This window comes from Tauraco erythrolophus, chromosome 4 (assembly GCF_009769465.1).
Source record: "Tauraco erythrolophus isolate bTauEry1 chromosome 4, bTauEry1.pri, whole genome shotgun sequence".
Classification (NCBI taxonomy): Eukaryota; Metazoa; Chordata; class Aves; order Musophagiformes; family Musophagidae; genus Tauraco; species Tauraco erythrolophus.
The window spans coordinates 16,897,497-17,163,350 of record NC_141468.1 but is presented as its reverse complement, the minus strand read 5'-3'; the positions used below and the strand labels follow the sequence as shown (position 1 = coordinate 17,163,350).

Sequence of the window (265,854 nt, the reverse complement as noted above, 5' to 3'; positions counted from 1 at the left end):
GAAGTAGCATAAGGAGTGGTAGTACCTTCTAGTAGACCAAACATTATGCAGTAGACCCTATTAAGTAAACTAACGGCCCATGTTTCCTATTATATCCAAGGTCCATATACTTCAGCCACTCTGAAAGTGTTGATTCCTCCTGGCTCTTGTTTTCATGCACTCAGCGCTGTTTGATCCTCAGCCATGGGGACTTGCCTTTTTAAAACTGTGTCCCCTTGCAAGTCCATCACGGCCAAGCAAGCGCTACATCTCCACAAATCTGGATCAGATGGCCTTAACCCTCCTCCTCGCAGCCCTCTTCAAGATAACCTTGAAGCCAGTGCCCAGGAACTTGGGCTTTTTGTTGCACCTATTTACAAACCAGCCACAAGTCCCACTTATTAGTTGTTCGGTTGAGTTTCTTTCCTTAAAGGTCTGATCAAGTGAAATCTTTGCCTCTTTAACAGAAGCTGTTTAAACAGCTGGATACTGGTAGAAAATATCCTGAACATCTCCTTCGGCTTCTAATTTAGACACACAAAGTGCATCATCAGCTATTCAGGAGGAAAGAGCAGGAAAAATTATTTGGGCTTTGAAGTACTGTAGTATAATCTTATCTGCTCTGTTAACGTATAGACCTACTGGTACATGGCAAAGCAGTGCACCCCAAAGGATGATGAGAGGGAAAAGCAGGCAGGAGGAAAACAGGAATTTCAGGAAAGGTGGAGGACAGGAACTCCAGGGACAGCCTTTCTTTTGAGCAAATCCAGGTCTTCTCTGGCCTCTCTTGAGAAAAGCATAGTTTCAAGCATCCTTAGTTTAACTTAGAGGACCCACAGGACCAACAATGGACTGTAAATTACTGCATTAGAAGTACACCCACCACTAGGTGTCAGCCCAATTTAAGATATTATATGTACAAATTTCTTTAAAGAAAATCTCACTTTCATTATACTTTCATCTTCTAACTATATCACTGAAATATTCATAAATACATCACATATATGTACATATGTAACACTCTTAAGATGACTTTAAGGAACACACCTAATAACATTTGCAGAAAAGCATACTGTCAAATACCTACTGCCTTTTTGAAACTCAAGTAGGGCACCTGCTTTCACAAAGGTACATTTCACAGAATCACAGAATAATTTATGTTGAAAAAGACTTTTAAGACCCTCAAGTCCAATGACAAACCTAACTCTGTCAAGTCTACCACTAAACCATGTCCCTAAGCACCACATCTACGCCTCTTAAATACCTCCAGGGATGGTGACTCAACCACGTCCCTGGGCAGCTTGTTCCAGTGCTTGATAACCCTTTCAAATGAAGAAATTTTTCCTAATATCTACTCTAAACAGCAACTTGAAGCCGTTGCCTCTTGTCCTATCACTTATTACTTGGGATAAGAGACTGACACCTACCTCACTACAACCTCCTTTCAGGTAGTTGTAGAGAGCGATAAGGTCTCCCCTCAGCCTCCTTTTCTCCAGACTAAACAATCCCAGTTGCCTCAGAAGCTCCTTATAAGACTTGCGCTCTACACCCTTCACCCGCTTTGTTGCCCTTCTCTGGACACACTCCAGCACCTCAGTATCTTTCTTCTAGTGAGGGGCCCAACACTGAACACAGTGTTGGAGATGCAACCTCACCGATGCCAAGTACAGGGGACAATCACTTCCCTAGTCCCGATGGCCACACTACTTCTGATACAAGCCAGAATGCTGTTGGCCTTCTTGGCCATCTGGGCACACTACTGACTCATTTTGAGCTGGCTGTTGACCAACACTCCCAGGTCCTTTCCTGATGGGGAGCTTTCCAGCCACTCTTCCCCAAGCCTAGAGTGTTGCATGGGGTGTTGTGACTCAAGTGTAGGACCCAACACTTGGCCTTGTTGAACCTCACGCAGTTGGCCTCAGCCCATGGATCCAGCCTGTCCAGATCCCTCTGTAGAGCCTTTCTACCCTCAAGCAGATCAACACTTCCACCCAACTTGGTGTCGTCTGCAAACTTAGTGAGGGCCCACTCAATCCCCTTGTCCAGATAATTGATAAAGATATTAAATAAAACTGGCCCCAATACTGAGCCCTAGGGAACATCACTTGTGGCTGGCCATCAACTGGATTTAATTCCATTCACCACAACTCTTTGGACCTGGCCATCCAGCCAGTTTTTTTACCCAGAGAAGAGTACACCCATCCAAGCCTGTCCATTTGGAGGCTGTGAAGATGATGCATCTTCATGTGCAGAGAGATGAGAACAAGTTCAGGTCCATGGACAGTACTTCATCTTTTTAAAATTCAAAGCCTCGACAGCTAAAACGTGAGCGAGGTAGAATACCTGCCCTGCCTCTGTTTTCTAAAGCAATGAATCCATCAGCACCACAGAGCCCCTGCTGGCTACAAGATAAAAGCAGATGGACCATTTATCAGCATTTTGTCCAGGAAAGAAATAAATGTCATATCACTTCTGAACAGGCCCTGTCTGAGCACTGTCTGTCATTCAAATTAACACCATCTCCTTTTCAATTGCAGGGCTTAAAACAAACAGAACAGAGGTGTAACATAGCGAAAAATATTTATTCAAAGTATTATGCCTTCAGTCATAAATATACATTGGCTCTTCAAAGCAGACTTCAAAACCGGAAAAGGTGGTTATGAAGTCTTCTGTAATTAAATTTTCATTCCTCTCTCTAGGGGAAGTATGATGAGACAAAACTGAATGTGGAAAAATGGACCTGACTGACATTACGCTCCGTCAGAAAGAGCTTGCAGAGGAGAATCCCCAGGCAATACCTAACACAGCCTCTGCAGGCTCACTAGTGATGTAAAGCACTGCAAATAAAATAATGGGAGAACAAGAAGGGAAAACAAAACAAAACAAGTAGAACTAGCAATGGTCCAGGGAAAAGAACTGTTCCAGAAGACCACCTTCCTTTCCAGCAATGCAGAAAAAAATGACCTACAGTCTTTCCTTGCACACAATCTCCCTCTCCTGTCAAAAAGATGAAGCTTCAGTTCTGAAATATCTTTGTATCACACTGAAATACACAGTCCTTTCACAACTGACCCAGAGTGTCTCTGCATTTCCTGATCCCTCACCCTATAAGCATCATAGAACACCCAAATCAGTGTCAACACCAAAGCTGGGAAGGATGAAGAAAAGAGGGGAATGCTACACAACTGATGGCAATAAGAATCTGAGATGGCTGCTATCACAAGGACAAACTGAATTCAAACATGAAAAGGGATAATGGATTATGTGGAATGGACATAATCTTTGATTTTGAGCCTACAGAAAAATTATCAACAAAAATGGAAAATACATAGTTTGTAGATACACAAATTGAATTTAGTGTCTTTGATATGTAAGATAAATGGAAATGGATGGTAATCAACATACTGATATTCCAAATGATGTAACCAACATGTTGATAATTCTAAGTTAAATTATAATTCCATTATTCCAAACACAATAATGATTGTAGCCAAGAGGGGGAAAAGGGCCAAAGACAGGAAAATGATTCTCAGAAGACACATCAGAGACAAGAATAGACAGCAAAAACGGCTCCTTTACAACCCAAACGAAACAGGAGCTCCAAGATAGATTTCGTTTCTAAACCTAATCATAGGAATGGGATGAGCCTCAGACCCAGACAAAAAAGTTCTTGGAGGGTGAGCATCTGGTGTGTCTTCTAGCAGCCTGCCCCTTCCTTTAGAGTGCCCCTTGCAGCCCTACTCCAAAATAGGCTCTAGGATCTGCCTTTCACCTAACCCTAAGGACAGATGATGGAGATCAACTTTGCAGTGAGACTGTTATTTTACTGGTCCCCCTCTAGGGTCAGTTCAGTTTATTCTCTCACTTCTGAGATGATTGGGTCCCGCTCTGGGATCAGTTTGTCCATCCCTCTCAGATGGTTTGGTCACTTCTGGAATCTGCTTAATGCAATTGGTACCATGTGTATATACTACAATATCTGCTGTTATATTGTTGATAGGTTTGTACCACAAGCAATAAGGTTGTAGTAACCTCTAAAAGTTTATACCTCTTTGATTGTTTCTGTTATATGGATTGTTGCTATACAATTGATTTCTGCCATACTATTGATTGTTGCTGTATTATTGATTGCTGATAGTGATTTGAAATAGCCTGATATTTATATTCAGTTTATTGATCATAGGTATACTATACATATATACACACACTATACTAGTAATAATTTTTGTGGTATTTGTGGTAATCTGAAAGTAAAGAAATTCAGAGAATAAAAGTCTCCATGCCCTACAAACCCACAGTCATGATCTCTGCACACTTTCAGGCCAGGTAACCCTTCCGGTTGTGATATGCTGTCATGGAGTAGCAAGAGCCAGCGGCTCTGCGGAAAGAGCTGAGCCAGGAGCTAAGCATGAAGGCAGGCACCAGCAAGGGCAAGGCAAGTCTGTGTCAGAATTGCACCCAAAGACAGGGATCTGTGCAGATACTGTCCATAAATCACCCAGCAAGTCCGTATTGATAAGGCAGATTCAAGGCCAAGCCAGGAATCATAGAATCACAGAATGGTTAGGGTTGGAAGGGACCTTAAAGATCATCAAGTTCCAACCCCCCTACCACAGGCAGGGACACCTTCCACTACACCAGGTTGCTCAAGTCCTCATCCAGCCTGGCCTTGAACACTTCCAGGGATGGTGCAGCCACAACTTCTCTGGGCAACCTGTTCCAGTGCCTTACCACCCTCAGAGTCAAGAATTTCTTCCTTATATCTAATTGAAATCTCCCCTCTTTCAGTTTAAATCCATTGCCCCTTGTCCTATCACTACACACCCTTGTAAAAAGTCCCTCTACAGCTTTCCTGTAGGCCCCCTTTAGGTACTGGAAGGCTGCTAGAAGGTCTCCCAGAACCTTCTCTTCTCCAGGCTGAACAATCCCATCTCTCTCAGCCTGTCTTCATAGCAGAGGTGCTCCAGCCCTCGGATCATCTTCGTGGCCCTCCTCTGGACTTGCTTCAACAGCTCCATGTCCTTCTTGTGTTGGGGACTCCAGAGCTGAACACAGTATTCCAGGTGCGGTCTCACGAGAGCAGAGTAGAGGGGCAGAATCACCTCCCTTGACGTACTGGCCACACTGCTTTTATCACAGAATAGAAAGCCAAGCCACAGGCCCAGGTCAGGATTAAGGAGGTTTGAGACTGAAAGCAGAAATAGCTGCTACACAGCTGTAACGCAGAAGATGTACGGGCCAGCAGTAGAGCCTCAGCTTAAAAGCTCCCAAAGGAAGGGCTTTCCTGATGTGGCACTGGGGATCTTACAGATGCAGAACAACATTGGCATCTAACAAACGAGAATGGTCAGGAAGATAACACTAAGTGACTGGCCCTTATCTGAGAATGTGGTACACGTGAACACACACGTACCCTCCTAAGCAGAAAAAAGGCTCGGGAATTTTTTAGCCAAATAAAAACCTATATAAACCAAATTCTGATTCATCCTTTTTCATTATGAACATTACTACAATGTTAAAGATGTCAGGGAGGTATATGAGGCAATAAACTTGTAGGCTTTGTTTATATATTGGATAGTCATATCCACAGCAGAATCATAGCCCACTCCGCCTGTTTCAAGGCTGTGCAGTTAACACAGGCACATGAATACGTGGTCCTAGCTGCAGGATGAGGTGCTACTCTGGGGAATATTTACATATGTACAAGACCTTGGCTATTAGAAAAGGGTTTTTTTTTCCACTACCATCAGTGCAAGGCCTGTGTGGAAAAGTATCACAGGTATAAAGGCTGGAAGTGTATAACATGCTATGCGCAGATCTTCCATGAAAATCCATCACCAGTGCTTCATGTCTCATCAGAAAATGAAAAGGAAGGCAGGGTTACGTTTTCTATGATAGAACGTATGCAGAAACGTATTGTATACACCAAATTACGTTTTTGCCACACAGATAGTACTAGAAGCACAAGAGTATAAAGAGGTAGAAAACAAAGCCGACAGTTTAAAGGTATACATGCCTTGTGGACTTTATTCAGATGCTTCTAGACAAAAGTTTGAGGCTTTCCAAGCACATAACTCTACAGGCTATAATGACTACTTCACTCTTAGCTTATGCTCATCAGACCACTACACATTATAGAATCATAGAATCATAGAATCGTTAGGGCTGGAAGGGACCTTCAAAGGTCATCTAGTCCAACCCCCCTGCAACAAACAGGGATATCTCCAACTAGATCAGGTTGCTCAGGGCCTCATCCAACCGGGCCTTGAACGTCTCCAGGGATGGAGCATCCACCACCTCTCTGGGTAACCTGTTCCAGTGTTCTACAACTCTCATAGTAAAAAATTTTTTCCTAATATCCAACCTGAATCTACCTCCCTCTATTTTAAAACCATTACCCCTTGTCCTATCACAACTGGCCCTCCTGAACAGCCTCTCCCCATCTTTCTTGTAGGCCCCCTTGAGGTACTGGAAGACCGCTATAAGGTCACCCCGGAGCCTCCTCTTCTCCAGGCTGAACAGCCCCAACTCTTTCAGCCTGTCCTCATAGGAAAGGTGCTCCAGCCCTCTTATCATCTTCGTGGCCCTCCTCTGGACCCTCTCCAACTGGTCCATGTCCTTCTTATGTTGGGGACTCCAGAACTGGACGCAATACTCCAAGTGAGGTCTCACGAGGGCAGAGTAGAGGGGGAGAATCACCTCCCTTGACCTGCTGGCCACGCTCCAGGCTAATCATACTACTTAAGTGGTTGCAATCACATTTGCTCTTAGAATTCATTAACTCCTACTTTTCCTTGCTCAGGAAGAATGAGGACAGAGATACCTCAGATATTTAAATGGGAATATTGAAACTGGAAGTAGAATCACTAAATTTGAAATCCGTAAAACTGGAACAAGATGTGAAATGAGAAAGAAGTATGCATGCAAAAATATTAGGAGTTGTGCTGAGAAACCTCAAGATTAGAAGGCTCAGGGGGAATCTTAATGATAGATAATTCCTGATAGTGGAAAGTAAAGACAACAGAGTAAGGCTCTGCACAGCAGTGCCCAGTGACAGGATGAGCAACAGTGGCACAAACTAAAATATATGAAATGCCATTTAAGCACAAAAAACTGTGCTTATGGGACACATATGGGAAGGGTGGTCCGACACTGCAATAGGCTGCCCAGAAAGGCGTCAGTCCATGGCGATACTCAAAACTCAATTGTACATGGGCCAGAGCAACCTGCATGATGTGACCCTGCTCTGAGCAGGGGTTGAACTAGACAGTCTTCAGAAGTCCCTGGCAACCTCAGCTCTTCTGTGATTCTCAGATTAATTATTGTTGAGTATTGACTTGGCAATGAAACAATGCTAAAGTCTGAAATAAAAGTATAAACCTCAAAGGTCAAAAAGCAGCAGCTTCCAGGTCCATTTTACATACAGATAAAACTTAAGCTCAGTGAAAAGGCAGAAGTCACAATGCCATATTGTCTGGTTAGATGTGTGGGAATTAGTTGTCACAACTAGAAAAAAAATCAATACAGTATCAGAGAAAGGTTAGTAAAAACATACAACCTTCATAACAATTTCCTTTTTTTTTTTTTTCTCCTTTTGCATGTAAGGAAAGTCAGGATCAGGTTATATAAACTTAAAATGCAGAAGTAAAAGTAACAGTTCAATTGTCACAAGAGGTCAGGCCACACCATTCACAGTTCTGTTAAATAAACCATGCCAATATAAGCAATCGTCTTGTCTTTGCTGAATGTCCCACAGATTTCACAAAAACAATCAAATTCAGAATGAAGATTTGCAGCAGAGAGGCAGACTACTTCTTCCCCGCCCACCACCTCCCAGTCCTGTCTGGACAAAGGCAAAAGCAACCTGTGCTGGCAACTGCACACAGGAGAAGTTCTATTCCGTGTATTCCGAGATGACATGAAACAAGAGACAGAAATTTTGCTGTCACACTCTGGTTTCAGAAAGACAATCTATCTAGGAATTTTGCCCAGCCACTAGATACACAGTCATGTGCACTGTAGATTTTACTACTATTTATTCATGAGAAAAGCAAAACTGCCTATGATTAAATATTCTATTAGCTATTCAGAAGCTCTATGTCATCTAAGATAACCACGCTGAAGATATCTGGAATCTCAGCACATTTCATTAAGACTTCCAACTTCTACAAAGAACAGCTTATCATCTATGGTCTGTCACTAAACAGAAGGGAAAACATCATAGGATAATTTCAGATTGGAAGGGATGTCTAAGTCTCCAGTCCAAGCTCCCGCTCCAAGCAGTCAGCTTGGAGGTTAGGCCAGGTCAGTTAGGGCATTATCTAGTCAAATTTTCAAAGCATTCAAAGACACAAACCTAACAACCTCTCCAGGCAGCCTGTTGTACTGCCTGACTTGTCTCATGGTGAAACAGTTTTTCCTTATATCCAGTCTGAACCTCTCATTTCGGTTTATTCCTGTTGTCCGCCATGCACCACCCGAGAGCCTGGCTCCATTTCCTCAAAGGTATTGGCAGGCTGCTGTTAGGCTCCCCCACAGTTATCTCCTCTGGACTGAAGCCATTCCTTCAGCCTCTCCTCACTGGGCAGGTCCTTCTAGTCCTTGACCATGTTGGTGGCCCAATGCTGAAAATAGATTCCACTTACATGGATGCGCTCAGTAAGTTTCTACTACATGTTCATAGACCTACCTGTAACACAAACTGAGAGAACTATATGATAAAATAAGGGTATGTTAATGTCGTGGGTTATGTTGAACCGCCCCACACACAGCCGGTCACTCCCCCTCCCCCACCCCCAGGAATGAGGGAGAGAATTAAAGGATAAACGTGAAACCCGTGGGTTGAGATAAGAGTGATTTAATACAGATGATTTAATACAATGTAGGTGCTCACCACCCCTCGTATGCGAAGCCCGTCTCGTCCCGAAAACTGCAAATCCCGGACGAACGCGAGGCCCCGAAATAGAGAGGGGCAGAGAGGGAGAGATAGTACTCCGAGAGTGGGAGTACTGGGAGAGAGAGAGAAGAAAGGAAAAAAAAGAAAAGCAATAGAGCGAAAAAAAAAACACAGCAAGCGCAAAAGAGCAAAAGCGGCAAAAGCGCAAAAGCCAAAGCGCAAAAGCCCTTCTTCCCATCTGACCCTCGCTTTTATACTGGGCATGACGCTGCATGATATGGAATACTAATTGGCCAGTTTGGCCCTCAGTCTTAAGTTCCACACAAATCACAAGGGGAATCGTGTCCCCCTTGTCCCATCTATGCTCCCCCCTTATCCCGCCGTGCTTCTGCACTCCGGCACACTGAAAAGTCCTTGGCAGCTTGTTATCAGTGTTCTTCTCAGAGTGAGCCTCTGAGTAAAACCAAAACATGGAGCTTTTCTAGCTGTTAAAAAAAAACAAACCCCTCTGTCCCAGCTAAAACTAGGACAGTTAACCAAATAACAAGAGAATCCAAGCAAATGTCAATTTCTACTCCAGATGTAAAAGGCAGAAGAGAAATATGTTATGTGGGAACAGGCATATGGAATCAGCAGAAAAAGAATAGCTCATTTAGCCACATTCGTAAGGCGCAGGAGTCAAAAAAAAAGAAATCAAATTAGTTGCATTATGCAGACAATAGCTTTTTGGTCTCATGTCCTATAAATCTTTGTTTCTGGATGTCACAAAATGGGACTTGAGATTTTTGGTGCTGCTTTTCGCCATTTAGGACTCCAGAGTAGTTCTTCCTTATTCCTAACCTATAACCCCCAGAATATCTTTCTGAGAAGGCATTTTGCCATGCTTCAACTAAGTTTGTGTTGCTCACAAATGGTGTCTACCAGGAGTTTTCTTTAGTATGAGCAAGCCGCCAGCTGAGAATGAGATATTGAAACCACTGACTGTTTTGGTTGGGTCCGGCAACCTGCTGTATGCATCATTTTCAAGAAGAAAACCAAGTTTAGTCTAGAAAAGACTCATGAATGTTAAGCGTAGCTAATGCTCAGTTGACACCCAGTGGTAAGGCCCAGTAAGATTAAAAAGTAAAATGTTGCATTCTCAGCAACATCCAGCTATCAGTCTCCTAACAAAAATGTCGCAGACAGTTAAAGTTACTGCTTCTTCACAGAAAAGCAAAATGAAAGAAAACCAAAAGTCAAGTAAGACTGGAAGGCTCTGGTGAGATGGAGGAGCTCACTGGGAATAAAGCAGCACAGCTTCCAGAAGGCTCAAGAGCCCCTCATCATGGCAATCCTCTATAGAAGAAAAGGAAGTAAAACACAGTATCACTTAGATTAAAATTTCCTGAGACTCCCATTTCATAGATACAGTCAGAACCAAAAGTACTAGACCAGATCTATAGCATATATGAATCAGTTTCAGAAAGGGTCAAGTCACCATATAGCCAGGTTATTGAGGATTCCCAACTAGTCAGCAACCATAAGCATACAGGTTAGCTCATTCGAACAGTTTAGTCAATGCTGCCTCTCCTCTTTGGAAGAGGAATATGGTAGGAAAACATGGGAAACTATTATCACAATGCATTCCCTTTAGGTATGATGGCAAAGGACCAAAGTCATACACAACTCTCCTGAATATGCTAAGGTAAAATATTGTGAAGGTCAGTTCTATGAGTTTGTAAGATTATTAGGCTAGTGTTTATGAATATGCTGAGCAGAACACATTGCTCCTCTCATCTCCTACACCTGAGGACAGCAGGAAGGCACAGTTCAGAACAGAAATCAGACAGTCTCATGATCTGTACTCCCTCATCCCACAGCCGGTATACTGCCTCACTATCACCCCATGCTCTCATGTGCAGGCAGCACTGATAAACTTTTTGCATGTTTTCTGAATTCCTAGCAACTACTACATGGAGTTAAAACAAAAGTCAATTGCAGCAGACTCAAATCTATCATTGCATTCACTTAGGAATTCCATATGGTTCAATGCATCCTTCATTCATGTATAACATTACACTAATCCTGACAAAGCATAACTATTCATTATATATTGGATGATGAGGCCATGGAAATTGTTACATCAAATCAGAAGTTATATCATATCTGGAGTTACAGCCTGTGGCCAACAAGAAACGCTTCAGAGAAAAGAGCAAAGAGCCTTGAGTGAGACTTAGGGAAAAACCGACTCGAGATTTGTTCCACACAAAACACAAATCTTTAGACTCCAAAAGCAGCTTAATCACTTTAGCTCTGGGAATTCTGAGGAATACCCTGTGCTCCTTTAGCTCTGCTACACATTTGTACTGTAAGGCGATGAGTCCTACAGCACCATTTGGATGTCGTGACACCCTTATTTCCTTTTCCTTCATATCACCTATCTTGCCTTTCAGTATAGGGCTAGAAGGATGGCTGCGCTTAAGCAAATGAAAACAGGTCATATGCAGAGAAACAGAAGAGTGTCCTGCAGGAGCTGTTGTGTGGCAGCAGCACAGGCCACACTGTTGGAAAAAGTGACAGGAGATGAGAAAAAGAATCAGGGCACTTCTGAGTCACTGTGTGGGTAGGTACTGTGTTACACAGAACTAAGCAGAGAAAATAATATACATTTTGCTTAGTAGATTCAAGATTGGTTGCAAAAGTCTTTGTATATCTTCATCTTTGCTAGCACTCATGGAGGTTTTTTGGTCTGTGCTTTGACCTCTCTGTCACAAGACTCCGCCTAAAAGTATGAGTCCAATAAACATACCATCATGGCAAGAAAATTCCTTGCTGCTTTGCTAAGGCAGATGCTATGTTACTGCTTATGACACTGCCACCATCTGTGCCTAAACCACACCCCAGACTGCACTGACTCAGTGAACAAAATGCACAGATGATTCTGGCCACCATTTTAGCTTCAATTTAGATGTTTACATTATTATTCAGGTATCAGACCGGCCTTAGGAAACACAATGTCCTCTTCAGCAGACCTTATCTCCAATTCCTTGGGTATCTCTATCAGGTCCCTGCAAGGTGCACAGCAGCTCCCCAGGGCACCTACTTGGGGCGCTTTTATCAGCCCTCTGTAAAGGAAGCAGCTCTGAGGATGAGATGATGCATACAGGTCACAGCCCCAACAAGCACTTTGCATGCAACCACATCAGAGGTGCAGCCACACTACAGCTTGCTCCAGTCCTCCAAAGGCATTATGGACTGCCTCGAGCCTCATGAGACCTTCCTAACACATCGCTGCAGCCAGGCACCACACATTTGCCCACACAACTGCAAAATATTAATGACATAGTCTGGATGAAGCAGTAATCAGAAACCATCTGCAGGAACTATAACTTCATGTCCCTGAATGTAGCCAAGAACCCATGGAGACCTCTGGAGAATCACACTAATGCACAAATTAGAATGTTATTGAAGGTGGTTTCAATGTGGCTGTCCAAAACCAGTTAGCTTTTTTCTGGTGAAAGTTGAACTGATTAAGGACAATAGCGTTTCCTGAGCAACAAGTCAGACTGAAACTTTGTCATTTGCATACACTCTAACAAAATTGTTTAAATAGGCTAACAAATCTTAAGTCTTTTTTTTAAAAAAAAAACTCTACACAAAATTCAGGTCACACCAAAGCATAAGTGCTGAGAGTAACAAAAATCACTGAATCACTGGGATAATTGCTTGAAACTAGTAAGTCTCACACCAGCTGTATCACACAAACTGTAACACAATACTAAAGCACCAAGTGGCAAAGCACTTTAACTACAGGTGTTCCTGGCTGTACAGTAAAGTATCAGAGTGCACCAAACATATTTATTCAAGAAAAAGGAAGTTCTAGATTAGACTTTTTTTAAGCCTATACTTAAGTGTGATTTTTACACTCTAATGAAAGCTAGCTTTGCTAGTCTTTGTCCAGAGTTGATCTGCTGTATTTGTGGTACCACTTCCACAAGCTTTACACATCAGCCTGATAAGGGAAAAGTACTATTATATTCCACACCAGACCAACAATCCCATTTTAGGGAAACAGTTATATGCTCTTAGTGATGCAATTTTCTTCTAGTCTGCTTTGGCTGTTATGTTTTCCTGGTATACCCTCTACCGACTCTCCCATTTGTAGTTTCTGCAAGATGCCTCTCAAATTGTTTCAATTACCAACTCCATCTTTCAAGACTTAGGATAAAAAGAGATCTAGGGAAAATGTAGGCCCTCTCCGGAAGGAAACAGGGGACCTGGCCACCCAGGATATGGAGAAGGCTGAGGTTCTCAACGACTTCTATGCCTCAGTCTTCACTGGCAAGAGCTCTAGCAGCATGGCCCAAGTCACAGAAAGCAAAGGCAGGGACTATGAGAATGAAGAACCACCCACTGTAGGAGAAGACTAGGTTCGAGACCATCTAAAGAACCTGAAGATGAACAAGTTCATGGGACTGGATGAGGTGCATCCGCAGGTCCTGAGGGAACTGGCAGATGAAGTTGCTAAGCTACTATCCATCATATTTCAGAAGTCATGGCAATCTGGTGAAGTTCCCAATGACTGGAAAAGGGGAAACATAGCCCCCATCTTTAAAAAGGGGAAAAAAGAAGACCCAGGGAACTACAGGCCAGTCAATCTCACCTCTGTGCCCGGCAAGATCATGGAGCAGATCCTCCTGGCAACTATGCTAAGGCACATAGAAAATAAGGAGGTGATTGGTGACAGCCAACATGGCTTCACTAAGGGCAAATCCTGCCTGACTAATTTGGTGGCCTTCTATGATGAGGTTACAGCATTGATGGATAGGGGAAGAGCAACTGACATCATCTACCTGGACTTATCCAAAGCATTTGATACTGTCCCACATGACATCCTTGTCTCTAAACTGGAACGACATGGTTTTGATGGATGGACCACTCGGTGGATAAGGAATTGGCTGGGTGGTTGCTCTCAAAGAGTTGTGGTCAACAGTTCAATGTCCACGTGGAGGCCTGTGACGAGTGGTGTTCCTCAGGGGTCGGTACTGGGACCAGTGCTATTTAACATCTTTGTTGGAGACATAGACAGTGGGATTGAGTGCACCCTCAGCAAGTTTGCAGATGACACCAAATTGTGTGGTGTTGTTGACAGGGTGCAGGGATGGGATGCCATCCAGAGGGACCTTGACAGGCTGGAGAGATGGGCCTGTGAGAACCTCATGAAGTTCAACAAGGCCAAGTGCAAGGTCCTGCATGTGGGTCAGGGCAATCCCATGCACAAGTACAGGCTGGGCGGAGAATGGATTGAGAGCAGCCCCGAGGAAAAGGACTTGGGAGTGCTGGTGGATGAGAAGCTCAACATGTGCCTGCAATGTGCGCTGGCAGCCCAGAAAGCCAACCGTATCCTGGGCTGTATCAAAAGGAGCGTGGCCAGCAGGTCGAGGGAAATGACTCTGCCCCTCTACTCAGCTCTCCTGAGACCCCACCTGGAATACTGTGTTCAGCTCTGGAGTCCCCAACACAAGAAGGACATGGAGCTGCTGGAGCGAGTCCAGAGGAGGGCCACAAAGATGATCAGAGGGCTGGAGCACCTCTCCTATGAAGACAGGCTGAGAGAGTTGGGGCTGTTGAGCCTGGAGAAGAGAAGGCTCTGGGGTGATCTTATAGCAGCTTTCCAGTACCTAAAGGGGGTCTACAGGAAAACTGGAGAGGGACTGTTTACAACGGTGTGTAGTGATAGGACAAGGGGCAATGGATTTAAACTGAAAGAGGGCAGATTTAGGTTAGATATAAGGAAGAAACTCTTTACATTGAGGGTGGTGAGGTACTGGAACAGGTTGCCCAGAGAAGTTGTGGATGCCCCATCCCTGGAAGTGTTCAAGGCCAGGTTGGATGAGGCTTTGGGCAACCTGGTATAGTGGAGGATTTCCCTGCCCACGGCAGGGGGGTTGGAACTAGATGATCTTTGAGGTACCTTCCAACCCCAACCATTCTATGATTCTATACACAGCTGCTATTATTGCTTCTGCTGACACCTATGAAATAGAAGATCCTGGAAGTGACAAGGTCTTTGAGCAGTTGCAATGAGGTGTATTGACTAGTCAGGCTACAACAGAAACCAAGACACAGCATCCAGGTTGCATGATGCTCTGCCTACACAGGCCCATATCTTCTGGGAAGCTTCATGACAAAGTCAAGATGTTGCAGCCACCATCACCCACACAGTGGCAGAAAAGTTACACCAAGCACAAATAATACTTCTTGGTACTCCCATTCCCCACAGTCCTCTCTAGAGAGTGAGGAGGACTAGGAGCAAGGAGAGGGGCCATCAAACCAAATACGTAAAAAGGATGGCTAAAATCAGCTACTTTTTATGTGTATAGGATGTCTCTCTGTTCAACACTGGGGACAGAAATGCTTCACCGCTAAGTGTTCCAAGCAGCACTGGCTGAGGAGGAAGTGCAGCAGCAGGCTCTCAGAAGGTATAGATAAGATCTGTCATGGCATGCAGGTGGAAGTCATGGCCAAAGAACAAGACCAGAGGAAACAGGACGGGCCCTGCAGAGGGACAAGACTTACCAGAAGTGGGCTGACACTTCTTGAGCCTGGCTTAGTGGCTGAGCACTCAGGGCCACATCTTTCCTGTCACACAAACACATAAATTGAGGAAGAAACAGAAACCAGAGTTGTACTTCCCCATGTTATGCATGTAACATCTTAGACCTAAGCAGTCCAGGAGTACGGCCCCAGCATGAACAGTTATGCTTTGGTCCATGACAGCCCATTTTACAAGAAAAATTAAATTCAAGCTCACATGCCAAAAAAAAAAATTCTCCACTAATCTAGTCCTCTCTGTTTCAGCTCTGGCTTCATCTACAAAAAGAATAGGGAAATGACTACCTGCTTCTTACAGGAAATTGCCCATCCAACAAAGAAGAGACTACAAATATTTCTTTGTTTCTTCTGTTATATTTAGAATTATTTACATCTGCAGTGGTTAAGCTCTTTTCAACTATTGGCCAGCTGCACCTCAGGCATCATGTTACATGGCCTCACTTCAAATTCTGGATTAGCCTTTCAGCCACTTCCATGCATTCCCAAGAAGAGGGAAATCTGCCTGACAAATGCCTGGGTTCCATGTGAATAAGCTCTCACCAGATGCACTACCAACGTGACTACTCTCAACCCCATCTCTAAAGAGTCCCAGACTCCCAGAGGCAAAAAGGTAGAGGTCACCAACTACAATGAAAGCTGTGGTGAGGCAGAGTAGAAAGAGTGGTGTTCAAATCCACCAGTTGGAAAATGCAGTCCGACAGCCTGAGACCGATTTACTGAGTATAACTGTGGTATAAACACGGCAGTCCCTGAGAACTTGGCCTGGCATCCCTGTCAGCTTCCAGAAGGGACTCAGCCTGGCAACCTCAGAAGCTATAAAAGGGCAGAGGTCAGCAGAATTTGTCTTGCTGCACGTTGTGTCAAAACTGCAGGACACCTATCAGCTTCAGGAAGCCCCAACTCACCAAGGATCCTTTGACCCAGCCAGCCAAGCTCGTCAGGCTGGTATAAGAGTGACCACACATGTACATACATACCTGACTGTCTTCCCTCTGAATGCCACGTTCTTTTCCCTTCTACATCAATCAGCAAAACTGATCAATAAAGCTCAGCTGAACAGAGATTGTACCTGACTGGTTACTACTTTGGATAAGAACACTGTTAAAAGTCAAAGACACTAAATAACTGCACCTGACCACTCCAAAAATTGAAAAGCACATCTGTTCATAATTCAACATGCCAAAAAGCAGCATAACATCCCGGGGGTAGTATTCATCAATCTGGTGAAGCCATCAACTCCATGTCATATCCTCTGCGTTCTTAGACAAAAGAGGCTGGTTGTCAACTAATTGAACTAATCCTGCATGCAGACAAAACTGTTACTCCTCACCTGGACTTGAGGGAACTTGTGGATACTAAAAAGCTAGAAGCAGAGAAATTTTCCAGCTACTGCAGCATCCTGTGAAAGTTCTTTTTCCCATGCAGGCTAGCTGAGAAAGAGTTTGAGGTTTTTGTAAACTAAGACTTTATCTTGCACCTGTAGCTTGTTATGCAGTCTTGTTTATGGCACACTGGGAAAGTTGTTTTGAAATGGATGTTGTAGCATTTAGCCAATCACTCTGGGAGGTGGATGGTCAAGGGACCAATAGCCCTGGCCATCCTTGTGAACAATGTTTTGTTTTTTTATATATATATATATATATACACACACACACACATACATGGATTTGTAATTAAAAAAGATCACCGCCGCTGCTGGTTGGCGTTAGCATTTTCTTCTGGACCTGAATTCTGTGTCATTCTTCTCTCCGTCCGCGGCACGACAGCAACAGGAACTCATTGAGTCAATCACTATTAAGACTGGAGTGTAAATAAAGAAGATCCAACATCACCACAGACTCAGTACTCTGCCAGTGAGAGGGCATCAGCAGTGGATTCCAAAACAAACAAAACAGATCCACCACCCTAGCCTTTGTCAGCAGTCTGGTCCTGAGAAGTGACTCACAGGAACAGATATGAGGAATACCTCTCAGGAATTTCCTGTGCAAAACACTGGTTCACAAACCCAGAGGAAGAAGTGTCATGAAGTTTTCCATCAAATCCAGCCATAATGCCTACACAGTCAATAAGTTCAGTCCTTGGTGTCCAACATTCTCAGTATGAGCACCCAGGCAACTTTAAAAAAATATACCTAACTGAAAATTGATCTGTGAGTTGCAACTGCTAAACCAGAACTACTGACAAAACTAGAATCTCAGCTTTCTAATATCAGAAAAGCTCTGTTAAAACCTTTCCCAAAAGTTCACAGTTTTATACATCTTCACAATCCCGAGGTTTGCATAACTTACAGATGGAAGGTCCATATCTTCAAAGTTTGAATGCTAACATCAAAAGCACTGTTAAAGGATGGTTACACTGCCTGGCCTTTACAGAACACAGCTTATTTTACAGCGTGCTGTAAAGGGCTTCAACGTAGGAGTTACCCACCTTGTAAGCTCCCTGTGCAGAGCAGAGTAGAGTAGAGGGGGAGAATCACCTCCCTTGACCTGCTAGTCACACAGTTCTTCAGGAACAAACTGCTCCAGCATGGGTTCCCCCACGAGTCCTGCCAGCAAACTTGCTCCATCATGGCCTCCTCTCTCCATGGGTCCACAGGTCCTGCCAGGAGCCTGCTCCAGTGCAGGCTCTCTACTGGGTCACAGCCTCCTTTGGGCACATCCACCTGCTTCAGCATGGGGTTCTCCACAGGCTGCAGGTGGATCTCTGCTCCACCATTAACCTCCACAGGCTGCAGGAGCACAGCCTGCCTCACAGTGTTTTTCACCACAGGCTGCAGGTGAATCTCCCCAGGAGCACCTTCTCCTCTTCCACTGACCTTGGTATCTGTAGAGTTATTTCTCTCACATATTCTCACTTATCTTTCTGGCTGCAATCATTGTTGCCATTATGCAGGTTTGGTTTTTTTTCTGCCTTTCAGAATATGTTATACTGGAGGTTCTACCACTGTTGCTGATGGGATCAGCCTTGGCCAGGGGCAGGTCCATCTTGGAGCTGGCTGGCATTGGCTCTGTTGGACACAGGGAAAGTTTCCAGCAGCTTCTCACAGAAGCCACCTCTGTAGCCCCCACACTACCAAAGTCTTGCCATGCAAACCCAATACAACTGATCACGGGGGGGGGGTTATTGTTTACAGTACTGCCTAAGCTCATGCATTAGTGTAATTTGCTTTCCCTGTCTCTTGTGCCTTCCCCAGGGACACTCGTCATCCATATGAAAAACAAAAGAGAAGATACCATCTTGGTAATGACTATCAGCCAGAAAAATTAAACAACTGAGGAATCTTGAAGTAGTAAATATAGATTCAACGGCTCAATTTTTATGTTGCATAATGCTGCCAAAAGCCCATTACGTACACACGTGATGAAACCAGGCATAATGCAGAAGTGATTGCACCAAGTACATGCAGTCAGACATCAACATTCATGCAGTCATTACAGTAAGCTAGGGAATCCTAACAATGTTCTGAACATTAAAATTCAGCTTTAACAAAGCGTGTGCAATAGTAGCCTCATTAGCTCTGTGCAAGATAAACACTGCTCAGTGTGATGAGGCTGCTACTTCTCACTGAAATTAGGTGACAAATAAGGACAAAGACTTCCTAAATGTATGTTAAAATGACAATGATCAACGCAAAACCTGAACATTCACATTGTTCTCTATTCTCTCTACAAGTCAAATCTGTCTTCAAGTTATGTGTAATATTTCACATAGCTACATGTTACCTCAAAGTGCTTTTTCTTTCCTGCTGTAGATTATGAGCAGAGTGGCCTAAAACAGCAGGAATCCCATTGATAATGCCACCATCAAGCAGTAAGGACACAGTTCATTTGAACAAGTGTGTCATAACTCCAGGGATCTCTAATGTCATGCAGTTTTCCGGTTGTGGTACAGCAATGCAGAAGCTAGAGGTAGACATCTGTTCTTATACATTATCAGACAGAACAATTTATTAGACACGCTAACATAGCGGAAACATGTTAGGTCTTTATATCTGTCTAGATGGTCACACACCGGAGATTACATATTACTTAATGAGTATTATTAGTTCCATCTGAGTCTAAGAGGATAAATACACAACAGTCCAAACTGGGTAGCTAACTACTCAATCGCATTAAAAACAAAAAGGGGAAATAACTCTCTTACTCCCAAAGCACCCAGTCTCAAGAACAAACCAGCTGCTACCTAAAGTTGGCAGATTTCATAAAAAACATTGTCGTGGTTTTAGGCTGATCCAGCAACTAAAACTCACACAGTCTCTCCTTCTCCAATAAAGTAGAGAGGAGAGGGAAAAAAAAAAACACAAAAGGACTGAGGGTTGAGGCAAGAACAGAGGGAGCACCCACCAACCATGGTCCTGGGCAAAACAGGCAGCGCTTTTCTCAAAGCAAAACAGTTTATTAATGATTACTTAGAAGGACAAAGGGAAATAAAAACCGATTACTTGAGAGGACAGAAAGAAACAAAACCAGATCTTAAAACCGACACCTTCTCCCCCCAGCAGCACAGGGGGCAGGGACTGGGGGAGTGCAGGTCAGTTCATTCCGTGCTGTTACTGCTGCTTCTTTCTTAAAGGAGAAGGAGTCCTTACACCCTTTTCCCCTGCTCCAATGGATCCCCTACCCACGAGGAAAAATCCACAAACTTCTCCAACGTGAGTCCAGCCCACTGGAAACAATCCTTCCCCACAGATTGCTCCGGTGTGGGCTATACCACAGTCTCGGGTACTTAGGGAGCTGCAGCCACTCGCTCCGGCGTGGGTCGTCACGAAGACTCCAGATGCCTTTCTGCCTTGCCGTGCCCCCAACACGACCATCCTCGGGCTCAGGCATCTTCTCCCCACGGGCTGCGAGTGGGTCGCTGCTCCACCGAGGCCGTCCTGGTTGCAGGGGGGCAGCCTGCTATCTCACCATCAGCCGCAGGGGAAACTCGGCTCCGGCACACCTCCTCCTGCTCCATCCTCACTGACCTGCTGTCGATGCAGCTGTTTCTCTCAGATCTCAGTCCTCTCCAGGTGAACTCAGCCCAGTGGGCACCCTGGGAGTGGGGTGCCCCCGAGTTCCCCAGCTGGCTCCGCCGCCGCCATCCTCCGTGGGCAGCGCCGGCCCGACGCAGGCAGCCGCCCGGCCGGGAGCCAGGGAGCGGGGGCAGTGCCCTCCTCCCTTCTCTGGTCGATCCTGGGCGAAGCACCTTTTCCGATCCCTTTGTCCCGACTTAAATAGGGCAATTCGCAGAGGCGCCCTATTGGCTCAACCCCGAGGGGGATGGCAGTCTGATCCGGTGGCCAGAACTAAGCCTAACCCGGATCCGAAACCGGGGAGGTCGCAGGGAGCAAAATCCCTCTCCTGCCACCAGAACCACCCCCCCCCTCCACATCAAACCATGACATTCCACCCCTCGCCTCTGCGAATTCCATATTTAGGCACAACTTTAGTTACAGAAAGAGAACACAGAGTTACAGAAAAAGAACACAGTATCAACAACAACATCGAAGAAGAAGAAGAACACACATTTTACAAACAATCCACCCCTTGTCCCTTCACCAGTCACAACAATCAAAGTTTCCCAAGGTCCTTCTGTTTTTCAGCACTGTGAAGTCCATGTTTTGCCCGTTACCTCTCCCAGTCACTATTCTTATCTCAAATTCCTCGTGCCCCACGTTGGGCGCCAAAAGGACTGTCGTGGTTTTAGGCTGATCCAGCAACTAAAACTCACACAGTCTCTCCTTCTCCAATAAAGTAGAGAGGAGAGGGAAAAAAAAAAACACAAAAGGACTGAGGGTTGAGGCAAGAACAGAGGGAGCACCCACCAACCATGGTCCTGGGCAAAACAGGCAGCGCTTTTCTCAAAGCAAAACAGTTTATTAATGATTACTTAGAAGGACAAAGGGAAATAAAAACCGATTACTTGAGAGGACAGAAAGAAACAAAACCAGATCTTAAAACCGACACCTTCTCCCCCCAGCAGCACAGGGGGCAGGGACTGGGGGAGTGCAGGTCAGTTCATTCCGTGCTGTTACTGCTGCTTCTTTCTTAAAGGAGAAGGAGTCCTTACACCCTTTTCCCCTGCTCCAATGGATCCCCTACCCACGAGGAAAAATCCACAAACTTCTCCAACGTGAGTCCAGCCCACTGGAAACAATCCTTCCCCACAGATTGCTCCGGTGTGGGCTATACCACAGTCTCGGGTACTTAGGGAGCTGCAGCCACTCGCTCCGGCGTGGGTCGTCACGAAGACTCCAGATGCCTTTCTGCCTTGCCGTGCCCCCAACACGACCATCCTCGGGCTCAGGCATCTTCTCCCCACGGGCTGCGAGTGGGTCGCTGCTCCACCGAGGCCGTCCTGGTTGCAGGGGGGCCGCCTGCTATCTCACCATCAGCCGCAGGGGAAACTCGGCTCCGGCACACCTCCTCCCGCTCCATCCTCACTGACCTGCTGTCGATGCAGCTGTTTCTCTCAGATCTCAGTCCTCTCCAGGTGAACTCAGCCCAGTGGGCACCCTGGGAGTGGGGTGCCCCCGAGTTCCCCAGCTGGCTCCGCCGCCGCCATCCTCCGTGGGCAGCGCCGGCCCGACGCAGGCAGCCGCCCGGCCGGGAGCCAGGGAGCGGGGGCAGTGCCCTCCTCCCTTCTCTGGTCGATCCTGGGCGAAGCACCTTTTCCGATCCCTTTGTCCCGACTTAAATAGGGCAATTCGCAGAGGCGCCCTATTGGCTCAACCCCGAGGGGGATGGCAGTCTGATCCGGTGGCCAGAACTAAGCCTAACCCGGATCCGAAACCGGGGAGGTCGCAGGGAGCAAAATCCCTCTCCTGCCACCAGAACCACCCCCCCCCTCCACATCAAACCATGACAAACATGAAAAGGAAACCTCAAGGGAACACAAGTGCTTCGAAGTGAAAGTCACATGGAATTTAAGGAGCAACAAGGGGGTGGAATGACAACAAAAACCCTTGATGCCTAACTAGGATATGCTGCAGAAATCACAGTTGAGATCTCTCAAGACACTGAAAGAAATCTTTTCAAGTATAAATCAAGGTTACATTTTTAGCCCTAATGTTTGCTTTCTCTTTCCACTTACCTGTCTAATACACTGGTCTTAAGTTTGCTAAGCAGCTGACAGTTATTTCGGACCAAGTTGATCAGAAAAGGCTCTGAAAGTAGCAAAACAGAAACTATCATATACACAATCTCAGGTGATCTGCATCCAGCACACAGTTAGAGGACTCAACATATTTCAGGAGAAAGGCCTGGTCCCAAATTTTCCCTAAAGAAATCCACAACTGTTTTCCACTTATACTCACTGAAGCTTTAATACAAAACTTGTACTTGTGCATTCTTATATAAGCCACACTACAAGGAAGTCCAGAGCAGCAGTACAGCTGCTCTGCTAAACGCACAAAACAGCCACAAAGTCAGTCCAAAATCAGGATTTGAAAATTGTATTAATATGACTTTACCAATATTACTAGTTGTAACTTACAACTGCCATTTCCAATCTGTGAAAACTACGAAGATTGACCTTGAAAAATCTTTTGCTGAAGTCTGGTAATGGCTACAGCTTTGCAGATACTGGAGAAAGCTAATTACTGATATAATGTGAAAGACTGTATTTGCATTCATACCATATGCAGGATGAAAGAATCTTGTCAAAACTGCAGGAAGCCAGCAATAAGACTTTAAAATCTAGAAAATAATTTTTTGTGTTCTTCTTTGTTCTTGAATCACTGCTTCTGCAGAAATAAAAAAATCTTTCAAGTGAAACTAATCCATTTAATTCAACTGATTTTTGTTTTAGTCCAGATGTAACGCATTCCACACACCTCAAACTGTCAGTCACTATTTCATAAAGCTATCTCACATTCGTATTTGTTTTCCAGTGCTTCAGAGAAGGAGAAACTAGCTCACCATTTAGCAAGTGCAGTCCTAGTTAACAAGCCATAATTGGGATGCCAAGACAATAGTTTCTTTGTGCACAAAAACCTAAGAAACACTGAACAATGACGAGACAAGATGACAAGCTTTAAGACCAATACACCAGTAGACCAGAGGCAGTTTATCCAGGGCTATGTGGCTTCAGAGGCATTACTCAACACTTTTTTCTTAAGTTTGTTTTGAGAAATAAATTAGTGACCTGTAAATCAGCTATTTAACAAACATTATGCAAACACTGCAATCTAAGCAAAAGCTTCAATTACATCCATGCTCCCACCATAATCCTCCAAAACATAAGATATTTGTCTAACAAAAGTACAGTTCAACTGAAGAGTTTACTCCCTTAATCCTTGTTTGAGAATTATATGCAAGTTCTTTATGTAACATATTCTACTGATAGTACCTTTTTAACAAAGAAGTATTTGTAAAAGCAATTACTAGTCTCCTACCCACACATCACTGTCTCAAAAGGGCAGCAGAGGTACCTGAAACATTGCCAGACCTCAGGAAGATTGCATCAACCACACATGAAGCAATCCATGCACACAGTGAGAAGACCTTATCTCCAAACAGCAATCTCTCACTGTAAGACCTGGAAGGAAATTTCACTTTTAAGTACAACAAAGATTTGTTTCAAACAGACCCACAGACCTGAGTCCACAAGGCCAAAGCACTCGGGAGCACAGAGCACTTGCCTCCCTCAGGTGAGGTGAGGCTTCACCTCAGCAGCCTGATGAGCACAGCTGTTCCTCCAGCTTCCCTGGACCCAACACGTGGGGAAAGGCCGACAACCCCAACCACCACTTGAGGCGAGGAGGCACCTCACCTGCTCAGGGAGCTGCGCATCACTTACATACAGTGGCTGCAGCTGCCTCCTCTCTCTGCCTCTAACCAGCAGAGCACTACATATCTGTGGTTTCTTCCTCAGCACCACCACAAGGATACGAAGCAGCTTCCCTCACCTCCCACACCCCACCACTCTCACTCCAGCCGCCAGCGCGGCCTCCGGACCTTTTTATAGCGCAGGCAAGCACGACGGGGCGGAACCTAGGCTCCAGCTCTGCGGTCTATTGGACAGCTGGGTTGTCAATCACCGGGAACGGGCGCGCTGCCAGCGTGCCTGGCCCTCGCGCGAGTGACGTGGGCGCCCCCTAGGGGCAACGGGGGAGAGGGCCGGTCCGCCGCCGCCGCCGCCGCCGCCGTGGGCCCCGGCGCGGCGGGAGGGGCCTGAGGCAGCGGGAAGGGCGGCTCGAAACAGCTGGGTGACGCCGGACGGACGGACAGACGGGCAGGCGGCTGTGGCAGCGCAGCGCGGCGGCAGGACGGGCCCGCGCCGCCCAGACTTCGCCCCCTCGGGCCGCGGTGGCCGGCGGATGGGGTGAGGTGAGGTGAGGTGAGGTGCGGTACGGTGCGGTTCCCGCCGCGGAGGACAGCGCGTCGGCCATGGCCAGCGCCGGCCCTGAGGAGGGGGAGGCGGCGGCGAGGGACGAGCAAGCCCTGAGGAAGCTGGTCGTCCGGCTCCAGAACGTCCAGGAGAGGAAGCGGCTGGAGACGCTGGTGCAGACCCTGAGCGACTTGCTGGAGCTGGCGGCCCGGCAGAGCGGTAAGGCGCGGCCGGCCCGGCCGCCCTCCCAGCCCGGCCCGGCCCTGCCCTGCCCTGCCCGCCGGCGCCGCTAACGCGGCCTGTCTCTGTCCCCCACAGCTCCCCGGCTCTTCAGCGGCAAGAACGTCCATGTGCCCTTGCTGCTGGTGGTGGACCTGTACCCGAGAGCGGCGGGCGTGCAGCAGGTGAGGACGGCACGGGGCGGAGGGGCCGGGTGAGGGCGGGGGGCCGCCGCCGCCGCGGTTCCGCCGCTCCGGCTCCGCTCCGCAGGATGCGCCGAGCGCCGCGGTCCTTTCCCGGAATAAAAGTTACCGCTCGGCTTGTTTGTTTCTTTTTAACTTGCCCTCTTCTGGGCCGCTTTATGAACTACTGCAAAAAGGCGCTGTATTCGCCTGCATTGAAAGGGACAAGTGTTCCAGCTTTTTGCAGATATCACTCGTTGCATCTCTATTTAAACGGCAAAAGAAGGAGAAGTAGGAAACAAAAATTAAGCAATGTGAATACTGTATGGCATAGGCTTCTAAATTACTAATAACGTTACCTGATATTTTTTCGACGTGTCAATATTGAATTTTGCCATGGTTAGATAAACTGAAAAGCAGAATAGTATAATACAAATTCATATGTATGTAGCCTGTCCTAGAGAGAGAGTTGTACTAGCCTGGTTTTTGACGGGGGGGGGAAAGAAATCTTTTAGCTAAGAGTAGGTTCTACAATTTAAGGTACTGCCTGGCTGGTCCTGTAACTTGACATTGGCCCGTTTAGATGAGGTGTGGCACTTGCACGATTTGATGTTGTACTAATGGTACAGCTGCCAGATTTGTCATATGAAACAGCTCCTTCCTGGCAGGCATATATTAAATTTCTGACTATGTTATGCTTAAAGGATGTTTATAAGCTCCAGATATCTGTGCAGCTGACTTGATTATTTTTTTAAATAAACTAATTTGTATGATTACAATATTTTTGGCATCTTTTACTTTTTTCAATTCAACTAGAAGGCAAAGCATAAATTATATAACAAATGCCTCTTAAATAATAATGTATTTTAAGTTTTGGGTTGTTTGTTTTTGTGGGTTTTTTTTTTTTTTTTTGTCTAGGAAACCTTAGCTAGAGGTCAAAAGCATAAAATTCAGATTAAAATATGAAATTGTAATTCTGTAGTGATTAATCTTGAACAACAGTGATCTCAGGTTTCCTTTGAAGACTAAATATTCGTGCGGAGTCTGAATTTTTAACTTATTTTACTATTCAGTTGTCAGGTCACTAAGTTATTTTCAGGATAAAGCATATTATGTATATAACAAGTTATGAAACTACTGCACAAAGGTTTAGACTAGGAAGTAAAAAATCTGAGATCCAGCCACAACCAGAAGGTCTGAAATGACAGCACAAGGCGCTCAGAAGTGCGCAAGAAAGATAGCGATTGTTTAGTTTTTGTTTTAACCGTGTTAAAATGCCGCGCTCTGATTTAATATAGAATTTTAAAAGGAGTTTTAATCTGTCTGCCTACATTTGCAGTCGTACAGCGTTTTGGTTTAGAAGTTTTGGAGCTCCTTTGCATTGTTACGTTGTATTAAAGCGTGAAATTTGTAGCCAGTGCAAAGCTCAAATCCTGTTCCTCATAAAATGTCAGAGGCAGCTCTTCTTTCACATTCGGTTGTTTATTTACAAACATCCGTGATACCTTAGTAGAGCTCTGTCTTCTTGCTTCGTTCTCTGTGATTCATTTACAGGCTTTGTGAGCATACGATTCTCACTTTATGGTGGTGAAGTAATGTAGTCCTGATGTCAGTGCAGTCTCTTTACACTACTACTGAGTTGTCATTGAATAAATGGATTAATCAACCTCTTTGCTTTTGGCGTTGCAATACAATTGACTCACATAAGAGAATAAACACGTTAAGAGACATGTTTGAAGTAAGGATTTGCTTTCCCCCCAATCCTTATGTGGTTACAAAGTGTCACGTTGTGCTGCTGTTCCGCTGGCTCACACGGAGTAGGTTTGCTTAATAGATCAATACTGCAAGTACCGGTGCAAGTCTGACTACAGGCGTAAACCCTGCAAGCTTCTGTAGAAGCAGGAAGGTACTGGGCTGGAAAGTAAATCGTGCCTTAAAGTAAAATAGACATCTTTAAGTAAATATGGTAGTTTCTTTCTGCAGTTGCTCTGGCAATGATTGGAGCAGTTTAGAAACTCTAGAGCAAAATATGTTTACACTTGAGTAATAAGCAGTCAGCAGACTCCTGCTTTATTGTCTCATGTAGGAGGTGTGACCTAATGTAATATAAATTCATAGCATGCTAGAAGTGAAAAGGGTCTGATTTAAAAATAACAGTGTTTCAGTGCTGCCACCAACTGTTTCTGTGTATAGGGACCTGTTTGAGTGTTTAAGAACGTCCTTGTTTTTCTTTCTTAGGCCCTTACTTTCTTACATAATTATTAAACAGATAATAAGCTCTCTGTTTTGATATTAATATTAATATTGCAAAGTAGACCACATGTCAGCAGGTCAGGTGTTTCCATTGCTCTTCTCTGGATCCACAGTTCTTACAAAGGTTTGTCAATACTTAGAGCCACAACAATCCAAATAAAAATGTTCAATGGAGATATGAATTTCATCAGAAACATTTATAATAAAAAAAGTAATTTTCTAAAGTCATTAAGCTAATTTTCATCAGGTTCTAAATTTTGCAAGAATAGTTAGGATGGCATGAAGAGGGACTTTTAAAATCTTTTCTAAGCAATACATGGTGTATGAATTAATGGTCACCTCTGCAATGTCTTTACCACAAAGATTTGAAGTTTGTACCTGATTGATTGTCACTGATAAACTCTGTTTTGTGTGGAATGTGGAAAATTAGGTAGTTGCATATCCTCATCTTGGAGAGGACTGATGTTTGCCAAGACTATTCTTTGCACCTGATGTTACACAGACTAACTGTGGATGGACATTCTTCATGAATGTCCATAGTAATTGGTTTATAGTCTCATGTAGAGCAAGCCAGCTTGCTATCCAAGCGAGAGAAGAGCATAGAAATTGGCTCACGGTGAGGCTCAATCTGCAGACATTAAGGTTGTAATTGGCTTAAAACATATGACTCTGTAAATCTAAACTGAAACAAACCGTTGCAGATAGTGTGAACATATGCCATGTAACCAAGGAGGTGAAAAATAAAAGCAGAATTCCAGTTCCCAGAGAGCTATATCACCTTTCTTGTACTCACCAAAGCTGCCATGAAAGCTGTCTAGATTCAAGCCTATGCTGTTCCTGTGAGTGTCTCTGCACTATCAGGTTTGCAATTTCATGTCTGCTGTCTTGCAGACTGCAGGGTTAGAGATCATGCACTTTCTGTAAACTTTGCAGTTAAACTCTTTGAAGGTAGCCATTTACATTCCTGTTGTTGGCTGTCCTGTCTTGACCCCTTTGCTTAATGTAACTCCTCTGCCGAAAACAGAAAATCCAGTTACCCATACAGCTTTTGAGCTATGCTTAGATTATCTTCTGTCTTGGTCCTATTCTTGAAGCATACAAGCCTACTTCCACATTTGTGGTTTGTTTTTGGGTTTTTTGTTGTTTTATATATATATATATGGCAAGGAAACTTTTATGCCTTGTTTTAATTTCTTTTTGTAAAATCTGCTTCATCTTGACTTTTGACCTTTTGACATTTCTCAGTTCACTTCTCTTTCAATATAGTGGGGTTTTCTTGCTCATCAGTTAATCCTTTGTATAGATTTTGCTTACTGCATCCTCACTAAAGCCCATTCAGTCATATAAGCCTGCAGGCATTCATAAGAGAGCAAATTTCTCCAATATGGAAGACCAAAGAGGAACAGTTTTCGGTTTTGGCATTATTTAGAAATGTTTGAAAGTCAAAGAATTTACATAGGATAGAGCAGGTAGATATTGAGAACAAATACATTGGTTTTAGTTCATCTTTCATTCCTTATGATCTCAAAATTTTCACTGCCTTCATTAAGTTTTGAAAGGACATAGTATTGAGGATTGATGTCAAGAATAAGAAATATATAGTATTGTTTAGATATCTCATTCCCACTTAAAACATTGGACATCTTTAAAAACCTATCCTTTCTCCTTATAATGTTCAATTAAATGGCAAATTCTGATGGAAACACCCATTCTTCAAAAAAAAGCAGGTCCACCTGTAATAGTGCAGTGGTCTTTCCTGGCCCATGATGACATACTGTGGATCACATAGTATTTTTTTCTCTGTCAGCATCTCTATTGACTGTGTGTCCTTTATCCTCAAGCAGTGCTGAAACACATCAAGAGTGACGTATTCCTGCAAGCAATGCATTCAGAATCATTAGCATATCTGGTTTACCTCCATCTTTTAATTTTTTATATTATTTGTCTTGTCTTGTGTTAATTAATTTTCCCTTATTGATTTAGCTAGATAACTTTCAGAACATCCGTCTTCCAAAAGCCGAGAATATTAGAATATAGCATTGAAGTTCCAAACAGAATATCTGTTCTAAAATAGCTGCGTTTTTGTTTTTCAGATGGGTTGGTCTCTTCTTTGTAAATTAATAGAAATTTGTCCAAGTACTCTACAAAACATAGCTCCTAAGGACGTTGGGAAGGACTGGGAAGTACTGGGTGTTCACCAGTAAGTATTTTGAATGCAAAGAGTCTTCCGGAATGCTTGATTATCATGGCAACGCATATATATGCAATGAAATATATAACGTCATTATGTCAGCTTCTAAATGGTTGAATATTTTTGTGGGTTTCTCCAGCCTTCAGAATGGGAGATTTACACAACCAGGGATCTTATCTTTGTTTATAAATACCTGATGGAGAAAGTGAAGGAGGCTGAGCCAGGCTTTTCTCAGTGGTGCCCAGTGTCAGGATGAGAAGCAATGGGCACAAATTGAAATACAGGAAATTCCTCTTAAACTTTAAAAAGAACCAAGCAAACTTTTTAAATATATTTTTTATTTTTGCTGTGAGGTTGAGGAACAAGTTGCCCAGAGAGGCTGCGAAGTCTCAAGCCTTAGAGATATTCAGAACCTGACTGGACTTGGCCTTGAGCAGTCACCTGTAGCTGACCCTGCTTTGAGCAGGGGAGTCGAAATAGGAGACCTCCAGAGGTCCCTCCAGTCTCAACAATGCTGGGAATCTGTGGCTATCTAGGTCTTCTATTTTAATAGACAGGTGCAGTATTACCTGGATGGTTGTGTGTATGTGTTCTTTCCGGATGTGATGAATTATATCCATAAGCCTAAAGTAGTGCAAATCAGGAGAAGGGGTATTTGTCGCACGTAATCTTAGTTGTCTAAAAATTCAGTATTTATAGAAGTCAGTGGACAGAGTTACCTTCAGAGAGGATGAATCGTTCTGTCTTTTTAGTAAGTTATCCTGGAGCAAATTGTGGTTTGGACTTGCTCATCTCCGTCCGTTAACCGTCGAGGGAGCCTGAGCAACTGGTTTCTGGATGGCTGTGGTTAGATAGGATGAAAATCCACATAGGTTAGCTCCGTAGTTGTTCCATAGCATGAATGCTGGTTGTAGATGTAGGTATAATACAAATAGAGCAGAAGGGCTTGGTCTGGTGTTCTCTCACTTGGGCAGTTGCCTCATTCAGAACTGATAATGACAGCAAAAAGCTACAGCCTCGTAACTCCCCTGGTGAATCTGAGTTTACCTTTATCGTCTTCACCATGCCCTTCCTTAGAAAGGTTGCTGTTGTAAGATCATTGCATGAAGGTGCAGTTTGGTTTTGTGGGGGTGGGTTGGTTGGTTTGTTTGTTTCTTTCTTTTACAGTCGCTGGAGTACATGGTCAGTTGAGGAATAAACTCCCTTGAAAGAAGCGTTGGCGATTTTTCTTAAAAAGGGAAGGTGATTTTGGTTGCTTTTCATGAGCCAGGAATAACTGAGCTGAAGCTGTACAAGCTCGTTAAGATTTCTTCAGCAGCTTAAAGGCTTGTTAATTGACTGAGACTTATTCTGAGAGCTAAAGATACTGCTGCTCATTATTGGGTCCCAGAAAAATTACTCTCTTGGGGCTGATCTTTCCCACAGTCTCCTCAGAGCCCACACAGTGTGAGCAGTTGAACAAAGCATCCTTTTAAAACTCAAACTTCGCTAAAGATCTGATGATTGCACTGCTGTTATCTCTACCAATAGTTTAGCCAGCCGTGTATCCCTGTCTGACATCTTAACCGTTCTGGAGTTGCTTTGGAGAAACTTGTTTTTGGCGGAGGAGAGGACTCAGACATTTCTGTCAATGCCAAAGGCAGAGCAAGCCAGCTAAATTATACCTCAGGTTCCTTATAGGTGGATTGGACTGGTACTGCAGTGCATCAACACCATATTGACTACATGCTCTTTGCAGCAAGGCAGCAAACAGTTATGTAGAGAAGAAAAGGTCATTTTTTTTTGCAAGAGGTTTTCACTTTTGTGTATCTAACTGTTTTAGGAGGAAAGAAATCTTAAGCTAGAAAAAGCATTTATTTCTTGTCTCTCAACCATGAGCCAACTTCACCATGTTACAGTTGTGTTTACAAATGGGAGTTCGGTATTGATTTAGGTGTTCTTGAAAGACAGTGTGATAAATAATTTAGTCGCTGTCACTGTGAGGAGAAAGGAAGGAAATTCCTTCAATGTATTTACATCCTTTCTACAAGTTCAGAGACTTCGTGAGTTGTTTTGTAATGTCTTACTTTAAACTTTCATACAGTAGATGAGGTTTAGAATATTTTACATCCTTGCTCTTGATTGTACTTGAAATGGGAGGGCAGATGCAGGGAGTTTTCTTCTATTAGACGTGCTTTAGTGTGTGATTATTTTACCCTACAGTACACTGAGCCAGCTCAGGTCTTTATATATCAGCGCTTGCCTGAAACAGATCACTCTCTATAAAATACCCTCTTCCCAAAGCAGATTTCCTTCCCCACAGCAGAAATAATGACTCATTGGTAGACCAGGGGGAGACGTATAATGGCTTCAGAATGTTTGATAACTCAGTGGGGTTTTCCAGCCACGCGGGGTGCAAGAAGTCTAAGCCACAGTTACTTGTAGAGCAAAGAGGTGAAGGAATCTTCACCCTATGTAAAGTTTCTGCACATGTATGCATATGCACATACACCTGCAACGACACAGTAAAATGCATTAAGAATACTAAAGACTAGAACACTTTAATCAGGAGGTTAAAGCAGATTTAAGGGTGTCTGTTTAGCTACTCCACCAGCTTGGTTAGAGAGGCTCTTTGTTTTCCTTGATTCATCACCCTGCTACTCAGTGCATACATGTGCGCCATAGGCTGGGACAAGAATTTACCTCAGGACTGAAACCCAAGTGCTACTATCTGTCCTTGTCTGTAGACTTCCAAATCCAAAGTGTGCATACAGAATTTTCAGTGAGGTACCTAGTCTCAGCTTAAGAAAAAAAACCCTCCCTTTAACTGTATTTTATTTTCTGTTCTTAAGATCATCCCACACAGTATTCTGACTAACCCTAAATTTCAGCAGTGGTTTTGTGTTCATGAGAGCGTAAGGATGTAAGCAAGGCATGGTTTCTATGAACAGACAATATATCTTTTATTGAGCTGATACTGTTAGAATTTCCTGTCTTGCAAAAGGTAAAGGATATTGTATCTCCCATCAGGCTTTGCCTCTTATGTGTACTTTGGTCATCATAGCTATGACACTAGTGCTACAACAGACAGAGAAACCAGGAACTCTGTTGAGTATGAAGGGAAAAGAAATAATGCATTTTTTTTTTATTAGATATTATGTATACAAAGACCTACATTTGAAGATTATTAAGGCTGCGGAGTCAAGTTCTCCAAAATCATGAAAATAAAAAAAAGAAGGTTTATTGAGGTTTTTTGGTGTGACTTTGTCCATTTTTATTTAGTTTTTAATTACACAGTCTGGCATTTTTTTTCCCCCTTTTTGAGATAAGCTTCATTCAGTGCAAAATCAGTGCTTATTTATTTTCTGTCATCAGCATCATGACCCACTGCCCTATTTACTATACGTTCATCATACCGTATGTGAAAACTGGTGTATTGATTTTCTTAGCTTTTCTTGGTGCTCATCAATATTGTCTAGAGCTTTTAAAATTTTCTTTATTGAGAAGGTGTTATGGATTTGTGGTCACTTTTTTACAGATGGTAGTTTGAGCAAAATATGTTAAAAGTATCACCTGGTTTTTGGGTTTCTAGTTTGTTTTGTGCACTGGATCTTTCGGAGTGCTTAGCATTGTTTGGCTTACTCTCTGTTTAAATGTTCAACTTTGGTTGACTCTGATGCAGCATTTCAGAGGTTAGTGTCCCTGGTTCTCGAGTTGGGCCACCCAGAAAGTAAGGAGTACACATTTGGCAGTCTTTGAAATGTTCCTTTTTAGTAATTTGTCCAGCTTCGCATAATTGTTGCATGGTGGAAACTTAGATAGAGTAGAGTTCTTCAAGATGGTGTTTAAGTTCTTTTGCTGGGAAACTGCTGCTTCTCTTCCAGCAAACCCTCGATCATTCACTGTAACTTAACTCTTGCAACAAACACAACAGTGCCATGCTGTCCCAGGACTGCTGCGCTCCACAACCCTGCTTTCTGTAGAGTAACCCCATCCTGAATAAGGCTTGTCCCCTGTAGAATTAATATATATAAAATTAATTAAAAATTAAAATAAAATTGGTAAACTATACATCATGATTTTAATGAAGTATGAAAATAGTTAAAATGCCAACATTGTTTTCTTACTAACTTGAAAAAAGCATAAACTGAAATAAATTTAAAAAAAAAAAATCAGCAGCTTTTTAAGCTTTTGCTAATTTCTGTAAGTATTTTTGGTTTTAAAGTAAATATTTTATAAATTTTTGTGTATGTTAATATTTCTTTAGCCATAACTCTTGTGTTTTTTTTCCTTTTTTTAAAATTTTTAGGCAGATTCTTAAAATGCTTACGGTCCACAAAGGAAATATAAATCTCTCAGTAATAGGACTGAAAGCATTAAATCTACTTCTCATGTCAGGTATTGTGTATTTTACTTTCCTACTTTGTCTATGCCTTTAAAACACAGAATTGTGGTATGAAGTGTGTGACTGTACATGTCGGGCCTAGTTTTTCTCTGTTTTACTCCATGAAGTCACTTGTCATTTGTACTTGTATACAAAATATTAAGAGTACTGTTTTGCACCTTTTTTACCTGGGTAAAAAGGATTTTTCAAATTGCAAGGCTGTGAAGAACATGACCAATTAATTGTGCCAACTTGTTATTAGCATAGACACGAATACTTGCTGTTAAGTAGTTCAGTAAAATAAGTAAGAGTTATTTTTTCTTACCAGATAATGAATTTGGTGACATTCTGACTTGCTTCCTTTAGTACCGGTTAGTACTTTTGAAAACAGTAAATCAACTGACATTTTCATTATCCTGCTCTGCAGAGACCTAATCTTACCAGGTACTGAGGACTTTTCTCATGGTGCTGAGATTCTTGATCTTCTATTGAAATTAAAGTGAGACCCTAAGGGAGAGATTCTGCTAGTTTTATTTGAGCTAGCATATAATGTTATCACAAATTATTGTTAGAATAGGAATGTTTCCATTGATTTTAACAGGCTTTGGAATCAGCCTTATTTACAAACTAAGGATTAGACTTGACTTTAGGTAGTTAAAACTAGTCCAGCTGTCCAAGCTTCTGCTGTAGGCAGTAGAGTGAGACAGGCACTTTCAGAGGATGGTTCCTGCTGTTCATTTGAATGTTTGGTAAGATCAATTACCTCTTGAACCTGTTTTCCTCTCCCTTTTGATTGCAGAGAGGTCTGGAGGACTAGCTTAGACTAGATGCCTAACTTTTTATCTGCTGAAGTTGGGTGATACAGGTCTTATTATAACGTGTTACATTGTGTAATTAATAATCATAATAGAAAAATCTGGCTATTAGTAAGTAACTGTAACCAGCAGCTTCTGTCTTTTAATTGTGAGGTACCATAGAGGGACCTGACCTAAACATTGACTATATATTCCATAGCAGTTTATTCCTGACTGCTGCTTTTCTTCTCAGCAGTTGATTAACCTAACTTAAACTCTCATTTCAACTACCTTACTTCAGAAAAATTTTTGAAATTGTACTTTAGGTGAAAAATCTCTTAGTAGTCTTAATTTCTGTGTCTGTAAACTTGAATTGCACTATAGATGGAGCTGACAGGCCAGTGTGAATGCCATATAGAAAGATCTTCTCTTAAAAAAAAAAAACAACCAACCAACAACAACAGAAAAAAACAAACAAACAGCTGCAGCTGAAACACTGGAACAGGCATTATGAATTCTATTGTTATTGCTGTAAGCTTGAAAAATTGTCATGAATATGAATCTTTTTGCCTATACTGCTATAGAGAGAGCAATCTTTTTTTCAGATTTTTTTTTAATGTCATAAGAACAGCAGTGAGATGGGCTTTTTAGTTCAGTTTCAGGCTGAAGAAATGGCTGAGAGTGAGAATAGGATTTCGTGATACAAATGGTCTGGTTTCATGGTTCACTGTAGCTGACAGGTACATTGCAAATCCCCTTGTGCTTTCCTCAGGCAGTGTAAGTTCTGCCCTCTTTCTTCCACCAACCTTACTTCTTAGCGAAACTTTTCAGCTTGCTATGACTGCAAAAAGGTTTTTTTTTTTATGGGTTAATTTTCTACCAGTTTAGTGAGTTGAACTGGCTCACTGAGGTGTCAGACAATTACCAAAGCAGTGCAAAGCGGGAGCAAGAGTGGAGAGGGGGAACTGTCTTTTTGACAGTAATGTTTCGGAACATCTCAGTTTTATTTTAAAATGCTACCTTAAGAAATAACATCCTCATATGTTATACAAAAACCTGAATTTGAGCCATCAGAGTACATTTTAAGGTCAGTATTAAAGAATGTTGGATTTTAGTGGCTAATTACAGTGCTTCAATAAAAACTTTGTGAACTAATCAGTGCAACATGTAATTTCTATTGCTATTCAGATGCAATTGCTTTCCTGCTCTTGGAGGAAGAGGTGGATGTGTTTTCCTTGGTGTTTAATGCCATGCACACCTTCCCTAAAAATGAAGAGATCCAGCAACATGGATGTAAAGCATTGCACAGACTTTTTGAGAAAGGTATTTATGTCTTGTAGTTTATAAGGTTAGAAAAATTTATAGGTTGAGAGAGGACTGCAGATGTTTATTTAACTGCAACAAATGAATTCTTGCATTCCAAATTCTGGTTTATGTGTTGTATCTGTTCGTTGAATGAGTTAGCACAAAACAGGTTTTCCAAGCTGTGTCACAAATTTTCTAAATTAGAGCAATGAATATGAAATTAAAAAAAAATCAAAATGTCTCTTCATTTCTCACTATAGAGTTAGCTGGAAAGATGGGATTCAATGTTAGTTAGTAACATGGGAACAAAGAGTAGTGACAGTTGACTTTAATTCTCAAAAAACGGTTATTTATTTAAAGACTGGCCAATTTTAGTAATGCGTGAATGATTCTAAATTAAAGCAAAATGTTTGCACTTTAGAAAAATGTGTGATTCTGCTTTTGATCCTGATAATGTTGAAAGATGAGTATGTATCTATGATATTCCTGTGTTTCTTCTGAGAAATGAAGTTACGATGTATTGAATTTCTGCAAAATTTTCAGGAACAGTGTGTGTAATGGCCAGAAATCTCATTGGAGTAGCAGCCTTGCTTTGCGTTGAGTTTCTTGCTTCAGACTAAATATTGAGAAATACTAGCACTCCTACCAAGTCTGCTGTACTCCTTTGCTTCAAAGATAGTCTCCAATTCTCAGATTTTTCCATTCTGGCACCATTTTGTATTGCTTTTTCTGAGTCTTCCTCCCATACATGTGTGCCTGGAATTATCTTCTGCATTCCTTCCCCTCTTCCACTCTCCCTAAATACTTTTGTCCTGCTGTATTTTCTCTTCAGTCTCCAGAAAGGTCTGAGCTGCTTAGATTTTCTGTGCATCCTTTTTGTAAGTGCCTTATTTTTACAGATCTACAAACTGCTCCAGGTACAGACCTGCATACCTCCTTGATGGCAGTGCTAATGTAACAAGTTCCTAGGCTGCCCCTGCCTGTTTTTTTCTGCCTCTGAGCCACTTTGTCAGTTACTGTAATGTGAATGTTTGCCTAGCCTTAGCTTGAATCAGATTCAGAAAATGATTCTGCTTACAAAACTTAAAACGTGTCGTTCTTTCTCAACCTGTATCACGTTTCCTTATCTGGTTCATTGCACGGCCGTGCAGTTATGTCAGCACAAATGACAGGGGGCAGGGATGGAAAAACCATAAGCCATTATTACAATGAAGGTAAGATATTATTAAAGCATGTCTGTAGTCTTTATTGAAAGAACACCATTATCAAAAAAAGTTGACAAGTGAAATAAAATCATCAAGTATGCAAAATGGTGTTTCATCAAATTGTTTTCACTGTATGCTTAGCCTTTCCTTCACTTATATACTGTCTTGGTGAGGAATATCTGAAGTTCATTCTGTGGAAAAGACTAAAAGACTTTTTTAAAATACTGGTTCACAGAGAAGCGTTTAAAAGTCAGAACTCAGTTACATAAAGTGTAGGCTAGAAAAAGGTCTTTATAAAGTAACTCAATTTTCGGTAAAAGCAGTCATAACTGTGGAAGATGATGTATATGGCGAGTACCTTACTTCTGTGAAACACAGAAAATAAATATAAGGATACGTGATAAAAACAATTGTCTTATGTTGTACCAGGATATGAGTTGTTTCCTCAAAATATACCGTATCTCTCTTGCTTTTCAATTTAGTTCCAGAAGAGCAGCTGACTGAATTTGTTGAAAGCAAAGATCATATGATCATACTGAAAGTATTTAAAGAGTTTCCAAAGAAAGAAGAGGTGATTCTTCCTGCACTGTATTCATTACATTCCTTAGCTGGTCCATGTAAGTGCATTGTTGGAAGTTATTTTCAATTCATCATCTCCCACGGCATGAATCAGCTCATGTCAGTTTGTGGCAATCTTTCAGTAATTGTCAAAAAACAGTGAGAACTGGTTGGGAGTTGCCAGACAAATCACTCTTCTGTTTTCATTGGGAAGTACTGATTTGTGATTTTTTGTGGGAAATTTCCATATTCGGCCATTCTGATAAAGCTGAAATATCTCATAAAGAAGAGAAAGAGACTTTCTTCTGCTTGGAGTAAGCGGTAACAAAGATGCTCGTCATGGTTGTAGAGGTCAAAGTCTGGGTTTTTTATGCTTGAAAAATAAGATATATTTATTGTCTGAATAGATCTTCAGTGAGTTTTGGTAGCAGGTAAAGAACACTGTTGGCAGAGGCTGTTCCACGAGGAGAAAATCACCCACAAAAATCCAATGGCCAGGGCTGAGAAAAGGTATCTGGGCTCAGACACCCCACTGTTATCCTTCAGGGGTGGCTGCGATGAGGAGCGTTGGCAGCACTGCACATGTTATAGTCTTATGGTGTTGTGCAGTGAGACTGGAAGAAAATGTCTTCATTATGTCTTGTCTCGTCTTGTGTGATAGCAGCAGTCCCTGTTGTGGGCAAAATCAGGTCCAGAGAAATGTGCTCGATGATTTACAACGATTCCTTGAGAGCAATTTGATCTGGTTGACACAGAGGCAGCTCTTGTCAGCTTCCTGCTGGTAGTCACAATTTTAGCAAGCATAAAGCAGGAGCCTGCTCTCCATGTCTTCCATGAGGTACGTAATGTTGTACTCTTGCAGACATGATTCCTCACAAAGCTCAAACATCCTGTCTGGCTCTGGGAGGAACCGTGCTGGCCTCATGTATGCCACGAAACAAGAACTAGTCTGGAGTGTCCCACATTTCATCAGACTCTAAACTCTTTAGTTTCGGTTTCTCAAACTTCTTGTTGTTCCACATTCTGTTTAAAAAGTTAAGTATTCCTTGAGCCAGAAATAATTTTACCTTAGCCCAAGTTAGTGCCGTTTTCCGAGGAAAAGGATGCCAGATTTTAAGTGCTTTTTAAAATAATAAATACTTGCCCAAATCATAACAAGAGAAGAGCATGTCAAAGACCTGCTCGAAAGCAGACATTTATTTTGGGGTTAGCCTCTCATTTGAGATATCAAAGATTGAAAACAGTCAGAGAAACAGAGATAGCTTGCACATGAATGTGCAAAGCTGGGCTATTTTTGCCAGCGTTCATACTCTTCCCACAATACCTGCAGGAAAATGTATTCCTTGAAGGCCACTGTGGAAAATCAGTCACTGTTAAGTACACGCTCTAGCTTATCCAATAGAAAAATGTTTGTTTCCCCATACCCTGAAGTTCAAGTCTCTGTTCCAAACGAGTTACATCACGTGTTTGTACCTCACTATGCCTTCTTTCACTAATATCTTTGTAGACTTTGTTCCATGCCATGAGAAATTGAAAGGTAAGAGATTATTCTAATGTGGAAAAAAAACTCTTTGAATCTCAGTAGTTTCAATGGAATGAGAAAATGCTTTGCTGCCGACCGTTTTCCAAAGTCCATAGGGGGTGGTGTGTCACAGAATGTTAGCCATCTAAATGGTAGTCACAAGCAGCTATCCTGGCTTCTCTTCTGTTGAATGGGGAAAAACAGACACTTCAAGAGGAAATTCACGTAACCCTAAGAGAGGTATCTGTTAGAGGTGGGATGAATCACCATACGGAGAGCTCAGATCTCTTCATCAATTGTTGTGAGAACCTAGATGACCAAGTTTTGGTGGTTTAGATCAAATGAGATCCATTCCTCTTCCTTTTCTTTAGCTGGTTCTGGGAAATGGTGGCTCCCTGCAAATGTACCATTGCTTGGTTCTTGAAGGATTTAAACATGCGGTTAATTACACTCTCTCTGTAGTAAACAATTTTAGAATCTTCTGAATATTTTAATATAATTGTCACCTGTGAAATGATAACTTACTGTGAAGTGGCACAATACTATTTTGTGGAACATAACCTCGAAAAGATGTTTTTAACTGAGAATGACATGAATAAATCACTGTCATCTTAAAGCATTGTGAAAGGTACCTTCCTTCACTATCAAACAGAAGGCTTCAGAAATGCTTCCCACTCAGAGCATGCTTTTTCAGCTTAGACAGTATCATTACTTAGTATTCAGAGAGGTATTATTTTGAAGATCTCCTGCTGCTTTAAAAAGACTAATTGTCTTTAATAATACAGTTGTGAATGTTCCTCTTATGTTATATACAGGAAAGCCAAGCTGTGGAAAGAATGATTAAGAAAGTTTATAGACCTCAGCAGAGTAATGCTAACTCCCTTGGAGTCAGTGACAGGACTCCCTTTGAGTCACTGGGGCCAGGATTTTGTCAAAGATTTTTTGGGTTCATATTCTGTCTCGTACCCTGGATAGACATACAAGGATGCTTTCACACATGGTGTTTTAACTGCTGTGATGCTGTTTTGCCTTAAATTACTGCATATGGGATTGATCTGTCTTCATTAGGAAAGGATGCATCTGTCTTTGCTGGCTTATGTGAACTCCTGCTTGTTTCTGTATCGGGCCTATGTAACAAGCAGTAAACAGGGTGAGGGAGACCGAGCACTGGCACAGGTTGCCCAGAGGGGTTGTGGAATCTCCAGCCTTGGAGATACTTAGAAGCTGTCTGGCCATGGTCCTGGGCAACCTGCTCTAGGTGGCCCTGCTTGAGCAGGGGGGTTGGACAAGATGACCTCCAGAGATCCCTTCCACCCTCAACCGTTCTGTGATTTTGTGAAATACAGAACTTGCAGTGAATTTCAAAATATTACAGGAGCATTAAATGAACATTTCTGTACCCTCAGTACACAATAGGCATATGGTGCAACTAATTTAAACTAATAACTTGACTAACTTGCCCCCTAAAAAAGAAGGAACACTTAGAAAAACATTATTAAATCCAATAATCAATGTTTATTGGAGAAAAAAATTTCTAAATTGTTTCTTTGTTATATGGCCCTGGGAATATTACTGAAATACTGTAAAATGTTTACCTGATCACAATCATGTTATAAACACCATTTATAAGATAGAATTAATATTTATAAACCGATTTGTTCAGCTTTAAGAAAAATGTTACATAATAATAGTTTGGGAGGAGGTTTCTGTTACATGGCTTGATATAGAATGGAACAAATCCATAAATGTTAATATCAACTCTGAACTTAATGATTTATTTCCAAGTGTTTGTAGTCATTAATGTCTTCTATGGCAATACCGAGAAAAAGAATTACCACCTTTCTCTCAAGTTGCAAGGCAAAAACTGAAACAGGCCCAGTTTTCTAAATAAATCTATTTAAATAAAGTCTGAATTAGAATCCGATCAACATGGGTTTTTATCTTAAGAAGCAATTTTTGTTTCTGTTTCTTTCTTTAGCCAGCAATGTTGAAGTGCTCATGTCTGGAAACGTTCGCTGCTACAATGTTATAGTGGAAATGATGAAAAGTTTCCCCAGTAGTGAAACAGTTCAGGAAGTGAGTTGCTGTTTGTTGCATAAGCTTACATTGGGTAAGTTCACAAATTTGTTTATAGTCAGCGGACTCTGTAACAGTCGGAGTTAGCTGACAGCAAGTGTTACAGGCAACAAGAGAACTACTATTCCAGTTAATCCTCAGAGTGGTATATAGCTCCATGTCTCTAATGATGTAAATATACTGAGGTAACACTGGCCACGGTCAATATGACATCCTTTTGTGTTAAACATTAGTAACAATGACAGAAGCTGCCATAAAAGACTGCAGCGGAGGAAAAACAGAGAAAAAGGGTGGAAGAAGTGCAAGATGAGAGTATGGGATATCAGTAGATCCCATTCGATATAAAGTCACTATAGTAAGGAAGGCAATTCCTTCTAGATTTCTTTTTGAAGTAGCAGTGCTGAATGTGTGAGAAACAATTGGTGCCACTGAAATCACCTGGCAAGTATTCTCCAAGGCTGGATATTTCCTCCTTGCCATGCATGTACCTCCAGAGACCTATGCTGTGTTCCTGCCCAGCTATGGTGCCTGTCTTGGCGCTTGTCAAATGAAAATAAGTATGTTTTTCCCCCTGCTGCATCCAGGAAGACTGTGAGTAGCTGCCTGAGCAGCCTACGCTCCGTGGCAAGTTCTTCATCAGGGACTCGGCCAAGGTCTTTCTCATTAGTTAGACTTCTGAATTCTTGCAGGAGGTGGCCTGAAGTTACTGCAGATGTTGGTACCAGTGCGTGACTCCCCTTAACCAAGTCAGTCCTGTCCTTTCACCATCTGTTTCTGCTTCTTCATGCAGATAGTGTAGAAAATACAGATCAAACTTGAGTGCAACCCAGAGTAACTTCCAGTTCCCCTTCAGAAAGCCAAATAAAAATTTCAAGAAAATGTGGTGGCTGCTGAGGTGACATTTGCCGTTTTTTGGCAAAATGTGATATTACTCTTGACTAATTTCTTATGCAAAGCTAACTGAAGATAGGCACAGAAACCAAGCACTTGTGAGGACATAGCAACTCTGTTGATGTGCCTTGATCTTGCCCTAAGTGCAACCAGCCTCATTTCAGTCACACACTTGTCATATATATGTGCTGACCAATAAGCAGTCAGTGGCAGTAAAGCAGCTGCAAGATCCATTTCTTCTTTCAGCATAACAGATGCCCTTCATCTTGATAAGAAGCCACTTCAGGACAGTTATGGGAAGAGGTGTCCACAGCACCATGCAGTTAGGGAAACAGATGTGAAATTGCTAGGTGCTCCTGGAAATAGGCTGGAAGATTTCCATATAGCTAGTGTGGCTTCCCAAATTATTCTGATGGACACTGTCTTCCTAAACCCATGTTAACTGGCAGTGAAATCGTAAAGTCAGCGTCTACTAGCTTCCAAAATTACCATCGTGTATTCTTGCTAATTGATAATGACTATGATAGATTTGACTGTCATCAGAATTTTGACTGACTGATACTTGTTTGGCTAACTACAAGTCCAACATAATTGCTCATCATGTAGCCTATTATTAATTTATGTGTATTTAATACTATTTCCATTAAAATATGACATAAATACATAAATAAAATACAAACATACTATTTCCATTAAAATATGACAAGAAAGAGTAATGCTGATATAACATGGCTGCATTACTACCAGGTAAAAAGAAAAATACTGCTTCCAGTTGCACTTGTAATAGGTGTTAATGCCAGGGTTTTAGAATGATGAGTCTAGAAAGGATTTGCCTTAATATCTGTTTTTAAATATTCTGTTAACTTGATCTAATTGAACTGAATCATAAAACATTGGGAGAGATACTTATCTCCCAGTGAAGAATCCAGACATTGATGGTAGTCAGCACCTATAGGACTCAGGACCAGAACTAAGGGAAAAAAATGAGGTTAGCTTCTCTTCTGTATGTAATTATATTTTTGATGCTCAAATATGGGAGACTTATTAATTTCATACCTTGTCTTTCACACCTCATCTGAAGGTTTTGAGAAACATTGATACAAATTTTAATTTGACCTTTCATGTTGCTAGTGTGATTCTCATTTTTGCTAATTAAGAATTAAGCAAAATTGAATATCAAAATAGAAACCATAGCTATCAATTTGTATTTTACAAAGTGAGTGTTGCTGAATTATTTTCTGCATAATACCTGTTTTTACAACAAATGGGAAAGTTATTTCCATTTGCTTGCTTTTTGCAGAATTCCTTATATTCAACCTATAACACAAAATACCATACAGCCTATGATAAAAGTTATGCTTTAAATATATTTATCATCAAAAGATAATTCTTTCTACTATTCCAGAATGTATGTATTCTGTATTTACAATGCTCACCTTGATCTATTTAATGAGGAGGGCAAAACCAGAGGGCAGAACAGGGTTGAACGGCTTGCTTGATAGGATAAATCAAATCACTGCATGAATTCAAGAGCAGGACTGCATTTCCTTCCTGGCAGGAAGTCTGCAAGTGATACAGTGACTGTATTTTTCTTATTTTAAAGGCAATGTGCACTTCATTTTGCATTAAACCTCAGTCTTTAAAAAAAAAAAAAAAACAAAAACAATAAACAAAACACCACAAAGAACCCAGATCTCAACTGATTTTTATCCTTGACCTCTTCTTTCCACAAATAAAACATTGTTGTGTCATACCCTATGGTAAGAAATGTAGCATTTGCTACAGACAAAGTTTGTGCATTGTGTGCTGAGAAATCTATGTTAAATACCTGTAAAGTTCTAGATATGTGTTCATATTCGTTTAATATCTTATTCGTTTTCAGGAAATTTCTTCAATATCCTTGTATTACATAAGGTTCCAGAAGTCATTGTGAAGGCTGTTAGAACATATCCTGAAAATGCAAAGTTACAATCTGCAGCTCTCAGTTGTTTAGCTTTTCTGAGTAAGTAAATTTCTTCCTAAATACAAAAATAAATTAGTTCATTTGTCTGTCCACTCATTAATTTTTTTATACTGCTGACTTCCTGTAATCACTTCAAACACCGTTTCTTTGACATGAAAGCCTCAGGCAGGATGACTTTGACAGAGTTAGGTTTCCTAGATGCTGGCAGTTTGCTTACTATGACATGGCTGTGTTCATGCCATATGCCTAACATATTCACAGACTTCAGAGCTGGAAAGTTAGGTTGACAGATCTTAACAAAGCAACCTGTTTGTTCCTCGGCAAATACTGGATAATCCGTACATAACATAAAACCTCTAGAGATAACAACACTAATTTGGTGCTGTGTTTGCCACGTATGACAGTGCTCATTATATTGTGACAGTTGACAGAAACACCAAAACATATGCTTGTGCTTGAGTTCTGAAATCAATTAAAAGATTTAAACTTTTTCTTGAGTACGCTGCAGATATTATTCTGAAGCAGAAGCTAGTTAGCTAGTGGCAAAAAGCTAAGGAACTGATCCTCGTAGTCTTTGCGTAATTGTTCCATACAAAAGTCAGTAGAAACGCTGTTTAGGAGTCCCCAAAAAGCAAAGATTAGAAATCAGTATACACTCCCGTAAGCCTCTGATATTACGGTCAGCGTTGATACACTTTTTTTTTCCGTAAATGCTGAAAAATCAGAGGTATAAAATGATTTATTTTAAATGCTGTTGCCCCTTCTGGGACCAGATACTTCTCTCTTAGCAACTGCAATTTACATTTTGCTTTTTAATGACACTGTTTCTGAGTGTAGATGGCCCTGTGATACGTGGTTATATGCAAATGAATCACAATTATATTTTATATCTCTGGTATCTGTATGTAAATACACAAAAAAAAAGTATGTGCAAGTCTTTTCAGAGCCTGAACATTGACTGTTCTGTAACTATGTGCCTAATTTACTACACTATAATGAATTTTGTCAGTCCTTTTATACCTTAAAGACATTTTTCAAGTCTGTCATAGGCTTTATATCCGTCTCCTTTCCCAGAAAAGGCTAATCCTCCCACTGATTTTTGCACATAGGCAGTGTGACCACTTCCATGACTACAGGAAGGTTAAGACATAAGTGTTGGTTTTCACTGTAAGAATTTATTGTAAATATTTTATATTTCAAGCTGAGACAATATTCTTAAACCGAGACTTAGAGGAAAGAAAAGAAGAGGAGGAGGAAGAGAAATTATGCTGGTTGGAAGCATGTTACAAAGCGTTAGAACTACACCGAAAAAACACAGATGTGCTGGTGAGAATTTTTTGATAATGGGGATATGGAAAGACTGCATTATGCATTAAATAAAATGTTTAGCAAAATCATTTTCTCCCCTATATCCTCAGGCAAACAAAGCCTTAAGGACCGGATTAGATTTGGAATAAATCTTGCCTTTCTTGTCTTTCTTCACCTCAGCTGGTTTCTGTCACTCCTTTGGATCAAATGTAGGTAGTTAAGATGAGACTTGTTAACTGAAACTTTGGCCATCCAAGGATCATTGTTTTCATAACTCCTCTGTCTACAGCAGCAAAATACAGGCCCATCAACAGAAGAACTAATCTTGGCCTCATAAAGGTGTCAAAGTGCAAATCAGATAATGAGAATGTTGCACATGTTTGTAACTCAGACCTGTCCCAGCTGTAAGGAATGTGACAGCTCATGCCTTCTTGTATTTCTACATAAAGCTCCTTGTACCTTTGTCACAAACTGAAAAAGTCAAACTGTTTAATTTTTTTCATATATTTTTGATATTCTGAAAGGATGTTTTCTTAATCCTTTTGTCTCCTCTTGGTTTATATTTAGGAGGCTGCATGCTGGGCTTTGAAAAATCTGTTTCTGTATCAACAAAACCTTCATGAGAAGATTGGAGACAGAGATAATCAGTCAGTGTTAATATCTTGAATGGTATTTTTAGAAATTAAAAAAAAAAGAAAGCCTACTATTAGGCTGTTTGGGGGGGTCTCATGTTTCAGTTATTTTTACTTTTCTTTCTTGTTTTCTAATACATGATGAAATGCATAGTCATCAACAACAGCTGGGAAAGTTTCTTGAAAAATGTGCTAATCTTGACGCAGGCAAAATTACTCGTGTTTTAATAAAGGTTCAGAACACAGCCTGGTAGGCTAATTTTTACAGTTCACAAGGAATTTCTTCTTCACTTGCAACAAGGACAGGGAAGATTAAAGAATGTAAGAGTAGGAAAAATGGAGAAGATTAAGATTTCTAGTATGTAAGTAGTACAGAAAGCAGTGCTCGTTTTCCCACAAATCAGATGAAAGGGCATAGTAGAGGGGGTGCTGCCTCATCAGAGAGAATCTAGGCATGGGTAAGACACAGACTTTCATTTTACTGAAATTATTTATCAGAGTTGCTTAAAATTTAAATCATTCAAATTTTAGTAAGCCTGTTTTGTACTCCTTTCTGGACCTCAAGTCACTTGGAAAGCATGATTCCAGGAAAATTCAGGAAGATTCAGAGTAGGCTAAATATGCATAGTTTGCAAAGGACTTTCTGTCAGCTGTTGCTCTGGAAAAATACTAGAAGCCAAGTACATTTGTCTGAAAATTTAATTATGTCACTTAATACCTTTTTAGAAAACTGATCTACAGTTGTGAAGTAACTGCTGTAATATGGTCAATGTGCAGTGATTTGTTTCTCTCTGTGAAAGGTTCCCAGTAGACAGAGCAGTGATGCTCTCCATGCTGATGCACTCCTCTTCAAAAGAAGTGTTTCAGGCAGCTGCTAGTACCTTAGCAGTTTTGTCACAACAAAATGGTAAGGGAATTCAATTATCTTTACTTTCTAATTCAGCAGAAAGTTATTGCTGCAATATTAAGTATATTTAGTGTGCTGTTGGGTGAATACAGTACTCCCTGTGATTAGAATATTATGCCATTGTGTTTAGCAGGAAGTTTATTCCTTGCTTTGAAAAAACTAGTGTTGGCTAGTGTCAAAGAGAGTACGTGGAAGTTTGTGTGGTGCAATTGCCTTTTTTTGGAGCAGGAAATGTGAAAAGAGTGTGTTCTCTTTGTATGCTTGTTTAAATATTTATCACATGCTTGAATTTCATCAGGAGCAGCATTTGTTGAAAATCATGTAAGGATTACAGCCTGACAAATATCATTTTCTCACTTAACGCAGGGCATTTGAGCAGTCCTGTTGACTTCAGTGAATCAAATCATGTGTAGCAAGTTAAGCATGTGCATAACAGTTTTCAAGATTGCTTTAGTCCTGATTGTGTCCCTAACATGGTTTCCTAACTTTTTTCAGTTTGCAGACCCCCTCAAAATTTTTCAGTGGAGATGTGGACCCCTGGGTAGAGTATCTAAGCCTACTGACAGTTGGCCTGCTTTTATTAGATACCTTTCCCAGAACCCTTTGAAATGGTTATGGACCTCAAGTGGTTTGTAGACTGCACATTGAAAACCACTGGCTAGATAGGAAGATAAAGACTAGCAGTTAATTACCATTCTTTAGGTGAGAAAGCATTGTTTTATCACTAGGTTACTGAGCCATCCAAGTACATAAAACCTAACAACGAAAAGGTTTTGTGGTTATTGATGAGATAAATATGTATCTATATTGAGACAGAGATCTAATAAATGTGTGCATACTGTTACCATATGTTATACCAGGTACTTTCACAACATGTTACCCACAAGTGGGCCTCTGATTCCCTTTGGAAATCTAAAGCAAATTTTTATTTTCTCTTTTTTTTTCCTTCTTTTTTCCCCCCTCTAAATGAATGTGCTTACACCAGAAATGATAGACATATAAAGCAGCTTAGTAAAGCCCTCTGGCACAGTGCAATATTGCTTGAATTAACCATTTGAAATGGATGTACTGAACTGGGAATGACATGAACTGATGGTAGTTACCATGATAATGTAGAATATTTTTATAGCGTTCTGAGCTGTATTGGTTACAGTTATAAATATAACATGTGCTTGGGTATTTGAATTTTAAAAAATGAATTAACAAAGTAGAGTGAATAATGTAGTTTAATTTTTGAAGCCTGATTTTGAAAGTTAGAAGGTTTTTTTGAAAGTTTTAAATTCTATCTTTCTTACATAATCACATAATCACAAAGTGCAATTAAGAGGAAAAATTGTTTAAGAATAAACAATTTGGAAAATAAAAGTAAAGCTGTACATTCTCTTTCCCTTAAGTTAACTTTTTGCAAGTAAAAATAGATGTATTTAAACTTATTAAGCATTCAAGAATTATAATGCTTTTGATTAAGCTAGGCAAACAAAAGTCAGCTTCAGCTCAAATTGTTTCCCATTTTAGTTTATGCTCTACAATGTGTGTTTGGTGAGGAAAAAAAATTCGAAAAAAGGAGGGGAAAAAGTTAGCAGCTCTGTTGTGTTGGAGAACTATACATAAAGAGAGAGACTGATTTGTTTATAAGATGCTTGCTATTTTGTATTGTAGTAAATATTAGGAAGACACTTTTGGCTAAAGGAATACATATGAATGTTTTGGATATAATGAGGAAACATCTACATTCTCCTGAAGTGGCTGAAAGTGCCTGCAGAATTCTGAATCATGTTTTCGAAGGAAGGTAATATACTTAGAAACATGTGGCCACTTGCAAAGTGAAGGTTTGTGAGATTCAGTGCTGTAATGGATTACATTTAAATTGTTGGCTGTTTCACTGATATTAAAACTGACCATGGAATGACAGCCCTATTGAGGACATTGAATTTTGTAAGCCCTGTAGTCAAATGCCCAAGTGGATGTGTGTAGGGAGCTGCATGTGCTTCCCTTCGTGATTCTTGAGCAGTGAGGTTTGAATACACTGTCACTAGGTGGTATCCCCTCAGATTAACCATGCTGAATTCCACTGAGAGCTAAGAAACTTCCCACAATCTTAACTCTGATTATTAAAATGATATTGTGTTAATAGTACTTTTGTGTTGGCTTTTGCAAATACTCTAGAACATGACTGGAAAACAAACTTGTGACTCATGAATACTGGTATGTATACAGGGTGGGAACATTATTCCAATTTTCTTGCCAAGTTTTTCCAGTCTTCCCTGAAACCTTTTATATGTGCAAAGCTATCTGTGAAAAAATGGCACTCAAGATGTAGACACAGAATTTCTTGTGAATGATTTCATTTTACAAAGAAGAAAATCTCAAAAATTCCATAAGCATGTTCACAGGAATAAAAAGTATTATGAGATGAAAGAAGAAGATAACCTTAAAAGTGAATTAGTGGCCTTTGGCTACTGCCATTTCTAGGAATGCTAATGGCATTGAGATTTTTTTTTTTTCCTTCAAGATTAGAACATAGCGTGATTGATATTCGTCTGTTTGTTCTACAAGTATCTGACAATTAATCTCTACTTTATGACAGTTATAGAGCACTAAATTAAGGAAGATGTGTCTTTTCATATATCTGAACTGGAATAAAAGTGAAATGTATGCTTCCACAACTCATGCTGAATGAAGTCCTATACTCTGTGTATCACTGTTCTGGACTGGATAGAAAATTACTTCTCAGTAGTCCAGTATGCAGTTAGTTACACAATAGACTGAATTCATGGAATGGCTTAAAAGTAATGTATTTGCTATGATGAAGAAAAGTACCATAGTTTAATTTATATTTTGTAGCTCAAACCAGATTTACAGTGTTTTAAAGGGTTAAAACAGTGTGTTAAATAAGGAAGCAAATACACGTAAAATTTAGAAATGCATTCTTTTTCTTTATTTTATAAACAATATTTTCAGTTTCCTTCATCTGGATATAATGACAGTAGCTGCATCAGAAGTTGTAAAAGTCATGAGGAAACATGAAAAATCGCTCTCTGTACAACTGGAAGCACTTCGAGTCCTTTTACACTTTATGATGCCTGGTAAGTCATCCAAAAATACGATTGGTGTGGCATTGGGTTCCAAATCAGACAACAGAATTAGGTAGGTGGATTTTAGTCTTTCTATTCTAATGAGATAGCCTTTCATGGGACTTCAGAAAATTTACTAGAGTTCTGTACATAACAGGAAACAGCTGTAATTCTTCAAGAACATACAAGATGGAGGAAAATTTTTGAGGTATTGAAGGTAATAGAGTAAAATTATAACTGCTGATTTCCCCTTGATCAGTGAAGAGTTAGCTCCATTACTTCTGAGGAATTCAGGGAATGAGTGTGGAGCTATCGCTGTCATTCTATGTTTTCATCATAGATACCCTTTAAGTGAGAGCAAACAGTGGTAATGACATCAACATTGTTGTACCACAAAATGCAATTGTTTTAATCGTATGTCTTGGAAGGAACATAAAAATTGGACCTCTGACTTCAAACAATACAGACTGATTTAAAGATATGAAATGTACTATTATATAATATTTTCCACAGAAAAGGAGAAGCCAAACTGACTAGCTTAGAAATTCCTTTCAAAAAATAAAGCTCTTTAAAGACAGTCTACAGTGGTAAAAATTTGTTCTTTGTTAGTTCTATACCTTTAATAGAATTTGGGGATAGTTTTAGCTCTTCTTATCAGTTTCCTGCTGTAGTTGTTTCCTCTGATATTAAGTGTGAAAGTATAGACACAGGGTACTGATTTTTTTTCAGAACAACTTTTTGCAGGTGTCTCTCAGCAGTTCTAGTTGAACATGTACAAAATCAGTAATGGAAACTAGTTGCTTGACTAATACGTGGACTGATTACAGGTTTTCAGTTTCCTTTTTCAATAAAGAGCAGGATTAAGACTTGATATATGTATTCTATCATGTGGGCGAGGCCCTTCTAAAGCGTAATCAAAGATAAATGTTGGAACTTGAAGGTTAATTAGGGAATAAAAAGTAATTCGGGGAAAATAGTAATCGAAACAAATGTGAATGCTTGAAGTGACTTTTAGAGGATTTCTGGGTACTTTCTGTAGTGCCACTTGACTGCAAGTGCCAATAGCTACAAGGAAGGTAAATCAGAAAGACCTTTCTCTTTGCTTTTATTTGTACTCACCTGCCACTTACGTCAGCTGTGGATAAAATTTGGCCTGTGATGTGCTGCCAAGTGAGAAAGGGCAACTAGTTTATAGCTTCTTTATAGTGTCTCCTTTCCAGAAGGAAGAGCCATTCTGAAGTACGTATAAGGAACACCAAGAAATTCTGTAGCTTGAAGAAGTAATATATTGCAGTGTACCTTACGCAAAATTCTTTGGCATGATTTTGTGTTTTCCCGGTAAGCGGTGAGCAAACATGGTGAAATCATTTCAAACACGATGTACTCACGCTACAATGTAAATCTGGAGAGACTCCAGTCTCTGTAACTACATCGTTCTGAAAAGGGCATAAGATCTGAAATACGCCCTCTGAGTCAGTTGTTAAAACCTGTGCGTTCGATTTGGTTGTTGTATTGGCTTAATACTGGAGGGAATGTTGAATCTGTTCTTCTGAGGAAGGCTGTTTCTCGTTGTTGCAGATACAAAGGATGACCAGAATCATTCTTCCAGAGATGTGGGAGATGCTGCTTTCGCGCTTAGAGTAAAAGTCATTAAAAGCCAATGTCTGTTGGAGGGAACTCATTCGTTGGTGCTTAACGCTTTGAACAGGGTATAGCTAAAGCTTTATTCTAATGAATTTTGTCACTGTTTTACACTTGCAATGTTGAATCCATCTGTAAGTTTTAGTTCCACATCGATTTTCCTGCTGATTTGGTAGAATTAATCTTCACTCCTGGGTTTCATTTATCATTTGGTGTTTCTTCTCATTTTCTCTTCTGGAGTGTATTCAATGATCCTTTTTACACTAAATGTGAAGGATACTTATAAAAACAAGGCTAATTTTTTTTTCAAGCATACAGTCTGTTTGTGATTTTTTTAATGGACTAGTTTATATATGAAAAGTGTCCTCGTAACCTACACCTCAACAACACATAGAACCGACTGGTTCTATGATATAGCTTTCATGGATACATACTCCTTCGCTTTCAACAGAACAGAGTTTCTCAGTTGTCTCCATTCTTTTCACTGTTCATTTCTAGTAACTTTTTCCAGCCACTGGGAAACAGAAAGATCACAGTGCCTTGAAGGAGAAGCTGAAAAGCGAAAGGCTGAAGCAGACCCAATCTAAACAAACGAAGCACTGGGCACTTTGCACAGCAAATTAACCTTAAAATCCTAGTGACAGGAAAGGTTTAACTTCATGGCCCACAGAAGAATCCCACCTCTACAGGATTTACAAAGTTTGCATGACCACAATCAAAGTGGACATAGCAATTCACAGTTTTTTAGAAGTGTCTCAACAATTTTAGGCTTGCCAAACACCTTCAGTCAAGGACATTTGTGTCTCTTACTTTTATGATAAAAGTCAGAGTAAATAATGTATCAGGAAATGAGTGCTAGAGTGTCTAAAGGACATTTCTTGACATGAAGATACAGGATATAGGAGTTAACAAAGGAGGCAAAATAACTTTTACTTCAGAATGTATTAGTCTCCAGTGCTTTGTGACCATCCTGATTGCTTTTTCTGACCCAGCTGATTTGTGTTTTGGGGTACTACAATATCAACCAGAAGGGCTAGAAATCAACACATCTTAATGAAAAACTAGAGAAAGAATGAGGAAGAAGATGATCATGGCTTCACTGAAATAACTTTGCAGATTTGCAAGTCACTGTGACAGCTAGGCACACGTTCAGATCTAGGCCTCATCTAGGTTTCCTTCATGTAAAAGTGGGGGAAAATTGGGAAAAATAATCACAAATAACCTATTGAATTGCTATATAACTAAAACCAAAACTTTTAAAATCTTGATGGAGTGTGGTAATAGGTATGTTTCTTCATATCTTTTTGTTTTCATATTTTTTTCAGTTGCCATGACGTTTATTACATGTGCCAGTTCTCAAAGAACCCCATTTTTGTTCCTTTTTAACAACAAAGCAAGTACATTTTCTCACTGTCCTTCTCCTACAGCAAAATGGTGTGAACTTGTGAATGGTTGTACTAAAACTTTGAGGAAAAAAAATCCCACTCTCTGTTAGAAAACTAGCTAGGGAATATTTTCAGAATGCGAATTGAAAATCTGGGGGGAGATTATGAGCAGCTGAAACTGGTGGTTGAAAAGGAAATCTTTTTGAAATTGTGATTATTGTTATTTATTGTCACACCAGCTGTAATTTCACACACTTCAAGAACAAGCAACAAGTTGTTCAAAGAACAACTTCAAGAACAAGCAACTCTTCAGTTGTCATTGTAAGCAGAACAAACTTGATCTGATTTTATATCCATTTCTCCACTAGTTTATTGGAAGTCCTAGCATTCAGAAGTGTGGATTAAAACTACTTGCGTCTGTAGCTGAGTGCACTGGTGCACTAGAAATTTTGACCCAGCAAGGAGCTACTGACACTGTGCTTCACACCCTACAGATGTATCCAGACAAACAAGGTAGGGAAGGTATTTTGTTAATTGAATGTGAATGATGTTGCAGGAGGGGCTAATTAACCATAGAGGCCGTAACCAGTCCATTACACTCTTTAGTACTGGATGTGATGTAGGTTACGTGGCAAGAAAAGGCTGCAGTACTGCATAGTCCTCAGGTTCATCCACTTCGTAGTTATGCCTGGCTCTGTAATAGCTTATGCCAACAACTTTCTGGAATATTAGTTATGTAACACTACTCAGGTCATGGGTTTATTCCACTCAGAATGTCTGAATAGTTAACATTATTAATGTATCTTTTTTTCTTCTAGACATACAGTGTTTGGGTTTGAGTATTCTTCGCTCTTTGATTACAAAAAAGAGTTTGTGTATTGCGACCATGCATGTGCTGTCAACAGTTCTGGTTTCTACTCTGCGACGATTTAAGGAGGTCACTGAAATCCAGATGCATGTATGTGCGATTTCTGCGTACAAAGATGAAAGTGAAAGGCAAAACTTTACAAAATTATTTTGATGTAGCTATATTTGAAGTATAATTCCTTATTTTAATTACTTCATTTTGATTTTATAGCAATTACTAGATTAGTATAAGCCTTTAAAATTAAACCAATGGTTGCCATAGAGATGGTTTTCTTGGAGGCATATGTTTAATCCAGAATATGGAAGTGTGGGTTTAGATGTTTATCTAAGACTTTCAAGAGCTGCAAACTAGAACAAATTTCTCAGTTATGGTTGATCTTTCAGTCAATCTATAACCATTTAATGAAGTAATCATCATTATAGTATTGATTGACATTTTTTGAAAAGTAGTAGAAAATAGCTTAGTTCCCGGCCCTGTCACCAGCAGTAAGCTTAGTGTAGGAATGCTGCATTTAAGGATATTACTGGAATACTGTGTCAGATTTTGGACCTACTTCTGAATGTAGAAGGAGAGTTCTTGTTTTATCTGCAAACACACATTCAGTCCTCCTTGTGTGAAAGTTCTGGTTCCTCTGCTTCAGAAGTTTTCCCTGTTTGTCGCCAGTTTCATTTTTCTAGCAGGATGGAGCTTGTCTGTGAGATCAGCTTCCTGTGAGAGTTTCTGTACTTCTGTTTCAGATCAATATGGAAATATCACAAGCACAGCCTCCCTTCTTTACTGCTATTTTTCCCCCACCCCTTCCAAGTTTAGCTTAGCAACCAGCGTGGAAAGAAATCAAAATAAAGTGGTGGAATAAGGAAGTTACTTAAAGTGATTTAGTCTCATTTAGGTTTGGACAAAGAGTCCATAATTTACCCAGTTCACCCTTCTAGGTGAACTTTACTTGCAGAATCAAGGGATAATTTTGTATTTCTTTTTAGTGTTTAGATACACCTGTGAAGTTTTTCATTTAGCCTATGTATTTTTTCAAAATTCAAGATTACAGAGCAACACGTTGGGACAGGGGATATATCTTTATCCCATATCCTTAGAAGGAGATTGTTTCCTCTCTACATTTTCAGGAAATCACGAGTGCATTTGTCACTGCCAGGCAGGATGTTGTCAGATATTATGGTGCATAATTTGGCTTTTCAAAGTGTCAGTTAATATCTGTTTAAGTGGGTCAGCTAAACAAGCGTGAAACTAGAGCTATATAAACAAACACAGAGACACCAGGTGTTTCTGCCTTCTTTCCTGATCTTCTCCAGTTTGTGAATTATTGCATGTTTAAAAGCAAGACAAAAAAATTAAAGCACATCTCTTTTGGTTGAAATTTGATTTTGTTGCATGACCAGTTTGAAAATGACATTTCTTAACACTGTACTTATTTCAGTCTCCTCATTGTGTTCTTAGGGATTTCATGCAATCTTGTCAATTCTTGGTTTGTCACCTTGCTTTGCAAAGCTGCTGGTACAAGAATCGTTTGACACAGTCATTTTCTACCAGATGTCTATGTGTTTCACCAACCAGCGAGATCAACAGGTATCTTCTCTCTTTTGACAGCTCCACAGCTGAAGAATTTTGGTGGTTTTTTTGTCCTAACTTTGATTGTTTGTCTTCCCATTCAGTTTCAAAGCCTGTGTTGTAAATGTTTTGCTAAAATAGCTGAAAATGATGATTTAAAGAATATGATGCTGGAAAAAGCATGTATTGAGTATAATAGTATTATGGCTGAATGTTTACTTCTACTGGGAGCTGATATTAATAAGAAGACAAAGACAAACTCTTTAATCTATCAGGTAATATGGAAATATATATAGTTTTATGGCTTTAAAATTTGTGCTTTTGTGTTCCTGTCTCTTTTCACATAAACATATATTTGGCAGAACACAGCAGCAATACCCAGTGCAATCTAGCTGTGACCTGAGTGGTGTTAACCATTGCTACCCACGGTGACTTCAGGCTCAGTCTCAGTTCATTGAAACACCCTTCACTTTATTGAAGCTCATAGGGTCACTGTCACCTTGAATGTGCCCACACTGCTAGTTCAGTTCTGAAGGAAGTTCACTCCAAAGTCCATGCTTTCTGATTGTTTACCCTGTTCACATGCAAACCTGGCTTCAATTAAGTACTACCTAGCCTTAGCTTTGGAGTGTTTTTGAGGAAAAAGACTTAAGTTCAAGCTTTGCAAATTCCCAGTCATTTTTTCTGAACTAATCAGTTGTAGATGGCATCAAGCCTGTCAGAGCCCAGCCCATGAACTGAAATTCCAAATTTAACGCTTTCCAAGCCCTGCAAGGCAGAAATACAGATGGGCTAGCAGTCAGCACTGTGCATAGGTAGATTTCAGTGTGCTTAGTCCCACTCTGTTCTGGACCCACAAAGAAAACTTTGCCCCAAATGCCTGCCCTGGTGGATTTTTTTTACTTTGTGTTGTACTTAAAGATGAATATAGTCATCAGGTTTTGTGCCAATTTAACTGTTCTGGTTAGAGCTCTACCTTTTTATCAGCACAGCTGAAGTAATATAACATCTTGAAATGCCTGCAGTCACACTATAGCTGCAAAGAGCTTTATCCAGACAGTGGCCACATCCAGAGTATCAACTATTGGCAATACATTGATGTCTTAAATGAGGCCGCAGGCAGAAATCTCATCTGGATTCAGCCATGCCAATGGAGAGAGTGTTCCCACCTGCTAATAAGTGCTCCGTGCTAAATGTGACTGCCTTTAAAAATTTTTTTGAGAAGCAGTGTGTATGAGCACTTCTTAGGTTTTCTTCAGTGTCAAAGTTTTACATGATGTGAGACAACCCCACCAGTACTGCCTGAAGTGAATTAGGTGTTCACTTCTGCTGGCAGAGCTGGTTGAGTGAAAAAGCACAGCTGAGTTTGGAACAAAGCATCCATCCATGGGGTCTGAGGTAGGCAAATCAGTGTTAGTGAACTACAGTGGAAGTAACTGGAAGTATTTCTAGAAAATATTTGTAACATTCACAGTCAACACTGCTCTGTGTAGCAGTGCAGGCTGAGAGATTGGAAGGAGTAAAGCTGACTGAAGCCAGTGGACCTGATCTCCCTAGCACTAGGCAAGGCTCGATGAGTCTCACCATTGTTGCCTGTTCACTGATATCCAAGTGAGGTGACAAAAATAACCCTTAAGTGTCTTTTTTTCCACTGAATGGATAAATAAATGGAGTTGCCATAGACCACATGCAATAACCAAACTACACAAATTACCATTCATTTTTGCCTGGAAATTGTGTGCACTCATGGCAGAAATTACAGTTACAGAACTCAGGCATTTGTTATATTTTGGGTAAAGACTTCAGGAAGATGGGAGTTGGTACTCAGATGCCTTAGGCAGGCATATGCTCTTAGGTTAGGGAGCTGTGTAATTGAAAAAGAGATATGATCCTAAAAATATAATTAATCTGAAATTGAGACAAGTCTCTTAATATAGTCTGAGCAGTTGTTTGAGTGCCTTGCATAAGTTTTTTTAATTGCCTTTCTCTATTAGGTTTGTGAGAAAGGAAATAATCCTAAATTGGTGGAATTGCTATTAGCCAATGGTGCTCGAGAGCAGGACGTTCGGAGCGCTTTAACCGTCAGTATAAAGAGAGGAGATAGCCAAACCATCAGCTTGCTCTTGAAGAAGCTTAGCCTTGATGTCGCCAACAGCAGTATATGTCTTGGAGGATTTGGTATTGGGCGACTAGAACCTTCCTGGCTCATTCCTTTGTTCCCAGATAAACTTACTCCATTAAGAAAACAAAGTGAGTATATATAGAATTTGCTATACGAAATGTGTTAATAACTCTTGATGACACTATATAAGTGTTTTAGATCAAGACCTTCGAGTAAGGATCTCTTGATAGCATTCAGCTGGTTACAGAAGGATTGCCAAACCTTGAAAATAAATCAGTTATTTTTGTTATTTTTTTTAAGCTATTTGGATTTCTTGGAGAATAAGCCATCTTTTCGGTTTCTTATACATGCAGATGCAGGTTCTGCACTGGCAAGAATGGTGCTTAAATTCCAGATGAAGAATATTTCAGAGGATAGATCAAGAACGTCCTCTGATCTAAACTTCTCTGAAGATGGAGTGGATAAAAACTATGATTGCAATTTCGTTTCTGACCCATTAGTGGACAGTGTTTTTCGTTTGAGTGATGATATTGATAATGAAGGTAATTGTTTTTCTTTTATTGTTTCTTTTTATAATACCAATCTAGTGTACCAGGGCTAGGCCATAGCCATAAATCAGTTGTTTATTTGTATCCGAGATAAAACACTTCCCATGAAAAAAATACTTTTGTCTTTAAATTTTGTTTGTGTTAACATTGGAAAATAGTTTATGTGAGAAGTATGTGCTTTATTTACAAAATTAGGACCTTAAAGTGTTTTATTCGGTGATCCATTTTTAAAAATTGATTCTTCATGCATTCAACTTCTTGTAGAGTGGGATTTATCCAACCAAATTTAGATATTGAGTGCTTTGATGTCTGTTTCTGAGCTATTCCGATATGCTGCCTTTATATTGAGCAGGAAAAAGCAAGTGCTTCAAGGGCACAGTTTGTCTCGTCATGAAGTCAGGTGTATTGTGATCTAGAAATCCCTTTTCCCTGGGTTGTCTGTAAGGAAAGTGCACACAACTAAGTCTGGTATAGAGGACTATATTGTTAACATAAAAAAGTAAGTGAAACAAGCCCCATCCTAAAGGTATCTAATTGATGAGAAAGTGTAAATGACGAGTCTATGTTCAGTCCAACATCATTCTGGATAACCATGTCAGGAAATCTGAGTGCCTTTAACTTACAGGAAACAGCATTTCTGTTTATAATATTGGTAACTTAGTAATAAGAGTAAATGGCCTTAATTTACAACGTGCCTTTGTTTGTTCAGATGTAACTGTTGGTTCAGAAATGTTGAATACATAAAATCATCACAGATTTGAATTTGAATTTTGGAATCAGAGAATCCTAAGGAATTTTTTTGGTTCTGTTTTGTTCTTTTCCTTTATATCATTTAGGAGCATTTTTCATTTCTTTAGGACTGTAGCACAGACAGATAATAGGTACTATTTGTTGTCTCACATAGAAAAGTTGTTAAGTCATAGGTACATTATAAAAAATATGTAGACTTTGCTACCAAGTGTGATTTTAGGAGTTGTAAAAGTAGCTTTGAGAAGAGGAACACTAAATGGGTCCAGATAACCCTAAATCACCCAAGCCAGAGTGGCGTTTCACACTTCGTTCTCAATAAATGTGGAGGTGCAAATTTATCTATTAATATCTAAACTTCTTCTATTTTAAAAAGTTATTTACACTGCAGTAGCACAAAGATGTGTTATGAAACTTGTATAATAATCCTAACCTGCTGGAAATTTTAAATGCTAAATCACCAATGTAACAAGCTGCAGGTCATATCTGGAGCATGTCAGGTTACTGTGGCCCATGTACTCCGAAACATGTTGACAACATTTTTGACCTATTGCACACACTATTGACCAGTGAGATCCTGCTAATATTGATGCTTTTGAGATGTATCTGTCCTTCGTATGTCAGCATCTATATTACAGTTGAATTCTGAGCCTCATCTTTAAAAACATTTTCTTACTTATTTGTCCTCCTGTGTTATTGTTTTGTACTAGGAAGTGAAGGTTTGCTTTTTACAAAAAAGAAGTCCAATTCTATTGCAGTTGCTGATTTATATCGTAGGGAAATGGCGTTTCAAAGTTCTCCTACTTTGCCACGACATTCCTACTCTGTGGTAAGTCAGATCCTTATTCATTCCAGGCCTCTTATAAAGTCCATCCATGTTGCCTACAGCAAAATTTGTTAAAAATGAGCTGTTAGGAAATGTCACGCAACCATATGGGCTCTTATCTCACTGTTGTCATTTAATATTTCCTTCTATTGCTGTGCGATTACTGTGCTCCCGTTCACTGTACAGATGAGAATTTATTTCAGCAAAGATTTATGATCAATAAAAAGTACACGTTCTTGTGAATTGCTCAGATTTCTGGTCTGATGTTCAAATGCAGATACAGAAACTCTGGGGCTGTTCACAAAGACAGAACTACCCCTGACTGAGGTTAATCCTCAGAGTGCTACTGTGATCAGTGAAGAGAGACTGATCCCATAAGAAGACATAAGAGGACAGATTGGTGGAATCAAAGTCAGGTTCCTTTGACAGGAGCTTGTCTCTTTCCATTGACTGTGAAGCAAAACTGGAGAGACTGACTTCCTTAGAGAAAGTTATTTTTTGTAATATCCTGCTCCATCCTATCACTCCACCCTAGTGAAAGTCATTTTAGGTTGCCAAAAAATGCACTACTTCCATTGCAGTTTAAATCTACTATTCTTTCGTATTGCATTGGATCAGTAAGTTTTATAAAGATGTGACCTGTTGTGATTTTTAGTTTAAATGGACAGTTTCTTTGTGTTCCCCCAGAAGTTCTGATAAAAAGAAGCCACAATTAAAATAAATTAACTGAATTCAGATAATTTCAGGTGTCTGCATGTGTCCGTAACTGGTTTTTCTTCTCTTCTGGGATTTTCCAGGGACCTGGCTCAGATTATGAATCATTAGTGAAACAAAGAAGAAAATTCTTGCCTTCAGATGAATCTCCCAGTATGTAAACTATACAATTTAACATATGTAACAGATTTTTTCATCCTTAATGCTTTCACAAGCATAGCATGCAAAGATTTTATTCAGATTATTTGTTTACAAAGAGGAGGATAAGTTTTGGAAATACTACAGTGGAGTACAAATAATGCATATATTGGGAATTTTTTTTTTTCTGGACTTCACAAATAATTTATGTAAAATTAAACAGGCAATGAAATGTCATGAGTGCCCTTATGAGCTTTCAAAAGCTACTTCTGTTGTGCAGTGCATAAGCATCCATCTCTTCCTTACAGACTTATAAATTTCTGTCTCTTAATAGAAGTCTTCATGGATTTAGATCTTAACCAATATCCAAACATTCACTGTCTTCGGAATCTTTAGATCCCAAGTTGGTTGATCTTAATTTTAATTACATGATAAATGAAATCATGCTATTTTTCCCATGTTTTTGTTTTAATAGAAGGCATGTCAAAATTTTCAACACATATAAGACCATCAGACAGTCTTTCTTCATTGATCTCAGAGAAAGAATATATTAAATCACTAGATCTTTCATCAAATGAGCTGGAGAACATTGATGCCATCAGCCAGAATAGCTGTTTAACTAGTCATCTGGAACATCTTGAGAAACTGGAGCTCCACCAAAATGCTCTTACAAACATTCCAGAACAACTGTGTGAGGTAATTCTGCATAATTTTATGTAATACAAATTGGAATTATTTACAATAAATTGTTTGTCTATATCAATGTACCCATAGCAATACTACTCACGAATATTGGTGTGTATTTTTGCATGCTTCATACATTCACTCAGTTTTCATTCACTGTATTTATGTTCAGCTAGAAATAAAAGTATTTTCATGGAACTGTTTCAAGTTCTTTACTGCAGTGAACTGCTTTAGGATGTGTTATATTGAGTAACGTAATAAAGTAAACAAAACAGAGAACGGCAGGCAATTCATATCCGTTAAATATTTTGAAACCAAGGTAATAAATTTTGAAGAATGCTTTATATTTTATTCTGTCATAGAAATATGATGGGTTACAGTGGTATGATTGCTATTTTTCCTAGTGAGAGAAATATAAGAAATTAATAAATTGTATAAAATATAACTCAATTAAACCCCTATGAATTCATATTTTCATTTAACCTTTTAAAAACAAATTATCCTTTTCTTTCAGAAGTTGAAATGCTTGACTTACTTGGATTTGCACAGTAACCGAATTACTTCTTTTCCAACTTATTTACTGAAAATGAATTGTATTGCAAATCTTGATATCTCTCGAAATGACATTGGACCTTCCTTTGCTTTGGATCCATACCTCAGATGTCCAACTCTAAAGCAGCTTAATCTTTCATACAATCAGCTGGTGTGCATTCCTGAATTTCTCTCAAATGTTGCTGAAAATCTCGAACAGCTATTGCTAGAAGGGTGAGTAGCATTACTAAATGGGCTGTAGCATAACAAACATAACAGAAAATAATTTACTTGTCACCCAGAAGGATGACTGTTATAGCATGGAAAAGATTACTTAATCAGCAGTGAAACACTGACATTAATTTCCAAATGTATAAATTTGCTGCAATTTTCAGTGTTGTATTACAAAGTACATAAAATATTTGTGGGCCTTGATAGAATCCAATAGCATTGCAGTTTCAGGAACACACTAAAATGTTGTAGTTCAACATTTTTCTACTGCCATAAGATTCATGCACAGAACTGTCTGCGTTGTCTAACGTATTCAACTAGGGTTTCTGTATATGGAATACATTTTCCATTGTATTTCACGTTCACCAAAGGTGTTTTAAAAGTATAATTCATGGAATTGCCTTTATTGATATAGATATGTTTAAATGACAGAAGCAGAGAAAATATGTAATTTTTCGTTTACCAGCACTTTTTATCATATTCATTAGTGAGTGAGATAATGAATACCTATTCAGAATTCTTAAAAATGCTGTTATTGATAGCTCTGTAAACTGCAGATACTGTCTCATTCATCTCCCATTATGAATTTTAAATAAAATGGTGGTATTTTTTACACAGAATTTCACACAGAATAAAGACAGCAACCTGTAACTAAAGCAAGTAGTATGAAATACGTGAATCAAATTTACCAAACAATGTTTTAAATTCTAAATCATGTTGCATTTCTTCATTAGCTTTATTTTGAAAGCTATTTTATTAGCAATATTACCCTTGCAAAATAGTGCTGCATGGTTCTTTTCTCTCTATATTTTCAGGATCTTTGTCTCGTTCTGGTGTTCCTCCCAGAATACATTGGTTTTAACATTATATACTCATCCTGAATTGTATCTCTTATATGGAATTCTATATTCTTTTTTTTTTTTTTTAAGATTAGTAGTCATTCTGTGATTACAATCCTGCAAACACATACCTTTAGTAAACAGAACTACTCACAAATGCAACAGTCCTCTTTGCGTGGGATTGAGCTGCAGTATGTAATCAGGAAGTTACAGCTTGTAGTACATTCTGACATTTGCTCTCCAAATTAATTAAAACAATCTTAATATCAGTCATGTTACTCCGTGTTGCCACATATATCAGTATTTTGCTGACCGATCAGTCTTCGTATAAATAAAAGTTTCTGAATAAAACATGGAATTTTTTTCTTGTTGTTATCATAGAAACAAAATCTCATGTCTATGTTCATCCATATGCTTGAAAGAACTGAAAATTTTAAACATTAGTAAGAACAATATTTCATCCCTTGCTGAAAACATCTTCATGGGCTGTACAAAACTGGAGCAGTTCAACGCCAGGATGAATGCTCTTGGTGAGTATCTCTGAAAATAGGATCCACCTTCTAGAAGCAATTCCAAGCCACAAAATTCCACAGCCATCAGCATTTGGAGTCTTGGGAGAACAGAAGGGGAGAGTACCACATATATCCTTGTTTATACAGTTCCCTAAGCATCAGCTTTTGATCACTGTTGGAAGCAGCATACTTCCAGTGGGGCTTGATGGACATTTGATCTGACTCAGCGTAATTGGTCTTGATTTTACATTTGTACTGCTATAAAAATGGTTGAGTGTACTTGAGATTGTACATACTGTTGGGAAAGCTTCAAGGCAGAGGAAATCTTTCAAACTTAGTTTGCAAATATAGTGCTAATACAGGTTTAATACTGTACTGAAATATGTATCACATGAGCATCCTGGCTTGTATCAGAAATAGCGTGGCCAGCAGGACTAGGGGGGTGATAGTCTCCCTGTTCTCAGCACTGTTGAGGCTGCACCTCCAACACTGTGTTTAGCGTTGGGCCCCTCACTAGAGAAAAGACATTGAGGTGCTGGAGCGTGTCTAGAGAAGGGCAACAGAGCTGGTGAAGGGTCTGGAGCACAAGACCTATGAGGAGCAACTGAGGGAACTGGGGTTGTTTAGTCTGGAGAAAAGGAGGCTGAGGGGAGACCTTATCACTCCCTACAACTACCTGAAAGGAGGTTGTAGTGAGGTGGATGTCAGTCTCTTTTCCCAAGAAAAAAGTGATAAGAGGAAATGACCTCAAGTTGTGCCTGAGGAGGTTTAGATTGTCTATTAAGAAAAAATTTCTTCACTTGAAAAGGTTGTCAAGCACTGGAACAGGCTGCCCAGGGAAGTGGTTGAGTCACTATCCCTGGAGATATTTAAAAGACGTGTAGATGTGGTGCTTAGGGACACAGGGTTTGGTGGTGGACTTGGCCATGTTAGGTTTACGATCGGACTTGATGATCTTAAAGGTCTCTTCCAACCTAAATGATTCTGTAATTCTAACTATTACCACACTATATCCAGCATTGTCTTCTGAATAAGAGAGAATGTTTGATTCATTTGCCTGAATGAAGGTGTCATGTGAGATGCCCTAAGTATCCCACTTGGCTTAAAACTTCTGGTTCAGAAAAAGCAGGTCTTCTGTAGCTCCTGTGTTGTATCTCCAAGCCATGGACGAACAGCTCAGGTACCACAGGGCAGATCACCTTCACCAGAACCCAGTGTTTACGCAACTGAATTGAGCTCAGAGTGTGTTTCAGTGGCTTTGCATAGTTTATGCAATGGTGTCAAAATTAATTTACCTATGAAAAATACAGATTACATAAATGAGATTTTAATGATACTGCAGGAGTTCATAAGTTACCGTCAGAATTTATTTCTGTCTTCAAGACATAAAATCTTTAATTTTGAAATTATTGTCACAGTATTTCAGAAGATAGCTCTTGTGCCTGCATTAAACACAGCTGAATGATTAGAGTCATTTTTATATGCATAAGACTCACCATTCACTGAGTGAATTATGGGGCTGTTATGTATACTGGCAATACAATACAGTGTAGCTAAGATTATTTCAGTGTTTAATGCCAATATGAGCTGAAGTATAATAGTATGTAATGCGATAAAAGCCAATACATTAACTCTGTCCTAAACTTCTTTCGTTTTGAGGGTTTAGTTTTAAATAAACTTTAAAAAAACGATTCAGATTCTGCCTTTGGTAGCGTGTACAGAGACTTGCATATAGAAGATGATAAACTGACCTTTTGGTCTGTCTTTGATTTTAGAAAATTCCAGTCTTAATAATAATTTTAAAAGTACGGAAAAGTAATAGCATTAACCTCTTTTTCTGCTCTAGAAATTATACCTGACTTGTCATCCAGCATAACAAGCTTAAAATTATCCCAAAATTGTTTTATTAGTGTTCCGGAAGCAATTCTACTTCTACCACAGTAAGTTATTATTTTATTTATTGAAGTTCACATCAAGTTCTTGATGAAAAAAATCTGATGGCAAGACCTTTGTTAAGCAGAAAATTCTGCCTGTTTTACTGATTTTCAGGAAATCTTGTCTAAACAGGTTAAATCAAAAACTTTGTAGTTTTAGCTGAAGACAAATCAGTCACATTTTCTTCATTATTTTGAGAAATTCTGTGCATCAGATTCAAATCATTGTTACGGAAATATATTGCTTGACTGCTGAAGCTCACAGTTCTTGCTGAGAACAACAGAATAAATTTATTATTTTCTTGAAACCAACAGTAAAAATATATTGGCAGTTTTTCCCTTTCAAGTTCCTCAGACTTTTGCACAAGGTTACTGGGATTAGTTTTTCACTTCTCAAATATCACAAGATATTTATTCTCAAAGAACGATACTTCCTCTAGATGGACTTGTGATAAAGATGCATGTGACATTTATTTTGCTATACCTTCAAAGCATTACTCGTGTGAAAATCAGACTTCTGCTTTTTTTTGTAGAAGTTACTGACCTTAACAGGTCACTAGAATCAGATTGTGGAAGGAGTACTTGGAAGGGATGATCAGATCTGTTATCTGATAGATGAGGGAGATGTGAGTGCTGATGGCACCAAGGGGAGGGCAAATCTGCAGATTTGTGAACTTAAGATTAATCAAATTTACTTACAACACTTCATTATTAACATGATATTACACTGTTTCAGCATGCTAACTTTATATTCACGTCAGCAAATTTAATGAATGTGTTGGAAAAGGTGCAGCTTTCAGATTCTGCATCTCCCAGCCCAGACAAATCCATGAGGAGTTGCATGGATTTTTTACACGCTTCATGTTCCATGGTAACATAAACAGTGTATTTGTCCAAAAGATGACTTACAGAAATGAAATGTTCTTTTTTATGTAGTTCTTAAATACATGTGTAGTTGAACTGTATAATTTATGCACATACATATATTTACAAACATATAGAAACACTAATAAAAGAGTGAGGTATCCATACCATCTGATGTTAGTCTCCTAGGGTAGGAGCAAGAAAAAGAGCAGTTCAGATCACTTAGTGAGGCTCTATAATTTGTAAGTGGAATTGTGGGTTCCAGAAAGTTGATAATACCAGGAAGTTCCCCATTGCTTTTTTTTAATTTGAAATTTATAAAAAACCACATGAAAATACGTATTAGTATTATACTAGATTGCAATAACTTTTTAAATACATTTATTCTAGTAAGTTAGGCATTGCACGTAACAGTACTCCGTGGTCCTGCACTCACCTGTAACTGGAATCCTAAGCGAAACTCTATTCTCTGCTACCTGGGTATAAATTAATATTAACTATACTGTTTACAGTTGAATTACTGAATATTTGCACTACAGGAGTGTGAACCATATTTGTCTTTTACTAATCTGAACAGAGCCATGCATGTCTGCAAATCACAGAAAGAAGGAGAAAGTGGACTATTATCACAATATGTTCATTTATTTGAAGTGACTCTATAATTTACTGTCTGACACATACATATACAATACAGTTTGGATGTTTATTTTCATGACCAGTCAATTTCATTCGCAGACAAATACATTGAAAGAATATTACACTGAATCAATCATGTGTATTTTCTTATAATTTCTTCTGAGGTAATGAAGAACTATTTATAATATCTTTTTTACTCTTGCTCGTAGTAGTAATTCTCTATCTTCTTCTATCTACATTCCTGCAGAAAACTGTCTGTTCTGATATCTTATCCATTTGTTTATTATTAAAAATTAATACAGTTCCAATTAATCTGTTTTAATTTTTTCATTTATTAACTTCCCTTTTTTTTATTTTCACGTTTTCAGTTTGCGATCTGTAGATTTAAGCCAAAACAAGATCGGAAGCCTGCCTGGACCAACGCACTGGAAATCATTAAACTTAAGGGAGCTGTTATTTAACCATAATCAAATAGATGTCTTGGACTTGAGTGAAAAGGCATGTGCATGGTCTAGGCTAGAAAAGCTACACCTGTCCCACAACAAGTTAAAGGAGGTAAAGTGTAAGATTCTGCCTAAAGAAAGTGAAATCACTTTTCAATTGAATGCAATTTCTCCATGTTCACTTGATTTTCATGTCACCTCTCATAACATTGTAAATTCTATTAGTGAAAGGGTATGTAAGTCAAACAGTACTTCTGTGCATTAAAATCACCATGTCCTATTGAGCTTTTCTGTCTGAGATGTGTCATACAATCAGTTTGTGTAATGAATTCATTATGAGATCCTTTGTTAGTGTGGGATATTAGGCCTGTTTATTAAAAAAAAATAAACTACAGCAGTAAAAATAATACCTAGTTTGATAAATATGTAATGTATTCATGCTCATACTTTTTTTTAACGCTTAATTGCAGATTAAGTGTTCTTTTATTTAGATTCCGCCTCAGATTGGCTTCCTAGAGAACTTGACTTCTCTGGATGTAAGTCACAATCCCGATTTGAGATTCTTTCCAGATGAAATGGGAAGACTGTCCAAAATCTGGGATCTTCCTTTGGAAGGACTCCATCTTAATTTAGACTTTAAACATGTGGGTTGCAAGGCCAGAGACATTATCAGGTTTGTTGCCCTTTTGTTCTTGAATATTCTTGTTTTGCTTTCTTGGGATATGCAGTAAGCATTAAAAAGACAGCATATCCTTTTGAAAAGACTTGCTCGTTTGTTGTATGAAATCCAGCATGCTACTCTATGGAAGGTATCATACCATATCATACCATACCATATCAATCATATCAACACACAGATATAAAATAAATTATAGTCATTTATACTATAATAGTATTAATTCTTGAATTTGGTGCTTCTATAAACCATACAATATATTGTACTAACCAATTATTTGATCTAGTGGAAGGTGTCCCTGCCCATGGCAGGGGGGCTGGAACTAGATGATCTTTAAGGTCCCTTCCAACCCAAACCATTCTATGATGCTATGGTCTATGGTTATTTCTAATATGTTTCTTGTGTTCCCAAGTGCATTGCACAGAGCACGTTTTTGGGTAATTGCAAAACAAAAAAAAAGGCACATTCTGAATTAAGCTTTAACTTTTAAATAGAAATTAGAATAGACTGTTAAAATCCCAGTAATATCAAACAGATATTGTAAATTTGAAGAAAATGATGTGGGTTTAGATTTTTCCTTGTTCTTGAGTTCTGTTGGTATTTTTCTTTATTGTACACTTCTGTGAGTTCTGCTAACTTCTTTATACCAGATTTCTTCAACAACGACTGAAGAAGGCTGTACCTTATAACAGAATGAAGCTTATGATTGTTGGAAACACTGGCAGTGGGAAAACTACCCTACTACAACAACTAATGAAATGCAAACGAACAGAGTTGGACTCTCCAAAAGCTACAGTAGGCATTGATGTAAAAGACTGGATCATTCAAGGGAAAGGCAAGATGAAGAAAGAGCTTGTATTAAATGTGTGGGATTTTGGAGGTATTTGAAGAGCTCATTGTTCTTTATTATTGTCTTCTCTAATACATTAGTGCATTACTTAGAGTCAGCCTGTGACATTTTGAATTATGGACAGTAGAATCATGCAAACTTACACCAAAAGTCAAGTGACCACTTATAAATTAGCAAATTCTGTAAATTGGCAGATAATCCCTCAAATTTAATATAAAGCCTTGGGAATTTCTCATCACCAAATGTGGTCTGACCACTCATTTCATAATTGTCATAGGTGATTCCCTTCTGAAGGGAACAGAGGGGCCAATATGTCGACCAGACCCAACCCACAGGGAAGTCTGCTGCCTCCCTGGGGCCCGCGTCAGGGACGTCACTAGGAAACTCCCTAGTCTGCTACGGCCCTCTGATTATTATCCATTACTGGTAATGCAAGTTGGTAGTGATGAGCTAACAGAGAGAAGTCCAAAGGCCATCAAAAGGGACTTTAGGGCATTGGGGCGATTGGTCGAAGGGTCAGGAGCCCAGGTAGTGTTTTCTTCAATCCCTTTAGTGGCAGGAAAGAACATAGAGAGGAACAGAAAATCAGATTTGATTAACAGATGGCTCAGAGGCTGGTGCCACCGACGGAAATTTGGTTTCTTTGATCATGGGGAGGCTTTCCCTGAACCAGGTCTGATGGTACCGGATGGAACATGCCTTTCTCAGAGGGGAACCAGGGTCTTAGCTCAAAAGCTAGCAGGGCTCATTGGCAGGGCTTTAAACTAGATTTGAAGGGGGAGGGGGAGAATATCAAGAATGATAAAGATATGCTGGAAGTACCCGTAGAACAGAAGAAGGGAATTCCAGCCGCTCCAGCCAAGAAGTCAGATTCATACCGCTGTCAGCATGGCACCAGTGCCAGCACTGAGGGTCCAGAGGCTGGGGAAGGATCGCAGGTATGTTCAAACGAACTTACACTGCCGTCCAAGAGAACCCCTGTCGCTCCAGCCAGCGAGTCGGCTTTGTCGGAGGCCCAGCTGAAGTGTATGTACACCAACGCACGCAGCATGGGAAATAAACAGGATGAGCTGGAGATGCGTGCACATGAGCAGGGCTACGACCTTATTGGCATCACGGAGACGTGGTGGGACGACTCCTATGACTGGAGTGTCAACATGGAGGGGTATAAGCTTTTTAGAAAGGACAGGAAGGGGAGACGAGGAGGGGGTGTCGCTCTCTATGTCAGCAACCGGCTGGAATGCGTGGAGCTTCGCCTGGGGTCGGAGGAGGAGCTGACAGAGAGCTTATGGGTCAAGATTAGAGGACGGAGACGGATAGGGGATGTTACGGTAGGGGTCTGTTACAGGCCACCTGGCCAGGAGGACAGAGCAGATGAGGCGCTTTATAGCCAGATAGGAGCAGCCTCGCGGTCACAAGCCCTGGTCCTCATGGGGGACTTCAACCACCCTGACATCTGTTGGAGAGACAATACAGCAGGGCACAGGCAGTCCAGGAGGTTCCTGGAATGCGTGGATGACAACTTCCTCCTGCAGATGATAGAGGAGCCGACAAGGAGGGGTGCCATGCTCGACCTTGTGCTCACCAACAGGGAGGGACTGGTGGGTGAGGTGAAACTTAAGGACAGCCTTGGCTGCAGTGACCACGACACGGTAGAGTTCAAGATCCATGGGGCAGCAAGGAAACCACTCAGCAAGCTCTGTACCCTAGACTTTAAGAAGGCAGACTTCGGCCTCTTCAAGGACCTGATGGGCAAAGTGCCATGGGAGGCGGCCCTGGAGGGACGAGGGGCCCAGGAAAGTTGGTCCACATTCAAGGAGCACCTCCTCCAAGCTCAGCAGAGGTGCATCCCGACGAAGAACAAGTCGGGCAAAAAGGCCAGGAGGCCTGCGTGGATGAGCAAGGAGCTCCTGGACCAACTGAAAATGAAGAGGTTAGCCTACAGAGGGTGGAAGCGGAGACAGATAGCCTGGGAGGAATACAGAGAAGCTGTGCGAGTGACCAGGGATCAGGTGAGGAAGGCTAAAGCCCTGAAGGAATTGAATTTGGCAAGGGATATAAAAAGCAATAAGAAATGCTTCTATAGGTATGTAGGGGACAAAAGGAAGTCCAAGGAGAATGTAGGCCCCCTCCGGAAGGATACTGGTGCTCTGGTCACCCGGGACATAGAGAAGGCTGAGGTACTCAATGAATTTTTTGCCTCAGTCTTCACTGATAAAGCCTCTTGTCTTACCACCCAAGCTGTGGAAAGAACTAGCAGGGACTGTGAGGATGAACCACCGCCCACTGTACTTGAAGAGCAGGTTCGGGAACATCTGAGGAACTTGAAGGTGCACAAGTCCATGGGACCTGATGAGATCCATCCGCGGGTCCTGAAGGAACTGGCGGATGAAGTTGCCAAGCCACTGGCCATTGTATTTGAGAAGTCGTGGCGGTCTGGCGAGGTCCCCGATGACTGGAAGAGAGGGAACATAACCCCCATTTTTAAAAAGGGGAACAAGGAGGACCCGGGCAACTACAGGCCGGTCAGCCTCACCTCTGTGCCTGGCAAGGTCATGGAGCAGATTCTCCTGGGAACCATGCTAAGGCACATGGAGAGCAAGGAGGTGGTGGGTGACAGCCAACATGGCTTCACCAAAGGCAGATCGTGCCTGACCAACTTGGTGGCCTTTTACGATGGGGTGACAACATCGGTGGACAAGGGTCGACCAACGGATGTCATCTACCTGGACTTGTGCAAAGCTTTTGACACTGTCCCGCACGACATTCTTCTCTCTAAACTAGAGAGGCATGGGTTTGATGGATGGACCACTCGGTGGATAAGGAATTGGCTCAATGGCCGTACTCAGAGAGTAGTGGTCAACGGCTCGATGTCCATGTGGAGACCGGTCACGAGTGGTGTCCCTCAGGGGTCCGTGTTGGGCCCGGCCCTCTTCAACATCTTTGTCGGTGACGTGGACAGTGGCATGGAGTGCACCCTCAGCAAGTTCGCCGATGACACCAAGCTGTGTGGTGCCGTCGACACGCTGGAAGGGAGGGATGCCATCCAGAGGGACCTCGACAGGCTGGAGAGGTGGGCCCGTACCAACCTCATGAAGTTTAACCAGGCCAAGTGCAAGGTCCTACATCTGGGTCATGGCAATCCCAGGCACAAATACAGACTGGGTGGTGAATGGATCGTGAGCAGCCCTGAGGAGAAGGACTTGGGAGTACTGGTGGATGAGAAGCTCAATATGAGCCGGCAATGTGCTCTTGCGGCCCAGAAGGCCAACCGCATCCTGGGCTGCATCAAGAGGAGCGTGGCCAGCAGGTCGAGGGAGGTGATTCTCCCCCTCTACTCTGCCCTCGTGAGACCTCACTTGGAGTATTGCATCCAGTTCTGGAGTCCCCAACATAAGAAGGACATGGACCAGTTGGAGAGGGTCCAGAGGAGGGCCACGAAGATGATAAGAGGGCTGGAGCACCTTTCCTATGAGGACAGGCTGAAGGAGTTGGGGCTGTTCAGCCTGGAGAAGAGGAGGCTCCGGGGTGACCTTATAGCGGTCTTCCAGTACCTCAAGGGGGCCTACAAGAAAGATGGGGAGAGGCTGTTCAGGAGGGCCAGTTATGATAGGACAAGGGGTAATGGTTTTAAAATAGAGGGAGGTAGATTCAGGTTGGATATTAGGAAAAAATTTTTTACTATGAGAGTTGTAGAACACTGGAACAGGTTACCCAGAGAGGTGGTGGATGCTCCATCCCTGGAGACGTTCAAGGCCCGGTTGGATGAGGCCCTGAGCAACCTGATCTAGTTGGAGATATCCCTGTTCCTTGCAGGGGGGTTGGACTAGATGACCTTTGAAGGTCCCTTCCAGCCCTAACGATTCTATGATTCTATGATTCTATGATTTCAACCATAGCACTCTAGAACTGTCGTTTCAGAGTAGTAAGAAACTTCTTGTAATCACCAGAAGACTCATCTTTCACTCAACTCCGTTTCTTCCTTTTATAGTCTGAGTCTCTCTAGGTTCTACAGTATCACCATTTTGTAAGGTCACAGAAAACAAAGCGCTTAGGAGGAGTCTTTGAACTTTGGGCTTTTGGAAAACTTTCTAAGTTTGAGGGATTCTAGAAGCAATTCTAAAATTCAGGGGTATTTTAGGCTATAGAAAAGTTATTTTTAAATGTTGGTCTGTGATCATTTAAATACAGTCTATATTACAATGGATAAGCATAGAAGAGCAGCATCCAAGCTGAATGTCCAGCTTCAATTGTGATTTTAAGTGCTTAATCATGAGCTTAGGAGTCTTATTTTGAAGTTGCTGAAAGGAAGGAAGGAGTGAGGGAGAAATTCAATAATAAAGTTTTAAAAGTATCATGACCTTTCAAGTTGTCTCTGCAGCAACCATGTTTATCCAGTTGTTAAATCTTACTCTTCTTGATTTAAAACTAGCTTACATATTTCAACTCTACACTTCAATCAATGAACTACCACAGAGTACCTGCCTAAAATTCATAGTTATTACAGGTTTCCTGTCAATTTAGGTAATTTTCTGTAAGCATTAATTTCATTTGTGGATTAGTGATCTGAGAATAAATGTTCCACTGCCTTTTTGTGATCTGAAAATATTCAATGAGGGAAGTACTAAACAGTGGAAATTTTTTATCATTAGGACAAGAGGAGTTCTACAGTACCCATCCTCATTTTATGACCCAAAGAGCTTTGTATCTTGCTGTTTATGATCTCAGCAAAGGCCAAGCAGAGGTGGATGCTATGAAGCCATGGCTTTTTAACATCAAGGTAAGCCATAGGTATGTACAGATGGAATTCCACTTTCCAGAGAGCTGTTGGTGAACAGGAAATGAACCACAAATATTTTTAGATCAGGGAAGAGGAAAGAAGCTCTTCAGCAAATAAAAATAGTAGGATGAAACAAGAGCTCAAAGACATCATATATTGGATATGAAAATATTTGTAGATATACAAAGACATGCTCAGCATCATTTTGTATGTAAAATGGTACAGAGCAATGTGCAAAAGAATAGTTTGTATGTTCTGGCAATATTTTGAATTGACTGACGAAAATAAGAAAGAGGTAGTATTAAAGGGGTGACAAGTTGGACCTGCTTTTTCTTTTACACTATTGTAAATTCTGGGGAAATCAGAATTTGCCTAATTTAAAACTGACTAGATGCAGGTTTGAAATCATAACTGTTAAGTGTGTGCTTAGCATCCTGTTGTTAATGAGAATGATTCCAGGACTATGGTAGGGAAATCGGTCTGAGAACCTGCCAATATGTTTTTCTTCTGCTGTAAGTGTTTCTATTTCAGTTGATGGAATCACTCCATGGTGAGCATTACTTGTCTTTTCCTTTTGTATGATGGTTAGCTGTGACTGGGCAATGCAGTTACCTAAAGATTTTGTGTACTGATCCTGTTTGTTAAACTTGTCTTTTTCACTCTTTTTGCCTTGAGCAGTGACAGAGGACAGAGGGTTAGTCAGTTTAGTGGTGATGAAGGCCATGTCTGATGTGTTCTCCTTTGCTATGCAGTACTTGCTGGTATTTCATTGCAGCACTGTTCCGATGACAACTAGCAAAGTACTCTTTGCTTTTCCATTTTGTTGGGCATTTTTAATGAAAAGTACAGTTGTCCCTCTATTTTACTGACTATGTTATTAATCTGCAAAGTATGAAATCCAGATCTACACTGCTTTGTTTTAGAAAAAGCTAATTTTTCAATATTTCTATTTTGAAATAGACTGCTCTCTGTATGTTAAAAAATATGGTTTGTGTTTATAGGCTGACGCGTTTTTACTGCCTTGTCCAGTCAAGGCTATTATATGGGATTACAGTTTATATTTACTCTGAATAAAGACGTGAAATAGTATTTCAGATTTCACACTTATTTAAAAAAAGTATATTTGAAGAGGGAGAAACAGTTGCTTCCTTCATTGCATTGATTGTTTTGACTAAATTGCTCATATTTTATATAGATCATACAATCATAGAATCATAGAATGGTTAGGGTTGGAAGGGACCTCAAAGATCATCTAGTTCCAACCCCCCTGCATGGGCAGGGAAACCCTCCACTACACCAGGTTGCCCAAAGCCTCATCCAACCTGGCCTTGAACACTTCCAGGGATGGGGCATCTACAACTTCTCTGGGCAACCTGTTCCAGTACCTCACCACCCTCAATGTAAAGAGTTTCTTCCTTATATCTAACCTAAATCTGCCCTCCTTCAGTTTAAATCCATTGCCCCTTGTCCTATCACTACACACCCTTGTAAAAAGTCCTTCTCCAGCTTTCCTGTGGATATAAAACAATAACATCAAGATTCACTATTGAATTAATCAACTGTGTTGATCTTACCAACAGGCTCGAGCTTCAACATCCCCTGTCATTCTCATTGGCACTCATTTAGATGTTTCTGATGAAATGCAACGTAAGGCTTGCATGAGTAAAATTACTAGAGAGCTGTTGAATAAGCGAGGCTTCCCAGCAATCCAAGATTATCACTTCGTGAATGCTACGGAAGAATCCGATTCCATTATCAGACTGCGGAAAATCATAATAAAGGAGAGTCTTCACTTCAAGGTAAGCTACATACTGTTCATAATGTTGAAAACATCCTAGTTTAATTTAAGTAAATACATTTTAAAACATAAACACATAATTAAATACATTTTTAGTGCGACAGCAAATTCATCTTGCCTTCTATGAAATGTTACACACAGCCAAATAACAAGGGAAGATCACAAGTTTTTTTTCATTTCCTTTCTACTAAAAAAATCAACTCAGTAAAAATCTCATTTAAGTTGTTTTTTCAAATACTAGGGCCGTAAATAGAATATTTAATTTAAAATACGCCATCTTTTTCTTACGAAGAAATCTGATCAAAAACTGGGTTTTGTTGGATGGCAACATGTAATTGCAATAATAAGTATTGCAAGATTTCAAGGGACCAGGAAATAAAACTTTGTGATTTCTGGAAGCAAACTAATTCTCCATTTGCTGATTTCATTTTACATACTGTGAAACTATTCCTAGAATGAGGAAAGTGAATTAAAGCAGGAAAAGAAGACCCCTTGAACTGAACAATCCTCCTAAACTGGAGAATCAGCACTTGTGGTTCTGTTGTCTCCAAAGTCATCCCTACCACTTATTCACTGCTATCTCCTTAGCCACAGCATGAAGCTCGGTCTCAGTGTGAATGACACACATGAAGAGACTAGCCCAGGCATGGAGCTTATAGGAAGACAGGATCCAATCTACAGCAAAAATAATATACTTATTTAAAATTATTTATTTATACATTATCAATCATGTTGTCGTAGGAGAAGAGTCAGAGATTACTCAAACAGGTCTGACCTGGGAGTTAGTTTATTGAGTTCTGATCCATAAACTCAGGTATGTAAAATATTTAGTAAGTACAGGTGGATTGATGGCCAGTACTCTACTATTCACTACACTTGGAGTTAGTATGGGATACAAATATTATCACGTAAGCTTACTATACATATCTTACGTGTTACAGGCATGCAAAAAAATTCACTTACTAAGCCATCAGTGTCTGGTGTCAAGTAAGGGAACTCTCAGTCTCGAGGGGTAACCTTGAGAGACGTCCCTGCTCAATGGAGATCCCTGCCGTGCAGCCCGCTGCGATGGAGAGAGAGCTCAACGGACCCCAACAGCTGAAGATATTCGTAGCAGTTGATTCATAGCTAGATTTTCTGCTGTGTTAATGCAGTTTTGACCACTCAGTCTCCAGTCAAACCACTGGGTTTTTTGGGGGTTCTGTGTTCTCAGTGATAGCCTCACACAATAGGATTATCTTCAGTTAGGCTTATCTGCTGAGCATCTGCCTGGTTCAGTTAGTTCAAACAGAAGTGCATCTGTCAGACAGGTATAGTGGAATAACATGTTAAAGAGAAAAGGTTGTAGCCCTGTAGCTCACCATACTTCTTCAACACTCAGAAGTTCTGCTTTTTGAAAACATTTCACTCTTAGGTACCTAAAATTGCTCCTGTAACATCCACGTCTCTTGCAATTATAACTTAAACTGACGTTTAAACTTCTACACAAATGTAAGATAGCCTAAAGGAAGGGAGATCATTTCCATAAATAATGTAGACACTTTATGAAAGGAGTGTTACAAAGTACCTGCTTAGATGTTAGACAAAGTAAGTTAAGTATTCAACATTGTCATCAAGTACTCTGAGTCTTTGAAATTACACAAGGAACTAAGTACATTTTCACAAGGTACTAATTGCGTTTTTGACACAGAAAAATGCTACAGTGCAGTGGTGGTTAACTTCTTGGAGAGGAAGATTATGAACTATGAAGCCAATTCAGAAATGTTGGGAAAATTATTTCCCATTTCTTCAAAAAAAAAGACTGGTTCAGCACCCATGGAGAATCAAAAACCTGGTCAGATGCTAGCTAATGCCTAAGGTCAAAGGATGTCTCCAGGAAGGAACCCAGGCTCGGGAAACAGGGGAGAAGCACACCACTGTGTTTCCCTGAAGTGTCACTAAGCTGACCAAATTTATTTCTTCCTCTCCTCTTGCCCACTGACTATCAGTGGTGGAGACTTTTAATTGAGCTACTGCCCTTTTTCCCTCAGTTTATCTGAAGATGTGTCTAGAGATATTACAGATCACAAGAGTTATGATTTTTTTTGTTCATTTGCCTATTGTCTTGCGTTAACCTGAGGTGTATGACATCATCTGTTCATACAGTGAATATTTTCCTTTTACTTCAAATCAAAGCTTCTCTTTGAACTTCTCAGAAGACATAATTTTTTATGTACATGTAATATGGAAATATTTGCTTCTTTAAGTATTCATTTATAGAAAGACATTATATTATAATTCTGAAAGAAGAATTAGCTACATCTACCTTTCAGAAGCCATGTTAGTCGATAAGTGAGCATTCTTGTTCCTTTTTGGTGCTACTATTCAGCGGACATACCCACATTACATCTTAGTTTTATTGTCTGCATTTCACATGAATAAATTAATACATTTAAGATTGCTATTCTTAATTATACAGATCAGAGATCAGCCAGTGGTTGGTCAGCTAATTCCTGACAGCTACCTGGAGCTGGAGAAGCGAATTTTGCTGGAACGTAAAAATGTGCCAGTTGAATTTCCTGTGATTGATCAGAAACGCTTACTGGAGCTGGTACAAGAAAGCCAGTTACAATTGGATGAAAATGAACTCCCTCACGCGATACACTTCCTGAATGAATCAGGTAACAGATTATCTTCAATGTATGTTTGTTAGCACTTTGTTGAAAACCTGCAGTAGACAGACCTGTATACGTTTTTAAATTTCGCACTAGTTTGCCACAAAGCATTGATAACCCAGATTGTTGTGTCATAAAGGAATTCCATGATATAAAGGATCACTACTGTAACAATTTATGTATCTTACCCCTCCTTGAAAACATCGTACTCGTTAGACAGCAGAGTTTCTGAAGAAAGATGCAATTGTTATAAGAGCTTGAATAGAATAACAATTAGGTGAATATATGTAACAACTTATCTTAGTGCCATACAGGCTTCCTAAGATTAAATAGTAAACCACACAGAGTATAGCTGCTTGGCCAAAAAAATAAGTCAGATTACAAATCTAACAGAACATCAGAAAATAAAGGTAAATCTGAACAAACTGTGATTGCTTTCTACTTTCCTGAGATACTGACATAAATTCAATAGCTGTATTTATTATTCAAATTGCTTATATCAAGTCATGTAAGAAAAACAGCCCAGAGTGAGGTGTTTATTTTGCTAAATATGGAGCTTGAGAAATGCATTTCTAATGACAATATTCCTTGCGCAGGTGTACTCCTTCATTTTCAAGACCCAGCACTACAGCTAAGAGATCTGTATTTTGTAGACCCTAAGTGGCTATGCAAAATCATGGCACAGGTTAGACTCTCATTACTTTTTCTGTCTACATTCATGGAACTTTTTCCCCTGTCCGAAACCACTGTAACTTATTAGTGATTCTTCTTCACCGTTTCTTTACTGTTTCATGATCTAGAATTTTCTCAGTGTCCAGATTGATTTACCAGGCTCTTTCTGTTTCCTCTGTTTTCTAGACAACTATCTGTCTCAGTGGTTCTATGTTCTTAACGCTGTAATGTCTAATATCAATTATACTACACCAGACACAAAAATACATGTAGAACAGAAAAAAACAAGGGATGCAAAGTAATCCTGCAATATGTTGTGACAAGTTGAAGTGAAAGCTGAAACTTTGGATTAAAGTAGTAAGAATGGGGAAAGAAGGGTCGTTGTATGCATGGTACTGATGGCAGAGGAAAGTAAATTATACGGATTCACATGTTGGGACAGGAAAGTAGCAGACTGACTGCTTAAGTGAAGCCATCATCAATACGTTGATCTAGAAACACTCTCAAAATTTTTTATATATATTCAGATTTCTTAACCTCTGAAACATTACCCTTCATTCAGTGCAGGAAATAGAATGGCAAAATGTAAGTTTGATCCTTTAAAGCTGGTGAGATTAAGAGTGAGAAAAGATCAAGAAGATCAAGTTGTCAGTACTAGTATGCTTGTGTGAAGTGCTGATATGTACATAGGCTTTTTTCAGAGAACACTTTCACAAATTAACTTGTAGAATAAATTTCCATATAATATGGAACAGTGAAAGCTACTGAAGAATAGTAGCACCCTGGTGATTTGGACAGGTTACATTTTTTCACTGCTGTCGTTTTGCTGGCTAGCATTATGGAAATGTTTGATTTCACTGTGAAATGTAGTCTGTTTTCACCCCCTAAATAGTAGGCTAATGATGACTGTACAACTGAAATTGTTTTACTTTTTTTTGAAAGATTCTGATGGTGAAAGTGGAAGGCTTTTCTAAATATCCTAAGGGAATTGTAAAGCGTTCAGATGTGGAAAAATGCCTTTTAAAGAAGAGCAAGTTTCCTAAGATCTACATGTCACAATACTTCAAGCTTCTGGAAAAGTTTCAGATTGCTTTGCCGTTAGGAGAGGATCAACTGCTAATTCCAAGCAGGTAAGTGAAGAGCTAAACCCACCAACGAGAGCCATAGCAGAGATTGATCAATATAAAAACCTCCTATCAGGCTAACTAGTTTAACTGGCCATGAAAGCAATTCGGTGTATGAAAGCCTGATATATGCTTAGTACACGACATTTTGGAAAATGCCTTCACAGACATGTTAAGGTAATCTTGTAGCAGATAAAGTTTACATCACGTTAGCATGATGGGTAAATGGAATCTATAAATGATAAAATGCTTTATGAGGATGATATTTCTTTTACAGTTACTATGCTTTGAGACTACACCAGGAAGATTATGATTTAGCTGTACATTGCAGTGTGCCAGCATTACAGATATTTATTGCAATACAGAAGAAAACCATGAACTTCTGTAGCCTGTTTGCTTGGAGTGAGAACCTCAGTCAAGTTACACAGAGGCAGTATCTCCTCCAAACAGCCTAGTTTTCAAATGTGCTAACAAAAAAGTGATATGAATTTCAATGTGCTCTTCTTGCTTTATCTGAAGCAGGTAACATAGTTTCTGTGCCTCAGGTACAGTTTGCCCTAACGTGTTTAATAATGCTTATTTTGCTTACTGGAGAGAGTGTTGCATGGTTTCATTGATTAGAGTTTCTACTTTTTTCAAAGTCCTGGGATAGGAAGCTTTTATCTGAATATCTTACTTGCCTTATATGTGTCTCAGTTTTTTCTCACATTTACATTTGATATCTAAAGATTGTTAGTGACATTCTGTTGGGTTTAAATTACAGCAGAACTTCACTTTAGCACGAGGAAGCAGAATGAGCATATACACTACCTGTCTTCTCCCTGATTGTTTGAATCATTCATTCATTAATAAATAATACATTTTTGTCGTGGGTTAGGCCGCTCCGGCAACCAAACCCTACACAGTCGCTCACTCACCCTCCCCCAGCCCCAGGGATGAGGGAGAGAATTAAAGGAGAAACGGGAAACCCGTGAGTTGAGATAAGAACAATTTAATACAGATGATTTAATACACAGTGTAGATGCTCACCTCTTATGCGAAGCCCGTCTCGTCCCAAAGCTGCAATCCCGGACGAACGCGAGGCCCTGAAATAGAGAGGGGCAGAGAGAGAGAGATAGTACTCCGAGAGTGGGAGTACTGGGAGAGAGAGAAACAAAAAAAAGGCAACAGAGCAAAAGTGCAAAAGAGCAGAAGCGGTGAAAGAGCCAAAGCGCAAAAAGCCCTTCTTTCTTGCTGTCCCTCACTTTTATACTGGGCATGACGCTGCGTGATATGGAATACTAATTGGCCAGTTTGGCCCTCAATCTTATGTTCCACCACAAATTACAAGGGGAATCGTGTCCCCCTTGTCCCTGCTATGCTCCCCCCTTATCCCGCCGTGCTTCTGCACGCCAGCCAGAACACGGCACGCTGAAAAGTCCTTGGAGTCTCACGTCCAACCACAAACATCAGCTTGCTATCAGCATTCTTCTCAGAGCGAGCCTCTGAGTAAAACCAAAACACGGAGCTCTTCTAGCTACTAAAAAGAAGAGCTACCTCTGTCCCAGCTAAAACCAGGGCAATTTTACATAATAAATAATGTATGTCATCAGTCAGTTTGGATAAAGTACATTATTAAATACTGTCTAATATTTTTATTCTTTCAGTTTGTCTGATCACAGACCTGTTATAGAGCTTCCCCACTGTGAAAATTCAGAAATTATCATCAGGCTTTATGAGATGCCATACTTTCCTATGGGATTTTGGTCCAGGCTGATCAACAGGTTGCTTGAAATATCACCTTACATGCTGTCAGGAAGAGGTATAAATCTGTATCTTCAAAAGCTATAGTGAGCATGTTTGCTTTGTATGCCAACACCTGCATGTTAAAGCTCTAATCGTCAATATTTTTTTGCTTTAGCTGATTTCTGGCCACTTCACAAATGTGAAAAAAAGAACAGTGGTCATTTTTGTGACTTAGAAATATACAGATAGTGCCTGATCTTTACAGGGGTGTGTGAAAGAAAGTGAAGGTTGTAAGCAGCCTATTTCTTTCCATCGCTTGCTAGAGATGGAGGAAATCTTTATATTTATACAAATTGCAATTTGCCTGTACAAGGAATACAGAAAAGGATATGTCTTCCACACAGAAGAGCAAACTGCTTTTCTTCAGGTTCATTGATTCTCCGTTTATGAAAGTCTAAAAACTTTACTTTTATCAGAAGGGGGCGGGAGGTGTCTTTAATTTTTTCCAATAATTCCGTGCTTTAACATGAGATCTATCTGCTGAACTTTGCAACTTCATTCACCTTTGTTTTTTTTAATGTGTGATTTATGAATACTCATGACAAGTAAAGTATGAAAAATATGCATTGCTAATTCTCTACAAATTTGATTTATAACTGCCTGCTCTCCTGGCAGTCCATTTCCTCCTGAGCAGAGTATTCCAGTCACATCTTGCTACTTCATGTGTGTATGATAGAGGGAAAATTTAAATCACTGATATTTTTTCGTAAGTTTTCATTTTAGTTTTTGCCCAAGGTATTCTGTATTTGAAGCTGAATGTATCTAACCGTTTATGTAATCCCTTACCATATGATTAAATATTTAGTTTGTGGATATGCCTTATAGAACTGAACACCAGCTGACATACATTCCGCTTTTGTGAGCCTGTTCTCTCTGCGAAGTTGTAGCCTTTATTTTGTTTGTTATTTGGGTAGGCATAAACCTACAATCATAATTAAATATTTAAAGTATCACGAATTATTTAGCATGCTTTAAAATATGACATTCATATTGGAGATCAGATTTTTAACCTAATTTTGTATTTTCTAGAGCGAGCTCTTCGTCCTAATAGAATGTATTGGAGACAAGGCATCTACTTGAATTGGTCTCCTGAAGCTTATTGTCTAGTGGAATCAGCAGTATTTGACGACAACCCAGACAGTTTTTTGAAAATTACGGCACCTTCTTGCAGAAAAGGTCAATTATTCCTGAGCCTGATTTTTGCTCCAGTTTGATTGCAGCTTGGCATTTTGGTTTGTTGTGCTTTTGCCTTTGGAATGTAGAGTGTAGCTTTCTAATTACAAGTATGGCAGATTAAGGCTGTAATTTCCCTCTTTTGGTTTCTTACAGGGTGCATCCTTTTGGGGCAAGTTGTGGATCACATAGATTCTCTTATGGAAGAATGGTTTCCAGGTTTGCTGGATATAGATGTATGCGGTGAAGGGGAAACACTGTTGAAGAAATGGGCTTTGTACAGCTTTCAGGATGGTGAAGAACACCAAAAAATACTACTTGATGACTTACTTAAAAAAGCTGAAGAAGGTATATATTTATGCCATTTGAGGTATATAGAGGTATACCTGCATGTAGATAAATGTTATATGACATGCCTTTTATAACATTTGGTTACTTCATGTTATTTAAAAATGTTTCATTTCTGTAAGAAATAATTACAGTATGAGTCAAAAGCAACTTGTTCTTTTTATTATGTAAGAGCCCTCAGTGTAAGTATAGAATATGGGACAGATTGCAGCTACCCTATGTAGTTATTTATAAATGGCAATAATGAAAAGAATCATTCTGTCATGATACCGATAATGCAACTTCATTCATGGAATTGAATCCAGCATGTAGTAAAACCGATACTAGATCTTTTGGTTAGACTGTGTGCAACAGCAATTGAAAAGGCAATATTCATGATTGCATTCTACATACTAAGATTATTCTTTCTTTTTATACACAGAAAATCAATCTCTTGGTTAGTTCGGTGTTGCTACATAGCAAGAGTTGCTATCACGTTTGATTGGTACATATACAGAACCTTGAAAATACTTACACATGTAAGATACATTAAGCTGAATGGCAAACTTAATTAGTGTTCTGTTCCCTATACATATGTGTGTATGTTTATATGTGTGTGTACTAATGTGTATATATACGCACACACATGAATTGAAATTTACGTTGATCACGTGCGCTCACAGAGATCCAGGTACCTTTCGTGCCTTTTGAATGATGACTACCTTTTTTTTTTTTCCTTAGGTGACCTTTTGGTAAATCCAGATCAACCAAGACATACCATTCCAATAGCTCAGATTGCTCCTGATCTGATACTGGCTGATTTGCCTAGAAATATTATGTTGAACAACGATGACCTGGAATTTGATGAAGCTCCTGAATTTCTCTTGGGTAAGCATTATTTGGTAGGGTTTTTTTTACAGAGTTTATGTAAACAAATCTTTTGAAGTCTGTTCTGTAACATATGGAAAACGTTTTAGAGATTTCTTCTCTTTGGAAATGTATTTTTTAAGGTATTCTGAATTTCAGGCTATTGGGTTTTGATTTTCCATTAATACTGGTTTTTATGTGTTTAGATTACTGTTCATGAAGCTTAACACAATAGATGATCCACACGTTTTAAAATTGGATCCTTTCAGCTATTTTTTTTGAGAAATGATTGATATGCCTTTTTTTTTTTAATATTCTTTTCAATTTTATCTTTGAAAAGGTGATGGTGGGTTTGGATCTGTGTACCGTGCATCCTATGGTGGAGAAGAGGTTGCAGTGAAGATTTTCAATAAACATACTTCCCTCAGGCTTCTAAGACAAGTAAGGAATACTGCCTTTTTTTCTGTAGTGCTGCTCTTGGAATACCAACCCTAATGAAGACCGTAAAAAGCTGAAGTGCAAGACTTCAGTCCAAAGCATTTCCGAGTTTACTTCAGAGCTACAGAGGTTATGCTGTTTACAGTATTTCACCTGATCTTACAATTTACAGGAGCTTGCGGTGCTTTGTCACCTCCATCACCCAAGCTTAGTGTCTCTGCTGGCTGCTGCAATCCGCCCCCGGATGCTGGTGATGGAATTAGCCCTTAAAGGATCTCTCGATCGTTTGCTTCAGCAAGACAATGCAAGCTTAACTAGAACACTTCAGCACAGGATAGCTCTACATGTGGCTGATGGCTTAAGGTAAACGTGACTTCTACGTTGCTGTAAAAACAGGAGACAGCTGTAAGTAGGTTATACTGCAAATGAAAAGCTTATCTTTTCTTATATCTCAAGCAGAGTATTCCCTGGGTCAGACAAATGCTTGTACTTTTGTGATTGATTAGCTGATGCATAACACAAACTATTGTTACCTGTTTTTTTCTAACAGGTGACGCTCATACAAGTAAAGAAATAGCGAGAGCTCTGAGTGGAATTTCTGTGTGCCTGTTGATTTCATATTAAAAGGTCAAATAAATTAATTTAGTGCATTTTTAAAGTTCTGAAAGTCCATGAATGTCCTCAGGAGCTATTGAAGCGTGACTGTAAAAATCACAAAACCTGCAAGCGAGCTCAGGGACCAATGAAGTTTAAAACGCTAAGGTTCATTTTTCAAACTGCCAGTGACACTTCAGATCAGACTTGGTACTAAAATACTGCAATGTTTATGTACCAGTAAATAGTATTTCAGAATAATTCTGAAGTCAACATCCAGTAAGGCTGTGTCATGTTGGTGGTTTGACAGTTTTTTAACACAATATTTAACATTTGAAAGCACAATTTACTGTTGTGGGAATAATGCATTCAGTGTGTGTCTATTTGCATCCCTGAGTTATGAATGCTTTCAATAAATACTTTTTTGATTAACAGGTACCTGCATTCAGCAATGATCATCTACCGCGATTTGAAGCCTCACAATGTGTTGCTCTTTACCCTATATCCCAATTCAGCTGTTATTGCAAAAATAGCTGACTATGGCATTGCCCAGTATTGTTGCCGAATGGGAATAAAAACCTCCGAAGGCACACCCGGTATGGAAAAATGCTTTGGTTTACATTGCATTATGTCAAAAAACAGCTAATATGTTTTTTATTTAGTCTGTAAGAAGTAACTCAAATCTATGCTCTAGTTGAAATCACAAAACAAAGTCCTAATCATATTGCAATTGTGATGTCAGATTTATACTTCTTGGCCTTTCTTCATGTTCATGTTTTAACCCCTTTTAGAAGAATCAAGGAGTAGACTTTTCAGAGTCAAGGAGTTCTCTTCAAAAAGAGAACCAATTAAATTACATGTGTTAATTATGATCTTTTTCTGTCTTGTTTTAGTATGGTTATTGAGACTTTGAAATTACACTGCGCAAAATTATTTGTTGTTTTAATTTTCAGTAATGCATAGGTAAGTTTTTAATTTTTTTTTAAAGGCAATAAATACCTGCACTGTTCCCTGACTTCAGAGAGAATGTATTAGCATTCATTTTAAAGCACTGAACAATTAAACCACTTTGAAAAGTGCCTTTTAGTCTTGGAAATTGTGCATGAGGGTATGACTTCAAGTGTTAAATGTTAGGCCTTCAGTAAAGACTGCAGACTTGCCTTTCGCTTTCAGTATTCATTGCTAAATGAATTATTTTATGTGTAATGGTGCAGGAGCTCTGTAACTGACGTACTGTCCCCTTCCTTTATATGGATTGCTGATATTTTTGGAGGTTTGCCACATGCGAACTATTGCCAGCCCAGAAATACTGTGCCATTTTTGGTTTACTTCCTGTGACATTTTCATCAATGAGTGTTTGCTCTTAAAAGGATAAGGATGGCTTCAGCTTGGTATGAATCATAACTATTAATGAATGATTTATTTGCAGGATTTCGAGCACCGGAGGTTGCCAGAGGAAATGTTATTTACAACCAGCAAGCTGATGTTTATTCATTTGGCCTGCTGCTTTATGACATTTTAACAGGAGGAGGTAGAATAATGGAAGGCTTGAAGTTTCCAAATGAATTTGATGAATTAGCTATACAAGGAAAGTTACCAGGTATGCCTTGTTTCTTAAAGTTTTAACATGAAAGCAGACTGTTTGTCATGTCTCATTCAAAAACACACCTCTTACGTTTTATGTTGTATCTGACAGTGATCACAGGAGGTGACTAAATAATAGCAATTTTTAGAAGCTTCTCCTAATTTCATACAGTCTGGAAATATAAGAAATAGGCATCTGTTCAACATCATGTTGGTTATAATTTCATTGCAATTTCAAGGGATCTAGGTGGTTCGCTTTATAAAGAAATACAGGTTTTATATACTTGGGACTTTATCCAGACATAGCTAAAATGGATGTTGCTGAAGGTACCTTCTAATACCATGTCTGGACTTGACCCTTACTATGATAATGCATACCATGCACCAAGATAAACACAGTTCCACTTCTATTCTTTGATCATGATACATTATGTTAAAAAGTCCATTATAGAGAAGCTGCATATCTTAAAATCTTTAAAAAAAACTTGACATATTTAAAAAAAAAAAAAAATACCACACCCTTAAAAGAGCAGCTGCCCCTAAAGGTTTTAAATAGGCATTCCCTTTTAACTTGTCAGGAGTGTGAAGTCCCTGCCCAGCTACATAATGTTCTTCGTATTCCATCTGCATTACAATATATAGTTGTTGGCTGCTGGAAGGAAGATTAAACAGGCTCTGCGGCTGGACGTGGTGTAGTCAGCTGGACAGCGTGACTCAGTATTTGGCAACTTCTATGTAAAGAGCTGTTGAAGTTTTGTGGTGCTACAATCTTAACGCGTGGCGTTCTTCTTACTCTGCAATAGTGGATATACTCATGAAACGTTCTTTAAGACTGAAAAGTCACTCCATCTAGAAAAGGGCAGCAACTGTGCCATTTAATCTGGCGAGGCTTCTCTCTTAGAAGATACAGAGAGTTCATACATTTTCTTCTCCTTAAAGTTCATTGTAAAGGGTGACTGTCATGAGGATGGAGCCAGGCTCTTCTCACTGGCATCCAATGATAGGACAAGGGGAAATGGATATAAGCTGGAACATAGGAGGTTCTGCTTAAACATGAGGAAGAACTTCTTCCCAGTAAGGGTAACAGAACACTGGAACAGGCTGCCCAGAGAGATTGTGGAGTCTCCTTCTCTGGAGATGTTCAAAACTCGCCTGGACACATTGTTGTGTGATCTGATCTAGGTGGTCCTGTTCCGGCAGGGGAATTGGACTAGATGATCCTTTGAGGTCCCTTCCAATCCCTAACATTTTGTGATTCTGTGATTCATAGCTCATACAGTTTAAATCCCCTCCCTAAAGAGACCATCCCAAAAACTGATGACTAAGCATCTCTTGAGTGCACCTGTCCATTTGTTTTTTTCTGTACAATAAGCCCTATGAAATAATCAGAAGTATTAGTTTCTGGGGATAGTACAGTTCCATCTGTGCGCACGCTCATCATTTATATATTTCCACCAAAAAGGGAACTGGCTGACCTCACAAGTAAACAGTGCGTATCATTTGCTGAACAAGATATTTGGATCATTTGCAGGTATTTATCATTAATGTTACCTCTGTCTAATGTAAGACTGGAATATCTCCTGTGGATTGTGATGAACTAAAAGGAAAAGCAATACAGGCACCATTATCCATGAGTGGTTTGTTCTTAAAGAGGTCAGCACCTGTAGTCCTAAAATACATATTCAAAGCACTGAGTGGAAATTTAAACTTCCATATCGCATAAATACTATATGGAGTTGTTTATCTAAATTGCTATACATATTATTGGAAGTTCATCTATATTCCATATACTCTGCCCAAACACAGAAGAATAAATGTGGAGAAAAATGTTCCCAGGAATTGAAGAGTACAGACTGAGATGACATGCCCTTGAATGGTCAGCATTAATCAAAACACAACTCACACACACCTGTGATTCAGTCCCAGGTATAGGGACATTAAAAAAAAGTTAAAGCAAAATCCATTTTCTTTAACTGCTTTTAATGAAAAGGACTCTAGCTCTAGCATTTCATGCTCTAGCATTTAATGGCAAGTGAGCAATTGCAAGCTGTTCATGCTGACATTTTATCTAAGAGTATGATATTTCTTAGAGCAGCTCTGTAAGAAGTCAGATGAATTCTTAAAATAAGAAGAAAGTTATCCAAAACTGTCATTTCTGAACTAAAGAAATTATCTAATTTTAGATCCTGTCAAAGAATATGGGTGTGCCCCCTGGCCTAAAGTTGAAAATTTGATTAAAAAGTGTTTGAAGGAAAACCCTCAGGAACGACCAACATCTTCCCAGGTATTACTTAGTGTATTTATTTGTATTTTTGTGATAAATAATACCATGAAGTTGTGCTTTCTAAAAAGAAATGGGACATTTAAGTTAGTAAGAGGCACAAGGTTTTTTCTGTTCTTTTCTGGAACTGGAACAGCTGTGGAATATTGCCTGCTTTTGCCGTCTAGGATAAACTGTTCCATTCCAATCTACCGACCATTTGTTGTAGCCTGCTATTTTACCCTGTGTTGCTGTATAGTGACTGTAACAAAACAGGGCTTGGATTACTTCATGGTCTTTACCAGAGCTGTGCAAAAAGCACTTTGTTGTATAATAGCAGTGCTGTTAGCCTGCACTGATCCGTGCATACGAGAAGAGGAGCAGCGGCGTGGATGTGAAACCTTCTGTCTGTTACCACACATCGCGTTGCTCTTTGAAATGGGTGACATTTTCAAACATGCCTTAACCCCAGTGACGTTCTGAAATTTTAACAGAAAAATAGAGTCAACATAAAGTTACGCAGTGCGCAAAGACTGCTCATTAATAGTGGTAATACGATGAGCAGGCCTGCTGAGATACTATGTCCATGTTCCATAAAACATTGTTATCTGTTGCTTGTTATTTATTTGCCAGTGTACAAGCCATTGTTACTACCATGTGCATGCTGTGGCTTTCTTTGTAGGTTTATGAGATCTTGAATTCTGCAGAGCTTATCTGTTTGATGAGGTATGTCTCAATACCCAGCACATCCACAGCAGAGTGCATGGTAGCTGCTAATCAAAGCTGCAAGAAGGCAGGAGTCTGGATAGGCAATGGGAACACAGAAAAAGCACAGCTTTCATTTGTTAACCTAAATACAGATGGACATACTTGTGAGGTATGCGGTAAAGTACCATTTATTCTAATTTTTTGGCACCCAGATGTGTTTCAGAAGAATTAATTGCATTTTAACAGCAGGATATTACTTCTGGAAAGCTAAGCTTTGAGAGAACAAAGATTTTTTTGTGAGTGAGTCATCATTGTATCCATGAAATGAAGCAGAAACGCAGTCGCTTTTTCCTCTCTTCCTGCCATCCGGGCTGAATTTTCTCATGATACTGTCTTCCCACTACTGGATTCCTTTGTTCCACTCAGATGGAAGCTATTTCTAGCATAGAGGCTAGAACAAAGAGTAATAGTTTTACAGCCCTTCGTATCTCTACCTCCCCTAACAATCCAACTAGTCTCTTAATAATGATTCCTCTCTTCCCATGGATGCCACCTCCTTGTGCCACTTTGGGTGATACCCTCCAGCTCTTTTCGTTTGCTTTTTGTACATCTCAGTCCTGTGCCATCAGAAAAGGGAAAAGGTTTTGCCCAGGCTTGGTGTGCTGTGACGAACATGTGTGCCAGAACTGGATGTGACTCATCTTCAAAATTGTTTAAGTTATATTTCCATCTGCCATCTGTTGACCGTGATACATTTGAATTGGTAGCTTTGTATAAATTATATGGCTTATTTTTCTAAAACTAAAATGAGAAAAGAAGTATTAGACCAGTACTTTTACTGATAGCAATTAAACTGAATGTGTATTGCAGAGTAGTTCCATTTGCTTAATTCTCTGTTGGCTTTGAGACCTTCATTAGAATAGAATCTTTTTTTCAACATTTAGCTTAGAGATTTTCCTGTGTCCTGTTGAGGGGTCCTTCCCAGCACTTTGAAGATTGATGACACAGTTGAAAATGTATTCTGCCAATAGGGAACCAGATTTCTTAACAGAGAGGTTAGGCCTTGAGTCTGTCCAGGGTCCCATAAGATTGTACTCTGTTTTCAATTACCAGCAATTCAGTTGCATTTACCCTTGCTGAAATCATAACCAGGTTGGTTTTTTTTTTTCTGACTCAGGATATTGCCGATAGTAAAATTTTAAGTTTGGCCTTAGTGACCCTTCCTACTGAGAAAGAAAACTGGATTGTAGCAGGAACCCAGTCTGGTTCTCTGTGGGCACTTAACACGGAAGATGAAACAAGAAGGCATCGTCTGCAGAGAATGTCAGATTCCATCACTTGTTTATACTGTAATTCTCTTTCGAAGCAAAGGTATAAACAAATTTTAAATATTTTGGGTTATGTTTTGAAAATATGACTAGAGATGTTCAGAAAATGACATCTGTACACTCAGGCAGTTTTGGTCAGACAATTGCTTATTTTGCCTGTGTTTTCACTTTAATTTTGCACCCAGTGTAAGTGGAGATTACATTCCTAACCAGAGGTGGTTGTATTTGCTTTTAGTGTTCAATGAAACTCTTGAAATACCAGAGTCTGCTAATTTAAATTTTTCTTACCTCATTAAGGCATTTGTAGAATTCATTATGTTATTTTATTTCAGCAAACAGAAGAATTTCTTCTTGGTAGGCACAGCTGATGGCAGACTGGCAGTTTTTGAAGACAGAGCAGTAAAGGTAGACTTGTTCTTAGCTGTCTGTTCTACAAAATGCTATCAGTAACATGTAAAGCATCTACCAATAGTAGCTTTATTTCATGCATCTTATTTTTAATTGCTTCTCTAAAACTAAAAATCATTTTCTACTGCAGTCTTAGGGGAACTGCACGTTTTCCAATGTCTGTTTTAACCAATAGAGTTAAGAGGATGAAATTATTTCTCATTATAGGACTTGGAGAAGCCTGGCAAACTGACTAGAGAGTGACATTAATGATTATTATTAAGAATATTCTAACAGTTTTAATCTCCTTTATCGCTGATATAGCTCTTTTTGTTCACACTAAATTTTTGTAGAATAGGTATCTTGAAAAAGACAATATTGTTTAGATTTTCTGTAGATCAGAGTTCTGCTTGCAGAACAGATAAAGAAATGCTGGGAGCTGTTTGTATCAGCTGGTTCCTGAGGATTAGCTCCTGACTATACACAACTTAGAGCAGTTACAGAGCTGCAATGCATTGCAGAACTAGAATATGGTCCAGTGCAGGGTTTCTTCAAGGTATGGATGTGGCTTTCCGTCCGGTTCTTGAACTGCACCAGAGGTTGCAGAAAGAATCAGTCCCATCTCTCTACTGTTTCCGGTCACTCAAGCTGTTTCTTTGGGACACCTATAATGAGACTATGGTGCTTTTCAGTCTCTAACATTGTGGAAAAATACCATAATGGTTCAGAAAATCTGGCTGTGTAGATTTAATTCAGCAGGCTGTGTGTCCTTGGTTTGACAGTTTCCGAGTGTCTGTATATTCCTTTTTTCTAACGGAGAGTATGTTTTTTCTTGCAGTGTAAGGGTGCTACACCTTTGAAGATACTGACTATAGGAAATATTAACACACCACTGATGTGCTTAAATGAATCCTCATACTTACCTGAAAAAAATATAATCTGGGGAGGCTGTGGAACAAAGATCATTGCCTTAACTAGTGATTTCTCTGTTCAAAAGCTCATTGAAACAAAGACAAGTCAACTGTAGGTATTTTTATATAAGTGATGTTACTTTGCTCCTTTGTTGTTTTTGCTACAGATTTCTAGCAGTACTTTGATGTAATGATTTGTTCTAGAGCTTGTTGTTTGAGTTCTCTTGTTTCCGTTCTTTTTCTTTCATAATACAGATGGAATACAGTGTGCATTAAAATAAGATCAGTGAGTAGCATTTAAAGTATGCATTGCTGCTTTTAAAGAAGGGATATGCATTTTTACTATCTAAAGGATTTGTGAAGTCAGTATCTGTTCAGAAAATGTATAAATGCAACCAATCAGTTTTTCCCCCTAGTTGAATTTGGCCAGGCCCTGGTTACTTTATTTAGAATTATATGTGCATACTTAGCGTAGTATTTGTCCTTACATGTTTGTCAGTATGATATGTATACGTATCTTTGCCCTGGATAGTTAAATCATGTATGATTGCTGATTTTTCGTTATTTAGAAATTAGAGACTGAAGTTTTTGGAATGTTTGATAGAATTCTCACATGGACAAATCCTGCTCTGAAGTTAAGGGGAGCTTTTCCTGAGCAGGGAAAACAATGTTTGATTTTATACTAGGAGAGATCATTATTCTGGGAAATTAATTTGCTTTAGAAAATAATGTGTTAATATAAAGCAAGAAACTAAAATGTCAGTAAAAGGCATTTCAATGGCAAGATGCAAAATACATCACAGGAATAATTTGAGCTTTGTGGAGGCAAAACTGTATACCATTTTGAAAATAAAGTTGTCAAAAACAAGTAACATTAGGGAAAGTAGCACTGTTACTGAGTGCTATCAGGGGCCTGTGATTTTGAGCTGTTCTTCAAGATGAATTGAAGTCAGTGAACTAAGCTAATGCTGTGAAATTGCAGGGCAAATAATATTTTGATACGTGCAGGCACAGATCTGGCATGAGAGACAAATTTCTCTGTAGAGGCAAATAGTCAAAAGAGCTGTCAGCTGAAGTGAAACAAGAGCAGAGCAAGGTGAATTAAATCTCACTGCTGCTTTTTAGGCTTGGTTATCTTTGTGTCGAGTGACCCTCTGGGGTCTTGTGGGCCCTGTAAGCTATTGAGTGTCTCCAAACTTTGAACAAGTGGCGGAAGAAAGGTGGAGTTTGCCCTGCTGTGATGTGAGCATGTGTGATTTGAGCAGATAGATGGGAAAGATTTATTAATAGGTTTGGGGCGTTAATATGCCTCCAAGGGATAGCACCAGCATAACTCCATTACTGTGAGAATTTATGTCGAACTGTAGGAAGATCATAACAAACCCTTTCAGTCGTATCCTAGCCCGGTTTGGTTTTGAGACTGAATGATTCCGTAAGAGTTAGAGGGAAGCTAACCCCACTCATGACAGTCAAGATAGTCTACTAGATATTTTCTGTATATCTAACCGGAGTTCTTCTCTTTTCTAGGTTCTGTCATAATGCTTACAGTGATGCGAATATTATTTCAATAGCAATAGACAAATACATCTACTTGGCAAAGAAAAACAGCCATTTTGTGGAAATCTGGGACAAGAAGACAGAAAAACTTTCAGAACTAATTGACTGTGCACATTTTCTTAAGTGAGTGTTTTATTTCAGATTGATGCCCTGATGCATAGAAAGCTGAGTTATCAGATTGCCTTCTGTAGCATAGTACCTTAACCTGCTGGAGGAAAGGGATTTGCCCAGTTCTTTGCGCAAATGTGGGATTCCTTTCCTCTCTTTTGGCTCAGAACTTCAGAATATCCCATGCAAAATCTCAATTTTTTAAGACCCTTCTTATATTTCACAATTTGTCTAACTCTGCTCAAAAAAGGAGAAGGTCTTTTGCCGTCCTTCAGGTACTAATGCTTTTGCATCCAGTTACTTCCTGCATCCCCTGAATAAGAATGTCTTCTTTCTGCAGTGCACAGATTCAGTAAGAGATCAGAGTTTTATTAACAGTGACGGTGATTTTTGTTTGCGTTTAACTTGTTGCTCCCCCTTAATGTGGCCACATCCATTTCATCTTCATGGTAAGGTTAGGAGCAGCCCTAGATGTGCTCCTCCCACTTTTCAGTGACATTCTCCTGGGAGAAAACATAGAAGTGTACCTGCTTCCTATTTAAAGGTCTTTTGAAGCAGACCAGCTGGGTCTTAGAAGTCTAGTAGTTTTTATCCCAGTTTGTTTCAAGTCAGTCAACTGATTAGCATGAGATTTTGCAGCTTCTCTTGATGAATGGTGTTTAAAAAGCTGGTATTGAGAGAGTCATTTTAGCAGCAGTTGTGGAATAGCATGCCACCAGATTTTAACACAAATTCTCTCTGTACTCTTAGGGACAAAGTGGAAAAACTAAATAAGGAGTCAAAACATAAACTGACTTATTCTGGAAGAGTGAAGACAATTTGCCTGCAGAAAAATACTGCACTGTGGATAGGGACAGGAGGAGGACATATCTTGCTGCTTGATTTATCAACACGTCGTCCTGTACAAGTTATAGACAACTTTTGTGATTCTGTTAGAGTCATGGTAACAGCTCAGCTAGGTAAGTGAAACCATCAAATGACGAGTACTTTGGAATCAGTGCCGAGTTAAGGACTGCTGTCTCCTGTTTGGCCTTCTGTCACAGTCAGACACTCCGGTGTTTGCTGAATACCAGCAGGCTGTCGTACCTGTGCCCACATAAAACAAGAGCTCTTCCCTGGCTTGTCACTGATCAGCACGTGAACACACCTCACCTTCACTGCATCCTTGTGCCATGCTTCAGCACAGCTCTCGCTGTCTGCTGTCCGATAGACTTTGTCTTGCTGTGTCTGCCTGTGTTCTTTCTCCATCTTAAATTTTACACTTCTGGCTTCTCTCTCTGTGGAGCTTGTTAGGTTTCAATAATTTTTGCTTAATTGCTTATTGCCTAGTTTTCTTCTCCCATCTTTATTCAGGAGTGGTTCTTTTGGGTTTGGGTCACAGGCAGATGACAGCAAAGCTGAGATAATGTAACACACTTGGACTCAGAGTGCAGACTTGTATGTACGTGCTGTTCCTGTCACCCGGGCAGTGGTTTCGGGCTGCTCTAGGCAGACAGCAGCTGTGGGTTTTCAATGATAATTACAGCCAGAGGTCCATAGTTGAACGTGGGGCACTTCTTGGCTGTTGTAACTTCCTTCACCTGTACATTTCCTGCATCTCTTCCAAAAGTAATAAAGGGCATACCACCTCCAGAGTTCATTGTACTGCAGTGGTAGGTATGCTCAAAATACACATTACTTCAAAAACTGCTCTGTGGCACAGCATGGATTCCTATTGCCTTCCACTGTGTTTTGAAAAAAACTCTGGAGTTTCCTTGCCAGTGTGATTTAAAATGTGTTTGCTGTCAAAAAAAAAAAGACTCTGAATCTGTTGTTGTGGACTTCTGTAATCCTGCTAGCAAACTTCGTAATTGCAGGCTGTGGATGCTTTCTCATTACCATCATGGACTTAATTTGGGGACTGTTTTTACCTTTCTGACGCCAGAAGTGTCCATTGATGGCAGTTAGCTCATAGTGCTGACAGTGTTGTATGCATCAAAAGAACTCTTTATTTTCCTCTGACTTGACTTTGCCTGAGACAGCAAGTTTGTAGAGTCTGTTCAGTCCTCAGCTGTTAAGAGTGCCAGCTATAGAGTCCAGATTCACTAGCACAGCATTTTCAGTCCTTCTAGTCCTGATAGCTACAATATTAGTACTATAAAGGGACGTTTTATTTTTAGCATTTTGTAAGGAATACTTACTATGAAAACAAAATTTGTGACTCGCTTATTGCTGTCCTTGATAGGGAAATTATATCATATAGAATAATACAGTGTGATTTAAAAAGCTGTGAGTTTCATATTCTTTGTTTCTAGTCACCTCAACATTCTTAATCAAAATTTTATGTATAGAAAAGTTAATACACCAGGAAAAAGTTTAGCTGCATATGTACAAATCTCAAGAATGGCACGTAAGTCTGATACATGCGGTTTGATGTGTACTTTTATCTTTTGATCATTTTTCCTCAGCAATTATTTATAAGGGTTGGGCTTTTTCCTAAATTCAAAGACTGTTTTTACTGAGATTTTCACAGAATCAGTGAAAATGGCACTGAGGCTGCTGAGAAGTTCTTCAGTAGTAACACATTGCTTGTGTGAAATGAGAGAAGATAGAAGGAAATATTTTTATATTAAATAGTTTCATTTAAGATTAAAATATATAATGTCAATCGTCAATATTTGAGGGACAAGCGATTGTTAGACTGAGACATCAATTTTATCTGTAGTTCATCTATGAATATGGAAATATAATGTCTTTTTCTAACTCTCTCACCTAACACATTGACGTATAATAGACATCTTATAGAGCATGATATCTATGTAAATCTGTAGTTCATTTTTCAATGAAAATTTAGGCTTCTATATAGTAAGAAAGGACCCCAGTCTGAATAAGAAACTTTAAACTTCAGTTCCAATCACTTCTTTGAGGAGTATGGATAGGACTGGTTGCAGAAAAAGTTAAAGTGATGAAAAATCTGAGCTTGGAAGATATGCAGGGTTCCCACCAGCCCTCATCAGGTTTACATCTGTATCAAAGAAGAATATACTGCAGAGCTCCAGAGGGCAGGAAATATCTCTCTCTACCTTGCAGAGGTCCTAAGAGAACCACTAGAAACGTTTGCTGATTCAGAAGGAGGGTATCAGGTGGGGGACACTGCAGTGTGGTCACACAAAACTTCCAAGGCTGTGACTTCCACAGCAGGCCATGCTCCAGTCTATTTATGGTCCAGAAACTGACCCCCTCCTCATCTTTTCTCTGGGGGAATGTGTAAGACTTCGTGTATGAAGAGATGTGGGGCATAGTGCTGCAGCTGGGGTGTGTGCATACGGAGGGCTCTTCCTTCCCTGGCCCAATCCACAATGCAGAGAGCTGGGCTGGGTCCTGTATTCCTCTACCAGTGTACAGCCAAGGGCTCACTGCCCTCCTTGTGCTGCCAGCAGGACAGGGAGCTGCTGGGGCAGCAGAACACATAACAGCTTCCATCTCTATCTTGCAAGACAGTTATAAACATGTCTTGTTGGCAGTAAGTGGGAAGTTGATATTGAAACACTGGCACATTCAACTTTTCCTGCTGTGATCCAACCAATCCTGTCTTCCTAGTCTTTTTTTGCGTTATTCAATAGGCACCTTAGAATCATAGAATCATAGAATGGTTAGGGCTGGAAGGGACCTTCAAAGGTCATCTAGTCCAACCCCCCTGCAAGGAACAGGGATATCTCCAACTAGGTCAGGTTGCTCAGGGCCCTGTCCAACCTGGCCTTGAACGTCTCCAGGGATGGAGCATCCACCACCTCTCTGGGCAACCTGTTCCAGTGTTCTACCACTCTCATAGTAAAAAATTTTTTCCTAATATCCAACCTGAACCTACCTCCCTCTATTTTAAAACCATTACCCCTTGTCCTATCATAACTGGCCCTCCTGAACAGCCTCTCCCCATCTTTCCTGTAGGCCCCCTTGAGGTACTGGAAGACCGCTATAAGGTCACCCTGGAGCCTCCTCTTCTCCAGGCTGAACAGCCCCAACTCTTTCAGCCTGTCCTCATAGGAAAGGTGCTCCAGCCCTCTTATCATCTTCGTGGCCCTCCTCTGGACCCTCTCCAACTGGTCCATGTCCTTCTTATGTTGGGGACTCCAGAACTGGACGCAGTACTCCAAGTGAGGTCTCACGAGGGCAGAGTAGAGGGGGAGAATCACCTCCCTCGACCTGCTGGCCACGCTCCTCTTGATGCAGCCCAGGACGCGGTTGGCCTTCTGGGCCGCAAGAGCACATTGCCGGCTCATATTGAGCTTCTCGTCCACCAGTACTCCCAAGTCCTTCTCCTCAGGGCTGCTCTCGATCCAATCACCACCCAGTCTGTATTTATGCCTGGGATTGCCACAACCCAGATGTAGGACCTTGCATTTGGCCTGGTTAAACTTCATGAGGTTGGCACGGGCCCACCTCTCCAGCCTGTCAAGGTCCCTCTGGATGGCATCCCTCCCTTCCAGCGTGTCGACGGCACCACACAGCTTGGTGTCATCGGTGAACTTGCTGAGGGTGCACTCCATGCCACTGTCCACGTCACCGACAAAGATGTTGAAGAGGGCCGGGCCCAACACGGACCCCTGAGGGACGCCACTCGTGACCGGTCTCCACTTGGACATTGAGCCGTTGACCACTACTCTCTGAGTGTGGCCATTGAGCCAATTCCTTATCCACCGAGTGGTCCATCCATCAAACCCATGCCTCTCTAGTTTAGAGAGAAGAATGTCGTGCGGGACAGTGTCAAAAGCTTTGCACAAGTCCAGGTAGATGAGCTCTTAGACCTCTTGTGCTCTTAGACCTTCCTAAGAGCTATCCCCTATTTCTTCTTCCCTGCTAACTCACATTTCCCACCTACGTGCCATCGTTAGCTCAGAACGCTTTTAATTAGTTTGTATCATATTTGGTTGGTTTGGTTTTTTCATAGCCAGACTGATTACTGGCACATTCTGTTTCTGCTGTGCACTGGGACTTCGTTTGCAGCCTGTCCTTTTGCTGTGACATCTGATTCCTGTGACTCTACTACCTCTGCTTGTGGCATATCATCAGGTGCTTTGTTCTTGGGCTTGTTCAACAGGCTGGCCGGCTGATCCGGCGCTTATGCCTTGGATCCCTGAAAAAACACTCTGTTAAATGGAGACGTGAACTGTATTGTTTTCATGTCTGCGTTTTTCATGGCTAATGATTTTGAATAAAGGGTTCAGTTGACTGAACTCTGCTTTCTGTCCTCTTAGTGGCATGATGTCATCTACTCTTTCTGTCCTTGATTTACAAAGTTCCCATTAACACTAAAATTTGACATTTTATTTCTTTGAAAAAGGGAGTCTCAAGAATGCAGTCCTGGTTTTGGGATATTGCTATAAAAGTGACACCACAGACAACAAATATCACAAAGGTACCTGAACTGTGTTTTATTAATTTGTATTATTAATGGAGTAGACACTATTATGCTAGAGTACCCACTGAGAGTGGAGAGTTGATGATCATCATTTGATCTAATTTTATCGAAACATCATTATTAGTTTTTGTTGTCTTTTGCATTTCTGGGCTTCATACAAACTGACAGTAACTTCCAAAATGGATCAGCGGAAGCCACTATTTGAAGTATATAATACAGTTTGCTGGAAAACTGTACTTGGAGAGTAAATATTGTCTAATTGGAGAATGTATCAAATGGATTCCCAGAGGGGTCTGTGCTAGGCCAGGAATCCTCAATGTTTTCATGAATGGGGTGGATGAAGGAATAATGAATGTGCTTTTCAGAATTGCAGACAATTCTCAGCTAAGGCAAAGCCACAAGCACACAGGAGGGCAGGATTAGAATCCAAAATGACCTTGACACATGGCCTGGAAGGAACTAGGATACAATTCAGTAAGGACAAATGCAAGACCTTTTACTTAATTAGGAATGATCCGTTGTACCAACATGAGAAAATGATCAGCTTAAACAGCAGCGCTGCAGCAAAAGGGTTATGACTGACGGCAAGCTGAAAAGGAGTCAGCTGTGTCACATTGCTGCAGAAGAGGCAAACACCATTCTGACACCAGTCAAAAAGTGATGTCTGTAAGACATGAGCTAATTCTGATGCTCTGCTGAGTGCCGATACGTCCTCTGCTGCAGGAGCATGTCCCTTTGGGACATTACCAAATGATCTGAAATATTGGGAATAGTGCAGAGGAGAAAAATGCAACCTGTGAGGAAGTGCTGCAGGAATTTAAGTTGGTTAATATAAATAAAGCTTAGAGAGGACATGATAATAGGCTTCAAATATTAAATAAAGTGTAAAGGAATAAAGACTTCTGCATATTCCCTGTTGCAGTTGATGCTCTGGTCAATGCCCTTCTTCACTTTTATCTCATCCCAGTTTCAGTGTCTCCTAAAAATGTGGCAATGACAGTATAAAGTTAAGGGTAGCAAGTGTACACGAGCTGACTGATTGGAGTAAAATAAGAACCAAACTTACAGCAGTGGTTTTTATATTCTGATATTCCCTGATTATTACCGTAAGAACACCTATTACCTTTTTAGCCTTTTTATTGTATTTAAAAGTGTCATTAATTATACAGAGAGGAATCAGAGACTCCCAGAAACCTTGAGGCTTTAGTTCGTGAGCCCCCATTCATGCATGTGTTCTCAGTTATCCTTATTCCACTAAAAGCAATGTGAATTCTCCATGAATAAATAGTTGGTTCTATGAAGGGAGGTTGAAGAAGTGACCTTTTTCCAGTATACTCACTACTCTATGAAACAAGTTTTCATTTTTAGTTTGCATGTGAACGGGTTTTGAGTCTTGTAAGCATTTAGGGTGTATCTGCTCAGGAAAACAGAGATGAAATTTTATGCAGGCACCTCAATTACTGGCATTAGCACAGGTCAGTACATTATGGCCCACAGGCATCAGAAATGGTTTTTCAAGTGCTTTTAAGTGGTATACTGCAAGTTTAGGAACCAGAATCCAAATCATTGTTCAAGTACAAACAGCTCGTAAGCTATAACTGCATTACCTCACAGGTAAAGCATCAGATAATTTGTCTTCCAGGTCCTAAGCATCATGTTTCATCGAGGCAATTTACAAGTAATTAAAAAACAAGCAGATAAGCAAAACCACTTCTGATTATGCAATAATTCTTCTTCTTGAAGTTTTCTTTTTTTTTTTTTCCCCAGAATTACAATCCTGCGTGTCAATGTGGGACATTAACCTGCCCCATGAAGTGCAAAACCTGAAAAAACATATAGAAATGAGACAGGAATTAGCAGAAAAAATGAAGAGCTTTTCTTTGGACTGAAAATTCACCCTGCAAGTGCCGTTCTCTTTTCTCGTCTTCCATCCTAACTTACTGTGCAATATTTACAACTTCTTGTTGCTGGGGTTTTTAACTGCAAACCAGGAAGAAACTTGCCTTGAGAGAGGCAGTTGGTACCCATAAGATGCCAAGAAAAAAGAAGGATGGGTTATTTGTAATATTTGAAAGGACAGAATACTATTGAGAATTTCTGAATCTAAAGTGTTATCGTGCATCTGTTGTTTACTTGTGAAGTTCTGCTCTCAGCAACTATGGCTTAACTTCAGTATAGCATTGTTCATCCAGTTTTTGATCCTAGTCAAATTGGGAATAAGCCAGGAAACTATAAATGGCTCTTACTTACTTCATTATCTCTACTGTTGACGCTTTAATAAGAAGCAAAACTTAAGCCTCTATGTGTTTACTGCATTTTGCATGTATGAGTGTGCTCTGATGATTCATGTTTTAGTAACAAGTCAGAGCTCATGACCCTGAGTATAAGAAAGAAAACATGGTATTTTGTATAATAGCAGTGTTTAAAGGAACATGTAATGCCTACATCACTCCTTGAAAACAACAGGCAGAAGTCTTTATTTCATCCATGAATAATTTACATTTTTTCATTACCATCAGAAAAAAAAGGTGTGCTACTATAATAAATAGCTCAGAATTCAGAATTTAAATACACCGACAGGCTTCTGCAAGCTGGTGTCCTCTTGCAGGACTGCAGTCTGCCCTGTTCTAGGAGACGTAGCCACGACGTTATGAACATTACCGTTCACTGGTATCTGTTGTACAGCTCACTTTGAAAAGCCAAGAGAAAACACAGGGTGAAAGCTCTGATCCCAATGCTGCTACAACCTTCACCACAAAGAAAGAAGTATGCTGCTCTAGCCAGACTGCTAGCTCTTAGTCCGACTTGCTGGTTTGCTTAGCAAAATCTAAAAAAAAAAAGGAACTTTCACTTTGATGCTTATAGTGTGCAAAGTTTCCACTTACTCTTGTTTTAATTTATATTGTTATTTTGGGGGTAAGCAGGGGAACCTCGAGGAGTATAAGAATTGGCTACCTCTTGCCTACAACTACCAGAATTTGTTGCCACACATCTTCATTCAAGAGTCGTCTTTTACTGCTCTCTGGCGATACGCCTAAGCTGCTTCTTACAGCCTGCACTGACCTGCTCTAAGTGCCTCATTTCTGCCCATCGGAAGACAGATGTCATTTTCTTTTTTTGATCACAAAAGCATCTATAGGGTGCTCCTGAAATGTCAAGGAGTGGAGTATCCAGAGCCATTCCTGAGTTCGTTTCTATAGAGCCAAAGTTGAGCAACCAAAAAGTTCTCAGTTCCATTTTTCCAGTTTTGGAGAAACTGTATACTAGAAGAACAGCATTTATTGTGTCCAACTGCATCATTGGTCTATTTTCTGCCATTTGTTGAGTGCCTACTCAGGATTGCTTTCAGATAGGCACTCCAGTTTTTATGTATTCTTGTATTCTGCATACTGAAAATAATTTGATAAATATGAGATTTTATAACTCAGAAAATATATATTATAATGAATACTTTTTTTAAAAAATAGAATATATATATTGTGATTATGTGTATTTATAAGTCATTTTGAGATGTAAGCCTTAAACCTTTTTATTAAAACTGTGCTTTGTTAATAGCATAGTCTACTTTCTCATCACTCAATTTCCAAGGAGGAGCTTTCATGTGCAGTTTTTGTGGAGCTTAGTCCCTTCCATCAGGATGATGCAAGATCCCAGTTCTGTGGGTTGTGCTGACACAGCTGCTTTCCCACTTGCTCTCTGTCTCATAGTGCATGTCTTGAGCACTTTTCCTTTCCCTAGTTTGTCTTCTACGTAGTGTTCCTTGCTGCCTTTCCCAGAGATGGGAGGTGATCTGTAAGCAGTACTGTCCTTGCAGTCATTAGTCACCTCTTCCGAGATTCTCTGGAAAAGAATGATCCGTAGGCTGAATCTGGCCTCCATGGTATTTATTACAGATAGCAAAAAAGGAAAGAGACAACAGCAGCCAAATGAAAGACAGGAGGTCATTACAAACCTAGCCAGTGGTGAGAGGGTAAATAACAGTGGTAACCCCTTGTGTTTAGCAATACAGCGCTCATTCATATGGAGCACAGCGATCCAGCTCCATCCTCCTCAAACACTTTTTAGTACTAGAAGAAAAGATTTGGAGAAGATCTTGCGTTGGTGCTTCTGGTTATTCTTTGCCATTTGCTAGAAGTGCATCCTTGGTCATCTTGAGCCCTCTTCAGCTCATGCTGTCTGCCAGGTGTGGCACTTCTTGGAGAGAATAGTGACAGGGCATATCCTGTCAAATAAAGTGGACAGCCCTCAGCATCCATCTCTTTCCTGAATGTGGGAAAGCTCTGAAAGGAAGTGGCTGCAAAACTGTTTGGCCAGGCACTGGCAGGCAGTCAGCGTGCAGGTCCAATTTAGGAGCACTCAGGGATTGGTATCCCCTTCCCAGCTGGGACGTGCCACCAAGGGGAAGAACAGTACTTGTATGCAACAACCATTTAAACCTGCGCTGTAAGGAAACCTTTTCCCAGAAACTTCTCTATTGAAAAAACTATAAAAAAAAGAGGGGAAAAAAAGGTCCATGACTTCGTGTTCCCTCTGGTTTTAGTGGAGCTATTTGGAAACCAGTAGGATGTGATCACAGAAGAGTACAAGCTCTACCTGATGTAATGCTTCCTGAGGATAACATCCAGCACCTGAAAACAGAAAGATGACCCTTACTTCAAAACAGAACCTGTTTGCTCATGGGAAACAAGCAGTATGGTTTGGCTGTCACACCTGCTCTGGAATGCGTAATCAACCCCATGTTCCTCACAACCATGCAGCTAAAGGATACTGGGCTTTAGACCTAAAGACAAAGAGACAAACTACAGAGAGAGCCAAATGCGTGACTAGATATTTATTTATTTTTTTTTAAGTATATTTCCCTCCTGTGCTATTGCCTTTAATTAGGGCTGTTCTTTTTATTGGTTGCTTGCTCTGGCAAATTACATATTCAGATTCACCTGTACATTAATGTTAACCTTATTTCTTTTACAAGCAGTTCCTGGTTAATCCCACTGTCATTTCATGTACTTTCTGTATTATATCCTGGCATTCCTCTTCCTCTGAAATCTCATACTTCCTCTTGTGTCCCTTATTATCATCCTATTACTTCTCTATGTACCACTTTGGGGCAAAACTGGGACGTGTAATGAAGGAGAAGGAATGAGGCCTCCTGGACGTGAGTTGATTCCCAAACATGGGCCTTTGTCATTACTGCCACTTACTAACCATACCCATCTACCTGGAGTGAGCAAGACAAAAAATCCATTTTATGATGAACTCTTCAGATACCAGAGACATGAGAAGGTAGTAAGGGAAAAGAATGAGGCTCAGTAAATGAGAAAAATATGAATGTCATCATCTGTCCTTTTCTATCAGTCTTTCAAGTAGAAAGACTGGCCTTTAAGGATTAAAAAATCTGAAAACAGCTCCCATTACTTGTCTTTAGAGAACCCAATTTGAATTGGTTCTTCATCTGTATTATGAACTCATCCCAGGACTGTACTGACCTGCGCATTCTCTTACATAAAACCACCTTCAAGGCCTTTGAACAAGTATAAATAAAAATTACACTTACTGTCTGGCAAGCGTACCAGTTAAAAAAAAAATTGGAAAAGTTAACTAAGGTAGACGTGTTTTTATGACAATTTTATTAGTTTATAAATATGGTGTGGCAGAATCATGAGAGCTGAAAATCATACTTATTGCATATCTGTATTTTTAAATTAATGATTTTAAGAGGGGGGAAAAAACCAACCCACAAAATTGGAGCAAAAATCTAAAAGGCAATGCAAATGAAATTTCCAGCGTTCACCTTCAAGAACGGTCTTCACTGTCTTTGTGAGCTGTGCAGTGCTGTATGCAGGCAGCAGTGCCTGTGTCTGCAGGCACTTCGGCAAAACCCCTCAATACTTACACCAGGGCCTGTTCCATTAAGTCACAAAATTACAAAAACGTTCTAATTGTGAAACAGCTTTGTTCCCCGCAGTGACCTTATGCTGACTGGTATAAATACTTACATGGCTTATTTGGACTGAGCAGTAAACTGGAATTATTTTTTTAAAGTTATTTAAAATTATGCTATACCCCTAGGTTGACAAAAAAAAAAAACACACAGTAATTTTTTAAAACTAGACTGATACGATTCTGCTAAAACCAAAATGGAAGTAAAAGCAAGTCGAGGCTTTTTCTTTTTTCCTTTTCTTCTATCTTGCCTTGATTTTCTCGCTGCCTGAGAAGGCAGTAGGCGAACACCGTCAGGTTTGTTAAGCCCTGCCGTCAGTCCCCACAAGGGCTGTCACTAATTAGGGACAAGAAGCTTAAAAACCAACGTTGTGTCTCTGGCGTATGTAATTAATTATTTCACTTCTGCCACAGCCCATTAGCGTCAATGACCCGAAAAGTTAAAGTGGCTAGAAAAGGGGAAAGATATTACAATCTTCTGTGGCAATTCCAGTGTTTTTCCCTTTCTGCACTGTTTCTCTCTGCCTTTTCCCATGTTTTTTCCGTGCCCCCTCCTGCCAGCGGGGCTGTGCCTGGGAGATGGGCAGGGCTGGCTGCTGTGCTGGGCTTTGACCCCGCTCCCATCCACCTGAGAAGCACAGAAACCATTTTGCAGTCTGGGTGAGGAAAAAGAAAAGATTAGGAAAAAAAAAAAAAAAAAAAAAAAGAAAGAGAAGCTAGCAGTGTGACAGTGCTCAACAGCACAGCCCGCTCCGGCCCAGCCTGGCACCTTCCCACCGCAGGGGTGGGTACCCCACTTTGGTGCTGCCACGGAGACCCCTAGGATCCCACCCTTCCAGGGCACAAAATGTGACTGTGCAGCAACCGGGCCACAGCTCCCACTAAGGAGCATCCCAAGGCCAGTCTTGCTCTTCCCACTATCTCTCTTCTGCATAGGGCTATTTAGTCATGAAACTGCAAAAGGTGAAAAATTAAAAAAAAAAAATAAAAAACCCAAACACCTTTCTCAAGGAAAGGACAACCCAGAACTAATCACAGAGGGAAAGGAAAAGCCTTGGGCTCCCCTGCAGGCCCTGGGTCAGCCCGACACAGTGACAGGAGCACAGTGACACAGCTCAGAGGTCACACACCTCCAGCATCACCACCTCTTCCCCTGCTCCACATTTCAGCAGCTCCTGCAGAGCCCAGCCCATGCAGGACCACCGGCCAAGAGGACAGAGTGCAGCAGGACAAGCCTTTATGTTGTAGAGAGAAAAATCATACAGCAGCAACAGAAGTACCCAGCTCTTTGCGCTGCAAATACATTAACTTTGATTCATGGATGCTCAGTTCTGCTTTTTCTTGCCTTGATGTCTCAGCAGTTGCCTTGAAAACATCTGTTCTCTGCACGACAGCAAGAACCACCCACCCCCACAGCCACCGCCGGGCTCCTGGGCTCCTCAGTTTGGACTCTGAACCATTGGAGGTCACAATAAATAAATTCTAAAAAAAAAAATTAAAAAAAATGCAGAGCCACTTGCAGTGCTGTGAGCCCCTGGAAGAGCAGCAGCAACGTTTGCAGCTGATGAAGCAGAGCCTGGGTTGGTTAGCTGTGGCAAAGCTGCTGCCATGGCCATCCCTGGCACCACCCGGCGCCCAGCAACGGCTCCTCTTCCCTTGCTGCTGCTCACCGACCGAGTCCGCAGCAGCCCGAAGAGAGGAAAAACCTGTTCGGTGTTTCTCGGCAAAGGCCGTGCGGGGCTGAGGGATGTCAAGCCCAGCCACCCGCCCTGGTGCAAGAGTGTTTCTGGGGGGTGGCAAGACGCAGGGCAGCCAAACCCAGCTGCTCCTGGCAGCACCCCAGCACCTTCCTCCCGGGAGGTGCATCACACTCCAAACTGAGCCCGCCCGTCCTGCCCCGCACCTGCCCCTGCGCCTCTCATCGGCGCTGGGAAGCAACAGGTCAGCGCACACCCGCCAGGAAGAGGCTGCTGAACCCTGCTGGGTTTGGGGGAGACCTTGCACAAACATACAGGGAAGCCAGTTTTATGCGCTAATGATTTTCTTACATTGTCGTAAGCATTTCCTGATGAACTCCCACATTAAACTCACGTGAATTTTGCCATTTTGAAGCCTGCTGCTCTGAAACAGTACTCTGCTGAGCTACATCCATGGGTGGGCAAAGGAAGGAGAGTTTAACTGATGCCCTGGGGCTTGACTAAGGGGGTGCTGACCCCAGGGTGCTCCATTTGCACCCATGGTTCATCTTCCAGGACTAAGGGAGGTCACCTCAGATGCTGGGAAAATCCCCCTCTGTAGGGAAACCATCCACACAACGGGGCTGACCCCTTCTTCACCCCAGCCAGGCTCTCTGGATGCTGCTAGTGGAGGAGCGAAAGCCCATCCACTCCCCCTGCAATGATGCCGGCCTCCTACAGGAAGATATTCCCCTCTCCCATTGCCTCCACATGCTGCTACAGCGACAGCCCTTTTTCGTTAGTCTGAACTGTCAGGTTTAGGCAAAACTCAAAGGATGCTGATAAATCGCACATGCACAAGGTTGAATGAGATTCCTGTTACTCCAAAGAAGTTCAACATTTGACAAGTGAATTTCTAAACTTTTCTTTAAAGTCTCCCGCCAGAGCCCCCACTCCCGGCTGGAGCAGAGCACGAGCAGCCCCTAACGGGCGGCGAGCCGGAGTCCACGGCCGCCCGGCCCTGCTTGGCAGCCCTGCTCGGTTCGGATGCCACGGTTGTTCATACTCCCTTTTAATAGCTAACTGCCAGCCAGGTACTTAAGCTTTAGTAAACAGTAATCCTCAAATATTATCCATGTGTCAAAGCTCACCTCCTCCTCCCCCCATCTTTTTTTCCCTCTTCCAAAATAATTGTATGCGCTGAGCACTCTGCAAAACACGTTCCCACCTTGTTATTTGTAATTACAGGAAAGGTGGCAAGGAAACAAAAAACCCAAAACATAAAATTCCCTGGTTTTACAGCTATTAGAGGTAAATGCAGGAAGGGACACAAACACCTGGGCGCTGCAGGGGCTCAGAAGCACAGCCAGCTGCTTTGGTCCAGCAGCAAGCTGGTGCGGAGCAACCAGTCCTGCTTAGAATAGTCTGAAATCTCCACTGCTGGAGCTGAAAAAAAAAAAAAAAAAAAAAAAAAAAAAAAATCAATCAATATTCAGTGTCTGCAGTGCCAACAAAACCGGCGGCAGAGACATCGGGACTGCGCGGCCCCGCTCCTGCGAGTTCCCAGCACATGCGCAGCCAGGCTGGGCAGCTCTGCGAGCCCCGTCACTCCTTGGTGCAGCTCCAACTGCGAGGAGCACATGGCAGAGGTGCGCATATGGGTGTGGGGGAAGCCTCCTGCTGAAAGGATGCTGGTGGCCTTGGCCCTGGAGAGCAGCAGGGATGGTCCCTCCTGGGGAGATCAGAAAGCCACCAGATTGCCCAAATCCAGGCTCGGAGATGAGGGCCCACAGACAGGGAAGCTCATCAGCTATTTTTAGATTTGCTCCACCTCACCTATCCACTTTTCTCCAGTTAAAGGCTTTATCCTGGACAAACTTTGCTTTTTAGTTTAAAACCTCTTTGGGCTTAGACCATTTCATCTTTGTCTGGCACTGCTCCCCTTCAGCACAGGTATCTCCAAGACCTCGGGAGAACTAAGGACAAAACTGCTGTTGCTACTCAGTTGCCCCATCACTGCTGACAGACAGAAACACCAGCGTCCCAGTTTCACCCAAGGACCCACCACCCTCTGCCCTGTATGAAGAACATCAGGATGAAGGCTGGGAGCTCACCAGCTCCAGCAGCAATTCTTGCAGACCAACGTGCTGTGGGACGGTGTGTTCCCACAGTCCAGCTGCACACAGCTGCCCCCAGGCTCGCTTTGCCTGGGGTGAGGGTCCAGTGCAGTGGCCGCAGGCTGCCCGCGGCTCCAGCTCAGCTATGAGGCTCCTTGGGGAAACGTATCTCTTTTTTTTTTTTTTTAAAGTTTCTGCTTTAATGAATTTATGGACCAGCTCTCAGAAAACTCTTCTGGAAGACACACCGCCTTGCTCCCGGGCCAGCAGCAACCAGAAATGCTTTGGAAAGGACACTAAGCCATAGCAGGAGAAGATGAAGCACTTCGTAGCCCCTTGAATAACCCAGCAGAAATGCACGCCAGCGCTCCAGTGAGGCGCACGCGAGGGCAGAAGGTGGACAGACCTACGTCAAACCTTTGCCAGGGCATGGAAGGCAGCAGAGTCCCTTAAGGTTTCTTGAAGCATTAACTATATACGCAAGCAAGGATGGTTCCTCTAAACAACACAGCACCACCAAGGGCAAAGACTACACGTGACTTGCATTAACTGAGTGTTGGTAGGAAAAAAAAATGTGTCTTCATGAGAAGTAACTTTGCAATGAAGCACCAACTGGAGTAAGCGATGCGTATAGTAGATGCATCCTCTGACACCCCCACCTTCTGGGGTGCCTTTTAAAAACAGACGGAGATCTTTGCAAGCAGCCCCAAACAAGCTGTTCTCATTTCCCATCTTCCCAGAAAAAAGCTGCAGCGCTTGGTTACCTCTGAAGAAATAGAGAGCAGGGATTTTTCATATCATCAATGCCATGGGAGACGTGACCCAGGTGATCACATCCCTCCTGCTTCGAGTAGCGTCAGTGACACATGACACAAGACATCCTTAGTGCCGGAGCTTCTCAGGCAGAATGAGAGAGCAAAATGCAAGGCAGCAGCTGCCTGCCTGACCCTGGGTTTGTCGGAACAGTTAATCAGAGCTGCACTCATGCCAAATATACATCTGCCTCTGACCGTTCCTAAGCAACTACGCCGACGGCTCAGGGCTCAGTTTGTCAAATCAGTCCCTGAAAAGCTTAAGAGGATCTTGGGCAGGGAAAGGCAGAGGAGGCAGAGTCCTTGCCCAGCTCTGGGCAGGACTGACTCCACCGGCACAGCACAGCTCCCTGTCCCGCTGTGGACCACCCCACCGACACAGGCGGTGTGGCAGAGCTGGCAGCCGCAAAGACAGGCTCAGCGCTGCACCCGCAGTGGAGATGGCAAGAGATGAATTTTCTTTCAAATTACCCATTTCTAGGACGAGAATTTCAGAGAAGGGAAGCGAAGCTTGGTTTTGCTTTTTTTGAGTCTGCTACATTGGTTAACCCAACCCCTCTCCTGCTAGAGACACATGCATTTCTCACCTCCCTGCCAGCGAGAGCCCCAAAACACCTACTAGAAAAGTCAGGAGGAAAGGAAGAAAAGGGCCTGAAGTAGGGAAATTCCCATTCATACACCCGCTCCACTCTCTTCTCGTGGTCTGCCCTGCAACAGGCACTAATAGAAACATCAGAAGTGTTAAGAAAGATGGAGCAATGAGTGCAATGAAGACAGCAGCCACAATGTTCAGGAGGATCCGCCACAGCCCGACTTCCATGGCCTCCCCCATCACGCTGCTCACCTACAGCTGCCACAGCACATCTCGCACGACTCAGGAGCACAGCACATCCCTCAGCTAGAAGACAGCATTACTACGAATTGCATCAATTTACTCCTTATGTCAGCTCACGATCAGTTTCCCCACCACCACGAATTCTCTCACAACTGTGGGTTTTGGTGGCATCTTCAGTTTTCACGCTGCTACCTTGCTTTTGCAGCCTGCCCGGCACGGCCTCCCTTGCACATGCTGGTTAAGCTACAGACAGCATGTGGTACCAGGGTAAGTGGTGCTAGCTCCAACAACCAAACCCACCGTGGAGAGAAAGCAAAGAGCACAGCAACACAGGTTCAGCTGATCCTCTATTCACTACGCAACGCAGCATCTCACATCTGGAAGCTGATCCCAAATTTTCTTCCCAGTCACACAAGCTTTGTTCTAGATAGAACAACATAAATATGCCACACAAAGATTTAAGACACACCAAGCCACTTGGCTCTTTTATGTAAGAATAGAAAATAACCTTTAGGTTCTGGTACAGAACGCCAACCGAGATCAGTATCTCCCACCAGTACAGTCTGTTCCAGGCAGTTAAGAAACAAGTGGCAGGAAAAAGCCCAAAGCAGAACCAGTCCGAGCTGAAGTAGGGAAGAAATCTCAGAAGGAAATGCCAAAGAGAAATGGGAACCAAAAATTTTCAGCTTTTGATCTTCTTGCTCACCGAGGACAAGAGTTTCTCAGGTTGCTCCAGTTCCTCTAATCAGGTTTAAAAATAAAAACACAAAAGAAAAAATACCAAACCTGTCTGTCAACCCCAAGGACCTGGCTTCCTTGAACTTCTGTCTTTCTCAACCATCAAACTGAACAAAGGTCCTTCCTCATTTCCCACATTTCATTCACTATTTCATATAATTTCTCAGTTTAGGAAGCCCTTTGCTTTGCATAGCAAATCAGCTACATTATTTACACTGTGCTCACTGCCAAGATCCAGGTGTCCTGTAAAGTACATTAACAGAAGTCAGCAACATCTGACAACGCCACAGAGATTTTTATTTTTCCATAATTAGTCCTTTCAGTTATAATATTCATTCCACGGTGAGTAAGGCCAGGGCCAGCATCATCTCCTAAAATATTATTAAATCCGTTTTGCTGAGAAGGAATCATATTATTTAATTTTTGCCCTGGTGGAGTAACTGTTTAACCAGAGGTGTATGCCAGTAGTTCAGCAGTAAGAGGATGTTTAGTTTCTCAAAGCACCATCTGCATTAATAACATTCATTTTCAGTAGCATATTTACAATATAAAACTGATATTGCTCTCCTCATTTATTTTACAAAAACCTTCATGAATAAGGATTAATTCTGCAGATCCCTTCTCATCATCTGTCTGCAGCAAAATTATTCCAATGCCCTGAAGTCACCTACTACTAACTCCAGCACTCCCTGCCCGTGCTGGCAGACCTCCCATCTGCCCCGAATTCCGCATTTCTGCAGTATTTAGCTGAACCAAAGCAAGGCAGCGTCTTGCTCTTTTTCCTCTCCATCTCCAGGACTTACTTACCATGGCTTACGTATTAGCAGCAGGGGTACAACAAAAGGTTCCATCAAAGCAATTTCTTTACCAAAAAAGAGGCATACAAAGATTTCCTGATCTTTCGCTAGGGAGTCTTGCCTTTTTTCAAAACTACGGCCAAATGCCTTATTTAAAAGGCTTCTTATTCCAAGTCAGGAAACTGCACACACTGGAGTCCATTTTCAGAGTCCTTGGGCAATATTCCCACTGTTGGCGAAGCAGCTGTGTGAAAACACAGAGGAACTCCTCTGCTCCGCATTACGTTTCTTCCACTAAGGAATGGTGGGACTACAGAAAGGCAGCGGCTATGACCAATATCATGGCTTGGGCTTCACCTTACTCCCTGAGTTCTCTCTCATCTCCCTGATCTTCAGGATTTTCTAGGATCACTCCTCACCTATAAGAATAGCATCTTAGCCTCTGACCCCACTATTACAAAAGAACAAGAAAATCCAAACCCCAGTTTGTACACCTAAGAGAAACCTCAGCTCTATTACTGTCCCTCTTTGCCTGCAGCCCAGTCCTTCCATGCATCCACTTGTACTCTTTTCTTCTTGGAGTCTGCTAGCCTTCCCAGGCACAGAACCAAGATCACCAAGATGCTTCAGTAGTCACTGGCAGTCATCACAAAGACGTTAAGCTCAACCATGAATACTGTATTGGCAGCAATGCTCCTTTAATCTCCAGAAGATGGTCTACCTCACTGGTCTCACAACCTCCTATGACCTCATGCGTACTCAGAAAGACAAAAAACTACACAAATTGTTTTGTTGTTGTTTTTTGTTTTGTGGTGTGGTTTTTTTTGTAAAGGCTTCATTTTTTGCTGCCCATCAGCACTGTCTCAGCATATTGCACAATGTTTTCTTTATTATAAAAAAAAGTCTTCTGTATCAGGCAGGAAGAAAGAAAGTTTTCTCAGGAGGCTAATGCATACTATTGTCTGTAATTAGAGGTAAGTGGTTGCTTGTGTGGCCATCAGGAAGTGGGACCTAGTCAAACAAAAACAAAGTGTTATTAATGGCTTGTCCAGAAACAGAGTTTCTCCTCCCTCTCCCAAAACACACACTTGTATTCTTGGGCATTTCTTGCATGCCTTTTGCCTGGTCTCCTAAACAAAAATTATACAAACCTGTTTGCCTGCCTTCCTCTCCCCCTACTCACATAACCTTGCCAGCTGGCAAACTTCAACCAAATTTGAGAGAAAGGCAGAAGTCTTAAAGGCTACCTAAAGGCTTATTGGAAAAATAAAAGTAAAATAAAATCAAGTAGTCGCTAGAGGAGCAATCACATTGATGTCCAATGAAGGGAAATGTAAAGACTGCTCAGCTCTTCCATGCTGCTTGGCAGTAGCCTGCAGGCTAATCAGTAGCAACACTGAACCTTGGTAGCACACAGTGCTGCTTCTTCTTCAGTCAGCAGGCCAAGCAGAAGAAGAATATGTGAGGGAGACTGACGAGGCCTGGGAAAACATGTAATTTTTGTAGCAATATGAAAATAAAAAGAGTATAGTAAGGACAATGGAGGGAACGTAGAAGAGGAATCTCTAAGAGATGCAGTTTCATTAATTCAACTTCTTAAAAAACCCCTTTGCTTCCTTACACGTAAGTTTTTTCAACTATTAATAAAAGCTGTTGAATCTCTGCTCATATGTATGTGAAGGGGAGGGTTTATTGCAAGCATCTTAAATTCTGCTGGGACTGAATCCCAAAGTTGCCCTTATCATCCATCCTCAGGTAGCTGTACCACTTATTTAATACTTGGAGAAAGTTTTTCTTACCGATGTGGATCTGTAAGAGCCCAGTCTGAAACGGCAAAAAATAACTTCCACTACAAATCTTCCAAAGCCATGTAAAATTCCTGCAATGTCAAACAAGAATTGTCAAGTAGTAAAACTGTAGTATTTACAGAAGCATTGCAATAAAACTCTGCATGATACTTCAACAGGATACAGTGCGGTAAACTGGTATGCAAAACACCAAGAAATTAAATCCTCCTAATTACTTCAGAATGAAATATTTTATATCAACTTTTGGCACTGATTTAGCACTGGATCCCAACTACAGGAAATACACAGAATATCAGAAGTCTCTGTGCGTGTGTGTGTATGCATGTGTCTATTTACATACAGCTACCTCCTTGCTCTTCCAGAAATAAAAAAACTATGCAATAGTTACCCAAAAAGGAAACAACAGGCCTTTGGAACAGCAGAAACAGCATTCTGGGACACCAAAAACGAGCAGGTTTCACTGCATGTTTCAGTGCACAAAAACAGTCTTAAACCTGCTAGAGGTTCAGGACTTCCTGTAATTTATCCATAGCATAATCACCATGACCAAAACAAAATTCTGGTAGAACTGAAGAGGGAAAGCACTAATAGTTACCTGTAGTTGAAAAAATTCCCCCAATAATGCCACAGAGCCTCACTAAGAACTGCCAAAAAGGCATATGTTCTTCTGTCACTGTCACCATAAGTGAACTGATATCATATTTCATGAATATTCCTGACACCCCGTGGCTGCCAGCTGCATGGTTAATTACTCTTTCCTGAAAGAAGAGAAAGAAACACAACTTAGTCACAAGGAAAACAGTCTTAATAGATGTGATGACAAAGAGCTACTTCATCAGAGTTAGCAATCAACGGAAGACCAGGGAACATCAAGATAACTTTGGCCAGTACCTTCTAAAAGTCAAACATCATGAAATAACAATTTACTTTCCTGGTCACTGCTCTTCTGTGCTGCACATCAATGTTCACTACCAGGCTCTGGCACTATCCTCTCAAGATTTGCTTCCACGGTCCTTTAAACAAGGATGTTTATAACTAGGCTGCTTTTCATACCTATGAGGATAAGTGCCACAGTCTTGGCCTAGCCTGCGAACTCAAGTGAGTGCACTGGTACAATACAGCGCCCCAACTCTTGCTACTTTATGCACTGCTATTAATCTCTTAAATCAAGATGAGACCTTCAGGAGACATTTAAGGTGTTGAACAGTCTTAGCTATTGCAGTTTTGCCAGAGGGTGTATATAAATCTACATACTGCATCTAAGACTCATCAGGCTCCATCCTCCTTCTTCCTTGGAGCATATCTCTAGATTCACATCCCACAGAGGATTTAATTGCTCGTTCTTAAAAGTATCAGGGAAGACTCAACTGCAGTATACCATAATGGAAATTCAGAAGCTTAAGTTAAATGAGACCATTGCCCTTTTTTTCATCAGTACATACTTACGCATATGCCATAATTCATTACTGTGATGGAATTAGGAAAAAAAAAAAAGAAAAAGATCAAAATTTCTGGGGTCTGGAAACTGAATACCAGTATCAAGCCTCTTTTCAAAATTTTCGTCAGTCAGGTCATTCCAGATAACCATCAGACAGGAAGAAATACACCTTGATAAAAATAATAATCCAAGACCTTCTACAGTTTCTTCTCATTTGCCCAAATTCTTAAACCAAAAGACCCCAAAGAGAAGAGTTTGGCTGCTATAAATCTCTACTTTTTAAAAAAGGCTTCAGGAGAAAAAAAACTCACCACAATCTTAGTTTTCTTTTAAAAGTTTGCTATCTTTTTGTTGTTAGTGACAGGTGTTGATAAATGCACTGCCAGGCAAGCCTGGCTGAAAATATACAAGTGCAGCAGAAAAGAGATTGACTGCAGACAAACTGAGTCATGTCTAGGCTAGTAAGAGTAGAGAAGACAGATAAGCAAGACTGAACAGAAAAGCAATAGATCACTGCTCCATTTCAGCTGCAGAGTTAACATTCTGTGCTCAAAAGTCATGCAGAATACAGTACAAAACAAAAAGCAGAATATCACTTTGGAAAATACAGACTAGGCAACTTCTCCAGTCAGTTAACGTTGACATAAACCATATTGCTTCTTTTGCTACTAAACCAAAGTAAAAAGGATGTCAAAATAATGTATCAGTTATGATACCAGGTCACAGAAACTTTGCAAAAGTTAAAAAAAAAAAAAAAAAAATCAAACAAACAAAGAACTCCCAATCGAAAACAGCAGAGAACGCTTTCTAACGTTTCAAGAGCAGGACAACATTCAGCATTAGAGGATGGATCATCAGGCATACTAAGAAGGAAGAGAAGACAGAAGGTAGCTAAATAGAACCTTGTCATTGGCAAGGGACAAAAAAAATATCTTTTTGTTTTTCCTCTACTGTTTCCCTAAGCCTTATTGGTCTTTTGCACTCAAACGGTGAAAAAAAAGAATACAAAGTTAAACAGAACACCTAAAACTCCACCCTCAAAAGATGCATAATTATTTTTCTCCAAACCATTTCTGTTTGCTTCTAGCTTCTACTGCTGCAGAAGATTTAACTGTTGGTTGCTAAAACCTGCTGAAAGTAACTAGCCCTGGATCAGACATCGCCGATATCAGTGAAGCCTTGCTAGAATTAAATCTTTTAACATAGACAAACACAGTATCTTCAATATCAACAACAGTGGAGGTGATTCTGTCCACACCTTTCAAACTCTGCTTCCCTGCCTGTTCACCACTGGCAAGTAAACCTCTCTATATTCAGGTTTTAGCCATGGCTAGCTGACCACCTTTCTCCAGGTCTGCATATGTGCCTACTCTTACAAAACGAATGCACTAAGGTGTTCAGCATTAACTGCTCTTAATAGTCTTTCCCAGCTCATCTGCCAGGGGAATTCAGTTTCCAAAGATGGACATGAACAAGCTTTACAAGCAACAGGGCTACCTAATGCGACAGTGAGCATCTAATGCCACTTCACCTCTGCTGTTCACAAGCTTTTCTCCTAAGCAACTTGTGACTGCCTTGCAACTTTCATAAAAAATAACATCCCCACAAAAGATTAAAGAGCTAAGGAAGAACTGCACGGTTAATTGGCAGAAACCATCTTTACAGCAGGAGGAGAGAAGAATTTAATACAAGATGAAAAAAATGCAGTAAGTAGTAAGATTAGCAGTTGAGTGATGTCCAGAAGTTGAAGGAGTGCTTTAGTTGTTGCAGAGATTATGCAGAGAAAACACGAAGCAGACTGCTAGACCAGCAGGAGAAGGGAGTATATTGCATTATGAAATTCCTCTTTGTTCCGCTCTTTACTCCAGTTTTCATGAGTTTTAGAGCGAACGTTTCCCTCCAGAGGTCTGCATGTCCCGAGTTGAATTCTAAGACATCACCTCTATCCTACTTCCCCTAGCTATGTATTTTTCAGAAGCACAGCATGGAATTGTGAGGAAACAAAGATTTTTCTTCCTTGGAGAACACCACAAACTGTTTTACAGTGAACTGCCATCCTAATATCTGAATTTCCTTTCAACCTAAAGGTTCCCTTCTTACCTCTCGCTTTATCTGTCGTTTTTAACTAACCTTTTCGCAAAGATTTTTTTCTTTGGCTTTTGAATAAAATATCAGAACAGAGTTCAGTGTCTGGAAATGAGACATATAACTGGTACACATAAGGCCTTTTTCTTATTTACCGCAGTCTTTGAAATTTTTACCTTATGATTTGCCCATGTACTATGCTGCAGTAACTACCTTCTTTATGGATTCAGAATTAAAAGCCTCTCTCCAAGCCCAGAAGCAGCAGCTCTCTAGTCTGGAGAATAATTAAAGTTGGTGGTTCAACAAAGGTCAAACAAGACAGCTGAGAGAGAGAGATGCTTTCTGGGTGCTTAGTTTTTCATACAAACTCCCTTTTTTCCCATTTCTAACATTCCACAACCAAGTTCATGACATTCAAGTGAGCTGCATTTTTTGGTTTGCTTCCCACATAGATAAAAAAGCTGAAGGTGGATGAAGTACTTGTAAAGCTACACACAAGATTACAGACCTAAAACTTACAGGATTTCCCCACCACCACCACTATTAGCATACAGTGAAGTGGAAATGACTGGATATCTATTGTTATTTATAATATTGGACTCCAGATTTATGGATGCAAAACACTAATGCAAGAAGCTAGCGTGTGTCACCAAGCCTATCTATTTTATCATCAGCATTACACTATTTACAGATAAATCTAGTGCACTGGAACATTCTACAAAAAGGTTCTTCACATTGGAGGAGTCTTCAAAATGATGGCACAACTAAGTCTCCGTTTTCATATTTGAGCTTTTGTTAAGAAGAATCACTGCTAGATTTTTCTCTGCATGGTTTCCTCTTATTTCTACTTACCCTTTCCGTCACTGAAAATTGATGAGTTTCTGCCGAAATTTTATACGTATGGAGTTTGGTTGGCACAACTGTGATAAAATATTGGAACATCTGGTTGTCTAGAAGAAAACAAATCTCACTGTTGAATTAAGTACAGAGTCAAAGACCATCTGAGACATTAATAAATAAATCAAATAATATTTAAAATAGATAATCAGCTAAGCCATTTACACTAGGGACATTCTTCAAGGAGTCCCTGCACTGCCAAGACTACTTCAACACCATCTGCATGAACAAAGTTAGCTTCCACGGGCAAGGTCTATGTCACATTTGTATTCAGGGAAATTTATGTTTTACCCGTGTAATGAAAAGACTCATTAAGGTCAGGCCACTCAAATGAAATGCACAGATAGTATTTCCCAGGACGCTAGAACTAAACAAGTTTCACACAGTCACATTTTGCATGATATATACATCTCAACAGCACTTTGAATAGATTTTAGCCATTGAATTGTCTATACACTGCTGGAAGCCCTTCTAAACTGGTTACGGTTTTCCTTTTGATTAGGGAGACTTCTAGAGAAGTCTTCTAGAGCAATCAGCATGCTTAGGCATTTATGATTGCTCTGTCTTCGTGCAATTGCCTAAGAGAACAAACACTGATAGACTGAAGCAACTTATTTCAACTACCCCAAACCATTCTGGCTGGAACAGTCAATGGACTGACTGACTTTGAGACAACAGCAGCTTTAGAACGTTCTGGGGATCAGTCTCATGGGGAATGCAAGTCAAGAGCAGGTAGCTCTGCAAAGTAGGTTACTATACTCCTTTATTATACATGAGGAAACAGAGTGACATACAAACCCTTCCTGTTATAGTCTCACAAAATACACCGTGGACATGACAAACCAAATACAGGAATAGAATCCAAGATTCCTGATCGTTTGGGTTGGTTTTTTTTTTAACAAAATCAGACCTATTTTTCCCCATTACGACACCAATCCTATCTATGAACCCACTGAAGCATACTGCTGCAAAATTCTTCACAATATGTTCAGACATACCGTAACATAACACAAATCTGCAAGAAACTGCAAATCATCTTCAGTGAAACAGCAAAGTACAGCCATACTGGTATTAAAAAGAAATCGTCCATTTAAGGTGCCATGTAGATAACTGAACAGTGCATCCCTCACTACCAAATTTAGCAGGACACGCTGTTTGTAAATCATGACATTCATGAAACATGATAATATTTTAAATGTAATTATTGGAAAAATATAGAAAATAAGATGCTTTTTTAAACACATGACACTTACGATCCGATGCTATTTTTTCTGTTCCATCCAAAGGATTAATAATTCCTGGAATAAGCTCTCCAAATGACAAATGATCTATTCTATGAGAGAAGTTATAGGCTGAAAGAGAATATAGAGGAATGAGACAACATTTTTAAACTATGAGATTCTGTACTCTTAGAGAAAAAGAGGCACCCACTTCTTACACTGGAAAACACATTAGTTAGAATATTTCAAACACAGGTGTGCATTTCATTGGATTTCTGCCTGTGACTATATCAATACATTTATGTGCATGTTTTAAACAAAACTCAAATCCAAAATATTTAACAAAGAAATTCAATTTTTCTAAATCAAATCATAACTCTATCTATCTCAATCAACCCTGGAGCTGAAGAGAGTTAAAATGTCGTGACAGGAAATTTCTAGTCGGCCAAATACTGAAGTTATTCTACAGTTCAGGTTCTTGTATATAACGGTATTAAAAAGACTAAAATTTCACAAAAAAAAAAAACGTACAGAGGAAGCATAAGGCAACCACCAAGTTAGTAAATTGCCTGATTATGCAAAGGTATTTAAGCTCTGTAATATTACACACTTTTGTGGAGATAAATTCATAGCAGAAAGTTGGAAGTTTAACCAACACCAAGTTGATTTTTCACAGTAAGTCACCCTTGCCTTGCATTAAGTACAGCAGCAACACACATTTAGCATCTAGACTCATAACCTAAAAAAGAAGTTTCTAAGGACAAAGGTCAGAAATTGTTCACCTTATAAAAACAGACTTTGCAGAAAATAGGTAGTTTGGACTGAAATACAGGAATTTCGTATGGTACCTGTGTTACAACAAAATACTCTTGAGATGCCTGTGTTATTACTGTAGAAGCAATCTAAAGATATTACTAATAAGTGTTAACCATATGAAGTAAGTCACTATTGAGTTGTAACATTGCAAAGGATATTCTTCACTTTCTTCTACGATGCAATTGCCCAGCTAGAACATCTTTACAACAGCAATCTATGTTAACGTATGAATTAGGAGACAGTCTGAAGGAAAGGATACCCATTTGTATGGAGATGATAGAAAGAACTTACACTCGTGGCTTACAAGGGCTGCCAAGTGTGCATGGCCTCGAGGGTGTGGTATTGCCCTAAAGAAAGCAAGATTTGTTTTATGAAAAATTTGTTTAATGAATCCACACAAAAGACACAGTTTTCCTAAACAGGACTATGTAGAAAAATTACCTCTCCCCCTCTATTTCAATAAATACTTTATATCTACGAAAAAATGTGCACACATATAACATATATTTTATATATGTATGTTTTACAAACATATATATAATAATTGTGTATATCCATACAAAATTTTTTTAAAAAAGATATTCTTATTACAGCTGAGTACAGACAGTCTGAATGACAAGTTTCAGTAACATTAGACCCATGAAAACCCTCTTACACAAAATTAGTGTCTTGCATTTTTAGAAACGTCAAACACATCCATTCACTAGACTACTAGAAGAGCCACCAAGGCTGCCACATGAAAAGCTGCAGAATAGCTCAAGTGGCTAAGGAAAACGTTACCGTACTCATTCTGTGACTAAGCAAGTTAACTACGCTCTGTGTTCGCTGCCTGACTAAGTGAGTTAACTTCAGGTCTGGACACTTGTTTGTAGACCTGCAAAGAAAGTACAATGCAGAAGCTGGTACCAGTGGGAAGAGGGGGGGGAAAAGTGCAACTCTGTCTGGAAAGTACAACAGTCTCTCAGTCACATGTAATCCCTACCAGTCCAGCCAGTACTGCAGGAAACTTCCCCTACTTGACTTAAGTTAAATTGTTATCAAATGCATATAAGTTTTGGACAAACAGAAGGTGGAGAAAGACAATAAGATCAGTCAAGATGTGACTACAATAAGTAACCAGGCAGTAAGGTATGAAGGCAGACAGTAAGAAAAGCCATTTAAAAAAAAAACCTACAAGAAGAGAAAGAGGAACATAGCAGAAGTACAAATGCAATGATGAGCACAAGGAAGCAAGGGAAAGCAAAAGATTACTCAGGAGTACAGAACTAGAGACAGTGAGAGAAGTGATGGTGGCACAGATGAAAAGGCTAAAATAATCAGCTCTAAAAAGGGCTTAAAAAGTTGGACATGTAGGGGCAAATCAGAGAGGTGGTACGAGACCAGATGGAAGAGACATTTGGAGAAATATCCACACAAAGACAGCATCTGGAATTACATGTGGATAAATTAGAGAGCGTAGATTGCATGCCAAGATCTCTGGTGAGAGAAGCGGCAGGAAGACAAGCGAGGGCAGCAGAGCTGGAGAGCACAGAGAAAAGTTAACACAAGTTTGTATGCCGTGTGTATAAGCTAATACCATTGCCAAAGTGTATCAGGAAGTCTCTCCTCGAATCACGATGAATTATCCTTTAGCTCCCTAACTAGAGTTCTGCAACTACGTTATCTCAGCACTGAAATGGCACATACCTACACTTCATCTGTGTTAGTGAACTGGGTGCTACCAGAAAGGAGAAGTTTGGACAGGCCCAAAGAAGGCAGATAAGTACAAGCAGTCCACTCCATGTCATACACTTACAGAGGACCTATTTGCAAGAGTTTTCATCCTGTAACGCGCCGGAATTCATAACTGCTATATTGCATGCAACAATGCACTGCACTGCATTGTTTTAGTAACTTCTGAAGACATTTTGTTTTAACTGTGCAAGAAAAGATACCACATGGAAAATAATACCAAGTATGTGTATGGGAAGGTTAATAAACACCAGTCATTAACTCAAAAGTGTAAAAGCATACACAAACATATGCATGCATACACTATATATAACGTAGAAGTCAATTCTTTTTTTTATTTTCAGGAAATGAACAGAACATACTTGCCCACAGTTATGTGAAAGTTCCCTGCCACTTTATTGACATAGAGATGACCATGAATTCTGCATGCATCTGGAGACTGTAATGAATTATCTTCCCTGTTTAAACAAAAACAACATAAAGAGTACTTGAGAATATTCACTAACAGAAGTAACAGCAGTACACATAGATTTCTTTTTCCCCCGCAAAAAGATACAGCATTATCATCTACCTCTCTTTGTCATATTCTTCTGGAATTATAGCAGGGATGGTGGGAGGGAAGGAATCTAATAAAGGTCAGTCTGAAGAAACCAATAAGCTTTCATTTGTACTTGTACTCAGAGATCTGGTCTACAAAGCTAACTTACGATACCTGAACGTGCAAACAGAAAGCATAAGACCATAAATATATTTTGTTGCCCTGGGAATTTTTTTTTTTCCAATTACTTCTGCCAAAAATGGTTTATTGGGAAAGTTTTAATGCTAAAATGAACATAAAATATATTAGTCACGTTACAAGAACTGTACAAGAACAGCTTTCAACATTTATTTTTTATGAAACCTTCCTCTTCCCACACTTGTTGGGATGTCCACAACTCAGAACATATTTCCGAATCTGCTCCTTAGAGGGAGATGAAAAAAAATTACTTTTTTTAAACACATCTCAAGCATAAATATTATCTCAAACACTGCACTAACAAGTATCATAGAGGCACAGAGGATTTAATGAATCTGAAGACATCAACTAAATGAGAAAAAAAGATTCCTTGACTCCTCTTTAGCCTTGGCCTTTGGAAGAAAGGATGTATTTAGTCCTCAAACACAGATTACAACATGGAAAGCACATACAGTGTTTTTGGTGTTTGTTTTGTTTTATTTATGGCTTGCTTGTGTGGGTTTTTTTCGTTTGTTTTTAAGGGGAAAGGAATTTCAGCTTTCATGTAGAAAGCATTTTCCCCTGGGGGGAAAAAGAAAATAAATAAATAATCACATATCATCTAGATTCTGGCAAACTAATGCATTAGTCTCTCAGCATTTTGTGGGTAGCTGGAATAAAGTGTAAACAGCAAGGTTTCTCCACATAATTTGAACAGTGCTATTACTACCAGGGCATTTACTAACAAAACACATTTTTAACCAAAGGTCGATTCTTTTAAATCCATAAAGTATTAAGTCACAGCTAACAGCAGAACTTATTTTAAAAGTTGCTGGACAGAAAGATATTATTTCATTTTTAAAAAAAGACTCATGTTTAGTATTGCTTTGGCACTACTAATCCACATTAAAAAGGAAGCATCAGATAAAACGGACTAAAAAGGTGTGTACCTGTGTTATGTGTGTGTGTGTGTATTATATGTGTGTGTGTGTATATATCTATACCTGGAAACTTTCTCCGTGTTGAAAATCCTAGAAGTTTTCATAAAACAACAGCTCTTCAAAGCATGTATCAAGTATATTATTTTAAAATGCAATAAAAAGCAATAGGGCCGTCTTTTCTTATCTTCAGGGGCAGAAATCGTAACCACAATTAAATAGGGTGGGGGAGAAGGGAATGATGACACAACATCCCGATTTTTCTTACCGTGGTGGCAGTGCTGTAGAAGCACTTTTAAAAGCACTTTTGAATATCACATCTTGAAGAGAGTGTTCTTCCTGCAGCCTACTCTGAATTAGCTGCAGCATCCTAAAGATTACACAGACCAATGTGAAAGCATGCAACAGTACAACAAAAAATAACTTCACAATTAATTATCAGCTTCAGTTGCAGGTTATAAATAGAGAAGTTGGTAAGGTTCATGTCAGTATTAAACTATTACAATAAACTTTCAGAATGATATTTTTATACAGAGCTTAAAGCTCTGGTGTTCACAGCAGTGTGTTACCGAAGATATCAAAACTAGCCAGACTCCCAAACAAGCTCCAGGTTCTATTAGAAGACTATCAGTAGAGCAATCACACACATAATTCCAGCTTAAATAATGAACAGTGCATGGATTCAGTCATATGGAAGATAAAACTCATTTGCTTCCGCAAGAATGTGCCAATTTGTTACTGAGGTTCAGCTTTGACATTTATATATCAAGCTGTGTTACACACCTGAACAAATAATTAAACTTGTGCTACCAAGCATTCATTTGGAAACGTAAGCTGAATGAGTCCATACATCTTGGCTTGCAACTACATGACCCAACTCCCCAAATAAGTCCAAAGCCAATTTTTTCCATAACAGATATCTCAAATAATGAGAAAAGCAAAGTAAATTAATATCTTTTCACAGACTTGCACTCATAAATTACAAGCAGGAGCTGTTACACCCAAGACAGTTCTGTCAAGTGGCTCTGGTGTACTTCGAAGTCATTTCCAGTACAAATAACACAAACTGTAGGCATGCATCACAGTGCTTTACCTTTGCCATTCTTTTTGTTGTGGGCTGAGATCAAACACTACCTGAAACAAAAAAAACATATCTAGTAAAACATGCAGGAAGCAATGAAGTCTCATCCATGAAACCTTTCTGCCCTTCTAGCCTTTGACTAACATGGGCTAGAAGCAGCAGTGAGTGGCAATTTAATGCAAAGTGATATAACATGCATGGTTTTGACACAAACAGCAACGAAACAAGCAGAGGAGCAATCTTTGAAAGACAAGGGTCCAGGTGCAGATTGTTTGTTTCTAGTGTCATCCCACACCGACCACTTCTTTAAGACAAGCTACCAGACCTGCTATACTTCAAATCAGCACAAGAACGTCACCAGTAACATCTGTGCACCGAATTCACATCTATGTATTGTTAACACCGATGTACTCTAGACAGCAAATTCAATTGCAATTAATGCTCAAACCTACCCAGAGCTATGGCCAAAAGAGACTGAATAAAGGAATTTTCCTCTTTCTAAGATTATAATCACTGGGGCAACTGCTAGCACACAGGAGCTACAGCATCACAGAGATGACTGTCCAGACAAAAAGACAAAATGTTCCAAGGAGAATAAACAAACAAAACCAAGCTCCTTCCTGAGTACATCCTTCCATTCAGCCATCTCCTCCTGCTCACACACACAAATAGGAATTTGGACAAAACTGTTATAATATGGAATATGGTTCAGTTATTAGCAAATGTAATAATTACAACAGAAAGTTACATTCTCTAACAGGTTTTCTGCAAATGATAAATTACTTTCATATAGCATAATTACTTCAAAGTTTATTGTACTATGCACGCAGAACCACTTTAAGAGCATAGGCTTACACAATTCCAGAGCCTTCAGTTCACAAAACAGAAATTAAAAGGATACTAACCCAATTTACAATCTTTAATGCCACTCCATATTATAAGGATATCATGGTGACTTTCTACTCCTTTTTGGAATCATAGTATTCTTCTAGTTAACGAGAATTGATGTAACTGTTTTTTATGAGAGCTCTGATAGTTTTCCTTTCATATCAAATACTGTTAGCATTTATCCCTAGAATTTGCATGTGTAAAAGTAACTAGTTGTAGAAATCATAAGCTTGTGCAGAAGCACTGATCTGGGAGTCTGCTGTATTCAAATCTGCTGTATTTGAAGAGACTGAGCACACAGAAATCCCAATGCTAGCCTTTTTCCCTAGCAGATTCCTGGAGTACACGCTGCAGACCTCACTCAAGGTTCAGTCAAGGCTTGGGGAGGTTCTGTGAAGGCCAATTGTGTGTGTGTGTGTGGGGGGGGGGGGGGGGGGGGGGGGCGGAACACAAGCAAGCAAGTCAGCCCATCAGGGCTCTGCATCAAGTAAAGAGTAATTTCCTTTTAAAATAAAACTTACGGGTTCATAGATTAGTCCATCTGCAGAGGCAACCATTGTTTCTGCTAAATCCAGAACATCAGCGCCCACATCTATTTTAAACAGGTAGAAAAATATTAAAAGTCCAACAGATGATCATAAACAAACAAACAAACAGAAGGTGCCAGTTGAAATGAAGTTTCACAGTACAGTAGTAAACTTTCAGTGCAAGTCACTGTTCCTTACTAACAAAGTTCAAGAAAACAAAAACAAATCTGTCAAGAAGCAGCTTACTGGGAGGTAAAGGGAAACCACAGAATCCTACACATCAGCCTGTCATGTCACACAGTACCATCAACCAATGCACAGTGACCAAAACCAAACTTTTCAGATTGGAAATATTTTCTCACTCATGTAACACCTTCAAAGATGTTGTATGAACCACGTAGACAAGCTTTCTAGGATCTGCTATGCATAAATATTTTTTCCTGTTTCATAAGCACTGAATCCAAACAAAGACTAGTCAAAACAGAAGATAAAAGTTTTGTTTGTTTCTTGAATTGAAAGAAAAAAAGAATCAGAATTTTCAAATTTTCTTATGCTAACCAGAAAATAAATGAAAAACACTAAAATAAATTCTAAGAGTAATAAGGATGATTTATGAATTAATGCTTGTGAGACAAACAAATTGTATGGTGCTAATGGACCATGCAATTGATGGAAGGCTTAAACTAGCCAAAAAAGTGAGTCTTGAAGATTTGCTTGCATTCCTGGTAGAAGTAGTAGTCTCTCTCTTTCTCAGTCCAGGACAACCAAAACCAGTCCATAAAAATAAAGGTTAATTACCTAAATTATGTCAAAAGAAGAGTAAGCATGCCTTTAAAAGGGAAGGCAGTTTCATCCTCCTGGTGAACATGTGAATATCTGATGATTCCAGTATTGTTAAACAATAGACCACGTTAATATTTGCCAAGTTCATAAATAAATAAAAGTTGTAATAAATTCCTGCTGATGAGCTGTGTCTTACAATGAGCTTTTAGACCATTCCAGATAGAAAGAGACTGGAACAACAGATTCCTTTTTTGATGACAGAGCAAAGTTCTGCAAGATGCGAACGAGATGGCATAAATACTTTTCTTCACATCTCAGAAAAATTCTTTCAGTGAGTCACATCCATCAAGATCACTACATACCATCAAGATCAGAAGAAATCTCACTGTTAGAATTATTTTGAACAATATCCAACTACATTGCAAGCAAATGCATACTCTGAAGAGCCTTTAAAGCATTTCAAAACTTTCACTGATGGAATACTTACATTGACACCTCATGGCAACTGTAATATCAATATTGATCCTTAACTTACTGGAAAGAAAAAAAAATAAAGACAAAAGCTAGTAAGTAACATTGAGTACAAGCATCAAGAGATATATTACTAAAATTCTCAGATTACTTGCAGAAACATAGTCAAATAGTAAAATTTACACCAATAAATATATGCTTAGCTGTTTAAAATTTGGGTGAACCAAGACGGACTCTTAATTATTAAAGCACTGATGAGAGATGAAAGCATCAGATTTCCCTCTTGAATTTTACTATGAAACTCCTAACAGATTTTTTGGAAATATTACTGGCCCAAGAGTTTGTCAGATGCTTATTAAGAATATATAGCTTTCAATATTCTTACACATATTTTTTTCCACACAACTACAATAGTGCAATAAATTCCACAGAATGCAGTGAATCGGCACAATGTAGGAGTTACAAATCTAAATCTGAGTAAATATATGAGCACCTTCCTCCTGTTTTGTCCTTAACACAGGCCATTGTATTTCCAGTCCTCATCGGAATTCCTCAGAACAGTGACACTCAGGATCAGGCTGAGAAGTTGTTAAAACCTGTCCTGGTTTTAGCTGGGACAGAGTTAGCTCTTCTTTTTAGCAGCTAGAAGAGCTCCGTGTTTTGGTTTTACTCAGAGGCTCACTCTGAGAAGAATGTTGATAGCAAGCTGATGTTTGTGGTTGAAAGTGAAACTCCAAGGACTTTTCAGCATGCCGTGTTCTGGCTGGCGTGCAGAAGCATGGTGGGACAAGGGGGGAGCATAGCCGGGACAAGGGGGACACGATTCCCCTTGTGATCTGTGATGGAACTTACAATTGAGGGCCAAACTGGCCAATTAGTATTCCATATCATGCAGCGTCACGCCCAGTATAAAAGTGAGGGTCAGCCGGACAGAAGGGCTTTTGCGCTTTGGCTCTTTCGCCGCTTTTGCTCTTTTGCGCTTGCTGCGCTTTTGCTCTATTGCTTTTTTTCCTCTCTCTCCCAGTACTCCCACTCTCGGAGTACTCTCTCTCTCTGCCCCTCTCTATTTCGGGGCCTCACGTTCGCCCAGGATTGCAGCTTTGGGACAAGATGGGCTTCGCATACGAGGGGGTGGTGAGCATCTACACTGTGTACTAAATCATCTGTATTAAATTGTCCTTATCTCAACCCACGGGTTACCCGTTTATCCTTTAATTCTCTCCCTCATCCCTGGGGCTGGGGGAGGGTGAGTGGGCAACTGTGTAGGGTTTGGTTGCCGGAGCAGCCTAACCCACGACAAACCAGTTCCTAGAAAACGCTGCCATGTCATAAAGATTGTTCATTTTGCTAGCACTGCTTCTGGAAAAAGTTATTTTCTCAAAAACGCTCCCATATTATAACAGCAAAATGCGTTGTATGTTAAGATCTTTATCCTGAATATTTCCATAACGACACTAGGTGAAACACAACTGTTCCCATCAAGACGGGGGAAAATAAAAAAAAATAAAAAATAAAAATCAACATACTAAAAAAATCCATCACACCCAAAGTCTGATTGTGTGGCATTCCCCAATATTCTGGGCATATCCTATTGGTTTACATGTTAGTTTCACACAAGACATTTTAACTATAATGACTAAATCCCCTCACTACAGCCATATGGTTCTATCACCTCCAGGGAGCTGCTTCTGGGACCTTAGCTGACCACAAACAAGTCACAGAAGCAAGGGATTCAACATTGGCTCAACCTGGGATCAGACATGGTCAGCAGACAGAAGAAAAGCAGCTGAAGTGACACCAGTGTCCATTGGTTTAAACTATCACAGAAGCACAGGCTGAGTGGTTCTGAAAGCCCACAATCAAACTGGAAAATCTGCAGCAGGACATCTCCCAAGTGCCATAACAGTCTCTTAACCACTAGGCTATCCTTCCCATGTGACAGCTTCACTAGGGAGAGAACCTACTTTAGCAAAGACCTGAACATGAAACTCTCATCTGTCTCAATGGATTCAATCTCACTTGAGTTTTTGATGTCTCCCATAAATTTCTCATATTTTTTATTTTTTCATTACAGACACCTTTGGTATTTCTGATGTACGAGACATCTAATTAATACATGTGTCTCTAGCTTGTTACCACAGCAACTAGTCAAACAGCTTTTAAAGTTATTTCAGTTCCAGACGCGTGATATTTAAAGACGTTCAGTGCACAAAATCTCCATTAGTTTCCCACGGGCTCATGGGTGCCTGACCACCTCAGGAAGAACGGCTAACACAGTCCAGACAGGCACATGAAACAAACAGCAAATGTATCTTCAGCCAATCTTGGAGGCCGTAACTGGAGACAAGATCAGCAGCAATCTCCAGATAACGCAGGCAAAGTCGGGAATGCTTAAGGTTCACCCTCAGCAGCACAAAGTGTAACGCCAATATACTGACTGTATAAACTAGAGGAAGCGTCATGAGAATCCGGTGGGTTTACACAGGTGACGTGGTGTTACACATTACAACGTCCTCTGAATTGTTAGCTAATAACTCCTCCAGCAAACCTACACTATCTTGATGTCTCCATTGCAGAAATCTCAATTTCTCTTCTTCATAGATTCCAGAAAAGAAAAAATCCCAATCAATCAACAGAAGAAAAGTCAAGTCCCTTTAGTATTTCATTTTTGATTTCAATCATAAATCACTCGCAAATCACACAAACATTTAAAATCCATTCTTTCCTGAAATGCAGACAACTTAAATTGAAAGGAATTATAATGAATAAAAAATACCTAGTAAAATCCTTGTCTACTTCATATTCATATTTCATCCATGTGTCCCGATACACCGTGAATTCCATTATCGTCAGGAAAGCTATTGTTGTAAATGCTATCAGGGAAACTGAGTGGTCAAAAGGAAAAAAAGAAAGATTAGATTGTGAGAAGTATTTTTCAGAAACACAAGCACAAAAAATTACAACAATCCAGAATCTGAGCATTACCAGCACAGTACTGGTATCTTTGATTTATAAATCCATAAGCTGCTCTTAGAAAAATGTTTTTATATTTACAGTATTTGTTTTTACATAGAAGGGGAAAAGAACGAGTCCTACCTTTGCATCAAGAAAGAACTTTTTACATTAAGTACAGTCAAATACTAGAATGATGGGGAGGTTGTGAAATCCCTATATGGAAGATTTAAGAACAGGCTAGATCCTCCTCTGCATATGAAACAAAATCATACAAAGGTTTAGGTTGGAAGGGACATTAAAGATCATCTAGTTCCAATCCCTCTGCCATGAGCAGGGACACCTTCCACTAGATCGTGTTGCTTAAAGCCTCATCCAACCTGGCCTTGAACACTTCCAGGGATGGGGCAGCCACAACTGTTCTGGGCAAACTGTTCCACTGTTTCACCATCCTCATTGTAAAAAATTTCTTCCTTATATCTAATCGAAATCTCCCCTCTTTCAGTTTAAAGCCATTGCCCATTGTCCTGTCACAACACGCCCTTGTAAAAAGTCCCTCTCCAGCTTTATTGTAGGCCCCCCTTTAAGTACTGGAAGGTTGCTAGAAGGTCTCCCTGGAGCCTTCTCTTCTCCAGGCTGAACAACCCCAACTCTCTCAGCCTGTCTGCACAGGAGAGGTGCTCCAGTCCTCGGATCATTTTCATGACCCTCCTCTAGACTCACTCCAACATGTTCATGTCCTTCTTATGTTGGGGGCCCCAGAGCCCACAAATCACTGTCAGGAATGGTCTACACAAACTGAATCCTAAATTCAAGCATGAAATTAGGAGAAGATGCATCTTGAATTCTCATCAAGCTTCCACTTGTCTACAACATAAGTTTTTATAACAAATTTTTTTATGTCTAGTTTTAGAGCCAGGAAGGTAGCAGATGAGAGAAATAATATGAATTATATGCACTGTCCAGTTAGAAAAAAGTGCCCTTATTATATTACTTAGGTACAGCTGCAGAGTCAGGACTCGCATCTCAATATTTCAAACAATTCTCCCTCTCACAACAAGCAACACACAGCTATCCACTCTACCAACAGATAAACAGGTGAAGAATTGATTTGAAATTATTTTTAGGAAGTAAACTAAATGGTATATTTCAATGGTGTATGTGCCTCACTTCTCTCCAAAGCAGTCAATTCGTCACACTCACAAAGTTGTACAACACAAAGGGAAGATCATCCTGTTGCACACAGTCAGAAACACAGTAACAAATGCATGGAAGCACTTGCCACATCCCTTTTAGTAAATCATGGCTTTTGTTAAGTTAAAAAAAAATTCCGTTTTGGAGCACAGCAGTGATTTGTACAGCTTATTGACAGTATATGTTTCCCATCTGCATTCTGTGGAGTATTTCTATGGAGTCTGCGAAGAGCAGCCTGAGAAACAAACAATCCCGTTGTTGACAGGCTTCAAATCACTACACAGTGGTCTACAGCCCAGAGGTGGCAGCAGGGGAATAAAGGCACTGTCCTACGGGATCAAAAGAGAAACCACTGACTGCAGCATTGACTGTTGCACTGATCAGCAATATTTCAAGTTCTAGCTTTCAGCTGAAGCGATGTGACCATCCTATACATATGAAAACCTTCATGTCAGTGCATATTGTGAAAACAGATGCGCTAATCAGTTAATTATTCTGGTTATCCATTTCCTTTTGGAGCCCAGAAGGCCAGACTCATCCCAGATATGCAAAAGGAAAGCTGGAGCCGTACTGTCTATCCAAAGCCACAAGGAAACAATTAGAGCCATAGCTGCTTTATGGGTAATTCTGAGCAAAGTTGTTTATAGATCTAAACAATAAAGTCAAGTCTTGTAAGATTTCCAAAGACAGATCCTCTTCTCTGAAGGCTGTCCCTGCCCCAGAGTCGGAGTCTCAGCCCATTTGAGAAACCAGTACTTCTTTTGCAATGGGTTTTAGGGCACTGAAAGTCTGAGGATAGTCTTGATACGTTTAGCATCTCTACCACACCAGAAAGTAAGCCTGGCACTTTAATCCTGAATGAAATGGAAATACTGTATTTACATTTTCTAATGGCATAGAATAAGACAATCCTATATATAAGGTTTATTTATTAACCTTAGGTTAAACTATTAATAAGGTTACGAAGATAAACCAAAGAATGCTAAAGTGACTTCCAGTGTTGAGAAACCCTTAAGGCACCCTTCACCAAAGTGAAGTTCTCATGAAAGATGGTGCAAAAAAGGCATTTTTAAGCACGTATTGGTTTTCTGCAAATTACAACATAAAACCAACTCATTTGCTTTCTCAGGAACTGGGACTAACAGTAACAAACAGTTATTTAATCATCACTTAGAGATTATTTTATATACAACAATCCTTTAATTATTAACAGTGCAATTCAGGAAACATAGCAAAATAACACAGATCCTTGTGATATTTACTTCTACACTACGAGTGGCGTAATGACTTCAAAGGCTTATCTTTGATTGCAAATGCTTCTTGTATTCTTTATTCAACTGAGTTTCAGACATAATTGCAGGAGAGAGATTTTTGTCCTCCATTTCAAATGAACTGCTCGCAGTTTCCTATCTAACTGCAAACAATTCCAATAGTCCAATAGATGAAGTCACTATTTCCAGATCAGGTTACCTCTAACCCAAGACAACTTACAGGCACAGTATTCTGTTCAGATACATATAGAAAAGGTACTTCTTACAGCTACAGCTCTTTGAGAGAAGCTCAAGTGACTAATAAGGACAGCACAAGCACAGGCCCTGAAGCGAAGTATTTAGTTTTTCAAAGTGCTTTCGTTACTCTTAAAATCAACTATACCTTCAAGACAAAAAGCTTTAGAAAGCTGCTCTTTATCCTGATGCTTAACTTAGCCAGTTCTTAGACACTGCTGGAGAATATTTTTCCTCTTTTATGAAAGCTTAGAGGTGAATCCAACCTGAGTTTCAGCTCATGCTGACACAGTCTCACCCAGAAACCTGACACAGAGAAAAGGGCTTAATAAGACAACAAATGGGAGAAAGTCTTGGCACAGTGCACTTCCAGTTGTAATTGGTTAGAAGTTTTTGCAGTGAACCTTTACCTTGGTTTGAGTCTCACCAATTTTACACAAAAATATCCCTTGAGATGAGTGAGGAACGCATCTGTTTGACATGACACTACGTCTTTACTTGAAGGAGATGAGCTGTCAGTCCACAAAAGAAATCACAAAACCAGTTTTGGCTAGTTTCAAATGAACACAGATGCCTGTCCTCCTCCTACTGAAGTTTTTATTCCCAGAGCACGCTAGACTGAGCTAACAGCCAACATGAATCATGTCAGCATCTCAATAAGGCTTACCTGTGCCTCCGCTTGCCGAGGTCTCCACATAGCTTTCAGGAACCTTCGGAAAGGCATCCAATTCTTTCACCAAATTCAAGGTCTTCTTCCGATTCAGTCGCCTCATCTTCAGCACACTCCTCCACCTCCTCCTTCATATACTGCCTCTGATTTAAGAATAAATTTTAGTGATTAACAGACACAAGTAATACTGCTCAAATCGACTGGCTGTAATTATAAAGCAATGATAAAGACAATTAAAACCTAAGACATATGTTTTCAAGAAACACAAGCTAGACAACTGAACAGCCACTCTTGCTTAAAGACGACTGTTAAAATTGGCCTGTACACTGTTGTTTATGCTCCAGCTACATCCAGTGCATTCACCATTTAATTACTATGATTAATTTATTTCTTGATTAAATTCTTATTGGTATTGGATATATTGAATTTTAAACTAAAAAAACCAAACCCAGTTCTGAAGTAAGCTTGCTAAAAAGACCTGACAATGCGTGGAAGTCACTGACTTGGCAGACAACATCTAATAGGCTGCATAAACTCAGGAGGATGTCAAACTGCTCTGGGCTCCTATATTCAGTCAACGTGAGCACATTCTCTATGTTAAAGGGGAAAAAAAAAGTGCATTTTGCATTTTTACAGCTGTCGGATTTCATGGTCATAATAAAATAAGTGGGTTTTTTCACTATAAAAATGCCCCTCAAGGCAAATTAAGTACCAAATCATATCTCCATCCTTCAGAATCCTTTTTGTCCATGACATGATCACTGCTTTGCTTGGAGTCGTTGATACATGAAGCAGCGGTACACTGAGAGAAGCAGCCTGTCCAGGAAGCACCGTTTTAAACTGTTTCCAAATCATGCAAATATGCTCACAACCCGGTCCTGCCAATATGCTGCATGTTTTAACAAGCTGGCACTGTTGTTTTCCTTCTGAGGAAATGCTGCACTTTGCCCAGAATTTCTGAAGCTACGAAAACCATCATGCATTTACTGTGTGCTGAGAATACGTCATATTATTGTTCCCTATTTAAAGACACGAAGGCAGGTAAGCTAACCTAAACTGCCAACATGTGAGACACTCCTAGTCATCGGCTTGTAGAAAAAGCTGTTAACTCATCTTCCTCATTCCAAGAGCACGTCGAGATTCCAGTGTGTCCCAGCGAAATTACTCAAGAGCTATTCCCTGCTCTGCCCCTCCCTGGTGCTGAGCAGGCTTCGTACTGTGCAATAACATATAGGCTTTGCTGGAAACGGAAGCTCACACGTGAAGAATCACGATCTACGCCTGCAATTTCCTCGCTACACAAATTCGCCTCAGAACTTGGTGAGAGGATGCAGACTCTGCACGTGGCGGGAGCATCAGTCAAGTCAGCCTGCAGAGACCAACAAAATGATGCTGTGTGTGTTGCAGAGGATTCAAAGACACCACAGTTAAAGCAAGCAGAGAAGATGGGTGCTGGAACAGAACTTCGATTACACAGCACCGGAAAAAAAAATTAAAAAAATCAGGGAAGCAAGGTCCTGTCCTTAATACACTACACAGTAGCTTAAGGAGAAGCTGGAAAACTTAGGAGCACAGATACAGCAAAGCGGCTGCTTGGAGACAACGACTGGAGCCGTAACATCCATTAGGACATGGGAAACACCGGTCAGGGTTGCCTGCTACCCTGCACAGACAGCACTGAAGTCAACTTAGCATCATTTCATTTTCCCTGTGGCTTCTCTGCTGTTACACATGTCGGAGCACACCATAAAGAGGTACAAGGTAAACCTAGAGAACTTGCAAGCACTTTACTAAGAAACTTTCTAAATCATCCTGCATCAGTGAGTATGTGGACTTTTGTAATCCAGCCAGAAGTATCCAATGTGTTCGTTCGTTTCTTTAATCCCACATATACAGAACCACTTTCAAACAGAGGTGGACGTCTGATACCTGCCCATCTCAACACACGCACCTCAGAAACACCAAGTATAAAATCTGGAATCCTTTGCTACGAAAGTAACATATCTCAAATCCAAGCACAAACTGCGTTAAAAAAAAAGTACTATTACAAGTTAAAAAAAAAAAAAGGAAGAAAAAAGGATAGCACAAACGCCACTCGAGACCAGAGCACGGGCTCAAAGCAAGCACAGCCCGGACCCACCCGCGGGGCTCGGGCAGCTGCCGCTTACTCAGACAACTCGGAAAAGACGCCGCTACCGGCGCCGGTGCGCGCCTGACCATCCACTCCCGCAACCGCGGGGCGCACCCACGCCTGAATCCCCGCCCGGCTGCCCACGCCGAGGGAGCCCCGGGAGGCGGCCGCCAGCTCGGAACCCCCACGCCCGGGCGGCCCGCGGGTGCTCCGGCCGCCGCCGCCGCACTGAGGCCGGCGCAGGCCCGCAGCCGCGCACCGGGCAGCCGCGGGACGGGACGGGACAGGCCGCACCGGCCGCCTCGCCGCCGCCCTCCCCTACCTCTTGCTTCTCTCGCCGTTACCCAGCGCCGCGGGCGAGGCCGGAGAGCGGAGGGGAGCCGCAACGCCCTGCTCGGCAGCCGCCTCGCTGACCATGGCAGCGCGCGTGGCCCGGCGCGGGCTCGCTCCGCCACCGACGCCCGGCGGCGGCGGGAGGCACAGGCCGACGGGATCGGGATCGGGATCGGGATCGGGATCAGCAGCGGCGGCGGCGGCGCCCCGCCTGCGCGCATGCTCGCCGCCCCACGGGCATGCGCCGCCCGCCGCCGCGGCCCGGGGCAGCGGGGAGCCGCGGGGCGCCGGCGGGCAGCGGCCGCTGCGTCAGGGAGGACTAGCTCAGCGAGCTGGCGAGCCGGAAGGAATAAGCCAAAAATACGTAGACATGGAAACAGTGGATGTTGTTCCCCGACCGTACGGCTTGGAGGGGGCGGCGGCTGCCGTACGGCGAGCGCGGCCCGCCGGGCCCCCGGCTGCCAGCGCCAGCTGGAGGGCGGCGCCGGGAGCGGCCGGGGGCTGAGCCCTGGGAACCGCGGTGGGTCACACCGCCCCTGCGGACACGGGCCGCGGCCCCGCTCCGCTGCGCAGAGCTTCGTGCAGACCCGCGGGGGATCCTGCAGGTATCGGGCTCTCGGGAACGGCAGGTTCCTGCAGCGCTGGGGTCCAGAGCCACCCCAGGAATGCTCAAACAGAAGGAACGTGCTGCTTCGAAGAGGAGAAGATAGTTATCGACAAGAATTTGTTGGAGCTGTGAGTTCCTGAGTGATCGTTTAGAGTGCTGTACATCGAGTATCTTCAAAAGCAAACTGGGAAAGTGTTATAACCTGGCTTGCAGGGATAAATCTGGTTTGGACCCTATAGATAAAAAAGCAGGCAGTGTTTGAAAAGAGGCAGTATCGTGAAGTGGGAGGGAAAAGGCTTTAAGACAGTTTGCTATAACAGTGGGGAAAGACAGATTTTAAGCTCACAAGCCAGTTTTCAGGCCTGAAATGAAAAAAGTAAGAGGGCTCATTTATGCCCCAAATCTCTTCTTTTCCCTGTGTTGGTGGAGCTAACAAAAAAGCACTGCCTCTCACCACAAACCTTATCCCTTAGTGACAGCATTATTGGTTTATCTCCAGATTTTTTCCTTAGAATTGCAGCAATTAGTTCTCCTCAATGCCCGTGTCCCCTGTAGTCTTTACAGCTGAGCTGCTACCAAAACAAACTTACACAGTCAAGTATCATAGGGTTACATTACGCCACCACCACCGTGCCTGCAAATTCATGAGTAGGTGAGCCACCCTAGACATCTTCCTACAGTCAAAAGGGGAGCTCTCCAATACTTTTTGGGAAGTGCTAACATCTCAGGTGACGTCACTGTTATCGAAGGAAAAGTGCCCTGTGTAAAATTTTAAGAAAAATTATACCAAACATTTATATTCATAGAAAAAAGAGAGACTGAAGACTCCAGTGCTTCTTGATAATAAGGCTCTTGATAAAGAGTCTCAAGTAGCATGCCAAAGTACATAGGATTTAAAGAAAACGACTGTCAGGGACAACAGCATTTGAGAACGAAAGGAACCTGAAAATGAGAAAGTAGTACAAACGGATTCAAAGAGTGGTTTTTGCTTTTTAGGGTTAGGCAGACAGTGGGTTTCAAGGAAGGAAAAAAGATACAGCAACATTGTCACTGGATTCTGATCAGTCTGTTTTGATCATTTTGGCCACTACAATAACAACTGGATCAGAGAGTCAGAAAGAAAAAAGGGGGCAGGAGAACAATACTACAAGAGATAAATAACCAGACCGAAAATATGTTTATCTGTGTATTTGTTCCCTCATCTCAGAAACGGCATACAGCACTTAAAGCTTCTATATTGACATGCCAATGATCATAGGGTATAATTCAGCAGCCAGGGATTTTGCTGGCTAAGGCCTACTTTCCCTTGAAATGCTCTCAGCGCTGAGACCTGGAAAGAGCAACCGAAAGATCTTGTTATTAGCTGTGCATCAGAGATGCTCAACAGATGTTCTCACAGGCTATGAACTAAAGCAATCCAATCTGCTCACAGACAAAAATGGTTTTGGTATTAGTGCTCAACACTGTACTGAGATGCCTCTTACAGAGAAGTGGCATGGGACAAAACTGCTTGCAGCTTTGCACCATTATAGTTGTATTTTTAACTACAGATGTCTATATAGGATTTTATGAGGGAAAACGCAGTAAACATTTTTCAGAATTTAAGAAAAATTGAGAAAATTATACAGCAATAACACTTTGCTTTATACCAACACTATATATTCAACTGCACTGTGCTAAAGCAACATCACGGGGATCATACTGCATCTACCAAATACCAGACTATTTTAGTAACTGTGCTCTTTTCCTTATACACCTATGTGCTTGTTTTCCTCTCTCCTGATCACACCTCGGTGGTGGCAGCCTATGAGCACCTGCCACATTTCCTTCAGGAGCCTAAAGGGAGCAGGGAAGGAGGAAGAAATCCAGCTATCAACTGCAAGCCATGCAGTCCAGCAAAGGGGCTTACCCCTCAGCTGCTGCTTTATACACGTTTCTTTCACTACAATATTTAACAAGATCCCAAAGCACCCCGAGGCTTGAGTGCAGTCATCTATGTAAAAATACAGCTATCTTGCCAAAAAACCCAGCACTTCTTCACACCGGTGATTTATGAAGTCCCTTGTTGTGTGCAAAGAGGGGAAACCACATAAGACGTCTCATATCCGTACAGTTTAGCAAACCACAAACGAAGCAGGACAGAAAAAAAAAAAAATCCCAGGAATATTAGGCTATGAAGCCCATTGATATCAAAGACAGAAACAGATAAGATGGTAGACCAAACAAGAGGAGCAAATATAAACACGCAAAGATTCCCCCCTGTGCTTCAACACACTTCAGCGTTAACATGCTGGAAGCCGCATGCAAGATGCAGAAGGCAAAATTAAAGCCCGGCTAAAGCATTTCGAGACTAAAGCCGAGCCACCATCGTTTGCTGCTGCTTCGGTCGCCTGCACAGGTGCTTCACGACGACCGAAAAGGCGCTTTGTTAGCGAGAAAGGCGAGAGAGACGGGCCGGGTAGCAGGAGAGAGCGGGGACCGGCCGGCCCTCGGCCCGGGGAGCCCGGAGACGGCGGCGAGGGGATGGCGGGGAGCGGAGCCGCGCGGAGGGGACGAGGCGAGGCGGGGGCTGGGAGGAAGGGAGCAGCCGCTTTACCGGGACGTGGAGGCATCGGGGTGGCATTTAGGAAGGAGGAGGAAATACAGGTGCCGAAGAGCAAATAAGGGGGTGGGAGTGGCTGGAATAGGGGCGGAGGAGAAGAAGAAAAATCAGTCCCGGGGGCTGAGTGGTGAGGGCAGAAGGCGCTGGGGTAGATGGGCGCGGGGGGAGGATGGGGCAGCAAGGAGCGGCCATAGGTGCAGTGAGCGTCGTGAGGGTCGGCCGTGAGGGAGAGCGGGACCCAGAGCAGCCGCCGGGCGCCATGAAGGGGATGATCCCCCGGGCCAATCGGAGGGAACCACGCTCGCAGGAAGCGGAGAGATGAGGCAGCTGGAAGGGGCCGCCCCCGTGGCTGTCCGGCCCGCGCCGGGCGCTGGGGGGAGCCGCCCCCTGCCGCCGGGGCGCGCTGTCGGTTGCTCGGTCGGACCTGTGGGGCGGTCCCACTCACGGCCGTGCTGAGCGAACCGCGGGCTCGCTGCGGGGACGCTGCTCCCGCCATTTCACCTGAGGGGCGACTGTGCCTCTCGCCCGCCCTTCAGCGGCGAGCCTGTTTGATTACAGAAGGATTTCGGCGTTCGTACGTCCCCCAGTTTAGCTAATTTTTAAAAGTGGTTTGTATTTTAACTCTTCAAGCAGGTTGCCGCACGTCTGTGCCTCCCGGCGGTCAGCCTGGGGGAGGCGCAGGCCTGGCGGGGCCGGCCGGTTCTTCGGCCTGGGGGAGGCGGGCGCCAGCCGAGGGGCGGGAACCCGCCGTCCCGCCGTCGGTTCGCCGTGCCCCATCGCTGCGGCGGCGCTGCCCGCGGCCAGAGGCGCTGTTTCCTTGCCTAAAGCCTGGATGGAGTTACCGTGCTTCCATATGCAGGAGTTGTGATTGCATGGGAATGCAGCGACGCCAGTGTTTGTCATCGTCGTGGTGGCATTTATTTATGGTCTTCCATTTTCCGGGGGCGTCTGGAGATGGTTTAAATAAAAAGATGGCAATGAAAGGAGGCCTTGGTCTCTATTCTACATTTTTTTTTCCAACTCGGTCCTGCTTCTCGTCTTTTGAGAGATCCTTTTTTAAAATGATCTTAATGAGAATTTCTTTTTATAGGGTCTCAAAAAGCAGAACAGTCCAGTTCGCTGAAAGGAAAAATATGATAAGGTACTTAGGCTATCTGAAACAATCCTATTTACTGTTAATTCATTGTGTAAGTAGGATAACTGTTCTACAGAATCACTGCTGGTTTTATATGTGATCTAACATTATTTACCACTACAAATCATTTTTAAGAAAAATAATCCTAATTCTTCTTTTGAATATTTCTGTAAATTAGCTAACACTTAAAATGCATTTATACAGCTGCTTCCTGAGGCTCATACTTCACTCACAGGGGAGCTGGAGTAAGTATTGTACTCGAGTGGCGTACTGTGAAAGCTGTGGTTAGAAGTATTTACAGTGTAATCTTGTTGATTTTTTTCCTTTTCCCAAGAATTTAAATTGTTTGGTGTAGACAGAGAACACATTCAAAGTTGTGTCTTTCATTCAGCCGAGATTTGCTGTGTGTCGTTGATAGATTGTATGGGGGGAGGGGGGGGTGCAGAGGAAGGGAACATCAGTCGCTGAGCTGAATTCCTGTCTAGATTACAATTGTCAGGTGAGTAATAAATCTTGATCTATCACCACTTGGCTTTTTTTAGTATTTAGATCGTGATTGCAAAGCAGAAATATTTTGATAATTGATTAAGTTACATAAAAACTAATCTTTTTGCATAATGGCTTCGTGAATTGTCTAAACACACAGTTGCACAAGGCCAGCAACTATCAGGAGACAAAGACACTTACGCTAGTGTACATTGTGACCTTCAGTATTTCTTTGATTTTAATGTTCTGTTTTCCATTCTTTGGAACACAGTTTTCCTGAAAAAACGTGTGACCATTAATAGATCGGTATCTCAAAGTTTCTTTGAAATTGTATTCACAAAGAATCGTAATTTTTTACTCCTTTGCTACAAGTTTGTTGTGTCCCAGCTTAAAGCTTAGTCTCGAAAAGTGTCACTACTGTTAAAAACCTGGATGGTAGGAAGAACTTGGGCTTCTGAAGGACTACCTGGTTGAGAACGGTGTTAGCTGGCATAGTGGAGGGATCTGAATGATTTGCCTTTGATAGAGGAAATGGCATTGCTTTTTGTTAATTGCATAAAAGGTTGAAGTCAGAATTCAGGAGAAGTCTGGATAAACTGTATGTGAGCTGATGTTGATACTAGGATATTTATAAATAATAAGTTTGACAGAGTCTTACTAATATTTTATCAAAATTTAAATTGTTGTGACCCTTGTGGTGTTAAATATACTAGTGGCATGCATGTAAGTTGATGCTTAATCAGCAGAACAAGGTTCCCCAAACTTGTGAAATCTGTGTAGGTAAGTATGCATATTCGACTGTTTGGGGTCTATAAGAAATAAATCTTTAGGGTTTTTTTGAAAATTATTCCCTTGATGCCAGGGAATACTGTACTGAAGCTATATACTTGTACTGAAGCCAGGCCAAACAGGTTGCAAGAAAATCTTGGTAAATTTCTAGAAAAGTTTTACTTTATAAGAATATTGTTTTGATTTTAATGATAAAGAACATTAGCTCCATGTTTTGGTGGTAGTGGTTTGGTTTTTTACCATTTGAATATGATTGGTGAAAGCTGAACGTAGCGAAAATAGCAACTGTTAATTAAGCTTTATCTAGTCTGAGTGTAATCTGTCAATCACCAGGGTTTCGATCGTTTAATTTTCAGGACACTTCTGCAAGACAATCTGAAGGGGTCAGGATACTCTTACATGAGCACCTCAACATGCCCAGCAGGACCAGTGCATCCCAGCTCTTTAAACAGACATTGTATTTCTGCACAGACCTGCCTATGCAGTGAATGGAGGCCCTGTAGCTTCACCTGTGCATAGCTCTGTTTTTTTTCAGGTTCCAATCCTGCATGACAATACTTTTTTTTCCGAACTCCTAGCACACAGCACTTCTTCCATGTCCATCTGACTAAGTCACAACTTCCAGCTACAACTTCCAACGTTTTCTCTGTGATACCTTGTCCAGCTCTCTCATATTTTTCCTGTTCCCACTCTTTCACTCCCCAACTTCAAATCGACCCTGGATTCTCCAAAGCTCTGGTCCTTTTCTACCCTCTTTTTTGTTGCGGGCTGCTTACCCTTCAAGATACAGCAGAGACTCTGGCTCACTGTTCATAGGCACCTACTGCCTTGACTCCACTGCTGGGAGCTCAGGGTAATAGTCACAAACTATCTGGTGAGGAAGGGTGGGCAACATGTGAGCAAACCAGTTGCTGTTGAAATGCGCTCCGTGCAGATGGTCAGTAAGGGAAAGATTGCCTTCTGCCGAAAAACAACTGCTTCAATGACAGTGTTTGAAAGTAGGAGGCATTTCCTTTTGCAGGTTCGCTGCTGGCATTTTCTGTGCTTGACTGGATTTCCATCATACCCAGCTGCTCCTTCCATATGACAAGGGGAGATCAGGAACAACACTTCCCTTCCATATGACAAGGGGAGATCAGGAAAGTGAAGGGAGACATTAATTTTTCTGCTTTCTCCCAGCTGGTATAATGAAGTTCTTAAGAGAAAGATAAAGCAGAGGTTATATATTCTTGATCCTGGGCAAATGATATAAATCTATGCACCAGTTCCCAACTTGCTAGCATGCAGTGTTATTGCTGTGCTACTGTTACATTGGTTATATTGTTAGGGTCCATGACAAAATCTAATAATTCGTCTCATTTACCGACTTCTGTGTGGTGCTTCCTGTGTTTGTAGAGATTCCAGATGTTACAGGGTAGACACAGATAAAATTAAACAGCTGATAGTCAGCCAGCCATCATTCTGTCATACTTTTAGGTAATAAACCTGTGTATATTGATAGATTTAAACACTCCCCAGAAGTCTTTGTATTAAATTTCATTTGGGACTGAAAATGGAGAATCTTCAAAATGTCAGTTTAGCTGGTTATATTGCCAAGCTAGGCAAAAGAAGGTATGTGTAGCTGTTGAGGCTTTTGACTGAGCTCTGGTTTGTCTAATGGCTGTCTGCTCTGCGCTTGTTGTCTTCTGCAGCCAGGGCCCTCATGGGTGATGGCAGGAGAGGGGCCCTGTGAGAGTGCTGTTGTGGTCGCAGCCAGGCACCATGCGTATCACGGGTATTGGTGACTACAGTTGGAAAATGTCACATTTCCCAGTTACTTCACCATGCAGCTATTTCTGCAGCTTCCTGAAGCTTTATTCGTTTCAGTCTAAATATCCTTTCTCAGATTTCTAGTGATTTTGTGCTACTTTTGTTTTCCAGTTCTAAGAGAAAGAAACTCTTTCTTCTGGCCAACAAAGAAAGAAAGTGATTTTCAGTCCATCTCACTTTTACTAACAAAAATAACTAAATAAAACAAAATGTTTTTGTCCCAGGTCAAGCTAAAACATAATATTTAAATTTTCAGTTCTTGTAAAAAAAGAGAAACTATGAGGGCAGACTTCTTTCATATCAGAGACCAGTAGCTTGGACGCCCACCAGGACAGTGGAAGAGCTGGTTTCACTTTGTGCTTCTGACCAGAGAACCAGAGCCAGTGGCTCCCGTGGAAGCTCTCTAACCATCAGGCTTTGGTGGCTCTGCAGTGGATGCTCTTTCTGCCTCTGCTGTTGTCCTCCAGTGGACACATTTTTCTCTCCACTGTTTTCCCTCCTCAAACTGAAGCTGTCGTCCTTCTGTTGGTCAGATTCTCCTCCCGATGGTCTCAGTTTTCTAGGGTTTTTGGAAGCTTGTGGAATTTACTATTTTGCCTTTTCTTTTACAGTTCTTTAAATTGTAGTCTCCTGGCTTCTGATTGTTGCTTATTTCCCACCAAAAAACAACCCCAAACATACACTTTAGTTCCCAAACATACTACAGTATAGAAGGTTTCTGAATTGGTAATAAAACGTTTCTAAGCCAGTAGGCCACAAAGGTTCCTCAAGAGCCAGAGAGATTGTTCTGAGCTCAGGATATTTTCTGAACAACATCAGTTTAACCTTTGCAGAAGAATTTGCTTTAACCTAGAGAAAAATACTTAGGATAATTTAGGCTGACAGGTATGGAAAATCTAATAATAGGGATTTAAAACAGAACATTGCCACAAATTTGAGTGAATAAAAATAGGACAATCTTTTCTTAGCACTCTCAGCAGTACAGAGAGCGCTAGCGGAATAAGAGCACTGTTATGCCCTATTGACAGCTGCTGTGGTGGGAAACGCTTTCCACTGAGAAGCTCCATTATTTTGTGTTGCAGGGTAGTGGCTGTCAGGAAAAAACGTTGCTATCATCCTAGCTCTGTGTATATAGTCCTCATACAAATTGTACTTAAAAGCTATAACAGAACTGTAATCCCTGGTTTACTAAGGGGTTTCTTTGGTCTTTTATTTGTCTGTCAAAATATATCTTGATATTTTAAAACAAAGTATGATTGACTCTTTGGAAGCGTGTAGGTAAATCTAATTCAACAACTGTTCTTCATGCTGCTCGAATCAATTTGTTGGCAGAGCTGGAAGGACCGTACCCTCTGGCCTATGTTGTGTGTACTTTGCAGTTTTTGCTGTCTTGAAGAAAGCAACTGAACAGATGCCTTTCCAAAAAATCTTTGGTCAAATTGTCTTTAAAAGTAGCCATTTTTTGTGACTAATGTGAAGCACTGTGGCGTGAAGGGCTTGAAATGACCAACAGCTCTCTGAGAAGCAAACCTTTCCATGTAGCTACATTAGTGACATGTGCAAAGCAAGTATTGGCTTTTAAAAATCTTTTCCAGTTGTCTTATTGCAAAGACTTTAGATTATTCCTGATAAAGTCATCAATATAAATATAGTTTCTCTTAACTCTTGCGAGTCTTATACAACTCTCCCTTTTTAGTGGAGACCCTGTTTTAGAAGATAAAGTGTGCATGATTAGCTCCTGCAGTTGTGGCATTTATATGTATAACCTTCAGCGCTTCTGTTAAAAGCCTCAAAATGCAGTTTTCTCCTCGTCATCATGGAGGAAACTCGTATGTGGACTTCGTAGGGCTGAATAAAGCCGGGAACCCAGAGTGTGCTCGGGAGGGTAAATCTGCTTTCCTTGGTGTAGTTTCCCTTCACTCCCCTGTGGAAGGTCAGCAAGGACACAGCAGGACGCTCTGGGCAGCAATGGGTGACAACAACCTGTAGGAGCAAATACTCCAGGGTGAAGCACTTCCTCAGCCTGGGTCTTTGTTGGTGTCTCAGAATCTGTAGTGGAGCCAGCAGGTGTTCTCCAGACAGCTGCGGAAATGTTGCTATATGCAAGAAAAGAGCAGGACATGCCAGGGGAGGAGTTATTTGTGGCTCCCCAGGCTGGAGTTTGCTTTGTGTTTCTACCTGGAGGGCAGCCTTCATCAGGAGATGCCTGTTCCATGGGGTTTTGCAGTTTATTATTCAGGTATAATAAATCATCACTAGAAAAACACGTTCAAAAGCTCACCATAGCTGTCCCAACAATGTACAAAACAAAAAGCAGAGCTATATCTCAAGCCCTGAGGAACCATGGTTACTGTCACAATGGGGGAAAGACTCTTTACTGAGACTGTGGTAAGGGAACACCAGAGCACCTACGAGTTCAGCTTGACCATATGGCTGTGCTGATCTGACAGTTCTCTGCTGCTGGTGTTCCAGCTTCAGCCTTTCTCCTCATACCTGGCATCAATACTGCTCTGTCTCTGCTCCCATGCAGCATGGCACCAGTGGGTGCAGTCCTACGGCATCTGGACACAGCGGCCACAGCTGAGTCCTGGTAATGGGGTTTGTTAATACCCCCAGGCTTGATAAAGGGTGAAGCAGCCTTGGGGTTCATCCAGGAGGTCTAGTTGGGAGGCCAGAAGAGGGAGAGGGGCCAGAGTCAGCCCTGGAGACCAGGCTGCAATGCCTTGTGGAGGTTGGAAAAGCTCTTTTGTTTCCTTTTCCTCTTGTGTGTCTTCAGTTGTTTCTTCCTGAGCATATTCCTTTTCTTTTTTTCTTTCTAGTCCTCTCTGCTGTGCTTTCATGCAGAATAATCCCTTTTTTTCTCTTGAGTTTAGGGAGAATAATTATTTCTGATTAATAGGCTAGTAAAGCAATGAAAAGTGAAAAATTTCAAGCACTTTTGTTTATTGATGTGAGAAGGTTCCTATAAACAGCCTTGTCCAGTTGTATTGCATGAACTCACCGATTCTGAGTAAACTGACGTGAGATCACAACAAGGTATGTGATGGACTTCTCATCCTGCCAGTCCTACTGCCAGCTTGGAAACATCAGGACGTTAGGAAATAACATGAAACATTGTATCTTGAATGCATATATGTGTCTTGAATAGCATTTTGAAAATCACACTGATATTTTAAAAGAAATCTGCTCTGTCTTTTTTGTCTTTAGTGTTGACTACTACTATCAGCAACACTGTGCCTGCCAGGGAGATAATATTCAAGTTGAAACTGCGTTTCTTGTTTGTGATGGAAAAAACCAAAGACTTCAAACACCTGACTTGCACGCGAAAAGTGAAGGACACCATGGAGTGCTGTGAGCGTTAGAAAATGGAGAAGCTTCTCGTAAACGATAAATAGACTTTACATCCTTTTAAAATGTGGAAGAGCTCTTTTAAACAGATATTAAATTCAATTTTTAAAGTAGCTGTTTGCTCCAGAGTGCAACATACGGAAAAGCAGCCAGCCAGTGGGATGCGGAGGCGAGGAGGCTGGGGGACAGGGTGGCCTCCCTCTCCCCATACCCCTGAGCCTTGTAGCATTTTCTTCTGCTGTCCTTAGCTCTCTCCTCATCAGATCTGTCAAATAAAATATTTCTCTGATTTTATCGTAAGCTTATACTTCATTCTGGTTTTATTATTCAGTGCCACTTTCTCCCAATTTGTAGAACACAAAAAAATGCACAGTCTTTGCCTTTGAGAAATTATGTTTTAAGCATAAGCTACGCTTGAAGAAATGAGAGCGGAAATGAAGGAGGAGAGAGGCAAATGTGGCAAGATGGTTTTGCTTTTCATACCGTTAGATTTCATTTATGATTTCGACCAGATCCTTATGGCTGGGATTTGTCTCAGTACGCTTTAGTTGCTTAAAATATAGGTGTCTGCCCTAAGCTAGGGAACTGGGCTGCCCATAACCGAAGGAAAGCAGCAGATACATCCAAAGGGGGATTTACCTAAAGAAGGTGATAGGATGGACCCTGTAGGGAGCTCTTGTCTTTCTCCATTGACTCTGAAGGAAGCCCAGGTGATTTGTTTAGATTAAATACTTACTTTTCACATGGCAAGAATAATCCCAGGCTCAAATAATTTTGTTTCTTATTGAAAGTTTAAAGAAAATGAGATTTATTTTTTTTTCCGATGTTTTTCACATTGTCATTATAGGGGAAAAAAATCCATTTACCCAAAGAGACATTTTTATTCAGAACGTCCGTCAGAGGAAAATGCATACCTGTATGGACTGGTACCAGCTGCCCATCAGCCGGCATCCCTGGGCCAGGCTCTGAAGCATGGCTGGTGCCTCTACTCCTGCCCTCTCACTGCTGGTTGGTGTCCCTGAAGGGAATAAAGTACTAGCAATTCCTGTCCTTTGTGTGTATTACGGATATGCCTTGGGCCTAAGAAATGACAACTGTAGGACCTGTGATGACTCGAAAAATCATGCACCAATGCTATCTACCCTGCAGCCAGCATGGGACGGGTGATGCATTATAAATCCAGGTCCTTTACCAGTGGAGAGATTAAAGAAGCAAGAAAGAAGTTTCTAAATCCCTGCCTCAAGCAGTTTAAAACCTCCTTGTTGCTTGGGGTCCTACATAAATCAAAACACGGGACTGGCTATATTCTGCAAATAAATCTTCTTTGATATTTACTTCTCACATAGCTTCTTTGTAACAAAATCTGAATTCATTACCAACTACGCTAATAAAACATCAACTATTCTATAATTTAGTAGCATCATCATAATAATAATACTTTCTTCAGTTATATGTCACTCTTTCAGAGACCACTTGATATACTGCTTACACATAAAAAGTAAAAAATTAATATCTTAATATATAATTTAGCCTTTTATTTCTTAATATTGAAACCCACTAAATATAAGCCATCTGTACAATAATTAGTCATGCATGAATACAAACCAAATGCAGATTAAATTAGCCTGAAAAAAGTCTCCCACAGGTGATTTCCACATGCACTTCAAGAAAATAATTTCAAAATGTAAGTATATGAATTATTTCTTCTACAGTGAACGATCATAGTAATGGCAGAGGGCACGTAGTACTAAGTATTGCAATAGGATTAAAGAACATGTATCTTTTTTTTTCTGAAAGAATAGGAATTACCAAAAGAAAAGCAATGATTAGTTTATAAAACATATTTTGCACATATAGAAAACCTTTTTGTTTAGGATGTGATGATACTTTACAATCATGAATTAAGCCTTACAAGCAGTTCAGAGGAGAACTGATTAACAAATACATCACAACTCAAAATGTGTACCCAAGACAAGCTGCCATTCCGAAAACCGGAATCAAAGTGCCACAGGTTTCAACGCAGACACCAAAAACCAGTGGCTGTTTCTGTGCATGAGCTGGTGAACGCCATTTCGGAGCTGCTCCATTGCTGCGTTTCCCCTGACCGTGCTGCACCCCGCACACCGCCCTGCCCGTGCTTGACGCTGGGGGCAGTTCCAGGCGAAGCTTGTGCTGAAATGCAAAGCTGCGACTCAAATTGCCGTGTTGTTTTCAGCTTTAAATTGAAAAAAACCTAGTGCTCATGGCAGTGATCCAGAGCTAATGTAAAGCTGGCTCGTGATGTCCACACAGGCACAATCACAGCTTTCAGGCAGGCATGTTTACAGTCACCTCCAAACCCCAAACCAGCCCTTCTAGGCTGCTTGCACCCCTGCTCTGAGGAGTCGTCCTTTCTAGCCCGTGTTCAGATAAACCAGTGCCAATAGGCTGCTGATGTGAAGAAGCTGTAAAGACTTCGAAGTCTGGTTGCAAACAGGACCAGCTGAGCAGTTTTTTAGTTAAACAACCAATAAAGAGCTGTTTGCCAGCACTTTAAGTATCCCAGCCTTCTCTTTTCAGTTGCAGGAACTTTTTCTGCCGTAACTTAACCTGTCACAATTTTCTTTCACTGCACATGTTTGCTGATGCCAGAAGCTCTGACAGAAAGAGTTCACAAATCAAGCCTTTGGCAGGTTGCAGGCTGGGTCTCATTCTCACCTACACCTCGGTGCCTCGGGGGACACGCTCTCTTCTCCAGCTGAAGCACACAGGTATGCCTTTGCTTGCTTCCCTCAGTCGTTGTGTTCATTTCCAGCTGAAACACTTGGCTGTCTGAAACCCAGGTAGGACCTCTTCACTGTTTAATTTTCCTGCTAAGCATGGAACTGAAGTATGTTGGGATTTTGCTGTCCTTGTTTCTCTGTTAAATGGAGTCATGTTTGAAGAGTGTCATTGGTATTGAGCATCATGGTGTTAGACAGGGTAGGGACTGGGATGTGTACCTGCCAAGATTACTCTTACTGTGGATACCTACATTTCACTACAGTGCTGTTGCACTGTAAATGCTTATTATTATTATTTTTTATTAACTGGAAAATGTTTGTTCGGTTTTGCCTCGGACACCAGCTCCGCTGCCAGCTCTCCCTGTAGCCAGGGAGCCAGGCGCAGCTCTACGGATGCTTGCCGGGATCATCACCCCATCACACGCCCAGCTCTCTGCGGTTGTGGCAGGTGAGAGGAGCTGAAGCAGCACGAAAGGCTGGTGACCCTTGATAGCTTTCCCTACCTGTGGTTACTGAAATAAGCCATCTAGGTATGGCTATTTTGTCATGTGCTGTACAGAGCCGCATGAACTAAGCCTGTGTGGAGCCTATAACATCTGAAATACTTTTAATGCCTCTGCTTATGTTCCCCCTGCTTTGTGGGAGGGATATTTCATCTCAGCTCACTCAGCACAGTGATGACTGTGTGAAGATGAGGAACAAGAACAGAGCTGGGAAGGAGCCCTTTGGGCACATTCACATGGAGATGGATGCCCTAGCAGCTGGAGCCATCTTTGGGTGCGCTGGCCCCACTGGTGGCTACAGATGGAGAAAGAGGTGGAAAGCACAAAGATGGGGAGCAGGCTGTGGTCTGGGAGCTCTGCTTGGTGGCAGGATGCTGGGTCGTCCTTTATTCCCATGGCTGCCTTCTGTTTTTCCAGGAAAGGTTTTGTATCGGCAAGTATTACTTTTCTCCAGGTGAGTAGGAAAAGGAAGGATGTGAAGTAAATGACACAATGAACTTGCTTTGGGTTCACACTGAGGTTCCCACACATGGGTCTTTTGCATTGATACTGACTTTACCTGTTTTTCTTCACTGCACTTGAAGATGCGCTTGTAATCTTGTCTGGGCCAAAACTCACAGCACCTGACGTCAGGCATCTCTCAGTGGCATCTTCATTAGGACCTTGGTCTTTGTTTTAAGTAATGAAAACAAGAACCTCTGGAGAAAGAGTTAGATCACTGCAAACAGCCCTGCTGAATCTAGTCGAGATTAAATAGCTTGTATTTGAATACTACAGTATTTTTGCTGATACCATTCTGGTTTTATTTTGCACTAAGCGTGAATGTGTTTTCAGAGTCTTCTCCAAAAGCCCTTGTGAAGTGTTCCTCTACTTTCATCTGGTTTCAGTGCCAAAATTTCTCTAGAAAAAAAACAAAGCCAGGGGTTCCTTTTAATATTTGTATTTTTATTGTGGCTCTGTTACTTTACTAAAGGCTAGCTCTGGGTAAGCCTACATGCAAGGGGTGCCTTGGTGAGACAGGGCACCGAGTCACCCACCTGTTCTCTTGCAGCAGTACCAGTTTGAGTTTCATGTGGAGGCATGGGGCTGGGGCTGGCCATCCTGTTACACCTCAGTAAGTACAGATGTTACAGTTTCTCAGACCAATTTTGAAACATTACCATGTGATTTATGTATCTCTCCAAGATTTGTTGGAGTGCTTCTTTTAAGTACGCTATTAAGACACACCTGATAGTGAGTCCTTATTCCCCACTCTCCTGCCTAGGAGCTATGAGTGATATCAAACCTTTAAGTACCAAGAAAAGATACGTATTGTAATTGAGCCTGAATCAGGTCCTGAAAGGGGCAATCAATATCAGCTAATGAATAATGAACATGGATCTGCATAAATAAAGAAGAGCAGGCTAACCAAACTTCTGTGTTGCTTTATTCCTAAAGAGTCAAGCGTCACTCATCATCTGAAGTATAGCCTGAGCCATAAACTGAAATCTGGCCATAAAATACTGTACTTTTACTGTTGTTAATTGCATTACTGTTTCCAGTGTTCTGTGAGATCTTCAGGTATCGATTGTTTGGGGTTTTTTTAACTGCACTTTTTATAACAAGTTGAGCCAAGTAAAGCTGAACAGATAAAGCCTCCAAGGTACCCATTCCTGTTCAGGATTTCAGGACAGAACTTGTTTAAAAGGACAAGCCCTGTAAGGGAAGTCTTAACATAATGAGGAAAATATTTAAAGTTGTTTCAGGCAAAATAAAGGAAAAGATCCTGCAATTATTTAGACAATTCAGAATTATTCGGGTTAATTATTAATGACCATTCTATAGAGTCTGAATCGAGGGTTCTGGGACTGGACCAGGGGGTTCATTGCAAATCATCAGAAAATCTTGGGGACCCCTGATGTCAATCCTGGTCTCAGTTCTACCATTATCAGTTGGAAATAACAGAAATCAGCGGAATTAATCTAAATCTGGCTCTACTCACAGAGTCAATGGATATGCCTGTTATTTTGCTGCAGGAGTGCTGGCTATGGGTATGCCAGGATAGGAAGCATAATAAATTATTGCTCATAGCATATTGGCATGTTTACTGAGCAATAATGTGCTGAGAATTACAGTTTTAGCATAGATTCGCAATATGCCAGCTGTATTTTTTGTAATGATTTTGGAGCGGGTGTGTTCGTTACCAAAGCTCTTCAAGATTCACCAAATCATATTATTAAGGACAGAAGGAGTACAGGCAAAGGATAATTTAGTTTTTTGCCAATTTTAGGATTTAACTGATTTTGTCTGGAGAATACTGTTGGGTATACAAAACAATTCCATCTCTCTCTGATCTTCTTTTGTGCTCAGTGCTGAAAGGACTCCAGTGTGCACAGGATGACTGTGATGCTGGGTCCTGCCACCCAGCCGTTGGGGACCTCCTCCTGGGTCGCAGCAAGCAATTAACAGCCTCGTCAACCTGTGGAATGAACAGCCCTCAGAAGTACTGCATTATAGGCTACCTAGAGGTTGGTTCGCTCTTTTGTTTTTAGTAAACTGAACTCTGCTTACTAACGATATTCTCATCTGTGAAAGGAATTTGCCCAGACTAGGATGTTTCTGCTGGAGTTGTCTGAATACCCATTAGATAACGTGACATAAGTCTGGTGGAAGGCTACGCCTTATTGCAGCACATATGGAGGGTTTGGCAGCAAACAGCCTCCGTGGTGACGCATAGCTTCTCAAGAGGGAGAAACATCCATGAGATGCAAATGAGCACAGGGATTTCTGAAGGAGCTTTCTTCTGCGAGTCCTTTGCCCACTCATGCCTCGGAGGTGAAGACCACAGTTTGCGCGTGCGTGAGTGCAGGAGGAACATGATCCGGCGGGCTGTAGGCTCTGCCTTGATAGACCTTCGCCAGAGGACATGTCCCATACAGTGCTGAGACCTGAGGCAGCCTGTTAAGAGATTCACACTGTGTCCTCTCACGTCTTTTGATCTGAAATAAGACCGACGTTGATAAAAGCAGAGGCAGAAATGGGAATTCCCCTGTTGCACATCTTGGAGGACTTGGCTCCACCGAGCTAATAAATTGTCACAAATAGAAATATTTTCAGTAAATACCAGCTTAGACTGAAGAGGAAGTTAATAAAATACAGCTTAATTTATAAGCAATTGAAAATAATTATCGTGTTTGACCTTCTGGCAAAATAGTGTGGCACATTTGCAGAGTAAAGCTCTGCCATACTGAGATGGCATCAAGCGCTGCTCCAAGCTGCATATTGTAACCTTGGTTTTATACAGAATGTAAATACCTCTTTCCACTTCTGAAATAGCCTGAGTCTTGGCACTCACTGCTTGGTAGACAGGCACAAAAGAGCCGTCTCAGAGACCCCATCTTTCCGGCCCTTAGCTGGATGATTGCCTTTTATTTTTGCTTTTTACGAGGAGATCAAAGAGCAATAAAAAATTAATATTTTCACTTGTCTGTACTTATCCTTTGAATTATGTAAATACAGGCTCATGAAAAGGAACAGCTGTTCTGCAATAATCCCTGTGATTTAATGCTACTTCAACGTATCTTGACCCTGGTGACTGCCTTTTGAAGAGGGTGAGAGCTACAAATTTTGCTGCTTTGCAGAGCTCAAGAGACTGAGGCTCATGCTCTGGCAATGTGTTCTGCTCTATCAGATTGCCTTAAACGTGTGTGTCACCTATAGCATATCGAAGTCCCACTCAGTTCAATTCTCTTTCTCACCAGCACGTTCTTAATGCTTTGCTAGAGACAGGCCAGGAAGCTTTGTGTCTTGTGTCTTGCAATGCAAAGTTCTCCCTCCCCCCGTTCTCCTCCTGATGACCTGTGTCAGGTGTCATGTCAAGAGCAAACCTTACTTGTGAAAGTGTGTGTTAGTCACCTCAGCAGGCTGCCACGAGCCAGGACTCAGTTGGGATGTCTTACTGAAAATTCAGATTGAAAAAAAATTAGAGTTCCACTGCTTTGTGTTTGAAAAGAAGCACTGCAAATCGTTTTCAGTCTTTAATGTGCTGTCTTATTTCTAAGTGTAGATTAAGTGGTTTTTAGCCCTATGATTGGATCTTACTTACACGCTTTGAAAGGAAAAGAAAGAGGGCTCAGCATTGAGGAGAGTAAAAAGTTGCACCCTTCAGAGGCAAATGGGATCTGCCAGACTTGCCTTACGTGGACGTGCATGTGCTTGTCCTTTGGGGCACAAAAAGATTTTTATGGAGCAATCTGAAACATAAGTTGACTGAGTATCATATCGTATGTGCCTATATAAACCAGGGAGCGGGTGTGTGCGGTCCTGCCAAATGCTTCTATAATGTGAGCTCTCCTTACCAGAGCTTGCGAAATGAGGTGACAGAGTATTTTTTGTATTTCTGTCTCATCTTGTACATTCGTACACTTGTCAAGTGTGGTATAGAATGACTGAATATAACATATATTAATCGTAATGTTTAAAACACATGAATTATACCATACCTGTAAATCTGTATTTCTTCTTTTATTTAAACGTGAATGATTCCCAGGCGATTTCATAATACAAAGATGTGCAAACCATTACTAATACTTCTCTGTAGATCCTGAGCGTGCCAGGCAGGGTGCCTTTCCACCCATCCCCTTCTGGGTGGTTTCCAGCCCTGCTCCTGCCACTGACTTCTACTTTCTGTTTTTGACAGCATCCCTGCCAGCCTCCCAGCCACTGGCACTGAATCTGTGCCTCCTCCTTCAGCTCCCTCTGGGGTGCTGTGTCATCCCCTCTCCTCCCTGGCTGTGTGTCAGCCAGGCACACAGCTTGAGCATCACCTTCCACTTTAGCTTGTCCCTGAGTCCTTGTACTCGAGCTCTGCCCAGATCTCGTGGAGTCCGTCTACGTAGCACAGCCGCCCTGCCCACCCTGGGCATCCTCAGGCAGAGCCACAGCCATTCGCTTCCCCGTGGCCCTGACGGCTGCAGTCGCCTGCTGCTTGGGCTTGTCCGCATGGCTCAGCACGGGTCATCTCCCAGCCCTGTGTGTTAACCTTGTCACCTCTCCTTACATCTCCCACTCAGTCCCCCTCTTATCACCTTAATAGGAACTCCTTGCCCTTGCTTTCAAAGCTTTTTTGCAGATAAAAGCCTCTCATTCAGCATTGAGATATTGGCTAATCATTGCCACCTTGTCTTCTGCTTGTTACATTTTCAAACAAGACCCTTTCATCCTATTGACATCCTGATTTTCGTCCTTTGCATCATTTTTAAACAGTTTCCCTACGCCTTCAAAAGGCACTGACAAGCAGTTGGAGTGGTGGTGTCAGCCCAGACCACCTACTTACACTGTGCCTGGATCCAACCTTGCCTTCTATTTGTACAAAGCAACTGCCTGCTGCTCCTGAGTGGGTCTCCGAGCTGCTAGAAAATGTTAAAAAGAGAGATGAAAAAAATGTATAAATGATTTAGTGAATGTTCCTCTGCAAAGCTTCTTCAGATCTTGAAATATCCAATCCTTCCTTGTATATCCTCTGCCTCCTTGCTGCCATCTCTCGCTGAAAGTTTCTACAACCTTATGAGATATGAATAAAAGCTCAACTTTTAAAAAATAAATTTCTCCAGAGAAACTCTTGTGAAACAAACCCTCTGGCAGCTAAACCCAGAATAAACACCTTGACAAATTTTTTTTTCTCTTACTGAGATCCTTTCTCCACAATTAAAAAATGTATTTTTTAGAAAGTACCTGGTGCAAAACAAGGCCAACGTTTACTACACCCATGCTTTGTGCACATGATGGTTTCCTTGGGCTTGTCCATTACGCACGAAAGCCTGAGTGATTAAAAGCACAGGCACCCAAAGCAACATGACAAGTTTCAGTCTTGCAATCAAATCTTTAGAGAAGAGACCAAATTCATCTTTTATTCTGCTCATTTTGTTTTCCAGGCTGAACAGAAGTGCTTTCTCTGTGATTCTAGATACCCATATAATCCCTATACGCAGCACAACAGTCACATGATTGAAAATGTTATCACAAATTTCAAGCCCGATAGGAAAAAGAAGTGGTGGCAGTCAGAAAATGGTAAGTTTCTTTGAGAAAATATTACTGCAAAATGTTGCTGGGAGATTTAGTTAAGTAATTGGCATTCACCACGTTGCCTTCATGGAGAGATGAAACAAAACTGCATCTGTTCTTTGATTTGGTGATACTGAGTGATTTAAACCTATGTGTGTGTAGCAACATAGAATTTCAGAAATTCTGGTTTTGCACAGACTGATTTTAAGCACAGTATCTCCAAGAAGTGGCCAGAGGACCTGCAGCAGTGCTGTGTTACGTGTGGTCACCTTGTGTTTTTCACAAGATGTCTCCCTTCACGGAAATGTGATTTGTGGCAAAAGCTATATTTGCCTACAGATGTGTAGTGACAGAATATGTAAAATTCAAATATCCATTTAAAAAAAATAGTGCTTGCAGTGTAAGACATTAATAATTTAGGAAATAATTAAATAAAGACGGGCTATCAGCCCCCTTATTGCCATATGCTAATTTTGTCACAAGCTTCTCTGTAATAGTTCTTCACTGATTTCATGGAATCACAGAATCATAGAATGGTTTGGGTTGGAAGGGACCTTTAAAGGTCATCTAGTCCAACCCTTCTGCAATGAGTAGGGACATCTTCAACTACATCAGGTTGCTCAGAGCCCCGACCAACCTGACCTTGGATGTTTCCAGGGATGGCACATCTACCACCCCTCGGGGCAACCTGTTCCAGTACTTCACCACCCTCATTGTAAAAAATTTGTTCCTTATATCTAGTCTAAATCTACCTTCGTTCAGTTTAAAACCATTACCCCTTGTCTTATTGCAACAGACTCCCTAAAAAGTTTGTCCCCATTTTTCATGTAGGCCCCCTTTAAGTACTGGAAGGCTACTATAAGGTCTCCTTGGAGCCTTCTCTTCTCCAGGCTGAACAACCCCAACTCTCTCAGCCTGTCTGCATAGGAGAGGTGCTCCAGCCCTCAGATCATCTTCATGGCCTTGCTCTGGACTCGTTCCAACAGCTCCATGTCCTTATTGTGTTGGGGGTCCCAGAGCTGAAAGTAGTATTGCAGGTAGAGTCTCATGAGAGCAGAGTGGAGGGGCAGAATCACCTCCCTCGACCTGCTGGCCATGCTTCTTTTGATGCAGCCCAGGATAAGGTTGGCTTTCTGGGCTGTGAGTGCACGTTGCTGACTCATGTCCAGATTTTCATCCACCGGTACCCCCAAGTCCTTCTCCTCCGGGCTGCTTTTAATTCCTTAATTCTCCAGACTGTGTTGATACCAGGGGTTGCTCTGAGCCATGTGCAGGACCTTGCACTTGGCCTTGTTGAACCTCATGAGATTCACATGCAGCTAATTCTTGAGCTTGTCCAGGTCCCTCTGGATGGCATCCCGTCCCTCAGGTGTGTCAACTGCACCATTCAGTTTGGTGTCGTCAGCAAACTTGCTGAGGATGCACTCGATCCCACCGCCTGTGTCATTGATGAGGATATTATCCTTACAGCTTCTCTATGAAGGCATGCTAGGAGGAATAGCATTTACTCTATCTAATTTGACATACAATTTATGAATATGTAAAAAATATTTGACTGGTTGGAAATTAAGGCATAGAAAGATAATATGTTACCTCTATTTTGTCTATCCAACTAAAAGTTCATAAACCTTGTTTTTTCATGAAGTTTAGCAAGGAACTGTCACCGGTTACACCACTACCAATAAAGCTGTGGGCCAGTTGTGAGAAAATCTTTTCTTGCTCTCCTCATCTTTCATCTGAGATGAGGTCTCATGCACAGCGTGGTCAGCAAGAGCCCTGGGATACTGCATGCAGATGTGAACAATGGGGATGTCAGCTGAGCTCCTGCAACTCTCTACAGAGAATGTGTGAATTGTGGGGTTTTCTTCCGTACTCGTTGCAATATTGAAAGATGCCTGGTGTGATAGCTCTGCTCATTACAAATTTCAGGTCTGGCAGTATAGAAGGATTTAACAAATCTCTTTAGCATGAAGAAAACCCTGTATTTTTATTGAGTTTTAATTTTTTCTTAGAAATAAGCAAATGATTTGGATGAATTTTAAAAAATCTAGCTGAATACAGGAAGATGTAAACCCAGAACCTGACTATCACCATCATTTACAGTCCGAATGATCTGAGCAGGACCTTTAACCATCTCCTGCAGTCTCAGTGACACACAACATTGCCGGTGCCAGTGCCGGAAAGGAGGCGCATCACACTGCCCCCGAGAGAGTGATCCAGCTGCACACCGGGTTTTTGCACAGGGGATGCCCTAAAGAGCTGAGCTGTTGTGCTGGAAAAGGCGTCTTTAAATTCACCATGGGAAGGCTGTTTCAGCAACCTCTCCAATGTGCGCTTTGTGCTCTTAATCTTCGTTCTTTTTTTCAGGCATTGACCATGTCAGCATTAGATTGGACCTAGAAACTTTATTCCAGTTCAGCCATCTTATCCTGACTTTTAAGGTACATCTTTTACCAGAGCTTTTATGTAACATTATACATTAATTACTTAACCACAGGAATAAATTGCTTAGAGAGGCAGTGAAAGCTCCATCTTTGGAGGTTTGTAGGAACAGGTTAGATAAACACCTGTCAAGTATGGTTAAGTTATAGTTAATCCTGCCTTAAGGGAGGAGGATAGACTGAATAGCTTCCTATTCATGTGCCTTCTGTCCTATTTTTCCATAAATCTGAGAATTAAAGCTGAAAAAAATTAAATTGCAAAATAAGCCCTAAAGTTTTAGGACATCTGTGAAAAGCAGTTCCTCTTCCAAATTTACTTCACCCTTCTCATGTACATCCATTATGATCCAGATGGTTACAAAATTTTTTTTCTACAAAATTCCTACATTGTATGGTAAACTTCCTTATTTAGAAAGTAATCTTGTATCTATTTGAAAGGTTACCCTTCCCTTTTGCTAGAGAGTGGTTTGAGTGATGAATCCCACTTTTTCAGAGAATCATTTAACCAGCACAGTAGCCCTGTAGTGAGCCTACAAGCTCCCAAACACAGAATTTTAATTGGCAGCTGTTAGCATCCACTGAACAGGAGTGTCAATACAACAACCCCTGAGATGTCTTATTTATGCCTGGTTGAAGAATTCTTAAAATAATGTTTCTTGCAGACATTTCGGCCTGCAGCAATGCTGGTTGAGCGCTCCATCGACTTTGGTCAGACCTGGAAAGTGTTTAGATATTTTGCACAGGACTGTGCAGCTTCTTTTCCCAACATCTCTTCTGGTCCAGCAAAAAGTGTGGGAGACGTCATTTGTGATTCAAGATATTCAGACATCGAGCCCTCCACTGAAGGCGAGGTATTGCCAAGTGTCTGTATTTGTTTGAGTTCAGATCATATGTAGCTCTTTTTCTGGAGCTGAAGGTCTCTCATCCATATCCATCAGATCCACTTTACTGAAGCAGGAGGGAAAGACGAACACTGTATTTTACTGTCACCTTCACACCCAAATGAATTTGTAAAACAACTTGTACAAAACCTTCTAGTGCTCTTTCTTGATTTCCAAATTCAGATGGAAGTCCTCCTCATAAGAGATCTTGACTGCCCATCAGCCTCTACCGCTAAAGGCAGGGGCCTGTCCTTTGATCCTATTGGTGGGCGCTCATCCCATCTCTACAACACTCTAGGATATTGCTTTTCCTTCCTCCTGACTCATCAATCCACCAAAAGGTCTTTTTGCGCTGCTCGGCCAAGACAAGATTGAAAGGGTGAGAGCACTTGCTGAATCAGGGCCACAGCCTTGTTTTTTTCTTTTATGGGATCAGTAAAGTGGCAGTAGTAACTAGTAGGTCTCATTACTCATCACTCAACAGATGAGTTTTTGTACCCAAAAATAATAGCTTCAGTGATCTATAGAGCTGTATTAATTTGTTTTGCAGGTTGTTTTAAAAGCTTTGGATCCCAGCTTTGAAATAGAAAATCCATATGGGCCATACATCCAAGGTACGGACAGTACAGGTTTTCTTCAGAAATACTTTGCTGGTGTTACTTGTTTTCTACACCAAAATGGTCAAAAGCTCAGCTGGTGTAAGTCAGTGATGTTGAAAATTAGGTACCTAAAGATCTTAGGGAGACATCTGTATTAATAAATAAAATGGGCCAGTCTTGTTTTCTAGCTCTGAGGGAAGATGACAGCTCTGCAGAGCTCATCCATGCAGCTAAACTGTCTTTCCCTCTGGGATCAGGTGACCCAATCCACCCTGCTTTTTGGGAGCAGTCCCAGAGGTGTACATGAACCCATGAAGGCAGTGGCTGGGAAAATACAGGTTGGCCCTGGCCAGAGCCATCCAAGGAGGGTGCTAACGCTTACGCAGCTGTATGCCAGGAGTGGGTCCATGCCCTGGCACTGTACGGGCTGGGCTACTAGTCTCGGCCAATATCAGGTCATTTTCACTCTTTCTTCAGTATGGGGGAATTCCTGGATGACTGATCCAAGCTGAAGATTTCATACTGTTCATTTTTGAGTGAATTTGAGCTCTTGATTTCTCTTCTTTCCTTCCAGAGCTCATTACGTTTACAAACCTAAGGATCAATTTTACTAAACTCCACACCTTTGGGGATGCCCTGCTTGGAAGAAGGCACAATGATCCTCTCGAGAAGTACTACTATGCTGTCTATGAGATGGTGGTGCGGGGCAGCTGCTTTTGCAATGGCCACGCCAGCCAGTGTGATCCCATGCAGAACCTGCGGGGAGATGTCTTCCACCAGTCTGGGATGGTGCGTCATTAGCACTGTCTCCAGCAAGGGCAGTCTTCACTGGTATTCTGGGGGAAGGAAGAGATGAAGGGAGGGAAAGGAAAGAAGATCTCTGATGATCTTTGGATTGACTGTTTGCAACTCCAAGTTGTAAAATGTTTCCATACAGCTTCTTCCATTAAAACCTGGGCTGGATTGCTCAGAAGCTGTCTCTTTGTTGGCACTAGTGTGGTATTTCAAAAGCAACTGGGAGAAGGCATGTTGGTAGCAGCAAAATACCAGAGCTGTAATGGTGCACATGTAATGCAGTAAGTAGCCTGTGGTGTGTGCAGACTTGAATGGCCACTTGTTGGGTGCATTCCACACTCCAGCTGGGCTCAGGGGCTCTGCAGCGGGAGGGGAGGCATTGGCACAAAGGGTAGCTGATAATGCAAAGCTAACCCATGAAAAATGGATTATTAAAAAATTCAGGAACGCGATTGTGAATTCTTTCCCTCTGAGAACAAGAGGGTTTTTCTCCAGGAAAATATGTACATTATATATACATATGTACAAATATGTACATATAGAGACACTTGGGGGGGGAGAGAGAGACTTAAAAATATATCTCTAGAAGTATTTTTTTCTAAATGTTGCTCAGTGACTTTAAAACTATTTGGTTAAAGTCTGTAGGTATTCTCCGGACCTTTTACTTAAATAACTGATAATTATGTCAGCTGAGGGAGCCAAAGAGCTTTGAATTTTCCTGATCTTGCTGGCGTACCTCGAGCAGATCTCTCCCTCTCCCTCTCCCTCTCCCTCTCCCTCTCCCTCTCCCTCTCCCTCTCCCTCTCCCTCTCCCTCTCCCTCTCCCTCTCCCTCTCCCTCTCTTCTCACCTTATCTCCTCTCTCTTCTCACCTTATCTCCTCTCTCTTCTCACCACGTTGCAGGTCCACGGGCGATGTATCTGCCACCATAACACTGAAGGTTTTTCTTGTGAAAGATGTAAAGATTTCTACCATGATGCTCCCTGGAGGCCAGCTGAAGGGACACAAGATAATGCTTGCAAACGTAACTCAAACATATCATTTTCCTTATTAATAACTGGGCAGTGGGTGTAGCACAATCTCAGCCCAATGCACAATGGGGTGGCTGGGATTCTGGGATCCATGCCTCATCTAGAAAAACAGATGGATTCCAGTATCTGTCAGTGCTGTGCTGCCCTACAAGAAGGAGAGCTGTGTCATGTTCTTATTTTTTGTAATGATAAAAGAACAATAAAGAGAGGAAAAAGGAACTAATGCAAAAAAGATCGTTCATTGGTTTGCATAGGGTCTTTCTTGTGAACGAAAGAATTTAAACAAGGCTGAATTGTTTATCTCCGCAATAATGAATAATGTAGGCTATACAAGAATAACATTTTAGGATCTGTAACAAATACTCAGCTAGATTTTCTTCAGAGGAGCAGTGTTCCCACTACATATCAGACACTCTCACCTGCATGGGTACTTTTCCAAGAGTAGGGCCCAGTTCTGTCCCAAGTCTCTAGTGTTTCCCCCTGGCTGTAAACACAAGGCCTGGGAAGCTGTAATCTTGCTGGGGCACCAGAATCATACAAGTAACAAGTAACTTTGTGTTAGTGGTAGACAGCAATGGTGGCAAGACCACAATAATATGAGTAGTGGTGCGAAATACCCCACTGTTTGTTTTGGTTTCAGGGTGTCACTGCAACGGCCACTCTGGCAGATGCCACTTTGACATGGCTGTGTACCAGGCCAGCGGCGGGATCAGCGGTGGTGTTTGTGATGACTGTCAGGACAACACCATGGGGCAGCACTGTGACCAGTGCAAACGTTTCTTTTACCAACATCCACTCAAAGTCATCTCAGACCCTCAGGCGTGCCTCCGTAAGCCCTCCTTTTTAACTTCTTTAAGAATGACTCAAAACAGGGTGGTTCTGGTTCTCTTTGCTCTGAACCCTATGGCATCCCCATGCTTAAATGTTCATGTGGTTGTAAAAACGTTACCAAACCTAGAATCATAGAATCATAGAATCATAGAATGGTTAGGGTTGGAAGGGACCTCAAATATCATCTAGTTCGAACTCCCCTGCCATGGGCAGGGAAATCCTCCACTACACCAGGTTGCCCAAAGCCTCATCCAACCTGGCCTTGAATACCTCCAGGGATGGGGCATCCACAACTTCTCTGGGCAACCTGTTCCAATATAACATCCAAACTGCCCCATTAAGTAGCTATATGACAGCATCCTTGATCCAGCATTGTAAAAAGAACTGCGTATTCCAACTCATTTCTAAACTAAGCTTAGAAATCCAGCAAGGCTATCATCTTCCTTGAACAACATCAATATAAATATGAATAGCAGTAGTGCTGTTGCTTCTGTGCTAGTCAGAAATTACCAAAGAGGTGCAAAATGATGGGAAGAGTAATAACTTTTGCTAAATACCTGCCATGTGCAAGAAAAATAGTCTTTCAGGCATAAAAGCCCATCTTCCGAGAGATAAGCTAAATTCAGTATTAGCATAGGATGGGAAAAATGCTGTGAATATAATTTAATTGTAGTAATTGATTGGCATGAAAAGTCCTCAAGGAGCCAAGAGGTGACGACCCAGGGGAGTGGTGTGGTAGACATCAGCTCTGCTATGAGAAATGGGTAGTGCCTTAGGAAAAAACGGGATGCATCATGAAGGCAGTGCCCCATGCTGAATCCGTTGCTTCTGGTAAATAATTCAGCCATGGCCAAGTCAGACCTGCTCTGGGGAGGTGGCTCATGTGGTACCCCTCTGCAACCTTACAGCTTCCATGAGAGCATCCCCCAAAGTATGGAGCCCGCTCCTCCCCACGTACTTTGGAGAGGGTAGGGAGTGAATGAGTGATACCTATTTCAACCCAAAGCAAAGGGTATATTTCTACCAAAGTGAAGACCGTAACTGTCTCCAGAGAAAAAGCAGACCTTGGAAACATTCTCATAATATTTCTTAGCAGTGGCTATGCCTTAACTGTAAAGCATCCAACACAGCGAGCATGGACAAATGTCTCTAATCTTTACAGGAATCCTGAATTTGTGCCTACCAGCAGCTCTATAATTGCATTTTCATGCTTATATCTTATTTTTATCTTATGTGTGTCCTTGACCACTCCTGTAGCCTGCAACTGTGATCCAGAAGGTACATTACACGACGGCATGTGCGAGAGCCGCACAGATCCTGCGCTGGGAACGGTCGCGGGCCGGTGCCCTTGCAAGGAGAACGTGGAGGGTGTCCGCTGTGACAAGTGCAGGGCGAACTACTATGGACTGAGCGGCAGTGACCCTCTGGGCTGCCAGCGTATGTAAACCACCTCTTTTGTTCTTCTTTCCAAAGCATTTTTAAGAGATGGAGGTAGTTGAAGGCACAGATGCACACACTAATGCACTACCTGCTTCACAGAACACCCAGCTGCCTACTGTAATTGAATGTCAGTGTAATTTAATACTCCCAGTGCAGCATCTGAGACTGAAAAGATGCAAAATCACTTGCAGAATACATAGTGTACAATAATGAATCAGGCTGTTGTTAATAGAGTTGTTAAATATGCAATTTAATTGAAAAGGGAGATTAAAACCCATAAAAATTATTTTAGCATCAAAATCAGCATAAGGGTGAATGAAAAGCCACAGACAGGCTGTCAGGATAGTTGGGCTCTGCACTGCATGGTGCAGCATCAAGATGACAGGAGCTACTGCCTTGCCATGAGAGCTTCCAGCCAGACGTTCCTCGGAGAGAGAAAAACACATCGTGCCCCTACCCAGGCGCGCTGTGGGTTCGTGAGCATGTTATGCCCACAGCATGATACTCAGCCACGTGCAAGGACAGTGCACTGTGGGTCAGCACACGGCAAACCACCACACCAGGCTTCTGCCAGTGCCCCTGCTCCCACAGAGAGGATACCCACCGACGGTCCATTCCCCAGGGGCACCCTGAGGGCTGCAGGGTGCCAAGGCATGTCCTTCTGCAGAGCATCTGTCCGGAGGACAGTGACTGCCCGTCATGCTGATGCCACATTTAAAGCAAATGCCAGTTCTGCGGAGGTAACTGCGTGTTTCTGTCCCTGCAGCCTGCAACTGTGATCCCTCCGGCAGTTTGCCCTCCTCCATCTGTGATCCTGCCATGGGACAGTGCCTCTGCCAGCGTTTCGCCACGGGGCGACGCTGTGAAAAATGCGTCGTACGTACTCAGTTTTTGTTACTACTTCTGCATGTGGTTTTAGGGGTCTCCTCTCCCATCTCCCACCTTTTCCTTGCCAGAAAAGTAAACAGTCAGTCAAAATTCAAATTCATTTTACAGCTGTATGCTCCCATTTTGTGTTGACACATCTGGTTCTTTTTTACTGCTTGCCAACATTGGTGCAATCAAATTGCACAAGGAGGAGCACTCGCAGGAAGGAAAGGAAATGCAAAATCATGTCCTCAGGCCATCTTTGCTGTTTACAGAGCAACTTACTTGCGCAAATGGGTAAATATCCGACTCTTCTTGCAGTGGCTGAGCACCCACGCGATCTGGTAAGAAAAGCTATCTCCCATGGCCAAGCACAGGCAGCAGCACAGGAGTGCTCCAGAGCATCGTTCATCCAGGGGAATAAGTTCTGTTGTGCTTTGCATACTGAAGTATTTGTCGTAAAAAATCTTTCACTTTCTTTTTATCCCAGGTAGGATACTGGGGTCTTGGCAACAGCTTGTATGGCTGTTCTCCATGTGACTGTGATATTGGTGGATCCCAGAATAACTTGTAAGTTAATGTTCAAGTTCTTTCATGGTTTTAATTTTTATAAACTCTTAGGCAAAATTTTCTAATTAGGTTAGCAGAGTCTCAGTACAAATGAGAAAATAGACTGTAGACGTAATTTCATCATATACAAACAGCATAAAGTTGGATTGGGATCTTGGAAATTTATTTGTGATAAAAGGATTTACGTTTTTCCTTTGAAGCCAGTTTTGAATCAGCTTGAGCCAAGATTTGTTTAACATAAAATATAAACTGCATGGCTTGAGAGAACCAGAGGCCCTAATATTAGCAGAAATTAGAAAGAAGTTAGAGGTGACATTTTTAACTTAGCTTCCTACATCTACTTTAAAAGCTAGAAATATCTTAATTTTTTCTGACGTACTGGCTCCTATTCAAAATATATAATTTTAGAAGCAAGCTTTGTTTCAGTTGGACTCCTCCAGAAGTCTGTTGGGCAGGAGTCTTCACTACTGCTGTTGGGCTTCAGACGTAGGACCACATAGTCCGATGCTGTAGAGCAGCTCCTTGTGAGCAGGTAAATCAAAACTAGTAATCATGTGATGCATTAAATAAGAGTGTAAGTATATGAAAACAACCATATCGCATGAAATCAAAGGTCCTTCTGATCTCATGTCCTGCCTCCACAATTGTGGGTGATAGACGCCTAAGAACAGTGATACGATACAGTAATAGACCTAGACATAGATACAAAAACTGGATACAGGAATAGGCAGTAATGGATGCTCAGGAAAGAAAAGGGTCTGTGCTTCAGGTATGGAATGGACAGAGAAAGACAAAGCGTGTCTTGTCTCCTAAGCGAAAAAAAAGTAGCATTGAATAAATTCAGCGTCAGAAACAGAGGGTGGGAGGAAGAAGTTTAATAGGAGAGGTGATCCGACAATGGGAGAAATGAAGCAAAGCTGAAACAAGGGAGGAGCTGAGCTGCTCTCATGCTGTGAGGACCCAGCCATGCCGCACTCTGACATCGTCCCTTTACCAACTCTTGCCCTAGGTGCTCACCGAAGGACGGTCAATGCAAGTGTCTTCCCAACATCGTGAGCCGCCAGTGTAACGAGCCAGCCCCAGGATACTTCTTTTTACCTCTGGATTATTATATTTATGAAGCTGAGCATGCAAAGCCCCTTTCTGGCTCTGCACCCTTGGTACATAGTTGGCTTTTTAAGTGTCGTACTGAGAGGGGGTCCATGCAGTGGTGGCACAGGAGCAGAGGCTGAGGAGGGGAGCCGGAGCAGCTCTTCAGCAGGAAAATACAAAGCAAGTCCCTTGAACGTCCTCAGTCAATCCTTGTTCTTCATGGACATGACTATCCCATCGCTGTGGCTGTTTCCAAGGGGCAGTTGCTACAGCATGGTGTGACGTGCAAAGCTGTTCCTGCTGCTCCTCAAGTGCAGGCTGGTCTAGCATGAATTAAAAAAATTAATTTAATTATATAAATTAGAGGAAAGTGTTTGAGTTTCCAACAGATGTCACGAACTGTGATATTTCTGGAAATCTCCAACAGGGGAAGAATCAAATTCCTCTCTGCTCCATTGGACTAATTCCTGCTGCCGCATATAATGGCACTGATTGTAGCCCAATTTCCTCAAGAATTTGGCATCCATCTGTAAAGTTTTTAGAAAAATTAAGTTTTATTTGTTTTTTTTCCCCTTCAACACTGGGGGTAGTTGTTCCCCATGCAGAGTACAAGTCTGGAATGCATCTCTTCTGCTGCTTATGTTTTTACTAACATGTCTTCTCCAATGTGTTGTCCAGAAGCTGTAGAGAAGGAATAATAAAAAAATGTTTATTTGCAGGTCACATCCGCAAATATTTAGCTATAATCACAACCAGTAATCTTCCTACAGTCCAATAATTGAATGGAAAACAGATGTCTGGGACATCGCTTATGAGAGGAAGTACAAGTTAATTTTAAGGGAGTGGGGGAAAAGGATTTCCAGCAGCTACTGGGCCATAGTTTAGAGTTTCACCCAGCAGAGAACAGAGCACTTACCCTTCAAAATTGTTGAGACAATGCTGCCTCTCTCTCATTACTTCATAGGTTAAACCAAGCACTCTTCCAAGGTGTGACATCTACTTCCAGAAGCAAGGCTATGAGTTCATGATTGAAAATGGAAAGATTGTGTTAAACAGGAGCAAGAAACAAAGTGTAAGAAAATCTGGACTGGAACAGGTAAATTGATGCTTGAATAGTTGCTTAATATTACACCAAATACTAAAATTTTATTTTACAACAGAGGGCAAGGAAATGTCTGAGCACGTGGCATTCCCAGTCCTAGACATTACAATCCTGATGCAAATGAAATAAATGTTTTTTGGTATGCAGCTGGGCCAGACATCTTATAATTCACACCAACAGTTTTCCTCTGCTCTGTCCAATGCCATTGTAGACTCAGGTTCAATTAATTGTTTAGAAGAGAAGAGCCTCCGTGAAAGGTAAAATCTTTTTATTTTGTACTGCTTGCAAGACATTTCCAACATTTTCCATTTTCCAGCAAGTTTACCAAGACATTAACATGGTACCTATGGCATTTAAATGCTGTCACCTTTGTCATTGTAAGTTTGATATTTATTTATTCAGTCTACAATAAGAAGTCCAGCCATGTACGAAATCAAGCCTACTCTATTTAAGGTTTGCAATGTGAATGCCTGGAGATGCCAAATAAACAGAGATGGATGGATTATTCTAGTCCCTCTCATTGCTGTTGTTGCAAAGCTATGGGAAGGTTTTCTTTATATGTGGCCCTAAACATCCTATATTTGGGAGAGTTCTTAGATTGTTGGTCTCGAGCTTGCTCAGAAAATGAGGCTGACTGATGGCCGAAATAAGTAAACAACATGGCAAAAATGTTTTCTTTCTTTTTTCTGAGTTTGTTTTTTTTTTTTTTGTAATTTGACCCTGTGTGCTGTTGGAAATGTCAATATGTCTTTGCAGGGTGCGATGCAGTTTGGACAGGACTCCTCTGTGTCGGTGGTATTCAGGCAGCCCAGCGCTGGGCGGTCTGTCACATGGACGGGACCCGGCTTCGCCCGTGTTCCCAGCGGAGCTGGGCTGAGATTTGCCATCAACAATGTTCCTTTTGCTATGGACTTCGATATCACGATTCGTTATGAACCTGAGGTACTTGTGATGTCTTGTGTGTCCTGTGATGCTGTGATAGATGCAGGGTCTATTTTTTCAATAACAGAATGCAGTGACTTGTCCCACTCTTTATATTTCAAACTAATGTTGTTTGCCTTTTCATCCTGATCAACCAAGTAACATGCCGTCCACTGGTCCCCTTAACCGCTTCCACTCAAACCTGAAAAATCAGCACTACAAGTGTTTTCTAAGCACCAGCCAGGATTTCATCTTCTGGAGTTGGTCTTTTGGTACCTTTGCTTGGACTGGACTTTTGTTCACAAATCAGACACATGCGAAACACAGCTCCTTTTAGATGGGCATCCTGTATCTTCTAGCTGGGATTTTCTGGGCAGGAAAATGTGCACAGGCAGGAGTGATCTGAGTAGATTTTTATCCAGGGCTTTTGCAGACATCCAGCTTCTCATTTGCTCCAGCTGGGCTTTGAGATGTGTGAAAACTGTAGAAAATAGCCCACATCTTATTTTTTGCCTGGACAATATATCTCACTGATGAAGACATGTCTAGGGAAATCTGTTAACCCAAATGTGGTCTGTAAACCCAAGTCCACAACCCTGTCTTCAAAAACACAGGCAAGTGTTTTATCAGTACCAGTATTTGTACATGCCTTGCTCTTTTGCTTTGCAGCTCCCTGGGACAATCCTGCCACTCAAGATCCTCCTTCTGTCTATCGTATTCTGTTTTCTTACAGTCATTCTGGGGCAAACAAAACTTCTAGTGTCTTAAAACATGAGAACAATTTTGCAGTGGGCTAGTTTGATGTAGCTTTTTCCTTCTAAGGATTAGATTAAACAGTTGAATTTTAAAGACTTTTGTTAAAAAGTCTTTTATGTTTGTTATTCCTTATTAGATGTGAGAAGAGGCAGATAAGGAAGGGTATCACCAGGACAACACTGGGCAAAGAAAGGAAACAACTCCAACGACTTTAACAGAGCTGTTTCCATTTGTACCAGCTGAGGTCCTATTTCCATCTCTGCTCTTCAATTAGACGTTGCAAATACAGTGCATTTTTCACAAATAGCATTATTTTTTTAGTCCTATAAAGAACAAAGAGAATATCTGTTTTGTCACTGTGATGCACAATCATTCAGATGGCTTTCATTGACGCTGGCAAAGAGAAAGTGGGTTTTTCAGATATGAAAAATGACTATAATTTTTATCCTTTGTTTATAGTCCTTGGAAGACTGGCTAGCAAGTGTTGCCATCCAGCCCACTGGTATTTTGTCAAGCCAACGCTGCAAAAACAAGGGCCTTTCACAGGAGCCACATGTGTTGCCTCTCCCAGCTACAAAGAGGTCTGACTATTCCTGTCCTTTTGCCTGTAGATTTTTTGTGTACAAATCTTTTTGTGAAGCACCGCAGAGCAATAAATGTGTGGGAAAGTGGGAATATTAGAAACACATGTGCGGCCTTTCCTGTTGCTGTCACACCACAATACCACGCAGGCTCTAAGGAAGAGTCCGATACTCCAGTCCTCAGCCTGGCAAAGGTTTGCCCAAGCCAGGAGAGCAGCCTGAGATCCTGCTGGGTTTAGTCGTTGCTTTGGCAAAGATCCAACTGCAGCTATTTTGGTATAGAAAGGAAATATTGACTTAAAGTCACTGTCCTAGCCTATTTTCCAAGCCAGCTTTTCAGCTTGGACCTATGCAAAGAATAGAGAGGAGCCAAGAGGATGTGACTGACGTCTTGATCAAATACGGACAGGAAAGAACAAATAGGAAGAGTGAGTTGCAAACTCCTTTGCCTGGAATAGTAAAACCTGCCGTTTTCACTTTAATCTCACCAGGTTTAAATCGCACTTGGTGAATCGTCCAGGCAGAAGTCATGCAGCTTTCCCAAAGGCTGCCAGCAGCGGGGCTGGCTGGATGTGCTCCCTGCGGCAGCAGGGCTTGCCCAGGGCTGCAGGCAGTTGGGTGCAGGCACAGAGGGGAGGGAGTGCCTGCAGCATCCAGTACACTTGTCTTGTCCCACTGCTGGCTGTAACTGCACATAATTTCTGCTAAACAGGATTGCAATTCTGCAAACTCCAGTCTGCCTGGAGCCGGGAACAGAATATTCTGTGGATGTGTATTTTTCTCAGCCCTCTGCCTCTGACCCAAAGGAGAAATCGTTCATCTTGATTGACTCAGTGAGTAGTTCTGTCATAATTCCCTTGAGGCTGTATTTATACCAGAGTGATTTTTTTTTTTTACACAGTCTTACTCAAAATATTTTAAAATCATTTATAGTGTGTTTTAATAGAAATACAGGAAATTGTGCTTCTCCTTACCTCCGTTGGTACTGTGTTTGCATCTCTTTGTATGGAAAGACAGAGTTGTATCTGTTTTAAGTTTCATGGAACAATACCATCGTAGCTCATCAAGTCATATTTGTTGCACATGTTAACAGTCCGAGTATGTACCTCTATCTGCTGCTCATTTATTATGAGCACACAGCACATATGCTGACAAGATGCTGTGGTTAGGGATATAAATTCATGCAGCTCTTCATCACTTAGGGTTTTTTAAATCTCTATAATTTGTCTGAATCGAATCTAAAAAATCATGGCTATATTTAAAGATGACATTGGAAAAGTAAAATTAGTTCTGTATTTTTCCATGAATCAGGTTCAGACATTTCTCAAGTTTCCACCAAGTCAGGAACTGGGTGTTAGTTTTGGGTCCTTCTCTTGAGAATTTTTTTTTTAAGTCCATTCCTTTAATTATTTCTGTAGAACTGGACCTGATAAGGACTGGCCATACTTGGACATAGAACTTTCAGCTGATTTTTCTCTGTCTTGGTGATGCAACTGAAAATTTTGGCCAGATACTGCTTTTGGAGTCATCAACATGACAGCTCTCAGAAGCAAAAACACTTCAGAGCGTATCTCTGACATCTTATTATAATCTGACTCTTTTATACACAGCCTCTTTTGTTTGAAGAACTCGGGGAATGTCTAGACCTTCAGAATAAATGTGAATTTAGATGACTGAGTGGCACAACGGCAGATTTGGAAATGTGGTGCTCCAGGCCTCTGTCCTTGCAATGTGGAGTACAGTTAGAGAATGTGGGAAATTCTGTGTTTTAGTATATCTAAGCAAAAATATTTTCTTTTCCCTCTTAACACCAAAGCTTGGACTTATTCCCAGAATCAGCTCCGTGGAGAACTTATGCAGTGAAAAGGATTTAGATGAGTACCAGAAGTATCACTGTATTGAAATTGCATCAGAAGTAGGACCTCACATCCTGCCCGAAGCGTGCGCACGGCTCATAGTGAGCATGTCAGCCCGTATTCACAACGGCACCGTCGGTAAGGAGCAACCTGCACAGGCAGCTCTTTTGGACAGTTACTGGTTTTCCCTTGAGTTTGTAGGATATGTTGGCTGGAGAGCTCTCAGTCCATGGTGGTGTAGGCAAGTGAAGCTGATCAGCGTGTGGTATGTATGGACGTGCAGGATATATCCCGCTGAACACTGAGTGCTCTGCAAACACCTTTTGATGGCACGGCTCTTGGAGTCCATCACACCTGATGAGCTTCTTGGAGCAGCGTGACAGGGACCGTGGCAGTGCTTGTGTGTTTTTTGAAGTGCTTTTCAATCGGATGCAGCTTCACCAGATGGCCAAGGCAGTAATTTTCCTACTTTTCTGGCTGCTGGAAAATGACAGAGGAGTTTTTCAGCCCTCTCACTGGATGCTGCAGGCCAGCTGGGTGCTCTGGTAGGACTCTAGGCATGATGGCACACAAGCTGAAGTGCTGGAGGAGATTCACCAAGGAAACTTTGGTGGTATCCAAGCAAGAGGGCAGTGGCAGTTGGGGTTTGAAGACCCAAGCAGTCTCCTGGGCCCACCATGGAAAGGGCTGCTGGGCTCAGTGGCTCAGGAGACTTCCTTGGTGTTGGGCCCAGAGAAATGGAGCTTCTCTGCACTTCCAGTAACAGGAGGGGCATTTCTGGACAGCTTTGGTTGCCAGCTCCTTTCAGCAAGCCTTGCCTCCAGTGGGCCTGATAGCATCTGCTTGGTTTGGGCTATTTTTAGAAGGACTGATGCCTCACTCACACATTGTGTGATGTGATCATGGCTATGCAGCCACAGACACCTCTCATTTAAGTTTGGGCTGTGCTGACACCCCATTAGTCTGATTCCCATAGTGATGGGATTCTCCCAATGAAACGTGGTGCTTTGGCTTTCTAATGCTGGCATCTGAGCATCCTGGACAAGCATCCTCTGTGAGTTAGCAGACCAGCTTCCCTCAACAAGTCAGTCCAAGGTGTCCAGAAAGCAGCAAACAATGCACAGGTGAGGCTGTCTAAGCACTATTTGCAGGTCATGTCCAGTGCTGCAGCTAGACATAGATTTATAGCAAACCCTCCTAGGCTTCAGGATAGATCCATTTTGTATCTATATTTTGCTATGCCCTCTTCTGTCCTATCCCAAATATGTGCTGAAGACCACGCCCTGAATGCGGCAGCTGCAACACCAAGACTTGTGCCGGTGCCTGATACGCTGTCACCATCGATGCTACAGCATCAAATAATCCAAGTCGTGGCCATCAGTGGTTAGTGAACCCCTGATGAGAATAATCAAGCTCTTTCCTTCCTACTTTTAAGTGCAAAACCTGCAAGTTTACAAGAGCAGTCACACTCCTTTATAACCAAACCTGTTTTGATTTTCCTTCCTCTTGGCAGCATGTAAGTGCAATCCCCAAGGGTCGCTGAATGCCAGCTGCAGTAAACTGGGGGGCCAGTGTCAGTGCAAAGCCAACGTCGTGGGACGCTGCTGTGACACCTGCTCTGCAGGCAGCTACGGCTTTGGCTTCCACGGCTGCTATGGTGAGTACTTGGCAGCCAGCACCAGTACCAGTATCTGGCTCTTTATGCATATCTCAGTTTTTTAAGGCTTTGAATCCATGATTATGTGTGAAGCATTATAAAGCATATTTCTGCAAATAACGGATTTTCCGTTCCTGCTGCTCGCGCTGCCTTCGAGCAGTGTCAGTGATGAGCAGGGTTGGTGGGAATACATTCAGGACACAGCTTTGCTTTTGGTGTTTTCCAGCATGCGAGTGCCACCCGCAAGGCTCGCTGAGCACGCTGTGCGACCAGGTGATGGGGCAGTGCTCCTGCCGCCGGGAGGTGGGTGGTCAGCGCTGCAGCCGATGCCTGGCTGGGTATTTTGGATTCCCCCACTGCCGTCCTTGCCTGTGTAACGGCTACGCGGAGCTTTGCGACCCGGTGACCGGAGTGTGCCTGAACTGCCGCGGGTTTACGGCTGGAAGCCACTGTGAAAGGCAAGTTGATGGGCAGCGCTGCAAAGCTCACCCAAACACTGGTGCTTTCTGAAACACGTGCGTAGCTGGGGCCCCACCTACATCCCCATCGATGCATCAGTGACCTTAACTGGAAACACGTGCTTAAACCCAGGATTAAACTGGGCCTAGCTGCTGAATGGCAGGTACCCATTCATTTGGCAAATGCATGTGGGAAGGTGCAGGTACTGCCTGTGTGAGGACTGCGGGCACAAAGTGCACGCAGCGTTGCAGCGGGCTCCCTGGAAGAAGGCATTTGAGACATGGGTGCCCTGGCACCATGTGCTTGGAGACAAGTGTGAAGCACTGCGTATGAGGTACACTGACTCCTGCCGGCTTTTAAATTGCCAAGAGGCTAACCTTGTGCTGAATACTCATTGTGATACCTGCATTTATCTCTGAGGAGCTTAAATAAACATACCCTATTTGCTGGTTTGTATTATTTCCATATGACCAGCAAATGACTTTTCCCATGTGTTCCAGCTCCATTCAAAACAGCGCTCCTCTTTTTTATTCTATACACTGGCAGCAGTATCAGAGTTCAACAGGGACATCAGAATTAAACTCGTTAGCTGTTTAGTTTAGTTTGGCTGGATCGTACCTTGTCATTCACTTTTAAGAGGATTTCCCCATGAAACCTATTGAGCTTTTCTTGCAGTGCTTTGGACAATACAGCCTTTGGCTATTGTGTTTGTAGGTGGCAAATAGATTTAAAATGGGAGACTGAAATTCTTGCTGCCCTGTGCCTCTGCAGGAGCTCCAGACCCCAGGGCGAGGATAATCGAATAGCTAAGACTTTTAGCCTGGCTTCTATACATATAGAGAATTGTGTTCCCATTTGCCATAGTAAAGCAGATCAAAGACTGAGGATGCTTCAGAAGCTGCTGTGTTGTGGCAGCTGCAACCATGGGGGGCCGGGATGCAGAGGCGGTGGTGACAGGCAGAGTGGCGGGGGTGGCTGAGCCCCCAAGGAGCCCCCAAACCCCCTGCCTGGCTGGGTAACAGCACAGCCACCACCGCCCCGAAACAGCCGTCACCCTGGGTTTGCACAACATGTCAAACAGAGCATGGCTCATTTCAGCACATATGCTGCATCTAAGATATGCCATGTTCTCTGAGTGCTCTGGACGAATTATTGCTTTTTCGTCCATGCCAGGGCTTTCTAATGTCCTGCCAACCACTCTGTGTGTGTGTATGGAAACAGATGGATATATGTAGTGATAGGTGAATGTGTGGAATTTTTACATGGTAGCTTTTAGCTGTCTATGCAGAGCATGTGTGGTATGTCAAATGTATATATTGTAATTTAGACTAATATCGTTCCACCGTAGGCAAAAGTCTTCAGAAATATGCCTTGAAAAGAAAACATATGTTTTTTCCTTCTTGCTCCAGATTTTTGGAGTGCAGCTCTGATTTTCCATTTTAGAACACCTTTGAAGCTTGATATATCTGTACCGATTAATGGAGATAGCATTACCATGACCCGGAATGTTAAATTAATTATCCATACATATAAATTGATTCACCTGCAGGGACTGAAAGGAGCACTTGACAATTTCTGCTGCTTTGTGTTGACTGCTTTGACAGGTGCATGGACGGCTATTATGGAAACCCTCTGAACAGAGAGCCCTGCCGCCCATGCATGTGCCCAGGGGCACCTACAAGCAACAGGTATTTTGCACGTTCCTGTTACCAGGACTCCCTGTCTGCACAACTAGTCTGCAATTGTCTCGAGGGGTATTCAGGTAGGAAGCAAAATAAGGTCTGGTTTTGATTCTGTTAAAATTAATGTAAGAGAGAAAAAATTACCATCCTCTGATCATCCTCTGTTCTGAAATTATGGTAAGAAAACAGGTAAGAAAAGTTAACACTCAGATTTTACTGAAATTAGGTAGGGAAGTCCTGACTGAGAAGAGTGGGAATTGTGCAATTAGTGTTTGAAAAAGGGATTCACCTACGTGGATACAGTGAAGCCATTAATTAATCTGGTGGCACTCCCTGGAAATATCCTCCTTTCCTGGGGCACTACATCAGCCTGGTGGGAGAGGTGGGGAGAACTGTAGTTGCTCGTTACCTCTGAAAAACAAGCCTTGGAAGCCCAAATCAGAAAGAACAGGACATCAAAAAGAGCTGATAACATTTCTTAATCAGAGAAAATCTTTCTTCGTACAGAGGAATCTTTCTTTGATGTTATGCCCAACTATTTGTTAGGTGACTGTTTCACTGTTCAGATGGTCACTTTAGAAATAAGGTTTCCATTCTCAGCTGTCTCAGATGCAGATATTTTTGCAGCAAACTGATGCCTTGCTTACTAAGATCTTGTTAACTTAGCTTGAATTTTTTCAGGGAAAACTGAAGATATTTCCCTTCCCCTGGGCATCAGAAAGATCTCCAGTTATGGACACAAATCTTAATGGGAAACTGCGAAAAATGAAACCAATGCTGTCATCTTTACTTAGGCCAGGTTCCTTTATAAGTCGAGAGCAGTTTTGCTTGAGTAATTGCTGTAGGGCCAAAATGATCCTTGTCAGCACTCACTCAGGGGACTTCTGTCCTCACAAACCATCACAATCCTCAGTTCTGGACTTTATTCCTCCTGCTCCTTCCTGGCAAGGCTCTTGGTCACCTCTGTGGCACCGGGCTCACTTCCTCAGAGACTGTGAAAGGCTCTGGTCCTGAGGACCATGGTGAAGGAGCAGAGTCCTTGGTTGAGGATGAGGTCCCAGAAACACCAGCCTGCCCAGAAAAGTTTCTGAGATGCAGAGAGATGACACTCCAATCAGGGCAGGCATTGGGATGGTGTGCAGAAATAATGGCAATGCCAGCAAGCAAGAACAGGGTGTCACAGAGCTTGTTTGACCTCCTGGGGATCCTCCACTGGGTTACAGCAAGGAGAGCAGGTCTGCTGGGCTTTGGGTTGCTCCGGGAAAGGGCACTTGCACCTTCCCGTGCTGTTGTTGGGGTGAAAGCCCCAGGGAAAATCCTGCAAATATGGCCAACCCTGGCTACTGTCATTGAAAGAGCTTTGCTGGAAAACGATGTTTGGAGGTGTCCTGTGTGGAGGTATCTATTTCCACCTACTGGAAGGACTTCGTAGAAGTGACTTGAGATGAGGAGAGTGTGTTCCCATCAGATTCCAGTGTGGGAGATGTAATTTAAACTGATCACAGGATTAAAGGGCAACAGTCTCAAACAGGTGGATGTTCTCCATTGGAAGTGTGCATTTGAATAGACAGTATGAATCTTTTAACAGTATTACTGGAAATTACATGTTTCACTTGAATTCCCGTCAACCAGCCAATATTTTTACCTTCCTCTCTGACAGGCCATCAGTGTGACGAGTGTCCTAGTGGGTTCTACAAAAACCCAGGCAGCCCTGGGCTTGACTGTGAGCCATGTCCCTGCAATAACAACATTGATGTGACAGACCCAGAGTCCTGTAACAGGGTCACCGGGGAATGCAACAAGTGTTTACACAACACCCACGGAGCAAACTGCCAGTTCTGCAAACCAGGGTATTTTGGCTCAGCCCTCGATCAAAACTGTCGAAGTAAGTAAGCAACAGCACTGCCACCGCGTATGACTACCAAGAAAAGTTTTAAAGAAATTAGGCCGCAGGTAGAGTGTCTTGGAAGGACAGTGAAACTAAAGTGGATCAATGGAGCAAAATACGAGAATAACAAATATATTTCTATCCAGTGATACAAGTAACTGTTAATATGCCATCTATTACATTATTTGTCATCCAAATCTCACTAAATCTCATACTGAATATCACTCCTAGGAAATATTCATTTGTGAAATGAAATCAGTACTCTCTGTTAGAAAAATAAATGTGCATTTAGCCCATTCAGGAAGGAATCGAAAGCATAGGGATCAAAGATATCCATGTTGCCAGCTGATGCCAACTAAGCCATGCTCAGTTAACCACATGATCCCTTGCTGAGGTCCTTGCCTTACCAGTTGTTTTCATTAAGTGGTTAGAATGAGACTGTTCAGGTGATTTAATAGACTTCATGGGGACACTGTCAATAACTCAGCACTTGTAACAGAAAGGCAGGAGTGTAAGAAAAAGCAAGACATCAGTTTCTTCCTAATATTTCTCAAAGACTGTTTTCACAAATGTGCCTGATTGAGGGTCTAATTTCTACAGGCCAGACAATTATAGGTATTTTCAAGAAACTTTTTTTCTGGGAATCTCTGAAATACAGTTCAAGCCCATTCCATGTTCATTCTTGAAAGGCATCCGTTAGAAATGGTTAAGCAAGAACTTTTGGCTCCTCACAAGGAAGACTTCTTATCTTACTTGGTTTACTGGGGTTTCCCACGCTGGATAGTGCCTACTGTAAATCAGCTTCTCCTTATCCAGCATATTTAACATTTCATTCTGGTAAGATTCAAAATTCACCGCGCCTTCGTTTTTTGTGCCTATATTAAAAGTACTGGGCATTCTCAGTAAGTTTGCTCAAAGTGACATATGAGCTATTACAGAAAGACAGAGAAGCTGTATGAGATTAAAAATGCATTCACGATTACTAGAAGTAAACGTACAGCATGGACTTTATATACAGTTCTGACTGCCCATCAGCTGCCTATGTTCTTGCCTGCTGTAGTAACTGTCCTTTTCTTTCCAGGGTGCACGTGCAATCCGGCGGGTGTTCACCCTGCCATGTGCCCAGGGGAGGATGCAGCCTGTCTGTGTGACCCAGCCACGGGAGCTTGCCCTTGCCTGCCCAACGTGGTGGACGCGACGTGTGACCAGTGTGCCTCTGGCTACTGGGACCTGGCTAGTGGAAAAGGATGTCAGATCTGTGACTGTAATCCAAAAAACTCCCAAAGCAACCAGTGCGACCAGGCAAGAAGATTACTCTGCTTTCTGGGCACTGGGGGTGGTGGTGTTTTGGCATGGCACGGCGGGGACCCTCTTATAAATGAGGATAGTTTTTTGTCATGCTCCCTGAAAGCAAGAAGTCTTTGGAAGTTTGCAGTTGGTGCGATCACACTTTGAGTCATTATATCAAATGTGCTGTTCTGATAACATGGCTCTGCTCGTAAGCAATTTCTCTCTGCCTGTATGTTTCTTTGTCAAGGGGATATTAGAAATATTTGGTAAGAAAATGTCACACAGGGAAAAACTGCCTCGTAAGTATACGTATAGGAAAGAAGGAAGTCCAGGCTTGGACCCAAGAGTCTTACGAGTATTTTTGTAAGTGTTTATTTTCATAAAGTAGCAGCTGTGGCCATTAGGTTAATAATGCCTCATCTATCAGACTGCTAGAGTACCTTTTCTCATCTTTAATTCTTGTGCACTATTTAGGGCTAGAATGTAGAAAACAAATCCCAGGATTTAAGAATAAAGAGGTGAAATTGTGGTCCCATGGAGTCAACAGCAATTTTGCTATTGACTTCAGAGCACCAGGAGCTTATCCCAAGCTCTTGCTGATGTGCTTTCACATTTTCCTTTCAATATGCTTTCTGTTTGTTCCCGTTTATTTAGTGGATTTAATATTTTTCCTAGCAAATGTAGCTCTTAACCTCAAAGAACTACTACTGCTTTTCTGAGCTGTACCAGTTAACAGAGCTATAATTCCCTCCAGTTTAATTTAATAGCTGAATTCCAAAATAAATTTTCTAGGGCAATGTGCATAATGTACCCTTGAGGTTTTCAGTTACAGATAGCGTATCATGTGGTTAAAAGTTGAAATGTTAAGATGAGTACTTTGCTCCAGAAGAAATAAGAAATTAATCTGTTTTGCAAGGGGAAGTAATCCTCTCTCAGATTGCAGTCAGAAGATGAGTTCTCAAAGAGCACCTGTAGACTGGAACATACAGAATCTTTCATATTAGTAAAGTCAAGTCATCTCTCAAGGTCCATTTTGTTTTCACAGCCTTCGGGGGAAGATGGGAAAGGTGGGCCAATACTGTATAAACCATGGTGTTCAAAGACCACGTGCAAGCAGTGTCACTGCAGTCCCCATACAGCTATATGACATAAGTCACAGGGAGAAAAAGAAACCCAGTAAATAATGTGTATCCAACCATTTGACCCTACAGGAAGTTATTTAATCCTAACTGGTTTTGCAGCTTACAGGCCAGTGTCCATGTAAGCTAGGTTACAGCGGAAGATGTTGCGATGAATGTGAGGAAAATTACTTCGGCAATCCCCAGACTCACTGCATTTGTAAGTATTACTAAGTATTACAACTGGATTAGAAACTGCCTCAAAAGAAACATTTACCTTTTATATTCCATGATTCTGTGATATTCACTGGGGAGACAGGACATACATCTAGAGAAGCAGGCTTTCATACATTTGTATGTTTATATTATTTATCTATATTGTTCCTTCTATGGTTACAATGGCACCATGGAAGTTTAAGATGAAGAAGAGCCATTAGCCAGGCAGTGCCCTTTGCTCTAACTCAAACACCAGTTTGCTTTTATTGAAATGCATGATTGTACCTTTTGCATGCGTTAATCCCATGGAAAAGGAACAACTGGATGTAACGTGCTGTCCATTTCTTGCAGCGTGCGAGTGTAACCCGGAGGGAACCAGCCAACCCAAGTGTGACAAAGCCACCGGCGCATGTAACTGCCGTGCTGGCGTCACCGGCCGGTTCTGCGACCAGTGCGGCCGCGGCTTTGAGAAAGACTTTCCCTCTTGCCGTCAGTGTCATCTTTGTTTTGATCAGTGGGACACTGAAATTACTGCCCTGGCTCAGACTGTTCAGGGGTTAATGAGGTTTGCTGCAAATCTCGAAGATAAAGGAGGACGAATGCCCAGCTGTGACATGCGTTTCAAAGCCTTTGAAGATGCCATTTCTGAAATTGAAAGAATTTTGAGACATCCTGTTCTTTCACTGGAGGCCCTCTCAGGCATCAAGGATTTTCAGGGCTACATTCAGTAAGGGCTCGACTGCTCCTGAAAAAAATCCCTTGGCTGAGAAAGCAGTCTTCCCTCAGACTCCTCCAGCCATCCTGACACATCAAGTCCCGCTTCTGATCAGCACACAGATGCTGGACTCCAAAGTCACTGTTTTCAGTAGATCTGTGAACAAAATAATCATTATATATATTATCTGTCCCCCACAGGCATATACTTAAATGCTGGAATTTTCCAGTTCATCCTAAGAGTTTTCTAAATAAGCCACTACAAGTAAATGTTTCTGCTCATGTAGAAACGTATCTCTTGTCCTCTAAAATACTGTGCAAGAACAACCCGGTCTAACTTCTGCATAACTGCCATTTCCCTTTCAGACAAAAGGTTGCACAAATGGATCCCCTTCACAGCATGCTGTATGAGTTTCCTGACCTTAACAAGAACATAGAAGACATTGGGGAAGAAGCTGACCTAGTGTATGAACTTCTACAACAGAAAATACATCTGCATCAAAGTTTTCATTACTTGAACCTCAAAGGTAAAGCAGCCAGCAATTAACTGAAATTTCAGAATGTTTTTCTCACCATCGAACCATACAACTTTTCAAAGATCTCTAGATTTTAGCTTCCTATGGTAGCACAAAAATGTAAATACTAACAACATTTTACACTTAATTTCCAAACACTCTTTTATATTAAAATGTCATGACTTCTAGCATCCTAAATTTCAGATGCATGTGCCAGGGTCACATCAGTTAGAAGTCTCATGAATCCCGATGTTTACATCAGGATTTAAAAGCCACCCAGTCTCACAGTATAGATGCAAAGATCATACAGTAGAACAGCAAAGGATTCTTTCCCCGCTTCTGACTCCTCTTGCTCTTAGCAATACTTCAAGAATGTTGTACAGCAATGGTTTGTTTAATTAAAGCAGAGAGTCATAGTGCAACTTCTTAGTGTTCCCATGGGAAAATACATGACTTTATGTGGTAAGGAACACAAAAAAGTGAAGTCAGAACTGAGTTCCTTGGCATTTTTGAAAGAATTACACCGTCTGTGCTTGAGCTAAGTATAGTCTCCATCAGCTGTTAATAGCAGTAATGACAACGTCACGGACTGGTTTCTGGAGAAAGATGGGGATGTATCAGTCGGGGATCTAAAACAAATGCTAGATCATCCATAGTGGCAGGAGATTGTCAGCAGTATACTTTCCAAAGAGACAGCTGCCAGGATATGAACCCCTAGAAGATAAGGTGCCCACCACAGAAGACAGAAGCTACAGGCAACGTGCTCCCATTCACAGTTCCTCTGTGTTTCATTCAGGCGAGAAAAAGATTGGCCTAGACAATATTGAAAAAAAAAAGAAGGAAAAGTCAACAGAATACAAAGCTGAGGGAAAGGAAGACAGGAAAAGAGGCATTAATTAAGATTTAGGGCTCCTCTGCCCTGTTGTACTTGGCAGTACCCCCAGGGCTGGCTCTTCCACTCAGGTCCCCGCACGAGTGGTCAGCACAGCTCTCCCAGGCTCCACGTCCCAATTCAACTGAGTCTTATGCAGACCCTGAGAAAGGCAGGAAGCCAAAGAAACAATAAATCCCAGGGAGGTCAGTGGATGCACAGCTGAAGCATCCATGGTGCTGTTTGGTCACATTCCAAACCCGCTTCATCTTTTGGCCTCAGGAGACGGACAAACAGCCCTATAAAAAGCACACGGGGGTGTGGGGAGGGGAAGACCTTGAATTTAAGCTGAATTTCTGGTCAGGGCCACAAATATTCATTGGTCTTGCTACAAAGCATCTAACAGCACAGAAATAACATTTCTCTCAAGATAACCAGCTTCTGTGATATCTGGGAGAAAGCCCAGCTTCTTCACCCCATGTTCATTTCAGGACTGGCAGCACATCCTAGGTATGGCTCTGTCTGCTTTTTCCTCTCTCTTTTTCGCTGGCCCAAGCAAGTGGGGTAGAGCAGGATATGGGTACATACCCCATCTGGGGTACACTTGGCACTTGTGCTCTAGACACACGTGGGCTCCTACCTACCTCTCTTTGCAGAGGATCACATGAACAAGGATTCAGGACTCAAAGACTTCCTCACAGGCATATGTTCAGCCAGCTGACCTGGAAATGTCAGTGTCTAACGATGGATTAAAATCACTGGAAAAAACAAGATGTTAAAGAATGTTTGCAGTTTATGAGATCTCATTAAGTGATGGCTTTCCAGCCTTGGCCCCTGGCTTTGCAGCCACTGCGGTGTGGTAACGCAGTGAGTACGGCTTCCGAGGCTGTAAATCAAGCCTGTGCAAAGGTGCTGTGTTTAACGTAAAGGAACCTGGAAGCTCTACAGCTCCATCACAAACCAAGCATGAAAAAATGCATTTGGGACACTTAACGGAGAGCTGAATCACTGTAAAGCATTCTTGCGATGGAATTGTTGCACAGAAAATAGTCTCTGGCTTAGATACGGCGTTGCAGAAGCCTCTTGCCAGGTATTTTGTATTGGGAGCTAACTTTAAACTGTACATCGTTTCCAAGAGTTACAAGACAACGTAAATAGCCCTGGTTCCACACGATAACTAAACATTGTTCAGCTTCAATCAAAGCAAGGCCAAGGGCTTTAGTGCCTGATTCAAAGCACGCAGGACTTGACAAGTGCCTTGTCATTGACTTCAGCCAGTAGCTGAGTCAGTTACCAGCACATAGAGGGATGTTAATCAATGACCTCTAATGCTTTTTTTCACTGCTGACACATCAGTTCTGGCTCATTGCACATACTTCTGCCTGGGGATCTGGGGAAAACTTTGGGTTCTCTAGAAATCTAGGAAGCCTCGACAGCAGCAGCTTTAAATTATGTGGTTTGCAAAAGGCCTGAGTCCTTCCCTTAGGCTATTAATCTGAAAAAAATGTAATATCCTCCAAGCTTTTTGAGTCTGCTTAAGGGAAAGCTTACACTAAGCAAACAAGAAAGAGTCTTGCCGGAAAGTAGTTTTTGCTTGGCCTACAAGCTTATCATGGAAATGCCTTTTTTTTTTTTCTTTTAACACATCAACCCTGAAATTGGATTTTCCAGAGCCAAAGAAAACTCATAAATTCCCATTTGTAATCTAAATTTAGGCCTCAGTTCAGCAGACCGTTTAACTTGTGGGTGCTATGCTGAACAGAGACAGGACAAATGCTTTCCTGACTCACAACAGAGAGCTGATCATTTCATAGGTTTTGCAACTGGCAGAAACAGTTCTCCTGCCTAAACTTCAAAACAGCATAAACAAAGGAGCTTTATCAAATCAACAACGGCAGCAATGCGCGAGCTACGATGAATGCAGATCAGTAGCAGTTTGTGTCATTAATGGGATCCCCTTCATACTTTTGAATCTTCCATTGGCTTCTCGTGCCCCTTGGACTCTGAAGAATGACATGGGATCCACTGTATTTGCATCTATTTTAGCAGATTTTATGGGTATCAATAACTGTTCCTGTTTGGCAACTGGCTGAGTAAAGGATTAAAAAGCTTGACTGAGGAAATGACTGCCCCTGCCTGTCCCTGCTATCCCAAATCAAACACCAGTGACAACAAACTTAATCACCTGTCATTCACCATTTCTCCAGAATTCAAGTAAATATATGAATTAAATGCAACCAAAATACAGTCAGTACTAAACCTATTTCTGTTGCTACAGAGGCCACCAGCAACATTAGGAAACACTTTGACGCATCGTTGCTGGCAGAGCAGAAGACCAGTGAGACAACCCCTATCATAAGATACTCAGAGTACACCAGGAACCACGCGCTCTCTATGTTGGGCCATCAGGCCTTGAAAGCAAGCAATGTGCTGGAGAAGCTCAAGAAGATCAAGAGCCCTGACATCCAAAACTTGAATGAAAAGGTAGGTGCTGTGGATTTTGAATGGGAGCTAAATGAAAATATCTTTTTTGATGCTGTTAGTCATTTTCATTTTAAAAGGCTGCTTACATGCATTTTAAATCTGAAAAACAACACTTCCCTGGCACAGACATGCAGTCGCGTCAGAAACAGCTGCAATTCTCAGCTGTGGTTACTACCACCCTTCTGGAAGGCATTGCTTCTAGGGCAGGCCCAGCACAAGGAACTGTTTAAGCACGCTCTAGTCTCAAGAGGACTTCTGTGTAAATTCAGAAAGAATAACCCAAACCTACTCCATCAGTGGCTTAAATTAAGCAGAGCATCTTTGCACTGGAGTGGATGGGGAGTGCTCACATATCCTTGCATCATCCATGGGAGAGGAAGGGATTTTCGTCCTTCTGTGGGGCAGCAATCAATACCTGATAGCACCTTCAGCCAACAGTCAGAACCAGAAGAGATCATCCATCTAGGCTTTTAGTCTCAACATCTGTGTCAAACTACATGGAGGGCTAGACATGGTACCATGTTTTATGAGAGGTGATCTGGAGGGCTAGACATGGTACCATGTTTTATGAGAGGTTATCTGGAGGGCTAGACATGGTACCATGTTTTATGAGAGGTGATCTGGGTCCTTTAGAGCAAGCTGTTGACCTATGGGCTGCATATGGCCAGGGGACAGTTTCAGCCTTTTTGCCATAGAGGAGTGAAGCAAGGGTCTTAGTGCAACACCTGGAGCCCAACAAATAGCTCCTGCAAGGATGGCCTTGAAGCCACAGGCTGCCGTTGCATTCTTCAAGTCAGGGGAGAGGGACCAGTAACAGGCAGAACACCTGTCTTTGGAGAGACCAGATCACCATCTCTTCAGGAAAATCCCATACAATGTTCCATGTTCATATGATGTCAAACATCTTTCTTCCCCCAGCAGTGTACCTCAGGCCCCCAGAGGAGTTCTGACATAAGCATCTTCCTTATTGCAGATCTGTGGTGTGCCAGGAGACCAGCCCTGTGTCCTAGCAGCCTGTGGGGGAGCTTTGTGCCGGGACAGTCACGGACTCAGGCAGTGCGGTGGCCCAAACTGCAGTGGAGCTCTTCCTCTCTCCACTGATGCCTTCAGGAAAGCTGAGGAGACTGCTGTGTTGCTAAATAACTTGACTATTCAGCTACGGGAACCTGAGAATCAGGTGGTGTATATCAAACTTACATTTGTTCAGTGAAATGGATGGAGGATGAGATTTGGGAGATCACAAATCTACAACCCCTGTTCCTTGCAGGGGGGTTGGACTAGATGACCTTTGAAGGTCCCTTCCAGCCCTAACCATTCTATGATTCTATGATTCTATGAAAACCTCACCTGTTCCTTGGGCAAAGAGCAGTGACATGGTGATGGACTCTGTCCCAGCACCATAGACGTATCATGGTTTGGTACTGGGAGTATGAGATGCCAGTTCCTCCAAGGGACTGTGGCTCTAGGTATGCCTTCTCCTTCCTCACGGCTGCCAAGACCTCACGGGTCATGGTGCCCTGTGCTTATGGAAGTTGCTGGCATCATGCTAGTATTGTCTGTATTTTTATTGGGAAAGATTCAAACAGCACCATTTGTCAGTAGCCTGAGTATGGCCCGTGCTTACTGCAATGGGATTACTGCTGTGCATAGCATTAAGCTCATTTATACAACTTCCTATTACTCTTATGTTTGCCATTAAATAATTTTTGCTAACAATTTCAAGCCGAAGCTTTTCTGCTGCCAGTGGTATTTAGAAAGGCATCAAGTAGTCGGCTGTACTGCCCAGTAACAGTGAAAATAACTCAAGCAAAGTGTGGCCAGTGCAACATGTGCAAAGGAAACAGAACAGACAAATCCCAAAACACCAGTAAAGACAGTCTGTTCTCATTAGCAATCAGAGATGATGTTGTAGGCAAAATGCATTTTCCAACAGAAAAGCCATTCTGCTGTGGCTTTGTCCTGCCCCTGCAGGGTGCCTGGGCATCCATTTCCTCCTTTTAAAATACACGTGCCACTCTGCATCACAGCTAATGGCTTCAGAAATGAGCAATCGGGGCACATGCCTGGGCCCCAGGACACAGAGGGGCAGCAGCGAAAGGCTTCCTGTACCAAGGTGGCGAGCGCCAGGCTGCCGGGACATTGCCTTCGGCACTTGCAAGCTTCAGACAGCTCTATGATAACACGTGTGAAGTGTTTTAAGACGTTTCAAAAGTAAAAACATCACCGTTTTTCTCGTTGCATGGGGAAACAGCGAATCTCTTCTCTCCGCAGACCAGAGAGGTGGTGCATGTGGATTGCATTAAAGCAAAGCTTAGCGCCCAGCAAAGCCAAATGCTGTTGGCATTTGATGCTGAACCTAAAGCTCCCATTTAAATGATCAAAAATACTAATTTAATGGCAAAATGTAACTTTTAAAGACAAGCCTTAAACTCTGCCTTCCTTATTTGTGTCCTCTTAGGTGTCTTTTTAACAGCAAGTCCAATGTGGAAAGGCAAATGAAATTATGTGCCTTTTCTGTACTGAATCTGATCACTGACGTGCTGCAATACTGCAATAGAAAATAATGGTCAGCACCTTCTTTTAGAAACAGAAGGGGCTGTGATTTAGCAGTGGTTGTAGAGAGAAAAAAATGCTTGATTTAGGCTTTTTCTGAGGCCAGATGAAGGCCATGATATAGCAACTTCTGGAGTTCCCCAAAGGAGTCTCCTACTACTTTTCAAAGCCACATCAGGTGATTCCAGCTGAAGCTTTGATCAAAATGATTTTCGTGTCAGAGCTCAACTTGCCAAGCAATGATAAATAACCTCCAGAAAATGGCACTGTTATTTCTAATAATATTTCCAGGTTGAAAGCATCAGAAAAGCGGCAGAAGACAGCAAGTCGAAAGGCTGGCAATTTAATGGGCAGCTGGAGACAGCTAAGAGTCAAATTCAAGCTGACCGAGAGATCACTAAGGAGTTCATCCGAAAAGTGAAAGACTTCTTGTTAGGTAAATATGCAAAGTTCTTTTTGACTCACTTTAAATATGTAGTCCAACATAATATAGCATAATAGATGGCCAGAAAATGGTCTAGCTGTATATACATCAAATTTCTTCTCTACCTCTTGATCTGCACAATCTCTTTCAATTCCTTTTTCCTAGTGCTTCTTTCTCCCACGTGACAGCACTTTGTATTACTTTTTCAATAGATGTGTTACATTCTGATTGTCATCTTTTATTCATTTGCTTAATTTGAAGTATGCAAGTAATTCCCTCAGTTCTTGGTTTATCGGAGTAAAGGACTACTAACATAATTTCATATAATATATAATGTCCAGGCAAGTCCAACGCATCCACAAATTGTTATTCCACCCCCTTCTTCCAGGCCCATAAATAGAGGCTCTCCATAGGGAGCGTGGGAATTAGGACACATACCACTCCATCGTCTCCATAAAGCTGTAATTCAAGGAATCAAAGGATTCTGGTAGAACTTCTCAGCTCTCATAAAGAATAACAAAACAACCATATCTACCGTAAAACCTTTTCCACCCTTGCAATTGCAGAAAAATGCTGTAAGAAGCAGACCCTAAGGTTTTTTACTAGATACACATCAAAGTTCAAATGCGGTAGGATTTTTCTCGTCTCTTGAATGTGACTTGATCTCATAAGTTTCTAAGGATTGCAATGTTGGCAGTCCTTTGGCATTCATACCTCTGCATCTAAATGGGAGCGAGAGCAGAGGACTTCCTTTGTTCAGGAACATTTAAGTTATTTTATTGAAATGGAAGAAAAATTCCATTTAAGTGCTTAAGATTCTCGTATTTGATAGCAATTGAAAATTCCACCCTTGGCTCTTCTTTTATGTTTCTTAGACAGACAGCATTTGCTAACACTTATAAAAGTGTTCTTTAATGTGTTTTTGTTTTTTAAATTCAAGTTTTAGAACTGTAACAGCTGAGATGTGTACAGTTACATTAAATCTGCTGTACTCTACACTGATGTGAATGGTAATTTTAGATTAATATATTTCCACAGCACATAGCTCCCAGGAATGCACTACTGTTTGCACAGTAAATGTCTGCTATTTAATTCTTGGTGAGGTACTTTGGAGCATTAGCACCAACATTTAATATGTTTCAACTGTTTTATCACTCAAGGTCTAGTGTCTATAAAGGGAAGCGGGTAGAAAACAGAAGTGATGATGAGACTTTACAAGGCACTGACTCCTCTTAACTCTGCATGCCTGTGCCTCTTAGCATAGAACTAGGACGAGCTTGTTTGTAAGGGGAATTGTCAAAATACATTTTTTCTACTGTAAATTCCCATCCTCTCCGAGCCTGACCCAAGTTCCCTCTGTAGCTTAGCCTTTCTCATTAACCAGCGAAGGAACTACTTTCTCAATATTGTGGCGACTCCAGGGAAGGGATCACACGCACCAGCCGGCTTGGAAGGCTCCATTCACACTCCAGTCTCTCCAGCACCTCTTTGATCTGGGAGCCAAGGGAGAAATGGGCTCTGACACATCTAGCTGTGCCGTGTACTGATTTAAAACCTTCTGTGGGCTCAGTCCTACATCAGAATTTTAATAACCCAGTTCAAAGTGGGTTCAAATCCTCACTTTAGCCAGTTCTGACAACACTAACAGCAGTACCTGGAAGTATAATATTAAATTAAAAAATGTTGGAGATAATTCTCTTACCCCCTTGCTGTGCCTGTCGGATTTATTCTGCCACATATCTCAAAGGGTAGGTAGCCATAACGATCATTTCCATTTCACTGGGAGGAAGGAGCTGCTTTGGGATACCCTCAGCTCCGTTTCTGTTGCAGATGAGAGTGCACCTCCAGAAGACGTTGAGAAGGTGGCAAATTATGTTCTTCAAATAAACCTTCCCCTGACTTCACGAGAGCTCACGGGCATGCTTGGCAAAATCAGGAGCATTATGAACCCTTGTGAGAAGTACAAACTGAATGTGAGTAAGAGAAACAGAAAAAGGGAGGAAGCTTGGAGGCTGCTGGTGGAGGCACAAGAAGCCGAGTGAGTAGGGTCTTCTCGTACTGATGTGCTAACACCAGCTGGGGGGGCACTGCACACGGTAGGACTGCTCCATACTCCAGGCAGTATCCTAGTTAATGCTGGAGGGAAAGCTCAGATGACAGGAGATTTCAGCTTGCAATTTCCACAGGGCCTCTCCAGCAGGAACCAGCCATGACCACTCAGGCGGCAGGAGCCAACGTGCTGCAAGGAGGCAGCTCCCGCCAGCTCCTGGCTCCTCTGCCAGCTCAGTCAGAGGCCGAGACAGCTATGTACTTCCACGTGGACCGAGTGGATCATTGTGTCTGGTTCACCGGGAGGTTTAAAATGGGGAGAGAGAAAATATGCTCACCCATGAGCCAGTGCACCACCAGGCAGGTGGCAGCATCCAGCCTCACCTTTAATACAGCAGCTCATGGGCTCCCACACAAGGTCCCTCACTGAGGCTTGGGCTTTGCCACCTTACGAACCATAATTTTAACGGTTGTTGAGGGACTTTTTAGAAGGGGGAGTAGTGATAGGACAAGGGGCAATGGCTTTAAACTGAAAAAGGGGAGATTTAGATTAGATATAAGGAAGAAATTTACAATGAAGGTGGTGAAGCACTGGAACAGGTTGCCCAGAGAAGTTGTGGATGCCCCATCCCTGGAGGTGTTCAAGGCCAGGTTGGATGAGGCTTTGAGCAACGTGATCTAGTGGAAGGTGTCCCTGCCCATGGCAGGGGGCGTTGGAACTAGATGATGTTTAAGGTCCCTTCCAACTCAAACCCTTCCATGATTCTATGATTTGAGGGAACATTTCTGCATATGAGCATGGCTGCATTTGAAATGTATTCTTGCTTTGCTCTCCATACCACAATACTACTCATGCTTCTATTTTTCCATTTTAGCAAAGCAGCTAAAGCTCTCCCACCTGTGGAGGAAATTAATAATAAAATAAAAAAGGTTGTGAAGTCCCAAGGACACTCCAAAAACACCTTCATAAAGTTAAAGAAAGAGATACAAGGCATCAGAACACAAATCTCACAGGTACCTCACTGTAAATCTTAATGTGTTTACTACATACATTTTAGAAAAAGATATTTCATCTCCAAGTTTCCTTAAAGTAAACTTAAATATATAAAACCAGAATGTGGCACAAATATGACAACAATTCCACACTGTTTAAGAGTCGCCTCTTCTCAATCAGTTGACGTTCATCTCCCTCATCACCACGCTCTGCAAGCTGGACAAGCGTTGCATAAGAAACCACAGCCTTCAATTGCTCTGTTTTAGGCTGAGAATCAAGTGAACAAGACAAACGACGAGCTAAACGACTTGTCAGCAAAACAGTCTGAGATGGAAGACGAAATTGCCACATTGCAGGCGAAAATGCTGAGGAACACGAATCAAGCTACAAAGGCAAGAGCAGGGGCAGAAGCAGCACACAAGCAAGCCCAGAATATTGATAACGTAAGACTTTCTGTCACGTGTTAAGGGAAAAAATATTCCCTCCATGTTTGATAGTATTTCTGATTCAGAAGTGTAGTTGTGTTGCCCTGCTCTCCTCAAAACTGTGCTAACGCTTTCCTTATGCCATGCAGTGTAAAATGCCACAGGTTAAGAATAATTTCTTTTTTATTTTAAGGCTTCTGGCAAATAACACTTCTGTTTGCTTGAATGAAAGAAAACACAGGCATTTCTCTGGTTCTCTGGCTACTCCATGACATTTTTCTTTACACTGTGTATAAGGCTTGTAGTCACCATGGGCACCAGTAAACACAACAGAAGAAATAACAAAAACAGATATTAAAATGCTGAGTGATGGAAGCAGCCTGGCCATTCATCCCATGCCGTTCTCCTTCAGAGAAAACTACTGTGGGAGTTACTTGGAGTTTTTGGCCAGCCAGGTGCTTTTTCGTAGCTCCAATGCATTGAATTGAGAATGCATTGAGGCAGCTAGAAATTTGCTAAAATTGCAAGGAAAACCAGGCATCCACAGTGCAAGCTTGGAGCATGACCAAGCTTCCAGGTTATAAGAAACCCTATAGAAATCTAAACTGCAGCCTCGACAGCAACCTAAATTGGCATGGAATGGAGTTAGCCACTAAATATTACTACAGCCAAAAATAAACTAAAAAAAAGATGCTACAGGTAATTAATTAAATTTGAATTAAATCTCATAGCAAAAATGAAATTTACAGAAAAAAAAAATATCAAAAGAAGCAAAAACAGCATAAGCTTTAAAAATCTTAAACCATATTTTCTTTACATCCTCGCCCTCCCTTGACGCTTTATATTGCTCCACTGGCAGTTTAATTGATTTTTATCAGGTTTTGCAAATCATTGTTCAATGTATACTCAGGGATTATTTTTCTTTAAGAGAATCAGAAACTTAAAGTTTGGTTCAAAAAGGATATTCAAAAAAGGTATAAAAATCTCCCTTTGGTATACCAGATGAATTATGACATGCTTTTAAACTAAGTAATGGCTTTTTGTTACAGGAATTTGCTGACATTAAAAGAAAGTACACCTTTCTTCAAGAAAAGCTAAAAGCCCGAGGACCTCCAAAAGTAACACTAGAAAAAGTGAAGCAACTGAAAGAAGAAGCAGAAAAACTGGCTGAAGAGATTGAAAAAAAAATTAAAATAATAACAGGTGGTGTTCTTACTTCCATAGCAAGCGGTGAAAACTCTGACAGTAACAAACTAAACTGAATTCCTTGCCCACAGACACTAACAGACTAGCTTCACCTGAAATCAGGTATAAAACAACTTAACTGGTGGAAATCCCTGCTTGAAGCTACCCGAACAGTTTAAAAGCAGTTAAATTGATTTGGCTTATGTACTTTCTCTGACATAAATTGGTGGCTATAAGCAGAGTTTCAGTAGTGTCCACACAGGGACTTGCAGTGATTTGACTCAGACAGTTTAAAAGCAGGACGAGTGCACAATCTGCATAAAACCTGCCTGCAGATTTAGCTGGGAACTTTGATTTATACACTTGCTTTGGGCGTTTGGACCTTAAATCTTTCCTCTGCGCTCTGTCTTTTCTTACATTACCCGAGCAACAGCTTGTGTTATAGAGAGCTGCAGGGTGGCTGTTTTTCATCAGTCCATACTTGTTACCCTTCAGACTTTATCTCTGAGCAATGGCAGAACAAACCAGGTACAAATACTGGCTTGTTTGAACATGCAGAGAAATGTCCATGTCCCAGAGCAGGCAGCAGGGCTCAAGTACATGCCTTGGTCACGTTGGTCCACACTCTGGTGTCATTACCTACGTGCACTGCCATGGAGATTGAAGCTGATGTGTCCTGGACCTATGGGGCTGTGGCTGGGAGGCAGAGGGGTCGTGGGTAACAGAGCTGAGTTTGGTGTGTTTAGAGGGTCACCAAAACAGAAGAGTACATCTCATGAAATTGCACACAGGGAACCTAATTCTGCTTGTAGTGAAGGTCTGGGCATTTCCACTGGGAATCCTTGGGCCTAGGATCCTGCCAGGCTTGACATCTGAAAATACTGTGTAACATCAACAAAACAGAAGCAGAAACTCCATCCCGGGAGCAAATTCTTCAGGACAGGACCCAAACAGATACTTTAAGCACATACCTTGAGGAGAAGCGTTAAGAGCATCCCAGTCACTCCAAATGCCCAGATGATAAGTGCACTGGAAACAGGCAGTGAATAACATGACTTTGACTCTTTACCAGTGTGTTTACACTGGTGTAGCTTCACAGGGACCAGCAGAAACATTCCTCTAAATGAGGGAGACCTAAGCCCATTAAGCCCGAATTCTCTAGGCTTTACACACATCGGCAGACACACCATTCCTCTGAGTGTTTCCATTTAAGCCAACTCCTTTAAGAGCTCCATGTCCTGCCCCATCCTAGCTGATGGACAAAAGCACATGCTGAGAAATTAATTTCTTTAAGGCTGTCATGTTTCTCTCCCAATCCAGAAGCCAGACTTTTCCCTCCAGTTGCATATATAACATTCCCCATTTGTAATGGGCTTATTGCCTCTAAAACTGCCGGGAAAAGAAATGCTGTTAATCCCTGGATTTTACTTACACAACAATTATAAGCATCACTGCATGTCTCTACTCTTCCAGATTTGGAGAAGAAGCTTCAGGACCTGAATCAAACCAAACAAGACAAGGCAGAGCAACTGAGACAACTAGAAGGACAAGTGATGGCCATTAAAAATGAAATCACGGAGCAGGAAAGCAAGTATGCAACATGCAAAAGTTAGGGTCTGAACAGACATCAGGTAAAGTGCAACTGAAATCTTCATGCTTGCTACCTCCTGAGCTTCCTGGCACGGAGGGCTGTCTCTGTAAATTCATCTAAAGGCGCATATTTTGGCACAGTAAATAATGTAACTTTCTCTTGGGTTTTTTGTCCCGTTGAGTTTATACAGAAATAGGAAGTACCTTTAAATAAATCAGCTGATAAAGTAATCGGGATGCAGTCTTTGAGGGAGCTTTAAAATACACTCCTGCCCACAGGCCACGGCTGCTTCTTGAAGGGAGATGGAAATGCAAAAGGATTGCTCAGAGAAATACAGGTAACTGCCTCAGAGACTCCCAAGACCCTCTGTCTTCTGCTGAACCCTACAATATCCTATGGCTGGTGCCATGACCCCACATGGGGCAGCACAGACCGGGATGGGGCAATGCAGAAGGGCTGCGGGCTTCTGCAGCCATCCCTGCGGATGACCGGCGTTATCCCCAGGGTACCGTCACTCCTCCATCCCCCTCTCTTCCCTGGGACGGAGTAGGGGGGTTACCTGGAACCCCTGACCACATGGGGGTCCCCCGACGTTAACTGAAAATGTGCAGGGACATTGGAGGTGGGTGACAGGGAGCCGATTCCCCGGTGCCCACTGGATGGCAGTGCACAGATGCGTAATGCTGAAAACAACTTAAAAATCATTTTTAAGTTGTTGTTAAGGGTCATTTGTCAATGCCCCTTCTGCAATACCTTTTTTTCTTACCCTTATAAGGCGTTTCTCATGGTTTTTATTAATGCAACCAACAACTGGAGAATAACTCCAGCTCTTAGGTTTAAGCAGTGAGTCTACGGGGCCACAAATGTTGAAAATGTTTCTCCGGCTTTAATCCCACATGCAGCACTTCACAAAAGCCAGGATTCAGACGGCAGTTTCTTGTAGCCATAAAGAGCCCAGGAATTGACCTAAATTTTAGGTTATAGTTCTTTTTTTTTTAATACAAAGAAGGAGCCTGGGGCTAAGCAAACGCTACAGAAGGGCAAGGGTTTGAAAAAGACCGAAGTGAGCTATGCCTTAGTTTCAAAATCCCACTCATATTCCTGCAGGACGCTGAACTGACTAATGATGGCTTTTCCGCAGTTAAACCAGTCTTGACATTCCCATCTGGACGGTCCCACAGCAGGCATCCGTCATGGACTTTATTCAGCTGGTGTGAGGAACCCAGCGCTGCTGCAGAGCGCTCAGATGTAGCCCAGACCACATCTGTAAAACAAGGAATGCTGTGCAGGAATACAGGGCTCTTAGCATCTACGCGTCCTCATGCCAGCAGCAGTGTAAAACAATCCTTATCTAAAAGCAAGCATTGTTTCCATGCAGTGAGATAAACCCTCACTTAGTAGTTATCACGGTGTGTTTACAAGAGCCAAAGTAGCATTTGTATGCAGTGGGGGGCTTGGGTGGGAACTGCTGCCACAGATGAGATTTCAAAGATACTCCTCTAACTCACACCAGCTGTGCTCCACCCAACAGCACAACACACATTACCCATAGAATAGCTTCTATTGTGAAAATGATGGAACCAAATTATAACTTTGAAACAATCTAACAGAGATACCTGAGTGCAGGCACACACCTAATTTGTGGTTTAGCTTTTTCTGAATTTTAGCACTTGAAAAAATCATCTATGAGGTGCTTCTTTAGAAGTTACTGAGCTGTAATCAGAGAAGTGTATTTAGATTGACTTTGCCATAATGAAATCAAGCATCTCTGGTTTACTCAGAGCACACAGCTCACCAAGCTGCTCACATGCTCCAGCGAATGAAGGATTTCCTGCAGGTTTTAATGTGGCCCTGCTGCACTGCACCTGAAACAGGCAAACTGAAGCTCTTAGAAAGAAATCCCCAATTGTATATAAACCAAAATTATTTCATTCATGGCTTTAAAAATCTGAATTCACAAGCAGAGAGTTGAAAGAAACCTTCCTCCTAAAATCCACCGTTGGCTGTGAGAGTTGCCATATGTTTTTCGACAAGCCGTGAGGATGAGAAGTCTGTAAACAGAAGGCAGTTGTGGCCTGGAGGGGAGATGCATCCATGGGGGGAAATAGAAATCGCTGGGAAAAAAGCAGAAACAGGAAGAAGAAAGTCAGTGTGGAGTGTGACCTCCCCTGCCTTCCTCCAAGCATGCTCAGACACACAAAGCGAGCAGACCTGACGGGACCAGCAGCTACAGGATAACAAACCCAGTTTGTGCCAGCTTCTGAGGTTTACAACTGTGCAGCATTCCCTGTTGGAAGTGGTCCAAAAACTTTTAAAGTGTTTTTGCAAAGTTAATTTGTGAGAAAATGCTGTATCTGCATCAAAAATACCTATTTTTAGTTCGTCCTTCTCTCTTTCTTGTGGACAGAATTGGCTTCAGAAAAGTTTTTATTGAAAAAATTATTGAAATCACTATCTTGCTGTGGAGCATTTTGACTTCAACGACATTAATCAAAATGTAAACATTTAACCAAAACCACATATAATCAAAGGTATATTTAATCAAAAATGTTCTCATCAGCTCTGTTTGCTAGGCATTCAACCACTGCAGTGTTGGAAGAAAATGCATGATCAAGTGGGTTCCACTGCGGTCAAATTCTGAACTTTGGTTCTTCAAGAAGGCTTCCAACTCAGCACAAACACAGACACCCCAAGACTATAAAGCCATTTCACCATCCGCAGGGATAGGACATGACACAAGCCCAAATTTTTATCATTTGAAGAATCAGTCAAATTAAAATACTCCCACTAGCTATTGCTCACGAGCACTGCAGAGAGGGACAGACATGAACAAGTTCATTGCACCTAATTACTCACACGGTGAATGCCGGTGGTCTCACCCAGGTTTTAGCTACCTCTGAAGCGCGACCATGGTTACAGGTGACAGTGGCCACCGTGGTCCATGGCTGCGTTCCCCATACAGGGTGAGTGGTCACCACTGCAGCCCCAACTCAATCCCTGATGCCACACAGCAGGGTCACCCCCAGGCTGGAATGCAGCACATCGTCACATCATCTGTGGCAAGGCACGAAGGAGCCTAACCACAGTGGCAGGGAGCTCCGGAGGGCAACTTTAGCCCATTTTAGGTTTGGGGGAGGACAGGACTTCTACGAGGCTATGGAACAGAAAAAAAAAAGGAGAAAACTTTAATAAAACTTGAAAAAATATGGGATAGAAAAAAATCCAGCGGCAACGAAACGCTCTGTCGTTGCACACTAACACTCAGAGCGAAGCTGCAGGATGCCCCTGCCCATCTGCCTTGGACTGGGGCAGTTTCTAACTGCGGCAGAATAAAACATTTTCTGTTAGAGGGACAAAAATATTTTTGTCTTGAAGCTTACAAACAAAGCCGGGCTGTGATTTACATGACAAGATTGTGAAACTGAGTTAGGTTTGTGACTTTAGAAGATCACATTGCAGAAGAGGTTTAGAATTACAATACCTGCCCTGTCAGCTTAAAATGGTTTAATTTCCTGGGCATCTTTAATGAAACAGCCCCACGGGTTCTTCCATCGGGAATCCTGGGTTACGTTTCAGACCTGGTGTTTAACCTTTAGGGCAAGTCACTTGGTATCTCTCTGTTTCGGCTTATCCATCTGTAAAATGAGAACGAACATATTTACCTACCTCGGCAGGGCTTGCTGGGACGGACAGACCGCGGTGTGTTTCCACTCCGACACTGCAGATACCGAGGGCAAAGTGTTCTTGGGGGACACCGGTACCTGGTAAAGATTTACACGAGTTGACGCACTGCACGTGCGCAAGCCAAACCCGGGCACACAAACCCGGGCACACAAACCCGGGCACACAAACCCGGGCACACAAACCCGGGCACACAAACCCGGGCACACAAACCCGGGCACACAAACCCGGGCACCTGACAGCCTGCGCCCAGCCGGGGCTGCGCTCCTCAAACTGCTGCATCCATCCTTCCCACCCGCTCCCCAGTGCTTGTTCACCAGTACCCCTTTCCGCCGGGTGCCGAGGGGACTCTGCCTCCGGCCGCCAAAGCCCCCGCGTCCCCGGGCAGAGCCCAGGGAGACGAAGCGGGCGGTCAGGAGCGCGGGGGCAGCCCTGGCACAGCCACCCACCCCTCGCAGCCGCCCCAGCTCCCCCGGGCAGGCAGCGGCGCCGCATGCTCCCACCGAAGGGCAAAGAGCCCGGCGGCGGCCGGCCCGGGCTCCGCGGGCCTCCCTGCCCGCGCCAGCACCGGACCCGGCCGTGTACGGCAGCATGGCCGCCATCCCCGCGAACGGCCCCGCCGAGCCACCTCCGTTGGCACCGCAGCACCGCACGATTCGGGGCGGCTGAGCATCACGCGCGACGGCTGCCAACCCCCCGGCCCTTCGCTGGGGTTCGGCCTTGCTGCACAGGTACGCTCCATCCGCCATCCCTCCGCCCCTCCGGGCGCCCAGCCCCACCGGCACCCCCGGCAGAAGGAAAAACCCCAGTCCTGCATTGTTTCTCCACAGACACGCGCATGGAGAGGGTTCGCCCCCTCAGTGACACACCTGCCCCCCCCGCGATTGCTGCCCCCTGCCCAGAGCCCGCTCCCAAAGCTGGGGAGGGCGCATCCTGCGGTGGCGGGGGACGAGAGTTCCTCCGCTCCCCCCCTCACGGCTCCCCGGTTGCAGCGGGGCGGGCGACCTCTCCCCAGCCCGCCGCCGGGCCGCTCCCCTCAGGCTCCCACCCCGGCTGGGATACCCTTCCTCGACGGCAGCCGCTTCCCCGCTCCCTCCCCCGGGCCTGCCGCTGCGGCGGGGCCGCGCAGCCCTGGGGCGGGGGGCCGGGTCGGGAGGGGCTGCGGGGGGCGGCCCGGCCCGGCCCCGCGGGGGCGGCGGGGCGGAGGAGGAGGAGGGCCGGGGGGCGCCCGGCGGCGCGGAGCCGCTCCCCGGGAGCCGCGGGAAGCTGCGGCGCGTGCGTGGAGCAGCCGGAGCAGAAGCTTTCGGCGGCGGCATGGAGTGGAAGGGGAGCCCCGTCCCGTCCCGTCGCGTCCCGTCCCGCCGGTGCCCGCCGCCCGCCATGGGCCGCCTCCCGCTGTGCCTCTGCTTCTGCCTCGGTAACTCTCGCCCCGCTCCGGCCGCCGTCGGGGCACGGCGGGCTGGGCGAGCCCCTGCAACGCCCGCCGGGGCGGCTCAGGGCGCCCAGCCTGACCGCGCTCCCGCTTCTCTCTCTCATCCCTCTCTCCCTCCGCGGCCGCGCAGCGCTCTGCTCCGCGGCGGCTCAGGAACCGGAGTACAGCTACGGCTGCGCCGAGGGGAGCTGCTACCCCGCCACCGGCGACCTGCTCATCGGCCGCGCCGCCCGCCTCTCCGCGTCCTCCACCTGCGGCCTCCGCCAGCCCGAGCCCTACTGCATCGTCAGCCACCTCCAGGTGAGCGCCTCGCCGGGGGGGCAGCACCCCGGGGCACCCGCCCGGCCGCAGAGCTCGGTCCCCGCCGGCGGGGCCGGGCATCACGTCCCGTAGCGCCCGCGGGCGTCACCGGGGCTGGTGCGGTGGGAGAAGCCCCTGCGTGCGGGAGGGAGGTGCGGGCAGTGGTCTCCGGTGGGGCATCACCGAGCTCCTGTGCGGGACCCCCGGCCCCGTCAAAGCAGCCCGGGTCCGGGGTACCCCTCGCGGCTTTCGGCTCCCGACCCCCCTTTCCTTGTGGAGGTCAATAAAGAGGAATGTGCCGCAGTAAGTTCAATTAATACTTTATTTTCAGACTTGCCCGGAGCCGTCTAGACAGTTTCCTGACTGAGAGTGGTCTGTAGGACCCGGGTAGCGTTTTGGCCACTCTTCCCGTAATGTAATTACGTTTGTATGGTCTCCAAGTGAAAGGATGCAAATACGGTTGTCTCCAACATCTGGTGGAAAACACAAAGCTCGTTACTATTTAAGCCAGAAGCAGCTCACCAGACTTAAAATCTCTGAGACAGAAGCGATGGTGGAGAAGAATAAACTATCAGTTAGAAGTGGAACTTTGTTGAACTGAAAGTAAAGGGATAATCTCCGGCCCAATTTGCTGTGGAGACAATAGGGCCGGATTCTGGCACTTGGAAGGAAAACCACGGGAAGCAGGAGGAGCCCTGCCTGAGGGGCTGTAGCACTTGGCCCATTTGCACCCCGAAGTTACCAAATCTTTCCCCTCTGCCTTTAGTTTTACTGTACTGCTCTGTCTACTAGAGTTAGTGTTTGATGTAACATGGGGTTTAGCTTCACTGGAAGATTTTTGGAGTATGTCGGGATTGCCTTTAACGACATTAGCATCTCTGGTGAACGACAAAGTGCCTTTGTTGTGCTTTCTTGTTCGAAAAAACGCTGAAGTGCCATAGTAAAAAGCATCACTTCAGAGTTCACATGCGCCCTTATGCCTGATCTCACAGCCCCGGTTCAGCATTTGGCATGTCCCTGGTTAGTTCTGAACCATGAGGTGGTATTGAAGAAATTGAGGGGAGGTGCTGAGTATCCTCTTAATAACATGGGACTTGGTGGTGCTGAGCACTTTGCAGGATTGGGCCTTCTAGGATTCAATTTTGGTGTGAGAAGGAGCAAGTCGTGGCATGAGGCGGGGGCTGTGGTGCTGGGAGAGAGGAACCTGGAGTGAGCAGGAGAGGACGTCTTCCCCGGGACCCCTGCTCTTGCTGTGCTCTCTGCTGGAGGAGTCTGCAGGAGCTTGTGGGGAGTGAAGTGCCGGGCTTGGGAGGAGCTGCTGAAGCCGAAATCGGTGAAATGGAAAGCCTATGTGGCACAGACCTGTCAGCTCTCACATTCTTGGCTGATAAAGCATCACATTTGTCTCCACAAACCCACTGGAGGAATGATACCTCTGTACCTTTTGGCGGAGATGAGCTGCTGGTGGTGGGGGCTCCCTCGCTGCAGTGTGATGAGCTCCTCTCCCTTCTCTGCCCCACCAGTCTACCAAACTGCGAGTTGGCTTGAGCAGGAGCCCTCCCTTTTGGTTCGGTCCGCATCCTACTTTGCAAAATTGGAAAGTGGTGGTTTTAGGCACCAGGACAGTGTAAAAATAGCATTGTTCATAGTCATGATGGGTTTTTGTCCTCCTGGTGAAGATGCGTCCAGTTTTCCCGAGCAGTACATGCCAGATTTGCACCCAGATGTTTTTTTTATGGGTTCACCTTGTAGTGTGTGTGTAAACTGGATTTATGTGCAGAGTTTGGGGTTGCAATTGCAGGTGAAGATGCAAGGTTTAGGTAGGAGCTTGACAAGCTGGATTCAGAGTAAAGTTAACCCCGCGCTGAAAGGTCTCAGTCACTAAATCGCTGATAGCCCCTTGGTGTGCACTGAGCCTCACTGGAGAGGTATCCCTCATGCAGAGAACTTACTACCAAGTAAGTTCTTACTACCAAGTAAGTTACTTCCCAAGCTACCTCCCAAAAGCCAATGTTATTTCGCACAAATTGTTGAAGATGCAGTTTTGCACGTGTACGTTTGTACAGAAGCAATTCAGTGGTTTTCTGTAGATGCTGCCTTTGGTTCTGACTTCTGCTGGACAATACGTGCGCTGGAAGAGATTTCCTGAAACTGCAGCTTCAATAGAGAACATACTCCTAAAAATGAAGTTTATGGAATTCCTGGCATATTTTCCATTTGACAATTTGCATTAATTCATAAAGGTAAATACACTTATCATTTCAACAAAAAAAATACCTTTGATGACTCCTGCAGGCAAAATGAGTGGAATGTGATATGGATGGAAAATACCCTTATCTGCAGGAAACAACTACTGCCCCGTGGGTAAAATCAGTAATGCTGATTATTTTGTGGTTTCAGGAGGACAAAAAATGTTTCATATGTGACTCCGAGGATCCCTTCCATGATACTCTCAATCCTGACAGTCATCGCATTGAAAACGTTGTCACCACATTCGCTCCAAATCGCCTGAAGCTCTGGTGGCAGTCGGAAAATGGTACGGGGGTTTGTTTGGGAGCCACTTCCAGGGCTGGGAGCTGCTTTCCCTCCTTTTATTTAAGGGTGTCTGCGGGTTTGCTGCTATCTCTGGCCTGGTGGTTACTGCCCTGGGAAGCGTCATGCTGTTGGAGGAGGGCTGAGTAGAACTTGCCACTTTTGTGTGCCCTGGAGCAATCCTTAATCCATCATGAAGCCCTTCGGGAGTGTTGGAAAGAGCCGTCCCACCACTTTGCAAGAATCCTTTCCTAAAGAGAAAAGTTTCCCACACTGGCTCCAGCTCTCCCTCATGTTTGGGCAGCGGGAGCGGAGCAGCCTTCCAGGAGTAAGCTGCCAAGGAAGCACCGCAGGGCTTCCCCATGGCTTCCCCCCGGCCTCCCCACACTGCTGGGCTGGAGGGAGGATGTAGAAGGAGGAGGTTTGGGCGCAGAGCAGGGGGCTGCCGTCCTGCCCGCAGACCCCGTTTCCTTGTCTTGCCCCGGGAGATCAAAGCCAAGGATATTGCTCACCCTGCAAACTGCCTTCTCTCTCCCGGGCTCCCTGAATTCCTGTATCCATATGCTAAGCAGTAAAATGAACACTACAAACAAGCCAGCTAGTTTAAAAAAAAAAGCGCATGTTAGTTTGGTGGCTTTTTTAAAATTTTTTTAATCCTTCCTCTGCCCTTTTTACTTTTATGGTTATACTTTTGGCATGCCTTCATACACAAAACAAGGCGTCGAGGTTTCTCAAACAGCAGTCCTACCCTGAAGCCTTAAAGCCAGCTGGATAATGCATTGGCAGTAGCTGTCTTACTGCATATGAAAATAAAATGGTAATATTTGTAACATTTCTGCTGCCCGGTAAAGAAAGGTTTTCACTAAATCCTTTTTAACCATTTAGAGCAGCCTAGCAAGCCGCGTGTCTCCAGCAGCTCTCTTACAGCGTTCCAGATAATTCATATTTTTTGCAACAGGCTTGGCAGCATTCACACAGAAAAGTTCTTGGCTCATAAGGTCATGAAAATGTCCTTCAACAATAAAAAACAAATGATTCGTTCTGTCCAGCTCATGTTTTCTTCTCTTCAGGCATACAGCAGAAGGGACCATGGCTGTATGCTCCACATAATGTTACAGCTGGTCGAAAATTGAAGCGCTTTACTGGCTTATCATTTTAATTTCTTATCCTTTCTCCTCTCTGTAAATCTTCGTTATTTTTTTTTAAAAAAATTCTAACTACAGTATAATTAGTATCCAGCTGGTTTGAGAGGTCTTTTCACATGACAAAGTAATATTTGTAATTGTTTTTCTTCCTTTCTGTGTAGAGTCCTTGAGGGTAGGTAGTCTGCAACAGAGTTTGGAAAGCCTTTTGCCTGCCACTGGTTTCCTAGCCCTCACGATCACAAAGCAGGGCTGGGATAGTTGCTTTAGCGATATTTAAAAAACAGGTTGTAAAGGAACTGTTGCTGCATCCGGATGGACAGGAGAGCCCAGAGCGAGTGAAGGAGTGAAGAGAGGTGGGAAACAGTCCCCACCAGCCATCAGTGGCATCGGAGGTGTTAGGACTATAGATGCTTGTGCCTCTGTTGCTGCCAGTCGGGCTGCGGGGTGTGAGGACAGCCCGGGGTCACCACGCAGGTCTGGGCTCAGCATCCTCAGTCGTATGAGCCACTGGACGCTTTGGTGCCAGGATCCAGCCTGTAGCAGTTCCCATCCTTCCTCTATGTCTGTTAGTGTTTGCTGTATTACCCAGTCTGAAATAATGGCCATGCTGGCTCATGCTTTGGTGCAGATGATGCACAGGAATCCCATGTGTCATACAGTCTTCGGCAGGTCCTTGGTGTCTCCCCTATACCTCAGTAATGCACTAACCCTCATGGCCCTTTTTTGACAACACAGCCAAGTGGCAAAGAGTCTCTGCGCCACCAGAGCAAAGAACTCTGGCAAAATTTAGATGTAGAGATTGGAGGGTGTCCTTGTTTGCTGCACAGCTGCTTTTCTCTGCCCCTGCAGGTTTGGAAAATGTGACTATCCAGCTGAACCTGGAGGCTGAGTTTCATTTCACTCATCTCATTATGACCTTCAAGGTAAGGAAGCCACAGCCTTACCCCAAACCCCAAAACACCAGGAAATGAGAGATCTCCTAGCTCTTCACATCTTTTTGGTATCTGGGATTTGGGCTTTGTCTGAGCTGTTTTGCCTGACTTCTTTAGAGCTGTCAACCATTAACTCCTGCTGAAGTTGCGCAGGAAGGCTGAGTCATGACTTGTGGCTTGAGTTGTGTTTGAACTCCAGTGAGGCTGCAGGAGCCATACTGAAGCTGGGATTTCGTTGGTGTCTCTCTGTGGTGGTTGTGTTCTAGAAGATCATTAGCTAAATCATGTAGTAGCAAGGATTTTTCTTCTTAAAAAAAAAAATTGGCCATGGTACTGGTTTTTATTTGGCAAATGGAAAGGTCTTCAGGAAGAAGGAACATCTGTAAACAAAGTGTCTTTGTTTCTTTATAAACAGATGTCTTGGAAGGGGAGATTATGTCCTGTACATCCTAAAATCGCAGGCAAGCGCTAGTGGCAAGCTTCAGCTGAGGTTTCAGAGGCTGCAATTCCTGCAGGTCTAAATCCCCGCTCTTCGCATGTAGACAAATTAATCTCTTAGTTTTCACCCAGATTTCTAGGAAAGCTGGTTCCTCTTTCCTGTCGCATTGGCTTGGATTTCTTACCCTCCCCCACAGTGGTGGCTGAGGTAGAAGGTGGTCCTTTCTGCTGGCCCCCAGCAGCAAGGGAACCCCAAGAGATCCCTGACATGATGTGGGTGCTGTGGCCATCGTGCCCTGGTGCTGCTGTGCTTGGTCTGCCATCAGGAGGAAGACTGCGGGGGAAAGATAGTTCTAATGATGATTTGTTGGCTTTGTTTGTGTGGTAGACACTGGAGCTGCCATACCTCTGGGTTGCTACATTTTTTGCTGGGTGAGATACCAGTTTGTAAGTTGGGTGATATTTTCAACCGGGAAGCAGAAAGGAAATTTCTTTCCAGCTGTGACTGAATGCTTTTGTGCGTGGCTCTTGGAGGGCCTCCTCAGAACACATAAAACCAATGAAGAGGCTGTTGGTGTTTCTTGGTAGGTGCAAGCCAGGTGTTAAATTCATATCTGCTTTTTGAAATACAGCTTGTAAGTTGAAACACGAGTTTTTTATATCAGAAGGATTAAAAATCTTTTAAAAATCTCATTAGCTAGTTGCTCTGGAGTTGCATACGTATGGGTAAGAAGGAAGGTGGTTTGTGTGAAGCGAATGCAGCCTGCCGGAGTCTGGGCAAGGCAGCTGGAGTAGAGTCACCGAGACTGGGGGAGTTGAATGCAGCAAGAGTGGATGAAGCTGAACCTTTCAGTCTCCTTAAAGAAGAAGGTTTTCTTAATGCAGTACAGAGGACAGCTCGTGCTGGGTGGCAGAGACGCTGCAAAAGGTAGTGTGGTCAGACAAAGAGAGATGGGCAACCCCGGGCTTTTCTGAGCATCAGAGATAACTGCTCAGAAAGAGCTTCTGGGCATCAGAGCTGGAGAGGAAGCACTGAAAGTGGCCTCCTGGTCCCCAAGGCAGGCAAGGAGGCCCATTACGTCCTTTGCAGAAGATTAGGCAAGGAGGTGCAGCAAGGAAGATGGCTGTGCTGCTTTCTTCAAGCAGTGAAAAAAATCCTTTAGACCCCCTAAAGCCCCACTTTAACCCTCAGCTTGGGATCCAAAAGACTTACAGATTTGTTTATTTATTATAAGCGTGTTTAAGCACTTGGCCACTGAATGCTGTCTTTTTAAAGATATGAAGTCTGTGGTTTGATGTGTGTTGTTTCAAAGATCTGCCTCTGAGCAGAAAGTGGGATGGCAGCAGAAAAATATGTCTAATATTTCCAAATATCGGAAATAGTGCAGAGAGATTAAAATCCAGACACATGGATTGCTCACACCTAAAAGCGCTCAATGTAAATGCACGTAATAATTAACTGAATAAAATCTCTTGGTTTTCTTACTATTAGACATTTCGTCCTGCTGCAATGTTGATAGAAAGATCATCCGATTTTGGAAAAACGTGGCAAGTATATAGGTATTTTGCATATGACTGTGAGAGTTCATTTCCTGGGATTTCAACTGGACCCATGAAGAAAGTGGATGATATAATTTGTGATTCCCGATACTCCGACATTGAACCTTCAACGGAGGGAGAGGTCAGAGGGTTTTTTTTCCAATATGTTTATTGTATAGACTTTTTCCATACAAATTCAGATTATTTTATTTTTAAAGCTAAATCTTTCATTGTACCTTTTTCCTCCAGGTAATATATCGTGTTTTAGATCCTGCTTTTCGAATCGAAGATCCATACAGTCCAAGGATTCAAAGTATGTATATAGTTACCTTCCAGGCTCATTTGAAAGCATTTCTGTACTTATTTGCTTACAAAACCCCACAAATAAAGCCATGCATTAGTCCCCATAACAGTTTTGAAGTCATATGAATACATTTGTGACGTGGCTTCTTTTCCTGACTCAGACAATGACGTACTGGGAAATAATGATCAGTGTTGTCAACTCAAGTGATTGCTTTTACGTGCATTCTTGTAGTTCGTCCTTTTCTTAATCGATCAGGGATTTATTTCCATTAAAGACCTGCTCTCCCCAAAATACATGCAGTCACCAAGAGAAACCTTGGAACATGATCCTGTAACTGTACAGTATTCAGAAAGGAAAGAAACAGAACTACAGAGGTCCTTAAATCATTTTGCATTTCTAGCTCAAATCAAGGGGGTAGTGGTTTATTTTTGAGAACATCTGAGTCATGACTTTAGAACGACTGACTTTGATAGCACTGAGTGGCTGGACCACACAGATGTGGTAGTAAAACACGGATGACTGCGGCATTCGTGTACGGTCATGATGGTCCAGGAATGCAAAGGTAGAGAGGTCTGTTGCTGAGCATGGCTCAAAGAGAAACCTCGTGGGGCTTTTGGTGTGAGTAGGGAACTGCAGTGCTTGGCCTTAAACCTGACCTCCGATTTAGTATTCATTCTTAGTTTTGGTTCATGTCCTTCAGTGTAAAACTAACTGGAGCAGAAGAAAAAATCTAAAGTAGAAAAGTGCCTGCTAGTTGCTAAATCAGTTGAATGGGTTTTTTATTCAGCATTTTAAAGGAGAAACTCTGCTTTCATGGGCTCAAAGGGCTTTCTCAAGCCTAGTTTCAAGGCCATAAGAAATTGCACAGGATTCATAATATCAAAGTGAACATGCAGACTGAATTAATTACTGCAATATTGTCTTCCGATGGGTTATCCCTTGAGAACTTCTCCTTTGTGTTTGGTCAGTGCTGGGGCGTTGCTTCTTTCAGCAAAATGTAGCTAATTACATCTGCTAGGAAAGTTGGCTGCGTAAGAAAGAATATATTTGTGTCTTGTTTCCAACTATGATTTTTTTCCCAAAAAGCTCATATCTCTTTAAGCTCCTGGTCCACTTGTCAGCATTCCTCAATATCAGATCTCTGCACTTCTTACATTTTAAAACCCCAAAGAGCAAGTATCTCCGTGGTGATACTGTTGCATATGCCTTTAATATTTGTGTTTGTGCCTGTATATGCTTGCAATACAATAGACTATTAATTTTAATTAAGCTTAAACTAACTTATACAGTGATCAACCTCTAGTAAAATAATGTGTTGTTTTTTTTTTTAATTTGAGAGTATGAAGCGATGTGATGTGTATTATGTAAGTGCTGAAATTAAATCTGATCTAATCTGCCCATAGGAAGTATGCTTGGGAAGTAATTTCTGGCTTCCTCCCATTCAGTAAAATATCTGGTAAATAATTCCAAAACGGGGTTTGTGTTTTTTTGATGTCCCCTGCAGACCTGTTGAAGATCACAAATCTGAGAGTCAAATTCGTCAAGCTGCACACGCTGGGTGATAACCTCTTGGACTCGAGGATGGAGATCAGAGAGAAGTACTACTATGCCATCTACGACATGGTGGTTCGCGGGAATTGTTTCTGCTACGGACACGCCAGCGAGTGTGCGCCAGTGGATGGCTTTAATGAAGAAGTGGAAGGAATGGTAAATATTTGTACTTTTCTGCATAAAGCTGTTCCTGTCTGTGCCTCTTAAGTGATTTGAACATGAATTTAAAGGTGATGTTCTGCCCCGCTACTCCTCACCTTTAATTTTCAAACAAGAACACCATTAAAACTGTTCCTTATCAGGAAACATATCCATCATTATTGGTGTTAATCAAGCACAGAGAGCTCAGATTAGGTGAAAATTGTTTTAGCATTCCTTTTCTAATTATGTTAAAGAGCTGATGAAATTAAAAGGCAGGAATGCAGAAAGGGATTGTAACCGTATGGGGCCAGAGACCAGGGGCCACGTGTGTGGGTCGACTTGGTTGCCCTCGAATTTAAGTAACAGAGGCATCGAAGAATGAAACACCTTTGTGAATGAAACGTGACCTGCGTTTGTGTCAGTTATCATCAGCTGAGAAGTGGAGGCTGTAGCCCTAATTAACAGCAAGCTCTGAAGGAAAATCCTGCAGCCTGCATTGTTCGCTGCTGCACGAGTGCCACATCCCTCTGGGTTCTCGTTTTTCCCATGATTTTTGCCTGACGAGCAGTAATGACTCCCCTGTTAATGAGTGAGTTATGAACTGGATGAAAATGTGGAGGCATGCAGGGAGGTTGTGTGGGTTGCCCTGAGGGCCATGAGATGTCGGCGAGCATTGCCCTGGGCTTTGAGTGATTGTCTCGGCAAGTGAGCAGCAGTAAGACTGGCTTTGACTTCAAAATCGTGGCTCCAGTGCTTGTCCCCATCATCTACTGCAGCGGCTGCCACGCAATCACCATGGGTCTGCTAGTGCTTTTTCTGGGCATGTTGCAGGCAAAGTCTGGGATTAATGGATAAAACCCATCCAAACCATCTATTGTCTTTGCTAGAACCAAAATAGTTGTCTTTGAGTACCAAAATAAGGCTCAAAAGAAGGCGCTGGGCTGGTGACCTGCTGATACAATTAGGTGCATGTTAATAGCTAATTCACAGCTAATAAACAGCTAACTTTTAGGTCCAAGAGGCTTTTGTGATTATTTGCGTGGAACTGTGCTCTCCATGTTCATTCTGAAAGCATTTACTCAGGCATTAGTTCCAGTAAGGAAAGGACAAATTTATATGAGGACATTCTTACCTTGGCAGGTAAAGGACGCTCCTGTGGCCCTTTATGTCCTCTTATGTGCAGTTATGTGCATTAGAGTCTGCAAAAGTATGTCTGTTATGTACTTGCTACATTTTGCATTAATTGAAGCATGTGTTTTTTTTCCCTTCCTATTTTATAACCATCTATATAGTAGTTATTTTTTTTATTTTTGATGACAGGTCCACGGACACTGCATGTGCAGACATAATACCAAAGGGTTAAACTGTGAGCAGTGTTTGGATTTCTACCATGACTTACCCTGGCGACCCGCTGAAGGCCGTAATAGTAATGCCTGCAAAAGTGAGTTTGAGTAAAATGCAGATCTGGAGTCTGGTGTGAGCGTTATATGCTGTTACTTGGGAACCTGTGACAATATCTAAAGTCCTGCGTGTTCTTTGGTTGACTTTGGTGTGTTTTTTCTGCAAACTTGCCTCTGCCCTGAGACCAGACTCTTTGCTTTCTGCCTTTGCCACAGAGTGCAATTGCAACGGCCACTCCAGCCAGTGCCACTTTGACATGGCTGTGTACATGACGACGGGGAACACCAGCGGGGGAGTGTGTGACGACTGCCAGCACAACACCGTAGGACGCAACTGCGAGCAGTGCAAGCCCTTCTACTTCCAGCACCCGGAGAGAGATCTGCGGGACCCTGACGTCTGTGAGCGTAAGTGCAGCCCCGCTCCTTGGGGTGGGAATGACTGTGGTATCCTGGCTGTGACCCTCCAGAGATTTCCCTGGAGAATTTAGGCTTTTCTCCCCATCTTTTGCCAGTGCTGTGCTCCCACGCATAGATCCTTGAGGGAAGGTGGTCGTCTCGGAGGTCTCGAGCGAGCCTGACTGGGTTTTGTTTTCTCTTTGAGAATTTGGAAATTTATCTGGTCATTATATGTTCAACCGATGTCATGTCTGATAGTTGGAGGAATGGTACACTCTCTATACACAGCAGCTGAGTTTAAATAATTCAGTGTGAGACTTGGCCTTTTCTTTTGTAGCAGTTGATAAAACGTGCACGATGCTTCCTTCTTAGCTTGCAACTGTGACCCAGCTGGCTCCCAAAATGGTGGCATCTGCGATCGCTACACTGATTTCTCCACTGGCCTCATTGCCGGACAATGCCGGTGTAAATTATTTGTGGAAGGGGAGCGTTGTGACCTCTGCAAAGAAGGTTTCTATGGCCTGAGTGCTGATGACCCAGCGGGTTGTCAGTGTAAGTAAAAACATATGTTCCTTTACGTGTGATCAAAAGCTCTTTGAGGAGCTGCTAGAGCCGGGAGAAGTTTGGTTTTGGGGTGGGCTTTTTCCCTTTGTTTCATATTTTTGCTAAATGAAAAACATCCTTTTAGATTTACTGTAGCTTGGAGTCCACTCACCCTTAAAACTCAGTTTCCCAGCTGATCCTTCTAGTGCATTCAGAGGAAATAGCAGAATCCTCCTTATTTGTTTTTAATTATAAGTCTGTAACCCATGGAAGTTTTACTGGGAAAGGTGGTGAGCAAAGTGTGCAATTAATCTCTGTCCTGGAGAATTTAGGGGAAGCTTTAACGTAAATATTTGAGTTGGATGCTGTCTGAAATGTGACTCCAATGCTGTAATTTGACCTGCCTATTTGTATTTCTCAATCTAGCTTGTGCGTGTAATCCTCTGGGTACCCATCCCGGGGGGAATCCTTGTGATTCGGAGACAGGAAACTGCTATTGTAAGCGCCTGGTGACAGGAAAGCAGTGCGATCGCTGCCTGGTAAGTAGTTTACCATAAAATAATTTAGGAGACGCTGGTGCGAGGGAGGCTGCCGTGCGGAAAGCACGGAGCGAGGTGCTGGCCACCATCCCTGACTGCCTGCGAGCGGGTGCCCGGCATTCAGGCTGCAGCAGGCACCTCGGGATGTCGGGAGCTGTGAAGCGCGGGGTGTTATGGAGAGCTGGGAGGCACATCGGGGCAGACAAGAGCATCCAGAAATTAATTCCCTGGACTGTAAGGAGTGAGACATGAGGATACCTGTTGCAGTTGCTCTGTGAAAATGAGGGATCTGGGGCAGTTCTGCTGGAGCTGGGGTGAAAGACAAAATAGCCAGAGAAGCAGTGTAACCAAAAAAATTCTTTCTATACAAGCCACTACTTTAGACAGGGATTATTTCATACGCGTACATTTCCATATAGTGCTTATGCATGCTGAAGTGTTACACAAACACACTGTCAGATAACTGGATGTGTTTGTATAAACACTGGCAGACTGTCTTATCTAACAGTGAACTACATGGAAAAGCTAAACAAGTCTGTCTGGCTGTCCAACCACCAAGTTGCAGAGTAGCAGCTCTGCAAGGGCAGTGCCCCACACAAAGCCCCACCATCCCACACGCGGCTCTGCTGCGGTGTGATGATGTACTGAGCTGTGATTTTCCAAGCCCTTCTTGTGTCAGGAGTCCAAACTGGTGTAAATGGTACAGTAGGAGTGAGGTCTCTGAGCTTGGGTCCTGAATCTTGCTTTTAAAGCTAGCTAGAAAGATGTTGTTTCTTCTCAGGCCCTTGAGATGGTCAACAAGGTGGAGGAGAGCGGGTGGGGAGGTTGTGCTGGTGGTCGTGACGGTAGACTCACAATCAGGGGAGCAGGATTGATGGGTAGGGAGGTAGTCTGGAGTAGCTTATACTGAGTATTTCAAAATGTGTCTTTAGAGTAGATGAGTTTAAATCAGCACCGACTTATAGAACTGGTGATGTTTTGTCCCACAGCCTGAGCACTGGGGCCTGAGCAACGACATGGATGGATGTCGGCCGTGCGACTGTGACCAGGGAGGAGCACTGAACAACAAGTGAGTCTCAGCCCAGTTACTCCCCTGTAATCATTCACCCTGGCGAGTTCCGCTTCGTTTGCAACCACAACACCCAGGGCTCTATGTGCTCTGGAGGGGGACCTTTGGGACCATCTTTCTGCTCCAGTGTGCAGAAAGTGGCAAGTCTTGATTGCAGCATGGGGTGACAGAGGCATTTGTGTCTTTTCCATGCTGAGCAGCCTCCGTTTGGGCCACTGGTGCAGATAAACACATAAAACTGGTTTTAGTGTAGCTCTGCCTTTGGTAAGCCAGGGTAGGAGCTGTGGCTGGAGCTCTGCCGTGGCCGTAACCTGGGATATGGTCCATGTCAAAGCTTTGCTGTCACAGGATCAAAGCAGGAATCAGGCGGTGACACAGACAGTCAGGCTGGCTCTTGGTTTGCTCCCTAACTGGCCCTTTGGCCAGTCTGTCTGTCTGTCCACCAGCGGTGGGGGAAGCACGTTGGCTGCACAATACTGCTTTGTTGCCCTGGGGCTGCTGCCTGGGGTGGGATGTGGGCCTGGAAGTGCCCGTTGGGGAGATGGAGATTTTTCAGATAAAAGTGTAGGTTTTGAAGATGCATCCATCAGTAAGAGTATGGAAAGTCCTGGCTTAAATGCGTGTTCAGAGGGGTGCTGGGTAGCCAGACTGCTTCTCTGATCAGAGCAGTTTTCTGCGTGGAAAGTTTCAGGCTTTCCAACAGCAGCACGCTCCTTTGCTCTGTTTTTTTTCCTTCCCTCCACAAACCCTTTGAAACATCCTGCTTTTGTCTGAAGCCACAGAAGTTTCCCGGAAGGTGCACAAACTTTCCCGCTGCAGCCTGCAGGACCAGACCTGGGGGAGTTTGGGACTGGTCCCGGTGTGACTCCTGTAGGTTGTCACAGCCTGCGGACACCCCATCTGTGGCAGGAATGGCCGTGGGAATGTCCTGTGGGCTGTCTCTCCCCTCCACTCCCGAGTGAATTATTACCCCTCAGCAGTGTGGTCGTTAGTGATAATTTACTCCTCTGTCCTCAGCCCCTAACGGCCCCCCTGGCTCCCCAGCACAGCCGCTACCAGGGGTTTGGGATCTTGACTGGGATGTGGCCAGGCAAGGCTTTGCAGCCCCTTTCCCACGTGCTGAGCCCAGCGATTGCAAAAGTGCGCGGGGAGGGGACACGCAGTGTCCAGGCGCGGGCGGGGAGCAGCTGTGCTTGCCTCTGGCCGCCGGGAGCCACCAAGCCTGGCTTGGCTCCCGGCTTTGCTTTCTAAGGTCAGTGGGAAGGGGGAGCTTTGCCCTCCCTGGGGCTCCTGTCCTCAGCTGCCAAATTGCCGCCTCCTGGCCTCCTGTTCAGGGTTCGGAAGTGGGATGTGGGGCCTGGGGAAGCCACACCTCACCCAAAATTCATCCCTGCGCTGTAACCCCAGCAATGGAGTCATCACTGTGCCCAGAGGGGAAACTTCCCAGCTCCCCTTCTGAGGCAGCCAGGGCATTTCTGGCATCTCAAAGTGAATGTTGAAGTGAATCTCTGCAATTTCAGAAATGGCTTCAGTTAAAAGTTGCTGTTAGAATGGGGGCTTGAGAAGCCTGGAGATTTTCCATGGAAACCAGAGGGGTTTGAGTTCAGAAAATGTTTCTAATTCAACTCAAATTTAAAGGAAGGAGTGTCTTTTGGTGGACCAAAAGACCTTCCTATGAAAAAGTGTGAATGGGCACATGCAAAAATACAACCTGCCCAAGGGTTCTTCGTAAGTGGGGTGGACTCTCTGGGGTCAATAACTGCCAAAAGGCTGTTTGGGGATAGAGCTGTATTGAGAAAAGAAAATGGCTCGTTATGAAGGAAGTGGAGCTGCTGTATGTCACCCTGGACAGACCTCCATTCCCCAGCGATGGCTCTCTCTGTCCCACATCTTTGGCTGTGTCCATCCTGCTCTAAAGCAGCCAGGTATGGTCTTCCCCTGTTCCAAGCTGCTAATGGGTGACTTCTCGGGATGTACTTTGCAGCATAGAAGAGCAGCTCGACATCCCAGGGCGTGCAGGGTCATGCATGTTCTTGCTTTGCCTGAGCCCATACAAACAGATACGCTGCTTGCGTGACCTGCAAGCCTGCAGCTGAAGTCTGCCCTCAGCTTGCAGAACAGACATGCCTCTTGGCTACGTCTGTGGTAGCAAGTGAAGGTCTCCCAGGACTGCTCTCTGGCCCCAGGTAACCGCCTGCATCCGTAGCATGAAATACTCCCACCACCCAAACAGAGGAAACCACATGCAAAGTGCCTCCTGGAAATGTTTACTGGCCCGTGCTCACTCACAGCCTAAGCCTAGGAGTTGTCTAGGCTACGAGAAAGATAGTTGGGTTGAGCCAAGACTGTGCCTGGCACCACGCTGCCGTTTGAGCAGAGCTGATGGTCCAGCTGCAGAGCCCAAGAACATCTCGTGTCTGGATGCAGCAGTGTCCAGAAGTGCTTCTCTTCCTGTGCCACCTGAAACGTCAAAGCTGGAATTGGCTCTAGCTGTGTCTCAGCGCAGCCAAGATGTGTTGTAAATTCACTGCTTTCCGTTTTAGCTGCTCGAGTGAATCCGGCCAATGTGAATGCCGGCCCCACATGTTTGGACGTCAGTGCAACCAGGTGGAGCCTGGGTATTACTTCATTTCGCTCGATCATTACATCTACGAGGCGGAGGAGGCCAGCTTGGGTCCCGTGAGTAACAGCTTTAGTGGGCTGGTATGTCTGGACAGCTGTGGGAAAGTTTTTTCACCATTTGAGTGTTGGAAGCATCTGTTTTATACCCTGAGTGTTTTGCAATCGAAATGTGAAAAACACAAAACTGAATTGTATCAGAAAACCGTCAACCTGTAGCTCTTCAATCCCAGTATCGACAAATCATGTAGTAAGTTAGCGGGGGGAAACTGCCATTTTTCCTTTTAAACCTGTTTCTTTGATCATGGCTGTACTGTTTGTTTCCTGCCAGCACCCCTCTCGTTACCCCACTGCGTACGTACCCACTGCACCCACTTCTCCTTCCCCTCTTATCTCAAGAGCGTTGGGACACCGACCCTGACTCTTGTCTTTGGTGCCACTGAAAGCAGGAGGGAGCAAAGCACGCGTTTAAGCACATTGCTGCTGCTTTTAGAGCTTCCGTGTGTCAGTAGCATTTCTTCTAATAATGACTAAACCCATGGTTGATTGTGCTAAAAACTGGTTTTGGTAAATGAGGTTGCCTCTTGCTTGTTTAGCCCGCTGGCGTGGTGCATCAGGGTCACTGCCTCTTTCCGTTCACCGCCACACAGTCTTGCTTTTAATTCATTAACAGCAGCTAGGTGATTACATCAATTATTTTTGCCTCCAGCAAGGAGTCAGGGAGATGAGATAATGGTTTCTCTAAAGCAGCAGATCCTTGTCTGCCTGCAATTGAGGCGTTTGGTCCTAATTTATTTATTTCAGGCAAAATGCAGCCACTTTGCAGTTTCAGCCGAGGCAGAGGATTTTTGCTGTTAGGTGAGGGCTGTTAGAAGGGCTTTTTAAAGTACGTTAATAGTAAGAGGAGATTTAAAGAAACCATTGGACCGATACCTGTTGAAGATGATCATCTGACTAATAGGAATGAAGACAAAGCGGATACATTCAGTGCTTTTTTTGCCTCAGACTTTAATCATACTGATAGACCTTGGGCTGCCTGGTCCCCTGAGTCAAGAGGACCATGAGTGTGGGAACTGTGACTTTCCATTTGTGGACATTGAAATCGTAAGGGACTGACTATATCAGCTGGATGTTGACAAGTCCATGGGGCCTGATGGGATTCATCCCAGAGCACTGAAGGAGCTAGTGGATGGTATGGCAGAACTCCTCTTGACCATGTACCAAAGGCCAGTGTCCTGTTTAACTAATTTGGCCAACCGCATCCTGGGCTGCATCAAGAGGAGTGTGGCCAGCAGGTCGAGGGAGGTGATTCTTCCCCTCTACTCTGCCCTCGTGAGACCTCACCTGGAGTACTGCGTCCAGTTCTGGAGCCCCCAACATAAGAAGGACATGGACCAGTTGGAGAGGGTCCAGAGGAGGGCCACGAAGATGATAAGAGGGCTGGAGCACCTTTCCTATGAGGACAGGCTGAAAGAGTTGGCGCTGTTCAGCCTGGAGAAGAGGAGGCTCCGGGGTGACCTTATAGCGGTCTTCCAGTATCTCAAGGGGGCCTACAGGAAAGATGGGGAGAGGCTGTTCAGGAGGGCCTCTTGTGATAGGACAAGGGGTAATGGTTTTAAAATAGAGGGAGGTAGATTCAGATTGGATATTAGGAAAAAATTTTTTACCATGAGAGTGGTAGAACACTGGAACAGGTTGCCCAGAGAGGTGGTGGATGCTCCATCCCTGGAGACATTCAAGGCCAGGTTGGATGAGGCCCTGAGCAACCTGATCTAGTTGGAGATATCCCTGTTTGTTGCAGGGGGGTTGGACTAGATGACCTTTGAAGGTCCCTTCCAGCCCTAACCATTCTATGATTCTATGATATCCTATGATAAGGCCACCTGCCTAGGGGATGAAGGGAAGGTGGTGGATGTATTTTTTCTGGAATTTAGTAAGGCTTTTGATACTGTACAGCATCATTTTGGACAAGTTGTCCAGCTGTGGGATGAGTGGGTTCACGGTGCTGTGGGTGAAGAACTGACTGAATGGCAGACCTGAAAGGGTTGTAGTGAATGGGGCTACATCTGGCTGGTGACCGGTCACTAGTGGTGTTCCTCAGGGCTCAATTCAGGGTCAATTCTGTTCAATATATGGATCAACGATCTGGATGCAGGAGTTGAATGCACCATTAGCAAATTTGCTGACGATACCAAACTGGGAGGTGCTATTGACTCTCTTGAGGGACAAGATCCTTTCCAGAGAGATCTAGATAGATTGGAGCATTGGGCCATGATTAATGGGATGAAGTTTAACAAGTCGAAATGCTGGATTCTGCACCTAGGATGGAGTAAGACTGGGCACAAGTATAAACTGGGAGAGGAGAGGCTGGAGAGCAGCCCTGCAGAAAGGGATCTTGGGGTCCTGGTTGGCAGCAGGCTCAGTGTCAGTCAAGTGTGCCCTGGCAGTGAAGAAGGCAAACCCCATCCTGGTGTCCATCAAACACAGTATAACCAGGTGGTCAAAAGAGGTGATTATCCCGCTGTATTCAGCATTGGTGCTGCCTCACCTGGAGTACTGTGTGCAGTTCTGGGCCCCACGATTTAAGTAGGATGTGAAGGTCCTTGAATGCATCCAGAGGAGGACAACAAAGCTGATGAAAGGGCTGGAAGGCATGTCCTGTGAGGAGTGGCTAAGGGCTTTGGGTTTGTGTAGTTTGGAGAGAAGGAGGCTGAGGGGTGACCTCATTGCTCTCTATGGGTTCCTCAGGAGGGAGGTGCTGATCTCTTCTCCCTGGTATCCCATGATAGGACACATGGGAATGGTTCAAAGCTGCGCAAGGACAGGTTCAGTCTGGACATTAGGAAGCATTTCTTTACCGAGAGGGTGGTCAAAGACTGTAACAGGCTTCCTAGAGAGGTGATCAATGCCCCAAGCCTGTCAGTGTTTAAGAGGCATTTGGACAATCATAGAATCAATTAGATTGAAAAAGACCTTTAAGATCATTGAGTCCAACTGTAAACCTAACACTGTCAAGTCCATCATTAAACCGTGCCCCTAAGCACCACTTCTACACGTCTTTTAAATACCTCCAGGGATGGCAACTCAACCACATCCCTGGGCAGCCTGTTCCAATGCGTGACAGCCCTTTCATTGAAGAAATTTTCCCTAATATCCAATCTAAACCTCCCCTGGCGCAACTTGAGGTCATTTCCTCTTATCACTTGTTACTTAGGAGAAGAGATCGACACCCACCTCGCTACAACCTTCTTTCAGGTAGTTGTAGAGAGCGATAAGGTCTCCCCTCAGCCTCCTTTTCTCCAGGCTAAACAACCCCAGTTCCCTCAGCCACCCCTCATAAGACTTGTGCTCTAGACTCTGCACCAGCTTCGTTGCTTTTCTTTGGACATGCTGCAGCACCTCAATGTCTTTCTGATAGTGAGGGGTCCAAAACTGAACACAGTGCCTTAACAACATACTTTAACTTTTTTTTAGCCCCAAATTGATCAGGCAGTTGGACTAGATGATCATTTTAGGTCCCTTCCAACTGAAATATTCCATTGCATTCCGTAACTGCAGAGAGGGAAGACAGCGCAAAGCGGAAGTTGAACCACAGCAGAAGGCACGTAAGCTGGCACAGGGTTTTTGGTACATTTGTGTCTGCCTGGCTGCAGAGGCAGTACCCGAAGTCTTGACAAGGCTCGTGGCACTCGGGAACGGAGGAGGTCAGTGTGAGAACCTGCATTGCCAGGCGGAGCGAGGGGATGCGCTGCTGGTTGCCTTTGAAAACCTTCAGAACAAACTATATTTAAAAATGCCAATATCAAAAAACTTTCTTATTAATCTGGTGGCAGAATAAAGCTCTGAATTTCCAGACAGGGGCACAGCACAAGACAAAACAAAAAAGCACAGAGTAACAGGGATTTTCAGGTGGTGCCAAGCACCCCATGCTCCCCACAGCTGCACACCCCTGCTCGCGTCCTGCCTGCCAGCCTTTCTGGGGAGCTCCAACCCTTTGTGCAAAGGCAAAGGGTAATAATTTATAAGGCAGGCTCTCTTCAAAGACTGTGAGAGTAAATGAGAGGACATCCTGGAGGAATATGTACATGTATAGACATTTCCTTACGTTTTATCCTTCTCTACTGAAGCAGCTTCCTTAGGAATTCACAGGATGTTGTTCTATGGAGAGAACTATTTGTGGATGCAGATATATTTGAAACGGGAAGTTTGAACACCACATGTTTCCATTTTCTGTTGCCTTTTTCCTCTTCTTTGCTTTATATAAAGAGTAGCAGGTAAAAACCTGGCACCTGACTGAAAGGAGTTATCGCATATTGGTGTGGCTATTAAATATCTCTCGATGATTAGGATCTCTGTTATTTAGTGACACTCCACTTATGACGACCATGATCTGCTTTTCAAACGTTTTCCTGAGCAGTGGTTTGGTTTGGAGCAGTGCGGTGTCGTCAGGAAGTAATTAACACTCGGCTTGGGCGTTAATAGGGCAGTTATGTGCCACTGCAGTAAATCCTACTGCTACAAGTATGGTGTGAAAGTCCTTACAGTGAACGGGATGTTGTAGCTGGTGGATTGATTACTCACAGCAAGTTTTTAAATTTAATTCCCCACTATAACAGAGAAATGGCTGAAGAGTTGTGCAGCGTTGTTTTATTTTATCCTTCTTGCTTTTTGTATGTTAAGTGAAAGGGCAACAGTGCACGTGCACATGAGTTTAAAAGAGAATTCGTGTTCCCTGGAATGCAAACCACGGATGCTGCGATCCAGAAGTGATCCGTCAGCAGAACTCATCACTTCACACACTCCCATGGGGCTTGCAAATTTAATGTATCAGTATTAAAATCTCTGTTCACTGTTTTTTTAGGGAGTAAACATAATAGAGCGCCAGTACATGCCAGACCGCACACCATCGTGGACAGGCATAGGATTTGTAAGGGTCCCTGAGGGCGCATACTTGGAATTCTACATTGACAACATCCCCTACTCCATGGAGTATGACATTCTGGTCCGCTATGAGCCGCAGGTAGGTCTGTGAGTACAGGCATTGCTACCTCTCGGTGCATGACTGACAGAAGCCTGGCACTTCCAGGAGTCATCAGAACTCAAAGACAAGGATGGATGCTCAGTTAAATGTCTGAGATGTGTGAAAATCCAAGAAGACGTTGACTTTCGTTAGTATTATTTGTTTTAAAGTTTTGTTCATTATTGTGTTGTTTCAGCACCTGTCTAATGAGCAAATTAAAAAGTGACAAGTCCTGTCAGGATATATCAGAATATAAATTTGGCATCAGACAGACGGTCTTCTGATGGGTGGAAGCATAAGATGGGTTATGTACCTCAGGAGACAAATTGCCCGTCTTGAATGTTGAATGCCCGCAGCCAAGAGTTTGCAAGCAGTGGGTTTTGACTGTGAATAATTCACAGGGTGAAGGAAGAGAAAAAAATCCCCTCAGGTCCTTACCAAGAGCTTGGCAGCAATTGACTGCAGTGAAACACTCAGGTGCAGTACTCAGAGGTGGGGGAAGAGGAGGTTGCCAAATCCCCTGCTGATGCCGTGCCGCAGATGGGATTGCTGACCACCTACATCTAGTCGTGGTTTTTTGGGAAGGAGGGAGACAGGCTGTCATGCTGGAGGATGTCCAAGGGCACTTGCCTTGTCTTATCTCCGCCCAAACCTGCAGCCAGTACATGCTCCATTGATGCTGGAGCTGCAGCTCCATTCTCCCTGAAGCACAGTGAACACCCTGTCTGTCACACGCTTTTCCTGGCCTGAGCTCCGGATGCTCCCGGGAGCTTACGGCCATTGCTTGATGCTGATCAGCCTTTTTTCCCCCCAGTTGCCGGATCAGTGGGAAAAAGCTGTGATCAGCGTCTCGCGCCCAGGCAAGATTCCCACGGGTAGCCGCTGTGGCAATACAGTTCCTGATGATGATAATCAGGTCGTCTCGCTGTCGCCCGGCTCCAGGTCAGTATAACTGGATGGGCCAAAAGGAGAAAAAAACATTTCAAAAATTGAAACAGAGTAACATCACGTTTTCAGTTTGCTGTGGCCTCTATGAAAGTTAATGAAATTTTAATTTCCAGTGGGTTATGAAAAGATTTTTAGCATTGTGTCTGTAGACTCAAAGCTTTTAAGTTTATTCTCATTGTCTGAATTGTTTTGTTCAGTGAGTAGAGGTGGGGACGTGTTTGCCCAGCCTGTGAGTGAACATCGGTACGACTCTTTACCTTGTGATAAGCTTTTCCGGTTCTGACTTGCACAAGCCTCCAAACGGCCTCGTTCACATCGTAGCTTTTGTTCTGCCCGGTTTGGGCTGCTTTCCGTTATCTCGATTGCTTTATAGGGCCACCTGAAACGCTTTATGGTGCTGGACGTTTGAAGTAAGAATTGTTTCCTGTTCCTAATCCAGGTATGTTGTTCTCCCACGACCTGTCTGCTTTGAGAAGGGGCTGAATTACACCATCCGCCTGGAACTAACCCAGTACTCCTCGGTCGACACAGAGACGGAAAGCCCATACACGCTTATTGACTCCGTGAGCAGAAATTATTTCAGGGATGCTCTGTGGGAAGAGTGTATTTAAAAGCCTGAAAGTTTGCATCTCCTCTGGGATGTGTCTATGTAAATCCAAAGTAATGTTTTACAACATTGTTGCTTACGACTGAAGCCAGATTTTAACTGAACAATGTAAAGCAGCGTGGGTTTCTTCAGCCTCAAAGTATGTGGGTTGGTTTTTTGTTGAGAGGCTTTTGTTGTGTTTTACAGGACTGCAGCTACTTCCACAGACCTGTCATTTCTTTGAGGAGGCTAATGAGTGCCATATGTGTCATGAATGTCGACCTTTTTCTTTTGAATGGGTAGAATTTGGTAGATTTTGTAAGAATTCGGTAGATACCAGAACTATTCCACCAAAAACTGCAGAAATATCATCATTTCCCTTCCAGATTCTGTATGGCTGTTTACTTTTTGGCCAGAAAAGGATGATAGGAAGCGGGATGATAGTGAATTTTCACAATTTTGTTGGAGCCTAGCTATAAATAGTGACACTTTGTCATTGTAAAATTATTTTGTAGCTTGTTCTCATGCCACACTGCAAATCGCTGGACATATTCACAGTGGGAGGCTCAGGCGAGGACGTGGTCACGAACAGTGCTTGGGAAACTTTCCAAAGATACCGGTGTCTGGAAAACAGCAGGAGTGTTGTGAAAACCCCCATGACGGACGTCTGCAAGAACATCATATTCAGCATTTCTGCTCTATTACACGAGACTGCGTTATGTATGTAACCAGAGCAGTTTGCATGGGGCAGGTGTGCGCATGGGATGAGGCAGGTGGTTCACATCCTGCGCCGTGGTACTCACTCCCCTCGATGCTTTTCTCTGCTCAGCGTGCCAGTGTGACCCCCAGGGCTCCCTCAGTTCAGTGTGTGACCCCAGCGGAGGACAGTGCCAGTGTCGTCCCAACGTTGTTGGAAGACAGTGCGACAGATGTGCCCCTGGCACCTTTGGGTTTGGGCCGAGCGGATGCCGACGTACGTTAAACCCTTGGCGCTGGGCTGGGCTGTGGTTGGGGCCGTGTGTTTAGGGAGTGCTGGGGAAACGCAGCCCCTCTCTCCCTCTCCTTGCAGCATGCGAGTGCCACGTCCGAGGCTCTTACAACACCTTCTGCGACGCGGAGACAGGCCAGTGCCACTGCTTCCCCGGGGTGTACGGGCGGCAGTGCGACCGCTGCCTGCCCGGCTTCTGGGGCTTCCCCAACTGCCAGCCCTGCCACTGCAACGGCCACGCCGACGACTGCAGCCCCTACACCGGGGAGTGCCTGAGCTGCCGGGACCACACGGCGGGGCACAACTGCGAGAGGTACGATGCGTGCGCTCCCTCCTCGGCCTCTCTCCTTCCCCCCGGCAGGATGCATACAGCAGCCATTCCTCTCCGGTGCTGGTGCTCGGACGGGTGTGAATCCATGGAGAAAGTCCTCGGACTGTGGGAGCCAGAGCAGCGCTGGTGGTCCTGGAGGAGAATGGGAGCGGGGACACCTTCTTTCCTGCCTGTGGCCTCCCGCCTCCCAGCAGCACCTGCCCAGACATCTGGGAGCGTGTTGCAGGACCTCAGGGCTTCAGAGAGGCTTTCTCCATTGCAAGTCTCTTGAGAGGCATCTGCCTGGGGTCTCCTGGTCTCACACTGGCGTAAGCCAGCCAAATTTGCCTCTGTGGGCACAGCTGCTCGGAGTGTGAGTGGCGCAGGAAGGCTGTAGGGATGTTTCTATGCTTTGGTTCTTCATGGTGGTTGGAAAGCTGAGCGTAGTTAGAACAAGGCTTCAGTCCATTTGCCTGCAGTCCCCTGCATGCCATGTACTCCGTCACGCAGGTGCCAGGCTGGCTACTACGGAGACCCTGTCCTGGGATCAGGCGACCACTGCCGCCCCTGCCCTTGCCCTGATGGTCCTGAGAGCGGACGCCAGTTTTCCAGCGGCTGTTACCAGGATCCAGTCACACTGCAAGTTGTGTGTGTCTGTAGCGTGGGATACATAGGTACTTAATGGGTGCATGGAGTGGGGCTGGTTGGGTTGAACCTACGAGTGGGGAGGGGTGTGTTCATGTGGGATGTTGGATGTGACCGCAGCACCAGCATCAATATGTTGCTGCTGGAGCTTGGCAGCTCTTGGAAAGCTCTAGTGCTGAGTGGCTTGCGCAGGCGATGCCGGCACCAGTGTGAACGTCATCCCCAGCAGCGTGGTGAGGGATGACCAGCGGTCGGCAGAGGTGGACAGAACGGCAGCGGAGCCGAGGGGATGAGCGTGCTGGCAGGTGGGCTGCACCGCCATGCCTTGGTGCCGCCAGCGGTACCATCCATCCTGCACCAAGCTGCTGCGGTCTCACCAGGCGCTGCCTCTGTTGCTCTGAGCGTGATGCAGTTAACATCCCCCACTAACAGCTATTATTGCCTTGCCTCAGTCTTGCCGTTTGTGGGACCGCGCTCACTAGTGAGCCATGACTGCGATTCCCACCGTGCCTGTTTGTTCAAACAGGCAGCCGATGTGATGAATGTGTGTCTGGCTTCTTCGGAAGCCCCGACGAGGTTGGTGGCGCCTGCCAGCCCTGCCAGTGCAACAACAACATCGACACCACCGACCCGGAGGCCTGCGACAAGAAGACGGGAACGTGTGTGAAGTGCCTGTATCACACGGAGGGGGAAAACTGCCACCTCTGCAAACAGGGCTACTACGGCAGCGCCCTGCAGCAGGACTGCAGAAGTGAGTGTCCCCTCTGCCGGCCACGTCACGGGTGGCAGCGGCCGCCTGAGCTCTTTTTAGTTTACCCGAGAGTGTTTGGGGTGGAGGGGAAACCTCCTTACTTCCAGCTGGAGTGGCGTGCGGCTGCCCTGCAGCTCGGTGGGGCTCCTGGCCTGGAGGGGAGCCCCGTGTGTTTGGCAGGGAGAGCAGGGACAGCACGGACATGTGCTGAAAGGAGAAGGCCTTTTCGGGAGGGAGGTTTATTTCTCTCTTGTTTAGTGCTCTTTGTTTACCTCATCTCCAGAGATGGGGTTGCTGCAAGCGGATCTGCTGCCATAGCTGGCTGACAGGAGCCGGGCAGGCTTGGGCTTTGGTTGTGTGCGGAGGGAGAAGAGGAGAAGAGGAGGAAGGCTGGGCTGCTCAAACGAGGGGCTCCTGTCACCTCCTGTGTGCTGGGGCAGGGGCTGTAGGGGCAGCCAGCCTGGGACATGAGGGGTGCTCGTGCTGGGTGTCGTTTGGCATTGGGTCAGCCGTGCCCAGCCATGGGCGCTGGGATGTGCCCACCTCTAGGGACTCGGAGAACAAACTCAATGCGCACTCTGGGAGGTTTGGTAACGAGAGGGCAGGCTGACATCGAGGCGCCACGCTCTTTCCCTCACAGAGTGCGTCTGCAACTACCTGGGCACCGTCCGGGAGGACTGCGAGGGCTCGGAGAGCTGCCGCTGCGAGGCGGCCACAGGGCAGTGCCGCTGCCTCCCCAACGTGGTGGGGCAGACCTGCGACCGCTGTGCCCCCCACACCTGGCGGCTCGCCAGCGGCGCCGGCTGCGAGCCCTGTGCCTGTGACCCCACGCGCTCCCTTGGACCTGCCTGCAACGAGGTGAGCGGGGCACGGGGCGCACGGCGGCTGCTCAGCCTCCACTCTGCCGCGGGGCGAGCCACTGAGACAGTCTGGTCTCCTTTATTTTTTGGCAGTTCACAGGGCAGTGCCAGTGCATGCCGGGCTTCGGAGGCCGGACCTGCCGGGAGTGCCAGGAGCTCTTCTGGGGTGACCCAAACGTGGAGTGCCAAGGTGAGTCCCAGCCTGGTGCCTGCTCCATTACACCATGCCTGGTCCTTTGGGAAATGAGCCGTTGGCCAGTGGCTGAGACACCCCTGCCTGGAGCAGCCCCTCTGGTGACTCCTGTCAGTGCCCACAAGAGCCTTGGAAATGAGGGAGGAAGGCATGGCGGGGTTTGTCCTGCCTCTGGATATGGGAGATGCGGCAGGAGCCCAGCCCGACACTTGCCTGGTCTATTTAATTTCTTGTGGGACCCTTATTTAGAAACAATCGTCTCTGTATAGAAACCAACTCTTCTTTAACCGTTAGGTTGCAGTGCTGCCAGGTAAGCCAGTGTGGCAAGAAAACATATATCGCAAGTGTTTGGGTCTGAGAATTGGTCTGGAAACGGATTTCCTTTGCCCTTCGTTTGTATGTAGTGGAAGACCCGTCTCCTCTTCTGTCTTTTTAGGGAGGCTGGGGCTGAAGAAATAAGGTTCTTGATTTAGTAGGAGATTTTCCTTATATTTCAGATGAAAATAAAGCAGCAGAGATGGTGCAGTGGGTTAGCCATAGCTACGTGCTGCAAAACAGAGCACCATGAAGTCGCTTGTTTAGAAAACTGGATGCTATCTGTACTTTCATTATAAACAAGTCTTGTTCGTTAGCTGGGAAAGAAACTCCAAACACTGTCCAGACCAGAACAAACTTGTATCTCTGATCTGTTCAAATAGGAGCCTTTGCCAGGAGAGTTTGCAGTAGATTAAGGTATTTTTTCCTGCAGGGAGGAATGTGCTTGCTGTGGTCTTTAATAAATCCTTTACAACAGAGATACCTTAGAGCCCATTATCTAACCAGATAGGCAGGTCACAGCTACTTGGTTAATGCAGCAGATGAAAGGGCTGGGGAATTGTCCCAATTCCTGAGTACATATTGGGTTTCTCGAGGAGGCTGTGTGTATTCTGGCATGGTAGGGACGCTGACCCAGCCGATTCCGGGGCAGGGACTGTCTCTTGGTATCAGCTCTCTCCATCAGTTTTATTGATGGAGCCCGTTTGCATACCTTATCGGCAGGATTTTGCCATGTACCAGCATTTCTGGCCTCTGTTTCTGCTGCCTTTTGAGCATGTGAAAACCTGCTTTTTAATGTTTCTGAAGCAAAGAGAGGATATATTCTTCAGAGCCTGTTTTTACCATGCAAGCTCTGCACTCTCCATCCAACTCGCCGTCCCTTCTCCCCCTAAGTGACGGGGGAGACTCGATCAGGTAGAAATGCAGATTTTCCTTCAGAATTGCATGCGACTGGAGGTCTCCCTGGCATGCAGGGAGAGCCGGTGCCCGGGGCTGAGCCGCCATAGCTTGCGGTGCAGTGCCTCAGATGGGCTCCAAGCTCGTGCTCACTTGTGGAGCACATCCAGCTCCACAGTGCTGCTCAGTCTTCGTGGCGAGGTGAGGTCAGCGCCTCCTGCCCTGTCTCCCATCCTTCCTCGGCAGGGAGAGAAGTGACTTCTCAGGCCTCGTTTGGTCCTGGTGAACGAAGGGGTGATGTTCAGGCTGGCAGGTGTGCAGCTGCCGCGTGAGCAGGTAGCAGCTCTCAGCGGTAAGCGATTTACAGGTGAACTGGAAAACTGTGCCCTTTAAGGAGTTGCAGGGCAATGCCCCTGGAAAATAACATAATATGGCCTGTGGCCAGGGTGAAGCTGGAACTGAGAAGAGGATTCATCACAAAGACATCAGCTCCAGCTGTAGTGGAGCACACAGACTCCTGGCTGTGGCGTTTGCCACCTGCCTTCGGTGGCATATTCATGCTGGCTCAGGCAGCCAGAGCGGCTGTGCTTTGTGCTGCTTTCAGGAAGAAAATACAGACTGATCTGGATGGGGAATGGTGAAAGAGCTCTGAACCAGGTGAGTAAGGACAGATGGTCTTTACCGTGGGTGCCAAGCTGATGTGGAGGTGTGGATGTCAGTCCAAATGACTCCAGCTGGGGCAAGCAGCTTCTGCCCAGGGTTGGAAATCGCAGGATGCCTCACTCAAGGGACAGTAATGTGTGAGCTCTTCACAAGAGGTCTTCAGGCTGTTGGCACCAAGAAGCACGAGCTCCTGCTGAGGAACGGAGACTGTACTGCCCGCATTGCCATGACACTCTACAAATTTTTGAATTAGTTAAAAAAAAAAAAAAAGCAAAGTCATGTGAACAGAAGTGTCTGCAAATAACCTCTGGACACAGCTATGTGGAGGGGTACCAAATGGCCCATCTAGGACAAGCACATGGGTTCCCAGGTGCTCGCAGCAGCACCGAGCTGTGGATGTGGCACCAGGGTCCCAGCACGCTCTGCTGGAAACCAGACTCCAGGGCATGCTTTCATGCCATCCCCATCAGTGGCAGTGACCATTGCTGGCTCCTGCCTGTGACTTGTTTTGTAAAAATCCTGGTAAGATCAGAGATGGTAAGGCAGAAGCTGGGGGAGGCAGGTTTTTGCACCTGGTCTGGGTGCTTTGATTTGCAGTTCATGCTCCATGCGGCGGAGAGAAGGTGTCATCTGATGTCTCCTCTCTGCTTGTCCCCAGAGATCACGCTGGGACCAGACTGCTGGGACAAGCTAAGGTGGGTGCTGACATTTGGGCAGCATCTCAACCCCTCGGTACTGGGTATGCTCCCAGCACGCACAGATGTCTGTTGGGGATTACACACAGCAGAGAGTCTGCAGGACTGGGTCTTCCGAGACTGCTTACTCCGTGCTTTAAAAAAGCACAACAGCTACTCATTTAATTTAACATAATGCCTGAAACAAGGACAAAAGCGAACCCAGTGCATCTCTCTCGGCCTCATGCGGGTCCCTCTGAGGCTTACAGCAAGCAGGAGCTGTGCTGTGAGCATCGTCTGCTTGGGGGGCAGTGCCAGCCCCTTTGCAGGGCTCTTCTGGCCATTGCTTCAGCTACAAGCTAAATGCAGCTCTGTGCGAGCCTGCACGTGAACGTGTGCGTGTGCATAAAAATCCTTGGTAAGATAGTAAATAATAGGATTACAAATTTCATCAGACTCGAGTCTCCCAGGCATTCTGCTGGAGCTTTTCCAAAGCCTGGCAACCAAAGTGCAGGACTCGGCATGCTGAGCTCTGCGCCGACTTCAGCCTGCAAAGCACATTTCTGGCAGGAGGCTCCAGGCTCCCGGGAAGCCTCTGAGATACAGTGTGGCTGTAGATGCAGCTCAAACAATGCCCTTACATAGCAGATATTTTAAGCTTATGTGTTTCATAGAATATAAAGGAGACTACAATTTTACTGTCGTTACTGTTTTAATGGAACAAACGGAACAGAGCACAGTGAGTAAAAGGCCTCGCATGAGATGACAGTTAGGTTGTATTGCTGTCTCCCCTTTGTAAGAAGCATACCGTTGTCAATACTTTCCTGTTCTGGACTTGAGGATCAAGCCCTATTGTGAAAAACAGTTTAATTGAACTAAGATGGGAAAAAGTCATGTTTTTATCAAATAATCATTGCAGACATTGGCAGAAAGTTGTTTTTCTCAGTTTTTAGTCTTTTTTTATGTACCTGGTGCTGAAACACCTGTTCACTGAAAATTACTCCATTGCCGTTTACGGATAGGCTCCATAATCTTCATTTGACACCTAGGTCTTAAACTAGTCACATAGGCTGCTTTCGTAGGAGATATTTATGATGCAGAGAGGAAGATTAGCAGATATTTCTTTTCCTTCTGTGATAAGCGTGTAAAGGAAGTCAAACAACTTCTGCACTAAAGGAAATACAATTTTCACTTTGAGTTTCATAGTTTCAATTGACCTGTGGTCTTAAAATATTGTAATGTGTATTGATTGTTTCCAGAAAATTGCCCTTTTGGCAAGGTCTGCTAGCATGTTAAAATACAGCACCACTCTAGTAGTTCTAGGCTGGGATCTTATCTTAACACTCGTACTGAAAATCATGACGCTGAGGAGTTAGCAATATGCTTACGGGGTAATTTGAATCAATAGCTGATTATTCAGAAGAGATTTGCTAGCTCTGCGAAACTTTCAACCTTACAAATTGCTGAATGGTTTTATCATCATAGTGCCTCACTACCACTGGGAAATGATGCCAGGGAATCATGTTTGAACAAACCCTTTGTATTTTTGCTGCGGAGGAGTTAAACTTTTGATGCTATCCGTCCCCAATCTCAAGCAGTAAAGAAAACATTTCTGCAAAAATGATTTCTGTTCTGTGTAGGATGATGTATGACAGTCACTTTTTCCTAGCATCCTGCAGTAAGGCATTAAACACTGAGACTGATCTTCATACAGCCCTTTCAGTATCCATTATATCATCTCGGCGGTAGTATCAACTGCTCTGACATACCTTAGTTTAAATTAAGTGATATGCAAATATGCCACATACTAAATTACAGTAGCTCAAATGGAAGTGAGTTCTGAATATTTAAAATCAGAGGGAAGGGTAGCAGAGCTGTTGGAGTAAGTGAAAGATAAAGCGTTTCTTAGATCCTTGTGAGCTTGAGATGAACCACTCGAGCTAGTCATTTACTTCTTTGGGATTTCTGCCCTTAGGTTTCTACAAGATATATTCAATAAACATGTATGAGTGTTACTTTTATCTTTAAGATCAGGAAAAAAAGTTACTGAAAGCAAAATGCATTGATCAAGGTGATTGAACAATTACTCATGGATACTCTGTGTGCATGCACATGTGTGCACATGCGTTGTGAATAGATGAAGCTACAGTCTTCTGTAGTCATAAGTTACTAATCAGCAGATCCTGACTGAAGAATTTGGCTAGAGAATTTTCCTGTCAAAAATGTAATTTCACTTAAGTTGGAGTATGCCACAGAAGAATGTCTGATTGAGTTAAGCACTCAATTAAAGAAAACAATACACCCAGTTCCAGAACGACATTTCGAAACAGAAACCTATTATTTAACTTAGTAAATGCTCCATTGAAAACTCTCAGATCTTTGACCAATGATTTCAAAAAGCTTCTTTTCCTCAGCCATGTTTTCCATGGGAGGTACTGCAGTGTCCTGCTCTGCTTACCCCGGGACAGATTTGATCCCTGTCTAACTGAGCTTCAAAGCAAGCAGCCCAGTCTGTGTTAACTTGCAGCCCTTCACCCTGACCTTTGTCCACTCCTCTGTATGAAGGGAGAATAATCAACTGTTTGTCCTGAAGGCCATTTCCAACCCAAACTGGTTAAGGCATCTAAATGTCTTGCAGTAAACTCAGCATCTGTGTGGTTTTACAGTGCAAAACAAACCACTGTTCCCAATTTCTAGTCACATAAGCATAGGTAAGGCATTTAAAAAGAGCTTCCCTATTCCACAGATACTATGTTTGCTGGAGTATAAAGCCATTGGTAGCTACTGGATAATATCTGAAACTCTTCTGCATCCCTAGATGTGCCTGTGTGTTTCTTGTTCTTCTTGGGGAAAATTAGATGTGGTATAGCTACTCAGGTGTTCATGCTATGAATGTGCTGGTTAGAGCCAAAACCTCCAGACCCAAGCTACACTTTGAAGATTGTGTTTGCATTAGCCTGTTAGAGTACACCAGAAGCAAAACTTAAGTAACAGAGACATCATTAACACAGGACTGCGTAGGAGTTGGCTCACTTGGTGGCCATGGCCATAGCTGGACACGAACAAAGGAGGTGACAAAGGAGCACCTCTGGCAGAGGTCTCTGGCAGAGATAGCACTCTGCTGTGGCTAGATGTGATGCTGGGGTACTTTGGCCAAAAATGATGCTGGGCATGGTGTGCTGGATCATTCTGGCACGGTGTTTGCTCTGTTTCTAGCACGTGATGGGAATCAGGGTGTCTCCTGTTTTCACATCCCAGTTTGTTGGCAATGATAATCAAATGTCACATGAATCCTTTTGATGGATGTGCACCCACCGTCATGAATGATGCATGTGCAACTTGGCAGGCAGTTATTCTTCCATGAGCTATTTGCCCATCCTGTGCTAGCCTTTTCCAATCCGTGCCATGTAGGATGTCCTCCTTTCCTTTTGCTTGGATCCTGCCACTCACTGTGCTTTTGTCCCTTTAGGACAAAGTTTCCTTTTTGTCACTTTAGGACAAAGTTGTGCTCTGAAATCCCACAGAGACTGAAGCCAGCAGGTGCTTGGTAAGCGGGTGTTGCATGAGGCAGAGAAGTAAAATCTGTGCATGGAGCTATTTGCATGGTGGCCTGTGGTGTTCAAGGCACTCCTCACTAGAAGGCTTTATATGATCTTGTCGTGGCTTGCGTACCTCCTCTTGAGAAGTCACCAGAGTTTAAGTTAGTTGCCAGTTTGATCCCCACCATGCTGTAAAGGGAAGATGCTGTCTGCAAGGGCCCTGGATGTGCTCCGTGCCAGGGTGTGGTGGCCAGGGCACGAGATACAGGACTCCTCCAATAAAGGTGCTGGAGATGGTGGAGGTCCTGTTCCACGTGGCCTTGGAGGGCAGAAGAGTAGTTCTGTGGGTCTCTGGCTTGCCAAATTTAGTTATTAACGCCATGTCTGGAAATTGAGACCCAACATCTCATAGAAGCTCTCAGAGACTGACACCCTAGCAGGGAACAGAGGGATTGCTTCAACTGTGGCTGAAGTGATTGGCTAAGGTCATCTAGACTCTGAAAAAGAAGATTGCATGTAACCAAACACTGGCATGCACGTGTCATTTGTGAGATGAAAGGTTTGCTCACAGGATGTGAGCTGTAAGAGGAGCAGTGATGCTTTTGTGAGAATTCTAAAAATGTTTCAGTCAGTGCCACAGTAAGGAGTTGTCCGAGGGCTGTAGCTAGAGAGACTGTAACACCAACATGTAGAAATGACATGCAAATTTTCAAAATGGAAAGAAAATAAAATCTACTGGAATCTTCTTCCAGTTATCAGGGAGGCTTTTTCTTGTTTTCTTTTAGACTGTGTGATTTTACTTAAAAGTAGACAGTTTTACGTTTTGGTTTGAAAGCTGGTATGGTCCTTTGTATAGTTAATGACTTTGGAAGATCATGAAGAAAAGAAGGAGCAAATGTGAAACTAGCCCTTTTGAAAGCCATTTTATCTACGTTGGATTCCCACTACCGAAGTAAAGCAGAGACGACATTGTCTGCTTCTGGCCTTGATAGACAATCCTAAACTGGATAAATAACCCGCAGTAATGCTTCTAGCCACCTTGTGCCATTTTTTCGTGGGTCCCACAAAGCTCAGTTTGGAAGTTTTGTAGAATTCTAGAAACGCAATGATTCTTCCAAGGATTGTGCTATATTTAGAATAAATTACTTCTTTGCTCTTTATCGTCTCCCAACAGGCAGCCCTGGAGTTAGTGCAAATGAGTTAGTACTTAAATTCTCTCTCCTTCCCCAGCATTTTCTGGCTCCAGAGATTTTGGAATTCACATTACCATGTAAATGCTACTAAAGCCTGTCATCTGCCTTTCCTGAACATGCAGGTATTCAGGAGTAGAATTACCAACATGGGTTGTTTTGGTTTTTTTGTTTTTTTTTTTTCACTTTAAGCTTTTTAAATCCGCAAGTAAATATAGTGATCTGATTTGCCAGCAGCAAGTATTCATGTAACTTGATCAAAACTCAGGATCTTTAAGCAAAACCACATGCCATTTAGCCTCTTTCTATGCAGAGGAATTTGGACAATTCATCATTATACCGAGGACCTTATTAGTTGACAGAAGAGTTAGCTGACCTCCTTCAAACAGGAACTCGACAGTTTGCCTGCAGGGAACATATTCCATGGAGAGCTGACTACTTAAGCACTTTCGATGTAAAGTAAAAACAATCTCTTGTGTCAGGGTATAATTCAAAGAACAAAGGACCATTTTGCTCAATTGTGCAGGCAGCAGAAGTTATTTTTGTCTCTTGCCTATCATATTCACATTGTACAAGAGAGTCGTTTTGTTGAGGAGCGGTTTGTTCTGCTGAGGCTCTTTGTGTAATTTTTGAACTGAAGACCACCACTGTGTTTTGGCATTGAAGCAAACAATGTACAATCTTGAAAACGGCTTTGTGTTTTGCCCTTTTTTCAAGGGGGCATGTGCTTGGGGTATGTGAATTGATTTATGGACCTTTTTGAGCCATTAACCTCCTTCAAGGATGCCTGGTAAATGGATGTGTAAGTAAGTGAAGGCTTTTATCAGGCATCTCAGTCCTTTTCCCGTTCAAGGAATGTGTGATTAACCTGCTTCGAGTGTACTCTGCCACAATGGTAGGTAGATGACCTGCCTATTTTCAAGGCCTCTCTTTGTGTGCTTTGCTGCCATCCCTTTATTGAAAGCTTTGCAGGTTGGTAATTTCCTCTGCTGCTGCTGCCTGTGTAATTAAAGAGGAGGAGAGGTCAAATGGCAGCCCCTCTGCATGGAGACACTTCTCCTGATAGCGTTACCGTGTACAAAGTAGGTCTGTGCTTTTAGAAATGGCTGTGCATCAGTAAGTTAATTAAGTAACTTCTCTTCATGGTGGGTTAGTGCCAAAGCAGTGCATCTTTATTCTAAAAGCTTGTTAAAAAGGGTGCAGCCCAAACCTTATCACTCCAATTTGGCAACCACTTGGAGCCCCTGAGTCTTACCTGACTAGCATATAAAGATAGGTATCTGCTCACAGTGACAAAAATAAAATAAGAATGAAAGTCCATTTCAGGAAGGTGTGAATACTAACACCTGAGTTCGTGCTCGAAGTGTGAAGTAATTAAAAAAAAATAAAAATCTGTTAATCGTCCTCATTACCACTTGAGGGTGACAAGCAGTGTGTAGGCTTTTGGTTGTTAGCACTCGTGTTGGAGAAGACTTCTCTCTTCCTCAGACGGGGCTGCCCATGACTCCATTCTTTGTTCTATTTTATTTTTCACTGCCTGATTTTTTCCCATTTTCTGTATACCCAAAACATCAGCCCAGTGCCAGGCTCCTCGATGCATGTTGTGAAATGTTTTCCAACCGTCCACGGCAGGAGCACAACCTGAGCCAGGCCCTGTATGTCTGCACAGATCTCTCAAGGGCTATTACTCCATAAATTTGTCATGTACTTCTTTGAAGCCACCTCAACTTTCAGCACTCACAGTGTCCTGTAGTAGGGAGCTCCTCCACTTAACTAAAAGTGCTGTGTAATCAACTATCTCCTTTTCTTGTGCTGTTTGTGGGAGGTGCAGGGGAGGGTGGTTGATTTTTGATCTGCTGGATTCCTTAGTTGACCCCTACTCCTGTGCTGGAGGAGACAGTAAATGGCTGTTCCTCGTTCACTTTTTCTATTTCACTCATGTTTTGCTCTTAAACCCTTCTGCTATATGCCTGCCTTTTATTTCTTTTCCCATCTGGAAAGCCTTACTCTACTTACTCTTCATTGTAGGAGTGAAACTGGGATCTTTGTCTTCAATTGCTATCCAGCTGACATCCAAACACTGCAAGAAGTGTCTGTCCTTTCTCCACTATTGTGCCTGTTTCTAGGATTTGCAAATCCTGGTCTCCCCTAGAGTTAGTTCCTTGTCTTGCTCTCCTTTCACACTTGGCCTTGGTTTCCTCATACCCAAGCAGATACATCCATAATTAGTTGATTATAATCCAGACACAGACCACTTCAATACCCGTTTCCCTACTTCATTACAACTAGTTGAATTTTTGTTTTCCTCCCTGCCACTGTCAATGTCGTTTCCCTCACTGTAGCCTTCATGCATGCCTTTTTCTCCTTCCAGCTTGTGATTGCAACCCTCGTGGCATCCAGACCCCACAATGTGACCGCGCCACTGGGCAGTGCATCTGCAACGAAGGGGTGGAAGGGCCGCGCTGCGACAAGTGCTCCCGGGGCTACTCGGGCTTCTTCCCCGACTGCGTGCCGTGCCACCAGTGCTTCGCCCTCTGGGACGTCATCATCAGCGAGCTGGCTAATAGAACCCAGCAGTTCCTGGATAGGGCTAATGCCCTCAAAATCACTGGAGTCACTGGCCCATACCAACAGACGCTCAACACTCTGGAGGAGAAGCTCAGTGAAATTAAAACGATCATTGCTCAAAATCCAGCTGCTGAGCCCCTGAAGAACATTGGGAATCTCTTTGAGGAAGCAGAGTGAGTACAGTTGCAGTTACGTGGATAAGCCTAGCGTGGGAAGGAACGGGAGTGCCAGCGGGCTGGGATTTAGTTGAGTGACTGATGCCCCCATGCGGAGCTGAGGACACCCCGACTCTGCTCCTCCAGCTGGGCAAGGTACAGTGTGGCTCCTCACGCTGGTGGAGCACCTCGCCATGCTCAGTGCTGGCAGCGAGCATCCATCCCACGAGTGGAAAGCTGGCAGGGGAAGGTAGGAGCAACACAGCTGCCATGCTCTGGGCTGGGGTTGTCCTGCTGCCAGTGCGCACCAGGCGGCTAATTACCACGGAGCCACTCACACTTGCCTTGTGCTCCCCCGGGGCAAAGGACAAACACTGCTATTATGTGAGAGAATGAAGAGGGGAGAGATTAAATTCCTGGATTTCCATGTGTAGCCGATGAGTTGGAAACTTGGGCTCCTTTTTACATTCAGAGCGTGTGTGTGGGAAACACCAGTTTTATAACAAGGATTGTTTCAATTTTTCTCAGGGTAGGAGCCTTGTATTTTGTTTTAGGGCTAAGCATACAAAAGAGAGTAGTTTATGCTTTTGGAGATGGGGCTGTTTAACATCAAGTGGGATTACAGATGCTTTCCAGCCCTGTGTGCAACTGCTCAATCTTGCTTGTGCATTGTAAAAGAGACTGCACAAAGCAAAGGGGCAAGGATTAAAGCACAAATGTCTCAATTAGGGATACACTTATGCCCTGCATCTCCCCTTCTCCAGCTGGAGAGCTGGGGGTTGCTGCTGTGTTTGGGCTCTGTGTGTGCTGAGGGAGGTCAGAGCAGCTGAGGAGCTGCTTTTCCCTAACGCACGCGTATGTGTGTGTGCATTGCTCCTCTGGCTGTATAGAAATACTGGGCTTTGAAGGGCTCCTAGAAAACAGCAGGTTGTTGGGCTATTGAGAGCTATAAATTGATCACAGAGCTTAAATAGTGCCTGATTTTTTCAGAATGAGGAAACACTGAGACTGGTGGGATCACCATGGATGGGAATAGCTTCCTATGCCCACTTCTGTTCTGCAGCTGCATTGATGTGTAACATACACTTGCTTTTCCTTTTAGGGTTATCCCGCTAGCTAAAGCCTGCTCTGTGGCTCACTGAGGCCATGCTGAATGCTGAGGGCGGGAAGTTTTCCCTTATAGCCCTGGAGAAACGGCTGGTGAGGAGGGATCTTTACAGACGAGTTAAAAGAACCCATTGTGTTAAAACTAAGGCTTCTCCCCCCCACTTCCTGAAGTTCTAATCTGTCCCATGAGCTCGTAGTAATCAAAACTGCATTTGTAGCTGTGTGGGATGGGAAGCAAATTATGTATGGATCATAGTAGTCAACTCTGACCTATGCAGTTGCCATGATACAAGAGCATTACACCAGTCCTCTGGAATCTGCCTCCAGTTAATCTTACACAAAGCAGCTGTTTTCTGAGCAATTTGGTGCTTTGAGTTTATAAACGTGCTGTAGATTAAGAAGTAGTTTTGTATGATAAAGGAAACAAAACAGTATTCTAGGTAGGCATGTTGTTACAAATCACTTACAGCCCCACCAAGGTCCTGCTGTGGGAGAAGCTCGTGGGAGAAGCTCAGCACAGCTCTAACCACCACTCTTCAGTGAAGTGAAGCACCGAGGCTTAACAACCCTTCCTCCTCCCTCTGTTGAGTCCCATGCCTCTGTTTTACAGAAAGCTGACAGCAGACGTGACAGTTAAGATAGCTGATGTAGAAGAAAACCTGTCGGCCTTAGCAGTGAAGAGCAATAGCACAGACACCGACCTGAGCGCGCTGGAGACAGACGCCAAAAGCTTAGATCGTGTCGTGAAAGAACTTGCAGAACAGCTAGAGTTCATCAAGATCTCTGATGTTCGGGGTAAGTGTTGCAGGGAGGGGAAGAAAGCACTGGGGTGACCGAAGCTTTAATGAGTGCATGGTTTTAAATACCAGGTTGATCTTCTAACTTGTAATAAAGCAGAGTTCCGAGGAGGGCAGCTTCTTTCTGTGCATTAGCAGAGTTGCTGATGCAGCAGGAATTTTGTTTTGCCCCCTCATCCCCTCTCTCTCCCTCTCCGCACTGCAAAGGCGGCTCAAGTTCTTGGGGCACAAAGGTGTCTTAAAGCCTCTTGATTAATACATTTTAGACAAGACACAACAGCTGAAAGTGCAGCAGATTCCAAGAAACACCTGGACATCTCCCTTGTTCTCCCAGTCTGTTAAATGGCGGTTTCTGGTTGGAAGAACTACCTGAGTCTTGCTGACTAAGAGCACACTGTAAGGACTCAGTTCTTCCAAGCTACCCAAACCTTGCATGCCCATTGGCACAGTGAAACATGCCAAGAATTGAAATTTCCTGGAAAAAGAGGAATGTCACTAAATTCTTTGGAAATTTTGAAAGCTGACTTCATTCCAACTTGAAACAACGGATTTTTTTTTCTTTAAATTTCCTGCTTTGCAGGAAGTCTGAGATTGTTTCCAGTGAATGTGGGCTTTCGCAGAGTGAGGCAAGTAGGATGTAGAATGGAGGAGTCCCTGACTGGTGGCATTCTGCAGAGGAAAGCTGCCTGGAGATGCAGAGTGTGGCCACCCCTGCGGGGTCCCTTGCACCTGCTCAAGGCCCCTCTGGAGCTGTCTAAAACTAAGAGTTCCTTAAATCAGCATCTTTTGTCAAGCAGTTGTTTCTTAGGAAAGCTCTGACCAGTTTCCAAGCAGTGACTCCATAAGCCAGACATCCCAGGGCAAGCCACACGAACTAATGGGATAAGTGAATCCTTAGAAAACAGACTGTTGCCCTGTAAACCTAAAAGGCTGCATCTCCTTTTGCCCTCAGGGCAAGCAGAATGCAGTCACAGGGTCAGAGAAAGGCTGAACTTCAAAATCCAGCAAACTTGACACACTGTCAACCAAGCAAAAAAAAAAAAAAAGAACTTTTCGCCCCCCCCACAACAGGCCAAATTCTGTCATCCTTGCAATGGCACTGAATATAGCTGCAAAGGCCTTTAAAGTTTCGTTTAACTTGATGCTCGTATCGCTGACCCTGATGTGTCATCTGCCAACCTCGTAATATAAATTACTTCGCGTTACTTAAGAGATTTCTGAGCAACTCCATCTGATTTCTGCAGGGGCCTTGGATAGCATCACCAAGTATTTCCAGATGTCCCTGGAGGCAGAGGAGAGGGTCAATGCCTCCACTGTTCACCCCGATAGCACCGTGGAGCTGTCAGCACAAACGCGGCAGGAAGTGGAAGACTTAATCAAGGAGAAGGAGGCCCAGTTCAAGGCGAAACAGGAGGAGCAGTCGCGCCTGCTGGATGAACTCGCAGGCAAGCTGCAGAGCCTGGATCTCTCCGAAGTGGCAGAGAAGGTACGCAGCTGAGAATGGCGGGTGTAAAACCTGTAGCAAAAATAAAGTCAGGTTTGTGAAGAAGTGACGGGCAGGGAGGAACCATTGAGAGCTTGCCAGGTTGAGGTACAGTTTGTTCATGAGAAGTGCACATTTCTTGGATGACGGAGTACTTTGTGGGCTACAACAGGACTGTTTAATCCGTGGGCTCTGAGACCTACTGGCTTTCAGGCACCAGCCTTTCATGTTGGTCTCCCTCCTACTCTCCACAGCCCTGACAGAGCACCCATCTTTTCATCACCCTGGCTCTAACTCAAAGCCCTTTGCTGCAGACAGAGCTCCCACATGCAGAAAAGTGTAGTGAGTCTGCTGGATGGAGAGCCACCCTCTTAAGTCTGTCCTCAGTCCCTGTGCTTGCTTTCTCTAGGCTGCTCTCTTCCTTTTTGCAGCTCTGCAGGGAACACGCTCCGCCTATGCAGCGCCCAGCCAGGCAGCGCTGCTTCTCGTGCTGAGCTGCTTCTCGTGCTGACGGGCCGCCCTCCTCGGCATCTCTGCGTTCCTGTCCTCCTGCTTGAGACAAAGCAGAACTTAGAAGGAGCTGGAGTCAAAAGGGCATTTTCTCTGTTGAAGCTGCCTGCTCATCTGTAAATATGATCAAGGGTGGCTTTTTCCTGGGAGAGGCTGGGTGTTCCCTCGGTTTCACTTTGAAGTCGGCCAGCTGCATTCAGAGAACAATCCTGCATGAAGGCAGGCTGCAGGGGACTTGCTCATTAACTCCCCTGGGCAGGCCAGGCCTGCCTTAGAGGATGAGTTCTTCACCCGCTGAATTGTCCCCTCTCCTTTACAACTTCGGTCATCCCTCCCCCAGCCCTCCTTTTTTCTTAGGAGGGAAGAAAGAGACATCTTTTTGTTTAGCTTCTCTTCTCCTACATTCCTGCCTAACTGTTCTGGAGGATGAAAAAATCTTGGGTAGATGTTTATCAAGGCCATAAACACTGAGTTGCTTGGAAGTGTAATCACGAGACACCAAAAAAAAAACCAACCACCTTTTTGCTTTCTAGCTACTGCTGGGTTGCATGCCAAACAGGTAAGAGGGACTCATTTACACTTCACAGGAGACAGCTGCAGCCAACTTGGCACAGCCCCTGGGTTTTCCCAGAGAGGTTTTCTTGGCTGCAAAGTATGCTGGTTAGTGACTATCATTTGGCAAAAGGGGTGGGGTGGAAGGGGGGAAAAGAACCTCACAAGAAAGGGGAATTTTTCCAATCTTCCCTCTGGCTAAAACAACTCCCAAGTGATTTCATTGTCCAAACAATTGACCAAGTAATGGATAATTCTCAGTACAATGTTGCTGATTGAAATAGTTTAGATAGAAAATTTCAGGGTAAAAACTATTTCAATGGGAATACATCCTTGACAAAATTCACAACCTGAAAAGTGTTCAGGAAAGATGAAATCAGAGCAAACATTTGGTGGAGGACATGGGACAACTTTTTAAGGGAGATCAAAAAAAACACTTCCTGTTCAACTTGAAGCATTTCAGCTTCTATTACATTTCTAGAGCATTAGAGCAAAGGAAAAGATACACTTTCTTCCTTATAAAACAGCTTCCTGGGATGGCTGATTTTTCCTCCCAACAGTAGTGGAGACTGATTGCAAACAAAAGGCATAGAGACAGTAGCAGCTTCCAGCTTGAAACCAAAGCTTAACGGCAGCTTTCCAGCGAAAGATGGTGTACAGGAAAAGTAGATGATGAAAGTGAAGCGAGGCCTCCCTCATAACCTGCAGGTACTTCACCATCAGGGAGCTGCATATTTATAATCATGTTAAAGGCAGGAAGGTGCAAGGGGGGCACATGGTTAAAATCATGCTGGTCTGGACCTGCTGCAGGAAGCACCTCCAGCTTGCAGCCCTACTTCAGCTTCCTTCCCTGTGGTACTTGGCATGCTACTGCAAGGGGCAGAAAAAACATAGTATTTGATGACTCCATGACTCCATCCCCCTCGCAGCTCAGCAATGGAAGCAAAGCTGTGACTGTTTCCCTTGCCTACTGTGCCTCTGCAGACGTGTGGCACTCCCGTGGGAGCCTCTTGTGCCGAGTCCGAGTGTGGCGGTTTAAACTGTCGAACAGATGACGGAAAGAAGAAGTGTGGAGGACCTGGCTGCGACGGACTGGTGACTGTAGCTCACAACGCCTGGCAGAAAGCCATGGATTTTGACAGAGACATCCTCAGTGCATTAGCAGAAGTTGAGCAACTCTCCAGAATGGTAATATGCCAAATCAATTGGTAGATACTAAAAAAAAATAAAATCTTTTAGTCGTAACACAAGTTTAGACGCTAATTGACAAAGTATGTGCCTGGTTTACTTCAAAATACTTCTTTTCAGTTACGTAACTTCATCATGCTTGTAAAGATCCTCAGAAAGGGAGGCTGCTAAAGTGAATCGTCATGGATAACTCTAAACATTAGCCTGAGTTGTTTAAACTAGCATTGGTGGTATGGATCACGGCCAGCTTTTAAAAGTGTTCTGTGAGTTTTATGAGGAAAAGCATTCCTCATTACTATTACCTCTGACTCCAACTGAATTTTTGTTTTAAAACAGGCCTTAGCATAAGCAAATATGCAGTCAAGCCTTCCATTTTCCTCTCTTCAGGTTTCTGAGGCGAAACAGAGAGCTGATGAAGCAAAACAAAATGCGCAAGCAGTTTTGCTCAAAACCAATGCTACGAAAGAACAAGTGGATAGAAGCAACGAAGATCTGAGAAATCTTATTAAACAGATTAGAGACTTCCTAATGCGTAAGAACCTTATATTTAAATTATATTTTAATTCTAGGTTTGTGAAAACTTATCTTTAGCTCTGACTCATCCTCTAAGGGGTAATGCAATAGTTGTGTCCGCCTCCCCCCTCTTTCAGCCAGACTTAGCATGTATGATGAAATCTGGAAACAAGAGCAAACCAAGACAATAGGAAAGTGAGAGCAAACTGTGACACGTTGTGTTGGTTTCAGCTGAGGCTGTTGTACTGCTGTAGCTTGCCAAGTGTGTTCATAAGTTCTGGCTAGACAGACAAAGTACTGTTAAAGGAGAGGAAAGTCAGAACCTGCGAGTTTCTCTCTCTGTTAAGAAGGCAAGTAAAGGTTAAACGAGGGCCTTGTTCGCTAGCGAGCAGCAGCACAGCCAGCCTGTTCCTTCCCTGTTTGCACAAGGCTGAGTATAGTGTTAGCACAAATACATTTGTGTGCAGCTGTTGGCTTCGTTTCCAGTGGGCTTGTGTCTCCCCCATGGCCCCAGCGTGGTGTAGCTGATCACCGTCATCTTCAAATGGCTTCCAAGAGAGCTGTGCCAGCAGTGCCCATGGGCCTGCTAGCCCTCTCCCGAGAGGGAAGTTTCACCCTATGGAGGCAGTTTTAACACCTTGATTTTGTAGTGGAGGGTGTCCCTGCCAATGGCAGGGGCGTTGGAACTAGATGATCTTTGAGGTCCCTTCCAACCCAAACCATACTATGATTCTATGATTTTCTGCGAGTATGGGGGAGGAAGCTTTCCCAGGATTTTCCTTCTTAAGGGAGCCATTGGACAAGAATTTGAGTACGGAGGCTTGACACGGGAAAGCTTTTACTTCCATCTTTGTCATTTGTGTCCATTAGAAGACAGTGCTGACCTGGACAGCATCGAGGCAGTGGCTAATGAAGTGATGAACATGGAGATGCCAAGCACTCCCCAGCAGCTGCAAGCCCTGACAGAAGATATCCGTGAGCGTGTAGAAAGCCTTTCTGATGTTGAGGTCATTCTGCAGCAGAGTGCTGGAGACATTGCCAGAGCAGAAATGCTGCTGGAGGAAGCTAAAAAAGCAAGGTATGCAACCCTGTTCTGTATTAGCTGCTTTTAGTCACCAAGAGCTTGAATGAGACTTACTTTCACTTCATTGTTTCAGAAAATGACGAGTTTTAACTTTCCCTGATGTAGATTCTCCTTCCTTCACTAAGGGGCAGAACTGGCCCTTGGCAGTGTATGACTACTGTTTTTTCCAGTTCAAAGTAAAAACATTTTTAGCATTAACATAGTTTTGCTCTACAGCAAAGGTGCAACAGATGTTAAAGTCACTGCAGACATGGTGAAAGCAGCACTGGAAGAAGCTGAAAAAGCTCAAAATGCAGCTGAAAAAGCCATCAAACAAGCTGACGAAGATATTAAAGGAACTCAAGACCTGCTGACCTCAGTGAGTTCTTTATGAGTATTTTTTAAGATATAGAAACAGCACCAAGTCTGATACTTACAAACTGATGTAAGCCTGTCTAGGGAAGGCTCTTGGGCACTGCGAAAAAAACAATCAGAGACTCCACTTGAAATGAATCTAAACCATTTTTGCCTTCACAAACTTTTGAGTTAGTATGGGAGAAGATGCTAGGGGCCCACTTGCTCTCAAAAAAAAAAGGCTTTTCTAACCCAGTATCCTGCACCTCTGAAGTTAAATGAGCAGGACTGTAGTCCTCTAACACAGCAAGTGTGGCAGGATCCCTGTAAAGTCCTACCTGTCACCACATTGGCAGTGTATTGGCATAGCCATGCCTTCAGCGTCACTCACCACTGCAGCACGAGACTGAAAAACGAGTGCTGGATTAAAGTGGAATGGCTGTAGTCTTGTCAGGTAATGTATTTTCAGACTTTATCTCATAGCCCTCATGAGACCATAGTGCTGACTATACCCAGGAAGCCTGGCCAGCTTAGAAGATATGCAGCTTCACAAGTCCGTTATTAAATGATGGAGTCAAACGTCTGAAGTTTTGCCTGGATTAGGCAACTCTTGCATGCATAATACAATCAAGTAATTTTTAATCATGTTCCTTATGTTTTTGCAGTCCCATATGTATCCCATCTTCAAGCAGTGCGTGCTTTCATCTTGACTGCAACTGGCCATTTTTAACAAAACTAAACCACTGGTTTTTGTATCAGATCTGTGGACATGAACTAATTAGTTGATCACAGCTTATCCAGAAGGCTTACTGTTATATTGTCCTTTGGAAATGTAACTGTTGTCCCTCTTTGTTAGATCGAATCTGAAAATGCAGCATCTGAAGAAACATTGAACAATGCTACCTTACGCCTGTTTGAGCTAGAGAAGAGTGTTGAAGACCTTAAGCAAAAGGCTGCTACAAATGCAGAGAATGTAGACAATATAGAAGAAAAAATTACTACTGCAAAACAAAATGCTGAAGAAGTTAAAAAGGTGAGAAGCTCAGGAAAGATGCTAAGGGGGGGGAAAAAAAAGCACTTAATGCACTTACCAAAGATAGGTGCTTTTTACGTATTTTGGTACCAGATACAGACAGAAAGTACTGGGAAGTTTTCAGCTTCTAAAATAGCTGCAGGAAACCTGTCACACTGCCACACTGTCAGCCTTTCATAGATTTGTTTCTGTCTCTCAGGTTTACTATCTGCCACAGGAGAACTGGTAATTCTTTTTCCCCTCCATAGAGTATTTATGGTTCTATGACAATGACAGGTTCAGCAAAAACAGCCCAGAATTTGGCATGTACAGAATCAAGCGACAACAAAAATCATTAGCTCTATACAAAACCAGAGTAATTTCTAAATATCAGAGATGCAAAATTTGCTCTCTGACCATATGTCATTGCTCTCAATGTCTGGTATACGCCTTTGTAATAGCAAAAGAATGCTCATTAACAAAACAATTGACAAATCTGCCAAAGGAAGTTTCATTGCTCCGATCTGCTGTCTATAGTTAGCCTATCAGTCTCCAGAGAGGCATTTTCTGCCAGGAGAGATGTATTATCCATCAAATCAATTTATTTCTGAACACTAAGTAGTATTTCAGATGGCTGTCAAGTACTCACAAGAGACTTCCGATACTGCCACAGCTTGTTAACGTGCTTATTGGTTGAATTCAGTTGGGTCATAGGACTTTTTAATCTTAACCTCGGCAGAGAAAAGCACAGCTGAGCAACCAGCCTCGTGACTTCCCTAGCACCTTCACCTACACAAACTAGGCAGCTGTTCTCATTACTGAGAGTAACAAGGGTATTCCTCCCCAAATGCAAGCATTCAGCCAGGACCCGTGCCAGTTCCTTACCATATGCAGCTTTCCAGCTGTACTAAGGGCCAGGGCTTCTGTTAGATACAGAACTGTGTGACTTATATCCTGTAAACCCTTGCCAAGTGTTGGTATTAAAACAGTAAAACAGCCACAGATCTGCAAAAAGGGCAACCAAGGAGTCTTCACCCCAACTCTTGGAGTCCTGAATATTAAGTAGGAAATACCCCAACCCTGATTGTGCTTTTCTTAACTGAGCTAAGGGAGGAAATGCGAACTGCCACTGCGTTGTCTTTTGAGTGAGCTCCATCTTGTGCTTGAATCTGGAACAACAGGTCCTCAATACCGAGCTGAACGACAAGTACAGGACGGTGGAAGATCTCATTGCCAAGAAGACAGAAGAGTCGGCTGATGCTAGGAGGAAAGCCAGCATGTTGCAAGATGAAGCTAAAGCCTTATTGGCTCAAGCAAACAGCAAACTCCAGCTGCTCAAAGGTAAGGCTGTTCTGAGGAGGTAAGTCGTCATCTTAGAATACGAAGCAATGTTGTGCCGTTAAACCAACCATTCATCAGCAGTAGGGAAAAAAAAAAATGGAAGTTAATTCTTTGTTACTGAGGTTTGATCTGCTTTCCTTATTCTTATGGACACAACATAGTCTTTGTTTCAAAAGATTTCTGTAAAAAAGCTGAAACTTAGAGTGAGACACAAATTCTGGTAGGGCACCTATCACTGCCCCAAGAACCACTACAGGGAAGGAACATAGCTACCATGCTTAGGACAAGGACTAACCCATTCAAGCAAGACCCTCATCTACTGTACCCCACCCTTCTCCCCACCCTGAAAGCTATTAAAACAACAGGATATGTCAGTTCCAGTTTACAGATTAATTTAACATTTCCCTTTGCCGATTAAAGTTGATTGAAACAGGAGGGGGCAATCTGCCCATAACTATCACGGAGGGAGCTAAGCTCTCCGCCTGTTCTTCCCAGGTCAGGAACTCATTCTTCCCCTTAGCTGCTCCTGCACAGTTACAAAGATTCACTGAATGGTCTTAACTGTAACAAGCCAAAACATTTCACTGTTCTGTAAAAGCCACCATACAGCAGAGAATGACAATTATTTTCAACGTGAACCAAAGTATACTTTTGGAATCCCACTTACGGAAAATTACTTCCTAGTTGCTTTATGTCCCAGTGTAAAGGAAACAAAGAGGTGCCATTACAGACTCTCTTTTTTTCCCCCTAATCAGATTCTCTTCCGCAATAAAAATAGATTTGAATAGTAGTTTATCTGTAATTATAATGATTTACATTTTACTGCATTGAAACACTCCTAATTAAGCTGGTTTTCCTCTTCCTTTGCTCACAGACTTGGAAAATACATATGAAAACAATCAAAAAGTTCTGGAAGATAAAGCCAAGCAGTTGGTGGAGCTGGAAGAGACAGTTCGCTCCCTCTTACAGACAATCAGCCAGAAGGTTGCTGTTTACAGCACATGCTTATAAATGGGAGCAGGAAATGCTTGTGTTCAGGGTGGATTTTACGAGTATTACACTAGTTCTTTTTGACATCACACTGAGATGTGACCAGGTTTTATATTGACTTTCAAGTCACAGACCAAAGACAAGTTACTTTTTGATGTTGAAAATAAACAGTACTTTTGTATCACTGTATGTACCCAGTATGACTCATTAAGTTCCTTCCTATTTTCAGTAGCTGAAATAGTAAATCAATTAATCCTTTAGCAAGTCTCGTTTTTAAACTGGTTAAGAGACCTAATAATAAAATCTTGGCTCCAACCACATAATTCTAAAGAAGGGCTTCAGTTACTCTAAAATATAGGATGGTCACTCAGAACAAAATTGCAAGCGAATGAAGAAATGCCATCCTTGTGCAGTTAGCTAGCATCTACACCACAGTACTCAAGAAAGATTATCTACCCTCTGCAAGATATCCGTTTAGGCTTAACACTAGTTTCATGTCACTGCTTGTGAAACACTCTAGTTGTGAAGTGGGAACAGAGGTCTGCACTGAAGGGGTGAGTGTGGTTTACATTTCAAGCACCAAATTGAGGTGATAAATGAAGCTTGGAGGATCAAGCCTCTCAGTGAAAGGAACTACAAAAGTTCACAGGGCACTTTATCAGTGAAGGAGCTGCACACGGACGTCGCTCTCAGAGAGCAGCTCATGCTTAACGCAAATAAGACTTCTTTCAAAGTGCAAGAGTAACATCCAGTTCACCATACCTTAGCTGAAAGTTACGTAGAACAGCACACCTTCAGACAACTGTATTGTACTACACAAACGGATGTACAAAACATTCATCAGCTACATAAATTAGCATCCAAAACTGCTAATGCATTTTACACATCCTGACTGCAAACGCTGACCTGAGACGTACATCTGCATATATACTTTGATCAGCACCTTACCTAACCTTGACTAATGTCAGCAAAAGTTAGTCAGGACAACTCTGGAAGAACACATCACCACCTAGGCAAACTGAAGAGCGGTATGTTTAAATAAAAAACTACCCTTAAGCATAGGTTACAAATGCTACAGAGAAGAAAAAAAACCCACAACAAACCTAACTCACTGGAATTGATTAGCATACCAGCATCATACACTGTTTCACTGTCAGTATGCTTTGCAGCTGTTAAAAATACAATCTGCAAACTTCGCAACATTCAGCTGCCATCAGACCATTGACAGGTGACTCAGTAGCTCATCTTTTACCTTTACAAATGCTCTTTGTACAGTTAAATAGAATAGGAATGACAGCAAGAGAAATAACTACAGTAACAACCTTAAAGCCTTGAATTTTATTTTCAAGTGTCTGGGACACTATAGTCTCCCTCATAATTTTAGCAGTATTCTTGATTAGCACCTGATTAGCACTCTTGATTATAGTTTCCCTGACTTTCCAAACTTCATTTAACACGAACAAAATGAAATATGAGAGGTTGTAACTGATGAATCTCAAAGCTGAACTGTAGTAAGACTGCCACAATCATCGAGGGAGGTGAGGAGAGTGGACACAAAAGGCTTCCAGAAAAAACTTGCAAAGCACAAGATTAACACTTAATAGCATTTACCTGCAGCAGGTAGAAGTGACTCTGAAATGTCTAGATTTATTAGAAGAATCAAGTTTTTCTTCCCTTATTATTGTCTCACCTTTGCTTTCCCTTCAGCAACTTCCTACTAACACCTGAAAGCAGATCCACATTAATTATTCCAGTTCACAGATATGCTGGGTCATCTGATGGCATGGTGATAACTTTAATGAGCTGTCAGGGTTTAACCCCATCTACACTTACAAGAGAAATTAAAAAACCAACCAAACAAAAAAAAAAATCCTGAAGAACAGTATCACTGGTGTTTGTTGATTAGCTGGTATCTTAGTAAAATGGTAACATTGGCATATATTGCCGTCAATCAGTATGGATACTGGATCAATGCTTAATAAGCAGCTCTAAAGAAAGGCAGGAGGATGCAACCATCTTGTCTATACACAAAACCAAGTAGCTTTTGCACTATTTTCTGAAAGCACATTTCTCATCTATCATGTCACGGGCATAATGAAAAAGGACATGCACAATACCAGTAGGTATGAAGGTTTACTTCAAGGCAGAAGAGCCTAGCGAAGAAAAGAAGTGGGACCCGGCAGAACAAAGCTACTGGAATTGGGCACACTCCTTATACACATTATGGATATTCCAAAGATGCCATTTGTTTGAGAGTTTCTTCACATACCTGACAAACTAGACACTAAAAGGAGTAACAGGGCCAATCAGGACCCTCCAGCCGTGTTAACTATTTATTAAGCTCTCTTGCTACAGAAGACACAGAAAGAGAGCCCAAAATAGAAAACAGAAGAGGAGAAGGTATGTCTTAATTGTGTAGAGAGCTAACACTTCAGCCCTTGTGTGTGGAAGGTGCAGAATAACCCTCATGTCATAGCACTTAACAGCATGTGCTGCTTCACTACCCAGTTTTAGCATTTAAAATTTAAAAAAGTTGGACAATGGAAGCTTTAAAAACAAAGATTAAGTGGTAAGATTAATTTCTCTTCAATCTTTCATTTCTCCACCAGCATTCGGTTCTTCTCCCGGTGAGTTTTCAATATGAAAACATGATGCGTGGAGAATCACACACACAGAGTAATTTTCTCTTTAAAAAGTCAATATAGTTTTAATGGATCTTTATGAGCCCCTCTTCTCCCAACATTCTAAAACTAGTAGGTCAAAACAAATTTTGGTACTTGTATGTAAGAAGTAGGTTAAATTCTAAAGTTAATCCTTTCAGAAGGAAACATGTTTTTGTGCGGAAGTGACAGTGGCATTTTGAAGTGCCAGCGCATTATTAAGTGCCAGCGTTCCACGGTTTAGTCTGTCACTACTTCAAATAAGAAAACACCAGGTATGCTGGACACAGAGTTTCGACCAGCATACCTGACAGTCCCATGCAGCAGTGAAATGTTTGGTTTTGAAGAAGAGAAAAGTTCTGTCAGGCTGTTTTTCTGTAACATTCATCATGTAAATAAACATGTGATTTTAAGTATTTAATTTACAGAGACAAGTGGATAATTCCACTTGTTCCAAATTCTACTTGTTTAAATATTCGATGTTTACAATGAAGATAATCACTTAATTCAGTCCTAAAATCCTCAGACTCAGCGTTCTGTAAGGGCCCACAATCCATTTTCAGAGATGTACTATACACGTACAAAGATCTGCTCCTTCATTTTAGAAGTTGATAGCTTTGCCAAAAGATGCTGCTAGGTTTGCTTCCCTGAAGGCTTCGGACACCGTCTGTAGAGAGCAAACACAAAAAGGTACAAGTCATTAGTAGTCACATGGAATTATAGCACGTCCGTGTAACCCTGGTGTTCAACAGCCTGATTAGAAAAATACTTACTGGATGGGCATGGCAAACTCTGGCTACATCTTCACATGATGCTCCATATTCCATAGCAAGGGCAGCTTCATTAACCATTTCACCAGCACCCTGTGATTTAATGGTATTTGTTAATTAGCACAAATCTTTATGCAGTTGTCCAGGTTCTCATAAATCACTAACATCTTGTAAATAAGCATCTTTTGCTAAAAAAAGAGAAGTTGTAACACATTAGAACACAGCTGAAGTGCTAGCTGTAAGTTGGAAGTACTTCATCTGTTTGGTGACTGTGCTCAAGCCTAGTGTAAATCTAAAATAATTCCTAATGAGAGTATTTGTTCTCTCATTACCAAGAGTTGTGCAAAATCTGGGCATTTTTCCACCGCAAGATACTGGTCAGGTAATACCCACAGTCTCGTCAAAGCTACAGTGTGTGTTATCACTGCTGAAACCTCCCAAGAACTTCAATGCCCTCCTGGAAAGTTAAATAGATAACTAGATAAACAAAAGCATGACACTACATCTTGCACCCTCATTTTCATTAATGAGTTGTACTTACACAGAGAACATTTCTTTGAGGAGGTGAAAATAGTGAAATCTTCTGACACGTTTTTAGCATTCACAATTATAAGATTTCCCCCCAGCCCTTTCCCAGTGGATTAAGTTTACTGTTGTGAGACAGTCTGATTAAAACATGCTGATTTTTAAATTAATGGCATTGTGACAGCAAGTAACTAGCATAATGTCTTATTATGTATTCCTATCAGAAATTATAAGGATCAGATTCAGAAACAAAAAGCCTATCTGCTAGTGTTGACGGTATATCCATTCATAGGAATAAAGTTTCCTTTCCAGGAAATAGAGAGCAGTTTTGGTGTTTCTTTTTTATGAAAATGGTATATAAAGATGCATGGAAGTGTTTCTGCATACATCTTTAGGGAAAAAAAAAATATTTAAAGCTAAGATAAACAAAACAGAGAGATCAGGGTCTAGCTTTGGACTACGTGGGACAGTGGAAAACGATACTTTTCCAGAATAGAATTTTCTGATCTCTGTTCTTTGCTAAGGATTCTCAAATCAGAGTTCCATTAGTTAATACCCTCAGATTTGGTGACTGCAGTGTAAGGTTATCAACTTTGCTAAAGTCCAGAGAGGGGGAGAAAAAAAAAAAAAAAAAGAGAACACCACAGCCACAGTCTGTTCAGCTCCCTCAGCTTCCAGAACTTGAGAACTTCAGTCAACTATTTCTGCTGTTCTCTTGAGGATTTGGCAGTATTCATGAAAAAAATCCAAACCCTTGGTCAGAGAAACCAATTAACCTTATCAATTCTCAGGGGAAAAAAAAAAAAAAAAAAAATATGCTGGGTGTAAGACCAAAGTAACAGAAGACAGGGAGGAGGGCAGGGCTACAGAAGAGGTCAGTAAATAAAAGTAACTATGGTAAACTCAAATCCTCCTCCTTTTCACAAGCACTTCTAACTTGACAACTACTTTGCAACTGTGCAACACTCAATAAAAGGCTCTTAAAAGGCCAAGACAGCAGCACAATTTACAATACTTACTGCGCCTAAAATGTGAGCACCCAACATCCTGTCTGTTGATTTCTGACTAAGTATCTTCACCATGCCATCTGTGTCGGCATTTGTCTTTGCTCTGCTGTTGGCAGCAAATGGAAATTTCCCAATTTTGTATTCTACACCCTACAAAACAGGTACATGTTACTGAGTTAATGACCAATAAGAACAATGTAACCACAGAGACAATTTGATAAGTACAAGAACAGAAGTAATACAAAAATAAAAGGCATGTATATAAGACATACAGAGCAATGCAGAACGACCACCACCAAAAGAGGTATAAGGGAGTATTAAAAAAAGATTAGTTAGCAAGTGAACAATACTAACTTCACAGAACAGAAGTCATTAAAGAGAACTGTGATCCTTGAGAGAACGGCATGCAGGACAGAATCATTCAATCATACATCTTAAGCAGTAAATTCAGATGCAGAAACTCTCCTGGAAAAAGTAGCTAGGTAAACTACTAGACAATGAAACCACACCCAAGGTGGAAAATAAGTTTTGTCCAAGAAGAAAGCAAACAGTACCTCTTCTTTCAGCTGTTCTTCTGATTTGCCAACCCAGGCCACTTCAGGGTGTGTGTATATCACAGAAGGTACGCAGTTATAGTCAATGTGAACTGCTCCCCCAGCCATCCCTTCTACACAAAGAATGCCTTCATCTTCAGCTTTGTGGGCCAGCATGGGTCCAGCAACTACATCACCAATAGCATAGATGCTATCAGACCAATGAAACAGAATAAGACACTGTTTAAAAACATCCTAGCACACCCAGGCTATCTTGTATAACAGCCAGTTTAAAACGTTACTGAAAGCACTAATCAAAACAGATCAAAATATTGAATATCAAAAGAAAAAACAAGTATAAAAGAGCAGTTTCCACAGAATGACCATGCTTCAAGAAGTACTAGTGACATGAAACTCACAGAGTAACTTTTGAATTACAAAACTTCAAAGGTTGACTAAAAATCTTTAGTTCCTGAAATAAACAGAAACTGAGTTTTCCTTTCAGAAAAGAAAGGCATATTCTGCAATTAAAACAAAAAAAACCCCTTGCTTTAGTAGGTTAAACTTTTAGAAATAAGAGTTCTGCTTGAAAAAATATTTAGTATTACTTACTTTGGAATTTTGGTTTGGAATCTGTTATTGACTGGGATTCTCCCCCTCTTATCAAGTTCAATTCCAATATCTTCAAGACCTAGATTTTTTGTAAAAGGACGCCTACCGATGCAAACGAGGAGCACATCACAAGTTATTACTTCTGCCTTGCCACCAGCAGCAGCTTCAACACTATAGAAAAATAAGCAGCAAAAACACTAAGTCAGAAACTTTCAGTGTTTTATTTCTCTGACTAGTAACTAATATGATCCAGATGATGACCTGCTGGCTGGATCTGGCATCCAAAACACTTGCATTCAGCCTGCCCCACACTCCTTCCTTACAACAACTGAGGAGTAGAAGAGGGAGGGAGGGATAACAACTCTGACTACCTTTGTTAGCAACTCTTAGATATAGAAATCAGGGCATATAGATCCACTAGCAAGTGGCATGACCCGATAGGATCAAATCTGTACAGCAAAATAACTGGGGCTCAGTACTCGACATCCAAACTCTATATATTTCGGGGCGGGGTAGGGCCATGTATGCTGAGCAAGCTTTTTTCTGGTCCAAGAACCAAACACCTGTTAGCAGCTGCCCTGCATCAGGTGCATCCCCTCAAGTGCACCTTTGTGTTTAACTGCACTCAGACCAAGTTAAGCTCACATGTTCTGAGAGCACAAAAGCATGGCAAGTGAGAATGAGTAGGAAATGTGTTTCAAAAGCATACTCCTGAAATAAAATGATACTCTAAATGTAAATGACCACATTAAACCCCATCAGCATTCTGTTTAAAGCAGCCCAAATCTAGGACCTTTAAAATGGTGAAGGACAGACTATCCCAAGGTATGGTGATACAGCAAATACAAGTCACTGTATTAAGATTCCAGTTAAAAAAAAAAAAAAAAGACAAACCAAACAAACATTTAAGCTTACTTTTGTTAAGTCATTTTCTTAAAACTCAAACTACAGTTTATGTAACTGGACTGCAGAGAGAATACATTAACAAGAGAAAGAAGAGAAGTAGTGCATAGTATGGACTTTTACAAAGCAAATTTGCTGTAAGTGTTTCTATATTAGCTCTTCATCTGTAAGTCTTCAAAGGGCTTGAGTGTCGCCATTAAAAGACATTCTACGGTAGTTTCATTTATTTCTACTCAAAGGCAATCAAATCTCTGCCATGCTTACTTGGAGACAGGGGGAGGTATGGACAAAACCTCTCCAGTAAGCAGCCAAGACTTAACAGTGTGAAAACGACTGTATGAGCAATCATGGTATTTATGTCAATTGTACCAGAAGCAAAGATCTCCCATGCAAAGAACAATTTAGAGTTCTGCTTTTATTACTGCTCTCACCAAAGCAACACTGGTTTTACACTAGCACACCTTCAACTCAAGTCAACGGAACCTCTCCTGCATATGCAATCCAGCACTTGATAAACTCAAAATTATGAACTCTGTAAGCTACAATACAGGATAAAAAATAAATTTCACTGAAGAATTAAGTTTCATCCTAAATTTATTTTTGCTTGCTCAAAGAATATCAAACTGTATTTTTAAATAGGTTTCAAGGATTGGGTGGAAGAATATATATGGCACTCCTTTAGTTTTACGTTAAACACTTACGCTACATCGATTTTTCCATCTGGTTTCTTAGTAGCACCAGTAACTTTGGTGTTCAGTTTAAACTTAAATCCCTGTTTCTGAAGAATACGCTGGAAGTTTTTAGAGATCTCCATGTCAATTCCCATTCCACCAACATGGCCCATGAACTCAACAGCAGTCACATCTGCACCAAGGCGCTGCCAAACTGAACCCTGCAGTCACAACAACTTGTGTAAGTTTTTGAAAGGAAAACTTCAGATTTCTTTACTGTAATACTTATCACTTCAATTGTAAACTTTTCAAAAGCAGGACAACCGGTAAGAGCGAAATGATGTTTTTACAAACGTTACAGTGTAGGATAAAACATGCCCGCACGTCGCCCCAGTCTTTCCCAAAAAAATGGATTTATCACTGCTTGTTTGCATACGCAAAACTTCAGTGATTAAATTCATGGAGTTGATCTTTTAAAGAAATAGCTAACAAAATAATTAAGTATAAATTAGATCTATTTTAGGTTATAGGTATAGAAAAATTCAAAATCAAAGAATCTGAGTGTAGCTCAGAAAAGCCAAGAGAAGTGTTTATGGTGCTCTAATACGACTACAAGTTGAATCGAAACAGTCCCATGTTACGAAAGTTTTATGCAATAAAATGGAACCACCGCTGCTTCTGTATGTACTTATAACCATAACCACCACCCATCAACAAAACCCTTATACGCCTTATCTACCTCAAGTCACCCACATCTGTCCAACACAGTATTTCACTTTGCTTATTCCTTCCCGCTTAACAGTCAGCAAGTTAAGCAACCACTAAGCAGATGTGCAAATTTGCAAGCAATTGCAAGACCAGTAAATACACATTCTTCTTGAACCACATAGGTATGAGGCAAAAGGACTCAGACCAAGATGAACTACAAAGTCTCCACTCCTTTGTTAGTTAGATAGAATGTGGGCAATCTTTCATATCACATAAAATTTTTTGGGATTAATTGCTACACACAGTAATTGAACCTGGCTTAAAATGAACTCCCCTTAAAAAAGGAAGTTTTCTCATCTGTATATAGAGCAGGGAGAAACCTCAGCAAAAGCTACCTCCCCCAAAAAAAACTCTATGTGAGGCTCTGGATGTTCCTCTCTCATTTCTCTGCTTAGCTAACCAGCTGCAGGAGTACTGATCCCGCAAACACTTATCCCAGCTTTTCTGGTAGAAAAGGAGCTAGCAGGCTATGAAGTCCGAACAGATTCATTACAAGTCACTCAACCAAACATCTGTTAAATCACAGCAACACAATTAAATATAACACAAAAAAATAACACCCTGTTCCTTTATAAAATAAAGATCAAGTGGCTTAAATATCCTCTCACCAGTTCCACACCAATGACTCCTGCACCAATAACAACCATCTTTTCAGGAACTTTTTTTAGTGACAGTGCACCAGTGGATGACACGATATTATCTTCATCAATCTAATGAAAAAGAAATCCACAAAAGGAGGTTATCGTTAGGGTTGGAAGGGACCTTAAAGATCATCTAGTAGGTTTACAATCTCATTTATACATTATATATAAAACAAATAGAAGCTGAAGTGCAATCAGATGCAAAAAAAAATTACTACACGTTAAATTATGTGGATATTACACACTGAAAAACAGTACCATTAAGATTTCAAATACGTACGGTAATTCCAGGGAAGGGAGCAACTTCTGAGCCAGTGGCTATAAGTATGTTCTTTGTATTGATAACTTGTGTGCTGCCATCTTCTTTGGTTGCAGTAACTTGGTTTTTGCCAGTTATTTTTCCAAACCCAGATACATGTACAACCTTCGGTAATCAGAAGACAGTAAATTCAGATTCAAATTACTTATATAAATTATGCTACATTTAATCTGAATCTCACTAATGGCTTTAGAGAAGCTGCTAACACGTGCCCTTACATCACCATATGGTACCAATCACAAAGTACTTGTATACTATTCTTTTAAGTAGATTAAGAATGAAGAGAAGCATTCAAATTCTGCCCTTGCCCAGTCAGTCACTCAAATTAACTTATGCGGCAACAATATGAAAATGTAAAAAGCAAGAAATTCAGATCAGAAAAAAATCATTAATATCTCTCAGTATATAATCCAAACTAACCTTGTTTTGTTTAAATAAATGAGCAATTCCACCTGTTAAGGCCTTCACTGCACCACTCTTCTGTTCCATCATCTTCTCCAGATTCAAACGGATTCCTGTAACTAAGGTTAAAAAACACCTTCTATGAAGACATTTTAGTGTTTTTATTTCAGGGAGCTAACCTAAACACAACGAACGGCTCTGACACAGTGAGACGTGTTAAACGCCCTTACTAAACAGTGAAGGTTACATTCAACAACCGCTATGCTAAAAAGCAGTATTACACTTTTCAAATGCAACTTACTTATCCATGATTCAGCGTTCAAGTAGCAGACACGTGTCCCTAACCCTCCAACTGACAGATAAAGGATATTATTTATAACTTCAAAGTTTTCTGACCAGAAAACTATAGCAGTCAGATTTGAATAATTAAATTTACTTGTTGATGGAAACCATTTATGTTAACAGGCACTCACAAGTTGCTCTTCACACTCACTTTCAATTCCTCTATTGGCAAAATCTTTTCCATGGGCCAAGTGATACAGATGCGAGTTGTTCAGCAAGGCCTAAACACACACAGAAATGTGAATTGGGACATACATTCATGACTGATTTAATTATTTATATTATAAGGAAAAAAAAAATCTGATGTTATTTGCAAAACATTCTCACTACTAAGAAAAAGCCTGACATGCATGTATTTAAAAGGATGTATTTCAAACACAGAAATTGTACATAGTAGCTCCTGACGAAGTGTTTTATGTTAACATAAAAATTGAAAAGTTAAAATCACACCTATCCTTTTTGCTTATGTCACCAGAGAAACTGGCAACAACTCCATGAGGATTAAAAAAAAAAATTGGAACAGACTTTACTTAAAGAAAGTTGATTCTGGCTGACTCACAGGAGAATTTTCTTATTGCCTCAGACAAGAGACTACTCGTCAACAAAAAGCATACAGAAAAACAAAATGAGGAAAACCTATACTGAAATCCCTATGAAAATTTTAGCCCGTGTAGACATGCGTGAGTTAGAAATGGCATCGCTAGTTGAGCTGAAGCTACATGGCTTAAAGCTAGCTCGGGTCACTGGACATTCAGAATTCAAAATTAAATTCAGAAGAGTTTTTATGATGATGATGTTTATAAATCAGCAGCTTGAAATGCAGAACCTCTTGAACTGTATTTCAATTAGAAATAGCAAAACAGTTAGAAAGGGATCTTGGTATGAAAAACTATGTCTTTCACTAGTCATCCCAAATTGCAATTATCAGTATCTTCTCGAGAAGGACAACAGTGCAAGTCTGTGCAGACTGAAAGCAGGCACAGTGAAACATTCAAAGCACATTTTGAGATACCTGCCTTATATACACACATTTGCATAAAACTAATACTGTCAGAATAGGATAATTCCATTTTTATTAATAAGTCTTATGAACTCTCACTTTTTAAAATTCATTTGCCCATTTCACATTGACTGATTCAACCCTGAATCTGTAACATCCAACACTACGGAAGACACAGCCACTGCTTAAGACTTCAGCAATTAAAAAAGAAAAAAAAAAATCCATGCCCAATGTATTACTTTGGATGGCTTTTTGGAAAGGAATTTTTGAATAGTTTATTATTGCCTCGGTGTATTCACTTCTTAAGAAACATATTGCCATTCAAAGCAAATTCTGGATAGTATCTGAATTTAGCCATGAGTTCAGAAGTATTTTCTTAAGAACTTCAAAGGATAAAAAAACCACTCAAGAAGAAAAGTTAGTTAAATAGAATCTAGCACAGTTCCAAACTTTCAAAGTAACACTGTGTTGATCTACACCTCATTTTTGAGTTTTTTTCTCAGTATTTTAAGATATTTTGAACTCCACTAGAACTATTAGTAAAACATTGAAGAAAATTAATACAGCATTTTAAAAACTTGTATTTATACTGTATTTTCTCCCACTGTGCTAATGGAACCTCTCTAAGCAAACAGATTAGAAATAGCAATACAGTTAGAAGAGATCTTGGTAAGAAAATTATGTCTGTTGCTACAGCCATTACAAACCTGGCATTACCAGTGTCTTCCTTCACCTGCTGGGTGCTAACAAGGTAGACTGAGGAGCACCCAGCTAAACAGAATCACAGAATGGTTTGGGTTGGAAGGGACCTCAAAGATCATCTAGTTCCAACCCCCTCTGGATTAGACTGATAAGGCTATCTAGCAATAGCACTGTTCTTAGAAGGGCCTAGTTCTGAAATTACTTAACCTGGACTGTCAACCTCAAATGTTAGGTTCTTCAGAATTTCTTCTCCTTTCTTTCAGAGTGCATGCCTTGGACTCTCTCTTTTCCCTCTCTCTCTCTCTCCACACAAGCACTACCAGCCCCACTCTCCAGGCCATATTTTAGGGCTGGTAAGAATACTATTTTAGCTTAGTCTAATATTTCAAGAGCTAATCAACTAGGCTCTTTGTACAGTCAATGGAGGGAGACAGCTTACTTCAGAGTATGGTGCACATAACCAAAGTCAGAGTTCACAATTTTTCAGGGGTCCCTCTCTCCCTGTAATTTAGATTTACTTTCTCTACCCCTAGTGACACAGTTCAGCACTCCTTTAACCTAAGAACAACATCTTGGACAAAACTACAAGTTTATTTTGAACTGGTATGAGAGGATCAAGAACTTCACATGGTGGACTACAAGAGATACAACCATCTGAGACAGTTAACACTGCAGTCAGTTACTGGTTACAACACAGGCTCAACAGTTCATTAAGAGTGAGAAGTCCATCTGTACACACCTCTGGTTTTCACATTCTTCTCATATTTGGGAAAGCCCACAAAAACAGAGTTTGCAAACAAAAATTTCTATTGAGCAAATAAAACTTTAACCCTTTGTGTTATTTATTTGGATCCTCAGCTTATATGGATTGTAATACCAATTTTTAAAGAAAGTATGTCAATCTTGGAAAAAAAATAAGGAGTGATACATATTATATCTGTAGGTTTTAATGAAGTTATGACAAACTATGTACACTTACCTTGGACGGAATACATCCAACATTCAAACAGGTTCCACCTAAGGTTTCATTTTTTTCTACACAGACAGTCTGAGGAAGAAGAGGAGGGAAAAAATAACTTTTTAGCATACTATGCCATTATTTCCTTACAGGGTATCTGACAAGTTAGAATTGATGAAAAGAACCAGGCACTTACCTAGTAACACTTCCTCTACAAGTGTCTCATTAATTTAATTCCTAGGTTTATTCTGTGGCTCAGATTCCCCCTCCCTCTTTTTTTTTTTTTTTAACTTAAAAACTACAAAATGGCTCTTTGAAACAAAATTCTCAACAAGAAGAGAGACACATTCCCCACTGCACCATTTACACTTTCATACAAGTTTCAGTGCTGTTGTTCTGCTTCAAAAATCCACAAAGTTGCCTCAGTTAAATACAACACTCAGTTCTGTGGAAGATGTTCCACTTACAATTAAAAAGAAAACCTTGCAAAAAGCAAAAAATGTAAATAATGCAAAAGATTTCTAAAAATGAGTAATCGCAAGCAAATAACAAATGATTTTAATGTTAACACGTTACAAATTTTAACATGAATATGTTAAAATCGCGTGAAGCAATCTTTTCTTTAAAGAAAACAAAACAAAAGCCTCAGATCGCAAACATTTCCCTCTCTTGTGCCAAAACCCATAAGGAAAGAAAGAAAAAGCAAAAATCAAGAAAAGCAAAACAAAGCAAAAATAAGGTCAATACCAACAGGGATAGAAAATATTTCATCTCCTTCTCAGCAACTTGCCAACATCAATGGCATCCTGGGGTGTATTAGAAGAGCTGTGGTTAGTAGGTCAAGAGGGGTTCTCCTCCCCCTCTACTCTGCCCTGGTGAGGCCACATCTGGAATATTGTGTCCAGTTCTGGGCCCCTCAGTTCAAGAAGGACAAGGAACTGCTTGAGAGAGTCCAGCACAGGGCCACAAAGATGATTAAGGGAGTGGAGCATCTCCCTTATGAGGAAAGGCTGAGGGAGCTGGGTCTCTTTAGCTTGGAGAAGAGGAGACTGAGGGGGGACCTCATCAATGTTTATAAATGTGTAAAGGGTGACTGCCATGAGGATGGAGCCAGGCTCTTCTCACTGGCATCCAATGATAGGACAGGGGGAATGGATATAAGCCGGAACATAGGAGGTTCCGCTTAAACATGAGGAAGAACTTCTTCCCAGTAAGGGTAACAGAACACTGGAACAGGCTGCCCAGAGAGGTTGTGGAGTCTCCTTCTCTGGAGATGTTCAAAACCCGCCTGGACATGTTCTTGTGTGATCTAATCTAGGTGGTCGTGCTCCGGCAGGGGGATTGGACTAGATGATCCTTTGAGGTCCCTTCCAATCCCTAACATTCTGTGATCAAAGTATTGCAAAGGAAAAAAAAAAAAAGACAAAACTTCAAGTAAAAACAGATCACTTGGAGGGGAAAGAAAGTATTGTAAACCTTTTTTATAGAAGCACAAGAATTGGTATCTCCTGCTTTGCAAGGTGCGTGTTCAAAATTCCAGTTCCTTGGTTTATACTCCTAAGGGCTCCAATTTGCTGACCGAAGTGATTACCCAGGGGAAAGCCTTTCATCATTTCTTTCAAATTGCTGCTTTTGTGCTAAAATAGCAGTGATGGTAACATGAAGAGCAGGATTCACTGTATCAAATCACAGAAACACACTGTGACATGCTGATCCCCTATCTACCCTTCCTCCTGTTTTAAGCACATTAATGCATGAAAAACGATCCAAGGGCTTTAAAAGCTGCACAATGGATCAAACAGCACCAGCACTGGTCCCACCTTTACCTGATAAGGAGGTTCTGCCTCACCCACTTTGCATCAACTTCACTGACAAGGCTGAGCAAAGCTGTTAAAAAGCCAACGTCCAGAGAACATTGTTGGCAATAAGGTGGGATGCTGCGGTAGTGATACAAGGACTTAACACTTGTGTTAGCACATGTAGCGCTAAAATTGAAGATTCAAGTTCAGTAGAGCACTCTCAGGTTCTTCTCTAAATGGTGTCACTATGGAATCTACCTTTTGCCCATCTCATAAAAACACCTTACATTCCTCAAGGACAGTATAAACATTCTTCATGTTTATCCAGTGCTACAGATGACATATGCAACCACGTCCAAATATTTTGCACACTCCGACTAGCTGTAAAGCAGCGTAACAAAATTATGTTTGCCACGATGAAAAACAGAATCCATGGCACTTTTTAACCTCCTTGTATTTGGTATCCTATTGTTAATCACAGATATGAAGGACCTGAGGGCAGTGTTGCTCCAAGAAAAGCGAGCATATAGCCACGAAAAACAGCTTTAGAATAAACAAGCATGAACTTACACAGCAGAAGGCCTCAATCTCAATTAAAATCTGTAGCACTGAGCACTTTTTCTCAGGTACTAATAGCTCAATAACAACATACAGCTAAAACCAAGAATATTTATTAAGACAAAAAAAAAAATCCCAAACATGGATAAAAACAACTCAACTTTATCTGCACTAGGTCACAGGCAGATGTAAAATTTCTTAAAGGAATCTCAAACATTCATGTTTTAGTACAGTTACACATTAGAAAGCTGAACAATATCCAAAGAAACATCACAGAAACCCAGCTGTGGGAGTAACGAAGGGCAACACTCAAGAGTTACTGAAAAGTTTAGGTTGAAGGGACCTCCTTTGGAGGTCATCTAGTCAAACCTCTGGCTCCAAACACAGCATTAAAGATGTATCAGGTGGCTCAGGGCCTTGTACAGCCAAGTTCTGGAAATATCCAAGGGTGAAGACTACACGCTATCTGGGCCCCCATTCCAGTGCTTCACTGGAACTCTGTTCATCAACAGGAGTTCCTGTCCTTACCAGGTGGTCTAATCAATTCATCTTTGTCATGAAGTCCAGATGTCAAAATTCAGAAGCATTGGGATGTATCAGCCAGCAGGAACACGCTCAAGACTGCTAGCACCACCTTCTCAGATTTCAAATTAAGAGATGAACAACGCAGTGCCAAGAAAGTAAGTTGGTCTCTTATTAAGAAGTGAAGGTAAAAAAAAAAAATAATCCTGCTGAAGTCACATTCCATGTTTTTCTAAGTTCAGAAAATGTGAAATGCATTATGCACATATAACTCTCTCTACTCAATTAAATGACACATCGTTACTACACATCAGGTAAAAGTTGCCTCTTTCAAAAGGCATTCAAAGACAACAGACAACAATGGAGATGAATATAAAAAAATGTAAATTAGATACTATAGTATTTATGCAGACATATTTTCACCCCTGAAATTATCAGAGGACAATGGAATTCCTCTACTCGCATTCCAAAAACATATCAGTTGAATATTGTTTTTTCATCTTTTGAGTTCTCTCAGTCTGTTCTTCAGGGCAGATTTTCAGTGGCCTTTTTGTCACTGTCACATTTTATTTCCCCCCTTTTCTTTGCTGGGAGAAAAATTCCTTCCTAGCATTCTTGTCTCACCTTCTCTTCCATCTCAACTATCATCTCCAATTAAAAAGCAAGCTGTCCTGAGCAGCTTTGTCTGTATAGACAGTAATGTCTTCACATCTCCATTTCAACTTCTGTACAATCTGGGTAAGCAAGGCAAAGAAAGATTACCGACACTTAAACAGCATCTGGTGGCCCAAGATGTGACAGAGAATTTCAGTTTTTCAGTATCACACAAACATCTTCCAAGTTCATCTGGATGAATATTCTGCTGAGTGAGGTCTCATCTTACCTTAAATCCAAGCTGAGCTGCTTTGATAGCAGCAACATACCCTCCAGGACCAGAGCCAATAACTGTGACATCGGCATCAACTGAAATAGAGAACATTTGAGTTATTTTTGTTTTAGCAACTAACATTTTACTGCAGGAATACCAGTTATTTCTGAAATAACTCATGCTGGATTTTTTTTTTTAAATAAGTAAAATGGCTATTAAAAATGATGCAACTTAATAAACTAGGTTTAGATGAGTAAATTACATCTCACATCCAAGAGTAACTTCTGGACAAAAGGAAAGGTTGTGTGGAAGAATCCACTCTGCAGTAAAACCAACTGGTCTGAAATTTTACAGGGACAATAATGTAAAGTGAAACAAGGCAACTGAATTCTGTCTGACCCATGTATCCTGCTATAAATCCCTTAAGAACTTAACCCAAGATGTCTGGATAGTTTACTGTAACATTTTTCTAGCACAGCTTCTATTGGTATTTAGTGCAAAAGATAAATGCTTACTAAATGCTATAAAATCAGTAGTTTATAAAGGAGAAAATATGGCTGAAATAGGTAACTATACAACCTCTATCGATTATGAACAAAGAAGAAGCTATGAACTTTGTACCTAATTCATTTCTCATAACCACAATCTCCTTTGTAATATTAATTACCATCACTGTTCTTATGCTATATGAAGTTCAATTTCTACTTATAGCTTTAGCTTGATACCAAATAGGGCACATAAGCCACTATTTTTCATCTAAACCTCCATGCTGACACAGATTCCCCCATCACCTGGAAGACTGATTTCTGATTTGAAGCACTGCTTGGGTTTTTAGGTTGGTTTCTTTGGTCCAAGAAAATTCTCCAGAATTAATTACCTTGATCAGCATAGGTCCTTTGCGACACTGCACAAATTCCCTGGAGACCATGATGAATTTGATCAAAACGGCTTCTCTAGAAAGTGAAAAAAAGCTTAATTTTAAAAGTTGAAGTCAACCCGTGAAGAAAAACAAGCATTCAACCACACACAGATGAACACAGAGTTACAGTCACCAGTTAACAAAAACAGGAACACGACAGAAGAGGGCACAGAGGGCACTGCCCAGGACAAGAGCCTGGTCAGTCGCTCTGCTGTTTACCTGCTCTGCAACCTCAGCCGATCACTACACCTGTTCTCCCTCACATCAGCCTCACCTAAGGCTGCCTCTAACTACGACAACCTTCAACTCTACACACGGCGCCCTCAAACAACCTAATGACATAGATTAGACACCCACAGGAGTTTATGAAGAGTCTTGGTGTTCCCTGACCAACCCCTTCAGCCACTTCCCGTGAACAGGCAACATCTCAGAGGTGGTTCTGGTGGGAAAGAGCTTCTAATCGTAACGGGACAGCACAGTTGCTACAAGCATCTCACGGGCCGATCATCCTGTAACTAGAGGACATTCCTGGAAGTGTTTCTGAAGCCCCAGTGCTGTCCAAAGGCGGGAAGCGACCCTCTGAGAGCTGACAGCCACAAAGGGGTCCGCCCTCACTCCCGACTCCGCCCGGCTGCTCCCTCCGGCTGAAGCCTCCTGCAGGCCGGGGCACCCCTGCTCCGTTCTCGGGACGACCGACAGCCAACAAACCACACGGCAGCAGGAGCAAGACCCCAAGCCCACCCTTCCGGGGCGGCGCGACCCCAGCCTGGGGCCAGGCGGCACCGCGGACGCCGTGTCACCTCGGCCGCGCCGGGCGAGAAGCGACTCCCCTTCCCCGCGAAGGAGGCGAAAGCAGAGGCGGGAGCGAAGCGCAGCCAAGCTCCGCGACCGCCAGCCGCCGCGGCCGCCCCAGAGCGCCTGCTCCGCCTCCGCCCGCCCTCACGCCCGCTCCCGGCGAGGGATGGGGGAACGCGAGGAAAGCCCAGGCCCGACCTCCCCAGCGCAGCGCGGCGCGGCTCAGCTCCCCCCGCCGCCCCGCGGCAGGGCAGGGCAGGGCAGGGCAGGGCAGGGCAGTGCCGTGCCGTGCCGTGCCGTCCCCTGCCGGCGCCGTACCCGAGCGAGCGCGCAGGAGACGCGTCCCCAGCACTGCATGGCCGCCGCTGCCGGCCCGCGCCCCTCAGCCTCCGCTCCAAGGACTCCGCGGACTCGCGCAGGCGCACCGGGCCGGGGGAGGGGGAGCGACGGCCGGTCGCAGGCGACGGGGCCCCCTGGCGGCGGCGGCCGCCCGGGACAGCGCCGAGCGCGGCGCTCGGGGGCGGGGCCTGAGGGGCGGGGCGGGGTCATGCAAATGAGCCTCTTAAAGCGGCAGCGCGCCCCCAGGGCGGCGCGGCGCAGCAGTTCGTAGCCCTGCCCGACACTAGGGCGAGTATTCAGGTCAAGCAGAGCAGCTCACAAACCTACACCTGATCAATCAAAATGCACTTCGTGAACAGACGGAGAGTCACCACTATTTTATCGTTCACTGAAGTTCCGCTGGACTGGAGGCTGGCAGATGTTACCCCCATTTACAAAAAAGGGCGGAAGGAGGATCCGGGGAACTACAGGCCTGTCAGTTTGACCTCGGTGACGGGCAAAGTCATGGAACAGGTTATCTTGAGTGCTATTAATGAGCACATACAGGTTAACCGGGTGATCAGGCCCAGTCAACATGGGTTTATGAAAGGCAGGTCTTGCCAATCAAACCTGATCACCTTCTATGACAGGGTGACCCGCCTGGTTGACGAGGGAAGGGCTGTGGATGTAGTTTTCCTGGACCTCAGTAAAGCCTTTGATACAGTTTCTCATAGTGTTCTGGTGGAGAAACTGGTAACTGCTGGCCTGGATAGGCACACCCTCCTTTGCGTTAAAAACTGGCTGGATGGCCGGGCCCAAAGAGTGGTGGTAAATGGGGCTAAATCCGGCTGGAGGCCGGTCACCAGTGGGGTTCCCCAGGGCTCAGTGCTGGGTCCAGTTCTGTTTAACATCTTTATCAATGACCTGGATGAGGCGATTGAATGTACCCTCAGTAAATTTGTGGACGACACCAAGCTGGGAGGCTGTGTCGATCTGCTCGA

At 42.7% G+C, this 265,854-nt stretch overlaps 5 protein-coding genes across 9 annotated transcripts; 3 read left to right on the top strand and 2 right to left on the bottom strand.

Moving 5' to 3' along the window:
* The first annotated feature begins 24,840 nt into the window (after positions 1-24,840).
* On the top strand, positions 24,841-101,318 carry LRRK2 (leucine rich repeat kinase 2). 2 transcript variants are annotated; one of them, XM_086609955.1, is made up of 51 exons: positions 24,841-25,000; positions 25,100-25,185; positions 29,529-29,635; positions 33,915-34,003; positions 35,972-36,106; positions 37,776-37,910; positions 41,352-41,483; positions 44,223-44,342; positions 45,505-45,629; positions 46,179-46,258; positions 47,044-47,150; positions 48,810-48,939; positions 50,112-50,236; positions 51,803-51,933; positions 53,619-53,763; positions 54,069-54,208; positions 55,571-55,699; positions 55,786-55,956; positions 57,676-57,931; positions 58,157-58,345; positions 59,809-59,927; positions 60,722-60,791; positions 61,252-61,472; positions 61,975-62,225; positions 63,443-63,591; positions 65,420-65,513; positions 67,376-67,562; positions 67,942-68,123; positions 68,777-69,006; positions 73,629-73,756; positions 75,337-75,555; positions 78,013-78,214; positions 78,805-78,893; positions 79,823-80,010; positions 81,651-81,805; positions 82,819-82,965; positions 83,119-83,310; positions 84,031-84,177; positions 84,497-84,597; positions 84,767-84,957; positions 85,624-85,784; positions 86,618-86,788; positions 88,956-89,056; positions 89,715-89,909; positions 90,918-91,111; positions 91,401-91,473; positions 92,294-92,478; positions 93,894-94,046; positions 94,782-94,990; positions 99,352-99,426; positions 101,197-101,318. In XM_086609955.1, exons 1-51 carry the CDS (start codon positions 24,841-24,843, stop codon positions 101,316-101,318), a joined length of 7,593 nt encoding a protein of 2,530 aa, XP_086466081.1. The 2 variants fall into 2 exon arrangements, with proteins under 2 accessions (XP_086466081.1, XP_086466082.1); XM_086609956.1 differs by having other exon boundaries at positions 37,776-37,914; positions 41,356-41,483.
* Positions 101,319-113,215: 11,897 nt separating this feature from the next.
* Positions 113,216-136,592, bottom strand: ERGIC2 (ERGIC and golgi 2). The gene is made up of 14 exons (XM_086610030.1): positions 136,517-136,592; positions 134,061-134,206; positions 130,519-130,627; positions 127,759-127,805; positions 126,483-126,553; positions 125,086-125,126; positions 124,261-124,362; positions 122,702-122,797; positions 120,900-120,955; positions 119,826-119,924; positions 118,528-118,625; positions 114,748-114,910; positions 114,144-114,223; positions 113,216-113,355 (listed from the first exon to the last, which is right to left on the bottom strand). The coding sequence occupies exons 2-14, from the start codon at positions 134,164-134,166 to the stop codon at positions 113,290-113,292; spliced, it is 1,134 nt and encodes a 377-aa protein (XP_086466156.1). The 5' UTR covers positions 134,167-134,206; positions 136,517-136,592; the 3' UTR covers positions 113,216-113,289.
* Positions 136,593-151,648: 15,056 nt separating this feature from the next.
* Positions 151,649-194,510, top strand: LAMB4 (laminin subunit beta 4). Of its 2 annotated transcripts, none has more exons than XM_086609713.1 (34): positions 151,649-151,682; positions 152,918-153,075; positions 156,481-156,616; positions 158,978-159,051; positions 159,714-159,902; positions 160,483-160,546; positions 161,106-161,320; positions 162,230-162,350; positions 162,998-163,186; positions 164,446-164,625; positions 165,395-165,504; positions 165,986-166,065; positions 167,075-167,225; positions 168,122-168,253; positions 169,016-169,201; positions 170,396-170,517; positions 171,230-171,350; positions 172,334-172,511; positions 173,887-174,030; positions 174,257-174,488; positions 176,094-176,251; positions 177,832-178,056; positions 179,141-179,361; positions 180,591-180,687; positions 181,035-181,410; positions 181,764-181,924; positions 185,062-185,267; positions 186,241-186,444; positions 188,112-188,256; positions 190,075-190,282; positions 191,169-191,307; positions 191,554-191,730; positions 192,762-192,915; positions 194,371-194,510. In XM_086609713.1, the coding sequence occupies exons 1-34, from the start codon at positions 151,649-151,651 to the stop codon at positions 194,508-194,510; spliced, it is 5,427 nt and encodes a 1,808-aa protein (XP_086465839.1). The 2 variants fall into 2 exon arrangements, with proteins under 2 accessions (XP_086465839.1, XP_086465838.1); XM_086609712.1 differs by having other exon boundaries at positions 192,762-192,942.
* A 5,039-nt stretch (positions 194,511-199,549) lies between these two features.
* Positions 199,550-246,335, top strand: LAMB1 (laminin subunit beta 1). Its single transcript, XM_086609702.1, has 33 exons — positions 199,550-199,586; positions 199,732-199,901; positions 202,302-202,437; positions 204,428-204,501; positions 206,441-206,629; positions 206,737-206,800; positions 208,296-208,498; positions 209,804-209,924; positions 210,100-210,288; positions 210,652-210,831; positions 211,249-211,361; positions 212,351-212,430; positions 214,974-215,109; positions 219,911-220,069; positions 220,884-221,011; positions 221,457-221,580; positions 222,119-222,323; positions 222,433-222,576; positions 222,673-222,904; positions 223,412-223,575; positions 224,073-224,297; positions 224,938-225,155; positions 225,251-225,347; positions 235,000-235,369; positions 237,069-237,253; positions 238,500-238,741; positions 240,785-240,988; positions 241,376-241,520; positions 242,372-242,579; positions 242,802-242,943; positions 243,775-243,951; positions 245,112-245,271; positions 246,146-246,335. Exons 1-33 carry the CDS (start codon positions 199,550-199,552, stop codon positions 246,280-246,282), a joined length of 5,358 nt encoding a protein of 1,785 aa, XP_086465828.1. The 3' UTR covers positions 246,283-246,335.
* A 1,106-nt stretch (positions 246,336-247,441) lies between these two features.
* DLD (dihydrolipoamide dehydrogenase) lies at positions 247,442-264,901 on the bottom strand. 3 transcript variants are annotated; one of them, XM_086610221.1, is made up of 14 exons: positions 264,854-264,901; positions 263,699-263,774; positions 262,837-262,916; positions 259,096-259,164; positions 256,566-256,635; positions 256,091-256,191; positions 255,632-255,775; positions 255,319-255,420; positions 253,973-254,163; positions 252,369-252,539; positions 251,778-251,967; positions 251,236-251,373; positions 249,695-249,784; positions 247,442-249,588 (listed from the first exon to the last, which is right to left on the bottom strand). In XM_086610221.1, exons 1-14 carry the CDS (start codon positions 264,890-264,892, stop codon positions 249,523-249,525), a joined length of 1,527 nt encoding a protein of 508 aa, XP_086466347.1. In that variant the 5' UTR covers positions 264,893-264,901; the 3' UTR covers positions 247,442-249,522. The 3 variants fall into 3 exon arrangements, with proteins under 3 accessions (XP_086466347.1, XP_086466349.1, XP_086466348.1); XM_086610223.1 differs by lacking the exon at positions 255,632-255,775; XM_086610222.1 differs by lacking the exon at positions 259,096-259,164.
* Positions 264,902-265,854: the final 953 nt, after the last annotated feature.

Bases quoted from the DNA above. Each gene is read 5' to 3' on its own strand.
- LAMB4 (XM_086609712.1), top strand. From the start codon at position 151,649: ATGGGGCTGGGGCTGGCCATCCTGTTACACCTCA. The intron at 151,683-152,917 runs GTAAGTACAGAT...TTTTGTGCTCAG, and splicing joins GGCCATCCTGTTACACCTCA to TGCTGAAAGGACTCCAGTGT. The intron at 170,518-171,229 runs GTCTGACTATTC...TCTGCTAAACAG, and splicing joins CCTCTCCCAGCTACAAAGAG to GATTGCAATTCTGCAAACTC.
- DLD (XM_086610221.1), bottom strand. From the start codon at position 264,892: ATGCAGTGCTGGGGACGCGTCTCCTGCGCGCTCGCTCGG. The intron at 262,917-263,698 runs GTAATTAATTCT...TCTCTATTTCAG, and splicing joins AAGGACCTATGCTGATCAAG to TTGATGCCGATGTCACAGTT. The intron at 255,421-255,631 runs GTACGTATTTGA...CTTTTTCATTAG, and splicing joins CTCCCTTCCCTGGAATTACC to ATTGATGAAGATAATATCGT.
- LRRK2 (XM_086609955.1), top strand. From the start codon at position 24,841: ATGGCCAGCGCCGGCCCTGAGGAGGGGGAGGCGGCGGCGAGGGACGAG. The intron at 51,934-53,618 runs GTATAGCTAAAG...TTTCTCCACTAG, and splicing joins TGCTTAACGCTTTGAACAGG to TTTATTGGAAGTCCTAGCAT. The intron at 78,215-78,804 runs GTAACAGATTAT...TTCCTTGCGCAG, and splicing joins ACACTTCCTGAATGAATCAG to GTGTACTCCTTCATTTTCAA.
- ERGIC2 (XM_086610030.1), bottom strand. From the start codon at position 134,166: ATGAGGCGACTGAATCGGAAGAAGACCTTGAATTTGGTGAAAGAATTG. The intron at 120,956-122,701 runs GTATGTTCTGTT...TGCTTTCTTTAG, and splicing joins TTTCACATAACTGTGGGCAA to GGCAATACCACACCCTCGAG. The intron at 118,626-119,825 runs GTAAGTGTCATG...GTTTTCTTCTAG, and splicing joins AGAAAAAATAGCATCGGATC to ACAACCAGATGTTCCAATAT.
- LAMB1 (XM_086609702.1), top strand. From the start codon at position 199,550: ATGGGCCGCCTCCCGCTGTGCCTCTGCTTCTGCCTCG. The intron at 210,832-211,248 runs GTAAGTAAAAAC...TTCTCAATCTAG, and splicing joins TGACCCAGCGGGTTGTCAGT to CTTGTGCGTGTAATCCTCTG. The intron at 223,576-224,072 runs GTACTTAATGGG...TTGTTCAAACAG, and splicing joins CTGTAGCGTGGGATACATAG to GCAGCCGATGTGATGAATGT.